Below are 213,845 nucleotides of genomic sequence, written 5' to 3'. Positions count from 1 at the left end.
AGCTCTGAGGCTGCATCTGTAAAATGTAAGCTTCAGGGTACCACTCGTCTACCTGTATTTTCTGTGGATGGTGACTATGTTATTGCTGGTGTTTTCGCCCAACATATCAACATGCACACAGTGAAGCATAACTACACCTACATGCCTGAGCCACTAAGGTGCAAAGGGAGGTAAGTAAGAGGGAGAAATGTGGGATGAGATGATTTTACTGTATGAGGATGGAAATATTCATAATTTAAATGACGTTCTGACAATTTGGTTTTCAAATCAAGTGCTTTCATGACTTTTGACTGTGAGTATGAATTGCAGTTCTCCCATATGTTTTCTGTTAAAGTGACTTGTGCTTATGGAGCTGACATGAGTTTCTGTGTGCAGAATTAAGCCTCGTGAAGTGCGATTCTCACGCGCAATGATCTTCGCCATCGAGGAGATTAACAACAGCACGGAGCTGCTGCCGGGCATCAGACTCGGTTATCAGATCTACGACTCGTGTGCCTCGGTGCCCGTGGCGGTGCATGTGTCATTCCAGCTTTCAAACGGCCTGGACCCGGTGTTTTACACCGGCGACAACTGCTCACAGTCTGGTATGGTGATGGCAGTTGTTGGTGGGCCAGGGTCCACGTCATCCATCAGCATGTCGCGCATCCTCGGGCCTTTTAACATCCCTCAAGTGAATGTTTTTGATTTATAGCAAACTGTGTGTTTAATATAAATTTGAGCTGACTGTTTTGTCCCGTAAATAATTAAACTGTTGTTTTTCGTTAGGTGAGCCACTTTGCCTTGCGCATGCCTGTCTGATAAGCAGCAGTACCCGAGTTTTTTCAGAACAATCCCAAGTGACCAGTTCCAGGCTGACGCGCTGGCCAAGCTGGTCAAACACTTTGGCTGGACTTGGATAGGTGCTGTCCGGTCGGATTCAGATTATGGCAATAATGGCATTGCGTCTTTCCTGGCTGCAGCACGCAGAGAGGGGATCTGTGTGGAATACTCTGAAGCTTTTCATCGGACCAACCCACGTAGCAGGATCCAGAGAGTAGCTGACGTTATCCGCAGGTTTCTACATCACTGATTTTACTTTTTGCCCTGTGCTGACACTGACCTTCTGCACAAAGAACCGTAAAATGTGTTAAGATTTAATATTATTAATATATTATACTAATATTTCATGTTTATATCATATTATTTTAGAGACTTATGTTGTGTCTTTTACACTGTCACATGTATTTCTGTCATATTTGTTATTGGCATTCTTCTACAGTGAGGCCAAATACTGAACTATAATTTTCGATGCTATCTCTCACATGTATTTTTTTGTTTATGATCTCAATTTGATGTTTGTGCTGATATAATTTAATGTAAAATTAAAGTATAATGTCTCTCCAGGTCGACATCTATGGTTGTTGTGGCATTTACATCGAATGCAGAGATGAAGATTTTGCTAGAAGTGCTTTCTCAGGAGCCTTTTCCGCCTCGCCAGTGGATAGGCACTGAGGCCTGGGTAACAGACCCAGACATGCTGAGCTTCAGCTTCTGTGCTGGAGCTATTGGATTTGGCATTGAGCGATCAGTCATCCCAGGTCTGAGAGACTTCTTGCTGGACCTCTCTCCCTCTAAAGTGGCTGCCTCTCCACTGCTCACTGAGTTCTGGGAGGATGTATTCAACTGCAGGCTGAAAAAAAGTGAGAGAGTTGAATCTTATGATCTTACCCTTATTTTTTAGGTTTGTTGTTTTCTCTGCCTATCTGAGTGGAGCAGCTGTTGCTTTTAGACTAAATCCGAGTATTTGCATGAATCAGAAATCTGTTGTTATTGAACTGGCTAATGAGGAGACAATAAGGTTTATCTATTTCATCTCATTTGAAATTATGATCTTTCAGTTCAGGTTTTGGCATTCTGCTGTCCTGTTTAAGGTTTTGTATAAACTTTGCTACAGGGTTTTTTATGTCAACACTAAAGCCAAGAAAACACCCACACAATATAGAGACAGTCTCCAGGCCATTAAGCTAAATAGAGAAGAAAAAATGTAATTACAGCACATATCAGTTAAAGTATAAGCTTGTCTGCATGTAATTAAATATTATACCAACAGTAATTTCAGATCTTTTGCGTATTTTAAACACATAAAGATGGGTCTAGTAAGTATGTAAATTACAATTTTTTTTATAGTTGAAACATACAGTTTTTTAACATGCACATCAAATCAAATATCAAAAGTAGTTTATATATTCCTAAGGGAAAAAATCAGTTAGTCTGTTAGCTGTCAGAAAGACACATGAGACCACAGTAAAATTAATTTTATGTTTTTTTATTGTATAAAAAGTTTGCCCATTGAAATAGATTAAATTACATTTCTAGTCTTAGCAACCCTATAATTCAGCACTCACCCACCGCAACGTGCTACCAAACATTTTGGGCTTCAGTATCTTGCTCAAGATTTTCAGCATCTACACTGCCAGTGTCAGGGATTGAAGTAATGGCCTTTCAATTAGTGAATGATGGTTAAAAAATAAGGCTTTTACAAATAGAAACAGCAACCACTGAAAAATAAATGAACTGCTGCAAAACTGTTTTTTGCTTTGAGAGTGCTTTTAATTGAAAATGCATGTTTTACATCTATATCATTGCAATATAGACGAGTTGCTGCAATAAGTTATAATTTTTAGGTTTGAAAAAAAAATCCCTTTTCTCTGTCTCTCTGTGATTTTAGGTGCAGTCACAAACGAGAGAGTGTGTGATGGAAGTGAAGACATAAAGACGCTCCAGAATCCGTACACTGACACATCTCAGCTCCGGATCACAAACATGGTATACAAGGCTGCTTATGCAATAGCACATGCAATTCATAATGCAGTGTGTCAGGAAAGAAAGTCTACAACTCACTGTCACAAATTCACCAGGATAGAGTCTGAAGAGGTCAGTGAAAAACAAATAGGTGACCACACCAATACACCGATGTCCTATTTAAACTTAAAATGTATAAATTCATGATATTGAAACAAATTATATTTTCATTATCTGCTGTGCCAATTTGCACCATCAGTGCAATGCAAATGTTTCATCTTTACCATTTTTCCAAGGTCGGAGCACTAACAGTGCGAGGACCCTGTTGAAATTGTTCTATTTATTATTATAATGTCAAATGAATCAAGTTTTTTGAGGGCTTTATCATTTTCCAAAACTCACCAAATTTGGAAAAATTTCAAGCCAGTCGAAAATGTACGTCTTTCATTGGTTTCAGAAATGGGTGTGGCAAAATGACCTAATAGCGCCCCCTAGAATTGAACCCCTGAAACAGGTTTGTCGTAGAGACACGAAATTTGGTACATATTTGTATCATGGGATTACGCACCAAAAAGTCTCAAGAATACCCAAAAACAAACAGGATTGTCAGCAATCTTGGATCGAAAATGGTGTTTTGTTGTTGACTTTTTTTGCCATTTCCACTCCGCATACTTTATCAAACTCCTCCTACAGATTTAATTCGACTTAAACTTCAGACTTAGTCAGTATCATCAGACGGCCTTTGGGATCAAAAGTTATTAAAAGCTTTACCAATTGTTACACTATGTGGGTGTGGCGTGGCGGCAAAATCTGATGTCTTGGCATAAAACACGAGATTGTTATAACTTTGCCATACTTTGTCCGATCTGGTCCAAACTTCTCCTGCTTCAGAAGAGTCCAGCCCTGAACTCTTCTATATAACAATATTTTATAAAGCCCAGCCCCTTATGGTCTAACCACGACCACTTTGCATACTTTTGCAAACGCCTCCAACAGATTTAACCTGATTGACTTCAAACTTGGTCAATACCATCATAAAGCCTTTGGGATCAAAATGTATTAAAAGCTTGACTGACCATCACGCTATGTGTCTTTTGGTTAGCCACTCCCCCTTTTCCATAACTAATGAACCGTTTGTCCGGTGGACTTGTATGAGGTGTCGGTGTACTCAGCAGAGAGTCCCTGTTTAACGGGTCATTGATTTCGTAAAAAACGCAAAAAAAACTGTGAAAGAATCACAGAGCTCAGAAACACCTCAATTTGGGGCTGTGCCAATTCGCTATACTTTAACACAGAAGTTTAAGCGTATTTTGAGACTTGGGACTTCATTGGGTCACAGTTTGATTGCTCTCACGATAGTCATGAAATCGCAGTTTATGTTTGATGCTTTTTTCAGCGCGTTTCAGAGTTTATAATGGGTGTGTATTCGGCGGAATGCTCAGAGCTAGAGTGGATGACATCACAGCTAGAGTGGAGAGAGGCTGGGACTTTTTTCTGATATTTTTCTCTGAAAAACATGTTATCAAATCAGATTAGGGCAAATTGTAGAGAATCTTGTGCTTGTCACAAACATCCTACACTGAAATCAATAAGACTTACAGATTTGGCTCAGTGAGCCTGATTGTGACAGCAATTCCAACTAAGTGTTCCATGAAACTTATGTAAACAGAAAAATCCCAATTTCTAAACTGTGATTTTGCTCACATTTTCTTTCATACAAATAAGAAACCTACATCAACGGATTCAGAAGACAATTTTCTTTCTGATGATGCTAACATTTTGTTGCTAGGACTCATGTTTTTTTTTTTTTAAATAAAGAGTAGTTTGAGGGATTGATGAGACATTGTGTGCCTCTCCCCTTTCCACTTTTATAATGATGACGTAAACACCAACGCAACCAGCAAAGTCATGACGAGACAGGCCTTCAAAATAAAAGCCCACAATGGTATCTGTATGTTAACAGGAATCTTGGACCATTTTTTTTTTTTTTTGTTCATAACAAGGCGACAAATACTCAAAACAATAACTCGTTTGTGCAAAGCAACGACTAGTTTAGTACAATAAAATCCTGATAGGTAACTGTCTTAAAAGGAAACCCAGGAATATGAATAATTGTTAAAAAGCGAAGATCTGTTGTTTTAACAGCAACAGGTATTCATTGTGAAGCAATAATCTGTTGTGCATGAAGCAAGGAGTATTAAAGTAATCAGTAGTCGTTGTGAAGCAACAAGTGAATTAGTAGAATAAAAGCTTGAGAGGTAACTGTGTCTAAACAGGAAATCCAGCAGTACGAGTATTCGTTGCAAAGTAAAGTAATTATATCTTTATAAGAAGTTAACAAAGTGGCTGTATTGTAAAAGCACATTCTCAACCTTTCAGCTTACATTTTTTCGTTTATTTTCTCTTACTTTATTTTATCCTCACAGGTTCTTATGCAGTTAAAGAAAGTAAATTTTTCTCGAAATGGTTATGATGTGTTATTTGATGGCAACGGGGATCCTGTGGCTACATATGAGCTGGTTAACTGGCAAAAAACTAAGAGTGGCAATGTGGAGATGGTGACAGTGGGACACTATGATGCATCACTGCCGGTTGGCCAGGAGTTCCGTATCAACAGGAACCTCACCTGGGTGGAGGGCAGCACACGAGTAAGGAGCCCAAAAGTTCGAGTTTAACATATTTAAGTATAAAATCTGAAAGTCTTACATGGTATGAATTGTTTTTGGTCCAATTCTACAATGTCATTTGGCAGACGCTTATATCCAAACCGACGTACAAATGAGAGGTAATACACCACAAGCAAAGATGAAGTCAAGAAGCATAGCAAGAGTAAGTCCCGTGGGTTAAGTTTGAGTCCATTAGGACCTAAGTGTTTTTAGGTTGCGCAAGCAGTCAGTGCGATACTTAATGTGTCATTTGTGTCGATCAAGTGTGAAGGTGTCAGTAAAGAGTTGGGTCTTCAGTCTCTTCTTAAAAATTGATAAGGACTCAGCAGATCGGATGGAGTTTGGAAGGTCCTTCCACCACCGGGGAACTACAGAGGAGAAGAGTCTGGTTTGAGATGTAGAGCCCTGCAGCGGCGGAGGAGCCAGACGTCTTTCACCACGAAGAGCACAGTGGGCGGGAGGGTATGTGGACCAGAACAAAGGAGGTCAGATATGCAAGGGATGTGCCAAGTTGCTATTTTGTATGCAAGAGACAGGGCTTTGAATTTGATGTAGGCTGCGACTGGGAGCCAGTGCAGAAAGATGAGTAGCGGAGTGACATGTGCTCTCTTGGGCTGGTTGAAGACCAGATGCGTCGCTGCGTTCTGGATCATCTGCAGAGGCTTGGTGGTGCATGCAGGGAGTCCTGCAAGTAGAGAGTTGCAGTAGCCCAAGTGTGATGTCCCGAGGGCCTGAACCAGGAGTTGTGTTGTTTGCTTGGTCAGGTAGGGTCTGAATTTCCTGATGTTGTATAAGGCGAACCCACACAGTCTTGCAATTGAGGACACATGAACCTTGAAGGTCAGTTGGTCATCAGTCATGACATCCATGTTGATGTGTCCGCAAGGTGAGCAGAGGTAAGAGTTCAGAATGTGGGTTTGTTTGCTGGGAAGGGAAGGAACAGCTGGGTATCATTACAAAAACAATGGGATGAGAATCCATGATTGCGAATGATTGCACCAAGTGAGGTGGTGTAAATTGAGAAAAGAAGGGGGCCTAGCACTGATCCTTGAGGCACCCCAGTGGAAAGATTTTGTAGTTTGGATACTTCTCCCTTCCATAATACTTTTAAAGATCTCCCTTCAAGGTAGGATGTGAACCATCAGAGGGCAGAACCTGATATACCAAGTTTTGTAAGTGTAGAGAGGAGGATTTGGTGGTTAACAGTGTCGATGGCTGCATAGAGGTCCAGCAGCCATAGGGCTGATGGTTGGCCAGCTGCTCTAGTCAATCCATGTTCCTCATGCCTATACCTGCTGTAAAAAGATTAATAACAAAGTTACAGCATTCTTGCATAATACTACCCCTTCATCTTATCCAAAAATGTTCCCTTGATTGAAGATTGTTGGCGACTTGGGCAAAATTTGATTGGGGTAATTTAAAGAATTCATGCCGATGATCAGCTAATTTTGAAAAAACATGATGAGTGTGTGAGAGATTACACTAATCTTCATTCATAAGAAAACACCTCACCTGAAAGAAAATGACCAATCAGAGCCAAGTGGACTCAAACGTAGCAGTAAATCATGTTAATGGCTGCTTGTGATCTGCAGTCAAACTAGGAAGCACTTTTCCAAGATTCTGTTTGTTGACTTTGTTCAAGAGAAGCTTTCACTCCACTTTAAATTCTGGCTTTTTTAATCTACTTTAGCTTTTTAACCTCAGAGCTGTGTAGAACATCTGAATATATGATATTTTGTTTGTTTCTTTGTGCCAGGTACCTGTGTCAGTGTGCTCTGACAGCTGTCCTCCAGGAACTCGTAAAGTGCTGCAGAAAGGAAAACCCATCTGCTGTTATGATTGTTTACCATGTCCTGAGGGAGAGATTAGCAATGCTACAGGTATTTTTATTTTCTCCAAATATATATTGACTGTACAACATACAGTACTTTACAGTATGTCTCCTAAAAGCCCCTTTGCTTTATATTCAGATTCCTCTGATTGTTTCCCATGCCTCAAGGAGTTCTGGCCTAATGCAGAGAGGGACACGTGTCTCCCCAAGCCTGTAGAGTTTCTTTCCTTCAACGAGGTCCTAGGAATCATCCTGGCTGCATTCTCAGTTGGTGGTGCCTGTCTTGCCATGATAACAGCGGCTGTGTTCTATTGTCACAGGACATCCCCGATTGTCAGGGCCAACAATTCTGAGCTGAGCTTCCTGCTGCTCTTCTCTCTGACTCTGTGTTTCTTATGTTCATTAACTTTCATTGGAGCGCCCTCTGAGTGGTCCTGCATGCTGCGCCACACAGCATTTGGGATCACCTTTGTCCTCTGTATGTCTTGTGTTCTTGGAAAAACAATAGTAGTGTTAATGGCCTTCAGAGCTACACTCCCAGGAAGCAATGTGATGAAATGGTTTGGGCCTACACAGCAAAGAATGACTGTAGTGTCTTTCACGTTCATTCAAGTTATAATATGTACTATTTGGTTGGTTCTTAATCCTCCGTTCCCAATGAAAAACCTCACAACATACAAGGAGAGAATCATCCTGGAGTGTGCATTAGGCTCAGCTGTTGGGTTCTGGGCTGTGCTCGGGTACATCGGCCTGCTGGCTGTCTTTTGCTTTGTGTTAGCTGTCCTGGCTCGGAAACTACCTGATAATTTTAATGAAGCCAAGCTGATCACCTTCAGCATGCTGATATTCTGTGCAGTGTGGATCACCTTTATCCCTGCATACGTCAGCTCTCCAGGGAAATTCACTGTGGCTGTGGAGATATTTGCCATTCTGGCCTCCAGTTTTGGACTAATATTGTGTATATTTGCTCCAAAGTGTTTCATCATATTGTTTAAGCCAGAGAAGAACACCAAGAAGCATTTAATGAGCAAAGATCAATCCTGAGATATATGTCGTTTAGAAAAAGAAAAAGGAGAAATTTGCCTGCATTGAAATGGATTTCCCAACTGTTTTGATGGTAAATGTAGATGACGGAACCAATAAACAACTCAGTGTGTGCTACATTTACAGAAAATCTGAGTTACCATGCTACAGAATGTGTTGCTCTTATTATTGCTGTCTCTGTGAGCAGGAGAACTCAGCCTTTTCAATAAATTGGACACTGAGTATTGCTTGACTGACCTACATTTACCATCAACACTAATTGGACAACATAAATGAACAAATTTTCCCATAGCATACAGTATAATGCTTATGATGTGCAAATTCAACTCAGTCTTCACCCTTAAATATTGACATGAATTTTAATGCCATTTTGTGAATGTTCTTTGAACATGTTATGAACTTATTTAACAAATATTATTTTTTGATGAGCTAAATGAGAAAATAAACAAGGTCAAAATAGAGAAAAAAGGCTTGGTTCTGTGTTCTGTCTTGATGCTGTCATAAAATCTTCATAAAAGCTTTTTTCAAAAATATTTCCATGTTCACATTATGTAGGATGGGACTGAACCACACAAACAAGATATTAAAGGTGCATTATTCAGACTTAACTGCTGTATGAACTAAAAAGAAACAACATAGGGTATAACGGTTGCATAAAATTAGAAAGATATTTTGTGTTTACAATGATAACTTTGAGAAAAGACACATGGACACTAGGTGAAGATAATATTATACGGCCCATAGAAATAATTCTCTTTGGTGTACAGTAGGCTGACGTACAGTGGAAGGAGGGACGGTTTGTCTGAAAAATCTATAAACCAGTGATAACACACATGCAGTATTCCCACACAGACAGTTGAGGGATGGAGATCACTGCTCTCTCTATTAGCCTGATCCTGTCTCTGGGTCTGTGTGAGCTGAACTCAGCTCTTGCCTTGAATGTTTCTAGTGCTAGGGTCAGCTCTGAGGCTGAATCTGCAAAATGTAAGCTTCAGGGTACCACTCGTCTACCTGTCTTTTCTGTGGATGGTGACTATGTTATTGGTGGTGTTTTCTCCCAACATGTCAACATGCACACAGTTAAGCATAACTACACCTACATGCCTGAGCCACTAAGGTGCAAAGGGAGGTTAGTAAGAGGGAGAGTGTGGGATTAATTTTTTATGATGTGCTGACAATTTGGTTCACAGATGCAGTGCATTCATACGTTTTTGACAGTCAATATGAATTGCGCTTATGGAGTTGACATGAGTTTCTGTGTGCAGAATTAAACCCCGTGAACTGCGCTTCTCACGCGCAATGATCTTCGCCATCGAGGAGATTAACAACAGCACGGAGCTGCTGCCGGGCATCAGACTCGGTTATCAGATCTACGACTCGTGTGCCTCGGTGCCTGTGGTTGTGCATGTGGCATTCCAGCTTTCAAACGGCCTGGACCCGGTGTTTTACACCGACGACAACTGCTCACAGTCTGGTAAAGTGATGGCAGTTGTTGATGGGCCAGGGTCCACGTCATCCATCAGCATGTCGCGCATCCTCGGGCCTTTTAACATCCCTCAAGTGAATGTTTTTTAATTCAAAGCAAACTGCATGTTTAATATAAATTTGAGCTGATTGTTTTGTCCAGTTAAATAATTACACTATTGTTTTTCATTAGGTGAGCCACTTTGCCACTTGCGCATGCCTGTCTGATAAGCAGCAGTACCCGAGTTTTTTCAGAACAATCCCAAGTGACCAGTTCCAGGCTGACGCGCTGGCCAAGCTGGTCAAACACTTTGGCTGGACTTGGATAGGTGCTGTCCGGTCGGATTCAGATTATGGCAATAATGGCATTGCGTCTTTCCTGGCTGCAGCACGCAGAGAGGGGATCTGTGTGGAATACTCTGAAGCTTTTCATCGGACCAACCCACGTAGCAGGATCCAGAGAGTAGCTGACGTTATCCGCAGGTTTCTACATCACTGATTTTACTTTTTGCCCTGTGCTGACACTGACCTTCTGCACAAAGAACCGTAAAATGTGTTAAGATTTAATATTATTAATATATTATACTAATATTTCATGTTTATATCATATTATTTTAGAGACTTATGTTGTGTCTTTTACACTGTCACATGTATTTCTGTCATATTTGTTATTGGCATTCTTCTACAGTGAGGCCAAATACTGAACTATAATTTTCGATGCTATCTCTCACATGTATTTTTTTGTTTATGATCTCAATTTGATGTTTGTGCTGATATAATTTAATGTAAAATTAAAGTATAATGTCTCTCCAGGTCGACATCTATGGTTGTTGTGGCATTTACATCGAATGCAGAGATGAAGATTTTGCTAGAAGTGCTTTCTCAGGAGCCTTTTCCGCCTCGCCAGTGGATAGGCACTGAGGCCTGGGTAACAGACCCAGACATGCTGAGCTTCAGCTTCTGTGCTGGAGCTATTGGATTTGGCATTGAGCGATCAGTCATCCCAGGTCTGAGAGACTTCTTGCTGGACCTCTCTCCCTCTAAAGTGGCTGCCTCTCCACTGCTCACTGAGTTCTGGGAGGATGTATTCAACTGCAGGCTGAAAAAAAGTGAGAGAGTTGAATCTTATGATCTTACCCTTATTTTTTAGGTTTGTTGTTTTCTCTGCCTATCTGAGTGGAGCAGCTGTTGCTTTTAGACTAAATCCGAGTATTTGCATGAATCAGAAATCTGTTGTTATTGAACTGGCTAATGAGGAGACAATAAGGTTTATCTATTTCATCTCATTTGAAATTATGATCTTTCAGTTCAGGTTTTGGCATTCTGCTGTCCTGTTTAAGGTTTTGTATAAACTTTGCTACAGGGTTTTTTATGTCAACACTAAAGCCAAGAAAACACCCACACAATATAGAGACAGTCTCCAGGCCATTAAGCTAAATAGAGAAGAAAAAATGTAATTACAGCACATATCAGTTAAAGTATAAGCTTGTCTGCATGTAATTAAATATTATACCAACAGTAATTTCAGATCTTTTGCGTATTTTAAACACATAAAGATGGGTCTAGTAAGTATGTAAATTACAATTTTTTTTATAGTTGAAACATACAGTTTTTTAACATGCACATCAAATCAAATATCAAAAGTAGTTTATATATTCCTAAGGGAAAAAATCAGTTAGTCTGTTAGCTGTCAGAAAGACACATGAGACCACAGTAAAATTAATTTTATGTTTTTTTATTGTATAAAAAGTTTGTCCATTGAAATAGATTAAATTACATTTCTAGTCTTAGCAACCCTATAATTCAGCACTCACCCACCGCAACGTGCTACCAAACATTTTGGGCTTCAGTATCTTGCTCAAGATTTTCAGCATCTACACTGCCAGTGTCAGGGATTGAAGTAATGGCCTTTCAATTAGTGAATGATGGTTAAAAAATAAGGCTTTTACAAATAGAAACAGCAACCACTGAAAAATAAATGAACTGCTGCAAAACTGTTTTTTGCTTTGAGAGTGCTTTTAATTGAAAATGCATGTTTTACATCTATATCATTGCAATATAGACGAGTTGCTGCAATAAGTTATAATTTTTAGGTTTGAAAAAAAAATCCCTTTTCTCTGTCTCTCTGTGATTTTAGGTGCAGTCACAAACGAGAGAGTGTGTGATGGAAGTGAAGACATAAAGACGCTCCAGAATCCGTACACTGACACATCTCAGCTCCGGATCACAAACATGGTATACAAGGCTGCTTATGCAATAGCACATGCAATTCATAATGCAGTGTGTCAGGAAAGAAAGTCTACAACTCACTGTCACAAATTCACCAGGATAGAGTCTGAAGAGGTCAGTGAAAAACAAATAGGTGACCACACCAATACACCGATGTCCTATTTAAACTTAAAATGTATAAATTCATGATATTGAAACAAATTATATTTTCATTATCTGCTGTGCCAATTTGCACCATCAGTGCAATGCAAATGTTTCATCTTTACCATTTTTCCAAGGTCGGAGCACTAACAGTGCGAGGACCCTGTTGAAATTGTTCTATTTATTATTATAATGTCAAATGAATCAAGTTTTTTGAGGGCTTTATCATTTTCCAAAACTCACCAAATTTGGAAAAATTTCAAGCCAGTCGAAAATGTACGTCTTTCATTGGTTTCAGAAATGGGTGTGGCAAAATGACCTAATAGCGCCCCCTAGAATTGAACCCCTGAAACAGGTTTGTCGTAGAGACACGAAATTTGGTACATATTTGTATCATGGGATTACGCACCAAAAAGTCTCAAGAATACCCAAAAACAAACAGGATTGTCAGCAATCTTGGATCGAAAATGGTGTTTTGTTGTTGACTTTTTTTGCCATTTCCACTCCGCATACTTTATCAAACTCCTCCTACAGATTTAATTCGACTTAAACTTCAGACTTAGTCAGTATCATCAGACGGCCTTTGGGATCAAAAGTTATTAAAAGCTTTACCAATTGTTACACTATGTGGGTGTGGCGTGGCGGCAAAATCTGATGTCTTGGCATAAAACACGAGATTGTTATAACTTTGCCATACTTTGTCCGATCTGGTCCAAACTTCTCCTGCTTCAGAAGAGTCCAGCCCTGAACTCTTCTATATAACAATATTTTATAAAGCCCAGCCCCTTATGGTCTAACCACGACCACTTTGCATACTTTTGCAAACGCCTCCAACAGATTTAACCTGATTGACTTCAAACTTGGTCAATACCATCATAAAGCCTTTGGGATCAAAATGTATTAAAAGCTTGACTGACCATCACGCTATGTGTCTTTTGGTTAGCCACTCCCCCTTTTCCATAACTAATGAACCGTTTGTCCGGTGGACTTGTATGAGGTGTCGGTGTACTCAGCAGAGAGTCCCTGTTTAACGGGTCATTGATTTCGTAAAAAACGCAAAAAAAACTGTGAAAGAATCACAGAGCTCAGAAACACCTCAATTTGGGGCTGTGCCAATTCGCTATACTTTAACACAGAAGTTTAAGCGTATTTTGAGACTTGGGACTTCATTGGGTCACAGTTTGATTGCTCTCACGATAGTCATGAAATCGCAGTTTATGTTTGATGCTTTTTTCAGCGCGTTTCAGAGTTTATAATGGGTGTGTATTCGGCGGAATGCTCAGAGCTAGAGTGGATGACATCACAGCTAGAGTGGAGAGAGGCTGGGACTTTTTTCTGATATTTTTCTCTGAAAAACATGTTATCAAATCAGATTAGGGCAAATTGTAGAGAATCTTGTGCTTGTCACAAACATCCTACACTGAAATCAATAAGACTTACAGATTTGGCTCAGTGAGCCTGATTGTGACAGCAATTCCAACTAAGTGTTCCATGAAACTTATGTAAACAGAAAAATCCCAATTTCTAAACTGTGATTTTGCTCACATTTTCTTTCATACAAATAAGAAACCTACATCAACGGATTCAGAAGACAATTTTCTTTCTGATGATGCTAACATTTTGTTGCTAGGACTCATGTTTTGTTTTTTTTTAAATAAAGAGTAGTTTGAGGGATTGATGAGACATTGTGTGCCTCTCCCCTTTCCACTTTTATAATGATGACGTAAACACCAACGCAACCAGCAAAGTCATGACGAGACAGGCCTTCAAAATAAAAGCCCACAATGGTATCTGTATGTTAACAGGAATCTTGGACCATTTTTTTTTTTTTTTGTTCATAACAAGGCGACAAATACTCAAAACAATAACTCGTTTGTGCAAAGCAACGACTAGTTTAGTACAATAAAATCCTGATAGGTAACTGTCTTAAAAGGAAACCCAGGAATATGAATAATTGTTAAAAAGCGAAGATCTGTTGTTTTAACAGCAACAGGTATTCATTGTGAAGCAATAATCTGTTGTGCATGAAGCAAGGAGTATTAAAGTAATCAGTAGTCGTTGTGAAGCAACAAGTGAATTAGTAGAATAAAAGCTTGAGAGGTAACTGTGTCTAAACAGGAAATCCAGCAGTACGAGTATTCGTTGCAAAGTAAAGTAATTATATCTTTATAAGAAGTTAACAAAGTGGCTGTATTGTAAAAGCACATTCTCAACCTTTCAGCTTACATTTTTTCGTTTATTTTCTCTTACTTTATTTTATCCTCACAGGTTCTTATGCAGTTAAAGAAAGTAAATTTTTCTCGAAATGGTTATGATGTGTTATTTGATGGCAACGGGGATCCTGTGGCTACATATGAGCTGGTTAACTGGCAAAAAACTAAGAGTGGCAATGTGGAGATGGTGACAGTGGGACACTATGATGCATCACTGCCGGTTGGCCAGGAGTTCCGTATCAACAGGAACCTCACCTGGGTGGAGGGCAGCACACGAGTAAGGAGCCCAAAAGTTCGAGTTTAACATATTTAAGTATAAAATCTGAAAGTCTTACATGGTATGAATTGTTTTTGGTCCAATTCTACAATGTCATTTGGCGGACGCTTATATCCAAACCGACGTACAAATGAGAGGTAATACACCACAAGCAAAGATGAAGTCAAGAAGCATAGCAAGAGTAAGTCCCGTGGGTTAAGTTTGAGTCCATTAGGACCTAAGTGTTTTTAGGTTGCGCAAGCAGTCAGTGCGATACTTAATGTGTCATTTGTGTCGATCAAGTGTGAAGGTGTCAGTAAAGAGTTGGGTCTTCAGTCTCTTCTTAAAAATTGATAAGGACTCAGCAGATCGGATGGAGTTTGGAAGGTCCTTCCACCACCGGGGAACTACAGAGGAGAAGAGTCTGGTTTGAGATGTAGAGCCCTGCAGCGGCGGAGGAGCCAGACGTCTTTCACCACGAAGAGCACAGTGGGCGGGAGGGTATGTGGACCAGAACAAAGGAGGTCAGATATGCAAGGGATGTGCCAAGTTGCTATTTTGTATGCAAGAGACAGGGCTTTGAATTTGATGTAGGCTGCGACTGGGAGCCAGTGCAGAAAGATGAGTAGCGGAGTGACATGTGCTCTCTTGGGCTGGTTGAAGACCAGATGCGTCGCTGCGTTCTGGATCATCTGCAGAGGCTTGGTGGTGCATGCAGGGAGTCCTGCAAGTAGAGAGTTGCAGTAGCCCAAGTGTGATGTCCCGAGGGCCTGAACCAGGAGTTGTGTTGTTTGCTTGGTCAGGTAGGGTCTGAATTTCCTGATGTTGTATAAGGCGAACCCACACAGTCTTGCAATTGAGGACACATGAACCTTGAAGGTCAGTTGGTCATCAGTCATGACATCCATGTTGATGTGTCCGCAAGGTGAGCAGAGGTAAGAGTTCAGAATGTGGGTTTGTTTGCTGGGAAGGGAAGGAACAGCTGGGTATCATTACAAAAACAATGGGATGAGAATCCATGATTGCGAATGATTGCACCAAGTGAGGTGGTGTAAATTGAGAAAAGAAGGGGGCCTAGCACTGATCCTTGAGGCACCCCAGTGGAAAGATTTTGTAGTTTGGATACTTCTCCCTTCCATAATACTTTTAAAGATCTCCCTGCAAGGTAGGATGTGAACCATCAGAGGGCAGAACCTGATATACCAAGTTTTGTAAGTGTAGAGAGGAGGATTTGGTGGTTAACAGTGTCGATGGCTGCATAGAGGTCCAGCAGCCATAGGGCTGATGGTTGGCCAGCTGCTCTAGTCAATCCATGTTCCTCATGCCTATACCTGCTGTAAAAAGATTAATAACAAAGTTACAGCATTCTTGCATAATACTACCCCTTCATCTTATCCAAAAATGTTCCCTTGAATGAAGATTGTTGGCGACTTGGGCAAAATTTGATTGGGGTAATTTAAAGAATTCATGCCGATGATCAGCTAATTTTGAAAAAACATGATGAGTGTGTGAGAGATTACACTAATCTTCATTCATAAGAAAACACCTCACCTGAAAGAAAATGACCAATCAGAGCCAAGTGGACTCAAACGTAGCAGTAAATCATGTTAATGGCTGCTTGTGATCTGCAGTCAAACTAGGAAGCACTTTTCCAAGATTCTGTTTGTTGACTTTGTTCAAGAGAAGCTTTCACTCCACTTTAAATTCTGGCTTTTTTAATCTACTTTAGCTTTTTAACCTCAGAGCTGTGTAGAACATCTGAATATATGATATTTTGTTTGTTTCTTTGTGCCAGGTACCTGTGTCAGTGTGCTCTGACAGCTGTCCTCCAGGAACTCGTAAAGTGCTGCAGAAAGGAAAACCCATCTGCTGTTATGATTGTTTACCATGTCCTGAGGGAGAGATTAGCAATGCTACAGGTATTTTTATTTTCTCCAAATATATATTGACTGTACAACATACAGTACTTTACAGTATGTCTCCTAAAAGCCCCTTTGCTTTATATTCAGATTCCTCTGATTGTTTCCCATGCCTCAAGGAGTTCTGGCCTAATGCAGAGAGGGACACGTGTCTCCCCAAGCCTGTAGAGTTTCTTTCCTTCAACGAGGTCCTAGGAATCATCCTGGCTGCATTCTCAGTTGGTGGTGCCTGTCTTGCCATGATAACAGCGGCTGTGTTCTATTGTCACAGGACATCCCCGATTGTCAGGGCCAACAACTCTGAGCTGAGCTTCCTGCTGCTCTTCTCTCTGACTCTGTGTTTCTTATGTTCATTAACTTTCATTGGAGCGCCCTCTGAGTGGTCCTGCATGCTGCGCCACACAGCATTCGGGATCACCTTTGTCCTCTGTATGTCTTGTGTTCTTGGAAAAACAATAGTAGTGTTAATGGCCTTCAGAGCTACACTCCCAGGAAGCAATGTGATGAAATGGTTTGGGCCTACACAGCAAAGAATGACTGTAGTGTCTTTCACGTTCATTCAAGTTATAATATGTACTATTTGGTTGGTTCTTAATCCTCCGTTCCCAATGAAAAACCTCACAACATACAAGGAGAGAATCATCCTGGAGTGTGCATTAGGCTCAGCTGTTGGGTTCTGGGCTGTGCTCGGGTACATCGGCCTGCTGGCTGTCTTTTGCTTTGTGTTAGCTGTCCTGGCTCGGAAACTACCTGATAATTTTAATGAAGCCAAGCTGATCACCTTCAGCATGCTGATATTCTGTGCAGTGTGGATCACCTTTATCCCTGCATATGTCAGCTCTCCTGGGAAATTCACTGTGGCTGTGGAGATATTTGCCATTCTGGCCTCCAGTTTTGGACTAATATTGTGTATATTTGCTCCAAAGTGTTTCATCATATTGTTTAAGCCAGAGAAGAACACCAAGAAGCATTTAATGAACAAAAATCAATCCTGAGAAATATGAGGTTTGGAGAAAGGTGGCAACATATACTATAGAGGTTGTACACATTCAGCTTCACCTTGTTGATTCAATTATTTACAAATCACGTTACATTAAATTTGTATGTTAATATGAGTGGCATTTTATGCATGTCTTTTTAATGTATTGTTGTTTTATTTCAAATATTATTTGAAGATATATCGTTGCCTGAAAATATAAAATAAAGTCACAACAAAAATGCATCGGAATGAGTTCTGTCTTGACACCAAATTTTATTTTTGTGTTTACATTGATAACTTTACATGAGAAGAACAGAGATGTGGTCTCCTAATGAATAATATATTATAAATATAACCCATTAAAAATACTTCATCAGGGGCACTGGGTAAGAGTATCTTCTCTCATATGTACAGTAAACTGACGTACAGTAGAAGGAGGGAAGCTTTTCTATGAAAATCTATATAAACTGGTGAAAACATGCAATATGATCACATGCAGACAGTTGAGGGATGGAGCTCTCTGCTCTCTCTATTAGCCTGATCCTGTCTCTGGGTCTGTGTGAGCTGATCTCAGCTCTTGCTTTAAATGTTTCTGGTGCTAGGGTCAACTCTGAGGCTACATATGAGAAATGTAAGCTCCAGGGTACCACTCGTCAACCAGCATTCTCAGTGGATGGTGACTACATTATTGGGGGTGTTTTTGCCATACACCACTACATGCAGGTAGTGGAGCAAAACTACACTTACATGCCTGAGCCACTAAGGTGCACGGGGAGGTTAGTAAGACGGACAAGTGGGAGTTAATAGGATGTCAAAATGTGAGGGGATAGAAATGCTTTGATTTTTTTTTGCATTATGTGCAATTGTGTTCCTCAGCTTTTTGTGTTGTAATGAAACCTTTTAATCCAAACCCTTTTTTTCTTCTGTTTTTGGATGGTATTATAATAATAAAAATAGTAAATAATAGGAGGCTATTTTAAAAATAAAAGTTTGTCGTTGCATTTTTTAATGAAAATATGGATGTCTTTAACAAGTGATAAATCTTTACTAGGATAAAAAAACAATCATTATTAATCACCCTCTTTGTAGATTTTTGGTTTTCAGGCAACTGATGTAAGCCCTTTTTTCATTTCATAGATGCAATTCAGCTATCACTTACTGTCCATAACAATGTATTGCAATTATTTTATTTATTTTTTTAAAGTCCTCATGAAGTTTAACATGAGTGTCTGTTTGCAGTGTTGTGTCCCGTGAGCTGCGCTTCTCACGCGCAATGATCTTCGCCATCGAGGAGATTAACAACAGCACGGAGCTGCTGCCGGGCATCAGACTCGGTTATCAGATCTACGACTCGTGTGCCTCGGTGCCCGTGGCGGTGCATGTGGCATTCCAGCTTTCAAGCGGCCTGGACCCGGTGTTTTACACCGGCGACAACTGCTCACAGTCTGGTATGGTGATGGCAGTTGTTGGTGAGTCTGGGTCCACGCCATCCATCAGCATGTCGCGCATCATCGGGCCTTTTAACATCCCTCAAGTAAATGTTTGAATTTCTAGCAAATTGAGTGTTTAATATGAACGTGTGCTGATTGTTTTGTCCCGTTAAATAATTGCACCGTTGTTTTCGTTAGGTGAGTCACTTTGCCACTTGTGCATGCCTGTCTGATAAGGAGCAGTATCCGAGTTTCTTCAGAACAATCCCAAGTGACCAGTTCCAGGCTGACGCGCTGGCCAAGCTGGTCAAACACTTTGGCTGGACTTGGATAGGTGCTGTCCGGTCGGATTCAGATTATGGCAATAATGGCATGGCGTCTTTCCTGGCCGCAGCACGCAGAGAGGGGATCTGTGTGGAATACTCTGAAGCTTTCTATCGGACCAACCCACGTAGCAGGATCCAGAGAGTAGCTGACGTTATCCGCAGGTTTCTACATCACTGATTGTACTTTTTCACTGTGCTTAACTACGGCACACAAAACATTAAAAATGCAGTTGGCCTACAATATCAAATTAATTTTGTTCTGTAATACCAGTGGCATTGGAAATTAATCTTGAGATCAAATATTGTTGGTATAATATAAAATGCACAATATCTCCAGGTCGACAGCTATGGTTGTTGTGGCATTTACATCCCCTGGAGAGATGAGGATTTTGCTAGAGGAGCTTTCTCTTGAGCCATCTCCACCTCGCCAGTGGATAGGCAGTGAGGCCTGGGTAACAGACCCAGACATGCTGAGGTTCAGCTTCTGTGCTGGAGCTATTGGATTTGGCATTGAGCAATCAGTCATCCCAGGTCTGAGAGACTTCCTCCTGGACCTCTCTCCCTCTAAAGTGGCTGCCTCTCCACTGCTCACTGAGTTCTGGGAGGATGTATTCAACTGCAGGCTGAGAAAAAGTGAGAGAGTTGAAAGTTAAGTTTGGGTCCTTGTGTTTCAGTTTTGTTGTTTTTCCCTTGTCTATCTGAGTGAAGCAGCAATTGCTGTTAGACTAAATCCCAGATTTAGCATGAATAGGAAAGCTGTTGTTATTGAACTTAGTTATGAGGTAGCAATAAGGTGCATCTCTTATTAAGTGAGAAAGATAAAATTTTACAAATAGCACTGATACAAACTGAAACATCAGCTTAGAGCAATTTAGATGTCTGAGTTTCTACAAGTCATGTTATCCAGGTTAAAAAAGAGCAATATAAACATAGGGGGAAAAATGAATGTTGATAAAACCTCACCTTTCTAAATCTGTGTGTTTTAGGTGCAGCTTCAAATGAGAGTGTGTGTGATGGAACTGAAGACATCGAGACCATAAAGACTCCTTACACTGACACATCTCAGCTCCGGATCACTAACATGGTATACAAGGCTGTTTATGCAACAGCACATGCCATTCATAATGCAGTGTGTCAGGAAAGAAAGTCTACAACTCAGTGTGACAAATTCACCAGGATAGAGTCTGAAGAGGTCAGTTGAAACCACTAGGTGAACAAATCAATGCCCTTATTTTAGTAATAATATACATTTTTTATGGAATTAAATTGTTATCATTTTAAATATGTTTTATTTACATATAAATTATTTACTTCATCCTCACAGGTACTTATTCAGTTCAAGAAAGTACATTTTTCGCAAAATGGTTATGATGTGTCATTTGATGCCAACGGGGATCCTGTGGCCACATATGAGCTGGTGAACTGGCAAAAAACTGAGAGTGGCAACATCGAGTTGGTGACAGTGGGAAACTACGATGCATCACTGCCGGTGGGCAGAGAGTTCCGTATCAACAGGAACCTCACCTGGGTGGAGGGCAGCACACAAGTAAGGAGCCCAAAAGCTCTAGTTTAACTTATTTAAATGTAAAATTTGACAGTCTTACATGCTATGAAGTGTTTTGGTTTGAGATAAGATTAATTCCAAGTAGAAGCATTTTTGAAAAGACCCCTAAATCTTTTTACAAAAAAACTGTTCCCTTGCTGAGCTGTAGTAGTGGTATAGTCACCGAAAATGAGAAATGTGTACTTTGACTTGATTTTTGGAGATTCTGGCAAAATATGGTTGATTTAACTTAAAGACTGTGCGCCCATCAGCTGATTCAGAAGAAGACTTAGGAGTGGGTATAAGATAACTATGAATGAATGAGGCATAAAGTTAGGTATTTCAGACCAAACGTATGCTCAGCTTCATTTGTAACGATCCACCTCACCGACATGAAAAAACAAAAAACAAAAAAAAACAGAGCAGAGTGGACTTGAAAGCAGCTGTCAATCATGGCAATGGCTGCTTGTGAACTGTGATCAAACTGTCGAACTAGGAAGCACTTATCCAGGACTCTGTTTGTTGACTTTGTGTTGAGGGAAGAGCTGCAAGGGAAGCTTTCACTCTACTTCAAATTCCGACATTTTTACTTACTTTAACTTTTAACCTCAAAGCTTTGTAAGTAACACATCTGAATATGTGATATTTTGTTTGTTTGTATCTTTGTGCCAGGTACCTGTGTCAGTGTGCTCTGACAGCTGTCCTCCAGGAACTCGTAAAGTGCTGCAGAAAGGAAAACCCATCTGCTGTTATGATTGTTTACCATGTCCTGAGGGAGAGATTAGCAATGCTACAGGTATTTTTATTTTCTCCAAATATTGACTGTACAACATACACAGTATTTTACAGTATGTTTCCTAAAAGGGCTCTTTGGTTATTGTTTTCAGATTCCCCTGATTGTTTCCTGTGTCTCAAGGAGTTCTGGCCTAATGCAGAGAGGGACACGTGTCTCCCCAAGCCTGTAGAGTTTCTTTCCTTCAACGAGGTCCTAGGAATCATCCTGGCTGCATTCTCAGTTGGTGGTGCCTGTCTTGCCATTATAACAGCGGTTGTGTTCTATCGTCACAGGACATCCCCGATTGTCAGGGCCAACAACTCTGAGCTGAGCTTCCTGCTGCTCTTCTCTCTGACTCTGTGTTTCTTATGTTCATTAACTTTCATTGGAGCGCCCTCTGAGTGGTCCTGCATGCTGCGCCACACAGCATTTGGGATCACCTTTGTCCTCTGTATGTCTTGTGTTCTTGGAAAAACAATAGTTGTGTTAATGGCCTTCAGAGCTACACTCCCAGGAAGCAATGTGATGAAATGGTTTGGTCCTCCACAGCAAAGAATGACTGTAGTGTCTTTCACGTTCATTCAAGTTATAATATGTACTATTTGGTTGGTTCTTAATCCTCCATTTCCAATGAAAAACCTCACAACATACAAGGAGAGAATCATCCTGGAGTGTGCATTAGGCTCAGCTGTTGGGTTCTGGGCTGTGCTCGGGTACATCGGCCTGCTGGCTGTCTTTTGCTTTGTGTTAGCTGTCCTGGCTCGGAAACTACCTGATAATTTTAATGAAGCCAAGCTGATCACCTTCAGCATGCTGATATTCTGTGCAGTGTGGATCACTTTTATCCCTGCATATGTCAGCTCTCCTGGGAAATTCACTGTGGCTGTGGAGATATTTGCCATTCTGGCCTCCAGTTTTGGACTAATATTGTGTATATTTGCTCCAAAGTGTTTCATCATATTGTTTAAGCCAGAGAAGAACACCAAGAAACATTTAATGAACAAAAACCAGTCCTGGGATAAATGAGGTTTGGGAAAAGTTAAATGAGAGATTTACCAGCATTGATGTGGATTTCCTAACAGTTTTGATGGTTACTGCATTTGATTGAAACTGTACATTTATCAGTGTGTGCTACATTAACAGAAAAGCTGAGTTACCGTGCAGCAGAATGTTTTGCTCCCATCATTGCTGTCTCTGTGAGCAGGAGAACTCAGCTTACTCAGTAAATTGGACACTGAGGATTGTATTGCTTTAGTGAACTACATTTACCATCAACACTGATTGGACAGCAACATAAATTGTGACAAACTTTCCCATAGCATACAGTATAATGCTTATAATGTGTACATTCAACACAGTCTTCGCCTAAAAATATTGACAAAATATTTAACATAATACTTTTAATATAACATTTTCACAAAATGTTTTGTGAATTTTTATTTAATTTTGTGAATTTTCTTTTCATATGATATGAAGTTATTTAACATATATTATTTTATGATGTGCTGAATGAGTAAATAAATGAGGTCAAAATACAAAAAAAAAATACTTGGTTCTGTGCTCTGTCTTCACACTGTCATGAAATCATTCCTTTTTCAAAAATATTTCTGTTTTCACATTATGTAAAATGGGATTCAAGTACAAAAACAATATAGTAAATGTGCATTTGTTAGACTTAACTGCAATAAGAGCTTAAAAGAAACCAAAAATGGCACAAGATCACAATTAGGAAGCAATCTGATGTATACAATGATATCTTTCCAAGAGGATAAAAGACACATGGACACTTAATGCAGATAATGTTGTATGGCTAGAATTGTCTTTGGTGTACAGTAAGCTGACGTACAGTAGAAGGAGGGATGATTTGTTTGAAAAATCTATATAAACCAGTAATAACACACATGCAGTAATCCCACACAGACAGTTGAGGGATGGAGATCACTGCTCTCTCTATTAGCCTGATCCTGTCTCTGGGTCTGTGTGAGCTGAACTCAGCTCTTGTCTTGAATGTTTCTGGTGCTGGGGTCAGCTCTGAGGCTGCATCTCTAAAATGTAAGCTCCAGGGTACCACTCGTCTTCCTGTATTTTCAGTGGATGGTGACTATATTATTGCTGGTGTTTTCGCCCAACATACCAACGTCCACACAGTGAAAAATAACTACACCTACATTCCTGAGCCACTAAGGTGCAAAGGGAGGTTAGTAAGAGGGAGAAATATGGGATAAGATGATTTTATACTGTGTAAGGATGGAAATGTTCTTAATTTTAATGATCTTCCGATAATTTGTTTCACAGATGCAGTGCATTTATAAGTGTTTGATTGATATTATGAATTGCAGTTTTCCTGTAGGCCAATGTTTTTTTCTTGTTGTTAAAATTATCACCTGTGCTTATGGAGCTGACATGAGTTTCTGTGTGCAGAATTAAGCCCCGTGAACTGCGCTTCTCACGCGCAATGATTTTCGCCATCGAGGAGATTAACAACAGCACGGAGCTGCTGCCGGGCATCAGACTCGGTTATCAGATCTACGACTCGTGCGCCTCGGTGCCCGTTGCGGTGCATGTGGCATTCCAGCTTTCAAGCGGCCTGGACCCGGTGTTTTACACCGGCGACAACTGCTCACAGTCTGGTATGGTGATGGCAGTTGTTGGTGGGCCAGGGTCCACGCATTCCATCAGCATGTCGCACGTCATCGGGCCTTTTAACATCCCTCAAGTAAATGTTTTGAATTCATGGCAACTTGCGTGTTTGCTATAAACTTTAACCATTGTTTTGTACAATTCAATAATTGCACTGTTGTTTTTCATTAGGTGAGCCACTTTGCCACTTGTGCATGTCTGTCTGATAAGCAGCAGTACCCGAGTTTCTTCAGAACAATCCCAAGTGACCAGTTCCAGGCTGACGCGCTGGCCAAGCTGGTCAAACACTTTGGCTGGACTTGGATAGGTGCTGTCCGGTCGAGTTCAGATTATGGCAATAATGGCATGGCGACTTTCCTGGCCGCAGCACGCAGAGAGGGGATCTGTGTGGAATACTCTGAAGCTTTCCATCGGACCAACCCACGTAGCAGGATCCAGAGAGTAGCTGACGTTATCCGCAGGTTTCTACATCACTGATTGTACTTTTATTCCCTGTGCTGACACTGCCCTTCTGCACACAGATCCATAAAATGTGTAAACATTTAAGATTGAATGTTTTATTATCTTAGACACATTAGAAGTGTATCTTTTACACTTTGTGTATTTCTCTTAAATTTGTTACTGGCATTCGTTTTTTATATCAGTGAGGCCACATGTATGTTTGTGTTTATTTACTTAATTTTATGTTTGTACCCATATAATTTGCTAAACTGTTCTATACTATACTTTACTATACTATACTATACTATACTATACTATACTATACTATACTATAATGTCTCTCCAGGTCGACAGCAATAGTTGTTGTGGCATTTACATCCAATGCAGACATGAAGGTTTTGCTCGAGGAACTTTCTCTTGAGCCTTTTCCGCCTCGCCTGTGGATAGGCAGTGAGGCCTGGGTAACAGACCCAGACATGCTGAGGTTCAGCTTCTGTGCTGGAGCTATTGGATTTGGCATTGAGCAATCAGTCATCCCAGGTCTGAGAGACTTCTTGCTGGACCTCTCTCCCTCTAAAGTGGCCGCCTCTCCACTGCTCACTGAGTTCTGGGAGGATGCATTCAACTGCAGGCTGAGAAAAAGTAAGAGAGGTGAATCTTATGTTTGGGTCCTTGTGTTTCATTTTTTAATTTTTAATTTTTATTTTCTCTGTCTATCTGAGTGATTGAATTGAGTCATAAGGAGGCAATGAGGTGCATCTCTGTGAATCTCACTTGAAATTATGATCTCTCAGGTCAGGTTTTGCCATTCTGCTGTCTTTTAGAAGGTTTTTGTAGTTTTGTACAATGTAGAGACAGTCTCCACGTCATCAAGCTAAATAGAGATGAAAAATTGTCAATTACAGTATAAACACGCTTGTCTGCATGTATTTAAACTATTATTCTTACAGTGATTTTAAATCTTTTACATATTTCAAACATGTTAAGACCAGTCAAGTCAGTATGAAAATTATATGTATTTTTATATTTTAAATATAAACAGTTTTTTGTCATATGCACATATTGTCACTGTTTGTTTATATACACTGAAACAGACATAAGACCACAGTCAGAATCATTCTATGTGTACACTTGGTTGGCCAATGAAATAGATTAAATTACATTTCTAGTCTTAGCAACCCTACAAGTCAGCACTCACCCATCCACATATACATTCATACATTGGTGGCTGAGGCTATCATGCAAGGTGCTATATCATTTTCGGCTGCAGTATCTTGCTCAAGATTTTCAGCATCTACACTGCCAAGGTCAGGGATCGAACTGACAGTCTTTCAATCAGTGAATGATGGTTAAAAAATAGGGCTGACACAAACAGGAAAAATAAATCAAGACGGCTGCAAAATACTATTTTTTGCTTCAAGAGTCCTTTAAATTAAAAATGCATGTTTTACATCTACATTAGTGCAATTTAGATATGAGTTGCTGCAATGAGTTATTATTTTTAGGGTTGAAAAAAAATCCTCTCTGTGTTTTTTTTTAGGTGCAGTCCCAAACGAGAGTGTGTGTGATGGAAGTGAAGACATACAGACGCTCCAGACTCCGTACACTGACACATCTCAGCTCCGGATCACTAACATGGTATACAAGTCTGCTTATGCAATAGCACATGCCATTCATAATGCAGTGTGTCAAGAAAGGAACTCTACAACTCAGTGTGACAAATTCACCAGGATAGAGTCTGAAGAGGTGAGTGACAGGTGACCGCATCAATACACCAATGTCCTTTTTAAATGTAAAAATTAATGAAATGGATTTACATTCTTATTATTTCGTGTGCCAATTTGGAACCAAAGTGCCATGCAAACTGTCATCTTCATTGGGCCAAACAGTTTGATTGCTTGCACACTTTTCATGAAATCACAGTTTACATTTGATGCTTTTTTCTGAGCGTTTCAGAGTTTATAATGGGTGTGTACTGGGCGGAATGTTTAGAGCTAGAATAGATGACATCACAGCTAGAGTGGAGAGAGGATGGGACATTTTTCTGAAAAACCTGTGCTTGTTCATAACCTTCACTCTTTTTAAATAATTTTAGAGCAAATTGTAGAGAATCTTGTCCTTGTCGGAGACATCCTACTTTGGAATCAATCAGACTTGCAGATTTGGCTCAGTGAGCCTGAATGTGACAGCAATACCAACCAAATGTCCCATAGAGAGTAATTTAAACTGGAACCAGAAATTTCATGTTGTAAACAGAAAAATGCAATTTTCTCACATTTCTTCTACTACAGACATGAAACCTTCATCAACGCGTTCAGACTTTTCTTTCTGACCATAGTTATATTCTGTCGTTAGGACTTACGGTTTTCGAAAACAAACAAACAAACAAAAAAACAAGAGTAGTTTGAGGGTTGTGATCTCCATGAAATTACTTTTCTCAACTGTTAGACATTGTGTGCCCCTCGACTTTCTACTTTCTAATGCTGACATAAACACCATAGCAACCAGCAAAGTCAGGATGAGCCAGGCTTTAAAAATAAAAAAGCCCACAAAGGTATCTGTTTGTTAACAGGAATCTTGGACCCACTTTTTTCTTAGTTCATTGCACTCATTGCAAAGCAACCATCTTTTGTACTGGAATCAAAAAATACTCAAAATAATGAGTAGTTTGTGCAAAGCAGTGACTAGTTTAGTAAAATAAAATCCTGATATGTAACTCTCTAAAAAGGAAACCCAGGAGTATGAGTACTTTTTACAAAGCAAAGATCTGTTGTACTTCAAGCAACAAGTACTCGTTGCGGAGCAATGATCTGTTTTACTTGAAACAAGGAGCTTTAAAGTAATGAGTACTCATGGCAAAGAAACAAGTGAATTAGTAGAATAAAAGCTTGAGAGGGAATTGTGTCTTAACAGGAAACCAGTGATGGAATGTAACTAAGTACATTTACTTAAGTACTGTACTTAAGTAAAATGTTGAGGTACTTGTACTTTACTTGAATATTTCCATTTTATGAAATATTGTATTGCTGAATGATGGACCAAAGTGGAAGCATATAAAAATTAAACAGCAGTGGACCAAGAATAGATCCTTGAGGAACTCCATGTCTAATGTTAACTAAATCAGATTGAAATTTGGCAATGGAAACAGAACGATCTGAGTGATAGGAAGAAAGCCAATTAAGAACTGTACCTCTGATACCTAAACAGCGCTTGAAACATACGTACGAGGACAGAAACTTTGTGGTTGCCAGAATAAATTTTAAGACCGTTAACCACTTTGACATAGCAGTTCCTGTGCTGTGACTACTTCTAATACCAGATTGGTATCGAGCAATCAGATTATTGTGGTACTGGTATATAAGTAATTGTTGATAAACAACCTTTTCAAGATGTTTTCCCCCAGGAATGGTATGTTTGAGATTGGTCCATAGCTTTCAGGAACACATGGATCCAGATTTATCTTTTTTAACAGTGGTGTAATAATGGCTTGTTTGATACCAGTGGGGAGGATGCCAGAGTTTAGGGAGGCATTGACGATCTTAAAGACATCATCTACAGTCATGGAAAAAATGAATAGGCCATTGTTTTCTTCAATTCTTCTTCATTCTAATGCCTGGAACAACTAAAGGTACATTTGTTTGGACAAATATGATGATAACAACAATAATAGGTCATATTATTTTTTCATGGCTTTCTTAATAATAACCAAAATCATTATGAAAAAAACATGGAAAATGGCTAAATATAATGTCTTAAAATAAACTCTTGTGAGTTACTTTAGTTGTAATCATTATATTTGTCCAAACAAATTTAGTTGTACCAGGCATTAAAATGAACAAGATATTGAAGAAAATAAGGGTGGTCTAATAATTTTTTCCATGACGGTATTAAACAACGAAAGACATTTTCGAACAATTTAGTAGGTAGTGGATCTAGGTTACATGTTGCAGAACTTCATAACTGCACTACTTTTTGTAGTTCATCATGTTGGATAGCAGTGAAATAGAAAAGATTGATAGCAACAGTGTGGTATTAGTACTTTTACTTAAGTAAGGGATCTGAATACTTCTTTCACCACTGCAGGAAACCCAGGAGTACGAGTACTCGTTGCAAAGTAATTATATCTCAATAGGAAGTTAAGGACATGGCTGTATTGTAAGAGCACATTGTCAACATTTCAGCTCAAAATATATTTTTTCAAGTATTGTTTATTTTCTATTACTTTATTTTATCCTTACAGGTTATTATGCAGTTAAAGAAAGTACATTTTTCACAAAATGGTTATGATGTTTCATTTGATGCCAATGGGGATCCTGTAGCCACATATGAGCTGGTGAACTGGCAAAAAACTGAGAGTGGCAACATTGAGTTGGTGACAGTGGGACACTATGATGCATCACTGCCGGTGGGCCGGGAGTTCCGTATCAACAGAAACCTCACCTGGGTGGAGGGCAGCACACAAGTAAGGAGCCCAAAAGCTCTAGTTCAACATATTTAGGGACCGAGCACTAACGGTGCGAGGACCCTATTGTAATTGGTCCGTCTATTATTATTTCGACAAATGAATCGCCTTTTTGAGGCCTTTATCATATTCAAAAACTCACCAAACTTGCACCAAAATTCAATCGTGTCGAAAATGTAAGTATTTTATTGGTTTCAGAAATGGGCGTGGCAAAATGACCTACTAGCGCCCCCTAGAATGCAGCCCCTCACACAGGTTTGTCGTAGAGACACGAAATTTGGTACATACATGTATCATGGGAAGACGCACCAAAGAGTCTCAAGAAGCCATACCCTAAAATGTACAGGAAGTCGGCCATCTTGGATTGAATATGGAGTTTTCGCCATTTCCATGCTGCATACTTTAACAAACTCCTCCTACAAATTTCACCTTATTGCCTTCAAAATTGGTCAGTAGCATCACAAGGCCTTTGGGATCAAAAGTTATTGAAAGCTTTACCGACTGTCACACTATGTGGGCGTGGCATGGCGCCAAAATATGGCGTCTCACCATCTAACACCAGACTGGATAACTTGACCATACCTTGTCCAATCTGTCCCAAATTTCACACACGTGATTAGGGTCCAGCCCGGAACACACCCACGTGTCAATGTTGACACACAGTCATAGCGCCCCCTGCTGGCAACAGCAAGTAACATGTTTTACACCTACCCCAAGCACAGTGGTATGAGACACACCATTTGGTACGCATAGGGACTAAGCCCACATCGCTGCGCCCAACGTGGCCTCCCCCGACGGCTCCACTCTGCTCGGCCCCATTCAGTCCTGCTTGTAGGCCTAGTTAAGTTTAAAATTCTACATGGTATTTATACCATGTAGGACTGTCAAATTGTTTTGGTCCCTGTTCCTCCTGCCAATACTCCTAAAAAAATAATTCCACACTTTCAGCATTTTTGGATAAAACTAACCATTCATCTTATCCAAAAGTGTTCCCTTGCTGAGTTGCAGTGAAGGGATAGTAACAGAAAAAAATGTTTTACTTGATTTTGGCAGAATTTGGTTGGTTTAACTTAAAGAGTGCACGCCCATGATCAACTGCTTTCGAAGAAACATGATGAGTGGCTGAGAGATTACACTGAGCTTAATTTATGAGAATCCACCTTGCCTGAAAGAAAATGACCAATCAGAGCAGAGTGGACTCCAACGCAGCAGTCAATGGCTGCTTTTGAACTGTGGTCAAACTCTCAAACCAGGAAGCACTTGTTCAGAATGTAGGGAGGGGAGAGCTGCAAGAGAAACGTTCAATCTTGCACATTTGAATATGTGATATTTTGTTAATATCTTTGTGTCAGGTACCTGTGTCAGTGTGCTCTGACAGCTGTCCTCCAGGAACTCGTAAAGTGCTGCAGAAAGGAAAGCCCATCTGCTGTTATGATTGTTTACCATGTCCTGAGGGAGAGATTAGCAATGCTACAGGTATTTTTATTTTCTACAAATGCATTTTGACTGTACAAAATATACAGTAGTTTACAGTATGTCTCCTAAAAGCCCCTTTGCTTTATATTCAGATTCCCCTGATTGTCTCCCATGCCTCAAGGAGTTCTGGCCTAATGCAGAGAGGGACACGTGTCTCCCCAAGCCTGTAGAGTTTCTTTCCTTCAACGAGGTCCTAGGAATCATCCTGGCTGCATTCTCAGTTGGTGGTGCCTGTCTTGCCATTATAACAGCAGCTGTGTTCTATCGTCACAGGACATCCCCGATTGTCAGGGCCAACAACTCTGAGCTGAGCTTCCTGCTGCTCTTCTCTCTGACTCTGTGTTTCTTATGTTCATTAACTTTCATTGGAGCGCCCTCTGAGTGGTCCTGCATGCTGCGCCACACAGCATTTGGGATCACCTTTGTCCTCTGTATGTCTTGTGTTCTTGGAAAAACAATAGTTGTGTTAATGGCCTTCAGAGCTACACTCCCAGGAAGCAATGTGATGAAATGGTTTGGCCCTCCACAGCAAAGAATGACTGTAGTGTCTTTCACGTTCATTCAAGTTATAATATGTACTATTTGGTTGGTTCTTAATCCTCCATTTCCAATGAAAAACCTCACAACATACAAGGAGAGGATCATCCTGGAGTGTGCATTAGGCTCAGCTGTTGGGTTCTGGGCTGTGCTCGGGTACATCGGCCTGCTGGCTGTCTTTTGCTTTGTGTTAGCTGTCCTGGCTCGGAAACTACCTGATAATTTTAATGAAGCCAAGCTGATCACCTTCAGCATGCTGATATTCTGTGCAGTGTGGATCACCTTTATCCCTGCATATGTCAGCTCTCCTGGGAAATTCACTGTGGCTGTGGAGATATTTGCCATTCTGGCCTCCAGTTTTGGACTAATATTGTGTATATTTGCTCCAAAGTGTTTCATCATATTGTTTAAGCCAGAGAAGAACACCAAGAAACATTTAATGAACAAAAATCAATACTGAGAAATATGAGTTTTGGGAAAAGTTAAAACAGACATTTGCCAGCATTGAGGTGGATTTCTCAACAGTTTTGAAAGTAAATGTAGATGACTGAAGCGATACATTCCTCAGTGTGTGCTACATTTACAGAAAAGCTGGGTTACCATGCTGCAGAATGTGTTCCTCTCGTTCTTGCTGTCTCTGTGAGCAGGAGAACTCAGCTTACTTAGTAAATTGGACACTGAGGATTGTATTGCTTTAGTGAACTACATTTACCATCAACACTGATTGGACAGCAACATAAAAATGTGACAAACTTTCCCATAGCATACAGTATAATGCTTATAATGTGCACATTCAACACAGTCTTCACCTTTTTGATTTAAATATTGCATTTGTTTTACATAACATGGTATATACATTTGTATGCCATCTTGTGAATATTCTTTTAATATGTTATGAATTTACTTTACAAATAGTATTTCATGATGAGCTAAATAAGAAAATAAATGAGGTCAAAATACAGAAAAAAAATGCTTGGTCCTGTGTTCAGTTTTGATACTGTTAGAAATGCTTTAAAAAATATTTCTGTCCGGACATTCTGTGAGATGGGACTGAACCACAAAGACAAGATATTAAAGGTGCATTTGTTATACCTAATTGCAATAAGAGGTAAAAGTAAACAATAAAGGTATGAGGGTAGGCTATTGGGCAAACTTGATAAGCTTGCAAGAAAAGAAGGGACACATGGGCACTTAATGCAGATAATGTTGTGTAGTCCAAAGAAAGAATTCTCTTTGGTGTACTGTAAGCTGACGTACATTAGAAGGAGGGACGGTTTGTCTGAAAAATCTATATACCATTGATAACACACATGCAGTATTCCCACACAGACAGTTGAGGGATGGAGATCACTGCTCTCTCTATTAGCCTGATCCTGTCTCTGGGTCTGTGTGAGCTGAACTCAGCTCTTGCCTTGAATGTTTCTGGTGCTGGGGTCAGCTCTGAGGCTGCATCTCTAAAATGTAAGCTCCAGGGTACCACTCGTCTTCCTGCATTCTCAGTGGATGGTGACTATGTTATTGGTGGTGTTTTCTCTTTACATACCAACATACACACAGTGAAGCATAACTACACCTACATGCCTGAGCCACTAAGGTGCAAAGGGAGGTTAGTAAGAGGGAGAAATGTGGGATAAAATGATATTATACTGTGTAAGATGTTAATGTTCTTAATTTTAATGATGTTCTGACAATTTGGTTCACCAATCTACTGCATTCATACATTTTTGACAGTGACAGTTTCTGTTGAAATGGTGTCATTCGCTTATAAAGCTGAAATGAGTTTCTGTGTGCAGAATTAAGCCCCGTGAACTGCGCTTCTCACGCGCAATGATCTTCGCCATCGAGGAGATTAACAACAGCACGGAGCTGCTGCCGGGCATCAGACTCGGTTATCAGATCTACGACTCATGCGCCTCGGTGCCCGTGGCGGTGCATGTGGCATTCCAGCTTTCAAACGGCCTGGACCCGGTGATTTACACCGGCGACAACTGCTCACAGTCTGGTATGGTGATGGCAGTTGTTGGTGAGTCTGGGTCCACGCCATCCATCAGCATGTCGCGCATCTTTGGGCGTTTTAACATCCCTCAGGTAAATGTTCAGAATGTCTGGCAATCTGCTTGTGTAATATAGAAGTGTGCTGATTGTTTTGTAATTGCACTGTTTTTTTCGTTAGGTGAGCCACTTTGCCACTTGTGCATGCCTGTCGGATAAGCAGCAGTACCCGAGTTTCTTCAGAACAATCCCAAGTGACCAGTTCCAGGCTGACGCGCTGGCCAAGCTGGTCAAACACTTTGGCTGGACTTGGATAGGTGCTGTCCGGTCGGATTCAGATTATGGCAATAATGGCATGGCGTCTTTCCTGGCCGCAGCGCGCAGAGAGGGGATCTGTGTGGAATACTCTGAAGCTTTCTATCGGACCAACCCACGTAGCAGGATCCAGAGAGTAGCTGACGTTATCCGCAGGTTTCTACATCACTGATTGTACTTTTGTTCCCTGTGCTGACACTGACCTTCCGCACAAAGAACCATTAAATGTGTAAACATTTGAGATTCACGATTTGAAGTTTTTTTTATATTTATTTTATTATTATTATCACATTAGAAGTGCATCTTTTGAAGCATGTGTATTTATCTTATAATTGTTACTGACATTCTTCTTTGTCAGTGAGGCCAAATATTCTAAACTATAATTTTCTATGCTATCTCTTATTATCTGTGTAAGTTTATGTTTATGATCTTAATTTTATCTTTGTGCTGATATAATATAATGAACTATAATGTCTCTCCAGGTCGACAGCTGTGGTTGTTGTGGCATTTACAGCCAACGCAGACATGAAGATTTTGCTGCAGGAGCTTTCTCTTGAGCCCTCTCCACCTCGTGTGTGGATAGGCAGTGAGGCCTGGGTAACAGACCCAGACATGCTGAGGTTCAGCTTCTGTGCTGGAGCTATTGGATTTGGCATTGAGCAATCAGTCATCCCAGGTCTGAGAGACTTCCTGCTGGACCTCTCTCCCTCTGAAGTGGCTGCCTCTCCACTGCTCACTGAGTTCTGGGAGGATGTATTCAACTGCAGGCTGAAAAAAAGTGAGAGAGTTGAAACTTATGTTTGGTTCCTTGTGTTTTAGTTTTGTTGTATTTCTCTGTCTCTCTAAGTGGAGAAGCAGTTGCTTTAAGACTAAATCTTAGATTTAGCAGGAACAGGAAATATGTTGTCATTGAACGGATTCATAAGGAGGCAATAAGATGCATCTCTGTTAATCTCACCAGAAATTATGATCTTTCAGGTCAGGTTTTGGCATTCTGCTGTCTTTAAACATTTGTATAAAGTTTGCTACAGTGTTTTTATGTCAACACTAAAGCCATGAACATAAGCACATAACATAGAGACAATGTCCAGGTCATTAAGCCAAACACGAATGAAAAATTGGACTTTACATTACATTTAGTTATATGCTTGTCTCCATGTAATTAAATCATTATTCTTACACTGATTTATAAATATTCTACATATTTTAAACACATTAAGACAGGTCAAGTCAGTATGTAAATTTCTTACTCTTTAAATATGCACAGTTTTTTTAACATGCACATACTGGCCCTCATTTATCAAACGAGTGTACGACAGAAAGTGAGCGTAAAGTGGGCGTACGATCATTTCTACTAAAGGCTCGGCATTTATCAATTTGGACTTGAGCAGAGGGTATGATCAGATCTCACATCCGATCTCAGCTCGTTTACGCAAATTTGAGTCAGCATGAAGTCCACACATCTGAGTCGGAAAATTTATCTTAGACTATTGTATTGATGCCTGGAGCTGATCAAACTCTGCCGTGTTTTTTTTTCTTTTAATGGTGACAAACCAAAGCATGTTTAGGCTGTATCATTTATCACTAAAACCTCATTAAAATTAAATACATCCTGCGGCCGTGAAATTTCTAACCAGAATATTTAGGCTATTAAATGTTGTTGTCTTCTGCTATTTACCATTATCCGGCTCGGACACCGGAGCATAAGTGTCTCCTTCACCACCAGTGGTTCCCGAATAGAAACATTCCCAATCAGCGATGCCACATGATTTCCTTTCATTTAACTTTTTATGCTGCCAAACAAAACCAGTTTGTTCTGTTGCAGCTGTTGGACGTCAGCCTTTCAATTTCTTCCTCTGAGAAATTCCTCTTCTTTTGGAATTAAAACACACTTTAAAACACTGTTTACCTCCTGACTGCAACATCTGGGGAAAATTTCCGTCTGTGCTCCAAATTTAAAATAATCACCGAACTTGTTTGAGTATATACTTTTCATTTCATAAATATCCGTTGCTACGTATTTCTGTAAAATGTCTATATGCTCCTGTTGTCATTTGTCACGGTGCACTTTGCTATTAAAGGTGAGTTAAAAAAAAAAAAGAAAAGCAAAAAAAAATCCTCTTTTTGGTGATATTGCATCCTATGGTGTCGTAATCTTCAGTGACATTTAAATGGCGCTTGTTTTCCGCCACATTTATGAACGTCCGATCATTCTTTTGTTGTGATTGGAGAGATACGAATGTTTGACAAATCACATGTGAACCCTGTCGTAAGAGGGAATATATGTTCGGATCTATGTTCGTTTGATAAATGAGGGCCATTGTCACTGTCAGTTTATATGGACAGAAACAGACATGAGACCACAGTCAATATAATGTATCGTGTACAGATACATGGGAAATAAAATTAACAGAATTAAAATAATAAAAATAAAAATAATTGCATTTATTAAGCATTTTTCTAGTTCTTAGCGATCCCAATAAGTCAGCATTCACCCATTCAAATTCAAGTGCCAGGGTCAGGGATTGAAGTATTGACATTCAAATTGGTGAATAATGGTTAAAAATAGGGCTGATACAAACAGAAACAGCTATCTGAAAATAAATAAAGACATCTGCAAAACAGTAAAACAGGGTTTTTGACTTGCCGAATTAGTTGTATTTTTTAGGGTTGAAAAAAACAACTTTCCTCTGTCTCTGTGTGTTTTAGGTGCATCCACAATTGAGAGTGTTTGTGATGGAAGTGAAGACATAAAGACGCTCCAGACTCTGTACACTGACACATCTCAGCTCCGGATCACTAACATGGTATACAAGGCTGCTTATGCAATAGCACATGCCATTCATAATGCAGTGTGTCAGGAAAGAAATTCTACAATTCAGTGTGACAAATTCACCAGGATAGAGTCTGAAGAGGTCAGTGAAAAACAAATAGGTAACCACACCTACAATGCATTTACGTCCTTTTTGAAATTACAACGAACAAATTAAAAAAATGGAACGAATTTCTTATTATTTGATGTATCAATTTGCACCATGGATGCAAGGCAAACTGTTGCCTCGCCCTCATCATAAACATCGCAAAAAACTGTGATAAAATTGCAGACCTCAGAAAGACCTCACTTTTAGGATGTGCTAGATTAAGATTAAGATTAAGATTAAGATGAATTACTTTTATTAATCCCACAATGGGGAAATTCAACCTCTGCATTTAACCCATCCTTTTTTACACACAAGTGAACACACCATGCAAGGAGCAGTGGGCAGCACATAACTGCGCCCGGGGAGCTGTGCAGGGAGGTTAGGTGCCTTGCTCAAGGGCACTTCAGTCCTTGCCCTGTCAGTACCAGGATTAATTAACTATACTTTAAAGGTGGAAAATGATCAGCAGTTTAAATGGGGCATAAGACTTGGGACATTTATTGGACTAGACAGGCATTTTGATTGCTTGTGTTACTGGCACCAGACCTAGGGGAAATCTGGGCCAGCAGCAAAGGTTACACAGGCTAGGGAGCACTGCGTAACCAAGAGAGATAACACTGAGAAAGATGCAAACTTTGGTCCTCTCTCTATCGATCCACAGAGCTCTCTGTGGATCGATAGAGAGAGGACCAAAGTTTGCGTCTTTCTCATGCCAGAGCTTGTTTATTTCTATGTACAAATGCTGATCAAGATTAAGAACACATTTTCTTACGTTACTGAATACTACGTCAATTACTTACACTTACACATACAAAACTACTGTATGAAACTGAAGCTCATGAAAGAACTACTCAGCAGGATGAAGCACATCGTGACAATTAGCTACAAAATGAGGCATGCCAAACTTAACACACATTTCAAAATCACCTTAAAACATTACAAACAATTAATAATGCATTCACATTAGTTTCTAAACCAAGCTAAAGATCGAAAAATTGAGTTTTGCACTGCCTGTGGATCGATAGAAAGAGGACCAAAGTTAGCGTCTTTCTCATGCCAGAGCTTGTTTATTTCTGGGCTGCGCATGAGCAGAGCTTGTAGCGATAGTCTCCCTAGAGAAGCCACAGCAGCACCAGAGCACCATCTACTGACGCAAGTGTATATTGCCTTGATGTAAAGTCTGTATTGAGAATGATAGAATAGTTAAATAATTACAAAAAATAGAGGGGTTGGCTGTTTAAATAAAAACTAAACATGTAGCATTTTCCAACCTACTACACTTGCACGCTTTTTATGAAATTGCAGTTTACGTTTGATGCTTTCAAAGCGTTTCAGAGTTAATAATGGGTGTATATTGGGTGGAAAGCTCAGAGCTGGAGTGGATGACATCACAGCGAGGTGGAGAGAGGCTGGGGCATTTATAAACATCTTTCTGTCACAGTCACCCTCTGGATCAATTGGGTTGGCAAGTTTTTTTCCCCGTTTATAACACTTGTTGCGAAGCAACCATCTTTTGTACTAGAATCAACAAATACTTAAAATGATTAGTAGTTTGTGCAAAGCAAGGATTAGCTTAGTACAATAAAATCCTGATGGGTAACTGCTTTAAAAGGAAACCCAGGAGTATGAGTACTGGTTACAAAGCAATGATCTGTTGTACTTGAAGGAAGGAGTAATAAAGTAATGAGTAGTCATGGAGAAGCAACAAGTGAATTCGTAGAATAAAAGGTTTTGAGATAATTGTGTCTTATCAAGAAACCCAGGAGTACCAGTACTTGTTGCAAAGTAAAGTAAAGTAAAGTAAATTAAAGTAAAGTAAAGTAAAGTAAAGTAAAGTAATTATACCTCAGTAGGAAGTTATGGACGTGGCTATATTGTAAAGCACATTGTCAACATTGCGGCTCAAATTTTCTCGTTTTAAGTATTTTTCGTTTTCTCTTACATTATTTTATCCTCACAGGTTCTTATGCAGTTGAAGAAAGTACATTTTTCGCAAAATGGATATGATGTGTCATTTGATGCCAACGGGGATCCTGTGGCCACATATGAGCTGGTGAACTGGCAAAAAACTGAGAGTGGCAACATTGAGTTGGTGACAGTCGGACACTACGATGCATCACTGCCGGTGGGCAGAGAGTTCCATATCAACAGGAACCTCTCCTGGGTGGAGGGCAGCACACAAGTAAGGAGCCCAAAAGCTTGAATTTAATATATTTAAGTTTAACAAGTTTGACAGTCTTGCATAGTATGAAGTGGTTTTGGTGCCTGTTCCTCCTGCCTATACTCTTTGTAAAAAGATTGATTCCAAAGTTACAGCATTTTTACATAAAGCTCTTATCCAAAAGTGTTGCTGAGCTGCAGTACAGGGATATTAACAGAAAAGATAATATTTCGACTTGATTGTTGTGAGATTTTGGCTGACTGATTGGTTTCATTTCGCCTGAAAGAACAAAAACTAGATAAGCTGAGTGGACTCAAAATCAGCAGTCAGTCATGTCAATGGCTGCTGATAAGCTGTGGTCAAACTGCCAAACTACGAAGCACTTATCCAAGATTGAGTGTTGGAAAGTTCAAGTCTTTTTACTGACTCAGATCATTGACTTTCGGATTGTAAATTCAACATTCATTTAGTTCATATTAACTTGAGCTTGGGTCGCCAACAGCCCTGTGACTGAGCTGTCTGTCATGTGACAAATTAACGGAAAACACAAACCTGACAATCTATTATGAGGCGTGAAAAAGTCTACTTATTGCTGCTGCTCATCCCACAGCACTGCGGCTGAGCCTCTACAGCTGTCACATGACAAATGAACAAGAGACTCAAACTTGAGGACACATAGTTGAGTCACAAACTAATCATTATCTGTTTCCTGTCCTGACTGAGCTTATGCAGCTGCCATGTGAAGAGGGAACATATAGAGTGAAAATGAACGAATTACTCACTGAGACGAGTCATTACTTACCAACCATTTAAAAGGATTAGTTCAAAGTGAGCGAAACGTTCAAGAACATCAAACTAACTGAGATTCTGTTTGTTGAGTTTGTGGGGAGGGGAAAGCTGCAAGAGAAGCTTTCACTCAAATATAAGTTCTTGCATTTTTACGAACTTTAGCTTTTAACCTCAAAGCTTTTTAGCACATCTGAATATGTGATATTTTGTTTATATCTTTGTGCCAGGTACCTGTGTCAGTGTGCTCTGACAGCTGTCCTCCAGGAACTCGTAAAGTACTGCAGAAAGGAAAACCCATCTGCTGTTATGATTGTTTACCATGTCCTGAGGGAGAGATTAGCAATGTTACAGGTATTTTTATTTTCTCCAAATGCATATTGGCTGTAAAACATACACAGTAGCTTACAGTATGTCACCTAAAAGGTCACTTTGCTTTATATCCAGATTCCTCTGATTGCTTCCCATGCCTCAAAGAGTTCTGGCCTAATGCAGAGAGGGACACGTGTCTCCCCAAGCCTGTAGAGTTTCTTTCCTTCAACGAGGTCCTAGGAATCATCCTGGCTGCATTCTCAGTTGGTGGTGCCTGTCTTGCCATTATAACAGCGGCTGTGTTCTATCGTCACAGGACATCCCCGATTGTCAGGGCCAACAACTCTGAGCTGAGCTTCCTGCTGCTCTTCTCTCTGACTCTGTGTTTCTTATGTTCATTAACTTTCATTGGAGCGCCCTCTGAGTGGTCCTGCATGCTGCGCCACACAGCATTTGGGATCACCTTTGTCCTCTGTATGTCTTGTGTTCTTGGAAAAACAATAGTCGTGTTAATGGCCTTCAGAGCTACACTCCCAGGAAGCAATGTGATGAAATGGTTTGGCCCTCCACAGCAAAGAATGACTGTAGTGTCTTTCACGTTCATTCAAGTTATAATATGTACTATTTGGTTGGTTCTTAATCCTCCATTTCCAATGAAAAACCTCACAACATACAAGGAGAGAATCATCCTGGAGTGTGCATTAGGCTCAGCTGTTGGGTTCTGGGCTGTGCTCGGGTACATCGGCCTGCTGGCTGTCTTTTGCTTTGTGTTAGCTGTCCTGGCTCGGAAACTACCTGATAATTTTAATGAAGCCAAGCTGATCACCTTCAGCATGCTGATATTCTGTGCAGTGTGGATCACCTTTATCCCTGCATATGTCAGCTCTCCTGGGAAATTCACTGTGGCTGTGGAGATATTTGCCATTCTGGCCTCCAGTTTTGGACTAATATTGTGTATATTTGCTCCAAAGTGTTTCATCATATTGTTTAAACCAGAGAAGAACACCAAGAAACATATAATGAACAAATATCAATCCTGACGAATATGATGTGTTTAACAAGTTACAAGAGACATTGGCCAGCGTTGATGAGGATTTCCAAACAGTTTTGATAGTTATTGTAGTTGCTTGAAGCGATACATTCCTCAGTGTGTGCTACATTTACAGAAAAGCTGGGTTACCATGCTGCAGAATGTGTTCCTCTCGTTTTTTCTGTCTTTGTGAGCAGGAGAACTCAGCTTTCTCAGTAAATTGGACACTGAGGATTTTATTGCTTTAGTGAACTACATTTACAATGATTGGACAGCAACATAAAATGTCACAATGTTAATGTTTAAGATGGGAGCATATAGTATAAGGCTTATAATGTGCACATTCAACTCAGTCTTTTCATGGTTGACTTAAAAAATTACGCAATATTTTACATGAAATGTTTTGTGAATTTTAACGCCAGTTTGTGAATGTTCGTGAATAAGTACAGTGTAATTTCACAAAATAAATGCTTGGCCTCATTCCTGTCTGGAAGTATTTGTGAAATCTTTGCTATGAGATTCTTTTTTGATAAGCTAAATGAGAAAATAAATTAGGTCAAAATACAGAAAAAAGGCTTGGTTCTGTGTTCTGTATTCACGTTGTCTAAAAATCATTGCTTTTTAAAAAATATTTATTTTTTCACATCATGTAAGATGCAAACAAACTAAGCTATTAAAGGTGCATTTGTTAGACTTGACTGCAATATGAGCTAAAAAGAAACAAAAAAGGCATAATGGTAGGACAAACTAGAGAACTTTTCAAGAGGAGAAGAGACACATGTGCACTTAATGTAGATAATATTGTATGGCCCATAGAAAGAATTCTCTTTGGTGTACATTAGAATAACATACAGTGGAAAGAGGGACGGTTTGTCTGAAAAGTTTATATAAACCAGTGATAACACACATGCAGTATTCCCACACAGACAGTTGAGGGATGGAGATCACTGCTCTCTCTATTAGCCTGATCCTGTCTCTGGGTCTGTGTGAGCTGAACTCAGCTCTTGCTTTAAATGTTTCTAGTGCTAGGGTCAGCTCTGAGGCTGCATATGAGAAATGTAAGCTACAGAGTACCACTCGTCTACCTGCATTCATAATGGATGGTGACTACGTCACTGGTGGTATTTTCTCTATACATTACTACATGCACACAGTGAAGACTAACTACACCTACATGCCTGAGCCACTAAGGTGCAAAGGGAGGTTAGTAAGATTGAGAATGTGGGATAAAAGGATTTAAGATTTTGTAAATGTCGAAATGTTCTTAATTTTAGTGATATTCTGACTTTTTCCCCCCTCAGATGCAGTGCATTTATACATTTTTGTAAATCTTCAATATGGATTTCTGTTAAAATTATCGCCTGTGCTTATGGAGTTGACATGAGTTTCTGTGTGCAGCATTGACCCCCGTGAACTGCGCTTCTCACGCGCAATGATCTTCGCCATCGAGGAGATTAACAACAGCACGGAGCTGCTGCCGGGCATCAGACTCGGTTATCAGATCTACGACTCGTGCGCCTCGGTGCCCGTGGCAGTGCATGTGGCATTCCAGCTTTCAAACGGCCTGGACCCGGTGTTTTACACCGGCGACAACTGCTCACAGTCTGGTATGGTGATGGCAGTTGTTGGTGAGTCTGGGTCCACGCCATCCATCAGCATGTCGCGCATCATTGGGCCTTTTAACATCCCTCAAGTAAACGTTTAGAATTTCTGGCAATCTGCATGTTTAATATAGACTTGTCCAGGTTTTTTTTATTTCTCCCGTTAAATAATTACATTATTGTTTTTCATTAGGTGAGCCACTTTGCCACTTGTGCATGCCTGTCTGATAAGCAGCAGTACCCGAGTTTCTTCAGAACAATCCCAAGTGACCAGTTCCAGGCTGACGCGCTGGCCAAGCTGGTCAAACACTTTGGCTGGACTTGGATAGGTGCTGTCCGGTCGGATTCAGATTATGGCAATAATGGCATGGCGTCTTTCCTGGCCGCAGCACGCAGAGAGGGGATCTGTGTGGAATACTCTGAAGCTTTCTATCGGACCAACCCACGTAGCAGGATCCAGAGAGTAGCTGACGTTATCCGCAGGTTTCTACATCACTGATTGTACTTTTGTTCCCTGTGTTGACACTGAGCTTCTGCACTCAGAACTATAAGTAATGCTATTAAATATGAGTTTTGTTTGTCTAGTTTGCATTGGAAATATATATCTTTTTTTTGTCCCTTCTATTTCTCTTATTTTTCTCCACTGATATCGTGAGCCAATTAGATCAACTGCCGTTTGTGTTAAGTGTTTTGACATATTTAAATGCTTTATTTTTATGTGATATGGTATAATATGTTATGCACGATATCTCCAGGTCAACAGCTATGGTTGTTGTGGCATTTACATCCCCTGGAGATCTGAGGATTCTGCTAGAGGAGCTTTCTCTTGAGCCATCTCCACCTCGCCAGTGGATAGGCAGTGAGGCATGGGTAACAGACCCAGACATGCTGAGGTTCAGCTTCTGTGCTGGAGCTATTGGATTTGGCATTGAGCAATCAGTCATCCCAGGTCTGAGAGACTTCCTGCTGGACCTCTCTCCCTCTAAAGTGGCTGCCTCTCCACTGCTCACTGAGTTCTGGGAGGATGCATTCAACTGCAGGCTGAGAAAAAGTGAGAGAGTTGAATCTTATTTTTGGGTCCTTGTGTTTCAGTTTTGTTTTATATCTCTGTCTATCTGAGTGGAGCAGCAGTTGCTTGAAGACCACACCCCAGATTTAACATTAAAAGGAAATCTGTTATTGAACACAAGCACCCAATATAGAGATAATATCTGTATCATTAAGCTAAATAGAGATAAACAATTGCACATATCAGTTACAATATACGCTTGTTTGCATGTAACAAAACTATTATTCCAACAGTGATTTCAGATAATTCACATATTTTAAACATGTTAAGACCGGCCAACTCAGAAGGTAAATTATATATTTTTATAGTTTAAATATTAACAGTCTTTTAAAATGCACATATTGTCCCTGTCTGTTTATACACATAAACTGACATGCCACCAGAGTCAAATTCATACTATATGTACACTTGCTTGGCCAATGAAATAGACTAAATAAAATTTCTAATCTGAGCAACTTTACAATTCAACATTCACCCTTTCCCATACACATTCTTACATTGGTGGCCGATGCTATCATGCAAGGTTATGCCAACTCATTTTGGGCTGCAGTATCTTGCTCAACATTTTCCGCATCTGCACTGCCAGGGTCAGGGATCGAACTAACGGCCTTTCAATCAGTGAAAGATCGTTAAAAAATAGGGCTGACATAAATAGAAACATCAACTATCACAAAACACTGTTTTATGAATATCTTTATAAAGATATTTGTAAAACTGGTTTAAATAAAAAATGCATGTTTTTCAACTACATAGGTGCTTTATAGATATGAGTTGCTGAAATGAGTTGTAATGTTATGGTTGAAAAAACATGCCTTTCCTCTGTGTGGTTTTAGGGGCAGACACAAACGAGAGAGTGTGTGATGGAAGTGAAGAGATAAAGACGCTCCAGACTCCATACACTGACACATCTCAGCTCCGGATCACTAACATGGTATACAAGGCTGTTTATGCAATAGCATATGCCATTCATAATGCAGTGTGTCAGGAAACAAATTCTACAACTCACTGTGACAAATTCACCAGGATAGAATCTGAAGAGGTCAGTGAAAAACAAATTGGTGACCACACCAATGCACCTATGTTAATTTTAATGCTAAAATTGTACAGTTTAATGGAATTTAATCAATTCTTCTTAATTGGTGTGCCAATTTAGAACCATAGGTTCAGTGCAAACTGATCTTCTGCCGTACTTTCGGTTGAAGTACTAAGTGCTACGCAACACCAAAAATGTCCAAAAGCTACATGAAATCATATAATGATCAGGAATGGTGCTATATATAAGAATATCATAAGAATCACAAAAAATTGATAAAATCACTGTGAAAAGAGTTCAGAATCACCTCACTTAGGGGCTGTTCCCAATCGCTATTCTTCAATGTAGAAAAATTATTAGAAATTCAAGCGGCTCACAAGACTTAGGAGCTTTTTGGACCGAATTGGTCCAGTGTTTCAGACTTTATGATGGGATGTGTATTGGGTGGAATGTACAGAGCTAGAGTGGATGACATTACAGCTAGAAAGGCTGGGATATTAATTTGGCATATTTCACCTGTGTTTGTTCCCACAAACTTTCACTCTTTATGAACAAATTTTAGCAGACTGTAGAGAATTGTGTGCTTGTCACAGACATCCTTCCCTAAAATCAATCAGACTTACAGATTTGGCTCACTGAGCCTGAATGTGACAGCAATTCCAACCAAAATTTCCATAGAGACTAATGTTAACTCGAACCAGAAATTTGTCGAAGAAAAAAAGAAAGACTTCTTTTTGATGATAATAATATTTTGTTTTTGGGACTTTTTTGAAAAAACGAGTAGTTGTAAATTAGGCTTTTCAACTGTTTTGAGTGCCCCTCCCCTCTCCACTTTCTAATGCGCCCAAACAACATAGCAACCAGAAAAGTCAGGTTGAGCCAGGCCTTCAGAATAAAAGCCCACAATGTTATTTGTATGTTAACATGAATCTTCGGATGAACCTATTTTTTTTTTTTTTTTCAGAACAATTACATACTTTTTACCACTTTTAATTAATAGGAAGTTAAAGATGTGGCTGGATTGTAAAAGGACACTGTCAACATATTGGATCAAATTTTCTCATTTTAAGTATTATTTATTTTCTATTACTTTATCTCATCCTCACAGGTTCTTATGCAGTTAAAGAAAGTACATTTTTCGCAAAATGGTTATGATGTGTCATTTGATGCCAACGGGGATCCTGTGGCCAAATATGAGCTGGTGAACTGGCAAAAAACTGAGAGTGGCAACATCGAGTTGGTGACAGTCGGACACTACGATGCATCACTGCCGGTGGGCAGAGAGTTCCGTATCAACAGGAACCTAACCTGGGTGGAAGGCAGCACACAAGTAAGGAGCCCAGAAAATGTAGTTTAACATATTTTAGTTGACATTTTGACAGTCTTACATGGGATGAAGAGTTTTGCTGTTCCTCATGCCTATACTCACTGTAAAAAAATGTAAGTCCATAGTTACATAATTTTTGCATAAAACTACCCCTTCTCCTTACCCAAAAGAGTTTCCTTGCTGAGTTGGAGTATAGGGATAGTAAGAAATTGAAGATTTTGGCAAAATCTGGTTGGTTTAACTATAAGATGCAGGCCCATGATCACCTGATTTTGAAGCAACATGATGAGTGGGTGAGAGATTACACTGAGCTTCATTTATGAGAATCCACCTCACCTGAAAGAAAATGACCAATCAGATCCGAGTGGACTCGAACGCAGCAGTCAATGATGTCAATGGCTGCTTGTTAAATTATCAAAATAGGAAGCACTTGTTGAGTATTTGGGGAAGGGAGAGCTGTAAGAGAAGCTTTCACTCTAGTACAAATTATGGCATTTTTACAAGCTATAGCTTTTAACCTCAGAGCTTTGTAGCACATCTGATATTTTGTTTGTATCTATGTGCCAGGTACCTGTGTCAGTGTGCTCTGACAGCTGTCCTCCAGGAACTCGTAAAGTGCTGCAGAAAGGAAAACCCATCTGCTGCTATGATTGTTTACCATGTCCTGAGGGAGAGATTAGCAAAGCTACAGGTATTTTTTATTTTCTCCAAATGCATATTGACTGTACAACATATACAGTAGTTTACAATATGTCTCCTAAAAGGCCTCTTTGTTTTATATTTAGATTCCTCTGATTGTCTCCCATGCCTCAAGGAGTTCTGGCCTAATGCAGATAGGGACACGTGTCTCCCCAAGCCTGTAGAGTTTCTTTCCTTCAACGAGGTCCTAGGAATCATCCTAGCTGCATTCTCAGTTGGTGGTGCCTGTCTTGCCATTATAACAGCGGCTGTGTTCTATCGTCACAGGACATCCCCGATTGTCAGGGCCAACAACTCTGAGCTGAGCTTCCTGCTGCTCTTCTCTCTGACTCTGTGTTTCTTATGTTCATTAACTTTCATTGGAGCGCCCTCTGAGTGGTCCTGCATGCTGCGCCACACAGCATTTGGGATCACCTTTGTCCTCTGTATGTCTTGTGTTCTTGGAAAAACAATAGTGGTGTTAATGGCCTTCAGAGCTACACTCCCAGGAAGCAATGTGATGAAATGGTTCGGTCCTCCACAGCAAAGAATGACTGTAGTGTCTTTCACGTTCATTCAAGTTATAATATGTACTATTTGGTTGGTTCTTAGTCCTCCATTTCCAGTGAAAAACCTCACAACATACAAGGAGAGAATCATCCTGGAGTGTGCATTAGGCTCAGCTGTTGGGTTCTGGGCTGTGCTCGGGTACATCGGCCTGCTGGCTGTCTTTTGCTTTGTGTTAGCTGTCCTGGCTCGGAAACTACCTGATAATTTTAATGAAGCCAAGCTGATCACCTTCAGCATGCTGATATTCTGTGCAGTGTGGATCACCTTTATCCCTGCATATGTCAGCTCTCCTGGGAAATTCACTGTGGCTGTGGAGATATTTGCCATTCTGGCCTCCAGTTTTGGACTAATATTGTGTATATTTGCTCCAAAGTGTTTCATCATATTATTTAAGCCAGAGAAGAACACTAAGAAGCATTTAATGAACAAAAATCAATCCTGAGAAATCAGGTTAGGAAAAGGTTAAAAGAGACTTTGCAAGCAGTGAGGTCAATTTCCAAACAGTTTTGATAGTAAATGTAGATGACTGAAGCGATACATTCTTCCAGTGCCTGTTACATTTACAGAAAAGCTGAATTGCAGTACTGCAGAATGTGTTCCTCTTGTTATTACTGTCTCTGTGAGCAGGAGAACTCAGCTTACTCAGTAAATTGGACACTGAAGATTGTTTTGCTTTAGTGAACTTCATTTACCATCAACACTGATTGGACAGCAACATAAAATGTGACAAACTTTCCCATAGCATACAGTATAATGCTTAAAATGTGCACACTGAACAGTCTTCACCTTTAACTATTGACTAAATATGTATCATCAAACATTTGATATAATATTTTCCACTTTGTGAAACTTATTTAATATGTTATGAACTAACTTATTTCACAAAAAATGATTTGATGATGAGCTAAGTGAGTAAATAAATACATTTAAATACAGAAAAGGCTTGCTTCTGTGTTATGTCTTGACACTGTCAAGTAAAATTGTTGCTTTTTCAAAAACATTTTTGTTTTCACATGTAAGAAGGGATTGAACCACACAAACAAGATATTAAAGCTGCATTTGTTAGACTTAACTGCAATATGAGCTCAAAAGAAACAAAAAAGGGTATAACGGTTGGATAAAATTAGGAAACCATTTGGTGTTTACATTGAAAACTTTGTATGGAGAGAAGAAAAGAAAAGACACATGGGTACTTAATGCAGATAATATTGCATGGCCTATAGAAAGAATTATCTTTGATGTACAGTCAGCTGACGTACAGTAGAAGGAGGGATGGTTTGTCTGTCTGAAAAGTTTATATAAACCAGTGATAACACACATGCAGTATTCCCACACAGACAGTTGAGGGATGGAGATCACTGCTCTCTCTATTAGCCTGATCCTGTCTCTGGGTCTGTGTGAGCTGAACTCAGCTCTTGCCTTGAATGTTTCTGGTGCTGGGGTCAGCTCTGAGGCTGCATATGAGAAATGTAAGCTACAGAGTACCACTCGTCTACCTGCATTCATAATGGATGGTGACTACGTCACTGGTGGTATTTTCTCTATACATAACTACATGCACACAGTGAAGACTAACTACACCTACATGCCTGAGCCACTAAGGTGCAAAGGGAGGTTAGTAAGATTGAGAATGTGGGATAAAAGCATTTAAGATTTTGTAAATGTCGAAATGTTCTTAATTTTAGTGATATTCTGACTTTTTCCCTCCTCAGATGCAGTGCATTTATACATTTTTGTAAATCTTCAATATGGATTTCTGTTAAAATTATCGCCTGTGCTTATGGAGTTGATATGAGTTTCTGTGTGCAGCATTGACCCCAGTGAACTGCGCTTCTCACGCGCAATGATCTTCGCCATCGAGGAGATTAACAACAGCACGGAGCTGCTGCCGGGCATCAGACTCGGTTATCAGATCTACGACTCGTGCGCCTCGGTGCCCGTGGCGGTGCATGTGGCATTCCAGCTTTCAAACGGCCTGGACCCGGTGTTTTACACCGGCGACAACTGCTCACAGTCTGGTATGGTGATGGCAGTTGTTGGTGAGTCTGGGTCCACGTCATCCATCAGCATGTCGCGCATCATCGGGCCTTTTAACATCCCTCAAGTAAATGTTTAGAATTTCTGGCAATCTGCATGTTTAATATAGACTTGTCCAGGTTTTTTTTATTTCTCCCGTTAAATAATTACATTATTGTTTTTCATTAGGTGAGCCACTTTGCCACTTGTGCATGCCTGTCTGATAAGCAGCAGTACCCGAGTTTCTTCAGAACAATCCCAAGTGACCAGTTCCAGGCTGACGCGCTGGCCAAGCTGGTCAAACACTTTGGCTGGACTTGGATAGGTGCTGTCCGGTCGGATTCAGATTATGGCAATAATGGCATGGCGTCTTTCCTGGCCGCAGCACGCAGAGAGGGGATCTGTGTGGAATACTCTGAAGCTTTCTATCGGACCAACCCACGTAGCAGGATCCAGAGAGTAGCTGACGTTATCCGCAGGTTTCTACATCACTGATTGTACTTTTGTTCCCTGTGTTGACACTGAGCTTCTGCACTCAGAACTATAAGTAATGCTATTAAATATGAGTTTTGTTTGTCTAGTTTGCATTGGAAATATATATCTTTTTTTGTCCCTTCTATTTCTCTTATTTTTCTCCACTGATATCGTGAGCCAATTAGATCAACTGCCGTTTGTGTTAAGTGTTTTGACATATTTAAATGCTTTATTTTCATGTGATATGGTATAATATGTTATGCACGATATCTCCAGGTCAACAGCTATGGTTGTTGTGGCATTTACATCCCCTGGAGATCTGAGGATTCTGCTAGAGGAGCTTTCTCTTGAGCCATCTCCACCTCGCCAGTGGATAGGCAGTGAGGCCTGGGTAACAGACCCAGACATGCTGAGGTTCAGCTTCTGTGCTGGAGCTATTGGATTTGGCATTGAGCAATCAGTCATCCCAGGTCTGAGAGACTTCCTGCTGGACCTCTCTCCCTCTAAAGTGGCTGCCTCTCCACTGCTCACTGAGTTCTGGGAGGATGCATTCAACTGCAGGCTGAGAAAAAGTGAGAGAGTTGAATCTTATTTTTGGGTCCTTGTGTTTCAGTTTTGTTTTATATCTCTGTCTATCTGAGTGGAGCAGCAGTTGCTTGAAGACCACACCCCAGATTTAACATTAAAAGGAAATCTGTTATTGAACACAAGCACCCAATATAGAGATAATATCTGTATCATTAAGCTAAATAGAGATAAACAATTGCACATATCAGTTACAATATACGCTTGTTTGCATGTAACAAAACTATTATTCCAACAGTGATTTCAGATAATTCACATATTTTAAACATGTTAAGACCGGCCAACTCAGAAGGTAAATTATATATTTTTATAGTTTAAATATTAACAGTCTTTTAAAATGCACATATTGTCCCTGTCTGTTTATACACATAAACTGACATGCCACCAGAGTCAAATTCATACTATATGTACACTTGCTTGGCCAATGAAATAGACTAAATAAAATTTCTAATCTGAGCAACTTTACAATTCAACATTCACCCTTTCCCATACACATTCTTACATTGGTGGCCGATGCTATCATGCAAGGTTATGCCAACTCATTTTGGGCTGCAGTATCTTGCTCAACATTTTCCGCATCTGCACTGCCAGGGTCAGGGATCGAACTAACGGCCTTTCAATCAGTGAAAGATCGTTAAAAAATAGGGCTGACATAAATAGAAACATCAACTATCACAAAACACTGTTTTATGAATATCTTTATAAAGATATTTGTAAAACTGGTTTAAATAAAAAATGCATGTTTTTCAACTACATAGGTGCTTTATAGATATGAGTTGCTGAAATGAGTTGTAATGTTATGGTTGAAAAAACATGCCTTTCCTCTGTGTGGTTTTAGGGGCAGACACAAACGAGAGAGTGTGTGATGGAAGTGAAGAGATAAAGACGCTCCAGACTCCATACACTGACACATCTCAGCTCCGGATCACTAACATGGTATACAAGGCTGTTTATGCAATAGCATATGCCATTCATAATGCAGTGTGTCAGGAAACAAATTCTACAACTCACTGTGACAAATTCACCAGGATAGAATCTGAAGAGGTCAGTGAAAAACAAATTGGTGACCACACCAATGCACCTATGTTAATTTTAATGCTAAAATTGTACAGTTTAATGGAATTTAATCAATTCTTCTTAATTGGTGTGCCAATTTAGAACCATAGGTTCAGTGCAAACTGATCTTCTGCTGTACTTTCGGTTGAAGTACTAAGTGCTACGCAACACCAAAAATGTCCAAAAGCTACATGAAATCATATAATGATCAGGAATGGTGCTATATATAAGAATATCATAAGAATCACAAAAAATTGATAAAATCACTGTGAAAAGAGTTCAGAATCACCTCACTTAGGGGCTGTTCCCAATCGCTATTCTTCAATGTAGAAAAATTATTAGAAATTCAAGCGGCTCACAAGACTTAGGAGCTTTTTGGACCAAATTGGTCCAGTGTTTCAGACTTTATGATGGGATGTGTATTGGGTGGAATGTACAGAGCTAGAGTGGATGACATTACAGCTAGAAAGGCTGGGATATTAATTTGGCATATTTCTCCTGTGCTTGTTCCCACAAACTTTCACTCTTTATGAACAAATTTTGGCAGACTGTAGAGAATTGTGTGCTTGTCACAGACATCCTTCCCTAAAATCAATCAGACTTACAGATTTGGCTCACTGAGCCTGAATGTGACAGCAATTCCAACCAAAATTTCCATAGAGACTAATGTTAACTCGAACCAGAAATTTGTCGAAGAAAAAAAGAAAGACTTCTTTTTGATGATAATAATATTTTGTTTTTGGGACTTTTTTGAAAAAACGAGTAGTTGTAAATTAGGCTTTTCAACTGTTTTGAGTGCCCCTCCCCTCTCCACTTTCTAATGCGCCCAAATAACATAGCAACCAGAAAAGTCAGGTTGAGCCAGGCCTTCAGAATAAAAGCCCACAATGTTATTTGTATGTTAACATGAATCTTCGGATGAACCTATTTTTTTTTTTTTTTTTCAGAACAATTACATACTTTTTACCACTTTTAATTAATAGGAAGTTAAAGACGTGGCTGTATTGTAAAAGGACACTGTCAACATATTGGATCAAATTTTCTCATTTTAAGTATTATTTATTTTCTATTACTTTATCTCATCCATACAGGTTCTTATGCAGTTAAAGAAAGTACATTTTTCGCAAAATGGTTATGATGTGTCATTTGATGCCAACGGGGATCCTGTGGCCAAATATGAGCTGGTGAACTGGCAAAAAACTGAGAGTGGCAACATCGAGTTGGTGACAGTCGGACACTACGATGCATCACTGCCGGTGGGCAGAGAGTTCCGTGTCAACAGGAACCTAACCTGGGTGGAAGGCAGCACACAAGTAAGGAGCCCAGAAAATGTAGTTTAACATATTTGAGTTGACATTTTGACAGTCTTACATGGGATGAAGAGTTTTGCTGTTCCTCATGCCTATACTCACTGTAAAAAAAATGTAAGTCCATAGTTACATAATTTTTGCATAAAAATACCCCTTCTCCTTACCCAAAAGAGTTTCCTTGCTGAGTTGGAGTATAGGGATAGTAAGAAATTGAAGATTTTGGCAAAATCTGGTTGGTTTAACTATAAGATGCAGGCCCATGATCACCTGATTTTGAAGCAACATGATGAGTGGGTGAGAGATTACACTGAGCTTCATTTATGAGAATCCACCTCACCTGAAAGAAAATGACCAATCAGATCCGAGTGGACTCGAACGCAGCAGTCAATGATGTCAATGGCTGCTTGTTAAATTATCAAAATAGGAAGCACTTGTTGAGTATTTGGGGAAGGGAGAGCTGTAAGAGAAGCTTTCACTCTAGTACAAATTATGGCATTTTTACAAGCTATAGCTTTTAACCTCAGAGCTTTGTAGCACATCTGATATTTTGTTTGTATCTATGTGCCAGGTACCTGTGTCAGTGTGCTCTGACAGCTGTCCTCCAGGAACTCGTAAAGTGCTGCAGAAAGGAAAACCCATCTGCTGTTATGATTGTTTACCATGTCCTGAGGGAGAGATTAGCAAAGCTACAGGTATTTTTTATTTTCTCCAAATGCATATTGACTGTACAACATATACAGTAGTTTACAATATGTCTCCTAAAAGGCCTCTTTGTTTTATATTTAGATTCCTCTGATTGTCTCCCATGCCTCAAGGAGTTCTGGCCTAATGCAGATAGGGACACGTGTCTCCCCAAGCCTGTAGAGTTTCTTTCCTTCAACGAGGTCCTAGGAATCATCCTGGCTGCATTCTCAGTTGGTGGTGCCTGTCTTGCCATTATAACAGCGGCTGTGTTCTATCGTCACAGGACATCCCCGATTGTCAGGGCCAACAACTCTGAGCTGAGCTTCCTGCTGCTCTTCTCTCTGACTCTGTGTTTCTTATGTTCATTAACTTTCATTGGAGCGCCCTCTGAGTGGTCCTGCATGCTGCGCCACACAGCATTTGGGATCACCTTTGTCCTCTGTATGTCTTGTGTTCTTGGAAAAACAATAGTGGTGTTAATGGCCTTCAGAGCTACACTCCCAGGAAGCAATGTGATGAAATGGTTTGGCCCTCCACAGCAAAGAATGACTGTAGTGTCTTTCACGTTCATTCAAGTTATAATATGTACTATTTGGTTGGTTCTTAGTCCTCCATTTCCAATGAAAAACCTCACAACATACAAGGAGAGGATCATCCTGGAGTGTGCATTAGGCTCAGCTGTTGGGTTCTGGGCTGTGCTCGGGTACATCGGCCTGCTGGCTGTCTTTTGCTTTGTGTTAGCTGTCCTGGCTCGGAAACTACCTGATAATTTTAATGAAGCCAAGCTGATCACCTTCAGCATGCTGATATTCTGTGCAGTGTGGATCACCTTTATCCCTGCATATGTCAGCTCTCCTGGGAAATTCACTGTGGCTGTGGAGATATTTGCCATTCTGGCCTCCAGTTTTGGACTAATATTGTGTATATTTGCTCCAAAGTGTTTCATCATATTATTTAAGCCAGAGAAGAACACTAAGAAGCATTTAATGAACAAAAATCAATCCTGAGAAATCAGGTTAGGAAAAGGTTAAAAGAGACTTTGCAAGCAGTGAGGTCAATTTCCAAACAGTTTTGATAGTAAATGTAGATGACTGAAGCGATACATTCTTCCAGTGCCTGTTACATTTACAGAAAAGCTGAATTGCAGTACTGCAGAATGTGTTCCTCTTGTTATTACTGTCTCTGTGAGCAGGAGAACTCAGCTTACTCAGTAAATTGGACACTGAAGATTGTTTTGCTTTAGTGAACTTCATTTACCATCAACACTGATTGGACAGCAACATAAAATGTGACAAACTTTCCCATAGCATACAGTATAATGCTTAAAATGTGCACACTGAACAGTTTTCACCTTTAACTATTGCCTAAATATGTATCATCAAACATTTGATATAATATTTTCCACTTTGTGAAACTTATTTAATATGTTATGAACTAACTTATTTCACAAAAAATGATTTGATGATGAGCTAAGTGAGTAAATAAATACATTTAAATACAGAAAAGGCTTGCTTCTGTGTTATGTCTTGACACTGTCAAGTAAAATTGTGGCTTTTTCAAAAACATTTTTGTTTTCACATGTAAGAAGGGATTGAACCACACAAACAAGATATTAAAGGTGCATTTGTTAGACTTAACTGCAATATGAGCTCAAAAGAAACAAAAAAGGGCATAACGGTTGGATAAAATTAGGAAACCATTTGGTGTTTACATTGAAAACTTTGTAAGGAGAGAAGAAAAGAAAAGACACATGGGTACTTAATGCAGATAATATTGCATGGCCTATAGAAAGAATTATCTTTGATGTACAGTCAGCTGACGTACAGTAGAAGGAGGGATGGTTTGTCTGTCTGAAAAGTTTATATAAACCAGTGATAACACACATGCAGTATTCCCACACAGACAGTTGAGGGATGGAGATCACTGCTCTCTCTATTAGTCTGATCCTGTCTCTGTGTGAGCTGAACTCAGCTCTTGCCTTGAATGTTTCTAGTGCTAGGGTCAGCTCTGAGGCTGCATCTCTAAAATGTAAGCTCCAGAGTACCACTCGTCTACCTGCTTTGTCAGTGGACGGTGACTACGTCATTGGTGGAGCTTTCTCTATACATTACAACGTGCACACAGTGGAGAATAACTACACCTACATGCCTGAGCCATTAAGGTGCAAAGGGAGGTTAGTAAAAAGAAGAAATGTGGGATAAGAGGCTTTAAGACTGTGTGAGGATGGAAATGTTGTTAATTTTATTGACTTGCTGACAATTTGGTTCACAGATGCAGTGCTCTTACAGTAGATTGCAGTTCTACTATATATATTTGTGTAAATTCTTGCATGTGCTTATGGAGTTGACATGAGTTTCTGTGTGCAGCATTATCCCCCGTAAACTGCGCTTCTCAATCGCAATGATCTTCGCCATCGAGGAGATTAACAACAGCACGGAGCTGCTGCCGGGCATCAGACTCGGTTATCAGATCTACGACACGTGCGCCTCGGTGCCCGTGGCGGTGCATGTGGCATTCCAGCTTTCAAATGGCCTGGACCCGGTGTTTTACACCGGCGACAACTGCTCACAGTCTGGTATGGTGATGGCAGTTGTTGGTGAGTGTGCATCCACGCCATCCATCAGCATGTCGCGTGTCCTCGGGCCTTTTAACATCCCTCAAGTAAATGTTCTGAATTTCTGGCAATCTGCTTGTTCAAACTTGAGCTGACTGTTTTGTTCCGTAAATAATTAAACTGTTGTTTTTCGTTAGGTAAGCCACTTTGCCACTTGTGCATGCCTGTCTGATAAGCAGCAGTACCCGAGTTTCTTCAGAACAATCCCAAGTGACCAGTTCCAGGCTGACGCGCTGGCCAAGCTGGTCAAACACTTTGGCTGGACTTGGATAGGTGCTGTCCGGTCGGATTTAGATTATGGCAATAATGGCATGGCGTCTTTCCTGGCTGCAGCACGCAGAGAGGGGATCTGTGTGGAATACTCTGAAGCTTTCTATCGGACAAACCCACGTAGCAGGATCCAGAGAGTAGCTGACGTTATCCGCAGGTTTCTACATCACTGATTGTAGTTTTGTTCTCTGTGCTGACACTGACATTCTGCACACAGAACTATAACATTTGTAAACAATTGAGATTGAATATTTTGTAATCTAAGACACATTAGAAGTGCATCTTTTACACGCCTATTTCTCTCATATTTGTTACCTACACTCTTTTTCATGTCAGTGAAGCGAGATACTAAACTATAATTCTCTATGCCATCTCCCACATGTATGTTTGTGTTTATGATCTTAAGTTCATGTTTGTGCTGATATAATTTCCATCCAGGTCGACAGCTATGGTTGTTGTGGCATTTACATCCCCTGTAGAGATGACGATTTTGCTAGAGGAGCTTTCTCTTGAGCCATCTCCACCTCGCCAGTGGATAGGCAGTGAGGCATGGGTAACAGACCCAGACATGCTGAGGTTCAGCTTCTGTGCTGGAGCTATTGGATTTGGCATTGAGCAATCAGTCATCCCAGGTCTGAGAGACTTCTTGCTGGACCTCTCTCCCTCTAAAGTGGCTGCCTCTCCACTGCTCACTGAGTTCTGGGAGGATGTATTCAACTGCAGGCTGAGAAAAAGTGAGAGAGTTTAATCTTATGTTTGAGACCTTGTGTTTCAGTATTGTTGTTTTTCTCTGTCTATCTGAGTGAAGCAGCAGTTAGTTTAAGACCAAATCCCAGAATTAGCATGAAGTCTGTTGTTATTGAATTTACTCATGAGGAGGCATCTCTGATAATCTCACTTAAAATGATGATCGCTCAGGTCAGGTTTTGGCATTCTGCTGTCTTGATGAAGGTTTAAACTTTGCTACAGTGTTTTATGTCAACACTAAAGCCACAAACACAAGCACACAATATAGAGACAGTCTCCAGGTCATTAAGCTAAATAGAGATGAAAAATTGGACTCATATTACATATCCATTACAGAATATACGCTTGTCTGGATGTAATTAAACTATTATACTGTCAGTGGTTTCAGATCTTTTGCATATTTTAAACATGTTAAGACCGGTCAAGTCAGTATGTAAATTTTACATACTTTTATAGTTTAGACATGAACAATTTTTTAACATGCACATATTGTCACTGTCTGTTATGTCCCCGAATCAGTGTTTTTTGCTTCAAGAGTGCTTTAAATTAAAAATGCATGTTTTACATCTACAAAAGTGCTTTATGGATATGACTTGCTGCGATAAGTTGTAATTTTTAGGGTTGAAAAAAACTTCCCTTTCCTCTGTCTCTGTGATCTTTTAGGTGCAGTCCCAAACAAGAGTCTGTGTGATGGAAGTGAAGACATACAGACGCTCCAGACTCTGTACACTGACACATCTCAGCTCCGGATCACTAACATGGTATACAAGGCTGTCTATGCAATTGCACATGCCATTCATAATGCAGTGTGTCAGGAAACAAATTCTACAACTCAGTGTGACAAATACACCAGGATAGAGTCTGAAGAGGTCAGTGAAAAACAAATAGGTGACCACACCAATGTTCTTTTAAAAGCTATACCATGCAAATTAATGAAATTCTTATTATTTGGTGTGCCATTCGGAACCATAGGTCTAATGAGACTGTTTCATCTCTTCCATACTTATTTCTTATAATTCTTGTGGGATTGTAAATAAGCTACTATAAGAAAAATAATCAGAAGCATTAAAAGAGCAGCATTAACCATTAAAAGGGCAGCATTAACAAAATAGCATTGAAGGTAATATAAGCTTGAGTGAATAGAAGAAGTATTAAGAAATTATTTTGTAGCATTAAAGGTAATATAAGCTTGAGTGAATAGAAGAAGTATTAAGAAATGATTTTGTAATAAGCACATAACACATCTCACATGTTGCAGACACAGACACACACACACACACATAGATTCATATCTATAAGTCTTATAGGAAGTTAGAAGATGAACTCGAGATGGCCTTTTGGCCACACCAGATAAGCAGGAACCCAACTCGAGATGACCTTTTGAGCACACCAGACAAACAGGAAATCAACTCTTGAAAAGCATACTGTAAGTGATACTGTAAGTGATAAGACATGACAGTGGAAAATTACAAGACTAAGAAGTAGTTGATCAAAACCTTACTTTGAGATAAACATGCAGACACATAGGAAAATAGACAAAAAACAACACCCTAACTGAGTAGGAGGAGACACAGCGAAGCATGCTATATTAACAAGACCACGCTAGACAACGAGTAGCCTTTTCTTATGTACCGGTTGATGTATGTATTGAACTGAGCTCCGCACTTCATGAACTGCGCTTAAAGAAAACAAAGTGTTTTCGTTTGACTCTTCCACCGTCTCCTCGTCTGCTCTCTCTGCTCCATCAACAACTCGGGGAGTACAACTGGTGTACTCAACATTCTTCATCTTCCGCCACACTTTCGGTCGAAGTATTCGGTGCTGCGCAACACCAAAAATGGCGGAAAGCTGCATGAAATCATAGCTCATAATCAGAAATGGTGTGCTATATATTTTGTCAGAGATTCGCCTCCGTGTTTTCGTAACAATCGCAAAAAAATAATGAAAGCACTGTAGCATACCCTCCGAAAGACGGTCAGAGACTCGACTGATGGATTTAATAGGCTATTTATTGCGGTTCCAGCAAAATCAGCTCCGTAAACCAACGTGAGAACTAAAAACAGAGAAAACAAAACAATCACATTTCATTTTCCACATTACCAAGCAACCAACAGGCGGGCAAAAGTTAATATATAATATAGAATAAGCACATAACACACACCATCCTTGCCTCCACGGGGGTTACTATAACATACACTTCATTGCTGTTTCTTTTTTTATTTCCTTATTTTCCTTTTACCATCTTTAACTTTTACAGTTTCCACCACTAGCTCATTCATTCAGTAGCAACAAAACACAGGAAGAACGAAGAAAATAATGCCCTTCAAAATAAAATCTGACTCTACAAAACAGAATGGAAATGATGTCCAAAAAAGGCAAATATGTACAGTATATATGGTAATATACAAATTATTAAGTTTATGCAAAATGGGTTTGCTACAATCGCTGTAACACCTCACATTAGGGCTCTGCCAATTCGCTATACTTTAACGTAGAACATTTTATGGAAGTTTAAACGATTCACAAGACATAGGAGTTGTGCCAAATGGCCAGTTTGATTGCTTGCACGCTTCATGAAATTGCATTTTACGTTTGATGCTTTTTTCAGAGCGTTTTAGAGTTTATAATGGGTGTGTTTTGGGTGGAATGTTCAGAGCTAGAGTTGATAACATCACAGCTAGAGTGGAGAGAGGATGGGACATATTTTTGGCATTTTTCTCTGAAAATCCTTTGCTTGTTCCCACAACTTTCACTTTTCATAAGTCATTTTTAGAGAATTTTGTCCTTTTGACAGAAGTCCTACTCTGAATCAATCAGACTTACAGATTTGGCTCACTGAGCCTGAAAGTGACAGCAAATCCAACCAAATGTTCCATAGAGACTAATGTTAACTGAAACCAGAAATTTCTTGAAGAAAAAAAGATAGACATTTCTTTTTGATGATAATAATATTTCCTTACTAGGACTCACAACTTTAGAAAAAAACAAGAGTAATTTGAGAGGTGTGATCTCCATTAAATTATGTTTCTTTACTGTTTTGAGTGCCCCTCCCCTCTCCACTTTCTAATGCTGCCCTAAACACCATAGCAAGCAGAAAAGTCAGGATGAGCCAGGCCTTCCGAATTAAAGCCCACAATGGTATCTGTACGTTAACGTCAATCTTTGGAATGACCTATTTTTTTTTTTTTTTTTTCAGAATAATTACGGAAGAGTTTAGAAAGTGGCTGTATTGTACAATTCCAGCACATTGTCAACATTGCGGCTAAAATTTTCTCGTTTTAAGTATTGTTTATTTTCTATGAGTTTAATTTATCCTCACAGGTTTTCATGCAGTTAAAAAAAGTAAATTTTTCGCAAAATGGTTATGATGTGTCATTTGATGCCAACGGGGATCCGGTGGCCAAATATGAGCTGGTGAACTGGCAAAAAACTGAGAGTGGCAACATTGAGTTGGTGACAGTCGGACACTACGATGCATCACTGCCGGTGGGCAGAGAGTTCCGTATCAACAGGAACCTCACCTGGGTGGAAGGCAGCACACAAGTAAGCAATCCAAAAGCTCTAGTTTATCACATTTAAGTTTACAATTTGACAGTCTTACATGGTGTGAAGTTTTGGTCCCTGTTCCTCCTGCCTATACTCACTGTCAAAAGATGAATTCCAAAGTCACAGCAATTTTGAATAATACCAACGCCTTCATCCCATCTGAAATTGTTTTCTTTGCTGAGTTGCAGTACAGGGATAATGATAGAAAAAAATATAATTTTTGACTGGATTGTTGGAGATTTTGGCAAAATCGGGTTGGTTTAACTTAAAGATTGCACACCCATGATCAGCTGCTTTTAAAAAAAACATGATGAGTGGGTGAGAGGCTACACTGAGCTTCATTTTTGAGAATCCACCTCACCTGAAAGAAAACTACTAATCATAGCCGAATGAACTTGAACGCAGTTGTCAATGATGTCAATAGCTGCTCGTGAACTGTGGTCAAACTGGAAAGCACTTATCCAAGATTCTGTTTGTTGACTTTGTTGGGGAGGGGAGAGCTGCAAGAGAAGCTTTCACTCTACCTCAAATTCTGCCATTTTTACCAACTTTAGCTTTTAAACCTCAGAGCTTTGTAGCACATTTGAATATGTGATATTTTGTTTTTATCTTTGTGCCAGGTACCTGTGTCAGTGTGCTCTGACAGCTGTCCTCCAGGAACTCGTAAAGTGCTGCAGAAAGGAAAACCCATCTGCTGTTATGATTGTTTACCATGTCCTGAGGGAGAGATTAGCAATGCTACAGGTATTTTTATTTTCTCCAAATGCATGTTGACTGTGCAACATATACAGTAGTTTACAATATGTCTCCTAAAAGGCCTCTTTGCTTAATTTTTTCAGATTCCCCTGATTGTCTCCCATGCCTCAAAGAGTTCTGGCCAAATGCAGAGAGGGACAAATGTCTCCCCAAGCCTGTAGAGTTTCTTTCCTTCAACGAGGTCCTAGGAATCATCCTGGCTGCATTCTCAGTTGGTGGTGCCTGTCTTGCCATTATAACAGCGGCTGTGTTCTATCGTCACAGGACATCCCCGATTGTCAGGGCCAACAACTCTGAGCTGAGCTTCCTGCTGCTCTTCTCTCTGACTCTGTGTTTCTTATGTTCATTAACTTTCATTGGAGCGCCCTCTGAGTGGTCCTGCATGCTGCGCCACACAGCATTTGGGATCACCTTTGTCCTCTGTATGTCTTGTGTTCTTGGAAAAACAATAGTGGTGTTAATGGCCTTCAGAGCTACACTCCCAGGAAGCAATGTGATGAAATGGTTTGGTCCTCCACAGCAAAGAATGACTGTAGTGTCTTTAACATTCATTCAAGTTATAATATGTACTATTTGGTTGGTTCTTAGTCCTCCATTTCCAGTGAAAAACCTCACAACATACAAGGAGAGAATCATCCTGGAGTGTGCATTAGGCTCAGCTGTTGGGTTCTGGGCTGTGCTCGGGTACATCGGCCTGCTGGCTGTCTTTTGCTTTGTGTTAGCTGTCCTGGCTCGGAAACTACCTGATAATTTTAATGAAGCCAAGCTGATCACCTTCAGCATGCTGATATTCTGTGCAGTGTGGATCACCTTTATCCCTGCATATGTCAGCTCTCCTGGGAAATTCACTGTGGCTGTGGAGATATTTGCCATTCTGGCCTCCAGTTTTGGACTAATATTGTGTATATTTGCTCCAAAGTGTTTCATCATATTATTTAAGCCAGAGAAGAACACCAAGAAACATTTAATGAACAAAAATCAATCCTGAGAAATCAGCTTAGGAGAAGGTTAAAAGAGACTTTGAAAGCATTGAGGTCAATTTCCAAACAGTTTTGATAGTAAATGTAGATGACTAAAGCAATACATTCTTCCAGTGCCTGTTACATTTACAGAAAAGCTGAATTACCGTACTGCAGAATGTGATCCTCTTGTTATTGCTGTCTCTGTGAGCAGGAGTACTCAGCTTACTCAGTAAATTGGACACTGAATATTCTTTTGCTTTAGTGAACTACATTTACCATCAACACTGATTGGACAGCAACATAAAATGTGACAAACTTTCCCATAGCATATTGTATAATGCTTAAAATGTGCACACTGAACACAGTCTTCACCTTTAAATATTGACTAAATATTTATCATCAAACGTTTAACATAATTTTTTCCACTTTTTGAAAGTTATTTAATATGTTATGAACTTATTTAACAAAAAATGATTTGATGATGAGGTAAATGAGTAAATAAATACATTTAAGTACAGAAAAAGGCTTGCTTCTGTGTTATGTCTTGACGCTGTCGTAAAATTGTTGCTTTTTCAAAAAAAATTTTTTTCACAATATGTAAGAAGGGATTGAACCACACAAACAAGATATTAAAGGTGCATTTGTTAGACTTAACTGCAATATGAGCTCAAAAGAAACAACAAAAGGGTATAACGGTTGGATAAAATTAGGAAACCATTTGGTGTTTACATTGAAAACTTTGTAAGGAGAGATGGAAAAAAAAGACACACGGGCACTTAATGCAGATAATATTGCATGGCCTATAGAAAGAATTATCTTTGATGTACAGTCAGCTGACGTACAGTAGAAGGAGGGATGGTTTGTCTGAAAAGTTTATATAAACCAGTGATAACACACATGCAGTATTCCCACACAGACAGTTGAGGGATGGAGATCACTGCTCTCTCTATTAGCCTGATCCTGTCTCTGTGTGAGCTGAACTCAGCTCTTGCCTTGAATGTTTCTAGTGCTAGGGTCAGCTCTGAGGCTGCATCTTTGAAATGTAAGCTCCAGAGTACCACTCGTCTACCTGCTTTCTCAGTGGATGGTGACTACGTCATTGGTGGTGCTTTCTCTATACATTACAACGTGCACACAGTGGAGAATAACTACACCTACATGCCTGAGCCACTAAGGTGCAAAGGGAGGTTAGTAAAAAGAAGAAATGTGGGATAAGAGGCTTTTAGACTGTGTGAGGATGGAAATGTTGTTAATTTTATTGACTTGCTGACAATTTGGTTCACAGATGCAGTGCTCTTACAGTAGATATGAATTGCAGTTCTACTATATATATTTGTGTAAATTCTTGCATGTGCTTATGGAGTTGACATGAGTTTCTCTGTACAGCATTATCCCCCGTGAACTGCGCTTCTCAAGCGCAATGATCTTCGCCATCGAGGAGATTAACAACAGCACGGAGCTGCTGCCGGGCATCAGACTCGGTTATCAGATCTATGACACGTGCGCCTCGGTGCCCGTGGCAGTGCATGTGGCATTCCAGCTTTCAAACGGCCTGGACCCGGTATTTTACACCGGCGACAACTGCTCACAGTCTGGTATGGTGATGGCAGTTGTTGGTGAGTGTGCATCCACGCCATCCATCGGCATGTCGCGCGTCCTCGGGCCTTTTAACATCCCTCAAGTAAATGTTCTGAATTTCTGGCAATCTGCTTGTTCAAACTTGAGCTGACTGTTTTGTCCCGTAAATAATTAAACTGTTGTTTTTCGTTAGGTAAGCCACTTTGCCACTTGTGCATGCCTGTCTGATAAGCAGCAGTACCCGAGTTTCTTCAGAACAATCCCAAGTGACCAGTTCCAGGCTGACGCACTGGCCAAGCTGGTTAAACACTTTGGCTGGACTTGGATAGGTGCTGTCCGGTCGGATTTAGATTATGGCAATAATGGCATGGCGTCTTTCCTGGCTGCAGCACGCAGAGAGGGGATCTGTGTGGAATACTCTGAAGCTTTCTATCGGACCAACCCACGTAGCAGGATCCAGAGAGTAGCTGACGTTATCCGCAGGTTTCTACATCACTGATTGTAGTTTTGTTCTCTGTGCTGACACTGACATTCTGCACACAGAACTATAACATTTGTAAACAATTGAGATTGAACATTTTGTAATCTAAGACACATTAGAAGTGCATCTTTTACACGCCTATTTCTGTCATATTTGTTACCTACATTCTTTTTCATGTCAGTGAGGCCAGATACTAAACTATAATTCTCTATGCCATCTCCCACATGTATGTTTGTGTTTATGATCTTAAGTTCATGTTTGTGCTGATATAATTTCTCTCCAGGTCGACAGCTATGGTTGTTGTGGCATTTACATCCCCTGTAGATCTGAGGATTTTGCTAGAGGAGCTTTCTCTTGAGCCATCTCCACCTCGCCAGTGGATAGGCAGTGAGGCCTGGGTAACAGACCCAGACCTGCTGAGGTTCAGCTTCTGTGCTGGAGCTATTGGATTTGGCATTGAGCAATCAGTCATCCCAGGTCTGAGAGACTTCTTGCTGGACCTCTCTCCCTCTAAAGTGGCTGCCTCTCCACTGCTCACTGAGTTCTGGGAGGATGTTTTCAACTGCAGGCTGAGAAAAAGTGAGAGAGTTGAATCTTATGTTTGAGTCCTTGTGTTTCAATCAGCAGTTAGTTTACGACCAAATCCCAGAATTAGCATGAAGTCTGTTGTTATTGAATTTACTCATGAGGAGGCATCTCTGATAATCTCACTTAAAATGATGATCGCTCAGGTCAGGTTTTGACATTCTGCTGTCTTGATGAAGGTTTAAACTTTGCTACAGTGTTTTATGTCAACACTAAAGCCACAAACACAAGCACACAATATAGAGACAGTCTCCAGGTCATTAAGCTAAATAGAGATGAAAAATTGGACTCATATCACATATCGATTACAGAATATACGCTTGTCTGGATGTAATTAAACTATTATACTGTCAGTGGTTTCAGATCTTTTGCATATTTTAAACATGTTAAGACCGGTCAAGTCAGTATGTAAATTTTACATACTTTTATAGTTTAGACATGAACAATTTTTTAATATGCACATATTGTCACTGTCTGTTATGTCCCCGAATCAGTGTTTTTTGCTTCAAGAGTGCTTTAAATTAAAAATGCATGTTTTACATCTACAAAAGTGCTTTATGGATATGACTTGCTGCGATAAGTTGTAATTTTTAGGGTTGAAAAAACTTCCCTTTCCTCTGTCTCTGTGATCTTTTAGGTGCAGTCACGAACAAGAGTCTGTGTGATGGAAGTGAAGACATACAGACGCTCCAGACTCTGTACACTGACACATCTCAGCTCCGGATCACTAACATGGTATCCAAGGCTGTTTATGCAATAGCACATGCCATTCATAATGCAGTGTGTCAGGAAACAAATTCTCCAACTCAGTGTGACAAATACACCAGGATAGAGTCAAAAGAGGTCAGTGAAAAACAGATAGGTGACCACACCAATGTTCTTTTAAAAGCCATACCATGCAAATTAATGAAATTCTTATCATTTGGTGTGCCATTCGGAACCATAGGTCTAATGAGACTGTTTCATCTCTTCCATACTTATTTCTTATAATTCTTCATCTTCCGCCACACTTTCGGTCGAAGTACTCGGTGCTGCGCAACACCAAAAATGGCCAAAAGTTGCATGAAATCACCGTAGCATACCCCCCGAAAGATGGTCAGAGACTCGACTGATGGTTTTAACAGGCTATTTATTTCTGTTCCAGCAAAATCAGCTCCGTTAACCAATGTGAGAACTAATAAACAGAGAAAACAAAACAATCACGTTTCATTTTCCACATCACCAAGCAACCTACAGGCGGGCAAAAGTTAGTATAATTTTCAGACATAAGTCATCAATTATTAATTAAATATCACCATAAGCACATAACACACACCAACCTTGCTTCCACGGGGGTTGCTAAAACATACACTTTGTTGCCGTTTCTTTTTTATTTCCTTATTTTCCTTTTACCATCTTTAACTTTTACAGTTTCTACCACTAGCTCATTCATTCTGTAGCAACAAAACAGGAAGAACGAAGAAAATAATGTCCTTCAAAATAAAACCTGACTCTACAAAACAGAACAGAAATGATGTCCAAAACAGGCAAATACGTACAGTATATATGGAATCACATGTTCTTAGAAACAACACAAATTATTAAGTTTATGCAAAATGGGTTTCCTACAATCGCTCGTTCACCTCACATTGGGGCTATGCCAATTCGCTATACTTTAAAGTAAAACATTTTATGGAAGTTTAAACAATTCACAAGACATAGGAGTTGTGCCAAATGGCCAGTTTGATTGCTTGCAGGCTTCATGAAATTGCATTTTACGTGTAGCGTCCCCGGCTAAATGATGGTCAAACTCTCAAACTGATGGTTCACATGGTTTTATTCCGTGGACCATATTCAATTACAAACACAGTATGAACACACCGTAAGAGCTATGAAGACAGAAAATAAAATACAGTTATCTTATTATTATTTCCTTTTACTTAAATGGAAATATTTATGACTGCTTTAATCACATAAACAATCATGTAAATTAACTCCCTTTTTATCTGTTTAAATCAAAAGACAATCTCCAATGGAGTGCTGTATTAGCATTAAATAAGTATTTGTAACCATTTCCTTTTAATGCAATAAACAGTTTTTAGCCTTAGCAGACTTTACATAAAACAGACAAAATACGTCCTGTTACATTAATAAAACAATCAATGAGTTAGCCTAGCTCTTTCTAACTTCAATAGAGACAGACACGGCCCCAGAACTGCTCCGCCAGATACTGAACACGACGCCACCTCTTACGAGCATACATATCCTCTATGATGAATCTGCCAGGAGGTGGTAAGGCTGCTGTGGTTTTCATGGTGAGTAGGTGATTAGGCGTTAGTGGCTCTGGACTATCAGGATCATTTAAGTTGTCAACTGTGAGTGGACAACTGTTCACAATAGCTGCTACCTCATAAAAGAATGTCCGTAGGGAGGCATCTGCTAGCCTGCCTGATGAGGGTGAAAGAGTGGAACGAAGAACATTCCTCACCGTTCGGATCTGTCTCTCCCATATGCCTCCAGCATGGCTTGCATGCGGAGCGTTCATGCTGAAGTCACATTGTTTCTCAGCCAAAAATGTAGTCAGACGATTAGCATCCACTTGCTTGAGAGCTTTATTCAGTTCGTTTTTAGCTCCAACAAAATTTGTTCCTTGGTCACATTTTATGTCACGCACTGCTCCTCTTATAGCAATGAAACAACAAAGTCCATTTATGAAGGCATCTGTTGACATGTCGTCTAACATTTCAATGTGGATAGCTCGACAGCAAAGGCAGGTGAAAAGCAGACCATATCTCTTTTGTATCTTGCGTCCTTGTTTGGTTAGAAACGGACCAAAACAGTCCATTCCACAACAGGTGAAAGGTGGTGATGGATCCACACGCTCAGATGGCAAATCTGCCATTTGCTGTTCCTCTGTGAACCTTCTGAGTTTCCATCATGTAACACATTGATGTAGATGCGTTGCCACAGCTCTGTTGATTCCTGGAATCCAGAATCCATCTGATCTGATCTCATTACTAGTCAAGCCTTTTCCCTGATGTTGGACTTTCTCGTGACAGTGAGCAATTATTGCCTTGGTGATGTGATGATTCCTTGGTATAATGATTGGATGCTTCAGTGAGGTAGGGAGTGATGCATTTTTCAGTCTTCCTCCTTCCACCTTAAGGAGTCCATCTTGATCAAGGAAAGCATCCATCCGAAACAGTTTACTCTGAGAGGGAAGTTGAGTTACCTTACTGAGCAACTTTATCTTTTCTGGATATGCTTGTCTCTGTAAGTCTCTTATGATGATGCAGCATGCATCTTCTCGTTCTTTTACAGTGCTGTGGTCTGTTGACTTATCATTCCTGACACGACGAATGAGACGAGCTACAGCTTGGATTGCCTTTGACCATGAAGAGAATTTTGACAAGCGGTCTGAAAGACTCAACTGTTCCTTTGTCTGTGTGTTTAGAGTCTGAATCCTTTTGACTTCAATTCTTTTGATCTCCAATCTGCATTTCTGTGCTGACATCTGTAGCTGGAGGTATCTCTTTCTCCCATAAGAACTGAGGTCCTGTGAACCAGCTTGATGTGAGCATTTCACTTGCGCTTGAACCCCTAGATGCGAGGTCTGCCGGGTTATCAGTGGTTGAGACATATCTCCATTGCTGAGGAGAGGAGCTGAGATGTATTTTCTGTATCCGATTTGACGCGAAGGTGTGAAAACAACGTGCTTCATTGTTGATATATCCCAAGACCACTTTCGAATCAGTCCAGAAATATTCAACAACATCTGTTAAACAAAGCTCCTCCTTCAAAGTGTTGCTCGCTGTGGCTGCCAGTTCTAGCCGAGGGATTGTCGTGACCTTGATTGGAGCAACTCGGGACTTTCCCATAACCAGAGCACAATGAACACTTACAGCTTCGTTCACCTGTCTCAAATATGAACACTGGCCATAACCACATGTGCTTGCGTCAGAGAAATGGTGAAACTCCTTTCTCACCACTTGTCCGAAACCAGGAGGCACATAGCAGCGTGGTATGGTGATTTTCTCCAAATTTGCAAGATCATTCTTCCAGCGCTCCCAAACTGGTTGCAGTTCACCAGGAAGGGGATCATCCCAGCCTGTGCCATGCCCACACATTTCCTGAAGCACCCTTTTTCCGGTGAGCAGGAAAGGGGCAACAAACCTGCCACTTTTAGGCAGACACGAAATCTGAAGGTGTCTGATTCAGTGGATTCCCAAGTCTCTCTCTAAAGTCACATCCTTGAAGACCAGGTCCAGAGCCTTCACTTCAGCAGCACACTCAGATGGAGGTATGCTCTCCAGCACAGATCTGCTATTACACATAAACTTGCGCAGTCAGTCCAACCATAGCACAGAGCTTTTGTGCTTCCTGTGCAAGTTGAATAGCGCCATCCACTTTTTCTACGCTAGTGACACCGTCGTCATCATAAAAGTCTTTCATGATGAACTGTGAGCCAAGGGGAAATTGACTCTCATTGTCTTAGTGAGCTGTTTCAGTCCGTAGTTAGTGCATCCTGGCGTTGATGCAGCACCAAAGAAATGCACTTTCATTTGAAATTCCTGTGGCTCTGCATTAAAGATACCGTCTTTCCACCAGAGGAAACGTAGATAGTCTCTGTCAGCTTCATACACGTAGAACTGATGAAACATCTTTTCTATGTCGCACATCAATGCAACATGGTGCTGTCTGAATCTGAGAAGCACGCCATTCAGCTTATTCAGCAGGTCTGGGTCTGACAGAAGATGGTCATTCAGGCTTGTTCCCCTGTACTTGGCAGAGCAATCAAAAACCACACGGAGTTTGTCAGGTTTTTTGGAGTGGTAGACTCCGTGGTGGGGAATATACCATTTCTCTCCTTCCTTCCCATGATCGTGAACTTCCTCTGCCTCACCCTTTCTGATGATTTCCTCAATAAACTTCACGTAGTGTTCCCTGTACTTGTCATCCTTCACCAGCCTTCTTTTAAGGTGACTGAGCCGTACAATGGCTAGTTGCTTATTGTCAGGGAGATAGGGTCTCTCTTTAAAGGGGAGTGGCATCTCATAATGTCCATGAATGTTTCTCCTGATTCCTTCCTTTAACACGTCCAGGAAGCAGATGTCATCTTGAGACACTGTCTTTCCGTCCTTGTTAGCATCTTTAAAGTCGGACTCGAGAACCCTTATTGCCTCTGCTGGAGTCACTGGAGGAAGCTCTGTGACAGAAACTCTGTGGCACATACTGGTGATGCTTGGTGATGCTCGATGAACGGCCTACAATACTCCACCCCAGGTCCGTTTGAACTGCATATCGTTCACTATCTCCTCCAAGGATTACCTTCCGTGGTGCCAGTGCCCTTGAGCAATTGTAGCCGATCAGCAGACCGACTTCACACTCCAGCTGTGGTGGGATTTCATCTGCTATTTTGATGAGATGATTCCAGTGCCGTGCCGTGTCACAGGTAGGAATGTGTGTTCGATTCACTGGTATACAGTCCTTGCTGTAAGCAGGAGGGAGATCTGTAGCCTCTCACTCTCAGATCTGACACTCTTTGACTTTGCATTAATGCATCCTTTCCTGTCATTGTTGTTAACTTCAGCTTTACAGGATGTGTCTTAGCTTGTAAACTGTTGCTAACTTCTTGGTCAATGAAGACTGTATCACTTTGGGTATCAAGCAGCGCATAGACAAGTCTTTCCATACCTGGATTGCTAACGGAGGAAACCCATACTGGCACAATCATTGAAGTGTTGGTGGATGGCTCCTTAGTTGTCACACTAAGAGACAATGTGGTTGCTGTTTCCTCTGTGGTGCCTTGATTTGAGACTGACGTGGGTTTGGCTTTAGTGTAGTTGTCATCATGAATAAGTGTAGGATGTCTTCTTTTACAGTTATCACATGAATGCCTATTGCGGCAGTCTTTTGCATTATGGCCTGTCCTCAGGCAGCCATAGCAGAGTTTCTTTTCTTTCACATATTTCCGTCGTTCCTCCAGAGCCTTTCTTTTGAACTCAGGACAGTGATGATGCCTACTGTCTTGATAAAACATACATGGTTGCTTTAAACCTGTTCTTAACTGTGAGTTTAACTTGAGTTTCAGTCTCTGTAACTGCTTGTGTATGATAAACACTGGATTTACACTTCCTTTCTTTCAGATGACGTGATGAGTTAGTTTCTGATGAGTGAAGAGCGTGGAATGAAGCAATAGGATTACTTGCAATCTCTGCTTCTGTTACGACGAAGAAGACGAACTTGTAGAAGGTGGGAAATTCCTGATCATCTCTCATGACTTGAGTGACTTTACGGTTACACTGTGAAGCTGTCCAGTCAGGTAACTTCTGAACCAGTTTGTGGTTCTCTTCACAATCGTTCAAAATGTTCAGACCTTTAACATAAGGCATTGCTTCCAGACATGAGTGTAAGAAATCAGCAAATGCTCTGAGTCCCTCAGCATCTCTTGGGTGAATCTTTGGCCAGTTTGCTAGTTTTTCCCTGAATGCTCTTTGTATAACAAACAGCTGACCATACCTTTGATTGAGACGGTTCCATGCATCATTATAGGCTTCATCGTCATTTCTATAAAATATGCCATCAAGTGTCTTTCGAGCTGGACCTGCTACATATTTTTTCAAATAGTGCAATTTGTCAGCTGAAGCAATGTTCTTTTTATCTATGAGTGATGTGAAGGAAGCCTTCCATTCAATAAACTGGATTAGATCACCAGTGAATAAAGATGGTTCTGGCATTGGGAGCCTGTTCAGAGCTATGCTATCTTGGACTGCTTGAGCCGGTAATTCACATCTGTCCTTGCAGGTGATGCTGTCGTTGTGATATCAGTGGACTGCTGGATGAGAGCTGAAGACTTTACAAACACAGTATGAACACACCGTAAGAGCTATGAAGACAGAAAATATTTATGACTGCTTTAATCACATAAACAATCATGTAAATTAACTCCCTTTTTATCTGTTTGAATCAAAAGACAATCTCCAACGGAGTGCTGTATTAGCATTAAATAAGTATTTGTAACCATTTCCTTTTAACGCAATAAACAGTTTTTAGCCTTAGCAGACTTTACATAAAACAGACAAAATACGTCCTGTAACATTAATAAAGCAATCAACGAGTTAGCCTAGCTCTTTCTAACTTCAATACAAACAGACACGGCAGCTCGGCCGATGCTAATAGTATCTACCGCTAACAACAACACGTTTCATACATACAACTATCAACGGCAACCAAACTCGAGCCGGACATAATATATCATTAAAGTAACTAAAACAAACCTTGTGCCCCTTATTAGCCAGATGCTAGTGCGTTTCATTTAACTTTGGCACATTTAGCATTGAAGACATGCATCTTAGTCTTGCAGACACACTTTTCCCACTGTCGGTAAAATCTGAAGCACCGGATGTTTATTAGGTCGCGTCAAGACGCTTTCAAAATAAAAGCACAGAATATAACGTCTGCTTAATATATATGAGATAATAACCTGACCTTAACTAATGTTCAGAAACTAAAAAAACAAACATAAAAAGCAACAAATGAAGTGATGTTGTAATCATATTAAAGGTCATTTACATTGCGTTTGATGCTTTTTTCAGAGCAATTTAGAGTTTATAATGGGTGTGTATTCGGTGGAATGTTCAGAGCTAGAGTTGATGACATCACAGTTAGAGTGGGGAGAGGATGGGACATGTTTTTTGGCATTTTTCTCTGAAAATCCTGTGCTTGTTCCCACAACTTTCACTTTTCATGAATCATTTTATTTAATTTATTATTTTATTTATTTTATTAGAGAATTTTGTCCTTTTGACAGAAGTCCTACTCTGAATCAATCAGACTTACAGATTTGGCTCACTGAGCCTGAAAGTGACAGCAATTCCAACCAAATGTTCCATAGAGACTAATGTTAACTGAAACCAGAAATTTCTTGAAGAAAAAAAGATAGACATTTCTTTTTGATGATAATAATATTTCGTTATTAGGACTCACAACTTTAGAAAAAACAAGAGTAATTTGAGAGGTGTGATCGCCATTAAATTATGTTTCTCAACTGTTTTGAGTGCCCCTCCCCTCTCCACTTTCTAATGCTGCCCTAAACTCCATAGCAACCAGAAAAGTCAGGATGAGCCAGGCCTTCAGAATTAAAGCCCACAATGGTATCTGTATAAAAACATGAATCTTTGGATTGACCTAGTTTTTGTTTTTTTTTCAAAATAATTACGAAATAGCTTAGGAAGTGGCTGCATTGTACAATTCCAGCACATTGTCAACATTGCGGCTAAAATTTTCTCGTTTTAAGTATTGTTTATTTTCTATGAGTTTAATTTATCCTCACAGGTTCTCATGCAGTTGAAAAAAGTCAATTTTTCACAAAATGGTTATGATGTGTCATTTGATGCCAACGGGGATCCTGTGGCCAAATATGAGCTGGTGAACTGGCAAAAAAATGAGAGTGGCAACATTGAGTTGGTGACAGTCGGACACTACGATGCATCACTGCCGTTGGGCAGAGAGTTCCGTATCAACAGGAACCTCACCTGGGTGGAAGGCAGCACACAAGTAAGCAATCCAAAAGCTCTAGTTTATCACATTTAAGTTTACAATTTGACAGTCTTACATGGTGTGAAGTTTTGGTCCCTGTTCCTCCTGCCTATACTCACTGTCAAAAGATGAATTCCAAAGTTACAGCAATTTTGAATAAAACCACGCCTTCATCCTATCTGAAATTGTTCTCTTGATGAGTTGCAGTACAGGGATAATGATAGAAAAAACTATAATTTTTGACTGGATTGTTGGAGATTTTAGCAAAATCGGGCTGGTTTAACTTAAAGATTGCACACCCATGATCAGCTGCTTTTGAAGAAACATGATGAGTGGGTAAGAGGTTACACTGAACTTCATTTTTGAGAATCCACCTCACCTGAAAGAAAACTACTAATCAGAGCCGAATGGACTTGAACGCAGCTGTCAATGATGTCAATGGCTGCTCGTGAACTGTGGTCAAACTGGAAAGCACTTATCCAAGATTCTGTTTGTTGACTTTGTTGGGGAGGGGAGAGCTGCAAGAGAAGCTTTCACTCTACCTCAAATTCTGCCATTTTTACCAACTTTAGCTTTTAAACATCAGAGCTTTGTAGCACATTTGAATATGTGATATTTTGTTTTTATCTTTGTGCCAGGTACCTGTGTCAGTGTGCTCTGACAGCTGTCCTCCAGGAACTCGTAAAGTGCTGCAGAAAGGAAAACCCATCTGCTGTTATGATTGTTTATCATGTCCTGAGGGAGAGATTAGCAATGCTACAGGTATTTCTATTTTCTCCAAATGCATGTTGACTGTACAACATATACAGTAGTTTACAATATGTCTCCTAAAAGGCCTCTTTGCTTAATTTTTTCAGATTCCCCTGATTGCTTCCCATGCCTCAAGGAGTTCTGGCCTAATGCAGAGAGGGACACGTGTCTCCCCAAGCCTGTAGAGTTTCTTTCCTTCAACGAGGTCCTAGGAATCATCCTGGCTGCATTCTCAGTTGGTGGTGCCTGTCTTGCCATTATAACAGCGGCTGTGTTCTATCGTCACAGGACATCCCCGATTGTCAGGGCCAACAACTCTGAGCTGAGCTTCCTGCTGCTCTACTCTCTGACTCTGTGTTTCTTATGTTCATTAACTTTCATTGGAGCGCCCTCTGAGTGGTCCTGCATGCTGCGCCACACAGCATTTGGGATCACCTTTGTCCTCTGTATGTCTTGTGTTCTTGGAAAAACAATAGTGGTGTTAATGGCCTTCAGAGCTACACTCCCAGGAAGCAATGTGATGAAATGGTTTGGTCCTCCACAGCAAAGAATGACTGTAGTGTCTTTAACATTCATTCAAGTTATAATATGTACTATTTGGTTGGTTCTTAGTCCTCCATTTCCAATGAAAAACCTCACAACATACAAGGAGAGGATCATCCTGGAGTGTGCATTAGGCTCAGCTGTTGGGTTCTGGGCTGTGCTCGGGTACATCGGCCTGCTGGCTGTCTTTTGCTTTGTGTTAGCTGTCCTGGCTCGGAAACTACCTGATAATTTTAATGAAGCCAAGCTGATCACCTTCAGCATGCTGATATTCTGTGCAGTGTGGATCACCTTTATCCCTGCATATGTCAGCTCTCCTGGGAAATTCACTGTGGCTGTGGAGATATTTGCCATTCTGGCCTCCAGTTTTGGACTAATATTGTGTATATTTGCTCCAAAGTGTTTCATCATATTATTTAAGCCAGAGAAGAACACCAAGAAGCATTTAATGAACAAAAATCAATCCTGAGAAATGAGGTTGGGAAAAGGTTAAAAGAGACTTTGCAAGCTTTGAGATCACTTTCCAAACAGTTTTGATAGTAAATGACTGAAGCGATACATTCTTCCAGTGCCTGTTACATTTACAGATAAGCTGAATTGCCATACTGGAGAATGTGATCCTCTTGTTATTGCTGTCTCTGTGAGTAGGAGAACTCAGCTTACTCAGTAAATTGGACACTGAAGATTGTTCTGCTTTAGTGAACTACATTTACCATCAACACTGATTGGACAGCAACATAAAATGTGACAAACTTTCCCATAGCATACAGTATAATGCTTAAAATGTGCACACTGAACAGTCTTCACTTTTAAATATTGACTAAATATTTATCATCAAACGTTTAACATAATATTTTCCACTTTGTGAAAGTTATTTAATATGTTATGAACTTATTTAATCACTTAAATGATTTGATGATGAGCTAAATGAGTAAATAAATACATTTAAATACAGAAAAAGGTTTGCTTCTGTGTTATGTCTTGACGCTGTCGTAAAATTGTTGCTTTTTCAAAAATATTTTTGTTTTCACATTATGTAAGAAGGGATTGAACCACACAAACAAGATATTAAAGCTGCATTTGTTAGACTTAACTGCAATATGAGCTCAAAAGAAACAAAAAAGGGTATAACGGTTGGATAAAATTAGGAAACCATTTGGTGTTTACATTGAAAACTCTGTAAGGAGAGAAGAAAAGAAAAGACACATGGGCACTTAATGCAGATAATATTGCATGGCCTATAGAAAGAATTCTCTTTGATGTACAGTCAGCTGACGTACAGTAGAAGGAGGGATGGTTTGTCTGAAAAGTTTATATAAACCAGTGATAACACACATGCAGTATTCCCACACAGACAGTTGAGGGATGGAGATCACTGCTCTCTCTATTAGTCTGATCCTGTCTCTGTGTGAGCTGAACTCAGCTCTTGCCTTGAATGTTTCTGGTGCTAGGGTCAGCTCTGAGGCGGCATCTTTGAAATGTAAGCTCCAGAGTGCCACTCGTCTACCTGCTTTCTCAGTGGACGGTGACTACGTCATTGGTGGTGCTTTCTCTATACATTACAAGGTGCACACAGTGGAGAATAACTACACCTACATGCCTGAGCCACTAAGGTGCAAAGGGAGGTTAGTAAAATGAAGAAATGTGGGATAAGAGGCTTTTAGACTGTGTGAGGATGGAAATGTTATTAATTTTATTGACTTGCTGACAATTTGGTTCACAGATGCAGTGCTCTTACAGTAGATATGAATTGCAGTTCTACTATATATATTTGTGTAAATTCTTGCATGTGTTTATGGAGTTGACATGTGTTTCTGTTTGCAGCATTATCCCCCGTACACTGCGCTTCTCAAGTGCAATGATCTTCGCCATCGAGGAGATTAACAACAGCACGGAGCTGCTGCCGGGCATCAGACTCGGTTATCAGATCTACGACACGTGCGCCTCGGTGCCTGTGGCGGTGCATGTGGCATTCCAGCTTTCAAACGGCCTGGACCCGGTGTTTTACACCGGCGACAACTGCTCACAGTCTGGTATGGTGACGGCAGTTGTTGGCGAGGGTTCGTCCATGCATTCCATCAGCATGTCGCGTGTCCTCGGGCCTTTTAGCATCCCTCAAGTAAATGTTCTGAATTTCTGGTAATTTGCTTGTTCAATGTAAACTTGAGCTGATTGTTTTGTCCAGTTCAATAATTGCACTGTTGTTTATCTTAAGGTCAGCCACTTTGCCACTTGTGCATGCCTGTCTGATAAGCAGCAGTACCCGAGTTTCTTCAGAACAATCCCAAGTGACCAGTTCCAGGCTGACGCGCTGGCCAAGCTGGTCAAACACTTTGGCTGGACTTGGATAGGTGCTGTCCGGTCGGATTCAGATTATGGCAATAATGGCATGGCGTCTTTCCTGGCCGCAGCACGCAGAGCAGGGATCTGTGTGGAATACTCTGAAGCTTTCTATCGGACCAACCCACGTAGCAGGATCCAGAGAGTAGCTGACGTTATCCGCAGGTTTCTACATCACTGATTGTAGTTTTGTTCCCTGTGCTGACACTGACTTTCTGCACACAGAACCATAAAATGTGTACACATTTGAGATTGAATATTTTATTATCTAAGACACATTAGAAGTGCATGTTTTACACACGTCTATTTCTCTCATATTTGTTACTTACATTCTTCTTCATGTCAGTGAGGCCAAATACTGAACTATAATTTTTGATGCTATCTGCCACATGTATGTTTTTGTTTATGAACTCAATTTGATGTTTGTGCTGATATAATTTAATGAAGTATAATGTCTCTCCAGGTCGACATCTATGGTTGTTGTGGCATTTACATCGAATGCAGACATGAAGATTTTGCTAGAAGTGCTTTCTCTTGAGCCTTTTCCACCTCTCCAGTGGATAGGCAGTGAGGCCTGGGTAACAGACCCAGACATGCTGAGGTTCAGCTTCTGTGCTGGAGCTATTGGATTTGGCATTGAGCAATCAGTCATCCCAGGTCTGAGAGACTTCTTGCTGGACCTCTCTCCCTCTAAAGTGGCTGCCTCTCCACTGCTCACTGAGTTCTGGGAGGATGCATTCAACTGCAGGCTGAGAAAAAGTGAGAGAGTTGAATCTTATGTTTGGGTCCTTGTGTTTCAGTTTTGTTGTTTTTCTCAGACCAGCTGAGTGAAGCAGCTGTTAGTTTAAGACCAAATCCCAGAATTAGCATGAAATCTGTTGTCATTGAATTTACTCATGAGGAGGCATCTCTGATAACCTAACTTAAAACGATGATCGCTCAGGTCAGGTTTTGGCATTGTGCTGTCTTGATGAAGGTTTAAACTCTGCTACAGTGTTTTATGTCAACACTAAAGCCACAAACAGAAGCACACCATATAGAAACAGTCTCCAGGTAATTAAACTAAATAGAGATGAAAAAATGGACTCATATCACATATCCATTACAGAATATACGCGTGTCTGAATGTAATTAACCTATTATACCGTCAGTGGTTTCAGATCTTTCGCATATTTTAAACATGTTAAGACCGGTCAAGTCAGTATGTAAATTTTACATACTGTTATAGTTTAGACATGAACAGTTTTTTAACATGCACATATTCTCACTGCCTGTGATGTCTCTGAATCAGTCTTTTTTGCTTCAAGAGTGCTTTAGATTAAAAATGCATATTTTACATCTACAAAAGTGCTTTATGGATATGACTTGCTGCGATAAGTTGTAATTTTTAGGGTTGAAAAAACGTCCCTTTCCTTTGTCTCTGATTTTTTAGGTGCAGTCCCAAACAAGAGTCTGTGTGATGGAAGTGAAGACATACAGACGCTCCAGACTCTGTACACTGACACATCTCAGCTCCGGATCACTAACATGGTATACAAGGCAGTTTATGCAATAGCACATGCCATTCATAAAGCAGTGTGTCAGGAAACAAATTCTACAACTCAGTGTGACAAATACACCAGGATAGAGTCTAAAGAGGTCAGTAAAAAACAAATAGGTGACCACACCAATGTTCTTTTAAAAGCTATACCATACAAATTAATGAAATTCTTATTATTTGGTGTGCCATTCGGAACCATAGATCTAATGAAACCGATTAATCTCCTCCTTACTTATTTCTTATAATTCTTCATCTTCCGCCACACTTTCGGTCGAAGTACTTGGTGCTGCGCAACACCAAAAACTGCCAAAAGTTGCATGAAATCATAGGTCATAATCAGAAATGGTGTGCTATATTTTTTGTCAGAGATTAGCCTCCGTGTTTTCGTAACAATCGCAAAGAAATAATGAAAGCACTGTAGTATACCCTCCGAAAGATGGTCAGAGACTCGACTGATGGATTTAATAGGCTTTTTATTGCTGTTCCAGCAAAATCAGCTCCGTAAACCAACGTGAGAACTAAAAACAGAGAAAACAAAACAATCACATTTCATTTTCCACATTACCAAGCAACCAACAGGCAGCAAAAGTTCATATAATTTTCCGACACAAGTCATCAATTATTAATTAAATATCACCATAAGCACATAACACACACCAACCTTGCCTCCACGGGGGTTGCTATAACATGCACTTTGTTGCTGTTTCTTTTTTATTTCCTTATTTTCCTTTTACCATCTTAAACTTTTACAGTTTCTACCACTAGCTCATTCATTCAGTAGCAACAAAACACAGGATGAAAGAAAAAAATAATTCCCTTCAAAATAAAATCTGACTCTACGAAACGGAAATTATGTCCAAAACAGGCAAATACGTACAGTATATATGGAATCACATGTTCTTAGAAACAACACAAATTATTAAGTTTATGCAAAATGGGTTTGCTACAATCGCTGTAACACCTCACATTAGGGCTGTGCCAATTCGCTATACTTTAACGTAGAACATTTTATGGAAGTTTAAACGATTCACAAGACATAAGAGTTGTGCCAAATGGCCAGTTTGATTGCTTGTACGCTTCATGAAATTGCATTTTACGTTTGATGCTTTTTTCAGAGCGTTTTAGAGTTTATAGTGGGTGTGTATTGGGTGGAATGTTCAGAGCTAGAGTTGATGACATCACAGCTGGAGTGGAAAGAGGATGGGACATATTTTTGGCATTTTTCTCTGAAAATCCGGTGCTTGTTCCCACAACTTTCACTTTTCATAAATCATTTTTGAGAATTTTGTCCTTTTGACAGAAGTCCTACTCTGAATCAATCAGACTTACAGATTTGACTCACTGAGCCTGAAAGTGACAGCAATTCCAACCAAATGTTCCATAGAGACTAATGTTAACTGAAACCAGAAATTTCTTGAAGAAAAAAAGATAGACATTTCTTTTTGATGATAATATTTTGTTATTAGGACTCACAACTTTAGAAAAAACAAGAGTAATTTGAGAGGTGTGATCTCCATTAAATTACGTTTCTCAACTGTTTTGAGGGCCCCTCCCCTCTCCACTTTCTAATGCTGCCCTAAACACCATAGCAACCAGAAAAGTCAGGATGAGCCAGGCCTTCAGAATTAAAGCACAATGGTATTTGCATGTTAACATGAATCTTGGGAGGAACCTAGTTTTTTTTTTTTTTTTCAGAACAATTACGTACTTTTTACCACTTTTAATTAATAGGAAGTTAAGGACGTGGCTGTATTGTGAAAGCACACTGTCAACATTTTGGATCAAATTTTCTCATTTTAATTATTATTATTTTCTATTACTTTATTTAAACCTCACAGGTTCTTATGCAGTTAAAGAAAGTACATTTTTCGCAAAATGGTTATGATGTGTCATTTGACGCCAACGGGGATCCTATGGCCACATATGAGCTGGTGAACTGGCAAAAAACTGAGAGTGGCAACATCGAGTTGGTGACAGTCGGACACTACGATGCATCACTGCCGGTGGGCAGAGAGTTCCGTATCAACAGGAACCTCACCTGGGTGGAGGGCAGCACACAAGTAAGGAATCCAAAAGCTCTAGTTTAAAATATTTTGGTTTACAATTTGACAGTCTTACTGGGGATTTCCACCAGACGCGTTACAGCAGCAGCACGTCTCCACAGCGTTTTTGCTGCGTCTGTCTATTCACACCGGGCACGTTACAGCAGCAGCACGTCAGCTTAGCGAGCTGGCCGTATACACGCGAGATAACGAGATCACGCGATAATCCTGACCATACGGGAGACCGCAAGATCCCGTGATAAACTTTAAACTCTATTTATACAGTCTATGGATAAACTGTGTGTATAAAGTCAACAACAACAACAAAAACCAACTTACTTTGCTTCTCTGAGGTGAAAGATATGTTGATCTGACCATCTATCCTTATGAAAACAATATGTTATGTCATAAATGATTGTATGATGTTCCACTTCAACAATCAGTCTCTTGTAAGATAATGTTGACGTGAAGTAGTTTTAGGCTGCATGAACTGCGTATTGTGTTTTATTTTGAAAGGGGCGGAAGTGTTTTACGCTGATTCTGAGTCGGACTTCCTGTCTAGTGCGATCTGCTCTGTTGAGATTCACGCGATTTGGCAGCGTCTCGCGGAGAAATAGAAGTCCTACCTAATGCTCGCATAGAGACGCTGACGCGACGCTGCAGTAACGTTACGCTACGCGCCCGGTGGAAATGCTCTCATTGATTAGAGTGTTACCTATTTGCAAAGTCATACGCAACGCTGACGTTACGCTGCAGTAACGCGCCCGGTGGAAATCAGGCTTTACAAGGTATGAAGTGTTTTGGTCTCTGTACCTCCTGCCTATACTCGCTGTCAAAAGATAAATTCCAAAGTTACAGCATTTTTGCATAAAACCACGGCTTCATCCTATCTGAAATTGTTCTCTTGCTGAGTTGCAGTACAGGGATAGTGATAGAAAAATATAATTTTTGACTTGATTGTTGGAGATTTTGGCAAAATCGTGTTGGTTTGGGGCGTTCCTGGTGGCACACCTGGTAGAGCCCATACCACAGAGGCCCAGTCCTTGTCAGCGGGCAGCCCGGGTTCGAATCCGGCTCGGAGCCCTTTCCCGCATGTCTTCCCCTCTGTCTCCCCCTTTCACTCTCAATATCTCTCCTGTCAATAAAAGCTACAAAAAATCGGGTTGGTTTAACTTAAAGATTGCACACTCATGGTCAGCTGCTTTTAAAGAAACATGAGTGGGTTAGAGATTACACTGAGCTTCATTTTTGAGAATCCACCTCACCTGAAAGAAAAAAACTAATCAGAGCCGAATGGAATTGAACGCAGCTGTCAATGATGTCAATGGCTGCTGGTGAACTGCGGTCAAACTGGGAAGCACTTATCCAAGATTCTGTTTGTTGACTGTGTTGGGGAGGGGAGAGCTGCTTCTCCAAGATTCGCCACCTTATCGTGTTGGAGGGGTTTGTGTGCTCCAGTGATCCTGGGAGCTGTGTTTCTCCCAATGCAAAGTGGTCCCAGGGGAGGGGCCAGACTAAGAGCGATTCAAAAGACTCCTATGAAGCGGATCTTAGTATATCAGTGTACCTCGCCCGGCACGGGTAAACCGGGCCCCCCTCCTGGAGCCAGACCCGGGAGGGGAGCACGAAGGCGAGCGTCTGGTGGCCGGGCTTTTGTCCATGGGGCCCCGCTGGGCTGAGCCTGAAAAAGCCACATGGATCCGACCGACCTGTGGGCCCACCCCCGCAGAGTAGGGCATAGGAACATCACCTCGCTGGCAGGGAAGGAGCCCGAGCTTGTGCGGGAGGTGGAGCGTCTCTGGAACCAAACTCCTGGAGAGAGGCTGGACTCTCTCCTTTTCCGGAGTTGCCCAGGGTGAGAGGCGCCGGACGGGTGTGGGGATACTCACAAGCCCCCGGCTGAGCGCCGCTGTGTTGGAGTTCTCCCCGAGGAACGAGAGGGTTGCCTGCTTGTGCCCGCAAGTCGCGAGGAGGAGGTCTCTGACTGTTGTCTGTGCTTATGCACGAAACAGCAGCTCGGAGTACCCGGCCTTCTTGGAGTCTCTGGGTGGTGTCCTGGAAGGGGAACGGCCTGCCCGATCTGAACCCGAGTGGTGTTTTGTAATTGGACTTCTGTGCTAGTCACAGATTGTCCATAACAAACACCATGTTTGAACATCGAGTTGCTCATAAGTGTACCTGGTGACAGAGCACTCTAGGCCAAAGATCGATGATTGATTTTATTATCGTATCACAAGATCTGCGGCTGCATGTTCTGGACACTCGGGTAAAGAGAGGAGCAGAGCTGTCAACTGATCACCAGCTGGTGGTGACTTGGATCAGGTAGCGGTGGATCAGCCAGAAGGGCGGCAGCTGCGGCAGTCGCTCTAGCAAAAACTCGGGTATGGGAGGAATTCGGGGAGGCCATGGAGGGGGGGATTCTGGGGATGTCCTCAGACGGTGGAAAGAGCACTTTGAGGAACTCGTTAATCCAGCCAACACGTCCTCTGTGGAAGAGGCAGAGTCTGACTCAGGGGAAGACTCATCAGTATCCCTGGCAGAAGTCGCCGAGATTGTCAAAAAGCTGCCCGGTGGCAAGGCGCCAGGGTTAGATGAGATTCGCCCTGAGGTGCTGAAGGCTCTGGACACTGTTGGGCTGTCATGGTTGACATGCCTCTTTCGTGTCACATGGAGGTCTGGGACAGTGCCAGTGGAGTGGCAGACCAGGGTGGTGGTTCCCATTTTTAAAAAAGGGGGACCAGAGGGTGTGTTCCAATTACCATGGAATCACACTGCTCAGCCTTGGAGAAGGCTTACGACCGTGTACCTTGGGGAGTTTTATGGGGGGTACTGCAGGAATATGTGGTTCCCGGGCTCGTTGCTACGAGCTATCAGGTCCCTATATAACCAAAGTGAGAGCTGTGTCCGCATACTCGGCACAACGTCAAACACGTTCCCAGTGGGTGTTGGCTTCCGCCAGGGTTGCCCCTTGTCTCCGATTCTGTTCGTGGTCTTCATGGACAGGATGTCAAGGCACAGCCAGGGGGAGGAAGGGGTCCGGTTTGGTGACCTAAGAATTGCATCTCTGCTTTTTGCAGATGATGGGGTTCTTTTGGCCTCATCAAGCCGGACCTCCAGCACCCATTGGGGCAGTTTGCAGCCGAGTGCTAAGCGGTTGGGATGAGAGCCAGCACCTCCAAGTCTGAGGCCATGGTTCTCTGCTGGAAAAAGGTGGACTGCCCCCTCTGGGTAGGGAGAGAGATACTGCCTCAAGCGAGGGAGTTCAAGTATATCGGGGTCTTGTTCATGAGTGAGGGTAGAGCGGAGCATGACATGGAGGCCCCGGGGAAGACCCAGAACACGGTGGAGGGATTATATCTCTCGCCTGGCCTGGTAACACCTCGGGGTCCCCCAGGAGGAGCTGGACGTTGTGACAGGGGAAAGGGGCGCCTGAAATGCCCTACTTAGCTAACTGCCCCCGCGACCCGGCCCTGGATAAGCGGAAGAAAATGGATGGATGGATGGATGGATGGATGGGGGGAGCTGCAAGAGAAGCTTTCACTCTACCTCGAATTCTGCCATTTTTACCAGCTTTAGCTTTTTAACCTCAGAGCTTTGTAGCACATTTGAATATGTGATATTTTGTTTTTATCTTTGTGTCAGGTACCTGTGTCAGTGTGCTCTGACAGCTGTCTTCCAGGAACTCGTAAAGTGCTGCAGAAAGGAAAACCCATCTGCTGTTATGATTGTTTACCATGTCCTGAGGGAGAGATTAGCAATGCTACAGGTATTTCTATTTTTTTTCACAATGCATGTTGACTGTACAACATATACAGTAGTTTACAGTATGTGTCCTAAAAGGCCTCTTTGCTTAATTTTTTCAGATTCCCCTGATTGTTTCCCATGCCCCAAGGAGTTCTGGCCTAATGCAGAGAGGGACACGTGTCTCCCCAAGCCTGTAGAGTTTCTTTCCTTCAACGAGGTCCTAGGAATCATCCTGGCTGCATTCTCAGTTGGTGGTGCCTGTCTTGCCATTATAACAGCGGCTGTGTTCTATCGTCACAGGACATCCCCGATTGTCAGGGCCAACAACTCTGAGCTGAGCTTCCTGCTGCTCTACTCTCTGACTCTGTGTTTCTTATGTTCATTAACTTTCATTGGAGCGCCCTCTGAGTGGTCCTGCATGCTGCGCCACACAGCATTTGGGATCACCTTTGTCCTGTGTATGTCTTGTGTTCTTGGAAAAACAATAGTGGTGTTAATGGCCTTCAGAGCTACACTCCCAGGAAGCAATGTGATGAAATGGTTTGGTCCTCCACAGCAAAGAATGACTGTAGTGTCTTTAACATTCATTCAAGTTATAATATGTACTATTTGGTTGGTTCTTAGTCCTCCATTTCCAATGAAAAACCTCACAACATACAAGGAGAGGATCATCCTGGAGTGTGCATTAGGCTCAGCTGTTGGGTTCTGGGCTGTGCTCGGGTACATCGGCCTGCTGGCTGTCTTTTGCTTTGTGTTAGCTGTCCTGGCTCGGAAACTACCTGATAATTTTAATGAAGCCAAGCTGATCACCTTCAGCATGCTGATATTCTGTGCAGTGTGGATCACCTTTATCCCTGCATATGTCAGCTCTCCTGGGAAATTCACTGTGGCTGTGGAGATATTTGCCATTCTGGCCTCCAGTTTTGGACTAATATTGTGTATATTTGCTCCAAAGTGTTTCATCATATTATTTAAGCCAGAAAAGAACACCAAGAAGCATTTAATGAACAAAAATCAATCCTGAGAAATGAGGTTGGCAAAAGGTTAAAAGAGACTTTGCAAGCCTTGAGGTCACTTTCCAAACAGTTTTGATAGTAAATGTAGATGACTGAAGCGATACATTCTTCCAGTGCCTGTTACATTTACAGATAAGCTGAATTGCCATACTGGAGAATGTGATCCTCTTGTTATTGCTGTCTCTGTGAGCAGGAGAACTCAGCTTACTCAGTAAATTGGACACTGAAGATTGTTCTGCTTTAGTGAACTACATTTACCATCAACACTGATTGGACAGCAACATAAAATGTCACAAACTTTCCCATAGCATACAGTATAATGCTTAAAATGTGCACACTGAACAGTCTTCACTTTTAAATATTGACAAAATATTTAACATCAAACGTTTAACATAATATTTTCCACTTTGTGAAAGTTATTTAATATGTTATGAACTTATTTAATCACTTAAATGATTTGACTATGAGCTAAATGAGTAAATAAATACATTTAAATACAGAAAAAGGCTTGCTTCTGTGTTATGTCTTGACGCTGTCATAAAATTGTTGCTTTTTCAAAAATATTTTTGTTTTCACATTATGTAAGAAGGGATTGAACCACAAAAACAAGATATTAAAGGTGCATTTGTTAGATTTAACTGCAATATGAGCTCAAAAGAAACAAAAAAGCGTATAACGGTTGGATAAAATAAGGAAACCATTTGGTGTTTACATTGAAAACTCTGTAAGGAGAGAAGAAAAGAAAAGACACATGGGCACTTAATGCAGATAATATTGCATGGCCTATAGAAAGAATTCTCTTTGATGTACAGTCAGCTGACGTACAGTAGAAGGAGGGATGGTTTGTCTGAAAAGTTTATATAAACCAGTGATAACACACATGCAGTATTCCCACACAGACAGTTGAGGGATGGAGATCACTGCTCTCTCTATTACTCTGATCCTGTCTCTGGGTCTGTGTGAGCTGAACTCAGCTCTTGTCTTGAATGTTTCTAGTGCTAGGGTCAGCTCTGAGGTGGCATCTTTGAAATGTAAGCGACAGAGTACCACTCGTCTACCTGCTTTCTCAATGGATGGTGACTATGTTCTTGGTGGTGCTTTCGCTATACATTACAAGGTGCACACAGTGGAGAATAACTACACCTACATGCCTGAGCCACTAAGGTGCAAAGGGAGGTTAGTAAGAGGGAGAAAAGTGGGATAAGAGGCTTTTAGACTGTGTGAGGATGGAAATGTTGTTAATTTTATTGACTTGCTGACAATTTGGTTCACAGATGCAGTGCTCTTACAGTAGATATGTATTGCAGTTCTACTATATATATTTGTGTAAATTCTTGCATGTGCTTATGGAGTTGATATGAGTTTCTGTGTGCAGCATTATCCCCCGTGAACTGCGCTTCTCAAGCGCAATGATCTTCGCCATCGAGGAGATTAACAACAGCACGGAGCTGCTGCCGGGCATCAGACTCGGTTATCAGATCTACGACTCGTGTGCCTCGGTGCCCGTGGCAGTGCATGTGGCATTCCAGCTTTCAAACAGCCTGGACCCGGTGTTTTACACCGGCGACAACTGTTCACAGTCTGGTATGGTGATGGCGGTTGTTGGCGAGTGTGTGTCCACGCCATCCATCAGCATGTCGCGTGTTTTCGGGCCTTTTAACATCCCTCAAGTAAATGTTCTGAATTTCTGGCAATCTGTTTGTTCAAACTTTAGCTGATTTTTTTGTCCCGTAAATAATTAAACTGTTGTTTTTCGTTAGGTGAGCCACTTTGCCACTTGTGCATGCCTGTCTGATAAGCAGCAGTACCCGAGTTTCTTCAGAACAATCCCAAGTGACCAGTTCCAGGCTGACGCGCTGGCCAAGCTGGTCAAACACTTTGGCTGGACTTGGATAGGTGCTGTCCGGTCGGATTCAGATTATGGCAATAATGGCATGGCGTCTTTCCTGGCTGCAGCACGCAGAGAGGGGATCTGTGTGGAATACTCTGAAGCTTTCCTTCGGACCAACCCACGTAGCAGGATCCAGAGAGTAGCTGACGTTATCCGCAGGTTTCTACATCACTGATTGTAGTTTTGTTCCCTGTGCTGACACTGACCTTCTGCACACAGAACCATAACATTTGTAAACATTTGAGATTGAATATTTTGTTATCTAAGACACATTAGAAGTGCATCTTTTACACGTCTATTTTTCTCATATTTGTTACTTACATTCTTCTTCATGTCAGTGAGGCCAAATACAAAACTATAATTTTCCATGCTATCTCCCACATGTATGTTTGTGTTTATGATCTTATGTTTATGTTTGTGCTGATATAATTTCTCTCCAGGTCAACAGCTGTGGTTGTTGTGGCATTCACAGCCAATGTAGACATGAGGATTCTGCTAGAGGAGCTTTCTCTTGAGCCTTTTCCACCTCGTGTGTGGATAGGCAGTGAGGCCTGGGTAACAGACCCAGACATGCTGAGGTTCAGCTTCTGTGCTGGAGCTATTGGATTTGGCATTGAGCAATCAGTCATCCCAGGTCTGAGAGACTTCTTGCTGGACCTCTCTCCCTCTAAAGTGGCTGCCTCTCCACTGCTCACTGAGTTCTGGGAAGATGTATTCAACTGCAGGCTGAGAAAAAGTGAGAGAGTTGAATCTTATGTTTGGGTCCTTGTGTTTCAGTTTTGTTGTTTTTCTCAGAATATCTGAGTGAAGCAGCAGTTAGTTTAAGACCAAATCCCATATTTAGCATGAAGTCTGTTGTTATTGAATTTACTCATGAGGAGGCATCTCTGATAATCTCACTTAAAATGATGATCGCTCAGGTCAGGTTTTGGCATTCTGCTGTCTTGATGAAGGTTTAAACTTTGCTACAGTGTTTTATGTCAACACTAAAGCCACAAACACAAGCACACAATATAGAGACAGTCTCCAGGTCATTAAGCTAAATAGAGATGAAAAATTGGACTCATATCACATATCCATTACAGAATATACGCTTGTCTGGATGTAATTAAACTATCATACCGTCAGTGGTTTCAGATCGTGTGCATATTTTAAACATGTTAAAACCGGTCAAGTCAGTATGTAAATTTTACATATTTTTATAGTTTAGACATGAACAGTTTTTTAACATGCACATATTGTCACTGCCTGTTATGTCTCCGAATCAGTGTTTTTTGCTTCAAGAGTGTTTTAAATTAAAAATGCATATTTTACATCTACAAAAGTGCTTCATGGATATGACTTGCTGCGGTAAGTTGTAATTTTTAGGGTTGAAAAAACATCCCTTTCCTCTGTCTCTGTGATTTTTTAGGTGCAGTCACAAACAAGAGTCTGTGTGATGGAAGTGAAGACATACAGATGCTCCAGACTCTATACACTGACACATCTCAGCTCCGGATCACCAACATGGTATACAAGGCTGTCTATGCAATTGCACATGCCATTCATAATGCAGTGTGTCAGGAAACAAATTCTCCAACTCAGTGTGACAAATACACCAGGATAGAGTCAAAAGAGGTCAGTGAAAAACAGATAGGTGACCACACCAATGTTCTTTTAAAAGCTATACCATACAAATTAATGAAATTATTATTTGGTGTGACATTCACAATCATAGATCTAATGAGACTGTTTCATCTCCTCCATACTTATTTCTTATCATTCTTCATCTTCCGCCACACTTTCGGTCGAAGTACTTGGTGCTGCGCAACACCAAAAATAGCCAAAAGTTGCATGAAATCACCGTAGCATACCCCCCGAAAGATGGTCAGAGACTCGACTGATGGTTTTAACAGGCTATTTATTTCTGTTCCAGCAAAATCAGCTCCGTTAACCAATGTGAGAACTAATAAACAGAGAAAACAAAACAATCACGTTTCATTTTCCACATCACCAAGCAACCTACAGGCGGGCAAAAGTTAGTATAATTTTCAGACATAAGTCATCAATTATTAATTAAATATCACCATAAGCACATAACACACACCAACCTTGCTTCCACGGGGGTTGCTAAAACATACACTTTGTTGCCGTTTCTTTTTTATTTCCTTATTTTCCTTTTACCATCTTTAACTTTTACAGTTTCTACCACTAGCTCATTCATTCAGTAGCAACAAAACACAGGAAGAACGAAGAAAATAATGTCCTTCAAAATAAAACCTGACTCTACAAAACAGAACAGAAATGATGTCCAAAACAGGCAAATACGTACAGTATATATGGAATCACATGTTCTTAGAAACAACACAAATTATTAAGTTTATGCAAAATGGGTTTCCTACAATCGCTCGTTCACCTCACATTGGGGCTATGCCAATTCGCTATACTTTAAAGTAAAACATTTTATGGAAGTTCAAACAATTCACAAGACATAGGAGTTGTGCCAAATGGCCAGTTTGATTGCTTGCAGGCTTCATGAAATTGCATTTTACGTGTAGCGTCCCCGGCTAAATGATGGTCAAACTCTCAAACTGATGGTTCACATGGTTTTATTCCGTGGATCATATTCAATTACAAACACAGTATGAACACACCGTAAGAGCTATGAAGACAGAAAATAAAATACAGTTATCTTATTATTATTTCCTTTTACTTAAATGGAAATATTTATGACTGCTTTAATCACATAAACAATCATGTAAATTAACTCCCTTTTTATCTGTTTAAATCAAAAGACAATCTCCAATGGAGTGCTGTATTAGCATTAAATAAGTATTTGTAACCATTTCCTTTTAATGCAATAAACAGTTTTTAGCCTTAGCAGACTTTACATAAAACAGACAAAATACGCCCTGTTATATTAATAAAACAATCAATGAGTTAGCCTAGCTCTTTCTAACTTCAATAGAGACAGACACGGCCCCAGAACTGCTCCGCCAGATACTGAACACGACGCCACCTCTTACGAGCATACATATCCTCTATGATGAATCTGCCAGGAGGTGGTAAGGCTGCTGTGGTTTTCATGGTGAGTAGGTGATTAGGCGTTAGTGGCTCTGGACTATCAGGATCATTTAAGTTGTCAACTGTGAGTGGACAACTGTTCACAATAGCTGCTACCTCATAAAAGAATGTCCGTAGGGAGGCATCTGCTAGCCTGCCTGATGAGGGTGAAAGAGTGGAACGAAGAACATTCCTCACCGTTCGGATCTGTCTCTCCCATATGCCTCCAGCATGGCTTGCATGCGGAGCGTTCATGCTGAAGTCACATTGTTTCTCAGCCAAAAACGTAGTCAGACGATTAGCATCCACTTGCTTGAGAGCTTCATTCAGTTCGTTTTTAGCTCCAACAAAATTTGTTCCTTGGTCACATTTTATGTCACGCACTGCTCCTCTTATAGCAATGAAACAACAAAGTCCATTTATGAAGGCATCTGTTGACATGTCGTCTAACATTTCAATGTGGATAGCTCGACAGCAAAGGCAGGTGAAAAGCAGACCATATCTCTTTTGTATCTTGCGTCCTTGTTTGGTTAGAAACGGACCAAAACAGTCCATTCCACAATAGGTGAAAGGTGGTGATGGATCCACACGCTCAGATGGCAAATCTGCCATTTGCTGTTCCTCTGTGAACCTTCTGAGTTTCCATCATGTAACACATTGATGTAGATGCGTTGCCACAGCTCTGTTGATTCCTGGAATCCAGAATCCATCTGATCTGATCTCATTAATAGTCAAGCCTTTTCCCTGATGTTGGACTTTCTCGTGACAGTGAGCAATTATTGCCTTGGTGATGTGATGATTCCTTGGTATAATGATTGGATGCTTCAGTGAGGTAGGGAGTGATGCATTTTTCAGTCTTCCTCCTTCCACCTTAAGGAGTCCATCTTGATCAAGGAAAGCATCCATCCGAAACAGTTTACTCTGAGAGGGAAGTTGAGTTACCTTACTGAGCAACTTTATCTTTTCTGGATATGCTTGTCTCTGTAAGTCTCTTATGATGATGCAGCATGCATCTTCTCGTTCTTTTACAGTGCTGTGGTCTGTTGACTTATCATTCCTGACACGACGAATGAGACGAGCTACAGCTTGGATTGCCTTTGACCATGAAGAGAATTTTGACAAGCGGTCTGAAAGACTCAACTGTTCCTTTGTCTGTGTGTTTAGAGTCTGAATCCTTTTGACTTCAATTCTTTTGATCTCCAATCTGCATTTCTGTGCTGACATCTGTAGCTGGAGGTATCTCTTTCTCCCATAAGAACTGAGGTCCTGTGAACCAGCTTGATGTGAGCATTTCACTTGCGCTTGAACCCCTAGATGCGAGGTCTGCCGGGTTATCAGTGGTTGAGACATATCTCCATTGCTGAGGAGAGGAGCTGAGATGTATTTTCTGTATCCGATTTGACGCGAAGGTGTGAAAACAACGTGCTTCATTGTTGATATATCCCAAGACCACTTTCGAATCAGTCCAGAAATATTCAACAACATCTGTTAAACCAAGCTCCTCCTTCAAAGTGTTGCTCGCTGTGGCTGCCAGTTCTAGCCGAGGGATTGTCGTGACCTTGATTGGAGCAACTCGGGACTTTCCCATAACCAGAGCACAATGAACACTTACAGCTTCGTTCACCTGTCTCAAATATGAACACTGGCCATAACCACATGTGCTTGCGTCAGAGAAATGGTGAAACTCCTTTCTCACCACTTGTCCGAAACCAGGAGGCACATAGCAGCGTGGTATGGTGATTTTCTCCAAATTTGCAAGATCATTCTTCCAGCGCTCCCAAACTGGTTGCAGTTCACCGGGAAGGGGATCATCCCAGCCTGTGCCATGCCCACACATTTCCTGAAGCACCCTTTTTCCGGTGAGCAGGAAAGGGGCAACAAACCTGCCACTTTTAGGCAGACACGAAATCTGAAGGTGTCTGATTCAGTGGATTCCCAAGTCTCTCTCTAAAGTCACATCCTTGAAGACCAGGTCCAGAGCCTTCACTTCAGCAGCACACTCAGATGGAGGTATGCTCTCCAGCACAGATCTGCTATTACACATAAACTTGCGCAGTCAGTCCAACCATAGCACAGAGCTTTTGTGCTTCCTGTGCAAGTTGAATAGCGTCATCCACTTTTTCTACGCTAGTGACACCGTCGTCATCATAAAAGTCTTTCATGATGAACTGTGAGCCAAGGGGAAATTGACTCTCATTGTCTTAGTGAGCTGTTTCAGTCCGTAGTTAGTGCATCCTGGCGTTGATGCAGCACCAAAGAAATGCACTTTCATTTGAAATTCCTGTGGCTCTGCATTAAAGATACCGTCTTTCCACCAGAGGAAACGTAGATAGTCTCTGTCAGCTTCATACACGTAGAACTGATGAAACATCTTTTCTATGTCGCACATCAATGCAACATGGTGCTGTCTGAATCTGAGAAGCACGCCATTCAGCTTATTCAGCAGGTCTGGGTCTGACAGAAGATGGTCATTCAGGCTTGTTCCCCTGTACTTGGCAGAGCAATCAAAAACCACACGGAGTTTGTCAGGTTTTTTGGAGTGGTAGACTCCGTGGTGGGGAATATACCATTTCTCTCCTTCCTTCCCATGATCGTGAACTTCCTCTGCCTCACCCTTTCTGATGATTTCCTCAATAAACTTCACGTAGTGTTCCCTGTACTTGTCATCCTTCACCAGCCTTCTTTTAAGGTGACTGAGCCGTACAATGGCTAGTTGCTTATTGTCAGGGAGATAGGGTCTCTCTTTAAAGGGGAGTGGCATCTCATAATGTCCATGAATGTTTCTCCTGATTCCTTCCTTTAACACGTCCAGGAAGCAGATGTCATCTTGAGACACTGTCTTTCCGTCCTTGTTAGCATCTTTAAAGTCGGACTCGAGAACCCTTATTGCCTCTGCTGGAGTCACTGGAGGAAGCTCTGTGACAGAAACTCTGTGGCACATACTGGTGATGCTTGGTGATGCTCGATGAACGGCCTACAATACTCCACCCCAGGTCCGTTTGAACTGCATATCGTTCGCTATCTCCTCCAAGGATTACCTTCCGTGGTGCCAGTGCCCTTGAGCAATTGTAGCCGATCAGCAGACCGACTTCACACTCCAGCTGTGGTGGGATTTCATCTGCTATTTTGATGAGATGATTCCAGTGCCGTGCCGTGTCACAGGTAGGAATGTGTGTTCGATTCACTGGTATACAGTCCTTGCTGTAAGCAGGAGGGAGATCTGTAGCCTCTCACTCTCAGATCTGACACTCTTTGACTTTGCATTAATGCATCCTTTCCTGTCATTGTTGTTAACTTCAGCTTTACAGGATGTGTCTTAGCTTGTAAACTGTTGCTAACTTCTTGGTCAATGAAGACTGTATCACTTTGGGTATCAAGCAGCGCATAGACAAGTCTTTCCATACCTGGATTGCTAACGGAGGAAACCCATACTGGCACAATCATTGAAGTGTTGGTGGATGGCTCCTTAGTTGTCACACTAAGAGACAATGTGGTTGCTGTTTCCTCTGTGGTGCCTTGATTTGAGACTGACGTGGGTTTGGCTTTAGTGTAGTTGTCATCATGAATAAGTGTAGGATGTCTTCTTTTACAGTTATCACATGAATGCCTATTGCGGCAGTCTTTTGCATTATGGCCTGTCCTCAGGCAGCCATAGCAGAGTTTCTTTTCTTTCACATATTTCCGTCGTTCCTCCAGAGCCTTTCTTTTGAACTCAGGACAGTGATGATGCCTACTGTCTTGATAAAACATACATGGTTGCTTTAAACCTGTTCTTAACTGTCCTTGAGGTTCAGTCTCTGTAACTGCTTGTGTATGATAAACACTGGATTTACACTTCCTTTCTTTCAGATGACGTGATGAGTTAGTTTCTGATGAGTGAAGAGCGTGGAATGAAGCAATAGGATTGCATGCAATCTCTGCTTCTGTTACGACGAAGAAGACGAACTTGTAGAAGGTGGGAAATTCCTGATCATCTCTCATGACTTGAGTGACTTTACGGTTACACTGTGAAGCTGTCCAGTCAGGTAACTTCTGAACCAGTTTGTGGTTCTCTTCACAATCGTTCAAAATGTTCAGACCTTTAACATAAGGCATTGCTTCCAGACATGAGTGTAAGAAATCAGCAAATGCTCTGAGTCCCTCAGCATCTCTTGGGTGAATCTTTGGCCAGTTTGCTAGTTTTTCCCTGAATGCTCTTTGTATAACAAACAGCTGACCATACCTTTGATTGAGACGGTTCCATGCATCATTATAGGCTTCATCGTCATTTCTATAAAATATGCCATCAAGTGTCTTTCGAGCTGGACCTGCTACATATTTTTTCAAATAGTGCAATTTGTCAGCTGAAGCAATGTTCTTTTTATCTATGAGTGATGTGAAGGAAGCCTTCCATTCAATAAACTGGATTAGATCACCAGTGAATAAAGATGGTTCTGGCATTGGGAGCCTGTTCAGAGCTATGCTATCTTGGACTGCTTGAGCCGGTAATTCACATCTGTCCTTGCAGGTGATGCTGTCGTTGTGATATCAGTGGACTGCTGGATGAGAGCTGAAGACTTTACAAACACAGTATGAACACACTGTAAGAGCTATGAAGACAGAAAATATTTATGACTGCTTTAATCACATAAACAATCATGTAAATTAACTCCCTTTTTATCTGTTTGAATCAAAAGACAATCTCCAACGGAGTGCTGTATTAGCATTAAATAAGTATTTGTAACCATTTCCTTTTAATGCAATAAAAAGTTTTTAGCCTTAGCAGACTTTACATAAAACAGACAAAATACGTCCTGTAACATTAATAAAACAATCAACGAGTTAGCCTAGCTCTTTCTAACTTCAATACAAACAGACACGGCAGCTCGGCCGATGCTAATAGTATCTACCGCTAACAACAACACGTTTCATACATACAACTATCAACGGCAACCAAACTCGAGCCGGACATAATATATCATTAAAGTAACTAAAACAAACCATGTGCCCCTTATTAGCCAGATGCTAGTGCGTTTCATTTAACTTTGGCACATTTAGCATTGAAGACATGCATCTTAGTCTTGCAGACACACTTTTCCCACTGTCGGTAAAATCTGAAGCACCGGATGTTTATTAGGTCTCGTCAAGACGCTTTCAAAATAAAAGCACAGAATATAACGTCTGCTTAATATATATGAGATAATAACCTGACCTTAACTAATGTTCAGAAACTAAAAAAACAAACATAAAAAGCAACAAATGAAGTGATGTTGTAATCATATTAAAGGTCATTTACATTGCGTTTGATGCTTTTTTCAGAGCAATTTAGAGTTTATAATGGGTGTGTATTCGGTGGAATGTTCAGAGCTAGAGTTGATGACATCACAGTTAGAGTGGGGAGAGGATGGGACATGTTTTTTGGCATTTTTCTCTGAAAATCCTGTGCTTGTTCCCACAACTTTCACTTTTCATAAATCATTTTATTTAATTTATTATTTTATTTATTTTATTAGAGAATTTTGTCCTTTTGACAGAAGTCCTACTCTGAATCAATCAGACTTACAGATTTGGCTCACTGAGCCTGAAAGTGACAGCAATTCCAACCAAATGTTCCATAGAGACTAATGTTAACTGAAACCAGAAATTTCTTGAAGAAAAAAAGATAGACATTTCTTTTTGATGATAATAATATTTCGTTATTAGGACTCACAACTTTAGAAAAAACAAGAGTAATTCGAGAGGTGTGATCTCCATTAAATTATGTTTCTCAACTGTTTTGAGTGCCCCTCCCCTCTCCACTTTCTAATGCTGCCCTAAATTCCATAGCAACCAGAAAAGTCAGGATGAGCCAGGCCTTCAGAATTAAAGCCCACAATGGTATCTGTATAAAAACATGAATCTTTGGATTGACCTAGTTTTTTTTTTTTTTTCAAAATAATTACGAAATAGCTTAGGAAGTGGCTGCATTGTACAATTCCAGCACATTGTCAACATTGCGGCTAAAATTTTCTCGTTTTAAGTATTGTTTATTTTCTATGAGTTTAATTTATCCTCACAGGTTCTCATGCAGTTGAAGAAAGTCAATTTTTCACAAAATGGTTATGATGTGTCATTTGATGCCAACGGGGATCCTGTGGCCAAATATGAGCTGGTGAACTGGCAAAAAAATGAGAGTGGCAACATTGAGTTGGTGACAGTCGGACACTACGATGCATCACTGCCGTTGGGCAGAGAGTTCCGTATCAACAGGAACCTCACCTGGGTGGAAGGCAGCACACAAGTAAGCAATCCAAAAGCTCTAGTTTATCACATTTAAGTTTACAATTTGACAGTCTTACATGGTGTGAAGTTTTGGTCCCTGTTCCTCCTGCCTATACTCACTGTCAAAAGATGAATTCCAAAGTTACAGCAATTTTGAATAAAACCACGCCTTCATCCTATCTGAAATTGTTCTCTTGATGAGTTGCAGTACAGGGATAATGATAGAAAAAACTATAATTTTTGACTGGATTGTTGGAGATTTTGGCAAAATCGGGTTGGTTTAACTTAAAGATTGCACACCCATGATCAGCTGCTTTTGAAGAAACATGATGAGTGGGTAAGAGGTTACACTGAACTTCATTTTTGAGAATCCACCTCACCTGAAAGAAAACTACTAATCAGAGCCGAATGGACTTGAACGCAGCTGTCAATGATGTCAATGGCTGCTCGTGAACTGTGGTCAAACTGGAAAGCACTTATCCAAGATTCTGTTTGTTGACTTTGTTGGGGAGGGGAGAGCTGCAAGAGAAGCTTTCACTCTACCTCAAATTCTGCCATTTTTACCAACTTTAGCTTTTAAACATCAGAGCTTTGTAGCACATTTGAATATGTGATATTTTGTTTTTATCTTTGTGCCAGGTACCTGTGTCAGTGTGCTCTGACAGCTGTCCTCCAGGAACTCGTAAAGTGCTGCAGAAAGGAAAACCCATCTGCTGTTATGATTGTTTATCATGTCCTGAGGGAGAGATTAGCAATGCTACAGGTATTTCTATTTTCTCCAAATGCATGTTGACTGTACAACATATACAGTAGTTTACAATATGTCTCCTAAAAGGCCTCTTTGCTTAATTTTTTCAGATTCCCCTGATTGCTTCCCATGCCTCAAGGAGTTCTGGCCTAATGCAGAGAGGGACACGTGTCTCCCCAAGCCTGTAGAGTTTCTTTCCTTCAACGAGGTCCTAGGAATCATCCTGGCTGCATTCTCAGTTGGTGGTGCCTGTCTTGCCATTATAACAGCGGCTGTGTTCTATCGTCACAGGACATCCCCGATTGTCAGGGCCAACAACTCTGAGCTGAGCTTCCTGCTGCTCTACTCTCTGACTCTGTGTTTCTTATGTTCATTAACTTTCATTGGAGCGCCCTCTGAGTGGTCCTGCATGCTGCGCCACACAGCATTTGGGATCACCTTTGTCCTCTGTATGTCTTGTGTTCTTGGAAAAACAATAGTGGTGTTAATGGCCTTCAGAGCTACACTCCCAGGAAGCAATGTGATGAAATGGTTTGGTCCTCCACAGCAAAGAATGACTGTAGTGTCTTTAACATTCATTCAAGTTATAATATGTACTATTTGGTTGGTTCTTAGTCCTCCATTTCCAATGAAAAACCTCACAACATACAAGGAGAGGATCATCCTGGAGTGTGCATTAGGCTCAGCTGTTGGGTTCTGGGCTGTGCTCGGGTACATCGGCCTGCTGGCTGTCTTTTGCTTTGTGTTAGCTGTCCTGGCTCGGAAACTACCTGATAATTTTAATGAAGCCAAGCTGATCACCTTCAGCATGCTGATATTCTGTGCAGTGTGGATCACCTTTATCCCTGCATATGTCAGCTCTCCTGGGAAATTCACTGTGGCTGTGGAGATATTTGCCATTCTGGCCTCCAGTTTTGGACTAATATTGTGTATATTTGCTCCAAAGTGTTTCATCATATTATTTAAGCCAGAGAAGAACACCAAGAAGCATTTAATGAACAAAAATCAATCCTGAGAAATGAGGTTGGGAAAAGGTTAAAAGAGACTTTGCAAGCTTTGAGATCACTTTCCAAACAGTTTTGATAGTAAATGACTGAAGCGATACATTCTTCCAGTGCCTGTTACATTTACAGATAAGCTGAATTGCCATACTGGAGAATGTGATCCTCTTGTTATTGCTGTCTCTGTGAGTAGGAGAACTCAGCTTACTCAGTAAATTGGACACTGAAGATTGTTCTGCTTTAGTGAACTACATTTACCATCAACACTGATTGGACAGCAACATAAAATGTGACAAACTTTCCCATAGCATACAGTATAATGCTTAAAATGTGCACACTGAACAGTCTTCACTTTTAAATATTGACAAAATATTTAACATCAAACGTTTAACATAATATTTTCCACTTTGTGAAAGTTATTTAATGTGTTATGAACTTATTTAATCACTTAAATGATTTGACGATGAGCTAAATGAGTAAATAAATACATTTAAATACAGAAAAAGGCTTGCTTCTGTGTTATGTCTTGACGCTGTCATAAAATTGTTGCTTTTTCAAAAATATTTTTGTTTTCACATTATGTAAGAAGGGATTGAACCACAAAAACAAGATATTAAAGGTGCATTTGTTAGATTTAACTGCAATATGAGCTCAAAAGAAACAAAAAAGGGTATAACGGTTGGATAAAATAAGGAAACCATTTGGTGTTTACATTGAAAACTCTGTAAGGAGAGAAGAAAAGAAAAGACACATGGGCACTTAATGCAGATAATATTGCATGGCCTATAGAAAGAATTCTCTTTGATGTACAGTCAGCTGACTACAGTAGAAGGAGGGATGGTTTGTCTGAAAAGTTTATATAAACCAGTGATAACACACATGCAGTATTCCCACACAGACAGTTGAGGGATGGAGATCACTGCTCTCTCTATTACTCTGATCCTGTCTCTGGGTCTGTGTGAGCTGAACTCAGCTCTTGTCTTGAATGTTTCTGGTGCTAGGGTCAGCTCTGAGGCTGCATCTTTGAAATGTAAGCTCCAGAGTGCCACTCGTCTACCTGCTTTCTCAGTGGACGGTGACTACGTCATTGGTGGTGCTTTCTCTATACATTACAAGGTGCACACAGTGGAGAATAACTACACCTACATGCCTGAGTCACTAAGGTGCAAAGGGAGGTTAGTAAAATGAAGAAATGTGGGATAAGAGGCTTTTAGACTGTGTGAGGATGGAAATGTTCTTAATTTTATTGACTTGCTGACAATTTGGTTTACAGATGCAGTGCTCTTACAGTAGATATGAATTGCAGTTCTACTATATATATTTGTGTAAATTCTTGCATGTGCTTATGGAGTTGATATGAGTTTCTGTGTGCAGCATTATCCCCCGTGAACTGCGCTTCTCAAGTGCAATGATCTTCGCCATCGAGGAGATTAACAACAGCACGGAGCTGCTGCCGGGCATCAGACTCGGTTATCAGATCTACGACACGTGTGCCTCGGTGCCCATGGCGGTGCATGTGGCATTCCAGCTTTCAAACGGCCTGGACCCGGTGTTTTACACCGGCGACAACTGCTCACAGTCTGGTATGGTGATGGCAGTTGTTGGCGAGTGTGGATCCACGCCATCCATCAGCATGTCGCGTGTCCTCGGGCCTTTTAACATCCCTCAAGTAAAGGATTCAATTAATGGCAAACTGTGTGTTTAATATACACCTGTGCTGATTGTTTTGTCCCGTTCAAGATTTGCGATGTTGTTTTTCATTAGATGAGCCACTTTGCCACTTGTGCATGCCTGTCTGATAAGCAGCAGTATCCGAGTTTCTTCAGAACAATCCCAAGTGACCAGTTCCAGGCTGATGCACTGGCCAAGCTGGTCAAACACTTTGGCTGGACTTGGATAGGTGCTGTCCGGTCGGATTCAGATTATGGTAATAATGGCATGGCGTCTTTCCTGGCCGCAGCACGCAGAGAGGGGATCTGTGTGGAATACTCTGAAGCTTTCTATCGGACAAACCCACGTAGCAGGATCCAGAGAGTAGCTGACGTTATCCGCAGGTTTCTACATCACTGATTGTAGTTTTGTTCCCTGTGCTGACACTGACATTCTGCACACAGAATCATAAAATGTGTACACATTTCAGAGTGAATATTTTATTATCTAAGACACATTAGAAGTGCATGTTTTACACAAGTCTATTTCTCTCATTTTTGTTACTTACATTCTTCTTCATGTCAGTGAGGCCAAATACTGAACTATAATTTTCGATGCTATCTCCCACATGTATATTTTTGTTTATGATCTCAATTTGATGTTTGTGCTGATGTAATTTAATGAAGTATAATGTCTCTCCAGGTCGACATCTATGGTTGTTGTGGCATTTACATCGAATGCAGACATGAAGATTTTGCTAGAAGTGCTTTCTCTTGAGCCTTTTCCACCTCTCCAGTGGATAGGCAGTGAGGGCTGGGTAACAGACCCAGACATGCTGAGGTTCAGCTTCTGTGCTGGAGCTATTGGATTTGGCATTGAGCAATCAGTCATCCCAGGTCTGAGAGACTTCCTGCTGGACCTCTCTCCCTCTAAAGTGGCTGCCTCTCCACTGCTCACTGAGTTCTGGGAGGATGTATTCAACTGCAGGCTGAAAAAAAGTGAGAGAGTTTAATCTTATGTTTGGGTTCTTGTGTTTCAGTTCTGTTGTTTTTCTCAGACCAGCTGAGTGAAGCAGCTGTTAGTTTAAGACCAAATCCCAGAATTAGCATGAAATCTGTTGTTATTGAATTTACTCATGAGGAGGCATCTCTGATAATCTCACTTAACATGATGATCGCTCAGGTCAGGTTTGGGCATTCTGCTGTCTTGATGAAGGTTTAAACTTTGCTACAGTGTTTTATGTCAACACTAAAGCCACAAACACAAGCACACCATATAGAAACAGTCTCCAGGTCATTAAACTAAATAGAGATGAAAAAATGGACTCATATCACATATCCATTACAGAATATATGCGTGTCTGAATGTAATTAACCTATTATATCGCAGTGGTTTCAGATCTTTTGCATATTTTAAACCTGTTAAGACCGGTCAAGTCAGTATGTAAATTTTACATACTTTTATAGTTTAGACATGAAGAGTTTTTTAACATGCACATATTGTCACTGCCTGTGATGTCTCCGAATCAGTGTTTTTTGCTTCAAGAGTGCTTTAGATTAAAAATGCATATTTTACATCTACAAAAGTGTTTCATGGATATGACTTGCTGCGATAAGTTGTAATTTTTAGGGTTGAAAAAACTTCCCTTTCCTTTGTCTCTGTGATTTTTTAGGTGCAGTCCCAAACAAGAGTCTGTGTGATGGAAGTGAAGACATACAGACGCTCCAGACTCTGTACACTGACACATCTCAGCTCCGGATCACTAACATGGTATACAAGGCAGTTTATGCAATAGCACATGCCATTCATAATGCAGTGTGTCAGGAAACAAATTCTACAACTCAGTGTGACAAATACACCAGGATAGAGTCAAAAGAGGTCAGTAAAAAACAAATAGGTGACCACACCAATGTTCTTTTTTAAAGCTATACCATACAAATTAATGAAATTCTTATTATTTGGTGTGCCATTCGGAAACATAGATCTAATGAAACTGATTAATCTCCTCCATACTTATTTCTTATAATTCTTCATCTTCCGCCACACTTTCGGTCGAAGTACTTGGTGCTGCGCAACTCCAAAAATGGCCAAAAGTTGCATGAAATCATAGGTCATAATCAGAAATGGTGTGCTATATTTTTTGTCAGAGATTCGCCTCCGTGTTTTCGTAACAATCGCAAAAAAATAATGAAAGCACTGTAGCATACCCTCCGAAAGATGGTCAGAGACTCGATTGATGGATTTAATAGGCTATTTATTGCTGTTCCAGCAAAATCAGCTCCGTAAACCAACGTGAGAACTAAAAACAGAGAAAACAAAACAATCACATTTCATTTTCCACATTACCAAGCAACCAACAGGCGAGCAAAAGTTAATATAATTTTCCGACACAAGTCAATTATTAATTGAATATCACCATAAGCACATAACACACACCAACCTTGCCTTTTGAGTACCCCTCCCCTCTCCACTTTCTAATGCTGCCCTAAACACCATAGCAACCAGAAAAGTCAGGATGAGCCAGGCCTTCAGAATTAAAGCACAATGGTATCTGCATGTTAACATGAATCTTGGGATGAACCTAGTTTTTTTTTTTTTTTTTTTTCAGAACAATTATGTACTTTTTACCACTTTAATTAATAGGAATTTAAAGACGTGGCTGTATTGTAAAAGCACACTGTCAACATTTTGGATCAAATTTTCTCATTTTAATTATTATTATTTTCTATTACTTTATTTAAACGTCACAGGTTCTTATGCAGTTAAAGAAAGTACATTTTTCGCAAAATGGTTATGATGTGTCATTTGACGACAACGGGGATCCTGTGGCCACATATGAGCTGGTGAACTGGCAAAAAACTGAGAGTGGCAACATCGAGTTGGTGACAGTCGGACACTACGATGCATCACTGCCGGTGGGCAGAGAGTTCCGTATCAACAGGAACCTCACCTGGGTGGAGGGCAGCACACAAGTAAGGAATCCAAAAGCTCTAGTTTAACATATTTAGATTTACAATTTGACAGTCTTACATGGTATGAAGTGTTTTGGTCTCTGTACCTCCTGCCTATACTCGCTGTCAAAAGATAAATTCCATACTTACAGCATTTTTGCATAAAACCACGACTTCATCCTATCTGAAATTGTTCTCTTGCTGAGTTGCAGTACAGGGATAGTGACAGAAAAATTTAATTTTTGACTTGATTGTTGGAGATTTTGGCAAAATCGTGTTGGTTTGGGGCGTTCCTGGTGGCACACCTGGTAGAGCCCATACCACAGATTCCCCATTCCGGGGATGTCCTCAGACGGTGGAAAGAGCACTTTGAGGAACTCGTTAATCCAGCCAACACGTCCTCTGTGGAAGAGGCAGAGTCTGACTCAGGGGAAGACTCATCAGTATCCCTGGCAGAAGTCGCCGAGATTGTCAAAAAGCTGCCCGGTGGCAAGGCGCCAGGGTTAGATGAGATTCGCCCTGAGATGCTGAAGGCTCTGGACACTGTTGGGCTGTCATGGTTGACATGCCTCTTTCGTGTCACATGGAGGTCTGGTACAGTGCCAGTGGAGTGGCAGACCGGGGTGGTGGTTCCCATTTTTAAAAAGGGGAAAGGAGGGTGTGTTCCAATTACCATGGAATCACACTGCTCAGCCTCCCCGGAAAAGTCTACTCCAGGGTGCTGGAAAGGAGGCTCCGGCCGATTGTCGAACCTCAGATTCAGGAGGAACAATGTGGCTTTCGTCCTGGTAGTGGAACAACGGACCAGCTCTTTACCCTGGCGAGACTTCTAGAGGGGTCATGGGAGTTTGCTCATCCAGTCTTCATGTGTTTTGTGGACTTGGAGAAGGCTTACGACCGTGTCCCTTGGGGAGTTTTGTGGGGGGTACTGCGGGAATATGTCGTACCGGGCTCGTTGCTACGAGCTATCAGGTCCCTATATAACCAAAGTGCGAGTTGTGTCCGCATACTCGGCACAACGTCAAACACGTTCCCAGTGGTTGTTGGCTTCCGCCAGGGTTGCCCCTTGTCTCCGATTCTGTTCGTGGTCTTCATGGACAGGATGTCAAGGCGCAGCCAGGGGGAAGAAGGGGTCCGTTTTGGTGACCTAAGAATTGCATCTCTGCTTTTTGCAGATGATGGGGTTCTTTTGGCCTCATCAAGCCGGGACCTCCAGCACTCATTGGGGCAGTTTGCAGCCGAGTGCTAAGCGGTTGGGATGAGAGCCAGCACCTCCAAGTCTGAGGCCATGGTTCTCTGCTGGAAAACGGTGGACTGCCCCCTCTGGGTGGGGAGAGAGACTGCCTCAAGTGAGGGAGTTCAAGTATATCGGGGTCTTGTTCACGAGTGAGGGTAGAGCGGAGCATGAGATGGACACGCGGTTTGGTGCGGCATCAGCAGTGATGCGGGCGTTGTACCGGACCGTCATGGTGAAGAAGGAGCTTAGCCAGAAGGCAAAGCTCTCAATTTACCGGTCCATCTATGTTCCAACCCTGACCTATGGTCATGAACTTTGGGTAGAGACCGAAAGAACAAGATTGCGGATACAAGCGGCTGAAATGAGCTTCCTCCGTAGGGTGGCTGGGCTCAGCCTTGGAGATAGGGTGAGGAGCTTAGACATCCGGAGGGAGTTCGGAGTAGAGCCGCTGCTCCTTCGCGTCGAAGGGAGTCAGCTGAGTTGGTTTGAGCATCTGGTAAGGATGCCTCCCCGGCGCCTCCCGTTAAAGGTGTTCCGGGCACGTCCAACTGGTAGGAGGCCCCGGGGAAGACCCAGGACACGGTGGAGGGATTATATCTCTCGCCTGGCCTGGTAACACCTCGGGGTCCCCCAGGAGGAGCTGGACGTTGTGGCAGGGGAAAGGGGCGCCGGAAATGCCCTACTTAGCAAACTGCCCCCGCGACCCGGCCCTGGATAAGCGGAAGAAAATGGATGGATGGATGGATGGATGGGGAGAGCTGCAAGAGAAGCTTTCACTCTACCTCGAATTCTGCCATTTTTACCAGCTTTAGCTTTTTAACCTCAGAGCTTTGTAGCACATTTGAATATGTGATATTTTGTTTTTATCTTTGTGCCAGGTACCTGTGTCAGTGTGCTCTGACAGCTGTCTTCCAGGAACTCGTAAAGTGCTGCAGAAAGGAAAACCCATCTGCTGTTATGATTGTTTACCATGTCCTGAGGGAGAGATTAGCAATGCTACAGGTATTTCTATTTTTTTCCAAATGCATGTTGACTGTATAACATACAGTAGTTTACAGTATGTGTCCTAAAAGGCCTCTTTGCTTAATTTTTTCAGATTCCCCTGATTGTTTCCCATGCCCCAAGGAGTTCTGGCCTAATGCAGAGAGGGACACGTGTCTCCCCAAGCCTGTAGAGTTTCTTTCCTTCAACGAGGTCCTAGGAATCATCCTGGCTGCATTCTCAGTTGGTGGTGCCTGTCTTGCCATTATAACAGCGGCTGTGTTCTATCGTCACAGGACATCCCCGATTGTCAGGGCCAACAACTCTGAGCTGAGCTTCCTTCTGCTCTTCTCTCTGACTCTGTGTTTCTTATGTTCGTTAACTTTCATTGGAGCGCCCTCTGAGTGGTCCTGCATGCTGCGCCACACAGCATTTGGGATCACCTTTGTCCTGTGTATGTCTTGTGTTCTTGGAAAAACAATAGTGGTGTTAATGGCCTTCAGAGCTACACTCCCAGGAAGCAATGTGATGAAATGGTTTGGTCCTCCACAGCAAAGAATGACTGTAGTGTCTTTCACATTCATTCAAGTTATAATATGTACTATTTGGTTGGTTCTTAATCCTCCATTTCCAATGAAAAACTTAACAACATACAAGGAGAGAATCATCCTGGAGTGTGCATTAGGCTCAGCTGTTGGGTTCTGGGCTGTGCTCGGGTACATCGGCCTGCTGGCTGTCTTTTGCTTTTTGTTAGCTGTCCTGGCTCGGAAACTACCTGATAATTTTAATGAAGCCAAGCTGATCACCTTCAGCATGCTGATATTCTGTGCAGTGTGGATCACCTTTATCCCTGCATATGTCAGCTCTCCTGGGAAATTCACTGTGGCTGTGGAGATATTTGCCATTCTGGCCTCCAGTTTTGGACTAATATTGTGTATATTTGCTCAAAAGTGTTTCATCATATTATTTAAGCCAGAGAAGAACACCAAGAAGCATTTAATGAACAAAAATCAATCCTGAGAAATCAGGTTAGGAAAATGTTAAAAGAGACTTTGCAAGCATTGAGGTCAATTTCCAAACAGTTTCGATAGTAAATGTAGATGACTAAAGCGATACATTCTTCCAGTGCCTGTTACATTTACAGAAAAGCTGAATTACCACTGGAGAATGTGTTCCTCTCGTTATTGCTGTCTTTGTGAGCAGGAGAACTCAGCTTACTCAGTAAATTGGACACTGAAGATTGTTCTGCTTTAGTGAACTACATTTACCATCAACACTGATTGGACAGCAACATAAAATGTCACAAACTTTCCCACAGCATATTGTATAATGCTTAAAATGTGCACACTGAACACAGCCTTCACCTTTAAATATGACTAAAGATTTATCATCAAACTTTTAACATACTATTTTCCACTTTGTGAAAGTTATTTAATATGTTATGAATTTATTTAACAAAAAATGATTTGATGATGAGCTAAATGAGTAAATAAATACATTTAAATACAGAAAAAGGCTTGGTTCTGTGTTCTGTCTTGACACATTCATAACATCTTTAATTTTTGAAAAATATTTCCATATTCACATTATGTAGGATGGGACTGAACCTGACGAACAAGGTATTAAAGGTGCATTCTTTAGACTTAACTGTTATATGAACTAAAAAAGACACAAAAAGGCTATAACCGTTGGATACAATTAGAAAAACATTTTGTGTTTACAATGATAACTTTGAGAAAAGACACATGGGCACTTAATGCAGATAATATTGCATGGCCTATAGAAAGAATTCTCTTTGATGTACAGTCAGCTGACGTACAGTAGAAGGAGGGATGGTTTGTCTGAAAAGTTTATATAAACCAGTGATAACACACATGCAGTATTCCCACACAGACAGTTGAGGGATGGAGATCACTGCTCTCTCTATTAGTCTGATCCTGTCTCTGTGTGACCTGAACTCAGCTCTTGTCTTGAATGTTTCTGGTGCTAGGGTCAGCTCTGAGGCTGCATCTTTGAAATGTAAGCTCCAGAGTGCCACTCGTCTACCTGCTTTCTCAGTGGACGGTGACTACGTCATTGGTGGTGCTTTCTCTATGCATTACAACATGCACACAGTGGAGAATAACTACACCTACATGCCTGAGCCACTAAGGTGCAAAGGGAGGTTAGTAAAATGAAGAAATGTGGGATAAGAGGCTTTTAGACTGTGAGGATGGAAATGTTCTTAATTTTATTGACTTGCTGACAATTTGGTTCACAGATGCAGTGCTCTTACAGTAGATATGAATTGCAGTTCTACTATATACATTTGTGTAAATTCTTGCATGAGCTTATGGAGTTGATATGAGTTTCTGTGTGCAGCATTATCCCCCGTGAACTGCGCTTCTCAAGCGCAATGATCTTCGCCATCGAGGAGATTAACAACAGCACGGAGCTGCTGCCGGGCATCAGACTCGGTTATCAGATCTATGACTCGTGCGCCTCGGTGCCCGTGGCGGTGCATGTGGCATTCCAGCTTTCAAACGGCCTGGACCCGGTGTTTTACACCGGCGACAACTGCTCACAGTCTGGTATGGTGATGGCAGTTGTTGGTGAGTGTGCGTCCATGCCATCCATCAGCATGTCGCGTGTCCTCGGGCCTTTTAACATCCCTCAAGTAAATGTTCTGAATTTTTGGCAATCTGCTTGTTCAAACGTGAGCTGATTGTTTTGTCCCGTTCAGTAATTGCACCATTGTTTTTCGTTAGGTGAGCCACTTTGCCACTTGTGCATGTCTGTCTGATAAGCAGCAGTATCCGAGTTTCTTCAGAACAATCCCAAGTGACCAGTTCCAGGCTGACGCGCTGGCCAAGCTGGTCAAACACTTTGGCTGGACTTGGATAGGTGCTGTCCGGTCGGATTCAGATTATGGCAATAATGGCATGGCGTCTTTCCTGGCTGCAACACGCAGAGAGGGGATCTGTGTGGAATACTCTGAAGCTTTCCTTCGGACCAACCCACGTAGCAGGATCCAGAGAGTAGCTGACGTTATCCGCAGGTTTCTACATCACTGATTGTAGTTTTGTTCCCTGTGCTGACACTGACATTCTGCACACAGAACTATAACATTTGTAAACATTTGAGATTGAATATTTTGTTATCTAAGACACATTAGAAGTGCATCTTTTACACACGTCTATTTCTCTCATATTTGTTACTTATATTCTTTTACATGTCAGTGAGGCCAGATACTAAATTATAATTCTCTGTGGTATCTCCCACATGTATGTTTGTGTTTATGATCTTAAGTTCATGTTTGTGCTGATATAATTTCTCTCCAGGTCGACAGCTATGGTTGTTGTGGCATTTACATCCCCTGGAGATCTGAGGATTTTGCTAGAAGTGCTTTCTCTTGAGCCTTTTCCACCTCTCCAGTGGATAGGCAGTGAGGCCTGGGTAACAGACCCAGACATGCTGAGGTTCAGCTTCTGTGCTGGAGCTATTGGATTTGGCATTGAGCAATCAGTCATCCCAGGTCTGAGAGACTTCCTGCTGGACCTCTCTCCCTCTAAAGTGGCTGCCTCTCCACTGCTCACTGAGTTCTGGGAGGATGTATTCAACTGCAGGCTGAGGAAAAAGTGAGAGAGTTGAATCTTATGTTTGGGTCCTTGTGTTTCAGTTTTGTTGTTTTTCTCTGATTTTCTGAGTGAAGCAGCAGTTAGTTTAGAACCAAATCCCAGAATTTGCATGAAGTCTGTTGTTATTGAATTTACTCATGAGGAGGCATCTCTGATAATCTCACTTAAAATGATGATCGCTCAGGTCAGGTTTTGGCATTCTGCTGTCTTGATGAAGGTTTAAACTTTGCTTCAGGGTTTTACGTCAACACTAAAGCCACAAACACAAGCACACAATATAGAGACAGTCTCCAGGTCATTAAGCTAAATAGAGATGAAAAATTGGACTCATATCACATATCCATTACAGAATATACGCTTGTCTGAATGTAATTAAACTATTATACCGTCAGTGGTTTCAGATCTTTTGCATATTTTAAACATGTTAAAACCGGTCAAGTCAGTATGTAAGTTTTACATACTTTTATAGTTTAGACATGAACAGTTTTTTTTACATTAGTGTTTTTTGCTTCAAGAGTGCTTTAAAATAAAAATGTATGTTTTACATCTACAAAAGTGCTTTTTGGATATGACTTGCTGCGATAAGTTGTAATTTTTAGGGTTGAAAAAACTTCCCTTTCCTTTGTCTCTGTGATCTTTTAGGTGCAGTCCCAAACAAGAGTCTGTGTGATGGAAGTGAAGACATACAGACGCTCCAGACTCTGTACACTGACACATCTCAGCTCCGGATCACTAACATGGTATACAAGGCTGTTTATGCAATAGCACATGCCATTCATAATGCAGTGTGTCAGGAAACAAATTCTACAACTCAGTGTGACAAATACACCAGGATAGAGTCTGAAGAGGTCAGTGAAAAACAAATAGGTGACCACACCAATGTTCTTTTTTAAAGCTATAATGTACAAATTAATGACATGGAATGAAATTCTTGTCATTTGGTGTGCCATTTGGAACCATTTTGGTGCAATGAAACTGTTTCATCTCCTCCATACTCATTTTTTATAATTCTTCATCTTCCGCCACACTTTTGGTAGAATTACTCGGTGCTACGCAACACCAAAAATGGCCAAAAGTTGCCTGAAATCAAAGGTAATAACCAGCAATGGTGTGCTATATATTTTTTCATGCCCTCCGAAAGATGGTCAGAGACTCGACTGATGGTTTTAATAGGCTATTTATTGCGGTTCCAGCAAAATCAGCTCCGTAAACCAACGTGAGATCTAACAAACAGAGAAAACAAAACAATCACATTTAATTTTCCACATTACCAAGCAACCAACAGGCGGGCAAAAGTTAATACAATTTTCCAACACAAGTCATCAATTATTAATTAAATATCACCATAAGCACATAACACACACCAACTTTGCCTCCAGGGGGTTGCTATAACATACACTTCGTTGCTGTTTCTTTTTTATTTCCTTATTTTCCTTTTATCATCTTAAACTTTTACAGTTTCTACCACTAGTGGTGTGTATAGGTATGTATATATGTATATATATATATATATATATATATATATATATATATATATATATATATATATATGTAATCACATGTTCTTAGAAACACCACAAATTATTAAGTTTATGCAAAATGGGTTTGCTACAATCGCTATAAAAAGAGCTCAGAAACACCTCACATTGGGGCTGTGCCAATTCGCTATACTTTAACATAGAACATTTTATGAAAGTTTAAACGATTCACAAGACATAGGAGTTGTGCGAAATGGCCACTTTGATTGCTTGCACGCTTTATGAAATTGCATTTTACGTTTGATGCTTTTTTCAGAGCGTTTTAGAGTTTATAGTGGGTGTGTATTGGGTGGAATGTTAAGAGCTAGAGGTGATGACATCACAGCTAGAGTGGAGAGAGGATGGGACATATTTTTGGCATTTTTCTCAGAAAATCCGGTGCTTGTTCCCACAACTTTCACTTTTCATGAATTTCTTTTTGATGATAATAATATTTCGTTATTAGGACTCACAACTTTTGAAAAAACAAGAGCAATTAGAGAGGTGTGATCTCCATTAAATTACGTTTCTCAACTGCTTTGAGTTCCCCTCCCCTCTCCACTTTCTAATGCTGCCCTAAAAACCATAGCAACCAGAAAAGTCAGGATGAGCCAGGCCTTCAGAATTAAAGCCCACAATGGTATCTGTATAAAAACATGAATCTTTGGATTGACCTAGTTTTTTTGTTGTTTTTTTAAGAAAAATTACGGTTTAGGAAGTGGCTGTATTGTAAAATTCCAGCACACTGTCAACATTTCGGCTATAATTGTCTCGTTTTAAGTATTGTTTATTTTCTATCACTTTAATTCATCGTCACAGATTCTCATGCAGTTAAAAAAAGTAAATTTTTCGCAAAATGGTTATGATGTGTCATTTGATGCCAACGGGGATCCTGTGGCCAAGTATGAGCTGGTGAACTGGCAAAAAACTGAGAGTGGCAACATTGAGTTGGTGACAGTCGGACACTACGATGCATCACTGCCGATGGGCAGAGAGTTCCGTATCAACAGGAACCTCACCTGGGTGGAGGGCAGCACACAAGTAAGGAATCCAAAAGCTCTAGTTTATCACATTTAAGTTTACAATTTGACAGTCTTACATGGTATGAAGTGTTTTGGTCTCTGTACCTCCTGCCTATACTCGATGTTAAAAGATAAATTCCAAAATTACAGCATTTTTGCATAAAACCACGCCTTCATCCTATCCAAAATTGTTCTCTTGCTGAGTTGCAGTACAGGGATAGTGATAGAAAAATTTAATTTTTCACTTGATTGTTGGAGATTTCGGGTTGGTTTAACTTAAAGATTGCACACCCATGATCAGCTGCTTTTGAAGAAACATAATGAGTGGGTGAGAGGTTACAGTGAGCTTCATTTTTGAGAATCCACCTCACCTGAAAGAAAACAACTAATCAGAGCCGAATGGAATTGAACGCAGCTGTCAATGATGTCAATGGTGTCAAACTGGGAAGCACTTATCCAAGATTCTGTTTGTTGATTGTGTTGGGGAGGGGAGAGATGCTCCTCCAAGAATCACCACCTTATCGCGGTGGAGGGGTTTGTGTGCTCCAGTGATCCTGGGAGCTGTGTTGTCGGGAGCAATAGCTCCTGGTAGGGTCTCCCAAGGCAAAGTGGTCCCAGGGGAGGGGCCAGACTAAGAGCGATTCAAAAGACTCCTATGAAGCGGATCTTACTACATCGGTGTACCTCACCCAGCACGGGTAAAACGGGGCCCCCTCCTGGAGCCAGACCCGGGAGGGGAGCATCTGGTGGCCGGGCTCAGCCCGAAAAAGCCACATGGATCCGCCGACCTGTGGGCCCACCCCCCGCAGAGTAGGGCATAGGAACGTCACCTCACTCGCGGGGAAAGAGCCCGAGCTTGTGCGGTAAGTGGAGCATTACCGACTAGAAATAGTCATGCTCACCGCCACGCATAGCATGGGCTCTGGAACCAAACTCCTGGAGAGAGGCTGGACTCTCGATGAGCGCCGCTGTTTTGGAGTTCTCCCCGAGGAACGAGAGGGTCGCCTCCTAGCAACTGCAAGTCGCGAGGAGGAGGTCTCTGACTGTTGTCTTTGCTTATGCACCAAACAGCAGCTCGGAGTACCCGGCCTTCTTGGAGTCTCTGGGTGGTGTCCTGGAAGGGGTACCACCTGGGGACTCTATAGTTCTTCTGGGAGACTTCAATGCTTATGTGGGTAATGATGACGGTACCTGGAGGGGGGTGATTGTGAGGAACTGCCTGCCCGATCTGAACCCGAGTGGTGTTTTGTTATTGGACTTCTGTGCTAGTCACAGATTGTCCATAACAAACACCATGTTCGAACATAGAGTTGCTCATAAGTGTACCTGGTAGCAGAGCACTCTAGGCCAAAGATCGATGATTGATTTTATTATCGTTTCATCAGATCTGCAGCTGCATGTTCTGGACACTCGGGTAAAGAGAGGAGCAGAGCTGTCAACGCCAGGGGCCAGGGTTAGATGAGATTCGTCCTGAGATGCTGAAGGCTCTGGACACCGTTGGGCTGTCATGGTTGACACGCCTCTTCAGTGTCGCGTGGAGGTCTGGGACAGTGCTAGTGGAGTGGCAGACCGGGGTGGTGGTTCCCATTTTTAAAAAGAGGACCGAAGAGTGTGTTCCAATTACCATGGAATCACACTGCTCAGCCTCCCCGGAAAAGTCTACTCCAGGGTGCTGGAAAGGAGGCTCCGGCCGATTGTCGAACCTCAGATTCAGGAGGAACAATGTGGCTTTCGTCCTGGTCGTGGAACAACGGACCAGCTCTTTACCCTGGCGAGACTTCTGGAGGGGTCATGGGAGTTTGCTCATCCAGTCTACATGTGTTTTGTGGACTTGGAGAAGGCTTACGACCGTGTCCCTCGGGCAGTTTTGCGGGGGTTACTGCAGAAATATGTGGTACCGGGCTCATTGCTACGAGCTATCCGGTCCCTATATAACCAAAGTGAGAGCTGTATCCGCATACTCGGCACAATGTCAAACATGTTCCCAGTGGGTGTTGGCCTCCGCCAGGGTTGCCCCTTGTCTCCGATTCTGTTCGTGGTCTTCATGGACAGGATCTCAAGGCGAAGCCGGGGGGAGGAAGGGATCCGTTTTGGTGACCTTAGAATTGCATCTCTGCTTTTTGCAGATGATGTGGTTCTTTTGGCGTCATCAAGCCGGGACCTCCAGCACTCATTGGGGCAGTTTGCAGCCGAGTGCGAAGCAGTTGGGATGAGAGCCAGCACCTCCAAGTCTGAGGCCATGGTTCTCTGCTGGAAAACGGTGGACTGCCCACTCTGGGTGGGGAGAGAGGTACTGCCTCAAGCAAGGGAGTTCAAGTATATCGGGGTCTTGTTCAGGAGTGAGGGTCGAGCAGAGCATGAGATGGACAGGCAGTTTGGTGCGGCGTCAGCAGTGATGCGGGGGTTGTACCTGACTGTCATGGTGAAAAAGGAGCTGAGCCAGAAGGCAAAGCTCTCGATTTACAGGTCCATCTATGTTCCAACCCTCACCTATGGTCATGAGCTTTGGGTAGTGACCGAACGAAAAGATCGCAGATACAAGCGGCTGAAATGAGATTCCTCCGTAAGGCGGCTGGGCTCAGCCTTGGAGATAGGGTGAGGAGCTCAGACATCTGGAGGGAGTTCAGAGAAGAGCCGCTGCTCCTTCGCATTGAAAGGAGTCAGCTGAGGTGGTTTGGGCATCTGGTAAGGATGCCTCCCCGGCGCCTCCCGTTAAAGGTGTTCCAGGCACGTCCAACTGGTAGGAGGCCCCGGGGAAGACCCAGAACACTGTGGAGGGATTGGACGTTGTGGCTGGGGAGAGGGGCGCCGGAAATACGCTGCTGCCCCCGCAACCCGGCCCTGGATAAGCGGAAGAAAATGGATGGATGGATGGATGGATAGGGGGAGATGCAAGAGAAGCTTTCACTCTACCTCGAATTCTGCCATTTTTAACCAGCTTTAGCTTTTTAACCTCAGAGCTTTGTAGCACATTTGAATATGTGATATTTTGTTTTTATCTTTGTGTCAGGTACCTGTGTCAGTGTGCTCTGACAGCTGTCCTCCAGGAACTCGTAAAGTGCTGCAGAAAGGAAAACCCATCTGCTGTTATGATTGTTTACCATGTCCTGAGGGAGAGATTAGCAATGCTACAGGTATTTTTATTTTTTTCCAAATGCATGTTGACTGTATAACATACAGTAGTTTACAGTATGTGTCCTAAAAGGCCTCTTTGCTTAATTTTTTCAGATTCCCCTGATTGTTTTCCATGCCCCAAGGAGTTCTGGCCTAATGCAGAGAGGGACACGTGTCTCCCAAAGCCTGTAGAGTTTCTTTCCTTCAACGAGGTCCTAGGAATCATCCTGGCTGCATTCTCAGTTGGTGGTGCCTGTCTTGCCATTATAACAGCGGCTGTGTTCTATCGTCACAGGACATCCCCGATTGTCAGGGCCAACAACTCTGAGCTGAGCTTCCTGCTGCTCTTCTCTCTGACTCTGTGTTTCTTATGTTCATTAACTTTCATTGGAGCGCCCTCTGAGTGGTCCTGCATGCTGCGCCACACAGCATTTGGGATCACCTTTGTCCTATGTATTTCTTGTGTTCTTGGAAAAACAATAGTAGTGTTAATGGCCTTCAGAGCTACACTCCCAGGAAGCAATGTGATGAAATGGTTTGGTCCTCCACAGCAAAGAATGACTGTAGTTTCTTTCACATTCATTCAAGTTATAATATGTACTATTTGGTTGGTTCTTAATCCTCCGTTTCCAGTGAAAAACCTCACAACATACAAAGACAGGATCATCTTGGAGTGTGCATTAGGCTCAGCTGTTGGGTTCTGGGCTGTGCTCGGGTACATCGGCCTGCTGGCTGTCTTTTGCTTTGTGTTAGCTGTCCTGGCTCGGAAACTACCTGATAATTTTAATGAAGCCAAGCTGATCACCTTCAGCATGCTGATATTCTGTGCAGTGTGGATCACCTTTATCCCTGCATATGTCAGCTCTCCTGGGAAATTCACTGTGGCTGTGGAGATATTTGCCATTCTGGCCTCCAGTTTTGGACTAATATTGTGTATATTTGCTCCAAAGTGTTTCATCATATTGTTTAAGCCAGAGAAGAACACCAAGAAACATTTAATGAACAAAGATCAATCCTGAGAAATACGAGGTTAGGAAAAAGTTAAGAGACATTGGCCAGCATTGAGGTGGATTCCAAAAACAGTTACAATTGATTGAAGCGATCCATTCCTCCAGTGCCTGTTACGTTTACAGAAAAGCTGAGGTTACCGTGCTGCATAATGTGTTGCTCTCTTTATTGCTGTCTCTGTGAGCAGGAGAACTCAGCTTTCTCAAAAATTGGATACTAAGTATTATATTGCTTGAGTAAACTACATTTATCATCAACACTGATTGGAAAGCAACTCAAAATGTAACAAACTTTCTCAGAGCATACAGTACAATGCTTACAATGTGCACATTCAACACAGTTTTCACCTCTAAATATTTACATGAATTTTAATGCCATTTTGTGAATGTTTCTTAATATGTTATAAACTTATTTCACAATTTTTTTGATGAGCTAAATAAGAAAATAAACAAAGTCGAAGTACCAAAAAAGGCTTGGTTCTGTGTTCTGTCTTGACACATTCATAACATCTTTGATTTTTGAAAAATATTTCCATATTCACATTATGTAGGATGGGACTGAACCTGACGAACAAGGTATTAAAGGTGCATTCTTTAGACTTAACTGTTATATGAACTAAAAAAGAAACAAAAAGGCTATAACCGTTGGATACAATTAGAAAAACATTTTGTGTTTACAATGATAACTTTGAGAAAAGACACATGGGCACTGTATGCAGATAATATTGCCTGGCCTATAGAAAGAATGCTATTTGGTGTACAGTAAGCTGACGTACAGTAGAAGGAGGGGCGGTTTGTCTGAAAAATCTATATAAACCAGTGATAACACACATGCAGTATTCCCACACAGGTGGTTGAGGGATGGAGATCACTGCTCTCTCTATTAGTCTGATCCTGTCTCTGGGTCTGTGTGAGCTGAACTCAGCTCTTGTCTTGAATGTTTCTGGTGCTGGGGTCAGCTCTGAGGCTGCATCTCTAAAATGTAAGCTCCAGGGTACCACTCGTCTACCTGCATTCTCAGTGGATGGTGACTACATTATTGGTGCTGCTTTCTCTATACATTACAACATGCACACAGTGAAGCATAACTACACCTACATGCCTGAGCCACTAAAGTGCAAAGGGAGGTTAGTAAGAGGGAGAAATGTGGGATAAGAGGATTTTAGACTGTGTGAGGATGGAAATGTTCTTAATTTTATTGATTTCCTGACAATTTGGTTGACAGATGTAGTTTAATTATAACTTATTTACTGTGGATATGAATTGCAGTTCTACTATATATATATGAAAATTGTTACATGTGCTTATGGAGTTGACATGAGTTTTTGTGTGCAGCATTATCCCCCGTAGAGTGCGCTTCTCACGTGCAATGATCTTCGCCATCGAGGAGATTAACAACAGCACGGAGCTGCTGCCGGGCATCAGACTCGGTTATCAGATCTACGACTCGTGTGCCTCGGTGCCCGTGGCGGTGCATGTGGCATTACAGCTTTTAAGCAGCCTCGACCCGGAGTTTTACACAGGCGACAACTGCTCACAGTCTGGTATGGTGATGGCAGTTGTTGGTGAGTCTGGGTCCACGCATTCTATCAGCATGTCGCGCGTCCTCGGGCCTTTTAACATCCCTCAAGTAAGTGTTTGAATTCATGGCAAACTGTGTGTTTAATATAAACTTGAGCTGATTGTTTTGTCCCGTTCAGTAATTGCACCATTGTTTTTCGTTAGGTGAGTCACTTTGCCACTTGTGCATGCCTGTCTGATAAGCAGCAGCACCCGAGTTTCTTCAGAACAATCCCAAGTGACCAGTTCCAGGCTGACGCGCTGGCCAAGCTGGTCAAACACTTTGGCTGGACTTGGATAGGTGCTGTCAGGTCGGATTCAGATTATGGCAATAATGGCATGGCGTCTTTCCTGGCCGCAGCGCGCAGAGAGGGGATCTGTGTGGAATACTCTGAAGCTTTCTATCGGACCAACCCACGTAGCAGGATCCAGAGAGTAGCTGACGTTATCCGCAGGTTTATACATCACTGATTGTACTTTTTCTCCTTGTGCTGGCACTGACCTTTTAAATACAAAACCACAACAAATGTTATAAAATATAATAATTTTTGTCAGCCCCATTAACACAGGAAATATATGTCTTTAATCTTTAGGATATTTCTCTCATATTTATCACAGACATTGTGAGCCAATGAGACCGAATGATGATTGTGTAAGATGTCTTGATACACGTTTAAAAACATACTTTTTATGTTATGGTATAATATACAATGCACAATATCTCCAGGTCGACAGCTATGGTTGTTGTGGCATTTACATCAACTATAGATCTGAGGATTTTGCTAGAGGAGCTTTCTCTTGAGCCTTTTCCACCTCGCCAGTGGATAGGCAGTGAGTCTTGGGTAACAGACCAAGACCTGCTGAGGTTCAGCTTCTGTGCTGGAGCTATTGGATTTGGCATTGAGCAATCAGTCATCCCAGGTCTGAGAGACTTCCTGCTGGACCTCTCTCCCTCTAAAGTGACTGCCTCTCCACTGCTCACTGAGTTCTGGGAGGATGCATTCAACTGCAGGCTGAAAAAAAGTAAGAGAGTTGAATCTTATTTTTGGGTCCTTGTGTTTCAGTTTTGTTGTTTTTCTCTAACTATCTGAGTGGAGCAGCAGCCTTTAGACCAAATCACGGATTTAGCATGAAATATGTTGTTATTGAACTGAGTCATGAGGAGGCAATAAGGTGCATCTCTTTCATTTTTTTTTTTTAATTCCTTGTATGTGCACAGATACTTGACCAATTAAATAGACTGAATTAAAATAGAAAAATGGATTGATTTTAAAAAGCACTTTTCTAGTCTTTGCAACATTACAAGTCAGCACTCACCCATTCACATACATTCATACATTGGTGGCTGAGTCTATCATGTAAGGTGCTACCAAATCATTTTAGGCTGCAGTATCTTGCTTAAGAATTTTAGCATCTACACTGTCAGTGTCAGGGATCTAACTAACGGCCTTTCAATCAGTGAATGATGGTTGAAAATAGGACTGATGGATACGGAAACAGCAACTATACAAAAAATAAATAAAGACGTCTGCAAAGTAGTGTTTTTTGTTGCGAAAATGCTTTAACCTAAAAATGCATGTTTTACAGTTAGTACAATATAGATATGAGTTACTGCAATCACTTGTCATTTTTATGTTTGAAAAAACATCCCTTTCCTCTGTCTCTCTGTGGTTTTAGGGGCAGCCACAAACGAGAGTGTGTGTGATGGAAATGAAGACATAAAGACGCTCCAGACTCCGTATACTGACACATCTCAGCTCCGGATCACTAACATGGTATACAAGGCTGTTTATGCAATAGCACATGCCATTCATAATGCAGTGTGTCAGAAAAGAAACTCTACAACTCAGTGTGACAAATTCAGCAGGATAGAGTCTGAAGAGGTCAGTTGAAACCACTAGGTGAACATGTTCTTTTTTATAGCTATAATGTACATTTTTATGGAATTAAATGGTTAACTTTTTAAATGTTATTTATTTGAATATTTGAAGTATATACTTAATCCTCACAGGTTCTCATGCAGTTGAAGAAAGTACATTTTTCTCAAAATGGTTATGATGTGTCATTTGATGCCAACGGGGATCCTGTGGCCACGTATGAGCTGGTGAACTGGCAAAAAACTGAGAGTGGCAACATCGAGTTGGTGACAGTGGGACACTACGATGCATCACTGCCGGTGGGCCGGGAGTTACATATTAACAGGAACCTCACCTGGGTGGAGGGCAGCACACAAGTAAGGAGCCTAAAAGCTCTAGTTTAAAATATACGGTTGCCCATAAAGTTGGAATAATTTTGTTTTCACACAATTCACTAGTTATTGTGGTTTCATTTTCACCGTGATGTGTTTGGAATTGATTAATTAATAATGTTTTGAGAAGATATACACTTTATCTGTAAATTATGAGTCACCTCCTCACAATCATTTAATGGAAATAGGTAACAAATACTTTTTTCAACTTCATCCGCAACAGTGTATTCAAATTTAAAATGTTACAGTCTTACATGATATGAGTGGTTTTAGGTCCCTGTTCCTCTTACCTGTATCTTCCTGTCATGGACAGACAGCTCAACACTCCCAAGAAACTCCAGGACACAGCTTTGTTATCTCCATGAAGTTTACTTGAGAACTTGTGGAACTGCAACACAATACAGTAAAATGCTTGTATTATTAAACAAACCTCATACACAATATCAGTGTAGATAGCACACTTGACTAATATAATAGCATAGCATATGTATACACAATAGAGCTAACAAAGCTAACTGGGCCTTGCACACGCTAATCACCATCTTAGCTGTCTCAATCAACAACCAAAATGAGTAACGACTCAGTGTTACATGCTGAAGGATACTTACAAACTTTGCTTTAGCCAAGAAAGGAGCGAAAGAAAGGCGAAGAAGGCGAAGCTGACAACTGAGAGGTGACACATCTGTAGCTGATCTATGCATATGGCAGCCTCTACTTCCTGATTCCCAGAATGCACTAGCTCTAGGTTGCTATGGTTACAGAGATAAACAAATAAAGCTGAACAGCCAAAAACAAACTAACATTTTAAATATACTATCAAAATGTCTTCTCAAGTGACATGAATTGTAGTACATGTATAGTCATAGGAAAAAATAATTTTTGACTTGATTGTTGTAGATTTTGGAAAAATCGAGTTGGTTTAACTTAACGATTGCATGCCCATGATCAGCTAATTTTGAAGAAATGTGATGAGTGGGTGAGAGATTACACTGAGTTTCATTTGTGAGAATCCACCTTGCCTGAATGAAAACAACCAAACAGAGCTGAGTAGACTCATGGCCATTTTGGAGCACAGACGAGGAGTGTCTCGGTGACTTGAACACAACATAACCCCTCTCAGATGTAGGAAGAGTCACACTCACACAGGCAAGCTTCAGTCTCACTCTCAAGTTAAGTGCAACATGCAGGGAAAGGATACCAGTGATTTTATGTAATTTGCTAGGTTATCCTTTGGTAGCTGCATCCTTGGTAGTATGAACCTAGATTGGTTTAGCAACACTAACACTCTACTCCAAGTCCTGGTATTTTTTACCAACTTTAGCTTTTAACCTCAGATCTTTGTAGCACATCTGAATATGTGATATTTTGTTTGTTTCTTTGTGTCAGGTACCTGTGTCAGTGTGCTCTGACAGCTGTCCTCCAGGAACTCGTAAAGTGCTGCAGAAAGGAAAACCCATCTGCTGTTATGATTGTTTACCATGCCCTGAGGGAGAGATAAGCAATGCTACAGGTATTTTTATTTTCTCCAAATGCATATTGACTGTACCAAATATAGAGTAGTGTACAGTATGTCTACTAAAAGGACACTTTGCTTTTTATTCAGATTCCCCTGATTGTCTCCCATGCCCCAAAGAGTTCTGGCCTAATGCAGAGAGGGACACGTGTCTCCCCAAGCCTGTAGAGTTTCTTTCCTTCAACGAGGTCCTAGGAATCATCCTGGCTGCATTCTCAGTTGGTGGTGCCTGTCTTGCCATTATAACAGCGGCTGTGTTCTATCGTCACAGGACATCCCCGATTGTCAGGGCCAACAACTCTGAGCTGAGCTTCCTGCTGCTCTTCTCTCTGACTCTTTGTTTCTTATGTTCATTAACTTTCATTGGAGCGCCCTCTGAGTGGTCCTGCATGCTGCGCCACACAGCATTTGGGATCACCTTTGTCCTCTGTATGTCTTGTGTTCTTGGAAAAACAATAGTGGTGTTAATGGCCTTCAGAGCTACACTCCCAGGAAGCAATGTGATGAAATGGTTCGGTCCTCCACAGCAAAGAATGACTGTAGTGTCTTTCACGTTCATTCAAGTTATAATATGTACTATTTGGTTGGTTCTTAATCCTCCGTTTCCAGTGAAAAACCTCACAACATACAAGGAGAGAATCATCCTGGAGTGTGCATTAGGCTCAGCTGTTGGGTTCTGGGCTGTGCTCGGGTACATCGGCCTGCTGGCTGTCTTTTGCTTTGTGTTAGCTGTCCTGGCTCGGAAACTACCTGATAATTTTAATGAAGCCAAGCTGATCACCTTCAGCATGCTGATATTCTGTGCAGTGTGGATCACCTTTATCCCTGCATATGTCAGCTCTCCTGGGAAATTCACTGTGGCTGTGGAGATATTTGCCATTCTGGCCTCCAGTTTTGGACTAATATTGTGTATATTTGCTCCAAAGTGTTTCATCATATTGTTTAAACCAGAGAAGAACACCAAGAAACATTTAATGAACAAAAATCCATCCTGAGAAATATGAGGTTAGGAAAAAAAGTTAAGAGAAAATTGCAAGCATTGAGTTGGTTTTCTCAGAACTTTCAAAAGTAAATTTAGATGACTGAAGTGATACATTCCTCAGCGTGTGTTACATTTACAGAAAAGCTGAGTTACTGTGCTGCAGAATGTGTTGCTCTCATTATTGCTGTCTCTGTGAGTAGGAGAACTCAGATTTCTCAGTAAATTGAACACTGAGGATTGTATTGCTTTATTGAACTACATTTACCATCAACACTGATTGGACAGCAACATAAAATGTGAGAAACTTTTTCATAGCATACCATATGGAGCTTATAATGTGCACATTCAACCAGTTTTACATCACAAAATTTCACAAATGTTTTGAAGATATTAATGCCATGCTATGAACTTATTTAAAAAATATTCTTTTATGATGAGCTAAATGAGTAAATAAATAAGGTTAAAATGCAGAAAAGGCTTGGTTATGTGTTCTGTCTTCACACTGTCATGAAATTATTGCTCATTAAAAAAATATATTTTCACACATTATGTAAAATGGGATTGAACCACATAAACAAGATATCAAAGGTACATTTGTTAGACTAAACTGCAATATGAGCCAAAAAGGAAAACACACATGGGAACTGTATGCGGATAATATTGTATAGCCCAAAGAAAGAATTCTCTTTGGTGTACAGTAAGCTGACGTACAGTAGAAGGAGGGATGGTTTGACCTAAAAGTCTATATAAACCAGTGATAACACACATGCAGTATTCCCACACAGACACTTGAGGGATGGAGATCACTGCTCTCTCTATTAGCCTGATCCTGTCTCTGGGTCTGTGTGAGCTGAACTCAGCTCTTGCTTTGAATGTTTCTGGTGCTGGGGTCAGCTCTGAGGCTGCATATGAGAAATGTAAGCTCCAGGGTACCACTCGTCTTCCTGCATTATCAGTGGATGGTGACTTTGTTATTGGTGGTGCTTTCTCTATACATTACAAGATGCAAACAGTGAAGAATAACTACACCTACATGCCTGAGCCACTAAGGTGCAAAGGGAGGTTAGTAAGAGGGAGAAATGTGGGATAAGAGGCTTTTAGACTGTGTGAGGATGGAAATGTTCTTAATTGTATAAATTTCCTGACAATTTGGTTCACAGATGTAGTTTATTTATAACTTATTTACAGTGGATATCAATTGCAGCTCTACTATATATATCTGAAAATTGTTGCTTGTGGTTATGGAGTTGACATGAGTTTTTGTGTGCAGCATTATCCCCCGTAGAGTGCGCTTCTCACGTGCAATGATCTTCGCCATTGAGGAGATTAACAACAGCACGGAGCTGCTGCCGGGCATCAGACTCGGTTATCAGATCTACGACTCGTGTGCCTCGGTGCCCGTGGCGGTGCATGTGGCATTACAGCTTTCCAGCGGCCTGGACCCGGTGTTTTACACTGGCGACAACTGCTCACAGTCTGGTAAAGTGATGGCAGTTGTTGGTGAGTGTGGGTCCACGCATTCCATCAGCATGTCGCGCGTCCTCGGGCCTTTTAACATCCCTCAGGTAAATGTTTGAATTCATGGCAAACTGTGTGTTTAAAATAAAGTTGTGCTGGTCGTTTTGTAATTGCACTGTTGTTTATCTTTAGGTGAGCCACTTTGCCACTTGTGCATGCCTGTCTGATAAGCAGCAGTACCCGAGTTTCTTCAGAACAATCCCAAGTGACCAGTTCCAGGCTGACGCGCTGGCCAAGCTGGTCAAACACTTTGGCTGGACTTGGATAGGTGCTGTCAGGTCGGATTCAGATTATGGCAATAATGGCATGGCGTCTTTCCTGGCCGCAGCACGCAGAGAGGGGATCTGTGTGGAATACTCTGAAGCTTTCTATCGGACCAACCCACGTAGCAGGATCCAGAGAGTAGCTGACGTTATCCGCAGGTTTATACATCACTGATTGTACTTTTGCTCCCTGTGCTGACACTGACCTTTTTAATACAAAACCACAACAAATGTTGTAAAATATAATAATTTTTGTCAGCCCCATTAACACAGAAAATATATATCTTTAATCTGTAGGCTATTTCTCTCATGTTTATCACAGACATTGTGAGGCAATGAGACCGAATGCTGTTTGTGTGAAATGTCTTGATACACGTTTAAAAACATACTTTTTATGTTATGGTATAATATATAATGCACAATATCTCCAGGTCGACAGCTATGGTTGTTGTGGCATTTACATCAACTATAGATCTGAGGATTTTGCTAGAGGAGCTTTCTCTTGAGCCTTCTCCACCTCGCCAGTGGATAGGCAGTGAGTCGTGGGTAACAGACCCAGACATGCTGAGGTTCAGCTTCTGTGCTGGAGCTATTGGATTTGGCATTGAGCAATCAGTCATCCCAGGTCTGAGAGACTTCCTGCTGGACCTCTCTCCCTCTAAAGTGGCTGCCTCTCCACTGCTCACTGAGTTCTGGGAGGATGCATTCAACTGCAGGCTGAGAAAAAGTGAGAGAGTTGAATCTTATTTTTGGGTCCTTGTGTTTCAGTTTTGTTGTTTTTCTCTGTCTATCTGAGTGGTGCAGCAGCCTTAAGACCAAATCACGGATTTAGCATGAAATCTGTTGTTATTGAACTGAGTCATGAGGAGGCAATAAGGCGCATCTCTTTGATTTTTTCCCCCATTCACATACACATTCATACATTGGTTCCCGAGGCTATCATGCAAGGTGCTACCAAATCATTTCAGGCTGCAGTATCTTGCTTAAGAATTTTAGCATCTACACTGCCAGTGTCAGGGCTCTAACTAACGGCCTTTCAATCAGTGAATGATGGTTAAAAATAGGGCTGATGGGAACGGAAACAGCAACTATAGAAAAAATAAATAAAGACGTTTTTACAGTAGTGTTTTTTGTTGCGAGAATGCTTTAACTTAAAAATGCATGTTTTACAGTTAGTACAAGATAGATATGAGTTACTGCAATCACTTGTCATCTTTAGGGTTGAAAAAATATCCCTTTCCTCTGTCTCTCTGTGGTTTTAGGTGCAGCCACAAACGAGAGTGTGTGTGATGGAAGTGAAGACATAAAGACGCTCCAGACTCTGTACACTGACACATCTCAGCTCCGGATCACTAACATGATATACAAGGCTGTTTATGCAATAGCACATGCCATTCATAATGCAGTGTGTCAGGAAAGAAACTCTACAACTCAGTGTGACAAATTCAGCAGGATAGAGTCTGAAGAGGTCAGTTGAAACCACTACCACTTGGTGAACACATCAATGTCCTTTTTACAGCTATAATGTACATTTTTATGGAATTAAATGGTTAACTTTTTAAATTGTATTTATTTGAATATATCAAGTATTTACTTCATCCTCACAGGTTCTCATGCAGTTAAAGAATGTAAATTTTTCTCAAAATGGTTATGATGTGTCATTTGATGCCAACGGGGATCCTGTGGCCACATATGAGCTGGTGAACTGGCAAAAAACTGAGAGTGGCAACATGGAGTTGGTGACAGTGGGACATTACGATGCATCACTGCCGGTGGGCCGGGAGTTACAAATCAACAGGAACCTCACCTGGGTGGAGGGCAGCACACAAGTAAGGAGCCTAAAAGCTCTAGTTTAAAATATACAGTTGCCCATAAAGTTGGAATAATTTTGTCTTCAGACACAATTCATTAGTTATTGTGATTTCATTTTCATTGTGATATGTTTGGAATTGATTAATTAATAATGTTTTGAGAAGATATACACTTTATCTATAAATTAAAAGTCACATCCTCACAATAATTTAATTTAAAGAGGTAACAAATACTTTTTTCTACAATTCTACAATGTCATTTAGCAGACGCTTTTATCCAAAGCGACGTACAAAATAGAGTAATACAACACAATCAAGGATGAAGTCAAGAAACATAGCAAGAGTAAGTGCCGTGGGTTAAGTTCGAGTCCATTAGGACACAAGTGTTTTATAGGTCGCAAGATCGGTCAGTGCAATACTTGTCGTAGTCGTCAGTGTAGATCAAGAGTGAAGGTGTTCAGTAAAGAGTAGGGTCTTCAGTCTCTTCTTAAAGATTGAGAAGGACTCAGCAGAACGGATGGAGTTTGGAGGTTTGCTCCACCATCGGGGCACTACAGAGGAGAAGAGTCTGGTTTGAGACGCAGAGGCCTTCAGCGGCGGAGGCTTTGAATTTGATGCGGGCTGTGACCTGGAGCCAGTGCAAAGAGAGGAGTAGCAGAGTGACATGTGCTCTCCTGGGCTGGTTGAAGACCAGGCGTGCATCCGCGTTCTGGATCATCTGCAGAGGCTTGGTGGTGCATGCAGGAAGACCCGCCAGTAGAGAGTTGCAGTAGTCTAAACGGGATAACACAAGGGCCTGAACCATGAGTTGTGTCGATTGCTCGGTCAAATAGGGTCTGATTTTCCTGATGTTGTACAGGGCAAATCGACAAGATCGGGCAATTGAGGATACATGAACCTTGAAGGTCAGTTGGTCATCAATTATGACACCCAAGTTTCGTGCAGAGCTTGTGGGTACAAGTTGCATGGATCCAAGCTGAAGATTGATAGGCTAATATAAGGTGGGGCGGGGTGGGATGACAAGGAGCTCCGTCTTTGAGAGGTTAAGCTAAAGGTGGTGTTCTGTCATCCATGTGGAGATGTCCACAAGACAAGCGGAGATGTGGGCCGAGACTGTGGGGTCATTTGGTGGGAAGGAAAAGAACAGCTGTGTATCATCGGCAACAATGGTATGAGAAGCTATGATTGCGGATGATTGTGCCAAGTGAGGTGGTGTAAATTGAGAAAGGGGCCTAGCACTGATCCTTGAGGCACCCCAGTGGATAGGTCTTGTAGTTTGGACACTTCTCCCTTCCAAGATACTCTCAAAGATCTCCCTGATAGGTAGGACTCGAACCATCGGAGGGCAGAACCTGAGATTTACATTTACATTTATATTTAGCAGACGCTTTTATCCAAAGCAACTTACAGGAAGAGTAAAAGCAAACAATCAAGGTATCGTGCAATAAGAGCTATTAGTGCATCAATACGTGCTAGTGACAATTCTTTGAGGGGTACATTACATTACATGTCATTTAGCAGACGCTTTTGTCCAAAGCGACTTACAATAAGTGCATTCAACCTGATGGTACTAGACATAGACCACAGGAATCAAGTAAGTACATAACTTCAAGAGCTACCTGTCATTGCTAAAGGAGTGCTATATGTTAAAGAAGAAAAGAAGAGAAAAGAATAAGAGGTTTTTTTTGTTTTGTTTTGTTTTTTTTTTTTTTTTTAATATATATGTGAGGTGACCATGACTTAACCGAGGTATTGTTGGATGAGATAGGTCTTCAGCCTGCGGCGGAAGATGTACAGGCTGTCTGAGGTCCTGATGTCGGTGGGGAGCTCGTTCCACCATTTGGGAGCCAAGACAGAGAAAAGTCTGGAAGTGGTTTTGAGGCGAGTTGACCCACGCAGGGTGGGAGTCGCCAGCTGTTTGGTTGATGCAGAGCGTAGAGGACGGGCAGGTGTGTAGAGTTTGACAAGGTCCTGGATGTAAGTAGGACCTGAACCGTTAGCAGCAGAGTATGCCAGAGCTAGAATCTTGAAACGTATCCGTGTAGCCAGTGGAGGGAGCGGAGGAGGGGTGTTAGTAGAATTATTGTGTGGTGCTAGGAGAGAAGATGCTCTCTGAAGAGCTGGGTCTTCAGGAGTTTTTTAAAGGTAGAGAGGGACGCCCCTGCTCTGGTTGGAACTGGTAGTATGTTCCACCAGCGGGGAACAAGAAATGCAAAGAGTCTGGATTGCCTTGGACCAACGGGGGGTAGAGCCAGGCGCCATTCATTGGAAGAGCGCAACTGTCGTGAGGTAGCATATGTCTGAATCAGGGCATTCAGGTAGGTAGGAGCAGTACCGGAGACAACTTTGTAGGCCAGCATTAGAGATTTGAATTTGATGCGGGCTGCAACAGGTAGCCAGTCGAGCTCAATGAGCAGTGGTGTGACATGTGACCTTTTTGGCTGGTTGTAGACCAGGCGCGCCGCCGCGTTCTGGATCATCTGAAGCAGTTTTATTGTGCAGGCTGGCAGGCCTGTCAGGAGGGCATTACAGTAGTCAAGTTTTGAGATGACAACAGCTTGTGTCAAGAGTTGAGTGGCATGTTTAGTTAGGTAAGGTCTGATTTTTCTGATGTTGTAAAGTGAAAAGCGGCATGACCGGGTAACTGAGGCGACATGACTGGAAAAGGTGAGTTGGTCATCAATAATCACCCCTAAGTTTCGCACCACCTTGGTGGGGGCAAGACACAGGGAGTCAATTTTGATGTTGATGTTGTGGTGTATTGTAGGTTTAGCAGGGAGGACCAGCAGTTCAGTTTTTGAAAGGTTCAGCTGGAGGTGATGTGCCTTCATCCAAGTGGCTATGTCAGATAGGCAGTCAGAGACCCGTGCAGAGACCGATGGGTCATCAGGAGGAAATGACAGATAGAGCTGAGTGTCAACTGCATAGAAGTGATAGGAAAAGCAATGTGAGCGGATAACCTCACCCAGAGAGGTGGTGTAGATAGCGAATAGCAGGGGTCCCAGCACTGAGCCCTGGGGAACCCCTGTGGTGAGGTAAGACAAAGTAGACAACTGTCCATGCCAGGATACACTGAATGAGCGTCCTTTGAGGTAGGAATCAAACCAGGACAGAGCCAAGCCAGAGATGTCCATTTTAGAGAGAGTAGAGAGGAGGATGCGATGGTTAACTGTGTCAAACGCAGCTGACAAGTCAAGCAGAATGAGAACTGAGGACTTTGCTGCTGTTCTTGCTTCTTTTAAGGCTTCTGTCACAGACAACAAAACAGTTTCAGTTGAGTGACCGCTTTTGAAACCAGATTGATTCTGATCAAGAAGATTGTTCTGTACGAGGAATTCTGAAAGTTGCTAAGCGATCGCCCGTTCAATAGTTTTGGATAAGAATGGAAGAAGTGAGACAGGACGATAGTTCTCAACTGCAGCAGGGTTGAGAGAGGGTTTCTTGAGAAGAGGTGTTACCCGAGCTGCTTTGAATGCAGTGGGAAAAGTGCCAGAGGACAGTGAGGCGTTAATCACATGTGTGACAGCTGGCGTGATGGTTGGGCTAATGGACTGAAGAAGGTTTGTTGGTATAGGGTCCAACGAGCATGTAGTAGGATGGCTACATGTCAACAGTTTGGATACCTCACTCTTAGAGAGGGGTGTAAAGCCAGACAATGAGGTGCTAGCAACTGATTCACTGCCGCCTAGCTGAGATACAGAAAGACATGTAGTAGGACTTCTACATGTCACAGTATTAGGAGTCGGGTGGGGGTCAGAGAATTGGCTGCTAATTGCTGCAACTTTGCTTGTAAAGAAGGATGCAAATGTGTCCGCGGTGAGGCAGGTAGGAGGAGGCGGAGGGTCAAGCAGCAACAAAAGAGCTGATGAGTGACGAGCTGCTCGAGCCAGACGTAGTGATTCTGTTACAGACAGGAGTGCAGTCTCAGTAGAGTGACCGTGTTTGAAGCCAGACTGATTTGGATCGTAAAGGTTGTTCTCGGAAAGGAACCTGGAGACTTGGTTCAAGACTGTACGCTCCAGCATTTTTTAAAGGAATGGTAGGAGTGAGACAGGTCTGTAGTTGCTCACTTGTATCGGGTCCAGTGATGGTTTTTTGAGCAGTGGAGTCACCTGGGCCCATGGGAAACATGCCAGCTGTAAGTGAGGAGTTGATGATGTGTGTGATTGAGGTATTTACTGAGGAAATGGTTTGAAGGAGATTGGATGGTATCGGATCCAGTGTACAGGTAGTTGGTCAAGAATCCAGCAGAAGTTTCAAGACCTCCTCCTCGGTCAGAGGGTGTAGAGAGGTGAGAGAAGCCTGGTTGGGTGGTAGCAGCAGCTGTCGCTGGTCAGGCTTAGAGAAGTGGTTACTGATGGCAGCAACTTTTTCAGTGAAAAAGGAGGCAAACATGTCAGGAGTTAGCAGAGTGGAGGGAGGCGGGGGTGGTGGATAGACGAGCGAGTTGAAAGCCGAGAAAATTTTCCGAGCATCAGTGGCTTTGCAGATCTTGTCCTGATAGTATGTGGTTTTTAGCTGATTTGATGCAAGAGGTGAAAGAAGTTAGGAGATGATGGTAGTTGCTGAGGTCAGGGGTGTTCCTGGATTTGCTCCATTTTCTCTCTGCTGCTCTGAGCCTTGGCCTTTGTTCTCTGATGACTTCAGTGAGCCAAGGACTGGTGGGGGAGACACGAGCGGGTTTGAATGTTAGAGGACAGAGGTTGTTAAGAGGTGAGGCAAGACAGGAACAAAGAGTGTCTGTGGCCTCGTTAACACCAAGTTATGAAAATTCCTTAGGAGGAGGCAGGTTAGTCAAGACCGCGTTTGAGAGATGGGTTGACGTAAGGGTCCAAAGGTTTTGACGAAAAGAGAACCAATTTGAAGGAACTAGAGTGTCCTCCAGCAGAGAGACTGTGAACTGAATAAAGAAGTGGTCGGAAAGATGTAGGGGTGTGACCATCAAGTTTGCAGTGGTGATTTGCGAGTCAAGATCAAGTCAAGAGTATTGCCCGGAGGGGTGGCGACCTGTTTCAGGTCAAAGGATGACAGAAGAGACATGAAATCAGAAGCTTGGGCTTTCTCAGTGTCTCCCATGACAATCAGTGGTGTTTCCTCATCAGGGAGGGCTGAGAGTAGCATGCCAAGTTCTATGACGAAGTTCTCAAGTTGGCACCCTGGCGGTCGGTATATGATGACAACGAAGAGTTTAACTGGAGATGTAAACCTCATTACATGGTGTTCAAAGGAAGATATGTTGCTGAGCAGAGACAGCTTGGTGAATTTCCCGCTTTTGCAAATGAGGGCACCAGTACCGCCTCGACGTCCAACAGATCTTGGTGTGTGGGAGAAGACAGAGTCGGCAGAGAGTGCTGCTGGTGAGGCAGTGTTTTCTGGGCAGATCCAGATTTCAGTCAGAGCAAGCACTTATAAATTCGAATGATTAACCAGCGCTTGGATTAATTCAGTCTTGTTTACAGCTGATTGGCAATTCTATAAGCCGAAGGTGAAAGAAGAGAGAGTGGGTGAGGCTTTCCTGAGTGTGGAAAGATTCTCAGGGTTGCGTCGTCTGCGACAGATTCCGTGTTTCCGGTAGCCATGAATGACGGGGATGCTGTCATAGCACATGTTGCCTGAATGAGTAGGAAAGGAGCGGAAAGTGATTTACAGTCCGTGTCCTTGCTCGGTGGACTTGCACAGGAAGACTCGCAGGTCTTTACCCAATTCGGTCTTCACACAATGAGGACTGACGCTTCTGCTGACGCTACAGAGAAGCAGTGTCTACATGTACCAGGAAGTTCACTGCTCACGCTTCACTTGATTGTTGTAGATTTTGGAAAAATCGAGTTGGTTTAACTTAACGATTGCATACCCAAGATCAGCTAATTTTGAAGAAATGTGATGAGTGGGTGAGAGATTAAGCTGAGCTTCATTTGTGAGAATCCACCTTGCCTGAATGAAAACAACAAAGCAGAGCTGACTGGACTCAAGGCCGTTTTGGAGCACAGACGAGGAGTGTCTCTGTGACTTGAACACAACATAACCCCTCTCAGATGTAAAGAAGAGTCACACTCACCCAGGCAAGCTTAAGTCTCACTCTCAAGTTAAGTGCAACACGCAGGGAAAGGATACCAGTGATTTTATGTTGTTTGCTAGGTTATCCTTTGGTAGCTGCGTCCTTGGTAGTATGAACCTAGGTTGGTTTAGCAATACGAACACTCTACTCCAAGTCCTGGTATTTTTTACTAACTTTAGCTTTTAACCTCAGATCTTTGTAGCACATCTGAATATGTGATACTTTGTTTGTTTCTTTGTGCCAGGTACCTGTGTCAGTGTGCTCTGACAGCTGTCCTCCAGGAACTCGTAAAGTGCTGCAGAAAGGAAAACCCATCTGCTGTTATGATTGTTTACCATGTCCTGAGGGAGAGATTAGCAACACTACAGGTATTTTTATTTTCTCCAAATGCATATTGACTGTACAAAATATAGAGTAGTGTACAAAATGTCTCCTAAAAGGCCGCTTTGCTTTTTATTCAGATTCCCCTGATTGCTTCCCATGCCTCAAGGAGTTCTGGCCTAATGCAGAGAGGGACACGTGTCTCCCCAAGCCTGTAGAGTTTCTTTCCATCAACGAGGTCCTAGGAATCATCCTGGCTGCATTCTCAGTTGGTGGTGCCTGTCTTGCCATTATAACAGCGGCTGTGTTCTATCATCACAGGACATCCCCAATTGTCAGGGCCAACAACTCTGAGCTGAGCTTCCTGCTGCTCTTCTCTCTGACTCTGTGTTTCTTATGTTCGTTAACTTTCATTGGAGCGCCCTCTGAGTGGTCCTGCATGCTGCGCCACACAGCATTTGGGATCACCTTTGTCCTCTGTATGTCTTGTGTTCTTGGAAAAACAATAGTGGTGTTAATGGCCTTCAGAGCTACACTCCCAGGAAGCAATGTGATGAAATGGTTTGGTCCTCCACAGCAAAGAATGACTGTAGTGTCTTTCACATTCATTCAAGTTATAATATGTACTATTTGGTTGGTTCTTAATCCTCCATTTCCAATGAAAAACTTAACAACATACAAGGAGAGAATCATCCTGGAGTGTGCATTAGGCTCAGCTGTTGGGTTCTGGGCTGTGCTCGGGTACATCGGCCTGCTGGCTGTCTTTTGCTTTGTGTTAGCTGTCCTGGCTCGGAAACTACCTGATAATTTTAATGAAGCCAAGCTGATCACCTTCAGCATGCTGATATTCTGTGCAGTGTGGATCACCTTTATCCCTGCATATGTCAGCTCTCCTGGGAAATTCACTGTGGCTGTGGAGATATTTGCCATTCTGGCCTCCAGTTTTGGACTGATATTGTGTATATTTGCTCCAAAGTGTTTCATCATATTGTTTAAGCCAGAGAAGAACACCAAGAAACATTTAATGAACAAAGATCAATTCTAAGATATATGAGGTTTGAAAAAAAGTTAATAGAAATTTGCAAGCATTGAGGTGGTTTTCTCATAAGTTTTGAAAGTAAATGTAGATGACTGAAGTGATACATTCCTCAGTGTGTGCTACATTTACAGAAAAGCTGAGTTACTGTGCTGCAGAATGTGTTGCTCTCATTATTGCTGTCCCTGTGAGAAGGAAAACTCAGCTTACTCAGTACATTGGACACTGAGGATTGTATTGCTTTAGTCAACTACATTTACCATCAACACTGATTGGACAGCAACATAAAATGTCACAAACCTTTCCATAGCATACTGCATGAAGCTTATAATGTGCACATTCAACCAGTTTTACATAACATTTTCACAAATGTTTTGAAGATATTAATGCCATGCTATGAACTTATTTAAAACATATTCTTTTATGATGAGCTAAATGAGTAAATAAATAAGGTTAAAATGCAAAAAAAAAAAAAGGCTTGGTTATGTGTTCTGTCTTGACACTGTCATGAAATTATTGCTTATTAAAAATATCTTTTCACACAATATCTAAATGGGATTGAACGACACAAACAAGTTATAAAAGGTACATTTGTTAGACTTAGACTAAACTGCAAAATGAAAAACCTCACAACATACAAGGAGAGGATCATCCTGGAGTGTGCATTAGGCTCAGCTGTTGGGTTCTGGGCTGTGCTCGGGTACATCGGCCTGCTGGCTGTCTTTTGCTTTGTGTTAGCTGTCCTGGCTCGGAAACTACCTGATAATTTTAATGAAGCCAAGCTGATCACCTTCAGCATGCTGATATTCTGTGCAGTGTGGATCACCTTTATCCCTGCATATGTCAGCTCTCCTGGGAAATTCACTGTGGCTGTGGAGATATTTGCCATTCTGGCCTCCAGTTTTGGACTAATATTGTGTATATTTGCTCCAAAGTGTTTCATCATATTGTTTAAGCCAGAGAAGAACACCAAGAAACATTTAATGAACAAAGATCAATCCTGAGATATATGAGGTTAGGAAAAAGTTAAAAGAGACTTTGCAAGCATTGAGGTGGATTTCCAAACAGTTTTGATATTAAACGTAGATGACTGAAGCGATACATTCCTCAGTGTGTGCTACATTTACAGAAAAGCTGAATTACTGTGCTGCAGAATGTGTTGCTCTCATTATTGTTGTCTCTGTGAGCAGGAGAACTCAGCTTTCTCAGTAAATTGGACACTGGGGATTGTATTGCTTTAGTGAACTACATTTACCATCAACACTGATTTGACAGCAACATAAAATGTGACAAACTTTCCCATAGAATACAGCATAATGCTTATAAGCTTTATCAATAAAAGAATGTGCACATTATGCATAATGTTCAACATTCAATACAGTCTTCACCTTTCAATATTGACAAAATATTTTACATGAAATATTTAACAAAGTTTTAACATAAAATGTTTCGTGAATTTCAATGCCATTTGGTGAATATTCTTTTAAAATGTTATAAACAAATTATTTTATGATGAGCTAGATGAGTAAGTGATTCTGTGTTCTGTCTTCACGCAGTCAGATTTTTTTTTTTTTTTTTTTTTTTTTTTTAAGGGATTCTGTATTCACATTATGTAAAATGGGATTGAACCACACAAACAAAATATTAAAGGTGCATTTGTTAGACTTAACTGCGATATGGCCAAAATATAAACATACAATGGCATAAGGGTAGGGCAAAATAAGAAAACCATTTGGGGTTGATAATGATAAGTTTGCAAAAGGAGACCAGAAGAGATTCTCTTTGGTGTACAGTAAACTGACGTACAGTAGAAGGAGGGATTGTTTGTTTGAAAAATCTATATAAACCAGTGATAACACACATGCAGTATTCCCACACAGACAGTTGAGGGATGGAGATCACTGCTCTCTCTATTAGCCTGATCCTGTCTCTGGGTCTGTGTGAGCTGAACTCAGCTCTTGCCTTGAATGTTTCTGGTGCTGGGGTCAGCTCTGAGGCTGCATCTGTAAAATGTAAGCTTCAGGGTACCACTCGTCTACCTGTATTTTCTGTGGATGGTGACTATGTTATTGGTGGTGTTTTCGCCCAACATATCAACATGCACACAGTGAAGCATAACTACACCTACATGCCTGAGCCACTAAGGTGCAAAGGGAGGTAAGTAAGAGGGAGAAATGTGGGATAAGATGATTTTACTGTATGAGGATGGAAATATTCTTAATTTAAATGACGTTCTGACGATTTGGTTTTCAAATCAAGTGCATTTATGACTTTTGACTGTGAGTATGAATTGCAGTTCTCCCATATGTTTTCTGTTAAAGTGACTTGTGCTTATGGAGCTGACATGAGTTTCTGTGTGCAGAATTAAGCCTCGTGGACTGCGCTTCTCACGCGCAATGATCTTCGCCATCGAGGAGATTAACAACAGCACGGAGCTGCTGCCGGGCATCAGACTCGGTTATCAGATCTTCGACTCGTGCGCCTCGGTGCCCGTGGCGGTGCATGTGTCATTCCAGCTTTCAAGCGGCCTGGACCCGGTGTTTTACACCGGCGACAACTGCTCACAGTCGGGTATGGTGATGGCAGTTGTTGGTGGGCCAGGGTCCACGTCATCCATCAGCATGTCGCGCATCCTCGGGCCTTTTAACATCCCTCAAGTGAATGTTTTTGATTTATAGCAAACTGTGTGTTTAATATAAATTTGAGCTGACTGTTTTGTCCCGTAAATAATTAAACTGTTGTTTTTCGTTAGGTGAGCCACTTTGCCACTTGTGCATGCCTGTCTGATAAGCAGCAGTACACGAGTTTCTTCAGAACAATCCCAAGTGACCAGTTCCAGGCTGACGCGCTGGCCAAGCTGGTCAAACACTTTGGCTGGACTTGGATAGGTGCTGTCCGGTCGGATTCAGATTATGGCAATAATGGCATTGCGTCTTTCCTGGCTGCGGCACGCAGAGAGGGGATCTGTGTGGAATACTCTGAAGCTTTTCATCGGACCAACCCACGTAGCAGGATCCAGAGAGTAGCTGACGTTATCCGCAGGTTTCTACATCACTGATTGTACTTTTTTCCCTGTGCTGACACTGACCTTCTGCACAAAGAACCGTAAAATGTGTTAAGATATATCTATATATATAATATATAATATTAATAATATATTATACTAATATTTCATATTTATATCATATTATTTTAGAGACTTATGTTGTGTCTTTTACACTGTCACGTGTATTTCTGTCATATTTGTTATTGGCATTCTTCTACAGAGAGGCCAAATACTGAACTATAATTTTCCATGCTATCTCTCACATGTATTTTTTTGTTTATGATCTCAATTTGATGTTTGTGCTGATATAATTTAATGAAGTATAATGTCTCTCCAGGTCGACATCTATGGTTGTTGTGGCATTTACATCGAATGCAGACATGAAGATTTTGCTAGAAGTGCTTTCTCTTGAGCCTTTTCCGCCTCGCCAGTGGATAGGCAGTGAGGCCTGGGTAACAGACCCAGACATGCTGAGGTTCAGCTTCTGTGCTGGAGCTATTGGATTTGGCATTGAGCAATCAGTCATCCCAGGTCTGAGAGACTTCTTGCTGGACCTCTCTCCCTCTAAAGTGGCTGCCTCTCCACTGCTCACTGAGTTCTGGGAGGATGTATTCAACTGCAGGCTGAAAAAAAGTGAGTGAGTTTAATCTTATGATCTTACCCTTATTTTTTAGGTTTGTTGTTTTCTCTGTCTATCTGAGTGGAGCAGCTGTTGCTTTTAGACTAAATCTGAGTATTTGCATGAATCAGAACTCTGTTGTTATTGAACTGACTAATGAGGAGACAATAAGGTTTATCTATTTCATCTCATTTGAAATTATGATCTTTCAGTTCAGGTTTTGGCATTCTGCTGTCCTGTTTAAGGTTTTGTATAAACTTTGCTACAGGGTTTTTTATGTCAACACTAAAGCCAAGAACACACCCACACAATATAGAGACAGTCTCCAGGCCATTAAGCTAAATAGAGAAGAAAAAATGTAATTACAGCACATATCAGTTTCAGTATATGCTTGTCTGCATGTAATTAAATATTATACCAACTATTATACCAACGTCCGCATCGGACGGCCATTTACTGCGTGTCATTCCCCTCTCTCTGCCCCCTGCTTCCTGTCTCTCTTCAGCTATCCTGTCCATTAAAGGCATGAAAAAGCCCAAAAAAATACATTTAAAAAAAAAAAATTATACCAACAGTAATTTCAGATCTTTTGCGTATTTTAAACACATAAAGATGGGTCTAGTAAGTATGTAAATTACACATTTTTTTATAGTTTAAACATACAGTTTTTTAACATGCACATCAAATCAAATATCAAAAGTAGTTTATATATCCCTAAGGGAAAAAATCAGTTAGTCTGTTAGCTATCAGAAAGAGACATGAGACCACAGTAAAATTCCTTTTATGTTTTTTTATTGTATAAAAAGTTTGTCCATTGAAATAGATTAAATTACATTTCTAGTCTTAGCAACCCTATAATTCAGCACTCACCCACCGCAACCTGCTACCAAACATTTTGGGCTTCAGTATCTTGCTCAAGATTTTCAGCATCTACACTGCCAGTGTCAGGGATTGAAGTAATGGCCTTTCAATTAGTGAATGATGGTTAAAAAATAAGGCTTATACAAATAGAAACAGCAACCACTGAAAAATAAATGAACTGCTGCAAAACTGTTTTTTGATTTGAGAGTGCTTTTAATTGAAAATACATGTTTTACATCTATATAATTGCAATATAGACGAGTTGCTGCAATAAGTTGTAATTTTTAGGTTTGAAAAAAAAATCCCTTTTCTCTGTCTCTCTGTGATTTTAGGTGCAGTCACAAACGAGAGAGTGTGTGATGGAAGTGAAGACATAAAGACGCTCCAGAATCCGTACACTGACACATCTCAGCTCCGGATCACTAACATGGTATACAAGGCTGCTTATGCAATAGCACATGCAATTCATAATGCAGTGTGTCAGGAAAGACAGTCTACAACTCACTGTCACAAATTCACCAGGATAGAGTCTGAAGAGGTCAGTGAAAAACAAATAGGTGACCACACCAATACACCGATGTCCTATTTAAACTTAAAATGTATAAATTCATGATATTGAAACAAATTATATTTTCATTATCTGCTGTGCCAATTTGCACCATCAGTGCAATGCAAATGTTTCATCTTTACCATATTTCTAGGGCCGGAGCACTAACAGTGCGAGGACCCTATTGAAATTGTTCTATTTATTATTATAATGGCAAATGAATCAAGTTTTTTGAGGGCTTTATCATTTTCCAAAACTCACCAGATTTGGAAAAAAATTCAAGCCAGTCGAAAATGTACGTCTTTCATTGGTTTCAGAAATGGGTGTGGCAAAATGACCTAATAGCGCCCCCTAGAATTGAACCCCTGAAACAGGTTTGTCGTAGAGACATGAAATTTGGTACATATTTGTATCAAGAATACCCCAAAACGAACAGGATTGTCAGCAATCTTGGATCGAAAATGGTGTTTTGTTGTTGACTTTTTTTGCCATTTCCACTCCGCATACTTTAACAAACTCCTCCTACAGATTTAATTCAACTTAAACTTCAGACTTAGTCAGTATCATCAGACGGCCTTTGGGATCAAAAGTTATTAAAAGCTATACCAATTGTTACACTATGTGGGTGTGGCATGGCGGCAAAATCTGATGTCTTGGCATAAAACACGAGATTGTTATAACTTTGCCATACTTTGTCCGATCTGGTCCAAACTTCTCCTGCTTCAGAAGAGTCCAGCCCTGAACTCTTCTATATAACAATATTTTATAAAGCCCAGCCCCTTATGCTCTAACCACGACCACTTTGCATACTTTTGCAAACACCTCCAACAGATTTAACCTGATTGACTTCAAACTTGGTCAATACCATCATAAAGCCTTTGGGATCAAAATGTATTAAAAGCTTGACTGACCGTCACGCTATGTGGGCGTGGCAGGGCAGCAAAATATGGCATTTTTTTCATAAAATACGAGACTGTATAGCTTGACCATATATTATCCAATCTGCCTCAAACTTGTCATGCATGATGATAGTTCATCACTGAAAAGTTCTACATTACAATATTTCATAAAGTCCCGCCCCTTATGATTTAACCACACCCCCTTTCATAACTAATTAACTGTTTCTCCTCGAGACTTGTATGAGGTGTCAGTGTACTCAGCAGAGATTCCCTGTTTAACTAGTGATCGATTACCCCGCCTCTTTTGGTTAGCCACTCCCCCTTTTCCATAACTAATGAACCGTTTGTCCGGTGGACTTGTATGAGGTGTCGGTGTACTCAGCAGAGAGTCCCTGTTTAACGGGTCATTGATTTCGTAAAAAACGCAAAAAAAACTGTGAAAGAATCACAGAGCTCAGAAACACCTGAATATGGGGCTGTGCCAATTCGCTATACTTTAACACAGAAGTTTAAGCGTATTTTGAGACTTGGGACTTCATTGGGTCACAGTTTGATCTCACGATAGTCATGAATTCGCAGTTTATGTTTGATGCTTTTTTCAGCGCGTTTCAGAGTTTATAATGGGTGTGTATTCGGCGGAATGCTCAGAGCTAGAGTGGATGACATCACAGCTAGAGTGGAGAGAGGCTGGGACTTTTTTCTGATATTTTTCTCTGAAAAACATCAAATCAGATAAGGGCAAATCGTAGAGAATCTTGTGCTTGTCACAAACATCCTACACTGAAATCAATAAGACTTACGGATTTGGCTCAGTGAGCCTGATTGTGACAGCAATTCCAACTAAATGTTCCATAGAAACTTACGTAAACAGAAAAATCCCAATTTATAAACTGTGATTTTGCTCACATTTTCTTTAGTACAAATAAGAAACCTACATCAACGGATTCAGAAGACAATTTTCTTTCTGATGATGCTAATATTTTGTTGTTAGGACTCATGTTTTTTTTTTTTTAAATAAAGAGTAGTTTGAGGGATTGATGAGACATTGTGTGCCTCTCCCCTTTCCACTTTTATAATGATGACGTAAACACCAACACAACCAGCAAAGTCATGACGAGACAGGCCTTCAAAATAAAAGCCCACAATGGTATCTGTATGTTAACAGGAATCTTGGACCATTTTTTTTTTTTTTTGTTCATAACAAAGCGACAAATACTCAAAACAATAACTCGTTTGTGCAAAGCAACGACTAGTTTAGTACAATAAAGTCCTGATAGGTAACTGTCTTAAAAGGAAACCCAGGAATATGAATAATTGTTAAAAAGCGAAGATCTGTTGTTTTAACAGCAACAGGTAGTCATTGTGAAGCAATAATCTGTTGTGCATGAAGCAAGGAGTATTAAAGTAATCAGTAGTCGTTGTGAAGCAACAAGTGAATTAGTAGAATAAAAGCTTGAGAGGTAACTGTGTCTAAACAGGAAATCCAGCAGTACGAGTATTCGTTGCAAGGTAAAGTAATTATATCTTTATAAGAAGTTAACAAAGTGGCTGTATTGTAAAAGCACATTCTCAACCTTTCAGCTTAAATTTTATCGTTTATTTTCTCTTACTTTATTTTATCCTCACAGGTTCTTATGCAGTTAAAGAAAGTAAATTTTTCTCGAAATGGTTATGATGTGTCATTTGATGGCAACGGGGATCCTGTGGCTACATATGAGCTGATTAACTGGCAAAAAACTAAGAGTGGCAACGTGGAGATGGTGACAGTGGGACACTATGATGCATCACTGCCGGTTGGCCAGGAGTTCCGTATCAACAGGAACCTCACCTGGGTGGAGGGCAGCACACAAGTAAGGAGCCCAAAAGTTCGAGTTTAACAAATTTAAGTATAAAATCTGAAAGTCTTACATGGTATGAATTGTTTTTGGTCCAATTCTACAATTCTACAATGTCATTTGGCAGACGCTTATATCCAAACCGACGTACAAATGAGAGGTAATACACCACAAGCAAAGATGAAGTCAAGAAGCATAGCAAGAGTAAGTCCCGTGGGTTAAGTTTGAGTCCATTAGGACCTAAGTGTTTTTAGGTTGCGCAAGCAGTCAGTGCGATACTTAATGTGTCATTTGTGTCGATCAAGTGTGAAGGTGTCAGTAAAGAGTTGGGTCTTCAGTCTCTTCTTAAAAATTGATAAGGACTCAGCAGATCGGATGGAGTTTGGAAGGTCCTTCCACCACCGGGGAACTACAGAGGAGAAGAGTCTGGTTTGAGATGTAGAGCCCTGCAGCGGCGGAGGAGCCAGACGTCTTTCACCACGAAGAGTACAGTGGGCGGGAGGGTATGTGGACCAGAACAAAGGAGGTCAGATATGCAAGGGATGTGCCAAGTTGCTATTTTGTATGCAAGAGACAGGGCTTTGAATTTGATGTAGGCTGCGACTGGGAGCCAGTGCAGAAAGATGAGTAGCGGAGTGACATGTGCTCTCTTGGGCTGGTTGAAGACCAGATGCGTCGCTGCATTCTGGATCATCTGCAGAGGCTTGGTGGTGCATGCAGGGAGTCCTGCAAGTTGAGAGTTGCAGTAGCCCAAGTGTGATGTCCCGAGGGCCTGAACCAGGAGTTGTGTTGTTTGCTTGGTCAGGTAGGGTCTGAATTTCCTGATGTCGTATAAGGCGAACCCACACAGTCTTGCAATTGAGGACACATGAACCTTGAAGGTCAGTTGGTCATCAGTCATGACATCCATGTTGATGTGTCCGCAAGGTGAGCAGAGGTTCAGAATGTGGGTTTGTTTGCTGGGAAGGGAAGGAACAGCTGGGTATCATCACAAAAACAATGGGATGAGAATCCATGATTGCGAATGATTGCACCAAGTGAGGTGGTGTAAATTGAGAAAAGAAGGGGGCCTAGCACTGATCCTTGAGGCACCCCAGTGGAAAGATTTTGTAGTTTGGATACTTCTCCCTTCCATAATACTTTTAAAGATCTCCCTGCAAGGTAGGATGTGAACCATCAGAGGGCAGAACCTGATATACCAAGTTTTGTAAGTGTAGAGAGGAGGATTTGGTGGTTAACAGTGTTGATGGCTGCATAGAGGTCCAGCAGCCATAGGGCTGATGGTTGGCCAGCTGCTCTAGTCAATCCATGTTCCTCATGCCTATACCTGCTGTAAAAAGATTAATAACAAAGTTACAGCATTCTTGCATAATACTACCCCTTCATCTTATCCAAAAATGTTCCCTTGATTGAAGATTGTTGGCGACTTGGGCAAAATTTGGTTGGGGTAATTTGAAGAATGCAGGCCGATGATCAGCTAATTTTGAAAAAAAATGATGAGTGTGTGAGAGATTACACTAAGCTTCATTCATAAGAAAACACCTCACCTGAAAGAAAATGACCAATCAGAGCCAAGTGGACTCGAACGTAGCAGTAAATCATGTTAATGGCTGCTTGTGATCTGCAGTCAAACTAGGAAGCACTTTTCCAAGATTCTGTTTGTTGACTTTGTGCAAGAGAAGCTTTCACTCCACTTTAAATTCTGGCTTTTTTAATCTACTTTAGCTTTTTAACCTCAGAGCTGTGTAGAACATCTGAATATATGATATTTTGTTTTGTTTCTTTGTGCCAGGTACCTGTGTCAGTGTGCTCTGACAGCTGTCCTCCAGGAACTCGTAAAGTGCTGCAGAAAGGAAAACCCATCTGCTGTTATGATTGTTTACCATGTCCTGAGGGAGAGGTTAGCAATGCTACAGGTATTTTTATTTTCTCCAAATATATATTGACTGTACAACATACAGTACTTTACAGTATGTCTCCTAAAAGCCCCTTTGCTTTATATTCAGATTCCTCTGATTGTTTCCCATGCCTCAAGGAGTTCTGGCCTAATGCAGAGAGGGACACGTGTCTCCCCAAGCCTGTAGAGTTTCTTTCCTTCAACGAGGTCCTAGGAATCATCCTGGCTGCATTCTCAGTTGGTGGTGCCTGTCTTGCCATGATAACAGCGGCTGTGTTCTATTGTCACAGGACATCCCCAATTGTCAGGGCCAACAACTCTGAGCTGAGCTTCCTGCTGCTCTTCTCTCTGACTCTGTGTTTCTTATGTTCATTAACTTTCATTGGAGTGCCCTCTGAGTGGTCCTGCATGCTGCGCCACACAGCATTTGGGATCACCTTTGTCCTCTGTATGTCTTGTGTTCTTGGAAAAACAATAGTAGTGTTAATGGCCTTCAGAGCTACACTCCCAGGAAGCAATGTGATGAAATGGTTTGGTCCTACACAGCAAAGAATGACTGTAGTGTCTTTCACGTTCATTCAAGTTATAATATGTACTATTTGGTTGGTTCTTAATCCCCCGTTCCCAATGAAAAACCTCACAACATACAAGGAGAGAATCATCCTGGAGTGTGCATTAGGCTCAGCTGTTGGGTTCTGGGCTGTGCTCGGGTACATCGGCCTGCTGGCTGTCTTTTGCTTTGTGTTAGCTGTCCTGGCTCGGAAACTACCTGATAATTTTAATGAAGCCAAGCTGATCACCTTCAGCATGCTGATATTCTGTGCAGTGTGGATCACCTTTATCCCTGCATATGTCAGCTCTCCTGGGAAATTCACTGTGGCTGTGGAGATATTTGCCATTCTGGCCTCCAGTTTTGGACTAATATTGTGTATATTTGCTCCAAAGTGTTTCATCATATTGTTTAAGCCAGAGAAGAACACCAAGAAGCATTTAATGAACAAAAATCAATCCTGAGAAATATGAGGTTTGAAAAATAAGTGATTTGCAAGCATTGAGGTGGTTTTCTCATAAGTTTTGAAAGTAAATGTAGATGACTGAAGCGATACATTCCTCAGTGTGTGCTACATTTACAGAAAAGCTGAGTTACTGTGCTGCAGAATGTGTTGCTCTCATTATTGCTGTCTCTGTGAGAAGGAAAACTCAGCTTACTCAGTAAATTGGACACTGAGGATTGTATTGCTTTAGTCAACTACATTTACCATCAACACTGATTGGACAGCAACATAAAATGTGACAAACCTTTCCATAGCATACCGCATGAAGCTTATAATGTGCACATTCAACCAGTTTTACATAACATTTTCACAAATGTTTTGAAGATATTAATGCCATGCTATGAACTTATTTAAAACATATTCTTTTATGATGAGCTAAATGAGTAAATAAAGAAGGTTAAAATGCAAAAAAAAAGGCTTGGTTATGTGTTCTGTCTTGACACTGTCATGAAATTATTGCTTATTAAAAAATATCTTTTCACACAATATCTAAATGGGATTGAACGACACAAACAAGTTATAAAATGTACATTTGTTAGACTTAGACTAAAGTGCAATATGAGCTAAAAAGGAAAAAGAGTATAACGGTTGGATGAATTTGGGAAACCATTTTATGTTTACCATGATAATGCAAGAGGAGGAAAAGACACATGGGAACTGTATGCGGAGAAATAATTCTCTTTGGTGTACAGTAAGCTGCTGTACAGTAGAAGGAGGGATGATTTGTTTGGAAAATCTATATAAACCAGTGATAACACACATGCAGTATTCCCACACAGACAATTGAGGGATGGAGATCACTGCTCTCTCTATTAGTCTGATCCTGTCTCTGTGTGAGCTGAACTCAGCTCTTGTCTTGAATGTTTCTGGTGCTAGGGTCAGCTCTGAGGCTGCACCTGTAAAATGTAAGCTACAGAGTACCACTCGTGTACCTGCATTCTCAGTGGATGGTGACTACGTCATTGGTGGTGCTTTCTCTATACATTACAACATGCACACAGTGGAGAATAACTACACCTACATGCCTGAGCCACTAAGGTGCAAAGGGAGGTTAGTAAGAGGGAGAAATGTGGGATAAAAGGATTTTAGACTGTGTGAGAATGGAAATGTTCTTAATTTTTTATTGACTTGCTGACAATTTGGTTCACAGATACAGTTCACTTACAGTGGATATGAATGGCAGTTCTACTATATATATCTGTGAAAATTGTTGCATGTGCTTATCGAGTTGACATGAGTTTATGTGTGCAGCATTATCCCCCGTGAACTGCGCTTCTCAAGTGCAATGATCTTCACCATCGAGGAGATTAACAACAGCACGGAGCTGCTGCCGGGCATCAGACTCGGTTATCAGATCTACGACTCGTGTGCCTCGGTGCCTGTGTTTGTCCATGTGGCATTCCAGCTTTCAAACGGCCTGGACCCGGTGTTTTACACAGGCGACAACTGCTCACAGTCTGGTATGGTGATGGCAGTTGTTGGTGAGTCTGGGTCCACGCCATCCATCAGCATGTCGCGCGTCCTCAGGCCTTTTAACATCCCTCAAGTAAATGTTTTGAATTCATGGCAAACTGTGTGTTTAATATAAAGTTGAGCTGATTGTTTTGTCCCGTTCAATAATTGCACTGTTGTTTTTCGTTAGGTGAGCCACTTTGCCACGTGTGCATGCCTGTCTGATAAGCAGCAGTACCCGAATTTCTTCAGAACAATCCCAAGTGACCAGTTCCAGGCTGATGCGCTGGCCAAGCTGGTCAAACACTTTGGCTGGACTTGGATAGGTGCTGTCAGGTCGGATTCAGATTATGGCAATAATGGCATGGCGACTTTCCTGGCCGCAGCACGCAGAGAAGGGATTTGTGTGGAATACTCTGAAGCTTTCTATCGGACCAACCCACGTAGCAGGATCCAGAGAGTAGCTGACGTTATCCGCAGGTTTCTACATCACTGATTGTGGTTTTGTTTCATGTGCTGACACTGACCTTCTGCACACAGAACCATTAAACGTGTAAACATTTAAGGTTGAAGATTTTTATTATCTAAGACACCTTAGAAGTGTATCTTTTACACCACATGTATTTCTCTTATATTTGACAGTGTTCTTCATGTCAGTGAGTCCAAATTCTAAACTATAGTTTTCTATGCTATCTCCCACATGTATGTTTGTATTTATTATCTTACTTTTATGTTCATGTTTACCTAATATAATGAACTACAATGTCTCACTAGGTCAACAGCTGTGGTTGTTGTGGCATTTACAGCCAATGAAGACATGAGGATTTTGCTAGAGGAGCTTTCTCTTGAGCCTTTTTCACCTCGCCAGTGGATAGGCAGTGAGTGTTGGGTAACAGACCCAGACATGCTGAGGTTCAGCTTCTGTGCTGGAGCTATTGGATTTGGCATTGAGCAATCAGTCATCCCAGGTCTGAGAGACTTCCTGCTGGACCTCTCTCCCTCTAAAGTGGCTGCCTCTCCACTGCTCACTGAGTTCTGGGAGGATGCATTCAACTGCAGGCTGAAAAAAAGTGAGACAGTTGAATCTTATGTGAGGGTCATTGTATATCAGTTTTGTTGTTTTTCTCTGTCTATCTGAGTGGTGCAGCAGCCTTAAGACCAAATCTGGGATTTAGCATGAAATCTGTTGTTACTGGACTGAGTCATGAGGAGGCAATAAGGTGCATCACTTTGAACCTCACTTGAAATTATTATCTTTCAGGTCAGGTTTTGGCATTCTGCTGTGTTGGAGGTTTTGTATAAACTTTGCAACAGTGTTTTCATTTCAATGCTAAAACCACAAACACAAGCACACAATATAGAGACAGTCTCCAGGTCATTAAGCTAAATAGAATTGAAAAATTGTAATTACAGCACATATCAGTTACAAATTATGCTTTTCTGCATTTAATGAATGTATTACTCAGACAGTGATTTCAGATTATTTACTTAAAAAAAACACTATAACACTGTTCAAGTCAGTATGTTAATTATATATTTTCACAGTTTAAATATAAACAGTTTTTTTAACATGCACATATTGTCACTGTCAGTTTGTATACACAGAAACAGACATGACACCACAGTCAATTCCTTGTATGTGTACAGATATTTGACCAGTTAAATAGACTGAATTATAATAGAAAAATGGATTGATTTTAAAAAGCACTTTTCTAGTCTTTGCAACATTACAAGTCAGCACTCACCCATTCACATACATTCATACATTGGTGGCCGAGGCTATCATGTAAGGTGCTACCAAATCATTTTAGGCTGCACTATCTTGCTTAAGAATTTTACCATCTACACTGTCAGTGACAGGGATCTAACTAACGGCCTTTCAATCAGTGAATGATAGTTGAAAATAGGGCTGATGGAAGCGGAAACAGCAACTATACAAAAATTAAATAAAGATGTCTGCAAAGTACTGTTTTTTGTTGCGAGAATGCTTTAACCTAAAAATGCAATTACTTGTAATTTTTAGGGTTGAAAAAACATCCCTTTCCTCTGTCTCTGTGTGGTTTTAGGGGCAGACACAAACAAGAGTGTGTGTGATGGAAGTGAAGACATAAAGACGCTCCAGACTCCGTACACTGACACATCTCAGCTCCGGATCACTAACATGGTATACAAGGCTGTTTATGCAATAGCACATGCCATTCATAATGCAGTGTGTCAGGAAACAAATTCTACAAATCACTGTGACAAATTCAGCAGGATAGAGTCTGAAGAGGTCAGTTGAAACCACCAGGTGAACACACCAATGTCCTTTTTATAGCTATAATGTACATTTTTATGGAATTAAATGGTTAACCTTTAAAATGTTATTTATTTGAATATATCAAGTATTTACTTCATTCTCACAGATTCTCATGCAGTTAAAGAAAGTACAGTTTTCTAAAAATGGTTATGATGTGTCATTTGATGCCAACGGGGATCCTGTGGTCACATACGAGCTGGTGAACTGGCAAAAAACTGAGAGTGGCAACATCGAGTTGGTGACAGTCGGACACTACGATGCATCACTGCCTGTTGGCAGAGAGTTCCGTATCAACAGGAACCTCACCTGGGTGGAGGGCAGCACACAAGTAAGGAGCCTAAAAGCTCTAGTTTAAAATATACGGTTGCCCATAAAGTTGGAATAATTTTGTTTTCACACACAATTCACGAGTTATTGTGGTTTCATTTTCACCGTGATGTGTTTGGAATTGATTAATTAATAATGTTTTGAGAAGATATACACTTTATCTGTAAATTATGAGTCACCTCCTCACAATCATTTCATGGAAAGAGGTAACAAATACTTTTTTTAACTTGAAGGGCGACAGTGTATTTAAATTTAAAATTTTACAGTCTCACATCATATGAAGTGTTTTAGGTCCCTGTTCCTCTTGCCTGTACTCGAGTTAAAAATGAATTCCAAAGTTACAGCATTTAAGCATAACACTCCCCTTCATCTCATCCAAAAGTGTTCCATTGCTGAATTGCAGTACAGGGATAGTCATATAAAAAATAATTTTTGACTTGATTGTTGTAGATTTTGGAAAAATTAAGTTGGTTTAACTTAACGATTGCATGCCCATGATCAGCTAATTTTGAAGAAATATGGTGAGTGGGTGAGAAATTACACTGAGCTTCATTTGTGAGAATCCACCTTGCCTGAATGAAAACAACCAAACAGAGCTGAGTGGACTCAAGGCCATTTTGGAGCACAGACAAGGAGTGTCTCGGTGACTTGAACACAACATAACCCCTCTCAGATGTAGGAAGAGTCACACTCACCCAGGCAAGTCTCACTCTAAAGTTAAGTGCAACATGCAGGGAAAGGATACCAGTGATTTTATGTAATTTGCTAGGTTATCCTTTGGTAGCTGCATCCTTGGTAGTATGAACCTAGGTTGGTTTAGCAACACTAACACTCTACTCCAAGTCCTGGTATTTTTACCAACTTTAGCTTTTAACCTCAGATCTTTGTAGCACATCTGAATATATGATATTTTCTTTATATCTTTGTGTCAGGTACCTGTGTCAGTGTGCTCTGACAGCTGTCCTCCAGGAACTCGTAAAGTGCTGCAGAAAGGAAAACCCATTTGCTGTTATGATTGTTTACCATGTCCTGAAGGAGAGATTAGCAATGCTACAGGTATTTTTATTTTCTCCAAATACATATTGACTGTACAAAATATAGAGTAGTGTACAGTATGTCTACTAAAAGGACGCTTTGCTTTTTATTCAGATTCCCCTGATTGTCTCCCATGCCTCAAGGAGTTCTGGCCTAATGCAGAGAGGGACACGTGTCTCCCCAAGCCTGTAGAGTTTCTTTCCTTCAACGAGGTCCTAGGAATCATCCTGGCTGCATTCTCAGTTGGTGGTGCCTGTCTTGCCATGATAACAGCGGCTGTGTTCTATCGTCACAGGTCATCCCCGATTGTCAGGGCCAACAACTCTGAGCTGAGCTTCCTGCTGCTCTTCTCTCTGACTCTGTGTTTCTTATGTTCATTAACTTTCATTGGAGCGCCCTCTGAGTGGTCCTGCATGCTGCGCCACACAGCATTTGGGATCACCTTTGTCCTCTGTATGTCTTGTGTTCTTGGAAAAACAATAGTAGTGTTAATGGCCTTCAGAGCTACACTCCCAGGAAGCAATGTGATGAAATGGTTTGGTCCTCCACAGCAAAGAATGACTGTAGTGTCTTTCACGTTCATTCAAGTTATAATATGCACCATTTGGTTGGTTCTTGATCCTCCATTTCCAATGAAAAACCTCACAACATACAAAGAGAGAATCATCCTGGAGTGTGCATTAGGCTCAGCTGTTGGGTTCTGGGCTGTGCTCGGGTACATCGGCCTGCTGGCTGTCTTTTGCTTTGTGTTAGCTGTCCTGGCTCGGAAACTACCTGATAATTTTAATGAAGCCAAGCTGATCACCTTCAGCATGCTGATATTCTGTGCAGTGTGGATCACCTTTATCCCTGCATATGTCAGCTCTCCTGGGAAATTCACTGTGGCTGTGGAGATATTTGCCATTCTGGCCTCCAGTTTTGGACTAATATTGTGTATATTTTTTTTTTTTTTAGTCGTGACATCATTAATCTTGTCGCTTGCTTAGTGCATCTGAGGGCGCAACTCCTTCAGTCACCCTTTTCTGTTGGGGATGGTCCCTTAGCCTTTGTTCAACCAAGAACTACCTGCAAGGCAGCAGGACTATTTAACCATAGCTGGTGCAGGGATTGGTATGCAGCCAGGGTGTATCCACACAACGGTGAGCCTTGTGCTACATACCTAAGGGGTCCCTGCTCCTCCAGTGGACTATGCACGGCAGGGGCGTCCTTTTCCCTGAGCCAGGGGTAAACCTGACCGCACACCGGACTTACAATCCAGGAGCTGGGAGCAGCAATGGCCGACAGGACCCGATGGAAAGACGTGTCATCTAGGATCTCGACGACAGTCGAAGGATGATGATGATGATGATGATGTGTATATTTGCTCCAAAGTGTTTCATCATATTGTTTAAGCCAGAGAAGAACACCAAGAAGCATTTAATGAACAAAAATCAATCCTGAGAAATATGAGGTTTGAAAAATAAGTGATTTGCAAGCATTGAGGTGGTTTTCTCATAAGTTTTGAAAGTAAATGTAGATGACTGAAGCGATACATTCCTCAGTGTGTGCTACATTTACAGAAAAGCTGAGTTACTGTGCTGCAGAATGTGTTGCTCTCATTATTGCTGTCTCTGTGAGAAGGAAAACTCAGCTTACTCAGTAAATTAGACACTGAGGATTGTATTGCTTTAGTCAACTACATTTACCATCAACAGTGATTGGACAGCAACATAAAATGTGACAAACTTTTCCATAGCATACCGTATGAAGCTTATAATGTGTGCATTCAACCAGTTTTATGTAACATTTTCACAAATGTTTTGAAGATATTAATGCCATGCTATGAACTAATTTAAAACATATTCTTTTATGATGAGCTAAATGAGTAAATAAATATGGTTAAAATGCAAAAAAAGGCTTGGTTATGTATTCTGTCTTCACACTGTCATGAAATTATTGCTTATTAAAAAAAAACCTTTTCACACATTATGTAAAATGGGATTGAACGACACAAACAAGATATAAAAGGTACATTTGTTAGACTTAGACTAAACTGCAATATGAGCAAAAAAGAAAAAAAAAAGGGTGTAACGGTTTGATAAAGTTGGGAAACCATTTGGTGTTTACAATGATTATGCAAGAGGAGGAAAAGACACATGGGAACTGTATGCGGATAATATTGTACGGCCCATAGAAAGAATTCTCTTTGGTGTACAGTAAGCTGACGTACAGTAGAAGGAGGGACGGTTTGTTTAAAAAATCTATATAACTCAGTGATACCTCACATGCAGTATTCCCACACAGACAGTTGAGGGATGGAGATCACTGCTCTCTCTATTAGCCTGATCCTGTCTCTGGGTCTGTATGAGCTGAACTCAGCTCTTGCTTTGAATGTTTCTGGTGCTGGGGTCAGCTCTGAGGCTGCATCTCTAAAATGTAAGCTACAGGGTACCACTCGTCTCCCTGCTTTCTCAGTGGATGGTGACTACATTATTGGTGGTGCTTTCTCTATACATTACAACATGCACACAGTGGAGAATAACTACACCTACATGCCTGAGTCGCTAAGGTGCAAAGGGAGGTTAGTAAGAGGGAGAAATGTGGGATAAGAGGATTTTAGACTGTGTGAAGAAGGAAATGTTCTTAATTTTATTGATTTCCTGATAATTTGGTTGACAGATGTAGTTTAAAATAACGTATTTACAGTGGATATGAATTGCAGTTATACTATATATATCTGAAAATTGTTAAATGTGCTTATGGAGTTGACATGAGTTTCTGTGTGCAGCATTATCCCCCGTGAACTGCGCTTCTCACGCGCAATGATCTTCGCCATCGAGGAGATTAACAACAGCACGGAGCTGCTGCCGGGCATCAGACTTGGTTATCAGATCTACGACTCGTGCGCCTCGGTGCCCGTGGCTGTGCATGTGGCATTCCAGCTTTCAAACGGCCTGGACCCGGTGTTTTACACAGGCGACAACTGCTCACAGTCTGGTATGGTGATGGCAGTTGTTGGTGAGTGTGGGTCCACGCCATCCATCAGCATGTCGCGCGTCCTCGGGCCTTTTAACGTCCCTCAAGTAAATGTTCTGAATTTCTGTCAATCTGCTTGTTCAAACTTGAGCTGATTGTTTTGTCCCGTTCAGTAATTGCACTATTGTTTTTCATTAGGTGAGCCACTTTGCCACTTGTGCATGCCTGTCGGATAAGCAGCAGTACCCGAGTTTTTTCAGAACAATCCCAAGTGACCAGTTCCAGGCTGACGCGCTGGCCAAGCTGGTCAAACACTTTGGCTGGACTTGGATAGGTGCTGTCCGGTCGGATTCAGATTATGGCAATAATGGCATGGCGTCTTTCCTGGCCGCAGCACGCAGAGAGGGGATCTGTGTGGAATACTCTGAAGCTTTCTATCGGACAAACCCACGTAGCAGGATCCAGAGAGTAGCTGACGTTATCCGCAGGTTTCTACATCACTGATTGTAGTTTTTCTCCTTGTGCTGACACTGACCTTTTAAATACAAAACCACAACAAATGTTATAAAATATAATCATTTTTATCAGCCCCATTAACACAGGAAATATATGTCTCTAACCTTTTGGATAATTCTCTCATATTCATCAGAGACATTGTGAGCCAATGAGACCGAATGATGTTTGATTAAAATGTCTTGATACACGTTTAAAAACATACTTTTTATGTGATATGGTATAATATATAATGCACAATATCTCCAGGTCGACAGCTATGGTTGTTGTGGCATTTACATCGACTGTAGATCTGAGGATTCTGCTAGAGGAGCTTTCTCTTGAGCCTTTTCCACCTCGCCTGTGGATAGGCAGTGAGTCTTGGGTAACAGACCCAGACATGCTGAGGTTCAGCTTCTGTGCTGGAGCTATTGGATTTGGCATTGAGCAATCAGTCATCCCAGGTCTGAGAGACTTCCTGCTGGACCTCTCTCCCTCTAAAGTGGCTGCCTCTCCACTGCTCACTGAGTTCTGGGAGGATGCATTCAACTGCAGGCTGAAAAAAAGTGAGACAGTTGAATCTTATGTGAGGGTCATTGTATATCAGTTTTGTTGTTTTTCTCTGTCTATCTGAGTGGTGCAGCAGCCTTAAGACCAAATCTGGGATTTAGCATGAAATCTGTTGTTACTGGACTGAGTCACGAGGAGGCAATGAGTTGCATCACTTCGAACCTCACTTGAAATTATTATCTTTCAGGTCAGGTTTTGGCATTCTGCTGTGTTGGAGGTTTTGTATAAACTTTGCAACAGTGTTTTCATTTCAATGCTAAGGCCACGAACACAAGCACACAATATAGAGACAGTCTCCAGGTCATTAAGCTAAATAGAATTGAAAAATTGTAATTACAGCACATATCAGTTACAGCATATGCTTGTCTGCATTTAATGAATATATTACTCAGACAGTGATTTCAGATTATTTACTTTAAAAAAAAACAGGATAACACTGTTCAAGTCAGTATGTTAATTATATATTTTCACAGTTTAAATATAAACAGTTTTTTTAACATGCACATATTGTCACTGTCAGTTTATATACACAGAAACAGACACGACACCACAGTCAATTCCTTGTATGTGCACAGATACTTGACCAGTTAAATAGACTGAATTAAAATAGAAAAATGGATTGATTTTAAAAAGCACTTTTCTAGTCTTTGCAACATTACAAGTCAGCACTCACCCATTCACATACATTCATACATTGGTGGCCGAGGCTATCATGTAAGGTGCTACCAAATCATTTTAGGCTGCACTATCTTGCTTAAGAATTTTACCATCTACACTGTGAGTGTCAGGGATCTAACTAACGGCCTTTCAATCAGTGAATGATGGTTGAAAATAGGGCTGATGGAAGCGGAAACAGCAACTATACAAAAAATAAATAAAGATGTCTGCAAAGTACTGTTTTTTGTTGCGAGAATGCTTTAACCTAAAAATGCAATTACTTGTAATTTTTAGGGTTGAAAAAACATCCCTTTTCTCTGTCTCTGTGTGGATTTAGGGGCAGACACAAACAAGAGAGTGTGTGATGGAAGTGAAGACATAAAGACGCTCCAGACTCCGTACACTGACACATCTCAGCTCCGGATCACTAACATGGTATACAAGGCTGTTTTTGCAATAGCACATGCCATTCATAATGCAGTGTGTCAGGAAACAAATTCTACAAATCACTGTGACAAATTCAGCAGGATAGAGTCTGAAGAGGTCAGTTGAAACCACCAGGTGAACACAGCAATGTCCTTTTTAAAGCTACAATGTACATTTTTATGGAGTTAAATGGTTAACTTTTAAAATGTTATTTATTTGAATATATCAAGTATTTACTTCATTCTCACAGATTCTCATGCAGTTAAAGAAAGTACATTTTTCTAAAAATGGTTATGATGTGTCATTTGATGCCAACGGGGATCCTGTGGCCACATATGAGCTGGTGAACTGGCAAAAAACTGAGAGTGGCAACATCGAGTTGGTGACAGTCGGACACTACGATGCATCACTGCCTGTTGGCAGAGAGTTCCGTATCAACAGGAACCTCACCTGGGTGGAAGGCAGCACACAAGTAAGGAGCCTAAAAGCTCTAGTTTAAAATATACGGTTGCCCATAAAGTTGGAATAATTTTGTTTTCACACACTTTTCACTAGTTATTGTGGTTTCATTTTCACCGTGATGTGTTTGGAATTGATTAATTAATAATGTTTTGAGAAGATATACACTTTATCTGTAAATTATGAGTCACCTCCTCACAATCATTTCATGGAAAGAGGTAACAAATACTTTTTTTAACTTGAAGGGCGACAGTGTATTTAAATTTAAAATTTTACAGTCTCACATCATATGAAGTGTTTTAGGTCCCTGTTCCTCTTGCCTCCCTCGAGTTAAAAATGAATTCCAAAGTTACAGCATTTAGGCATAACACTCCCCTTCATCTCATCCAAAAGTGTTCCATTGCTGAATTGCAGTACAGGGATAGTCATATAAAAAATAATTTTTGACTTGATTGTGGTAGATTTTGGAAAAATCTAGTTGGTTTAACTTAACGATTGCATGCCCATGATCAGCTAATTTTGTAGAATTGTGATGAGTGGGTGAGAGATTACACTGAGCTTCATTTGTGAGAATCCACCTTGCCTGAATGAAAACAACCAAACAGAGCTGAGTAGACTCAAGGCCATTTTGGAGCACAGACGAGGAGTGTCTCGGTGACTTGAACACAACATAACCCCTCTCAGATGTAGGAAGAGTCACACTCACCCAGGCAAGTCTCACTCTAAAGTTAAGTGCAACATGCAGGGAAAGGATACCAGTGATTTTATGTAATTTGCTAAGTTATCCTTTGGTAGCTGCATCCTTGCTAGTATGAACCTAGGTTTGGTTTAGCAACACTAACACTCTACTCCAAGTCCTGGTATTTTTACCAACTTTAGCTTTTAACCTCAGATCTTTGTAGCACATCTGAATATGTGATATTTTGTTTATATCTTTGTGCCAGGTACCTGTGTCAGTGTGCTCTGACAGCTGTCCTCCAGGAACTCGTAAAGTGCTGCAGAAAGGAAAACCCATCTGCTGTTATGATTGTTTACCATGTCCTGAGGGAGAGATTAGCAATGCTACAGGTATTTTTATTTTCTCCAAATACATATTGACTGTACAAAATATAGAGTAGTGTACAATATGTCTCCTAAAAGGACGCTTTGCTTTTTATTCAGATTCCCCTGATTGCTTCCCATGCCTCAAGGAGTTCTGGCCTAATGCAGAGAGGGACACGTGTCTCCCCAAGCCTGTAGAGTTTCTTTCCTTCAACGAGGTCCTAGGAATCATCCTGGCTGCATTCTCAGTTGGTGGTGCCTGTCTTGCCATTATAACAGCGACTGTGTTCTATTTTCACAGGACATCCCCGATTGTCAGGGCCAACAACTCTGAGCTGAGCTTCCTGCTGCTCTTCTCTCTGACTCTGTGTTTCTTATGTTCATTAACTTTCATTGGAGCGCCCTCTGAGTGGTCCTGCATGCTGCGCCACACAGCATTTGGGATCACCTTTGTCCTGTGTATGTCTTGTGTTCTTGGAAAAACAATAGTCGTGTTAATGGCCTTCAGAGCTACACTCCCAGGAAGCAATGTGATGAAATGGTTTGGTCCTCCACAGCAAAGAATGACTGTAGTGTCTTTCACGTTCATTCAAGTTATAATATGCACCATTTGGTTGGTTCTTAATCCTCCATTTCCAATGAAAAACCTCACAACATACAAGGAGAGGATCATCCTGGAGTGTGCATTAGGCTCAGCTGTTGGGTTCTGGGCTGTGCTCGGGTACATCGGCCTGCTGGCTGTCTTTTGCTTTGTGTTAGCTGTCCTGGCTCGGAAACTGCCTGATAATTTTAATGAAGCCAAGCTGATCACATTCAGCATGCTGATATTCTGTGCAGTGTGGATCACCTTTATCCCTGCATATGTCAGCTCTCCTGGGAAATTCACTGTGGCTGTGGAGATATTTGCCATTCTGGCCTCCAGTTTTGGACTAACATTGTGTATATTTGCTCCAAAGTGTTTCATCATATTGTTTAAGCCAGAGAAGAACACCAAGAAACATTTAATGAACAAAGATCAATCCTGAGATATATGAGGTTTGAAAAAAAAGGGAATAGAAATTTGCAAGCATTGAGGTGGTTTTGTCATAAATTTTGAAAGTAAATGTAGATGACTGAAGCGATACATTCCTCAGTGTGTGCTACATTTACAGAAAAGCTGAGTTACTGTGCTGCAGAATGTGTTGCTCTCATTATTGCTGTCTCTGTGAGAAGGAAAACTCAGCTTACTCAGTAAATTGGACACTGAGGTATTGTTTTAGTGAACTACATTTACCATTAACACTGATTGGACAGCAAAATAAAATGTGACAGACTTTTCCATAGCATACTGTATGAAGCTTATAATGTGCACATTCAACCAGTTTTATGTAACATTTTCACAAATGTTTTGAAGATATTAATGCCATGCTATGAACTTATTTAAAACATATTCTTTCATGATGAGCTAAATGAGTAAATAAATATGGTTAAAATGCAAAAAAAGGCTTGGTTATGTATTCTGTCTTCACACTGTCATGAAATTATTGCTTATTAAAAAAAACCCTTTTCACGCATTATGTCAAATGGGATTGAACGACACAAACAAGATATAAAAGGTACATTTGGGAACACATGGGAACTGTATGCGCATAATATTGCACGGCCCATAGAAAGAATTCTCTTTGGTGTACAGTAAGCTGACATACAGTAGAAGGAGGGACGGTTTGTTTAAAAAATCTATATAACTCAGTGATACCTCACATGCAGTATTCCCACACAGACAGTTGAGGGATGGAGATCACTGCTCTCTCTATTAGCCTGGTCCTGTCTCTGGGTCTGTATGAGCTACAGAGTACCACTCGTCTACCTGCTTTCTCAGTGGATGGTGACTACGTCATTGGTGTTGCTTTCTCTATACATTACAACATGCACACAGTGGAGAATAACTACACCTACATGCCTGAGCCACTAAGGTGCAAAGGGAGGTTAGTAAGAGGGACAAATGTGGGATAAGAGGATTTTAGACTGTAAGGATGGAAATGTTTTTAATTTTAATGATGTTCTGACAATTTGGTTTACAGATCCAGTGCGCTTATCACTTATTGACAGTGAATATGAATTGCAGTTAAATATATCTGTGAACACTTTTACACATGCTTATAGAGTTGAAATTAGTTTCTGTGTGCAGCATTATGCCCCGTGAACTGCGCTTATCAAGTGCAATGATCTTCGCCATCGAGGAGATTAACAACAGCACGGAGCTGCTGCCGGGCATCAGACTCGGTTATCAGATCTACGACACGTGCGCCTCGGTGCCCGTGGTGTTGCATGTGGCATTACAGCTTTCCAGCGGCCTGGACCCGGTGTTTTACACCGGCGACAACTGCTCACAGTCTGGTATGGTGATGGCAGTTGTTGGCGACTGTGGGTCCACGCCATCCATCATCGCGTTAACATCCCTCAAGTAAATGATGCAATTAAATAGAAGACAAAGCTTTCCTAGCTATCATGGATGCAGAAGTCTACCAAAATGAGGAGAGTAGCTGGGTGGCTCCATTACTTACTCCATTAGCTTTTCAGGCTCCTAGGCGACGCCTTCCAAGCAACAGGGAGCAAGCTTTGAAACGCCTCTGCTCACTTCGGAGAACCCTGGAGAAAAAGCCAGAAATGAGAGAACACTACATCAAGTTCATGCAAAAGATGTTGGACAGTGACCAAGCTGAACTTGCTCCATCTTTGGACAAAGGGAAAGAGCACTGGTACTTACCAACCTTTGGTGTGTATCACCCTACCCAGAGACGTGTCGTTTTCAATTCAAGCGTCGAGTGTGATGGAACCTCGCTCAATGATGTCCTCCTGAGAGGACCAGATTTGAATAATACTCTGCTGGGAGTTCTTCTGCGGTTCCGTAAAGAATCTGTGGCTCCTACAGCAGACGTGGAGCAAATGTTTTATTGCTTTGTCGTCCGAGAGGAAGACAGGCATTGTCATCGGTACCTCTGGTATGAGGATAACGACATCAGCAAGAATGTGACTGAGTACAGGATGAAGGTCCATGTTTTTGGAAACAGCCCATCACCTGCTGTGGCCATATACTGCATGAGAAGAGCAGCGCAAAAAGGTGAACAAGAACATGGTTCTGATGCAAGACAGTTGGTCGAGAGGCAGTTTTACGTTGATGAAAGTCTCACCTCAGTCGCCACACCTGAAGAGGCAATAGATCTCCTCACACGAACCAGAGAAATGTTGGCTGAATCCAACCTCCGACTGCACATACTGGCATCAAACAGCAGCCAGGTGATGGAAGCGTTTCCAGTAGAGGGTCGAGCCAAGGATCTGAAGGACCTGGATCTCGGAGTGGATCCCCTCCCTGCCCAGAGTAGTCTAGGCCTCTCTTGGAATTTAGAAACAGACAGCTTTACTTACCTGGTGTCCTGCGCATTAAAACCATACACTCGGAGAGGTGTGTTGTCAACGGTCAACAGTTTGTTAGACCCCTTGGGCTTTGTAGCTCCTGTGACAATGCAAGGGAAAGCACTTCTCCGAGAGTTTAAGTAAGTAAGTAAGTAAAGTTTATTTATAGAGCACTTTTCATAGATACAATCACAAAGTGCTTTACAACAGGGATAAAATGCAGTACAATATAGAGTTGATAGAAAAAACACACACAAGAACATGTAACTTCACATATGGCCAGGAAACATCAACATCAGGGGAAAGCTTGCCTACAGAGATATGTTTTAAGTTTTTTCTTAAAACTGTCTGTGGACTCTATGCTTCGTAGGGTCAGTGGAAGTGCATTCCAGAGGCGAGGGGCACTGGCCTGGAAAGAACAGTCACCTCGCATTTTAAAATGGGTCCGGGGAACCATCAAGAGTTTCTGATCTGAAGACCTTAGTGAGTGTGAGGGAGAGTAGGGTCTCAGCAGTTCAGCAATGTACACGGGAGCTTGATCATTTAGGGCTCTAAAAGTAAGTACTAAAATCTTAAAATGAATCCTAAAATTAACTGGTAGCCAGTGTAAAGAGTATAAAATAGGGGTGATATGGTCTCTTTTCCTAGCTCCAGTTACGAGCCTTGCTGCCGCGTTCTGTACAGTCTGAAGGCGATTTACAGCTTTTTTGTTAAAACACATAAAAAGAGTGTTACAATAATCAATGCGCGATGACACAAAGGCATGAATTATCATCTCCATTTCAGTTTTTGAGATCATGGTCCTCAGTTTAGCTATATTCCGTAGATGATAAAAGCAGTTCTTCACCAACTGTTTACAGTGGTGGTCCAGGGACATGTCCTTGTCAAACACAACTCCTAGGTTACGTAAGCTAGGTTGAACAGAGGGACTGTTGCGGCGATCTGGGTAAAGAGCGTCTGTGTGCATGCTGCTGCCCGTACGTGTCGGCGGGCGCGCTCTGTGTGCGCGCGTCGGTGGCGCGCATCGGCGCGCTGCTGCGGCGCACCTCACCAAGTGGGCACAATTACTGCAATCAGCGGCACACACCAGAGTCACACACGCCAGAGACACACATGTCGGTTGGCAGGAGGAGAACGGCAGAGACAAAGAGCAGCAGAGAGAAAGAGAAAAAGGAAAAGAAGTAAACTCACTTCACAAAACGCATTGGGAAAAAGGACTCAAATCAAAAGGGCTACCGGTAAGCCTGTCTCCACTGGACTGTTTGAGTGTTTTTGGTCTATGATGTGTATGGATGAGTGATAAGTTGATTATCTGTTTTATTAGTCAAATATTTCTGTTAAAATGGTTGTTAAAATCTACAGTAAAATCAGTTTAAAATGTTTGATTTAATTTAAGGTAAAAAAGTATTAAAATGAGGAAAAAACTGGTTAATTTGAAAGTAAATGATTAAGTGTTTTAATTTCTAAGTCACACGGTACTTTAAGTCAATGTATGTTTAAATATACTTTTTATTTAGTATAATGCACTTGCATTGAAATGTACTTACCTTGGTTGATGCTGTATTTTATTTACATCTGTTTATTCTTGTTTGTTTAAAGGTTTTTCACCTTTCTTCATTGGTCGTTGGAAAATAAACTAAGAATGAGTGAAATCCTTGGTCTGACTGGTCCTTCCTTTTCAAGTGTGGGAAGCCACTGCGTAAATACACTTGACAGTGAAAAACCGCCTGGGACCTGTGACCAGCGAAGACTCCACCTGCGGCCACAACCGAGAGGGAGGACACTCCACCTGGGGGCCTGGAGGATAAAGCCTGCTGTCTGTTAGCCGAAGAGCACAAAATGGCTGAATCAAAGTCACTTGATGAACTTAAAGTAGAGAGGACGACACTTAAGAGACTTTTCTCCCGTCTTGCTAATAGCATCACGAGGACCCACATGGAGATGTCTATGGAGGAGTTAAAGGAGAACTTCAAGAAGCTTACATTAGAGGGCTCCAAAGTCTTGGAGGCAAACGAAGAAATGGAGGCTGCTTACATGGCTGAAGAAGAGCTGAGTGACCTACAGAGAATCGACCTAGAGAAGACAGAGAAAGAATGTGAGCAAAAGACAAAAGAAGTTAAACTCCTAATCCGAGATACACTCTGGGCCACATATGGAGAAAAAGAACTGTCCCTGGCTCTACAAGTTGCAGAGACCGAGTGCTGGAACGCCTCCTCCGCTCATTTAGACACAACTTTGGAGGCATATGAGTTTGTGCTGACCCACGTAGAGGAGCTGGTGCACAAGGCAAAAGAAGCGCACCAGAACTGGAACCGCTGGGCTCTGCCTGCCGAGCAAAAAGACTTTGATTGTCGAGTAAGAGAGCTTCAGGTGAACCTTCCAAAGCTGGTGTCACAGAAGGCCGCCCTCATCAAAGCAGCAAGTATAAAGACGGACACTGGGCAAGAGCCCATCTCAGTTCGCAGCTTAGCCCCAGTAGCAGCGATAAAGCTAAAAGCTACAGCCCTACCAAAGTTTGCCGGCAGTCAGCGAGACTATTACAGATGGAGAAAAGAATGGGAGGCTCTGCAGAAGCAAGGTGAACCGACGGGCTCCAAGGAGGTGAAGAAGTTTCAACTTCTCGATAGCCTCAACGAGAAGGTAGCCAGAGACCTGCGGCTGTCAACCTACAGCTCATCAGATGAGATCTTCCGAGTCCTGGACAACCGGTTTGGGAACCAAGCCGCCATGGCTCTGGAGATCATCGAAGAGCTACAAGCAATTCCACCAGTCAGGAGCGGCCATCCGAGAAGGATCATAGAGCTCATCCAAACTGTGGAAAAAGCCCTCTATGATTTAATTGAGCTAGACAATGCAGACGCCATAAGGAACCCACTAGTGACTAAATCCATTGAGGGCAAGCTCCCAGAAACTCTGAAGAAAGACTGGCTCACCTATGCTGCTGACAAGGGAAACACTGTTAACCACCAGAACCGCTTTGACAAGCTCATCATGTTCCCGAAGTCACAAGAATCCATATATGAGCAACTAGATCAGCTGAAAGATGTCGCCGAACCTGCCAAGGAGAAGACCAAGTTCCTAAAGTATGCCAGAACAAAGACAACCAAGTCTAGCAGTGGAGCAGCAGGCTGCATCATATGCGGTGACCCAAAGCACAGAAAGAAATTGTATTTCTGCAGAAGATTTAGGACCAACCTAGAGCCATCAGAGAAGAGGGACGCAGCACAACAGCTCGGTGCCTGCAAGAGATGCCTTGAAGTCCACAACGGCGACTACTGCAGAAAAACCACTTACCTGTGTGGGAATCCAGAGTGCAAAGACCAACACCACTATCTTCTCTGTCCAGTTGCTAGACCCCAGTCACAAAGAACAGTCCGATCTGGTCCAGTGAGAGCTGAGGGCAAAAGATACACAAAAGCCCAAGAAGAGTTCCTCTCCAAACTTCCACCTGAGCTGGCGCAGCAGTGTCGAAACGCCTTCTGCAATGTCACATCCAGGGCATACAACTCCACTGCAACTGAGAGAGGCCTTCTCGAGGAAAGCGGCTTAAACGAGTACCCAGTGATCCTGATGCTCCTCAACGTCACTGCAAATGATGGGCAAATAATCGGGACCCTCATTGACCTGGCATCAGACACAAACTATATAACACACAAAGCTGCAAGCAAGTTGAACCTTAAAAGTGAAGATGTGACACTGGTGGTTTACGGCGTTGGAGGGATGAAGGTGTCTGTCGCAACGAAGCGCTACCTCCTCAAGATACGTGTCAACACTCCGAGAGGGACTCTCAAGTCACATCAACTGATCTGCTATGGACTTGATAGAATTGCAGAAGTTCACAGACATGTCCCAGCTGTCAAGTTACAAAAGATCTTTCCGGATGTTCCTCTTAAAGACCTCAGCAGACCGAGAGAAATACAACTCCTGATCAGCCACAAAGAAGGCCAGCTGGTACCCCAGAAAGTTCGCTCCATCGGTGACCTGGTGCTCTGGGACGGCCCACTTGGCAAGACCATCGGAGGTACACACCCGGACCTCTTCGAGGAAGTCACCTTAATGGCCCATACATCAAAGACACACTTCGCAAGATCCATGAGAACTGCAGCAGTCAAATACAGTGAACTCACCTGTAAAGATCCTGTCTCCTGCCAGTCTCCCGACCATCCCCGTGCCCAATCCAATACAGCCACTAGCAGCAGAGACTTTCTGAAGTGGTGGAAGTGGGAAAGCATTGGAGCTGCTTGTGAGCCGAGATGTGGAGGATGTCGCTGTGGGAATTGTCAGCCCGGGGGGAAAGAAATGACATTGGCTGAAGAAAGAGAGATGGAGATGGTGAGAAATGGCTTAAGTTATGTGAACGGAGATCACCACAGCCCTGAACCTCACTGGCACGCCAAGTATCCATGGACAGAAGATCCGGCGTCTCTACCCAACAACAGAAAAGCAGTTGAAGCCACATTCCGCAGAACAGAGAAGCAGCTGGCAAAGGAACCAGAGTGGAAGACGGCCTACGCTTCACAAGTCCATGAAATGGTTAATCGCAGGGCTGCAGTGAAGCTGTCCAGAGAAGTTCTGCAGAGTTGGACTGGGCCAGTGTGGTACATAAGTCACCTGATTGCACCAAATCCACATTCAGTCTCCACCCCAGTGAGGCTAGTATGGAACAGCAGCCAGAGGTACAGAGGCCTGAGCTTAAACGACATGCTGATCAAAGGTCCTGACGTCCTGAACCCAATCAGAGCTGTCCTGCTGAGGTTCCAAGCTGGTGTCTTTGCTGCCCTTGGTGACATCCGCAAGATGTACAACTCTGTCTGGTTGGAAGAGAGAGAGGTCCACCTGCACAGGTTCCTGTGGCGCGACACTGAAGGTGCTGAAATAGAAGATTTCGCCATAACAAGAGTCAACATCGGAGACAAGCCTGCTGGTTGCATAGCCCAAGTCGCCATGCGAGAGACCGCCAACTTGCCTCCATTCAGCCATCTCACAGAAGAGAAACGTGTGCTGGAGGAAGACGCATATGTTGATGATATCCTGACCTCTCACAACGACCTCAAGCCCCTTAAACTCCTCACATCCAGCATCGAGCAGATCCTTAAAGCTGGAGGATTCTTCATGAAGCCATGGGTCTACTCTGATCAAAGTGGGAGGAAAGGGCCGAGAGGTGAGAAGATGGAGTCAAAGACCATGATCCTGCCGAACCAGCTCACTGAAGAGGATAACAAAGCCCTTGGCCTCGGTTACACCATTGAGGATGACAAGCTACATGTCATGGTTGCTGTGAACTTCTCCAAGAAGAAGAGGAAAATGCGCCTCGGTCAGGACTTACTGAAAGAAGAAGTAAGAAGACAAACCCCAGATCCACTCACTAGAAGACAGCTGTTAAGCCAAATCTCTGGTCTCTATGATCCACTTGGTCTGGTGGCTCCGGCAAAACAGAAGGGAGCCATTCTGATCCGAAGAGCTTTTCAAGAGGCAAAAGTAATGTACTGCAGAGAAGACACCTGGGATTCCGCCTTGTCCAAAGAACTCCGGGAAGATGCTATAAAGCTTCTCGAAGAGTATGCTGACCTGAGCCAACTCGGATTCACCAGACCCCTGACGCCATCAGATCCATGTGGAAGACCAAGTGGCATCACCTTCTCTGACGGCAGTGAGCACGCATATGGCGCTGTGCTGTACCTACGCTGGAGCTGCAGCCATGGTGTCGTGGTGAGACTAGTTGAGTCCAAGGCTAAGCTGACCCCGCTCGACCACAAGGGTGACCCTGTGAAAGCGGAGATGTGTGGAGCAGTCTTTGCAGCCCGGTTGAAGAACTACTTCCAGAGACACTGCCGAATTGAAGTCGAGAGGTGGTACCATCTCGTCGACAGTCAGACTGTCTTGGGTGCAATTCAGCGGGAGAGTTATGGCTACCAGACCTTCTTTGTGAACAGAGTTGGCAAGATCCAAAGCAGCACCGACGTCCGAGATTGGTGGTGGATTCCAGGGCCAGCGAACATTGCAGATATCATCACCAGAGGGGCCAGTCCCGATGACTTAGCTGAGGAATCCGAGTGGCAGTCGGGTCCAAAGTTCCTTCGACTTCCCGAGAGTGAGTGGCCGAAGAAGTCAGCCAAAGACGTCGCTGCACAAGCAAGAGATAATATCAGAAAGATACAGAAGAAAACGTTTGCCGCAGCACTTACTCGAAGTCATCAGAGAGTGCAAGATCCAGTCCAGAAGACAGAGCCCAAGTTCAAAAGACCACCAGTAGCAACAGTCCAAAATCTGTTGGATGAAAGGCGCTTCAGCAATCTAAGACAGCTGGTCGGGACGATAGCATGGACTTGGAGAGCAGCAAAGAAGTTCCTGCGTCTCAAAATTAGAGATAAGGAAAAGTGGGAGGCAGTATCTCCATCTGGTATCATCACAGTCAATGAGAGAGAAGATGTGTTCCGAGACCTATGCCTGGCAGCACAAGAGGGCGTACACTTTCCGAGTACGACAACTGACAGACTGGTTGTCTACAAAGATCCCGAAAGTGGGCTCCTGATGTGTGGTGGCAGGATCCAGACCTTCAGAGAGGACCGCAAAGCTGTTCCCCTGCTGCCTTTCCAGGCCTGGCTCTCCACCCTCCTAGCCCGAGAAGCACACAGGGAGGGACATGACGGAGTGGCAGGAACTTTGCTGCGGATCCGAAGGAAAGCATGGGTTGTCAAAGGAAGGATTATTGCCCAAAAAGTCGTTGACAAGTGTGTCATTTGCAAGAAGGCAAAAGCAAAAACCTGTCAGCAAATAATGGGGAACTTGCCTGAAGAGAGGTCGAGTCCGGCTGCACCATTTCAGTTCACGTCTGTCGACCTGTTCGGACCATACCAGGTGAAAGATGATGTCAAGAGGAGAGTGAGCATGAAAGTGTGGGGCGTTATCTTCTGCTGCATGTCTAGCCGAGCCATCCATGTCGAACTGGCAAACACTCTAACAACAGAGAGCTTTCTACTTGCATACCAGAGGTTCACTTCTGTCCGAGGCCATCCTGAGAAGATCTGGTCCGATCCGGGCACGAACTTTATTAGTGCAAAACCCGTCCTGAAAGAGATGTATACTTACCTGGAACAACAAAGCAAAGAGTCACTTGAAGAATATGCTGCCAAAAATGGGACCACCTGGACGTGGAGAATCCTTCCAGCCGATTCACCTCATAGAAATGGTGCCGCCGAAGCTGCTGTCAAGGTCACCAAAAGAGCTCTTCAAAGTCTTGGTAGAGGGGAAGGCCTTACCTTTAGTGAGTTTCTGACGGTGCTCAAACTAGCTGCCAACCTTGCCAACGAAAGACCCATCGATGCTAGAGTCCAGAGCCGTGAAGACCACATCCAGTACATCACTCCGAACACCCTGCTGCTTGGTCGAGCTACACAGAGTGGAGATTTCAAAACATTTGAGTACACCACCTACCCATTCAAGAGGCTGCAAGAGATACAAACTCAAGTTAACTACTTTTGGAAGTCCTGGAGCCAACTTGCAGGTCCAAACCTGTTCATCCGCAGCAAGTGGCACACTGCTGAAAGGAATGTTGCCATTGGAGACGTAGTTTGGCTCTGCGATCAAAATGCACTAAGGGGGCAGTTCAAGCTAGCAAGAGTTGTCAGTGTGAATGCAGATTCCAGAGGCATTGTCCGAGATGTCCACGTAAAAGTCTCTCCGAGCGGGTGTGTTCAGGTGAAGTCTCCAAATTCTGCTGCCAAAGAACCCAGGTTAAAGGAAAAGGATTTCCAGGGTACCATATTGCATCGTGATGTCCGGCGCCTCGTCATCCTCGTCCCGGCAGAGGAACAATCCAAGGAAGACCCACTAGCCTGAGAGGTGCGATCTTTCCGGGAAGCACCACGCAAAGATCGAGTGGGAGGTTTTGCGGCGATCTGGGTAAAGAGCGTCTGTGTGCATGCTGCTGCCCGTACGTGTCGGCGGGCGCGCTCTGTGTGCGCGCGTCGGCGGCGCGCATCGGCGCGCTGCTGCGGCGCACCTCACCAAGTGGGCACAATTACTGCAATCAGCGGCACACACCAGAGTCACACACGCCAGAGACACACATGTCGGTTGGCAGGAGGAGAACGGCAGAGACAAAGAGCAGCAGAGAGAAAGAGAAAAAGGAAAAGAAGTAAACTCACTTCACAAAACGCATTGGGAAAAAGGACTCAAATCAAAAGGGCTACCGGTAAGCCTGTCTCCACTGGACTGTTTGAGTGTTTTTGGTCTATGTTGTGTATGGATGAGTGATAAGTTGATTATCTGTTTTATTAGTCAAATATTTCTGTTAAAATGGTTGTTAAAATCTACAGTAAAATCAGTTTAAAATGTTTGATTTAATTTAAGGTAAAAAAGTATTAAAATGAGGAAAAAACTGGTTAATTTGAAAGTAAATGATTAAGTGTTTTAATTTCTAAGTCACACGGTACTTTAAGTCAATGTATGTTTAAATATACTTTTTATTTAGTATAATGCACTTGCATTGAAATGTACTTACCTTGGTTGATGCTGTATTTTATTTACATCTGTTTATTCTTGTTTGTTTAAAGGTTTTTCACCTTTCTTCATTGGTCGTTGGAAAATAAACTAAGAACGAGTGAAATCCTTGGTCTGACTGGTCCTTCCTTTTCAAGTGTGGGAAGCCACTGCGTAAATACACTTGACAGGGACCTAACTGACCTAAATGCTGCTTTATGAGGGGAATTGCAGTATCTGGGGCAATAATCAGTGTTTCTGTATTGGCGGAGTTTAGTTGAAGGAGGTTATTATTTAGCCATTTTTTGATGGCAGTCAAGCAGGCTGTTAAGTTACCTAATTTGTGTAGCTCTGTCTGCTTGAAAGAGCAGTAGAGCTGAATATCATCAGCGTATAGATGATAAGAAACATCACTGAACTCACCGATAATCTGTCCAAGAGGGGTCATGTAGAGTAAAAAGAGTAAAGGGCCAAGGACTGATCCCTGTGGGACCCCACAGGCTAGCTCTGTCGGGTCAGATTAGGACTCATTGACATGGACCAAGAAACTCCTGTCAGTCAAGTAGGACCGGAACCAATTCAAGACGGTACCAGAAATCCCAAAGATGTCTCTGAGTCTATCTATTAAGATTTTATGATCTACCGTGTCGAATGCAGCGGTGAGATCCAAGAGTACCAGAACTGTAAATTGACCAGAGTCTGCTGCCATCAGGACATCGCTTGAAACTCGAGTTAAGGCAGTCTCAGTAGAGTGCTTTTTCCGAAAACCTGATTGGAAGGTGTCAAAAATAAGATTTGCCTCCAAGAAGCCATTTAATTGTTCAGTTACTACCTTTTCCAGGATTTTAGCTAGAAAAGGGAGCTTTGAGATGGGCCTATAATTTTTTAAATCAGCAGGATCTAAGTTTGGTTTCTTTAATTTAGGTTCCACTGCTGCTTGTTTAAAGGAGATTGGGACAACACCAGTTTGGAGAGATTGATTTATGATCTCAACAATGCAGGGGCCAATAGAGCTAACAGTTTTAGGGTACAGTGATGCCGGGAGTATGTCCAGCGGGCTAGAGGACGGTGTCATGTTGGCAAGGAGCGCACTGATGTCTGGCAGTGCGACCACAGAAAACAAGGACCATTTACACCGAGGGACCAGAGAAGTACAAGAGTTTAAAACAGTTTGATGGATATTGGCCCTGATGTCCTTAACCTTGTTTACCATAAAATTGGCAAATACATTACAGTCAGTCGCAGAAGAGACTGGGGCCACTGGGACAACAGGGGATGTGATAGAGCTGATGGTATCAAACAGAAATTAAGGATTTCTCTTATTATGAGAAATAAGTTGGGCAAAATAAGCAGCTCTTGCGGTTTTTAGCAAGTTGTTTAAGGCAAATCTCAGATCCTTGAGGTACAGCCTGTGGACCTCAAGCTTCGATGATTTCCACAGCCGCTCTGTCTTGCGGCAGTTTCTCCTGTGGTTTTTAATCTTCATTTATCCAAGGGCAAGGTTTCCTGAGAGAGGTGGTGGATCTTGCTTTGATTGGAGCTACTTTATCAAGAACTGACTTGCATCAAAGATTAAAACATTGTACCAGTGAATTCACATCATTATCCTCATCGTCATTGTTTTTTGAAGCAGGCTCAGCGTCAAACAGGGAAACAAAGCTGTCAACAACAGGCTGATTAATAAAACGCTTCTTTCCCTGAACAGTGCATGACAGGTGCTTCTCAACATGGCAATGTACGAGTATCCCGGGGGACACAGCTCCTTAAAGTGGATAAATTCCCCCTGCCGCTGCCAGGTTTCGGACAAGAACAGGAAGTCAAGGTTTTCCTGGATCAGCAAGTCATACAGTACAAAGGATTTGTTTGCAATGGAGCGTGCATTGAGTAAGGCCATCTTAGACCGTGAAGGCACCATGACGTCACTGCCAGCTGACTGAGTTCTGACGGCTGACAGACAGCTGATCCGCGGAGCGATGACACGCCGTGAGCGAAAGATGCGGCAGACCTGGGAATACCGGGGTAAAGGCTGAGGGTCGTTTTCCTCCTCGGGTTTCTGCACGGAGATGGGACGAAGGTAGCTTGTGAATTCCTCCCGGCCATACCTGGGAGAGAGCCGCCCGCTCCGCCTCAGCCACACCTGAACGCTGGCCCTGGATCCATGTTTTCGCAGTCTTCTCCGGAGTGGAGGCAACAGCAGCCCCCCAAACGACAAGCCGGCGCAGATAGACGGGGGAGGTAAGAAGTTGTAGCCCCAATTTGCACTGAACTGTTCCATAGAGATCCTGATTTGAAGCAGCGTGGTTCGATCATAGCACAGGCTGGATGTGCCGGTTGATGGGGCCAGTGAAAGTGTCAGGACAAAGATTAATTTAAGTAGGTAAGACGCCGAGGCAGCGGCCATGCCGATCACAGGCGCCATGCTGCTCAGTTTCTGCATCTCCAAACAGAGCGAGTGGGATGCTCCTCTCCTCCCACAAAAGGAGGCAGAGTGGAACTTATGGAGAGATTCTTTAAAGGCTCTGCAAGACTTGCATATAAAGAGGTGCTACATATCGGTTTCGCTGTCCTCAACACAGACAAAGGAACTGTGTATATTCTCAGATGCTTCCACAGTAGCCATAGGAGCAGTGGCCTATCTGAGAGCTGCAGATGCTGAGGGACAGTATCATGTCGGACCATATCCACCGATCCAGATATGCCTATGGTGCTCACCCCAGCGATGCTCCTTACTCAAAAGATGAGTGCACTTTCAGCCCCCTGTGGAAACTTTGGCATGGCTCAGTTGTATAGCAAGCAGTGGAAACAAGTCCAGTGTTTTGCTGACACGTTTTGGAAGAGATGGAAGGGAGAGTATCTGTCTACTCTACAGAGTCGCAGAAAGTGGACAAAAGACAAGCCGAATGTCAAAGAAGGAGATGTTGTCTTGCTGAAAGACAGCCAAGCCCACAGGAATGAATGGCCACTGGGACTGGTGGTTAAGACTTTGCCAAGCAGTGACAACAGAGTCCGCAAGGTTGAGGTGCGGATCGTGAAGGATGGGACACCTAAGGTGTTCTTAAGGCCGGTCTCAGAGATCGTAGTCCTTCTTTCAGAGACTTAATGTGTATTGTTTCCAAGACATTCTCCTTAAAAATTGTATCTGGAGTGATATAATGTAATCATATCATGGGGGAGTGTTCTGCCTTTACAGATTAAAAAGGTAAAATAATAAGTTAAAAGTTCATAAGTTAATATTAGCAGGTAGCCTACTTGGTTCAGAGAAACCGCGTCAGAGTGAGCGCTCTTTTTCTTAAGTCCAGCTATGCTGTATTTTTTCTGTTGCATGCTCAGACAAGTAGACGAGCAGCGTTGATCACAGACAGCTTAACGGACGGCCGAAGATGTATTTTTAAGAGTTTTCTGACGCTTGTGCCCCTGGCAAATATTTATCTGTAAGTATGGACAGTGTTACATGGTTGTATACTTTGTTATGAAGAGTTAGTTTGTTACATTTTCTATGAATATTAACTAATAGAATATTACTAGCTTTAGCAAAGGCTAACTGTTATCATTTTGTGTGATGTCGGATGCTAATTGTAATGTATAGTGCTTGTTTGTATAGTGTTAAGTAAATTGTGTTTCTGTCTGTAATAATTTCAGTTTTACGATGGGAAATAGAGACTTCATTAAAATACAAGAAAAGTTAAGCCTTGTGGTTTCTTGGAGGACTTCTCTACTACACCGTTATCTGACTGTCTAGCCTTGTATTTGCAAACGCACTGCGAGGGCAGTACAGTATAGGCAATAGCACATACCATTTATAATGTGTGTCAGGAAAGAAAGTCTACAACTCAGTGTGACAAATTCAGCAGGATAGAGTCTGAAGAGGCCAGTGAAATAACTATGAACACACTAATGTCCTTTTTATAGCTATAATGTACATTTTTATGGAATTAAATGTTTGTTTTTATATGCTATTTATTTGAATATATCAAGTATTTACTTCACCCCCACAGATTCTCATGCAGTTAAAGAAAGTAAATTTTTCTCAAAATGGTTATGATGTGTCATTTGATGCCAACGGGGATCCTGTGGCCACATATGAGCTGGTGAACTGGCAAAAAACTGAGAGTGGCAACATTGAGTTGGTGACAGTGGGACACTACGATGCATCACTGCTGGTGGGCCGGGAGTTCCGTATCAACAGGAACCTCACCTGGGTGGATGGCAGCACACAAGTAAGGAGCCTAAAAGCTCTAGTTTAAAATATACGGTTGTTCATTTTCATTGCGTTATGTTTGGAATTGATTAATTGATAATGTTTTGAGAAGACATACACTTTATCTGTCAATTATAAGTCACATTTTCACAATCAATTCATGGAAAGAGGTTACAAAAACATTTTTTCAACTTTATCGGCGACAGTGTATTTAAATTTAATTTTGACAGTCTTGGTATGAAGTGTTTTAGGTCCCTGTTCCTCTTGCCTATACTGGCATTTAACAGATGAATTCCAAAGTTACAGCATTTAAGCATAACACTCCCCCTTCATATTATCCAAAAGTGTTCCATTGCTGAATTGCAGTCCAGGTATAGTAATAGAAAAAAAACATATTTGACTTAATTGTTGTAGATTTTGTCCAAATTTAGTTGGTTTAACTTAATGATGATGAATGCCCGCCCATGATCAGCTAATTTTAAGAAACGTGATGAGTGGGTGAGAAATTACACTGAGCTTCATTTGTGAGAATCCAAACAGAGCTGAGTGGACTCAAGGCCATCTTGGAGCACGAACGAGGAGTGTCTCGGTGACTTGAACACAACATAACCCCTCTCAGGTGTAAGGAAGAGTCACACTCACCCAGGCAAACTTAAGTCTCACTCTCAAGTTAAGTGCAACACACAGGAAACAGTATGAGTCAGTATGAGCCTTAGTTGTCTTAGCAACCATAACAATTGGGTGGCTCTTCTTGGATCATGAATGTTCACACGTATTGTTCAGGTTTGTGTTAATTGGGTGTTGTGGCGTCTTTGTGGCACGTGTTTTGACCTTTGTGTTTTGGTAAATTGGCTTGAACGCAGCCTACTGTTTGGGCTTTGGAAATTGTTTGTCTGTCTGTGTTTGGCTGACTTTGTTGTTAGACTTTGGTTGTTGTGTGATTGTTTATTCTGATTAGCTTTCGGGGAAAAAGAAGTATTGTGTAACATCCTGGTTTGGATGATTTTTTCTGCATTTCAGCAATAAATATTGTTTTTGCCATTTGGGTAACATTGGTTTACTTAGCCTGTCTTTACATCGTAGTATTCCGAGGTTTTTCGTGTTCCAAGCGCTGTTATTCATACATGGCAGAATTTGAGCCAGAGGAGTTTCTTGAAGTTGAAATAATCCATCAACGGTTAGTTAAATTTGAGAAACAGAAACTGTGGAAAGTGCCCCCGGTCATAACATAATGTAAAAAATAATAAATTGTGTTTTATTTTGAAAGGGGGCGGAAGTATATTACGTTGATTCTGTGTGGGATTTCCTGTCTGGTGCAATCTGCTCTGTTGAGCTTGATGCGATTTAGCAACGGCTTGTGAGAATAAAAAAATGCTATGGATTGCTCGCGCAGCGGAGCAGAGAGCTGCAGCTGGGACGTTGCTGAACCGTTCCGCAGCGCGCCCGGTGGAAATGCTCTCATTGATTAGAGTGGCAGCGATCAGAAACAGCGACCGCAGCATAGCCGTTCCACGCCCGGTGGGAATCAGGCTTAAGGAAGCATGAAACGAGGACGTTTAACTGGGATGAAGCTGAGCTTAATTTGATAATAGGCGTCAGGAACAACGAGACACTTTTGATATCCATAAGTGCCAAGGTTTGACCCAGAGAAGGTTGAGCTATTTTTTGAGATGTTTGAGAAAATCGCAACACAGTGAGGCTGGCCTACACAGGAATGGGTCATTCTGATTCAAGGTTAGCTACGGTCAGGTGGCCAGGTACTTTTGTTAGAGCGTAAAGCTTTTAAAGCTTACAACTCTCACCCGGGCTCTTTTTCCTAAACTTGGTCTTACAAAACACTCAGAACAAATTAATAAAGTCAACCATTTATTGAAAGAATCCGAGCCAAATATAATGCTCAGCGCTGGACTCTGCAATGTGACCTCGATGGCACCACAAGACAGAGTGATTACAAACTTCCTTAATGTTACATATATTCTTCTTGGGTTGGGTACACCCCGTACATATGGGTGGGCTCTTTAACGCAATTAGTCAATTTGTTTGTGGGATGCCTTGGTTACCACCTCCTTCACCGAGCATCTGGCATCTCACTGACCTTTCAAACTTATGTGTGTCTGTTGTCTGCTGAAGCTTCCACATCCTGTCCCCCCTCCTTATTCTGCTTCTCCCCTTACATACCTTTCCTGAACTCTGAACTCCTATACATACCTTTCCTATCCTTAAGTGACCCAGTCTTGTCATTTAGTAACCGGGTCATAATTTAGAAACTCAGCCAACCCGAGTATATTCCCCGCTCCCACACTTGCTTTATTGCCACAGCATGCATCTGGTCTGTGTGTCATTTTGTCATCATTTTTCCAAAACACAGTTTCAATGAATGTAAGGCCGCGTTCAGACTGCAGGCGAATCTGATTCAAATCAGATTCCTACTCAAATACTATTTTTAGGGCTGACTGTCCACACTGTTTTTAGCAAGTGTCCAAATCAGATATGGCTCTGTTCAGACTGGGCCTAATTATTGACTGATCTGACAGGTTGCCATAGTAACGGCGTCAGATCCGTCGCAATTATATGACGTCTGACGCCGTTAAGATTGCCGCCTGTCTCAGATGTAGGGAAGACCCTCAAGTTAACTGCAACACAATCTGACACAAATACTGGAATTTTAACCTCAGGTCTTTGTAGCACATCTGAATATGTTATATTTTGTTTGTATCTTTGTGCCAGGTCCCTGTGTCAGTGTGCTCTCACAGCTGTCCTCCAGGAACTCATAAAGTGCTGCAGAAAGGAAAACCCATCTGCTGTAATGATTGTTTACCATGTCCTGAAGGAGAGATTAGCAATGCTACAGGTATTTGTTTTTTCTCTGAATGCATATTGTGTAAGACATATAGAGTAATGTACAATATGTCAACTAAAAGGACGCTTTGCTTTTTATTTCTCTTTCACGTTAATTCTAGTTATAATATGTACTATTTCGTTGGTTCTTAATCCTCCGTTTCCAGTGAAAAACCTCACAACATACAAGGAGAGGATCATCCTGGAGTGTGCATTAGGCTCAGCTGTTCGGTTCTGGGCTGTGCTCGGGTACATCGGCCTGCTGGCTGTCTTTTGCTTTGTGTTAGCTGTCCTGGCTCGGAAACTACCTGATAATTTTAATGAAGCCAAACTGATCACCTTTAGCATGCTGATATTCTGTGCAGTCTGGATCACCTTTATCCCTGCTTATGTCAGCTCTCCTGGGAAATTCACTGTGGCTGTGGAGATATTTGCTATTCTGGCCTCCAGTTTTGGACTAATATTGTGTATATTTGCTCCAAAGAGTTTCATCATATTGTTTGAGCCAGAGAAGAACACCAAGAAGCATTTAATGAACAAAAATCAATCCGGATAAATATGACGTGTGTAAAAAGTTAGAAGAGACATTGGCCAGCATTGATGAGGATTTCCAAACAGTTTTGATGGTCATTGTAGTTGCTTGAAGCGATACATTCCTCAGTGTGTGCTACATTTACAGAAAACATGAGTTACCGTGCTGCAGAATGTGTGTTGCTCTTGTTATTACTGTCTCTATGAGCAGGAGAACTCATCTTACTCAGCAAATTGGACACTGAGGATTGTATTGCTGAAGTGAACTATATTTACCATCAACACTGACTGTCCAGCAACATAAAATGTGACAAACGTTCCCGTAGCAAACAGTATAGGGGTTATAACGTGTACATTCAACACAGTCTTCACCTTTAAATATTTACAAAATATTTATCATCAAAAATGTTTTGTGACTTTAATGCCATTTTTTAAATTTTATTTCATGTTATGAAATTATTTATCAAATATTCTTTCATAATGAGCTAAAAGAGTCAATAAATAAGGTCAAAATAAAGAAAAAAAGGCTTGATTCTGTGTTCTGTCTTGAGGCTGTCATAAAATCGTTGCTTTTTCAAAAATATTTCTGTATTCACACGAAGAAGGGATTGAACCACACAAACAAGCCACTAAAGGTGTATTTGGAGACTTAACTTCAATATGAGCTAAAAAGAAACAAAGAAGGGTATAACGGTAGGATAAAATTAGGAAACCAATGAGTGCATATAATATTATACGGCCCGTAGAAAGAATTCTCTTTGGTGTACAGCAAGCTGACGTACAATAGAAGGAGGGATGGTTTGACTTAAAAATCTATATAAACCAGTGATAACACACATGCAATATTCCCACACAGACAGTGGAGGGATGGAGATCACTGCTCTCTCTATTAGCCTGATCCTGTCTCTGGGTCTGTGTGAGCTGAACTCAGCTCTTGCCTTGAATATTTCTGGTGCTGGGGTCAGCTCTGAGGCTGCAACTGTAAAATGTAAGCTCCAGGGTACCACTCGTCTACCTGCTTTCTCAGTGGATGGTGACTACATTATTGGTGGTGTTTTCGCTATACATTACAAGGTGCACACAGTGGAGAATAACTACACCTACATGCCTGAGCCACTGAGGTGCAAAGGGAGGTTAGTAAGAGGGAGAAATGTGGGATAAGAGGATTTTAGACTGTGTAAGGATGGAAATGTTTTTAATTTTAATGATGTTCTGACAATTTGATTCACAGATGCAGTTTATTTGTAACTTATTTACAGTGAATATGAATTGTAGTTCTACTATATTTATCTTTGAACATTGTCACATGTGCGCATGGAGTTGACATGAGTTTCTGTGTGCAGCATTATCCCCCGTAGACTGCGACTTTCACAGGCAATGATCTTCGCCATCGAGGAGATTAACAACAGCACGGAGCTGCTGCCGGGCATCAGACTCGGTTATCAGATCTACGACTCGTGCGCCTCGGTGCCCGTGGCGGTGCATGTGGCATTCCAGCTTTCCAGCGGCCTGGACCCGGTGTTTTACACCGGCGACAACTGCTCACAGTCGGGTATGGTGATGGCAGTTGTTGGTGGGCCTGGGTCCACGTCATCCATCAGCATGTCTCACATCATTGAGCCTTTTAACATCCCTCAAGTAAATGTTTTGATTTCCTGGTCAAACAGCGTATTCATTAAACTTGTGCTAGTTTTTTGTTTCCTGTTAAATAATTAAATTATTGTTTTTCGTAGGTGAGCTACTTTGCCACTTGTGCATGCCTGTCTGATAAGCAGCAGTACCCGAGTTTCTTCAGAACAATCCCAAGTGACCAGTTCCAGGCTGACGCGCTGGCCAAGCTGGTCAAACACTTTGGCTGGACTTGGATAGGTGCTGTCCGGTCGGATTCATATTATGGCAATAATGGCATGGCGTCTTTCCTGGCCGCAGCACGCAGAGAGGGGATCTGTGTGGAATACTCTGAAGCTTTCTATCGGACCAACCCCCGTAGCAGGATCCAGAGAGTAGCTGATGTTGTCCGCAGGTTTGTACATTTGATACACGTTTAAAGTACTTTTTTAATGTTATTGTTTAATATATAGTGTACAATATCTCCAGGTCGACAGCTATGGTTGTTGTGGCATTTACATCACCTGCCGATCTGAAGATTCTGCTAGAGGAGCTTTCTCTTGAGCCTTTTTCACCTCGTGTGTGGATAGGCAGTGAGTCTTGGGTAACAGACCCAGACATGCTGAGGTTCAGCTTCTGTGCTGGAGCTATTGGATTTGGCATTGAGCAATCAGTCATCCCAGGTCTGAGAGACTTCTTGCTGGACCTCTCTCCCTCTAAAGTGGCTGCCTCTCCACTGCTCACTGAGTTCTGGGAGGATGTATTCAACTGCAGGCTGAGAAAAAGTGAGAAAGTTGAAACTTACATTTGGGTCCCTGTGTTTCAGTTTTTTTCTCTCCCTGTCTATCTGAGTGGAGCAGCTGTTGCTTGAAGACCAAATCCCAGATTAAGCATGAACGGGAAATCTGTTGTTTTTTGATGTTATGAGGTAGCAATAAGGTGCATCTCTTTGAATCTCACTTGTAATGACTATCTTTCAAGTCATGTTTTGGAGGTTTTGTTTAAACTTTGCTACAGAGTTTTAATGTCATTGCTAAAGCCTGAACACAAGCACACAATATAGAGACAGTATCCAGGTCATGAAGGTAAATTGAAATGAAAAATTGTACTGACAACAGATATCAGTTCCAGTATTTATGCGTGTCTGTATCTAATTAAATTATAAATCTGACAGTGATTTTTAGTTTTTTTAATGTATTCCAAACACATTAAGACAGGTCAAGTCAGTAAATAAATAATATATTATTTAAAGTTTAAATATAAACAGTTTTTCAACATGCACATATTGTCACTGTCAGTTTATATACACAGAAACAGACATGACATCACTTTCAAATTCCTTGTATGTCTGCAGATACTTGACCAATGAAATAGACTGAATTAAAATGGAATTTGGATTGATTTTAAAAAAGCACTTTTCTAGTCTTTGCAACCCTACAAGTCAGCACTCACTCATTCACATACACATTCATTAATTGTTGGCCAAGGCTTTCATGCAAGGTGCTATCAAATCATTTTTGGCATCAGTAACTTGGTCAAGATTTTCAGCTTCTCAACAGCTAGGATCAGTGATCGTACTAACGGCCTTTCAATCAGTTAATGATGGTTAAAAAATAGGGCTGCTACAAACGGAAACAGCAACTATCTAAAAAAAATAAAGGCGTCTGCTAAACAGTTTTTTTATTTGTTGAGTGTTTTCAATAAAATTGCATGTCTCAAAATTAGTACAATATAGATATGAATTTCCCTTTGGGGATGAATAAAGTAATCTATCTATCTATATGAGTTACTGCAACTACTTGTCTTTTTTAGTGTTGAAAAAAAAATGGCTTTCCTCTGTCTCTGTGTGGTTTTAGGTGCAGACACAAACGAAAGAGTGTGTGATGGAAGTGAAGACCTACAGACGTACAGACCGTACACTGACACATCTCAGATCCGGATCGCTAACATGGTATACAAGGCTGTTTATGCAATAGCACATGCCATTCATAATGCAGTGTGTCAGAAAAAGTCTACAATTCACTGTGAAAAATTCAGCAGGATAGAGTCTGAAGAGGTCAGTTGAAATAACTATGTGAACACATCAATGTCCTTTTTATAGATATAATGTACATTTTTATGGAATTACATGGTTATTCTTTTAATGTTTTTTTTTTTATTTATCAAGCATTTGATTCATCCTCACAGGTTCTCATGCAGTTGAAGAAAGTAAATTTTTCACAAAATGGCTATGATGTGTCATTTGATGCCAACGGGGATCCTGTGGCCACATATGAGCTGGTGAACTGGCAAAAAACTGAGAGTGGCAACATTGAGTTGGTGACAGTGGGACACTACGATGCATCACTGCCGGTGGGCCGGGAGTTCCGTATCAACAGGAACCTCACCTGGGTGGAGGGCAGCACACAAGTAAGGAGCCTAAAAGCTCTAGTTTAACTTATTTTATGCTGGCCTTACACCAAACGATTTTCACAGTCCCAGTAAATCTAGGAGTTTTACTGGAGGAACAGCGTTCTCCCATCATCTCGATCGCTAAGTGCAAGGTAGTAATCTGCCTGTTTCATATCAGTCTTTTCCTAGTCTTGGGTTTGTGATCATATCAAATGTGTTTGATATAATTTCAAGTTGCAGTGACATAACACAATCTACAACCAAAAAATGAGCGGGGGAAAGGTCCCCAGTTCCAGACGGGGCAGTAAAACCACTTCGACAGGAAAAAGTAACATCACAATAATGCTAGTAAGCTAAGTCGTAAATAAAGATAGAGCGATTTAATATATTTACGGCCACAAGCGGGATTTTTGGGGGCGCCGTTTCTTAGTAAAGAGAACAGTAAGGAGACCCAGTTAAAATGTATGAATAAATGTAGGCCTATACATAAATAAGTGATAAATAATTGATGATTAATATATGATTAACTAAATTAAAGTTGATAGAGCTGATAAATATAATTATTTCAATATAATTATTTATTTATATTTAATCTCTAAATTTTCCTTTTCTTCATTCTTCCTTTTTTTTTTTTTTTTTTTAAAAACCCACTGCAGACACTAGAGCAGCTGTAGCCAAAAGCTCATTCTCCTCCATTTGTACGTTTATACTAAGAGCATGATGGAGGAAAAAATGCATGGTAGGAAAAAAATGCTAAAAGAATCTAGTTCTAGTCTTGTAAATAGTGACCTTGCAAGATTCACAGTCTTTGTAAAATCTCAGTCTGAGACTAGGCTGGGACTAAAAACTCTAAACACTTGTCTTTAGATGTGAGCAGGTGTGAGCCTATAGTTTTTTCCGATCTAGAGTCTTTTCCGAATCTTTTCAAAGTCTTCTGATGTATAGGTAGCATAAGTTTCAAATTTTGTTGGCTGTATTGGCTGTAAAGAGATTAATTCCAAAGTTTTTACTATGATAGCCCCCCTAAAAGATATCGTATTGCTAGAACAGGAGGAGTGGTTACAGTGAAAAGCAATATTTTCGATACACATTTGTGGTGTGGTATGCGTATTGTTTTAGGACAAACTTGAAAAAATGTAAACCTAGCCTTGAGTCCTCAGGGCTTTGTAGCACACTACAAAATGTGATATTTTGTTGTATCTTTGTGCCAGGTACCTGTGTCAGTGTGCTCTGACAGCTGTCCTCCAGGAACTCGTAAAGTGCTGCAGAAAGGAAAACCCATTTGCTGTTATGATTGTTTACCATGTCCTGAGGGAGAGATTACCAATGCTACAGGTATTTTTATTTTCTCCAAATACATATTGACTGTACAAAATATAGAGTAGTGTACAGTATGTCTACTAAAAGGACGCTTTGCTTTTTATTCAGATTCCCCTGATTGCTTCCCATGCCTCAAGGAGTTCTGGCCTAATGCAGAGAGGGACACGTGTCTCCCCAAGCCTGTAGAGTTTCTTTCCTTCAACGAGGTCCTAGGAATCATCCTGGCTGCATTCTCAGTTGGTGGTGCCTGTCTTGCCATTACAACAGCGGTTGTGTTCTATCGTCACAGGACATCCCCGATTGTCAGGGCCAACAACTCTGAGCTGAGCTTCCTGCTGCTCTTCTCTCTGACTCTTTGTTTCTTATGTTCATTAACTTTCATTGGAGCGCCCTCTGAGTGGTCCTGCATGCTGCGCCACACAGCATTTGGGATCACCTTTGTTCTCTGTATGTCTTGTGTTCTTGGAAAAACAATAGTGGTGTTAATGGCCTTCAGAGCTACACTCCCAGGAAGCAATGTGATGAAATGGTTTGGGCCCACACAGCAAAGAATGACTGTAGTGTCTTTAACGTTCATTCAAGTTATAATATGTACTATTTGGTTGGTTCTTAATCCTCCGTTCCCAATCAAAAACCTCACAACATACAAGGACAGGATCATCTTGGAGTGTGCATTAGGCTCAGCTGTTGGGTTCTGGGCTGTGCTCGGGTACATCGGCCTGCTGGCTGTCTTTTGCTTTGTGTTAGCTGTCCTGGCTCGGAAACTACCTGATAATTTTAATGAAGCCAAGCTGATCACCTTCAGCATGCTGATATTCTGTGCAGTGTGGATCACCTTTATCCCTGCATATGTCAGCTCTCCTGGGAAATTCACTGTGGCTGTGGAGATATTTGCCATTCTGGCCTCCAGTTTTGGACTAATATTGTGTATATTTGCCCCAAAGTGTTTCATCATATTGTTTAAGCCAGAGAAGAACACCAAGAAACATTTAATGAACAAAAATCAATCCTGACCATGAGGTTTGAAAAAAAAAAAAAGTTGAGAGAAAATTGCAAGCATTGAGGTGGTTTTCTCACAAGTTTCGAAAGTAAATGTAGATGACTGAAGCGATACATTCCTCAGTGTGTGCTACATTTACAGAAAAGCTGAGTTACTGTGCTGCAGAATACGTTGCTCTCATTATTGCTGTCTCTGTGAGAAGAAAAACTCAGCTATCACAGTAAATTGGACACACATTGGACACACATTTACCATCAACACTGATTGGACAGCAAAACAAAATGTGACAAACTTTTCCATAGCATCCGTATGAAGCTTATAATGTGCACATTCAACCAGTTTTATGTTACATTTTCACAAATGTTTTGAAGATATTAATGCCATGCTATGAACTTATTTAAAACATATTCTTTCATGATGAGCTAAATGAGTCAATAAATATGGTTAAAATGCAAAAAAAGGCTTGGTTATGTATTCTGTCTTCACACTGTCATGAAATTATTGCTTATTAAAAAAAACCCTTTTCACGCATTATGTAAAATGGGATTGAACGACACAAACAAGATATAAAAGGTTAATTTGGGAACACATGGGAACTGTATGCGCATAATATTGTACGGCCCATAGAAAGAATTCTCTTTGGTGTACAGTAAGCTGACGTACAGTAGAAGGAGGGACGGTTTGTTTAAAAAGTCTATTTCACTCAGTGATACCTCACATGCAGTATTCCCACACAGACAGTTGAGGGATGGAGATCACTGCTCTCTATATTAGCCTGATCCTGTCTCTGGGTCTGTGTGAGCTGAACTCAGCTCTTGCTTTGAATGTTTCTGGTGCTGGGGTCAGCTCTGAGGCTGCACAATGTAAGCGCCAGGGTACCACTCTTCCTGCATTCTCAGTGGATGGTGACTTTGTTATTGATGGTGCTTTCTCTATACATTACAACATGCACACAGTGGAGAATAACTACACCTACATGCCTGAGCCACTAAGGTGCAAAGGGAGGTTAGTAAGAGGGAGAAATGTGGGATAAGAGGATTTTAGACTGTGTAAGGATGGAAATGTTTTTAATTTTAATGATGTTCTGACAATTTGGTTCACAGATTCAGTGCACTTATCAGCTATTGACAGTGAATATGAATTACATTTACATATATCTGTGAACATGTTTACACATGCTTATAGAGTTGATATGAGTTTCTGTGTGCAGCATTATCTCCCGTGAACTGCGCTTCTCAAGTGCAATGATCTTCGCCATCTAGGAGATTAACAACAGCACGGAACTGCTGCCGGGCATCAGACTCGGTTATCAGATCTACGACTCGTGCGCCTCGGTGCCCGTGGCGGTGCATGTGGGATTACAGCTTTCCAGCGGCCTGGACCTGGCGTTTTACACTGGCGACAAGTGCTCACAGTCTGGTATGGTGATGGCAGTTGTTGGCGACTGTGGGTCCAAAGCTGCAAAGGCTGAAATGGCCTTCGCTGAACGAGAGGCTGAGATGATGAAATAGAAAGCTGAAATGGAAGCAAATCTGCTGAAGCAAAAGGCTAGCTTTGACGCTGATCTCCATCTCCTACAGTATCAAAGAGCTGCTGCTGAAGCTGAGGCTACAGCCTTTCAGGCGGCAGAGGTTGAAAGCGGGGAGCTCAGCCAGTTTCCAGATGTTGAAGAAGAGCCCCTCAGTACAGTTCAACGAACTAGTGAGTACGTCCAACAACACTTTGAGATGTTCATACAGGAACAGCCTTTGGAACCTGCAGTTGTGGTGACACATGGAACAAAACGTGAAACATCTGACACTCAGCGTAGAGTTTCTCATGACATCCAAAGAAATACACAGCCAGTTTTCAAAGATGTGAAAAAAGAACCAACAAGGAATATAGGACTGAGTGACTCTTACCCTTATGGTACTCAGCACACAACAAACCACGAAAGAGAGTACTTACCTGAACCTAAAGGCACACAAGACTTTGCAATTTGACGACAAGCTGGAGAATTATTGGGCATGGAAAGCCTCGTTTCTAAGTTCCACAAAGGACTTGGATCTGGCAGCAAGGGAAGAACTAGACCTGTTAACCAAATGGCTAAGAGCTGAATCGTCAGAACAGGCAAAGAGAATCTGTGCAGTGCACGTCCTGAATCCTGCTGCAGTCGCTGCAATGGTTTGGCGACGTCTGGAAGAGTGCTATGGGAGTCCTGAGGTCATCGAAGACGCACTGCTTAAAAAGATTGAGAACTTTCCGAGGTTGACAAATAAAGATACCATCAAGCTGAGAGAGCTAAGTGAAATTCTCCGTGAACTGGAGTGTGCTAAGCAAGATGGTGCACTACCAGGCTCTCATATTTGGATACTGGAGTGAGACAGATAGTGGAGAAGCTTCTTTATAACCTCCAAGACAAATGGATCAGCTGTGGAAGCAAATACAAGGAGGATCACAGAGTGGCCTTTCCTCCCTTCCCTGTCTTCTTTTTTTTTTTTTTTTTTTTCTAAATTTTTATCCCACGATTTTGTAACCCATTTTATTTATCACCCAGTTTTGTCCTATCTTGATCCTGGGCGCTACCTCGTCCCTGTCGGTCTGGGGAGAGCCCTGAACTGAGCACATGCTTCCTCCGACCAGCTCTACAGACACCGGAGACATGGGGACACGCCTTCAATGCCCACAGCGTCCTGGCGGGAATCGAACCCAGGACCTTCTAGCTGTGAGGCGAGAGCGCTACCAACTGCGCCACCGTGCCCCCCCTTCTCTGTCTTCTCAAGGTTTGTCGAACAACAGACAAAGATAAAAATGATCCAAGCTTCACTATAACCCCCAACAATAGTCATATCACTTCCAGGACCGAAAATCCTGCAAAATACAGTGGTAGAGGGTCTGTGGCTGTACATAAGACTGACATCCCTGCAGAGTCATGCGGCATCCAAGCTAGTCCTGCGCTGAAGAAAATGGAAGAACCTGATCGTCTGTGTCCTATACATAGAAAGCCCCACCCACTAAAAAAGTGCAAGCTCTTTAGAAACAAAACTCTAGAAGAGCGCAAATCATACCTCAGAGAAAATCACATCTGTTACAGATGTTGTGGGTCTACTATGCACATGGCAAATTATTGTAAATTGACTGTCAAGTGTTTTGAGTGTAACAGCGACAAACACATCGCAGCTCTGCACCCGGGTCCTCCTCCTTTGACCGCACAGAGTGCAGCAGACGACAGAGATGAAAGCGGGGAGCAAGGTGAAAGCCCACCTTCATCAGTCACCTCTAAATGTACAGAAGTTTGTGGAAATGCAGATGGTGCATGGTCTTGTTCCAAGATCTGTTTGGTAAAAGCATACCCTGCAGGGAACATGGACAAGACAATCAAGATGTATGCGGTGCTAGACGAACAAAGTAATAAGTCTCTCGCCAAGACAGAGTTCTTCAGTCTCTTTAAAGTAAAAACTAGCTCTGCCCCTTACACCCTGAAAACCTGTGCTGGAAAACTAGAGACGTCCGGTAGGAGAGCTACTTATTTCATCATCGAGTCCATTGATGGGAAAGTAAAGCTTGCCTTACCCCCCTTAATTGAGTGTGACATGGTGCCAGACGACAGGACAGAAATCCCATCCCCAGAGGTTGCACACCATTACCCCCATCTACGGTCAGTTGCTAGTAAAATCCCACCTGTGGACCAAGCTGCACCAATCCTCCCGCTCTTAGGGAGGGACATCCTAAGAGTGCACAAGGTACGGGAGCAAATCAACGGTCGCCACAACGTACCTTATGCTCAGCGGTTGGACTTAGGCTGGGTCATTGTGGGAGACGTGTGCTTGGGAACAGTTCATAAGCCGTCAGAGTTGAATGTTTACAAAACAAACGTCCTGAACAAAGGTCGCACATTCTTCCTTAGACCGTGTCCAAATAGTATCCACGTAAAGGAAGAATACAGTGGCATGGCTCGGCATCGCAGCACTGCCTTCCCTGCGTGTGACGTAAACACAAGTCTCCACATGGGTACAGACAACCTAGGGTTTTCTGTGTTTGACAGGTCGATAGAAGACAAAGCCTTTCTAGCTATCATGGATGCAGAAGTCTACCAAAATGAGGAGAATAGCTGGGAGGCTCCTTTACCTTTTCAGGCTCCTAGGCGACGCCTTCCAAGCAACAGGGAGCAAGCTTTGAAACGCCTCTGCTCACTTCGGAGAACTCTGTAGAAAAAGCCAGAAATGAGAGAACACTACATCACGTTCATGCAAAAGATGTTGGACAGTGACCAAGCTGAACTTGCTCCATCTTTGGACAAAGGGAAAGAGCACTGGTACTTACCAACCTTTGGTGTGTATCACCCTAAAAAACCTACCCAGATACGTGTCGTTTTCAATTCAAGCGCCGAGTGTAATGGAACCTCACTCAATGATGATGAGTGGACCAGATTTGAATAATACTCTGCTGGGAGTTCTTCTGCGGTTCCGTAAAGAACCTGTGGCTCTTACAGCAGACGTGGAGCAAATGTTTTATTGCTTTGTCGTCCGAGAGGAAGACAGGGATTGTCATCGGTACCTCTGGTATGAGGATAACGACATCAGCAAGAATGTAACTGAGTACAGGATGAAGGTCCATGTTTTTGGAAACAGCCCATCACCTGCTGTGGCCATATACTGCATGAGAAGAGCAGCGCAAAAAGGTGAACAAGAACATGGTTCTGATGCAAGACAGTTGGTCGAGAGGCAGTTTTACGTTGATGATGGTCTCACCTCAGTCGCCACACCTGAAGAGGCGATAGATCTCCTCACACAAACCAGAGAAATGTTGGCTGAATCCAACCTCCGACTGCACAAACTGGCATCAAACAGCAGCCAGGTGATGGAAGCGTTTCCAGTAGAGGATCGAGCCAAGGATCTGAAGGACCTGGATCTCGGAGTGGATCCCCTCCCTCTCCAGAGGAGTCTAGGCCTCTCTTGGAATTTGGAAACAGACAGCTTTACTTACTTGGTGTCCTGCGAATTAAAACCATACACTCGGAGAGGTGTGTTGTCAATGGTCAACAGTTTGTTAGACCCCTTGGGCTTTGTAGTTCCTGTGACAATGCAAGGGAAAGCACTTCTCCGAGAGTTGTCATCCGAACAGAGCGAGTGGGATGCTCCTCTCCTCCCACAAAAGGAGGCAGAGTGGAACTTATGGAGAGATTCTTTAAAGGCTCTGCAAGACTTGCATATAAAGAGGTTTCGCTGTCCTCAAAACAGACAAAGGAACTGTGTATCTTCTCAGATGCTTCCACAGTAGCCATAGGAGCAGTGGCCTATCTGAGAGCTGCAGATGCTGAGGGACAATATCATGTCGGATTTGTCATGGGGAAGTCAAAATTAGCTCCTCACCCCGCTCATACCATTCCACGTCTGGAGCTCTGCGCAGCTGTGCTTGCTGTTGAGCTATACGAGCTGATTAGTGATGAGATGGAGTGGACACTGTAAAGTTCTTCACCGACAGTAAGATCGTTTTTGGCTACATTCATAACTCTACAAGAAGGTCAGGACCAGCTTTTCTCTATCATGACGACGCAGTGGAGATGTCCGAGTCTAATATCTTCGCCCTCATCGAGCCTGAAGCTGATGACGAGATCCGTTTGGAGGCTACTACTTTGGCAACCAAGGCATCAGAGTCTCAGTTGGGCTCCCAACACTTTGAGCTATGTTCAAACTGGAGAACAGTCTTTCACACCGTAGCCAAACTCATTCACGTTGCAGCATCCTTCAAAGGAAAGCTAGACAAGGCTGAAAGGAGAGGTTGGAAGTGTTTTGGAGACGCACCCAGCATGAGTGAGCTTCTACAAGCCAAAGCTGTTATCATCCGCTCTGTGCAGCACAGTGCCTTCAAGAAGGAATTCAAGTGTCTTGAAGGCGGACAGACCTTTCCCAAGCAGAGCACACTCAAAAGGCTCAATCCAATTGTGGATGAAGATAGTCTGCTTCGTGTTGGAGGTCGTCTTTCTTTTGCTGATCTGTCAAAGGAAGAAAAACACCCAGTGATCATTCCACACACCCATCACATTGCTACACTACTTGTGAGACACTTTCACGAACGAGTAGCTCACCAAGGTCGACACATTACAGAAGGAGCCATCAGATCAGCGGGACACTGGATAATTGAGAGCAAACGTCTGGTGTCTTCTGTCCTTCACAAGTGTGTTACCTGCCGCAGACTGAGAGGAAGGTTAGAGGATCAGAAGATGGCTGATCTACCTACCGACCGACTTACTCCGGAGCCTCCATTCACCACTGTCGGCCTGGATGTCTTTGGGCCGTGGTCCATCATGACACGTCAGACAAGAGGAGGACATGCAGACAGCAAACGCTGGGCTGTGTTGTTTACGTGCATGTCAACCAGAACAGTGCACATCGAGCTGATTGAAACCATGTCTACAGACAGCTTTATCAATGCTCTCCGGAGGTTTTTTGCAGTTTGTGGTCCAGCAAAACTTCTGCGGTCTGATAGAGGGACAAATTTTGTGGGCGCGTGTAAAGAGTTGAATATAAATGCAGACGACACAGTCAGGAGGTACCTCCAGGAGAAGGGCTGCTGCTGGATGTTTAATCCCCCTCATGCTTCCCACATGGGTGGCTCCTGGGAAAGGCTCATCGGAGTTGCCAGGCGCATCTTGGATGCGATGTTGCTTCAGACGGGACCAACACGTCTCACACATGAAGTTCTCAGCACTTTCATGGCGGAAGTCATGGCAATCATGAACGCGAGACCTCTTGTGACCATATCCACCGATCCAGATATGCCTATGGTGCTCACCCCAGCGATGCTCCTTACTCAAAAGATGAGTGCACTTTCAGCCCCCTGTGGAAACTTTGGCATGGCTCAGTTGTATAGCAAGCAGTGGAAACAAGTCCAGTGTTTTGCTGACACGTTTTGGAAGAGATGGAAGGGAGAGTATCTGTCTACTCTACAGAGTCGCAGAAAGTGGACAAAAGACAAGCCGAATGTCAAAGAAGGAGATGTTGTCTTGCTGAAAGACAGCCAAGCCCACAGGAATGAATGGCCACTGGGACTGGTGGTTAAGACTTTGCCAAGCAGTGACAACAGAGTCCGCAAGGTTGAGGTGCGGATCGTGAAGGATGGGACACCTAAGGTGTTCTTAAGGCCGGTCTCAGAGATCGTAGTCCTTCTTTCAGAGACTTAATGTGTATTGTTTGCAAGACATTCTCCTTAAAAATTGTATCTGGAGTGATATAATGTAATCATATCATGGGGGAGTGTTCTGCCTTTACAGATTAAAAAGTTAAAATAATAAGTTAATAGTTCATAAGTTAATATTAGCAGGTTATTGGTTCAGAGAAACCGCGTCAGAGTGAGACATCTTAATTTCGTTTTACAAAAATCGCGTCCGAGTGAGCGCTCTTTTTCTTAAGGCCAGCTATGCTGTATTTTTTCTGTTGCATGCTCAGACAAGTAGACGAGCAGCGTTGATCACAGACAGCTTAACGGACGGCCGAAGATGTATTTTTAAGAGTTTTCTGACGCTTGTGCCCCTGGCAAATATTTATCTGTAAGTATGGACAGTGTTACATGGTTGTATACTTTGTTATGAAGAGTTAGTTTGCTATATTTTCTATGAATAGTAGCTAATAGAATATTACTAGCTTTAGCAAAGGCTAACTGTTATCATTTTGTGTGATGTCGGATGCTAATTGTAATGTATAGTGCTTGTTTGTATAGTGTTAAGTTAATTGTGTTTCTGTCTGTAATAATTTCAGTTTTACGGTGGGAAATAGAGACTTCATTTAAATACAAGAAAAGTTAAGCCTTGTGGTTTCTTGGAGGACCTCTCTACTACACCGTTATCTGACTGTCTAGCCTTGTATAAGCAAACGCACTGCGAGGGCAGTACAGTATATAAGGCTGTTTATGCAATAGCACATGCCATTCATAATGCAGTGTGTCACAAAGAAAGTCTACAACTCAGTGTGACAAATTCAGCAGGATAGAGTCTGAAGAGGTTTATAGCTATAATGTACATTTTTATGGAATTAAATGTTTGTTTTTTATATGGTATTTATTTGAATATATCAAGTATTTACTTCATCCCCACAGATTCTCATGCAGTTAAAGAAAGCAAATTTTTCTCAAAATGGTTATGATGTGTCATTTGATGCCAACGGGGATCCTGCGGTCACATATGAGCTGGTGAACTGGCAAAAAACTGAGAGTGGCAACATTGAGTTGGTGACAGTGGGACACTACGATGCATCACTGCCGGTGGGCCGGGAGTTCCGTATCAACAGGAACCTCACCTGGGTGGATGGCAGCACACAAGTAAGGAGCCTAAAAGCTCTAGTTTAAAATATACGGTTGTTCATTTTCATTGCGTTATGTTTGGAATTGATTAATTGATAATGTTTTTAGAAGACATGCACTTTATCTGTCAATTATAAGTCACATTTTCACAATCAATTCATGGAAAGAGGTTACAAAAACTTTTTTTCAACTTTATCTGCGACAGTGTATTTATATTTAATTTTGACAGTCTTGGTATGAAGTGTTTTAGGTCCCTGTTCTTCTTGCCTATACTGGCATTTAACAGATGAATTCCAAAGTTACAGCATTTAAGCATAACACTTCCCCTTCATATTATCCAAAAGTGTTCCATTGCTGAATTACAGTCCAGGTATAGTAATAGAAAAAAAACATTTTTGACTTAATTGTTGTAGATTTTGGCAAAATTGAGTTGGTTTAACTTAAAGATTGCCCGCCCATGATCAGCTAATTTTAAGAAACGTGATGAGTGGGTGAGAAATTACACTGAGCTTCATTTGTGAGAATCCAAACAGAGCTGAGTGGACTCAAGGCCGTCTTGGAGCACGAACGAGGAGTGCCTCGGTGACTTGAACACAACATAACCCCTCTCAGGTGTAAGGAAGAGTCACACTCACCCAGGCAAACTTAAGTCTCACTCTCAAGTTAAGTGCAACACGCAGGAAAAGGATACCAGTGATTTATGTCATTTGCTAGGCTAGGCTTTAGTAGTTGTGTTCTTTACAGTATGAGCCTCAGTTGTCTTAGCAACCATAACAATTGGGTGGCTCGTCTTGGATCATGAATGTTCACACGTATTGTTCAGGTTTGTGTTAATTGGGTGTTGTGGCGTCTTTGTGGCACGTGTATTGACCTTTGTGTTTTGGTAAATTGGCTTGAGCGCAGCCTACTGTTTGGGCTTTGGAAATTGTTTGTCTGTCTGTGTTTGGCTGACTTTGTCAGACTTTGGCTTTTGTGTGATTGTTTATTCTGATTAGCTTTCGGGGAAAAAGAAGTATTGTGTAACATCCTGGTTTGGATGATTATTTCTGCATTTCAGCAAGAAATATTGTTGTTGCCATTTGGGTAACATTGGTTTTCAGCGGAGCGGAGAGCTGCGGCTGGGACGTTGCTGAACCGTTCCGCAGCGCGCCCGGTGGAAAAGCTCTCATTGATTAGAGTGGCAGCGATCAGCAACAGCGACCGCAGCATAGCCGTTCCACAGCCGGTGGGAATCAGGCTTAAGGGAGCGTGAAACGAGGAAGTTTAACTTGGATGAAGCTGAGCTTACTTTGATAATAGGCGTCAGGAACAACGAGACACTTTTGATATCCATAAGTGCCATGGTTTGACCCAGAGAAGGTTGAGCTATTTTTTGAGATGTTTGAGAAAATCGCAACACAATGAGGCTGGCCTACACAGGAATGGGTCATTCTGATTCAAGGTTCGCTAAGGTCAGGTGGCCAGGTACTTTTGTTAGCGCGTAAAGCTTTTAAAGCTTACAACTCTCATCCGGGCTCTTTTTCCTAAACTTGGTCTTACAAAACACTCAGAACAAATGAATAAAGTCAACCATCTATTGAAAGAATCCTAGCCAAATATAATGCTCAGCGCTGGACTCTGCAATGTGACCTCGATGGCACCACAAGACAGAGTGATTACAAACTTCCTTAATGTTACATATATTCTTCTTGGGTTGGGCACACCCCGTACATATGGGTGGGCTCTTTAACGCAATTGGTCAATTTGTTTGTGGGATGCCTTGGATACCACCTCCTTAACCGAGCATCTGGAGATTTAACATCTCACTGACCTTTCAAACTTTATGTGTGTGTCTGTTGTCTGCTGAAGCTTCCACATCCTGTCCCCCCTCCTTATTCTGCTTCTCAGCCTACATACCTTTCCTGAACTCTGAACTCCTATACATACCTTTCCTATCCTTAAGTGACCCAGTCCTGTCATTAAGTAACTGGGTCATAATTTAGAAACTCAGCCAACCCGAGTATATTCCCCGCTCCCACACTTGCTTTATTGCCACAGTATGCTAGATAGATAGATAGATAGATAGATAGATAGATAGATAGATAGATATACTTTATTTATCCCAAGCTGGGAAATTACAGCGTAGCAGCAGCATTACACACAGAGACAGTGACAACACAATTAAATAAAAAGAATAACCTAGGCATACTTCAAGCAATAAAATATAAAAATACAATAAAAAATAAAGTGTCTAAAGAAAAAGTGTCTAAAGAAGGAGTATGTATAAGGAGTAGAATAGAATTCCAGTGCAGAATAAATATGAATATACAGTATAAAAATGTTGGTGCTATGAAACAAATAAGGTGCAATGAACAGTGTGCATAAAAAACACATAAAGAGCATAGACAGTATGTAATGAACCAGATTATTATTTGTTATTGTACAGTGTGATGGCATGTGGCAGGAAAGATTTTTTATATCTGTCCCTATGACAGCGGAGCTGGAGCAGCCTGTGAGAGAAGGTGCTCCGCTGACTTTCTACTGTGTGATGGAGAGGGTGCTGATCATTGTCCATGATGGCCAGCAGTTTGTTCAGTGTTCTCCTCTCCACCACCGTCCCAAAAGTCTCCAGCCTGAGACCAAGTACAGAGCCAGCCTTCTTGATAATTTTATCAAGTCTGTTGGTGTCGCTGGCTCTGATGCTGCTGCCCCAACACACAGCAGCAAAGAAAATGGCGCTGGCAACAACAGACTGGTAAAAGATCTCCAACATCTTGCTGCACACATTGAAGGATCTCAGCTTCCTTAGGAAATAGAGTCTGCTCATCCCCTTCTTGTACACAGCCTCTGTGTTAGATTTCCAGTCCAGTCTGTTGCCGATCACCACTCCGAGGTATTTGTAGTCCTCCACCTCCTCCACCACCTCCCCCCTGATCTGAAGTGGCTGTGGAAGCATCTTCTTCCTCCTGAAGTCAATCACCATCTCTCTGGTCTTGTTGACGTTCAGCTTCAGGTGATTCTGTTCGGACCACTCTACAAATCTGTCCACCAGTGTCCTGTTCTCACCCTCCTCTCCCTCTATTATACACCCGACAACAGCTGAGTCATCAGAAAACTTCTGCAGGTGACATGACTCAGAGTTGTACTGAAAGTCAGTAGTGTATAAGGTGAAGAGGAAGGGAGAAAGCACAGTTCCCTGCGGAGCTCCTGTATCACTGACCACCACATCAGACAGGACACTGCCCAGACGGACAAACTGTGGCCTGCCTGTCAAGTAGTCAGTAATCCAGGAGATCCTAGAGTCATCGACACCCATCCCCCGCAGCTTCTCACCCAATAGCGGAGGTTGAATGGTGTTGAAAGCACTGGAGAAATCAAAGAATGTGATCCTCACAGTGCTTCCTCCACCATCCAGATGCAAATGGGCTCGTTGCAGCAGGTAGATGACAGCATCGTCAACTCCTAAATGGGGCTGGTAGGCAAATTGCAAGGGGTCCAGAAACGTCCTCACCTATGGCCTCAGCTGGGCCAAGACCAGTCTCTCCAGGACCTTCATCACATGAGATGTGAGGGCGACAGGTCTGTAGTCTGCTGGGTCAGATGGTCTTGACTTCTTGGGGACTGGGAACTAGCAGGAGGTCTTCCACAGCAGCGGGACTTTCTCCTGACTCAGACTCAGGTTGTACAGGTGTCGTAGTACAGGAGACAGCTGGCTGGCGCAGGTCTTCAGGATCCTGGGTGTGATACCATCAGGACCTGCAGCTTTACGCTGATGGAGTCTTTCCAGCTGCCTCTTTACCTGGCCTGTAGTCACCGCTGAGGGGGGGTTGGTGCAGATGTCATCAGGAGGAGGAGGAGGAGGAGAAGGAGGGGGGGGGCAGATGGAGAGGTGCTGCACTGGAGAATGCTGGGGGGAGGGGGAGCCATTCGGGACAGTGTGGTTGTGTGGGGGGCAGGGGGTGTAGAAGGGGTGGCAGGCGGTGAGCTAAACCTGTTAAAAAAGTTGTTATACTGATTTGCTCTGTCCAGGCTCCCTGACAACTGCCTGTCCTTCCCCTTCATCCCTGTGATGTGTTTCATTCCTGTCCACACATCCCTCACACTGTTCTGTTGGAGTTTGGCCTCCAGCTTCCTCCTGTAGGTGTCCTTACATGTCCTCAGCATCTCCCTGAGTTCGTGCTGCACTCTCCTCTGCTCCTCTCTGTCTCCAGACATGAAAGCCCTCTTCTTCTTGTTCAGAAGTGCCTTCAGGTCACTGGTAATCCAGGGCTTGTTGTTGGAGAAGCAGCGTGCGGTCCGGGCTGGCATAGTGGTGTCCTCACAAAATTTGATATACTCTGTGATGCAGTCAGTCATATTATCAATGTCCTCCCCATATGACTCACAGAGTACATCCCAGTCTGTCGACCCAAAGCAGTCCTGCAGTGCCTCAGAGGCCTCATGTGTCCACCTCCTCATGGTCCGACCTGCCGGGGGGGGGGTTCTCTTTTGCCCAGAGAGGCATGATTAAAATCTCCTGTAATGACCATGAATGCATCCGGGTGTTCAGTCTGTAGTTTAGCAGTGACAGTGCTGATGACTTCACAGGCCACTGCTGCATTAGCTGATGGGGGGATGTAGACAGCGACAAACATGGTGGACGTGAACTCCCTCGGCAAATAATACGGGCGCATTCCCACCGCCAGCAGTTCAATGTCCGCGGTACAGAGCCGTTCCTTCACGCTGACGTGCCCGGGGTTGCACCACCTCTCACTCACATAAAGTGCAAGCCCGCCACCTTTCTTTTTCCCACTTTTGGAACAGTCTCTGTCACCTCGAACCAAACTGTAGCCAGGAACATCAACGCTGCTATCCGGGATATGTGAGTGCAGCCAAGTTTCGCTGAAGCAAAAAACGCTACACTCACGGTATTCCCTCTGGGTCTTCACCAGCGCTGAGAGCTCGTCCGTCTTATTTCCCAAAGACCTCACGTTTCCCATAATAATCGCCGGGACTGCCGGCTTGTGTTTCCTCCTTCTCCTCCTCCTCCTCCTCCTCCTCTCTCCTTCTCTGCATCTGGTCTGTGTGTCATTTTGTGGTACCAAAACACAGTTTCAATGAATGTAAGAGACATAACCATGTGATCAGCACTCCTGATGTTCGTTCAAGTGGGCTGTCTGTTGCTTGTGCTGCCCAAGCGGGCAGATATTAGGAGAAGATGGTGCAGAAGCTGTTGGGAGGAACTCTGAAGCTTTAAGATTGCTGGATAATCAATTTGCACCTTTAACATTAGAGTGATCGTCTGAGTTTAAAGCTTTGATTGCTGAGTTCTCTCCCCTTTTGCAGGATGTCCCTGGTCGCACAACTTTAACTATCCACGATGTGGATATAGGCTGTTAGACTCCAATTAATTAACACCCATAAAGGCTACCCCCCTCTAAGCTGACAGCTGCCCTTGACCCCACGGGCCTGGGAGATTTCGGCCTTTTTGACACCTGATGGTCTGTATGTTTGTAATGTGCTTCATTTTGGTATGAAGAACGTAAATGTAACTTTTCAGCGGTTTATGAATACCATCACTAATGGGTTAAGCTCACACCTATGCTCTCTGCGGCAACTGTTTTGGAGGTTACAAAAGGCAGGTCTTGTTGTGTATTTGCCAAAATGTGAGTTTCTGAAAGGGAAAGTAACCTACCTTGGACATCATGTGGGGCAGGGAAAGGTGATGCCTCGGCATACGATGGAAGAAGCCATCATTGAACTTTCCCCACCAAAGAGCAGGTGGGAAGCCATGAAAGTGTTGGGCATATGTGGTTATTACAGGCGATTTTGTTCCTAACTTTGCTGCCGTAACTGAGCCATTAACTAATGTCCTTAAGAAAGACATGAACCGGTGTTGCTTGCACCCAATTTTGAGGCACCATTCAAACTTGCCGTTGATGCCTGTGACATTGGCATTGGGGCAGTGCTTTTGCAAACAGGTGCTGCTGGACGAGACAGACCAGTTGCTTATTATTCAAAAAACCTAAATAAACATCAGAAGGCTCAATCGACCATTGGGAAGGAAGCTTTGGGTCTGGGTTTGGCTGCCAAGCTGTGGTGGTGTACACAGACCACAACCCACTGTCGTTCTTTGCCAAGTTCAAAACCTCAAACCAGAGAGTGTTTCAGTCGGCACTTTTATTGAAGCCATACAGTTTGGTGGTACAAAACGTGAAAGGAAAGGATAACATCTTGGCAGATGCACGGTCATGCATGCCAGTAGGGGAGCCTACCTGAGTATCCATCTATGTTTGTTTCATGTTTACTTTGGGACACTCTTGTAGTGTTTCTTTCCCAAGGGGAAAATAAGGAATGGTGGTGCTACTATTGGTGCAGTAGTTATAAATTAGGTAGAGAAGTCTACATGTAAATAAGATTATGTGTAAATTGTGGTTTGGGGATTTTAACGAAAACTTTATGAAAAAAAAACATTAAAAAAGTGCTGGTGTCTCCATATGTCTTTATATTTTTTCTTCCTATGGAGGGTGTGGTGTTACGGTTCAGTCAATGTCTGCTAGGAAGTAGGTTTGGTTTTAGCTTGATTGACAGTGTCAGACTTACTTATGGACATAGGAGGGGTGTGGTGTTTGACTCAATCAAGCCCAGCAAGATGCAGCAACACACTGGGGAAAAGACACTGAAAGAGAACACTGGAGGAAGAGACTGAGGAAGAAAGAAGATTGAAAATGTTCTTGTTTTCTCAAACACCACAACTTTGTAAATACACCTTCTTAACTATATGTAAGAGTGGGCTGGAAGTCTTAAACGCAGCATGAACCATTTCAGACGTAGGGAAGACCCTCAAGTTAACTGCAACACAATCTGACACAAATACTGGAATTTTAACCTCAGGTCTTTGTAGCACATCTGAATATGTTATATTTTGTTTGTATCTTTGTGCCAGGTCCCTGTGTCAGTGTGCTCTGACAGCTGTCCTCCAGGAACTCGTAAAGTGCTGCAGAAAGGAAAACCCATCTGCTGTTATGATTGTTTACCATGTCCTGAAGGAGAGATTAGCAATGCTACAGGTATTTCTTTTTTCTACAACTGCATATTGACTGTACGATATATAGAGTAATGTACAATATGTCTACTAAAAGGCCGCTTTTCTTTCCATTCAGATTCCCCTGATTGTCTCCCATGCCTCAAGGAGTTCTGGCCTAATGCAGAGAGGGACACGTGTTTCCCCAAGCCTGTAGAGTTTTTTTCCTTCAACGAGGTCCTAGGAATCATCCTGGCTGCATTCTCAGTTGGTGGTGCCTGTTGTGCCATTATAATAGCGGTTGTGTTCTATCATCACAGGACATCCCCGATTGTCAGGGCCAACAACTCTGAGCTGAGCTTCCTGCTGCTCTTCTCTCTGACTCTGTGTTTCTTATGTTCATTAACTTTCATTGGAGCGCCCTCTGAGTGGTCCTGCATGCTGCACCACACAGCATTTGGGATCACCTTTGTCCTCTGTATGTCTTGTGTTCTTGGAAAAACAATAGTGGTGTTAATGGCCTTCAGAGCTACACTCCCAGGAAGCAATGTGATGAAATGGTTTGGGCCTACACAGCAAAGAATGACTGTAGTGTCTTTCACGTTCATTCAAGTTATAATATGTACTATTTGGTTAGTTCTTAATCCTCTGTTTCCAGTGAAAAACCTCACAACATACAAGGAGAGAATCATCCTGGAGTGTGCATTAGGCTCAGATGTTGGGTTCTTGGTTGTGCTCGGTTCATCGGCCTGCTGGCTGTCTTTTGTTTTGTGTTAGCTGTCCTGGCTCGGAAACTACCTGATAATTTTAATGAAGCCAAGCTGATCACCTTCAGCATGCTGATATTCTGTGCAGTGTGGATCACCTTTATCCCTGCAAATGTCAGCTCTCCTGGGAAATTCACTGTTGCTGTGGAGATATTTGCTATTCTGGCCTCCAGTTTTCGACTAATATTGTGTATATTTGCTCCAAAGTGTTTCATCGTATTGTTTGAGCCAGAGAAGAACACCAAGAAGCATTTAATGAACAAAAATCAATCCAAATAAATATGACTTGTGTAAAAAGTTAAAAGAGACATTGGCCAGCATTGATGAGGATTTCCAAACAGTTTTGATGGTCATTGTAGTTGCTTGAAGCGATACATTCCTCAGTGTGTGCTACATTTACAGAAAATATGAGTAACCGTGCTGCAGAATATGTGTTGCTCTTGTTTTTTCTGTCTCTGTGAGCAGGAGAACTCAGCTTACTCAGCAAATTGGACACTGAGGATTGTATTGCTGAAGTGAACTATATTTACCATCAACACTGATTGGCCAGCAACATAAAATGTGACAAAGGTTCCCGTAGCAAACAGTATAGGGGTTATAACGTGTACATTCAACACAGTCTTCACCTTTCAATATTTACAAAATATTTATCATCAAAAATGTTTTGTGATTTTAATGCCATTTTTTAAATGTTATTTTATGTTATGAAATTATTTATCAAATATTCTTTCATAATGAGCTAAAAGAGTCAATAAATAAGAACAAGAAGAAGGGATGAACCACACAAACAAGCCATTAAAGGTGTATTTGTAGACTTAACTTCAATATGAGCAGTAGGATAAAATTAGGAAACCAATGAGTGCATATAATATTATACGGCCCGTAGAAAGAATTCTCTTTGGTTTACAGTAAGCTGACGTACAGTAGAAGGAGGGATGGTTTGACTTAAAAATCTATATAAACCAGTGATAACACACATGCAATATTCCCACACAGACAGTGGAGGGATGGAGATCACTGCTCTCTCTATTAGCCTGATCCTGTCTCTGGGTCTGTGTGAGCTGAACTCAGCTCTTGCCTTGAATATTTCTGGTGCTGGGGTCAGCTCTGAGGCTGCAACTGTAAAATGTAAGCTCCAGGGTACCACTCGTCTACCTGCATTCTCAGTGGATGGTGACTATATTATTGCTGGTGTTTTCGCTATACATTACAAGGTGCACACAGTGGAGAATAACTACACCTACATGCCTGAGCCACTGAGGTGCAAAGGGAGGTTAGTAAGAGGGAGAAATGTGGGATAAGAGGATTTTAGACTGTATAAGGATGGAAATGTTCTTAATTTTAATGATGTTCTGAGAATTTGGTTCACAGATGCAGTTTATTTGTGACTTATTTACAGTGATAATGAATTGTAGTTGTACTATATTTATCTTTGAAAATTGTCACATGTGTGCATGGAGTTGACATGAGTTTCTGTGTGCAGCATTATCCCCCGTAGACTGCGATTTTCACAGGCAATGATCTTCGCCATCGAGGAGATTAACAACAGCATGGAGCTGCTGCCGGGCATCAGACTCGGTTATCAGATCTACGACTCATGCGCCTCGGTGCCCGTGGCTGTGCATGTGGCATTCCAGCTTTCCAGCGGCCTGGACCCGGTGTTTTACACTGGCGACAACTGCTCACAGTCGGGTATGGTGATGGCAGTTGTTGGTGGGCCAGGGTCCACGTCATCCATCAGCATGTCTCACATCATTGGGCCTTTCAACATCCCTCAAGTAAATGTTTTGATTTCCTGGTCAAACAGCGTGTGCATTAAACCTGTGCTAGTTTTTTGTGTCCTCTTAAAAAATGTAATTATTGTTTTTCGTAGGTGAGCTACTTTGCCACTTGTGCATGCCTGTCTGATAATCAGCAGTACCCGAGTTTCTTCAGAACAATCCCAAGTGACCAGTTCCAGGCTGACGCGCTGGCCAAGCTGGTCAAACACTTTGGCTGGACTTGGATAGGTGCTGTCCGGTCGGATTCGGATTATGGCAGTAATGGCATGGCGTCTTTCCTGGCCGCAGCACGCAGAGAGGGGATCTGTGTGGAATACTCTGAAGCTTTCCATCGGACCAACACACGTAGCAGGATCCAGAGAGTAGCTGACGTTATCCGCAGGTTTGTACTTTTGATACACGTTTAAAGTACTTTTTTACTATGTTATGTTATTGTATAATATATAATGTACAATATCTCCAGGTCGACAGCTATGGTTGTTGTGGCATTTACAGCCTCTGGAGACATGGAGATTTTGCTAGAGGAGCTTTCTCTTGAGCCTTTTTCACCTCGTGTGTGGATAGGCAGTGAGTCTTGGGTAACAGACCCAGACATGCTGAGGTTCAGCTTCTGTGCTGGAGCTATTGGATTTGGCATTGAGCAATCAGTCATCCCAGGTCTGAGAGACTTCTTGCTGGACCTCTCTCCCTCTAAAGTGGCTGCCTCTCCACTGCTCACTGAGTTCTGGGAGGATGCATTCAACTGCAGGCTGAGAAAAAGTGAGAAAGTTGAAACTTACACTTGGGTCCTTGTTTTTCAGTTTTTTTTTCTCTCTGTCTATCTGAGTGGAGCAGCTGTTGCTTGAAGACCAAATCCCAGATTAAGCATGAACGGGAAATCTGTTGTTTTTTAACTGAGTTATGAGGTAGCAATAAGGTGCATCTCTTTGAATCTCACCTGTAATGATTATCTTTCAGGTCATATTTTGGAGGTTTTGTTTAAACTTTGCTACTGAGTTTTAATGTCATTGCTAAAGCCTGAACACAAGAACACAATATAGAGACAGTATCCAGGTCATTAAGCTAAATAGAGATGAAAAATTGTACTGACAGCAGATATCAGTTCCAGTATTTATGCGTGTCTGTATCTAATTAAATTATAAATCCGACAGGGATTTTTAGTTTTTTTTATGTATTCCAAACACATTAAGACAGGTCAAGTCAGTAAATAAATAATATATTATTTAAAGTTTATATATAAACAGTTTTTCAACATGCACATATTGTCACTGTCAGTTCATATACACAGAAACAGACATGACACCACTTTCAAATTCCTTGTATGTTTACAGATACTTGACCAATGAAATTGACTGAATTAAAATGGAAATTGGATTGATTTTAAAAAGCACTTTTCTAGTCTTTGCAACCCCACAAGTCAGCACTCACTCATTCACATACACATTCATTAATTGTTGGCCCAGGCTTTCATGCAAGGTGCTATCAAATAATTTTTGGGATCAGTAACCTGGTCAAGACTTTCAGCTTCTAAACAGCCAGGGTCAGTGATCAAACTAACGGCCTCTCAATCAGTTAATGATGGTTAAAAAATAGGGCTGATACAAACGGAAACAGCAACTATCTAAAAAAAAAAAGGCGTCTGCAAAACAGTTTTTTTATTTGTTGAGTGTTTTCAATAAAACTGCATGTCTCAAAATTAGAACAATATAGATATGAGTTGCTGTAACTACTTGTCATTTTTAGTGTTGAAAAAAATGGCTTTCCTCTGTCTCTGTGTGGTTTTAGGTGCAGACACAAACGAGAGTGTGTGTGATGGAAGTGAAGACATACAGACGCTCCAGACTCCGTACACTGACACATCTCAGCTCCGGATCACTAACATGATATACAAGGCTGTTTATGCAATAGCACATGCCATTCATAATGCAGTGTGTCAGGAAAGAAAGTCTACAATTCACTGTGACAAATTCACCAGGATAGAGTCTGAAGAGGTCAGTTGAAATAACTATGTGAACACATCAGTGTCCTTTTTATAGCTATAATGTACATTTTTATGGAATTACATGGTTATTCTTTTAATATATCAAGTATTTACATCATCCTCACAGGTTCTCATGCAGTTGAAGAAAGTACATTTTTCACAAAATGGTTATGATGTGTCATTTGATGCCAACGGGGATCCTGTGGCCACATATGAGCTGGTGAACTGGCAAAAAACTGAGAGTGGCAACATTGAGTTGGTGACAGTGGGACACTACGATGCATCACTGCCGGTGGGCCGGGAGTTCCGTATCAACAGGAACCTCACCTGGGTGGATGGCAGCACACAAGTAAGGAGCCTAAAAGCTCTAGTTTAACTTATTTTATGCTGGGCTTACACCAAAGGATTTTCACAGTCCCAGACTAAAAACTGAAAGTCTTTAGTAAATCGAGGAGTTTTACTGGAGGAACAGCGTGCTCCCATCATCTCGATCGCTAAGTGCAAGGTAGTAACCTGCGCTGTTTCATATCAGTCTTTTCCTAGTCTTCCAGACGGGGCAGTAAAACCACTTAGGCAGGAAAAAGTAACATCACAATAATACTAGTAAGCTAAGTCCTAAATAAAAATATAGTGATTTGATATATTCATGGCCACAAGCGGGATTTTTGGGGGCGCCATTTCTTAGTAAAGAGAACAGTAAAGAGACCCAGTTAAAATGTATAAATGAATGTAGGCCTATACATAAATAAGTAATAAATAATTGATGATTAATGTATGATTAACTAAATGAAAGTTGATAGAGCTGATAAATATAATTATTTCAATATAATTATTTATTTATATTTAATTTCTAAATTTTACTTTCCTTTATTCTTCCTTACATTTTTTTTTAACTCTAAAATAGTCAACTTTTCATGTCGGAAAAACAGAAACCCTTTTCAGCTTTGTGAGGGAGCATTTTGTTGCGTCTTCTCTTCTTCGTTCTTTTTTTTCAACAAAAAACACTGCACACACTAGAGCAGCTGTAGCCGAAAGCTCATTCTCCTCCATTTGTAAGTTTTTACTAAGAGCATGATGGGGGAAAAATTGCATGGTAGGAAAAAAATGCTAAAAGAGTCTAGTTCTGGTCTTGTAAATAGCGACCCTACAAGATTCGCAGTCTTTGTAAAATCTCAGTCTGAGACTATGCTGGGACTTAAAACTCTAAACACTTGTCTTTAGATGTGAGCTGATGTGAGCCTATATTTTTCTGGGAGTCTTTTCCGAATCTTTTCAAAGTCTTCTGATGTAAAGGTAGCATAAGTTTCAAATTTTGTCCATCTTCCTCCTGTCCATATTGGCTGAAAAGAGATTAATTCCAAAGCTTTTACTATGATAGCCCCTAAAAGATATCTTATTGCTAGAACAGGAGGAGTGGTTACAGTGAAAAGCAATATTTTCAGTGCACACTTTTGGTGTGGTATGCATATTGTTTGAGGACAAACTTAAAAAAATGTAAACCTAGCCATGAGTCCTCAGGGCTTTGTAGCACACTACAAAATGTGATATTTTGTTTTTATCTTTGTGCCAGGTACCTGTGTCAGTGTGCTCTGACAGCTGTCCTCCAGGAACTCGTAAAGTGCTGCAGAAAGGAAAACCCATCTGTTGTTATGATTGTTTACCATGTCCTCAGGGAGAAATTAGCAATGCTACAGGTATTTTTATTTTCTCCAAATGCATATTTTCTGTACAACATACAGTAGTTTACAAAATGTATCGTAAATGGCAGTTTTGTTTTTTATTCAGATTCCCCTGATTGTCTCCCATGCCTCAAGGAGTTCTGGCCTAATGCAGAGAGGGACACGTGTCTCCCCAAGCCTGTAGAGTTTCTTTCCTTCAACGAGGTCCTAGGAATCATCCTGGCTGCATTCTCAGTTGGTGGTGCCTGTCTTGCCATTATAATAGCGGCTGTGTTCTATCATCACAGGACATCCCCGATTGTCAGGGCCAACAACTCTGAGCTGAGCTTCCTGCTGCTCTTCTCTCTGACTCTGTGTTTCTTATGTTCACTAACTTTCATTGGAGCGCCCTCTGAGTGGTCCTGCATGCTGCGCCACACAGCATTTGGGATCACCTTTGTGCTCTGTATGTCTTGTGTTCTTGGAAAAACAATAGTGGTGTTAATGGCCTTCAGAGCTACACTCCCAGGAAGCAATGTGATGAAATGGTTTGGGCCTACACAGCAAAGAATGACTGTAGTGTCTTTCACGTTCATTCAAGTTATAATATGTACTATTTGGTTGGTTCTTAATCCTCCGTTCCCAATGAAAAACCTCACAACATACAAGGAGAGGATCATCCTGGAGTGTGCATTAGGCTCAGCTGTTGGGTTCTGGGCTGTGCTCGGGTACATCGGCCTGCTGGCTGTCTTTTGCTTTGTGTTAGCTGTCCTGGCTCGGAAACTACCTGATAATTTTAATGAAGCCAAGCTGATCACATTCAGCATGCTGATATTCTGTGCAGTGTGGATCACCTTTATCCCTGCATATGTCAGCTCTCCTGGGAAATTCACTGTGGCTGTGGAGATATTTGCCATTCTGGCCTCCAGTTTTGGACTAATATTGTGTATATTTGCTCCAAAGTGCTTCATCATATTGTTTAAGCCAGAGAAGAACACCAAGAAAAATTTAATGAACAAAAATCAATGCTGAGATATATGAGGTTTGAAAAAAAAGTTAAGCGAAATTTGCCAGCATTGAAGTGCTTTTCTCAACCGTTTTGATGGTAAATGTAGATGACTGAAGCAATACATTCCTCAGTGTGTACTACATTTACAGAAAAGCTTAGTTACTGGGCAGCAGAATGTGTTGCTCCCATCATTTGCTTTCTGTGTGAGAAGAAAAACTCAGTTTTCACAGTAAATTGGACACTGAGGATTGTATTGCTTTAGTGAACTACGTTTACCATCAACACTGATTGGACAGCAACATGAAATGTGAAAAACTTTCCCAAATCATACCATATAAAACTTATAATGTGCACATTGAACTTTCAACTTAACCGCGTCAAGGTGGCGATTCAATCACAGTGGAGGGGTTTATGTGTGGCCCAGTGACCCTGGGAGCTTTGTTGTCGGAAGTAATACCTTCAGGTCGGGTTTCCCAAGTCAAAGTGGTCCCAGGGGAGGAGCCATACTAAGAGCGATTCATAATTCTTATTTAGCGGAGACATGAAGATCACAGTACCTCGCCCGGCAATGGTAAGCCAGGGCCCCCTCGTGGAGCCAGACCCAGGAGGAGAGCATGCAGGCAAGCATCTGGTGGCCGGGCCTATGTCAATGCTGGGCTCAGCTTGCAAAAACAACATAGATCCGTCAGCCTGTGGCCCACCACCCGCATGGCAAGACATAAGGGTCAGGTGCACTGTGAGGGACGCCAACTGTCAGCGCGCCCAGGTACCCGCCTTTCCCTTCAGTGGCTGGCTCTGGGGACGAGGAATGTCACCTCACTGATGGGGTTACTAGCTAGATATAGTTGGTCTCACCTCCAACCATAGCTTGGGCTCCAGAACCAAACTCCTGGAAAGAGGCTGGACTATCTCCTTTTCCAGAGTTGCCCAGGGTGAGAGGTTGCAGGCTGGTGTGGAGATTGTCACAAGTCCCCGGCTGAACGCCGCTGTGTTAGAGTTCTCCCTTAGGAACGAAAGGGTCGCCTCTCTCCAACTGCAAGTCTTGAGGAGAAGGTCTCTCACTGTTGTCTGTGCTTATGTACCGAACAGCAGTACGGCTTACTCGGCCTTCCTCTGGGTGTCGTCCTGGAATCGGTACGACCTGAGGACTCTGTAGTTCTTTTGGGAGACTTCAATACTCACGTGGGCAACCATGCTGTAACATGTAGGGGGTGATTGGGAAGAATGGCCTTCTTGATCTGAAATCGAGTGATGTATTGTTGTTGGATTTCTGTGCTTTTGGATGCGTCTGGCAGTGTGGCCGGAGGGTTGTAGGTGCCTGTCGTGGTGGCAAGATGGTGTCCACCAGTGGTGAGGGAGGCACTCAAGCTGAAGAAGCAGGCCTTTTGGGCTTGGTTGGCCAAGGGGTCTCTGGAAGCAGCAGATGGGTACCATTCGATCAGAGGAGCTGCAGCTGCAGCATTCGCTGAAGCAAAAACTTGAGTATGGGAGGAATTTGGAGGAGGACATACCGTCGGCCTCAAGGAGGTTCTGGAAAACCGTCGGACAACTCAGGAAGGGACAGCAGGGCTCGCCTCAAGCTGTGTTCAGCGGGGGAGGGGACCTGCTGACCCGACCTGGGGACATTGTCTGATTGTGGGAAGAGCATTTTGAGGAACTCCTTAATCCAGGCAACACGTCCACTATGGAGAAGGCGGAGTCTAAAGACTCAGGGGAAGACTCATTAATATCACTGGCAGAAGTCGCCGAGGTAGTTAAGAATCTACCTGGCGGCAAGGCACCAGGATTGGATGAGATTTGCCCTGAGATGCTGAAGGCTCTGGACACTGTTGGGCTGTCATGGTTGACACAACTCTTCAGTGTCACGTCGAGGTCTGAGACAGTGCCTGTGGAGTGGCAGACTGGGGTGGTGGTTCCTGTGGAACCACACTGCTCAGCCTCCCCGGGAAGGTCTACTCCAGGGTGCTTGAAAGGAGGCACCGGCTGATTGTCCAATGTCAGATTAAGGAGAAACAATGCGGCTTCCGACCTGTGGGGGGTACTCCGAGAATATGGGGTACCGGGCTCATTGCTATAAGCTATCTGGTCCTTATATAACCAAAGTGCGAGCTCTGTCCACATACTCGGCACAATGTCAACTACGTTCCCAGTGGGTGTTGGCCTCTGCCAGGGCTGCCTTTCGTCTCCGATTCTGTTCGTGGTATTCATGGACATGATTTCGAGATGCAGCCGTGGGGAGGAAGGGATTTGGTTTGGTGACCTTAAAATTGCATCTCTGCTTAAAGCAGATGATGTGGTACTTTTGGCTTCATTAGACCAGGACCTCCAGCACTCATTGGGGCAGTTTGCAGCCGGGCGTGAAACAGCTGGAATGAGAGTCAGCACTTCCAAGTCTGAAGCTATGGTTCTCTGTTGGAAAACGGCAGACTGCCCCCTCTGGGTGAGGAGAGAGGTACTCCCTCAAGCGAAGGAAGTATTTTTGGGTCTTGTTCACGAGTGAGGGTAGAACGGAGCGTGAGATGGGCAGGCGGCATGGTCAGCAGTGGAAAAGGTCCAAAACATGTGGAGGGATTATATCTGCCTGGGAATGCCTCTGGGTCCCGCAGGAGAAGCTAGTAGTTGTGGTCTGGGAGAGAGACTTCTGGAATGCCTTGCTTAGCCTGCAGTCCCCGCGACCCAGCCATGGAAATATGTAAAGATGGACGTTCAACACAGTCTTCACCTTTAAATATTTACAAAATATTTTACATAAAAGGTTTAATATAAAATTTTCACAAAAAATGTTTTGTGATTTTTAATGCCATTTTGCAAATGTTCTTTTAATATGTTATGAATTTATATAACAAATATTATTTTATGATGACCTAAATGAGTAAATAAATGAGTTCAAAAGATAAAAAAGCTTGGTTCTGTGTTATGTCTTCAATCATTGCTTTTTCAATAATATTTTTGTATTTACATTATGTAAAATGGGATTAGACCACACAAACAAGATATTAATATTGCATTTGTTAGACTTAACTGCAATATGAGCTAAGAAGAAACCAAAAACGGTATGATGGTCGGATAACATTCGGAGACCAGTTTGTGTTTACAATGATAATTTTGCAAGAGGAGAAAAGACGCTTGGGCACTGAGTTCGAGTAGTATGGTGCAGCCCACAGAAATAATTCTCTTTGGTTTACAGTAAGCTGACGTACAGTAGAAGGAGGGATGGTTTGACTTAAAAATCTATATAAACCAGTGATACCTCACATGCAGTATTCCCACACAGACAGTTGAGGGATGGAGATCACTGCTCTCTCTATTAGCCTGATCCTGTCTCTGGGTCTGTGTGAGCTGAACTCAGCTCTTGTCTTGAATGTTTCTGGTGCTGGGGTCAGCTCTGAGGCTGCATATGAGAAATGTAAGTTCCAGGGTACCACTCGTCTCCCTGCTTTCTCAGTGGATGGTGACTACATTATTGGTGGTGCTTTCGCTATACATTACAACATGCACACAGTGAAGCATAACTACACCTACATGCCTGAGCCACTGAGGTGTAAAGGGAGGTTAGTAAAATTAAGTAGTATGGGATGAGATGATTTTAGACTGTGTGAGGATGGAAATGTTGTAAAATGTAATGATTCACTGACAATTTGGTTCACAGATGCAGATAATTTGTAACTCATTTACAGTGAATATGAATTGTAGTTTTACTATATTTATCTTTGAAAATCGTCACATGTGCTTATGGATTTGACATGAGTTTCTGTGTGCAGCATTATCTCCCGCGAACTGCGATTCTCACGCGCAATGATCTTCGCCATCGAGGAGATTAACAACAGCACGGAGCTGCTGCCGGGCATCAGACTCGGTTATCAGATCTACGACTCGTGCGCCTCGGTGCCCATGGCTGTGCATGTGGCATTCCAGCTTTCAAGCGGCCTGGACCCGGTGATTTACACAGGCGACAACTGCTCACTGTCTGGTAAAGTGATGGCAGTTGTTGGTGAGTCTGGGTCCACGCCATCCATCAGCATGTCGCGCATCATTGGGCCTTTTAACATCCCTCAAGTAAATGTTTTGATTTTCTGGTCAGACTGCGTGTTCATTAAACTTGGGCTAGTTTTTTGTGTCCCGTTAAATAATGAAATTATTGTTTTTCGTAGGTGAGCTACTTTGCAACTTGTGCATGCCTGTCCGATAAGCAGCAGTACCCGAGTTTCTTCAGAACAATCCCAAGTGACCAGTTCCAGGCTGACGCGCTGGCCAAGCTGGTCAAACACTTTGGCTGGACTTGGATAGGTGCTGTCCGGTCGGATTCAGATTATGGCAATAATGGCATGGCGTCTTTCCTGGCCGCAGCACGCAGAGAGGGGATCTGTGTGGAATACTCTGAAGCTTTCTATCGGACCAACCCACGTAGCAGGGTCCAGAGAGTAGCTGACGTTGTCCGCAGGTTTGTACATTTGATACACGTTTAAAGTACTTTTTTAATGTTATTGTATAATATATAATGTACAATATCTCCAGGTCGACAGCTATGGTTGTTGTGGCATTTACATCACCTGCAGATCTGAAGATTCTGCTAGAGGAGCTTTCTCTTGAGCCTTTTCCACCTCGGCTGTGGATAGGCAGTGAGTCTTGGGTAACAGACCCAGACATGCTGAGGTTCAGCTTCTGTGCTGGAGCTATTGGATTTGGCATTGAGCAATCAGTCATCCCAGGTCTGAGAGACTTCTTGCTGGACCTCTCTCCTTCTAAAGTGGCTGCCTCTCCACTGCTCACTGAGTTCTGGGAGGATGCATTCAACTGCAGGCTGAAAAAAAGTGAGAAAGTAGAAATTTACATTTGGGTCCTTGTGTTTCAGTTTTTTTTTTATGTATATCTGAGTGGAGCAGCTGTTGCTTGAAGACCAAATCCCAGGTTAAGCATCAACGGGAAATCTGTTGTTTTTTAACTGAGTTATGAGGTAGCAATAAGGTGCATCTCTTTGAATCTCACTTGTAATGATTATCTTTCAGGTCATGTTTTGGAGTTCTGCTGTTTTGGAGGTTTTGTTTAAACTTTGCTACAGAATTTTAATGTCATTGCTAAAGCCGGAACACAAGAACACAATATAGAGACAATATCCAGGTCATTAAGCTAAATAGAGAAGAAAAATTGTACTGACAGCAGATATCAGTTCCAGTATTTTTGCGTGTCTGTATCTAATTAAATTAGAAATCCGAGAGGGATTTTTAGTTTTTTTAATGTATTCCAAACACATTAAGACAGGTCAAGTCAGTATGTAAATAATATATTATTTAAAGTTTAAATATAAACAGTTTTTCAACATGCACATATTGTCACTGTCAGTTTATATACACAGAAACAGACATGACACCACTTTCAAATTCCTTGTATGTCTACAGATACTTGACCAATGAAATAGACTGAATTAAAATGGAAATTGGATTGATTTTAAAAAGCACTTTTCTAGTCTTTGCAACCCCATAAGTCAGCACTCACTCATTCACATACACATTCATTAATTGTTGGCCCAGGCTTTCATGCAAGGTGCTATCAAATAATTTTTGGCATCAGTAACTTGGTCAAGATTTTCAGCTTCTCAACAGCCAGGGTCAGTGATCACACTAACGGCCTCTCAATCAGTTAATGATGGTTAAAAATAGGGCTGATACAAACGGAAACAGCAACTGTCTAAAAATAATAAAGATGGCTGCAAAACAGTTTTTTTATTTGTTGAGTGTTTTCAATAAAACAGCATGTCTCAAAATTAGTACAATATAGATATGAGTTACTGCAACGACTTGTCATTTTTAGTGTTGAAAAAAATGGCTTTCCTCTGTCTCTGTGTGGTTTTAGGTGCAGACACAAACGAGAGAGTGTGTGATGGAAGTGAAGACATACAGACGCTCCAGACTCCGTACACTGACACATCTCAGCTCCGGATCACTAACATGGTATACAAGGCTGTTTATGCAATAGCACATGCCATTCATAATGCAGTGTGTCAGGAAAGAAAGTCTACAATTCACTGTGACAAATTCACCAGGATAGAGTCTGAAGAGGTCAGTTGAAATAACTATGTGAACACATCAATGTTCTTTTTATAGCTATTATGTACATTTTTATGGAATTACATGGTTATTCTTTGAATGCTTTTTTTTTAATATATCAAGTATTTACTTCATCCTGACAGGTTCTCATGCAGTTGAAGAAAGTACATTTTTCACAAAATGGTTATGATGTGTCATTTGATGCCAACGGGGATCCTGTGGCCACATATGAGCTGGTGAACTGGCAAAAAACTGAGAGTGGCAACATTGAGTTGGTGACAGTCGGACACTACGATGCATCACTGCCGGTGGGCCGGGAGTTCCGTATCAACAGGAACCTCACCTGGGTGGATGGCAGCACACAAGTAAGGAGCCTAAAAGCTCTTGTTTAACTTATTTTCTGCTGGCTTTACACCAAACGATTTTCACAGTCCCAGACTAAAAACTGAAAGTCTTTAGTAAATCTAGGAGTTTTACTGGAGGAACAGCGTGCTCCCATCATCTCGATCGCCAAGTGCAAGGTAGTAACCTGCGCTGTTTCATATCAGTCTTTTCCTAGTCTTGGGTTTGCGATCATATCAAATGTTTTTGATATAATTTCAAGTTGCAGTGACATAACACAATCTACAACCAAAAAATGAGCGGGGGAAAGGTTCCCCGGTTCCAGACGGGGCAGTAAAACCACTTAGACAGGAAAAAGGAACATCACAATAATGCTAGTAAGCTAAGTCCTAAATAAAAATATAGTGATTTAATATATTTATGGCCACAAGCGGGATTTTTGGGGGCGCCGTTTCTTAGTAAAGAGAACAGTAAGGAGATCCAGTTAAAATGTATAAATAAATGTAGGCCTATACATAAATAAGTAATAAATAATTGATGATTAATGTATGATTAACTAAATGAAAGTTGATAGAGCTTATGAATATAATTATTTCAATATAATTATTTATTGAAATTTAATTTCTAAATTTTACTTTCCTTTATTCTTCCTTACATTTTTTTTTTTTACTGTAAAATAGTCACATTTTCATGTCAGAAAAACAGAAACCCTTTTCAGCTTTGTGAGGGTGCATTTTGTGGCGTCTTCTCCTCTTCTTCGTTTTTTTTTTTTTAACAAAAAACACTAGAGCAGCTGTAGCCGAAAACTCATTCTCCTCCATTTGTAAGTTTTTACTAAGAGCATGATGGGGGAAAAATTGCATGGTAGGAAAAAAATACTAAAATAATTTAGTTTTAGTCTTGTAAATAGTGACCCTGCAAGATTCACAGTCTTTGTAAAATCTCAGTGTGAGACTAGGCTGGGACTAAAAACTCTAAACACTTGTCTTTAGATGTGAGCTGGTGTGAGCCTATAGTTTTCTGGGAGTCTTTTCTGAATCTTTTCAAAGTCTTCTGAAGTATAGGTAGCATAAGTTTCAAATTTTATCCATCTTCCTCCTGTCCATATTGGCTGAAAAGAGATTAATTCCAAAGTTTTTACTATGATAGCCCCCCTAAAAGATATCGTATTGCTAGAACAGGAGGTGTGGTTACAGTGAAAAGCAATATTTTCAGTACACATTTTTGGTGTGGTATCCGTATTGTTTAAGGACAAACTTGAAAAAATTTAAACCTAGCCTTGAGTCCTCAGGGCTTTGTAGCACACTACAAAATGTGATGGTTTGTTTTTATCTTTGTGCCAGGTACCTGTGTCAGTGTGCTCTGACAGCTGTCCTCCAGGAACTCGTAAAGTGCTGCAGAAAGGAAAACCCATCTGCTGTTATGATTGTTTACCATGTCCTCAGGGAGAGATTAGCAATTCTACAGGTATTTTTATTTTCTCCAAATGCATATTTTCTGTACAACATACAGTAGTTTACAAATTATATATCGTAAATGGCCGTTTTGTTTTTTATTCAGATTCCCCTGATTGTCTCCCATGCCTCAAGGAGTTCTGGCCTAATGCAGAGAGGGACACGTGTCTCCCCAAGCCTATAGAGTTTCTTTCCTTCAACGAGGTCCTAGGAATCATCCTGGCTGCATTCTCAATTGGTGGTGCCTGTCTTGCCATTATAATAGCGGCTGTGTTCTATCATCACAGGACATCCCCGATTGTCAGGGCCAACAACTCTGAGCTGAGCTTCCTGCTGCTCTTCTCTCTGACTCTGTGTTTCTTATGTTCATTAACTTTCATTGGAGCGCCCTCTGAGTGGTCCTGCATGCTGCGCCACACAGCATTTGGGATCACCTTTGTCCTCTGTATGTCTTGTGTTCTTGGAAAAACAATAGTGGTGTTAATGGCCTTCAGAGCTACACTCCCAGGAAGCAATGTGATGAAATGGTTTGGGCCTACACAGCAAAGAATGACTGTAGTGTCTTTCACGTTCATTCAAGTTATAATATGTACTATTTGGTTGGTTCTTAATCCTCCGTTCCCAATGAAAAACCTCACAACATACAAGGAGAGAATCATCCTGGAGTGTGCATTAGGCTCAGCTGTTGGGTTCTGGGCTGTGCTCGGGTACATCGGCCTGCTGGCTGTCTTTTGCTTTGTGTTAGCTGTCCTGGCTCGGAAACTACCTGATAATTTTAATGAAGCCAAGCTGATCACCTTCAGCATGCTGATATTCTGTGCAGTCTGGATCACCTTTATCCCTGCATATGTCAGCTCTCCTGGGAAATTCACTGTGGCTGTGGAGATATTTGCCATTCTGGCCTCCAGTTTTGGACTAATATTGTGTATATTTGCTCCAAAGTGCTTCATCATATTGTTTAAGCCAGAGAAGAACACCAAGAAACATTTAATGAACAAAAATCAATCCTGAGATATATGAGGTTTGAAAAAAAAGTTAAGCGAAATTTGCCAACATTGAAGTGCTTTTCTCCACCGTTTTGATGGTAAATGTAGTTCAGTCAGGAATACTCTCGTCATGATTTTAACCATTTATTGCAAGATGGTTCGTACAGTGTATTTGGCGGTGTGGGTTCTGCTCTAGAAGCTATCAGGCAGTATCTGTGCAGCATGCAACAGATTCTGGCTGAGAGTGCAACATTCAATCCCCCATGGACATGCAGAGCAGAACCTGAATATGCTATATTCAATAGTACTGACACTTACACAATGTGGATAGTGACAATACTCTTACTCTGGCTTGTACAGGTGTGTGCAGCAGAGTGATGCGATGCAGGAGGAATGAGAGGCAGAACAGTTTAAATGGACTGCCTAGTTGTGTGTGTGTGACAGTGATTGGTTGGGCTTGGCGTGGTTGTCAGACCAGCTGACAGCCAAGCAGGAGTGACTACCGTATTCCGCCTGAAGTAACGCAGAGCTTAATATGACTGAAGCAATACATTCCTCAGTGTGTGCTACATTTACAGAAAAGCTGAGTTACTTTGCAGCAGAATGTGTTGCTCCCATCATTTGCTTTCTGTGTGAGAAGAAAAACTTTGTATTGCTTTCGTGAACTACGTTTACCATCAACACTGATTGGACAGCAACATGAAATGTGACAAACTTTCCCATAGCATACCATATAAAACTTATAATGTGCACATTGAACTTTCAACTAAACCGCGTCAAGGTGGCGATTCAATCACAGTGGAGGGGTTTATATGTGGCCCAGTGACCCTGGGAGCTTTGTTGTCGGAAGTAATACCTCCAGGTAGGGTTTCCCAAGTCAAAGTGGTCCCAGGGGAGGAGCCATACTAAGAGCGATTCATAATTCTTATTTAGCAGAGACATGATTATCAGAGTACCTCGCCCGGCAATGGTAAGCCAGGGCCCCCTCATGGAGCCAGACCCAGGAGGAGAGCATGCAGGCAAGCATCTGGTGGCCGGGCCTATGTCAATGCTGGGCTCAGCTTGCAAAAACAACATAGATCCGTCAGCCTGTGGCCCACCACCCGCATGGCAAGACATAAGGGTCAGGTGCATTGTGAGAGACGCCAACTGTCAGCGCGACCAGGTACCCGCCTTTCCCTTCAGTGGCTGGCTCTGGGGACGAGGAATGTCACCTCACTGATGGGGTTACTAGCTAGATATAGTTGGTCTCACCTCCAACCATAGCTTGGGCTCCAGAACCAAACTCCTGGAAAGAGGCTGGACTATCTCCTTTTCCAGAGTTGCCCAGGGTGAGAGGTTGCAGGCGGGTGTGGAGATTGTCACAAGTCCCCGGCTGAACGCCGCTGTGTTAGAGTTCTCCCTTAGGAACGAAAGGGTCGCCTCTATGCAACTGCAAGTCCTGAGGAGAAGGTCTCTCACTGTTGTCTGTGCTTATGTACCGAACAGCAGTACGGCTTACTCGGCCTTCCTCTGGGTGTCGTCCTGGAATTGGTACGACCTGAGGACTCTGTAGTTCTTTTGGGAGACTTCAATGCTCACGTGGGCAACCATGGTGTTACATGTTGGGGGTGATTGGGAAGAATGGCCTTCTTGATCTGAAATCGAGTGATGTATTGTTGTTGGATTTCTGTGCTTTTGGATACGTCTGGCAGTGTGGTCGGAAGGTTGTAGGTGCCTGTCGCGGTGGCAAGATGGTGTCCACCAGTGGTGAGGGAGGCACTCAAGCTGAAGAAGCAGGCCTTTTCGGCTTGGTTGGCCAAGGGGGTCTCTGGAAGCAGCAGATGGGTACCATTCGGTCAGAAGAGCTGCAGCATTCGCTGAAGCAAAAACTTGAGTATGGGAGGAATTCATTGTCATTGTC

The 213,845-nt window shown here is 41.9% G+C and overlaps 18 protein-coding genes and 1 pseudogene across 18 annotated transcripts; all 19 read left to right on the top strand.

Moving 5' to 3' along the window:
- The first annotated feature begins 7,383 nt into the window (after positions 1–7,383).
- Positions 7,384–8,804, top strand: LOC131969917 (extracellular calcium-sensing receptor-like). Its single transcript, XM_059331147.1, has one exon. The coding sequence runs from the start codon at positions 7,384–7,386 to the stop codon at positions 8,320–8,322; it is 939 nt and encodes a 312-aa protein (XP_059187130.1). The 3' UTR covers positions 8,323–8,804.
- Positions 8,805–9,185: 381 nt separating this feature from the next.
- Positions 9,186–17,851, top strand: LOC131969915 (extracellular calcium-sensing receptor-like). Its single transcript, XM_059331143.1, has 8 exons — positions 9,186–9,451; positions 9,588–9,882; positions 9,980–10,269; positions 10,600–10,895; positions 11,924–12,129; positions 14,425–14,646; positions 16,421–16,544; positions 16,635–17,851. Exons 1-8 carry the CDS (start codon positions 9,186–9,188, stop codon positions 17,537–17,539), a joined length of 2,604 nt encoding a protein of 867 aa, XP_059187126.1. The 3' UTR covers positions 17,540–17,851.
- Positions 17,852–18,201: 350 nt separating this feature from the next.
- Positions 18,202–22,623, top strand: LOC131969914 (extracellular calcium-sensing receptor-like). Its single transcript, XM_059331142.1, has 8 exons — positions 18,202–18,299; positions 18,763–19,057; positions 19,152–19,441; positions 19,617–19,912; positions 20,266–20,471; positions 20,604–20,825; positions 21,495–21,618; positions 21,710–22,623. The coding sequence occupies exons 1-8, from the start codon at positions 18,241–18,243 to the stop codon at positions 22,621–22,623; spliced, it is 2,406 nt and encodes an 801-aa protein (XP_059187125.1). The 5' UTR covers positions 18,202–18,240.
- A 1,073-nt stretch (positions 22,624–23,696) lies between these two features.
- Positions 23,697–31,613, top strand: LOC131969913 (extracellular calcium-sensing receptor-like). Its single transcript, XM_059331141.1, has 8 exons — positions 23,697–23,794; positions 24,019–24,313; positions 24,409–24,698; positions 25,025–25,320; positions 26,219–26,424; positions 28,919–29,140; positions 30,493–30,616; positions 30,709–31,613. The coding sequence occupies exons 2-8, from the start codon at positions 24,053–24,055 to the stop codon at positions 31,611–31,613; spliced, it is 2,304 nt and encodes a 767-aa protein (XP_059187124.1). The 5' UTR covers positions 23,697–23,794; positions 24,019–24,052.
- Positions 31,614–32,610: 997 nt separating this feature from the next.
- Positions 32,611–40,680, top strand: LOC131969912 (extracellular calcium-sensing receptor-like). Its single transcript, XM_059331139.1, has 8 exons — positions 32,611–32,759; positions 32,947–33,241; positions 33,327–33,616; positions 33,943–34,238; positions 36,170–36,375; positions 38,342–38,563; positions 39,559–39,682; positions 39,776–40,680. Exons 1-8 carry the CDS (start codon positions 32,731–32,733, stop codon positions 40,678–40,680), a joined length of 2,367 nt encoding a protein of 788 aa, XP_059187122.1. The 5' UTR covers positions 32,611–32,730.
- Positions 40,681–41,766: 1,086 nt separating this feature from the next.
- Positions 41,767–47,390, top strand: LOC131970206 (extracellular calcium-sensing receptor-like). The gene is made up of 8 exons (XM_059331540.1): positions 41,767–41,873; positions 42,069–42,363; positions 42,465–42,754; positions 43,027–43,322; positions 44,174–44,379; positions 45,482–45,703; positions 46,268–46,391; positions 46,486–47,390. The coding sequence occupies exons 1-8, from the start codon at positions 41,767–41,769 to the stop codon at positions 47,388–47,390; spliced, it is 2,445 nt and encodes an 814-aa protein (XP_059187523.1).
- A 1,065-nt stretch (positions 47,391–48,455) lies between these two features.
- On the top strand, positions 48,456–54,080 carry LOC131970214 (extracellular calcium-sensing receptor-like). The gene is made up of 8 exons (XM_059331551.1): positions 48,456–48,562; positions 48,758–49,052; positions 49,154–49,443; positions 49,715–50,010; positions 50,862–51,067; positions 52,171–52,392; positions 52,958–53,081; positions 53,176–54,080. The coding sequence occupies exons 1-8, from the start codon at positions 48,456–48,458 to the stop codon at positions 54,078–54,080; spliced, it is 2,445 nt and encodes an 814-aa protein (XP_059187534.1).
- A 1,053-nt stretch (positions 54,081–55,133) lies between these two features.
- On the top strand, positions 55,134–61,994 carry LOC131970393 (extracellular calcium-sensing receptor-like). Its single transcript, XM_059331778.1, has 8 exons — positions 55,134–55,246; positions 55,440–55,734; positions 55,825–56,114; positions 56,396–56,691; positions 57,368–57,573; positions 60,026–60,247; positions 60,871–60,994; positions 61,090–61,994. Exons 1-8 carry the CDS (start codon positions 55,218–55,220, stop codon positions 61,992–61,994), a joined length of 2,367 nt encoding a protein of 788 aa, XP_059187761.1. The 5' UTR covers positions 55,134–55,217.
- A 901-nt stretch (positions 61,995–62,895) lies between these two features.
- LOC131969911 (extracellular calcium-sensing receptor-like) lies at positions 62,896–74,891 on the top strand. The gene is made up of 8 exons (XM_059331138.1): positions 62,896–63,155; positions 63,355–63,649; positions 63,740–64,029; positions 64,311–64,606; positions 65,256–65,455; positions 72,926–73,147; positions 73,768–73,891; positions 73,987–74,891. The coding sequence occupies exons 1-8, from the start codon at positions 62,896–62,898 to the stop codon at positions 74,889–74,891; spliced, it is 2,592 nt and encodes an 863-aa protein (XP_059187121.1).
- Positions 74,892–75,787: 896 nt separating this feature from the next.
- On the top strand, positions 75,788–85,112 carry LOC131969910 (extracellular calcium-sensing receptor-like). Its single transcript, XM_059331137.1, has 8 exons — positions 75,788–76,047; positions 76,247–76,541; positions 76,638–76,927; positions 77,226–77,521; positions 78,195–78,400; positions 80,141–80,362; positions 83,987–84,110; positions 84,208–85,112. Exons 1-8 carry the CDS (start codon positions 75,788–75,790, stop codon positions 85,110–85,112), a joined length of 2,598 nt encoding a protein of 865 aa, XP_059187120.1.
- Positions 85,113–86,014: 902 nt separating this feature from the next.
- Positions 86,015–98,040, top strand: LOC131969908 (extracellular calcium-sensing receptor-like). The gene is made up of 8 exons (XM_059331136.1): positions 86,015–86,280; positions 86,480–86,774; positions 86,865–87,154; positions 87,436–87,731; positions 88,413–88,612; positions 96,075–96,296; positions 96,917–97,040; positions 97,136–98,040. Exons 1-8 carry the CDS (start codon positions 86,015–86,017, stop codon positions 98,038–98,040), a joined length of 2,598 nt encoding a protein of 865 aa, XP_059187119.1.
- A 1,012-nt stretch (positions 98,041–99,052) lies between these two features.
- LOC131969907 (extracellular calcium-sensing receptor-like) lies at positions 99,053–115,149 on the top strand (annotated as a pseudogene).
- Positions 115,150–116,220: 1,071 nt separating this feature from the next.
- On the top strand, positions 116,221–132,438 carry LOC131969906 (vomeronasal type-2 receptor 1-like). The gene is made up of 15 exons (XM_059331135.1): positions 116,221–116,249; positions 116,458–116,752; positions 116,848–117,137; positions 117,410–117,705; positions 118,360–118,565; positions 118,694–118,915; positions 120,317–120,440; positions 120,534–121,428; positions 122,711–122,990; positions 123,076–123,365; positions 123,638–123,933; positions 124,469–124,678; positions 124,794–125,035; positions 131,317–131,440; positions 131,534–132,438. The coding sequence occupies exons 1-15, from the start codon at positions 116,221–116,223 to the stop codon at positions 132,436–132,438; spliced, it is 4,704 nt and encodes a 1,567-aa protein (XP_059187118.1).
- Positions 132,439–134,320: 1,882 nt separating this feature from the next.
- On the top strand, positions 134,321–143,147 carry LOC131969903 (extracellular calcium-sensing receptor-like). Its single transcript, XM_059331132.1, has 8 exons — positions 134,321–134,586; positions 134,792–135,086; positions 135,182–135,471; positions 135,813–136,108; positions 137,288–137,493; positions 140,030–140,251; positions 142,029–142,152; positions 142,243–143,147. Exons 1-8 carry the CDS (start codon positions 134,321–134,323, stop codon positions 143,145–143,147), a joined length of 2,604 nt encoding a protein of 867 aa, XP_059187115.1.
- Positions 143,148–143,978: 831 nt separating this feature from the next.
- LOC131969902 (extracellular calcium-sensing receptor-like) lies at positions 143,979–149,741 on the top strand. Its single transcript, XM_059331131.1, has 9 exons — positions 143,979–144,238; positions 144,440–144,734; positions 144,831–145,120; positions 145,415–145,695; positions 146,707–146,912; positions 147,046–147,267; positions 148,199–148,322; positions 148,416–149,232; positions 149,627–149,741. Exons 1-9 carry the CDS (start codon positions 143,979–143,981, stop codon positions 149,739–149,741), a joined length of 2,610 nt encoding a protein of 869 aa, XP_059187114.1.
- Positions 149,742–150,727: 986 nt separating this feature from the next.
- Positions 150,728–155,926, top strand: LOC131970239 (extracellular calcium-sensing receptor-like). The gene is made up of 8 exons (XM_059331581.1): positions 150,728–150,861; positions 151,069–151,363; positions 151,455–151,744; positions 152,019–152,314; positions 153,313–153,518; positions 153,652–153,873; positions 154,805–154,928; positions 155,022–155,926. Exons 1-8 carry the CDS (start codon positions 150,803–150,805, stop codon positions 155,924–155,926), a joined length of 2,397 nt encoding a protein of 798 aa, XP_059187564.1. The 5' UTR covers positions 150,728–150,802.
- Positions 155,927–169,470: 13,544 nt separating this feature from the next.
- Positions 169,471–180,674, top strand: LOC131969900 (vomeronasal type-2 receptor 1-like). Its single transcript, XM_059331127.1, has 12 exons — positions 169,471–169,824; positions 170,771–170,992; positions 173,701–173,824; positions 173,979–174,260; positions 175,199–175,475; positions 175,701–175,980; positions 176,076–176,365; positions 176,440–176,735; positions 177,807–178,006; positions 178,138–178,359; positions 179,553–179,676; positions 179,770–180,674. The coding sequence occupies exons 1-12, from the start codon at positions 169,471–169,473 to the stop codon at positions 180,672–180,674; spliced, it is 3,576 nt and encodes a 1,191-aa protein (XP_059187110.1).
- A 16,999-nt stretch (positions 180,675–197,673) lies between these two features.
- Positions 197,674–203,139, top strand: LOC131969899 (extracellular calcium-sensing receptor-like). The gene is made up of 8 exons (XM_059331126.1): positions 197,674–197,960; positions 198,171–198,465; positions 198,561–198,850; positions 198,932–199,227; positions 200,254–200,459; positions 200,577–200,798; positions 202,020–202,143; positions 202,235–203,139. Exons 1-8 carry the CDS (start codon positions 197,695–197,697, stop codon positions 203,137–203,139), a joined length of 2,604 nt encoding a protein of 867 aa, XP_059187109.1. The 5' UTR covers positions 197,674–197,694.
- A 3,430-nt stretch (positions 203,140–206,569) lies between these two features.
- LOC131969898 (extracellular calcium-sensing receptor-like) lies at positions 206,570–211,967 on the top strand. The gene is made up of 8 exons (XM_059331125.1): positions 206,570–206,667; positions 206,878–207,172; positions 207,268–207,557; positions 207,632–207,927; positions 208,967–209,172; positions 209,304–209,525; positions 210,846–210,969; positions 211,063–211,967. Exons 1-8 carry the CDS (start codon positions 206,609–206,611, stop codon positions 211,965–211,967), a joined length of 2,397 nt encoding a protein of 798 aa, XP_059187108.1. The 5' UTR covers positions 206,570–206,608.
- Positions 211,968–213,845: the final 1,878 nt, after the last annotated feature.

This window comes from Centropristis striata, chromosome 4 (genome assembly GCF_030273125.1).
Source record: "Centropristis striata isolate RG_2023a ecotype Rhode Island chromosome 4, C.striata_1.0, whole genome shotgun sequence".
Classification (NCBI taxonomy): Eukaryota; Metazoa; Chordata; class Actinopteri; order Perciformes; family Serranidae; genus Centropristis; species Centropristis striata.
This window is presented reverse-complemented; position numbering and strand designations above follow the sequence as displayed.

Bases quoted from the DNA above. Each gene is read 5' to 3' on its own strand.
- LOC131969917 (XM_059331147.1), top strand. From the start codon at position 7,384: ATGTCTCCTAAAAGCCCCTTTGCTTTATATTCAGATTCCTCTGATTGT.
- LOC131969915 (XM_059331143.1), top strand. From the start codon at position 9,186: ATGGAGATCACTGCTCTCTCTATTAGCCTGATCCTGTCTCTGGGTCTG. The intron at 9,883-9,979 runs GTGAATGTTTTT...GTTTTTCATTAG, and splicing joins GGCCTTTTAACATCCCTCAA to GTGAGCCACTTTGCCACTTG. The intron at 14,647-16,420 runs GTAAGGAGCCCA...TCTTTGTGCCAG, and splicing joins GGGTGGAGGGCAGCACACGA to GTACCTGTGTCAGTGTGCTC.
- LOC131969914 (XM_059331142.1), top strand. From the start codon at position 18,241: ATGCAGGTAGTGGAGCAAAACTACACTTACATGCCTGAGCCACTAAGG. The intron at 18,300-18,762 runs GTTAGTAAGACG...GTCTGTTTGCAG, and splicing joins CCACTAAGGTGCACGGGGAG to TGTTGTGTCCCGTGAGCTGC. The intron at 21,619-21,709 runs GTATTTTTATTT...TATTGTTTTCAG, and splicing joins AGAGATTAGCAATGCTACAG to ATTCCCCTGATTGTTTCCTG.
- LOC131969913 (XM_059331141.1), top strand. From the start codon at position 24,053: ATGATTTTCGCCATCGAGGAGATTAACAACAGCACGGAGCTGCTGCCG. The intron at 24,699-25,024 runs GTTTCTACATCA...ATGTCTCTCCAG, and splicing joins GTAGCTGACGTTATCCGCAG to GTCGACAGCAATAGTTGTTG. The intron at 25,321-26,218 runs GTAAGAGAGGTG...GTTTTTTTTTAG, and splicing joins CAACTGCAGGCTGAGAAAAA to GTGCAGTCCCAAACGAGAGT.
- LOC131969912 (XM_059331139.1), top strand. From the start codon at position 32,731: ATGCCTGAGCCACTAAGGTGCAAAGGGAG. The intron at 33,617-33,942 runs GTTTCTACATCA...ATGTCTCTCCAG, and splicing joins GTAGCTGACGTTATCCGCAG to GTCGACAGCTGTGGTTGTTG. The intron at 38,564-39,558 runs GTAAGGAGCCCA...TCTTTGTGCCAG, and splicing joins GGGTGGAGGGCAGCACACAA to GTACCTGTGTCAGTGTGCTC.
- LOC131970206 (XM_059331540.1), top strand. From the start codon at position 41,767: ATGGATGGTGACTACGTCACTGGTGGTATTTTCTCTATACATTACTAC. The intron at 43,323-44,173 runs GTGAGAGAGTTG...GTGTGGTTTTAG, and splicing joins CAACTGCAGGCTGAGAAAAA to GGGCAGACACAAACGAGAGA. The intron at 44,380-45,481 runs GTCAGTGAAAAA...TCATCCTCACAG, and splicing joins CCAGGATAGAATCTGAAGAG to GTTCTTATGCAGTTAAAGAA.
- LOC131970214 (XM_059331551.1), top strand. From the start codon at position 48,456: ATGGATGGTGACTACGTCACTGGTGGTATTTTCTCTATACATAACTAC. The intron at 49,053-49,153 runs GTAAATGTTTAG...GTTTTTCATTAG, and splicing joins GGCCTTTTAACATCCCTCAA to GTGAGCCACTTTGCCACTTG. The intron at 52,393-52,957 runs GTAAGGAGCCCA...TCTATGTGCCAG, and splicing joins GGGTGGAAGGCAGCACACAA to GTACCTGTGTCAGTGTGCTC.
- LOC131970393 (XM_059331778.1), top strand. From the start codon at position 55,218: ATGCCTGAGCCATTAAGGTGCAAAGGGAG. The intron at 55,735-55,824 runs GTAAATGTTCTG...GTTTTTCGTTAG, and splicing joins GGCCTTTTAACATCCCTCAA to GTAAGCCACTTTGCCACTTG. The intron at 57,574-60,025 runs GTCAGTGAAAAA...TTATCCTCACAG, and splicing joins CCAGGATAGAGTCTGAAGAG to GTTTTCATGCAGTTAAAAAA.
- LOC131969911 (XM_059331138.1), top strand. From the start codon at position 62,896: ATGGAGATCACTGCTCTCTCTATTAGCCTGATCCTGTCTCTGTGTGAG. The intron at 63,156-63,354 runs GTTAGTAAAAAG...TTCTCTGTACAG, and splicing joins CCACTAAGGTGCAAAGGGAG to CATTATCCCCCGTGAACTGC. The intron at 63,650-63,739 runs GTAAATGTTCTG...GTTTTTCGTTAG, and splicing joins GGCCTTTTAACATCCCTCAA to GTAAGCCACTTTGCCACTTG.
- LOC131969910 (XM_059331137.1), top strand. From the start codon at position 75,788: ATGGAGATCACTGCTCTCTCTATTAGTCTGATCCTGTCTCTGTGTGAG. The intron at 76,048-76,246 runs GTTAGTAAAATG...TTCTGTTTGCAG, and splicing joins CCACTAAGGTGCAAAGGGAG to CATTATCCCCCGTACACTGC. The intron at 78,401-80,140 runs GTCAGTAAAAAA...TAAACCTCACAG, and splicing joins CCAGGATAGAGTCTAAAGAG to GTTCTTATGCAGTTAAAGAA.
- LOC131969908 (XM_059331136.1), top strand. From the start codon at position 86,015: ATGGAGATCACTGCTCTCTCTATTACTCTGATCCTGTCTCTGGGTCTG. The intron at 86,775-86,864 runs GTAAATGTTCTG...GTTTTTCGTTAG, and splicing joins GGCCTTTTAACATCCCTCAA to GTGAGCCACTTTGCCACTTG. The intron at 88,613-96,074 runs GTCAGTGAAAAA...TTATCCTCACAG, and splicing joins CCAGGATAGAGTCAAAAGAG to GTTCTCATGCAGTTGAAGAA.
- LOC131969906 (XM_059331135.1), top strand. From the start codon at position 116,221: ATGCCTGAGCCACTAAAGTGCAAAGGGAG. The intron at 118,566-118,693 runs GTCAGTTGAAAC...TAATCCTCACAG, and splicing joins GCAGGATAGAGTCTGAAGAG to GTTCTCATGCAGTTGAAGAA. The intron at 122,991-123,075 runs GTAAATGTTTGA...GTTTATCTTTAG, and splicing joins GGCCTTTTAACATCCCTCAG to GTGAGCCACTTTGCCACTTG.
- LOC131969903 (XM_059331132.1), top strand. From the start codon at position 134,321: ATGGAGATCACTGCTCTCTCTATTAGCCTGATCCTGTCTCTGGGTCTG. The intron at 137,494-140,029 runs GTCAGTGAAAAA...TTATCCTCACAG, and splicing joins CCAGGATAGAGTCTGAAGAG to GTTCTTATGCAGTTAAAGAA. The intron at 142,153-142,242 runs GTATTTTTATTT...CTTTATATTCAG, and splicing joins AGAGGTTAGCAATGCTACAG to ATTCCTCTGATTGTTTCCCA.
- LOC131969902 (XM_059331131.1), top strand. From the start codon at position 143,979: ATGGAGATCACTGCTCTCTCTATTAGTCTGATCCTGTCTCTGTGTGAG. The intron at 144,239-144,439 runs GTTAGTAAGAGG...TTATGTGTGCAG, and splicing joins CCACTAAGGTGCAAAGGGAG to CATTATCCCCCGTGAACTGC. The intron at 145,696-146,706 runs GCAGGCTGAAAA...GTGTGGTTTTAG, and splicing joins CTGGGAGGATGCATTCAACT to GGGCAGACACAAACAAGAGT.
- LOC131970239 (XM_059331581.1), top strand. From the start codon at position 150,803: ATGCACACAGTGGAGAATAACTACACCTACATGCCTGAGTCGCTAAGG. The intron at 151,745-152,018 runs GTTTCTACATCA...CAATATCTCCAG, and splicing joins GTAGCTGACGTTATCCGCAG to GTCGACAGCTATGGTTGTTG. The intron at 152,315-153,312 runs GTGAGACAGTTG...GTGTGGATTTAG, and splicing joins CAACTGCAGGCTGAAAAAAA to GGGCAGACACAAACAAGAGA.
- LOC131969900 (XM_059331127.1), top strand. From the start codon at position 169,471: ATGCCTATGGTGCTCACCCCAGCGATGCTCCTTACTCAAAAGATGAGT. The intron at 174,261-175,198 runs GTTTTGGACTAA...ATTCCCACACAG, and splicing joins ATTTGCTATTCTGGCCTCCA to ACAGTGGAGGGATGGAGATC. The intron at 178,360-179,552 runs GTAAGGAGCCTA...TCTTTGTGCCAG, and splicing joins GGGTGGAGGGCAGCACACAA to GTACCTGTGTCAGTGTGCTC.
- LOC131969899 (XM_059331126.1), top strand. From the start codon at position 197,695: ATGGAGATCACTGCTCTCTCTATTAGCCTGATCCTGTCTCTGGGTCTG. The intron at 198,851-198,931 runs GTTTGTACTTTT...CAATATCTCCAG, and splicing joins GTAGCTGACGTTATCCGCAG to GTCGACAGCTATGGTTGTTG. The intron at 199,228-200,253 runs GTGAGAAAGTTG...GTGTGGTTTTAG, and splicing joins CAACTGCAGGCTGAGAAAAA to GTGCAGACACAAACGAGAGT.
- LOC131969898 (XM_059331125.1), top strand. From the start codon at position 206,609: ATGCACACAGTGAAGCATAACTACACCTACATGCCTGAGCCACTGAGG. The intron at 209,173-209,303 runs GTCAGTTGAAAT...TCATCCTGACAG, and splicing joins CCAGGATAGAGTCTGAAGAG to GTTCTCATGCAGTTGAAGAA. The intron at 210,970-211,062 runs GTATTTTTATTT...TTTTTTATTCAG, and splicing joins AGAGATTAGCAATTCTACAG to ATTCCCCTGATTGTCTCCCA.